The sequence below is a fragment of the Notolabrus celidotus genome, chromosome 1, assembly GCF_009762535.1.
Source record: "Notolabrus celidotus isolate fNotCel1 chromosome 1, fNotCel1.pri, whole genome shotgun sequence".
Classification (NCBI taxonomy): domain Eukaryota; kingdom Metazoa; phylum Chordata; class Actinopteri; order Labriformes; family Labridae; genus Notolabrus; species Notolabrus celidotus.
In genome coordinates, this window is record NC_048272.1 from 14,178,801 (window position 1) to 14,423,837 (window position 245,037).

The following is a 245,037-nucleotide window of genomic DNA, read 5'->3' on the forward strand; positions in this document are numbered from 1 at the left end:
AAAAGGGTCAATTTGACACGCAACATAACAGGAGGGTTGATAAAAAACCATATCAAGATTTATAATAGAAGACGTTCTTAGGCTTACTCTTGTATTTTAAAAGCCTAAGTAAGTAGAGAAAGAAAGAAGAAAGTTTGTTTTTTTTATTGCTGTACTGCCAAAATGTGTCCAGTAGAGGTCAGTGCTTGATAAGAAGCTACATCAACCAGCTTCCTATAACTATTACCCCTCAGATATGTGGCATCTACGAAAGTTTCTCTCACATGCAATAAAATAGATCTTTTTTTAAAGAACTGTACATTTGTAGCATTGAGCATAGCGATGCATATTATTTTTATACTGCATTAAACTTCTGTATATACTGCTAATGAACTTCTGTGGATTTATTTGTGAAACTAAACTCTACTATCACCAGAAAGGAAAGATTCCCTGACATATGCATCATTTATGTAACATTTTTTACTGTACATATTCCTGTCTTTGTGTGCAAGTTAATCTCTGACAGTATTTGGATGCTGAGAAGAAGAACATCACTTTTGCTCCTATTTGGTTGCAAAGAGAAAAGTCATGACACCGTCAAGTGAACTGAGATATCTGTTATTTTGCACTCTGAGTTGCACCAAATGTAAACAGCTATTTAGTGCCGTCTTATTTAACTGATGCAACTTGTGAGTGAAACTGAGCAGCCAGATGACACTGCATTTACACAAGTGCACAAAATAAATACCCTTTTCTGTTACATCACATTATGTAGAGTGGATTCGTCTAAAGAAGGATCTTAAAAAAGGGGGGGGTCTTACATCATGACCACAAGATATATGTGCAGCACATGCCGCCTGAGCCCTCCGTCACACTAAATCCCCTTCTCTGTGGCCGGGGAAGGGTTGGCTGGTTAACGGGACGGGTCACCTCTCCTCTGCTCAGCTCACCTAATTAACATTCCAGTGTAGGACGGCAGGGCCGCATCCCAAATCCAGCACAGGCATGCCTGCTCCTCCAGCAAAGCTCCATCTTTCTCAGCCTCCATAAACACAGGCTCAGGATGATGAGCTGTGAGGGGCCTACTTCCCTGCTGCTGCTGCTCACTCTACTCTAATGGTGTCCTCTGCAGGGAGACAACCAGCACTGAGCAGATGATGTTTTAATGTTGTCAAACCGTGTGTGATAACTGCGAGAACCCCTTAAACCTTACAGACTAATTGACTAGCATTGGGGTAATTTGTCTTTGAGTTCTTGGGCTTCATTTAAAAAACTTGGCTGCTTCACATATCTGCATTGATCTGGAAAATATTTTTCCACATTAATATTTAAACACTGACTTAAAAGTCTCACTCTGACTTCAGACTTCAGAGTTTTGGCCTGCATGACTTGGATAAAAAATTGTGCCTTTTTTTAAAGCTTTTATTCAAGCTCTGGGTCGTGGCCCTAAATGGATCTTGGCTGTCCTTGTGTTATGATTCCACATGACAAAAGAGATGATAAATTAATATTTTTTTCCATAAGAATAAATCTTTAAGAAGCAGATTACATTTCTTTCTAAGTGCCCAAACTCAGAAAGTTGGCAAAACGTCCTTGAGTAGACAGGAACACATTATCTGATATGGATTTGTTGGATTTTTCCACTATGAGGTCTAGTAAGACGTACGTGTTAAAATTATAAATAAATGGAGGAACATGAATTTGAAAAGGGATTGCAGAAGCCACATGTCATACAGTTTTTGTAAGCGCTGTACTTAATGACTGTAGTGCCCAACATTTGTTCATATAATGTCATGTTGGATGCATAAGATGACAAAACTGAGGTCAAAGCAGGAGTGTGTATCCCATCTCTGTTGTACAAACTGCAAACTGTCTAGCCATCAATTCACTTATCTGCGTCAGCGGTGATGACTCTTCCAGCACTGGTCCCTAGTCAATGTCATAATCAGAGCACCCCTTCTTATCCCCCTCCTGCTCTCTTTCTTTCCTCTCTCATCCTCTCTTCTTCTGTGTCCAAATTTAGCCCAGACCATGAGATGGGCCAAGAAAAAGAGCTCAAGCCCCCCCCCCCCAGTACTGAGCCTCTAAAAGACCACAGCTGGAGTTGGCTGAAAGCAAGACAGAAGGAGAGGGAAGGTTGGATGACGAGCGTTATCACCGCCATCACCTGCTCCCTGTAAAGCAATTTGTTATAGAATTGTCACTGTAATATCCATAGCTTGTCCTGTGGTAAAGAAAGACAGGGTCACATGTAATGAGGATACAAGTGTTGCTCCAAATCTAGACATGACATAACCGAAGGACAAACAGCTCGGCTATGTGTGGGTTTCAGTCTACGTGAAATAGAATGACAGGAGGAAAGGACATGGGCTACACCATCGTCTTTAATATGAAGGGGGATGTAGGTACTATGATGTCACCCTCTGGCTTGTGAACTTTCTTTATTACGTTTTTTTTAACACTTTGCCATCGCCATTATGGTTTGCTGGAGCCCAAAGTGACCTTCTGTAGATGAAAAAGGTGGAGCTGGAGAGGAGGGAGAGGCTGGAAAATGCTAAGTTAACAAAGCTATGCAGCCTATGCCGAAAGAGTATTCTTAAACTTGCTAATTTGATAGTTTATGGTCATATATCTCCGTAAATCAGATTACATTTTGTTGTGGCTCACTAGTTTTTTTAAGATTGAAAGAGCCATGAGAAAATGGTGAACTTGCCACACACATGGATTGGAAGCTAGCAGCTGGTTAACAGCATTTACACAAGACTTAACCCATCTTCTTATCACTGCATTGTGGGGAATAGTCAATAATAAACTTGAATGCCATGCACTTGCATCTTTTCTGTTATATGATTCGGGTTAGTTTTATAACCGACTACTTGTTCCTTTGTATATATATATATATATATATATATATATATATATATATATATATATATTTATTTTCTCTGTGGTTTCGCACCTGGCGATTTACACATATAAAGGAGACACACCCACCTTGTTGGTGAGATGCTGATGAAAGCCTAGGGATGAAACACGTTTGTTTCTTTGAGCTGCTGTCTATAAAAGGTTTTTTTACTTATTGCGAGTGCTGACATTTTTTCAACTCGCTGTGCACTTGCTGCCACAAATAAATCAACGTAAATCAAACACTGAATGAGGTAACAAGCAAGGTTTGTTGAGCGCAGACACATATGACCATGAAATAGCGCTAACATAGAAATATTACGATTAATTATAAAAAAGCTGGAGGGCAAACTTCAAGGATGGTGGTAAAGAGCACATTGAGCCACATTTCCAATATTTAAATGAATAAGATCTCAAAATGGTGTGAACACCTCAAACCAGCCAAGCATGAGGCGGAGTTCAGTTACTAAGTTACCGAGCAGGAAAGCTAGCAGCACTGTTATTGGCTGTTATTATTATTATTATTATTATTATTATTATTATTATTATTAGTACCCTAATTTTACATAGTTTCAGTCCCTCTCACTGCCCCATTGGCAAGTTATATAAAAAAACCTTGTTCAGTTCAGTTATCATTGATTGGAAAAGCTGTGATAGACACTGGAACTGTTTTTGTACCAAGCTGGAAAAATATTAAATTCTGCCCTGCTGCCATCATAACTCTCACGTTGGAAGCTCATTTACTATTAAAATACCCACAGTTTGTCTACCAGCTGGCATAGAACTAAGGTTGATATCAGCTCAACATTACTTACAATAAACTCAACTATAAGCTTGCTAACATTAGCTATATGTTAACTTTAACTTGAGCTTCACAGTTAGCTAGTTAACCGCTTCACTGTTTGGTAGTTGAAATTAGCTTCACTGTTGGCTAGCAAAATATAAACTTAAACTGACCACACAGTTAGCTAGCTAACTTTAGATAACGATAGCTTGCTACCACTCATTGGCAAGGAAGTTACACATTTCCTTCTCTGCTATGTAACAAAATCAAGAGAATGTGAGCTAGGCAAATGCTAGCACGGGTTCTTGTCCATTGTTGACTAATGAGCTAACAAATATGTTGTTTATAATATAAATGCTAGGAACGGGCAATGATTTTTGAATATTTGAATATTGGTTCACTTCACTTCGAGTTACTTCATTTTAAAAGTACATTTAATTTACGTAAATTTTCATCATTTTTAACCGGTGCCTGGTTGTAATATGGTACTCCTGCCAGACGGTGGCCATAGAGCATCTTAAAGCTGTTTGCTAACCGCATTAAGTAACAGAAGAAGGAGAATGCTCACTGCATTAAATAGCAAAAGAAGAACATAGGCAACAATCGCGGCAATTTTTCCGTTTCAGAATATCACACTATGACACACGTATTTCCAGAGACTGAGCATGGCAGTTTCTAATAATTGTCGAATAGATGCCAATGATTATCAAATAGAATTTTGGCTTGAAATGCCAATACCTAATAAATATTTCCATGTACTACGGAAATTTCACAACCCATTTTCATTCAAGTGCTGATTAATCGGAAATAAGATAATATGATAATTTTCTAAATAACCCAAGAATTTGCAACCTAGCATAAATCGGTACAACACTTGAACAGCAATTGAGCTTCTTACTGTGTATATAGTAAATCCGCACTGGCTTTGTTGCTGCATTTACTTGTTATTAAGGGAAAAAAACGAAAAAAAAAAAACGACTACTTTTTCTAATATGAAAACGTGCAGAATCTTATCTATACCATGGTCAAGTTTTCATTCACAAAGACACCATTAGCCTACATTGATGTCTGTGCAGTTATATTTTTAGACAGCTGCATTGTTACTGACCTTTACGGTAGGTCTTTAACTAACACCCCTGGCTTTGCACTGATTAAAATGACCTCACACCCTCATACACACATACTCTACACATAGCGGCTTGTCAGTGTCCCCCTTTACCTGCTGGAGACACACAGCACCAAGTATGTGTCCAAGAGGTTGCAAGGATATGGGTCAGATATGTCCTTGAGGTGAGGTCGTATGTTTCCACAGTGGCTCAGCGAGACCGACCTGTCTCTGGATCAGGACAGTCTATATGAGCTGAACTACAAACATGCACTCTGGTGGCATTACAGGAGAGGTTCAAGTGCTTAAAGCTGGCAGGAAGTATCATTTACTCCACCACCTTGAATCGTATGGCAGGGAGGCAACTTTTGAGAAGTTATCAATCATTTTAAAGGACTATATGTGGCACCATACCAAACATGGAAAACCAGGCATTACAGCACAGGACGGATATAAGCCTTGTCAAAGTCATCACCATGCAAATATATGAGGCAACTCCTTCTGTCCCTTTAAACCAGTGACGAGTATTCCTCTCTCCAAGTCTTTAAAGCAGACAGGAGGTCATGTAGTTCAAGTCCTATCAGTTTTAATGGCACCTGAAAGTAGCTGGACACATGAATTCATTTTCTATGTATGTGATGATGACGATGGGGGTAATGGTGATAATACTAATAGCTGTTGCTGTTGTTATTATTTTCATCATTCATAAATAGTTTGAGTAGTACTGTTACTTTGATCATGGTCATTGCAGTGTCCATTATTATTATTGGCAGTGTTACTATGAATTTAATTCTATTGCTTTTTCACCACTCTGATTTATTTATTCATTCATCTCTTCCTCTTTTTTGTTTCTTTCATTTTCTTTTTGTTTTCCTCAGTTTGTTTGCTGTAAAGTGCTTTATAAGTAAATATGATTTCATTTGATGTAAGCTGTCTAGTTAACTACTACAGTCATTCTGTTTCGAGTAAGTATATTATTTTTTTATTTATTTTGAATTTTTTTCTCTGTACATTCGACACTTCATACCTGTTTGTTCTGAAAGGGAAATCTCTTCTCTGTATATTTAATTTCTAGTTTTTTGACTTGTTTCTTTGTTTCAGATCCAAACAAATGGTTAAAGTGTAGATCGTGACAAATCTTGAAAAAGGCCTCTTAAGCAAATTTGTCTGACTATTATTGAACCTAACTGCTAAAACCTTTGGACGGGATCTTTTTTTGTCTGGCTAATCAGCACATTTTTGAAACTACATTTGAATGCATTTCTTCTGAAACCTGAGCTCCCCCAACTTAACATCTTGGACGACAGAAAAGCTGTTGTGGTTTCATCTTGCAAAACAGACCAACCATAATGCACCAGCAGATATATGAAACACCGTCCAAAATGCCCCCTGGGAAGGATTACTGATCTCTATGGAGACACAAAGTTCCTGTTTAATGATCTGTCAGAGCATGACTGCTTGACCTCTCATAGCTACAGCTTCCCATGCAAAACTTTCTACTCTGCACTCATGATGGACACCATGGAAGAACTACCTGACGACGTTATCTTTACTGTAAAGACACTTTTTTTAAACAATGAGGAGTAGCATCATGCACTGTATCCTGTTTGTAGTTTGGTTCTATACATTTCAAACATAGCACACAGACCTCGATTTAGCTGAATAGTTTCTAATTTTTGGGGAACATTGTTGTGCAAATTAAACTCAATTAATGTAAGATACATTTAAGTATTTGCTCTACTTTAAAAGCATATCCAGATCAATATATTAAAGGAATAACTCTGGGAACAAAGTCATGGGGAAATGCTGCAAAATGCAATTATGTACAATGGAATAAGGTTCTCCTCCCCGGTGGAATCGTCTCTCCGTGATAAATATAGGACTATCAATGGCTGTGTCGCAACGCCTGGTTGGAAATATTGGATGCGTTGATTTTTAGGCAGCAGACTTTACAGACAAGGACTACTTTCCAACATACTAAATATATACATCTCTTGTCCTGCTGTCTGCTGCTCTACATACCGCATTTGTGAATTTCTGACAAAGGGGTGGGGGTGGAGAGAGAGGGGGGCACAGACAGCTGACGCACCGCGGCACAGGGCTGCGTGTTTCTGTGCGCATCTTCATTGCGGCTACAGGAGGAAAGGTGCGCACACTGCCCATCCCATCCTCGGATAGAAGTCTTCCAGTCGAGTCGTATTTGATTCATGCGGTTTAAACAGCACTCATGCTTTGTTTTCGCTTGGACTTTTTACTTGACGACCTCCCGCAGTGAGGTTTGTTCAAATTAAATTCCGTGCTTAACAGCTGAGAAGAAAAGCGGACTTGATAAACGACCACAAGACACCAGAAACAGAGGACTTATTCTGCTCATAAATTAGCGAAGAAGAACATGGATTTACTATGTGTAGATATGTGTGACGATATTAACAAGTAGACGTTATCTGATGGGGTTTTGAAACAACTTTTCTTCTACTTTATTTTTGTTTGTTTTTTAATTTCTCCAACGATGGACTGCAGACACTCGTCGCGGACTTTCACACCTGCTCTCGCAAACACATGAAAAGGAGGAATCATGTTGTATGTGATGAAATCTCGGAGCTTATCGGACAGCAGCAGGGCTATGGGGATCAGACATGGGACGAAAATTCATCATCACTCCAAATCCAGCTCTAAAATATTCTCCATTTTTATTCTGCTGCTGCTCATCTTCACACCCAGAGTGGACTCATCGTGGTGGTGAGTGAGATCTTTGAGGTTTATTGAATTTAAATCAGAAGTAAATCATCTGTTAATAAAACTCTGTGAGTAAATAGATGCAGGAGTGGAAAAAAATCAGATGCAAAGAAAAAAAAGGTAGATTTTTCTGATTTACTCTTGCTCCTCTTTCTCAGTAAAGATGGATAATACTGTTGTGAAAAAGGCACACAAGCTTTGTAAAACCTTATTTTATACCTGTGTGCCAAACATAATAAAAACGTTCATAATGTAAAATGTATTCAACCATTAAAATCCACAGTAATCTATTGATTTTTAGCCACAGTGATGACATTTCTATGGTCCACAAAAGGAGAAAATATGAAATCTTTGATCTTCACCATTTTTTCAATGTTGGCTTTAATTTTAAAACATCAATGCAAAGTGAGATGTTCAGTACAGCAGCGTGTGTCATGTGTTTCATGAAGATTTATGGTGTTTGAGGGGGGAATCTCCCCTATCCATCCATCTTGCCCAGAGTAAGTGGCAGGTGCAGGCGCTGGTGCATGAATAAACGCTCCTTGATGATTTCTCTCGAGATTTAAAATGCCTAGAGGTGGAAAACACACACACACACACACACCACACCACACAGGGGGGTGTAAGCACCCACCCCCCTCTACCCCACCCACCTGAAATAGTTGTTTTCATGTGTCCGTTCACACTTAAAGAAATTGTATTTGATGTGTACTGTATATTAGCAAACTAAAGTGAAGCAGGTCATTGAAATGTGGCACGGCACAACAATCGTACTCTGTTAAACAGATGGAATCAAATTAAAAAATGAACCCTTTGTAAATAATGTTGGGAGTTGTAATTTCCCAAGAGAGCCAAATTCAGTTTTTATCCTATTTGCAATTGCGTAATCCCTTTTCTGTGTTATGCAAATGCATTTTGAAAAAACTGGATTAAATCTGTGTGATTTTTTAGAACAAGAGAGACGGAGCAGGAGAGGTGTAGGAGCTTAGTGTGTGGATGGTTTCACTTATTAAATCTGTTTTTAATGATTATTAAGATGAGCAGCATATGTGTCTTGCTGCCTGTTCCCTCTCTCTCTATGTGTGTGTCCTCTTTGAGACAGTCAGGAGTCTTTTGGCACAGCTGGTATGTACAACGCACAATAAACACAAGAAGTGCTTCTGCTCTGCTTTGCTGCTCGAGCTGATAGTCAAAGTCAGATCGAGATGGGGCACAGCCATAATGGGAGTGGAAACTGCCTGCTACGTCCGTTTCTGTCTCGATGGCCAGGCGACACAAATGTGGCTGCGATTAGGGACTATAATGATATCCGGATGGAGAGTGGAGCGTGCAGGCTTAGAGAGGGAGGTGGGTGAGGAGGTGGGAGCATGGGGGCACATGGCTGATGTGTGAGGCTGTGTTGGAGGGAGGGAAAGGCCTGAGCGGTCACTTGCACTGTAGATGACTGTCCTCATGTCCTGTTGATAAGAGGCCCCCCACTGTCACAATAGCAGCAGCATGTGATCGGCCTTTTTAAGAGTTGCTCCAAAGTCGGGGATTATGTGTGTGAATAGAGCAGGAGGCAAAGGCCTGTCACAGGGGAACAAGTGGCGTTTCACCGAATGCGAGGAATTTAATAATCTCTTCTACATCCTGAATTTATTGCCTCTTTCACACATGAACTCCTGACAACTTCAGGACATTCACATCCTGACATTTTGCAGACTTACCTTTCAGACATGTACCTCACAGAGAAAGATTATCTGTGTCTGACATGCTCTAAAAACTTGAAATATGTGGTTTAAGTGAGGGGTTTGGGTGAGTGGGGGAGTCATGGTAGTCCATGCATGCTAAAGAGGAGGAGTCTGCTTCTGGGTTAATATCACTCAAAGATGTATAAGGACTTTTCCATGATACAAATGTACGAGTGGAAATCATTATACAGTATATGTATGACTGAGCTCATCTCATCATAAATGATGTCATCATCCCGCCAACTACATCACAGTAAATATATCTCTGACTATTAGGCCTAATTTTGAATTCTGCGTCGGATCTATGCCATAGCGTGTGCCGTCGGTTCCCGTACCCTGTACCTATGCAGAAGCCTACATACATAGCCTTACATGCACCTCCTCAAAAATTAAGCTACGTGTCAAAACAATGCAGACTGCAAGCCCTGTGATTGGTCCGCTAGGTAGCATGAAATCAAATTCAGTGGATGTAATTTACATCTCCACGACGTACCCTCTATTTTCTTATTTGCAATAAATGCAGTCTGCTACCCAACATTTATCAGCCCCAACTCCAACATAATACGCTTAGATACAGTCACCAGTTTCCTCTGCACAAACAAACAGAGAATATAGCAGAAGCAGAAACTGGTGATATAACTAGCATAGAAATTAGACTGCCAACTAGAGTTTAGACTAAGTATTGCACCGCGGACCCTTCAGTATGCAGTGCTCACGACAGCGTAGGTGTAGAGTCAACGCAGAAGTAAACCGGGCTCTGGCTGCATTCACACATCACATCAGCCCAGCTTTACACAGATATTTAACTAAAAGGTTGTCAGGAAAAAGTCGAGATAAAGTCAGGGTGAACAGATTTCGGCATGAACCCCACCCAGACAATATCAAGAAATTTACCAGAGTGCAGCACATGTGTGAAAGGAGTTCCAAGAGTCTCAAGCAGACAAGAACTTTCGACTTTTAGATGATAAGAACAATAAGAAAAATGGTAGGAGTCCTATTAACAATCAAGACTTTATAGATAAGTTTCATCAAATAAATACACTGTCTTTTACATTCTTTTTTAAATTTATAGTGTTGAGGTTTTTATTAGAAAATTGAGGCCACTTAATGCTGATATAGAGCTACAATAGCTATGTTTATATGGACCACTGATGATTGGAATGATAGCCTGATCAGGAGAAACATGCTACATGTAAACATTTCAATCAGAAGGGACAGGTCTGGCCAATTCTAAAATAAACTGCATCCCAATCAAGAGGGGTGGTGTATGCTGTTTGTTATGCTGATCTGTAGCTGACAATTGGAGACTTTAAAAGAACTCAGGATTCTTGAATGTCTCAATTAGGGATGTGCGCGTTTAGTTAACACAATTAAACATCATCACCCTTGCTAGTTGGCACCAAAATTAACAGTTTTTCAAACAAATTATTAATAGCTTTATTATCGTAGGCCCAAAATGGTGGTCATATGTTGGGTCTAAGATGTGGTTCAGTCACCCACCACCAGCCAGGGCTGTACAGTTGTATGGAGGTTGTGTCTGATTAAAGCGGCATATAACCACTGGACCAGAGCCATGCATTACCAGCACAGGCATGTGGACATTAACCTCCAATGAGGACTGCAGACAGGTGGTGCTAGCTCTGCTAAATTAAGCTACATCACGCCTGTGATCCCATGTTTAGTCATGTCAAATTTATTTAGCTAAATTTTGATTGTTTCGTGAGTGTTTTCTTGCCTTTGGACATGTTGGTTACTTAGAACTGAAATTTCTGTTCTAACTACTTTTTAAAATTAATCGCGTCCAAAATGTCCTAGTCTCAGTGGTCCATAAAGAAAAAATCAGTATGAAGTCACAGATGCAAGAGTGGAGTAGAATTAATTTTTTTTTTTACTTCAATCAGAATACACACGGTGTCATTTGCACAGCTTTAGCATTGGTGCTGGCATATTGAATCGACGTAGCATAAAGCTAGCCTGGATCTGTGTACACAAAATAGAATCTCCATCTCCATATCTCAATCTTTAAGGCTCAACAGCATGTATCAGGGCTCTGTATCAGGCTTGCACTGCTTTTTGGTTAGACTACCCAGGAATAGGGTTGCAAAGGGGTGGAAAATTTCTGGTAAATTTCCGGAAACTGTCTAGTGAATTTCCATGGGAAGTTAAGCTGGGGAATTTTGGAAATATTCCAAATTGGAAAATTTCCAAGGGAATTATGGGAATTTATGGGAACTGGGAATTGAGGGTAATTTAATGGAAAGGTATCATATCCAAGCATAAATATTTGTTTTGTTATAAGCAGACATCCATCCAAAATAATACAATTAAAACAGATTGAAGTAAAACTTTATCAAGTGTTAAATATTTTATTGAACAATCAATTATTTCATTGAAGAACAAAATATGAATGTTGAGTTAAATTTTACTCATGCCTCTGACCCAACTCATTCAAAAATAATCAAAAGGCAATCCCAACAAAGTCCCATTCAAGATGTGAAATCAAAAGAGCCCCTCTCCCTCCAAAAAATCCCATTCTACATGCAAATAAAAAAAGCATCTTCCCTCAAGCTTTTCAAGCTTAGCCTCTGCAGGATTCTAGAAATCATCTGGTTGTTTTAGTCAGGATTATGCTAAAATATATTTTCCCCAACTATATTTAAGTTCCCTATTAAGAGCCAACCTTCAATTTAGTAAATTCCCAGTTTTTTCCCATTAATTCCCATGGAAAGTTTCCAACTTTGAAAATTCCTGGAATTTTGCAAACCTGCCCAGGACGGACTTCATCATTGGTCACAAGACAACTGTTCCAAACCAGGATACAGTCCTGATTAGGAGTGGGAGGGTTACGTTTCAGAATTAACGATGCCTCAAAAGAGCCCCCTCCAAAAAAAAGAAATTATAATCTGTGAGGCATCCCCCAAACCCTTATAATGAACAAAAACTTCTGTAGATAAATGGTGGACTGCTCCTCTAACTTAATCATGATCTATATGGTGTTGGATCTATGTCTTCAGGTACATCGGAGCACTGGGTGCTCGTGTGATCTGCGATAACATTCCCGGCCTGGTGAACAAGCAGAGGCAGCTGTGCCAGCGACACCCGGACTTAATGCAGTCGATTGGCGAGGGAGCCAAAGAGTGGATCAAAGAATGCCAGCACCAGTTCAGACACCACCGCTGGAACTGCAGCACGCTGGAGCGGGACCACACTGTGTTTGGCCGGGTGATGCTGCGAAGTGAGTGAGCACACGTGGGACGGGGATTTCTATCTGTGTGGTTCTCTGTGTGTGCGTGACTGTGGTTGTTTATGCCGACGACACTCAAGTTAATCATCCTCGTAAATGTCTGCACCGCTGCCAGATAAGCAGAGAATTAATAGGTGTCTTATAAAATCAACTTTGCTCCAGAGTGCAAACAGAAAGAGAAAGCATCGTAGCTTTTTTACCCTTTCAGGAATTAGGGACGATTGGGAAAGTGGATGTTCCCCGAAAACAAGTAGCAGATCACCATACTGGTGATGTATAAACAGTAATAGGAGATGTAAATATTTGGGTAGATGTTTCTGGCAGCCAGACAAAGCTTTTCTGCCTGACATATCGTCTGTGTTCTGCTTCATTGCGTGAGCAGGAATGAGAACAAGAGGTGGGTGGGAAAGCCAGACCAAATAACCCCTAAAATCTCTTCTTGTCTGAAATGAAAACACAGCTCAGTGACTGAGAAAGCTGCCATCTGTGCAAATTATAAAGGTGAAAGGAGAGTCAGCTGGTCTGTTATGTTATAGACAACATACTGCTAGCTCTGTCTGCATCATCCTCCATAAATGGACAGATTTGTGCTCCTGCTTTACTGAGCAGAGACACAGAGAACTTGAGCACCATAAGAATAGCTTGAGGCAGACCACAGAAAGCAAATTGCTGCATTGTTGAAGTCCACTTTTAAGACAAAGTCAATTATTCAATTCAAGTATCTATAAAAACACTTCTTGCTTGTGCTCTCAGGTAGTCGAGAGGCAGCGTTCGTGTATGCAATCTCTTCAGCCGGAGTCGTCTACGCCATCACCAGAGCCTGCAGTCAGGGGGAGCTAAAGATATGCAGCTGCGACAGCCACAAGCGAGGCCAAGCAAGTGACGACAGAGGCACTTTCGACTGGGGAGGGTGCAGCGACAACATCAACTATGGCATCAAATTTGCCAAAGCCTTCGTAGACGCTCGAGAGAAGATGGTAAAAGATGCTCGTGCATTGATGAACCTGCACAACAACCGCTGTGGTCGGATGGTGAGTAGCCAAATAGCCTCTCCAAGAATGCATTTAACCATCCCTTGGTGCAGATTCTTGTTTCTAAAGATTACAAAAAAAACACTTAAATAGCAACTTAAGAAATTGGAACTGGGCTTGGATTTAATAGAGGTTTTCCAGAGCTTATGCCAAATAGAAATAGTGTATATTATAATACATTTCAAAGAAAAAGGGCTATTTATGTTAATAGAGAATTTAACCTTCCCAACAGATTGCTTTCTACCAATCGTCAGTGAAGGTCCAAAGTCATTCAGGTCTTGGCAATTCAAAGCTTGATCCAAAAGGCAACTTTACTTGATTAAGGGCTTGAATCGAGTCCAGTTGCTTTTTGGATTAAGCTTTGCAAAGCTTGATCCAAAAGTTAAACCTGGTCTTGAACCAAGTCCAGCAGCCTTTCAGATCAAGCTTTACATTACTTTGTATCTGAGTGAGGGCTGCATCTGGTTACATCTTTGTTAAATTTGGCGATAACCTCCCTCAATAAATTGATGGTTTGGTATATAAAAATGAGAAAATCTACAAAAAGCGCTCATTAGTTTCAGTTTGTCAATCATGTATTTGCCTTTTACGACTGGTTTTATCCAGTAATCAACAATTAAAATAGTTGCTGACTTATTTTGATTGCATCTTAGGCTTAACACTTTGTTACCTTTGACTTGTGCTGCAGGCAGTGAAGCGCTTCATGAAGCTAGAGTGCAAGTGTCACGGTGTCAGTGGCTCCTGTTCTCTGAGAACCTGCTGGCTGGCCATGTCTGACTTCAGGCGGACTGGGGACTACCTCCGCAAGAAGTACAATACGGCCATCGAGGTGACCATGAACCAGGACGGGACGGGCTTCATGGTGGCTGACAAGGACTTCAAGGGAAGCACCAAGAATGAGTTGGTGTACGTAGAGAACTCGCCAGATTACTGCCTCATGGACCGCTCAGCAGGTGAGACTGAAAGGACAGATTTAAGCCTTGTCTCTGGAAATTCGAATGGAAAAAAAAAGATGTGAAAATTAGCTTTGATGTTTTAGATTAATGGTACAGGGTCATAATGACTTCAGGTGGGTGGATATAGTTTGAAATACGAGTATATGATATTTTGAAATGGTCCTTTTTTTTATTTAATCATGATGATTTGTAAAGGGTTAGTTCACCCCAATCACACAGGCAATTTTGCTACGCATTCCTTTTGTTAAATTAAGCCATTCCAGGGTTTTAACTGTTAGATATCTAGTCTAAATTTAATTAAATTAATTCAAATTTTAGTATCAGCTGAGACTCTAATTGAACATACTCAATATCAAGAACTTGCGCTCTGATCTAAAATGCCACAGTGTGTAAACTACTTCATGTTCCTCAGGCAGAGCACTGTCAATCATTGTTCAGTCTTTCTTGTCAAGCATATTTAACATTCCACTTACCTGATTAATGGGTCTTCCAATATCAGACATGTTATGAAATCTGAAGTACTAAAACCCAGTGTATCTTTCTATTTCATTAATTAATTAAAAATCCATCTAAACCATGTTGCTGGCTATGACATTAGATTTGAATGCATGTGGAATAAGGGATGTTATCATTATTGTTGTTTGTTATCAAATGCAAAAACCAAAACAACCTGCAATCTAAGTATCAGCCTCGACCACTGAAAAACGGATATCAGTCGAACACTATTAAAAATAATGTAACACCAAATCCCATGTATAAGACAACTGAGTGAATGGTTATGAAACAAGTTAAGTTGGTTGATCCTGTGTCAGTTTCAGTAATCTATGACAGTCAAAGACCCCTCCACTGAAGGCTTGCATTCCTTTACAGCTTAAATTTCAGTGATTTGACCTTTAACACTGCCTTGAATTCCCAGTGTTTGCTTTGCTTTGTTAAGCTCTGTCTCTGTCCTCCAATCCAGCTCTTTCAGCAGAGCGTGAAGGAGTGCACTAGCGCACTAAGTTATATAGAGGAGTGCACATGTGCGGGAGAGGACTGAAGTTATTACTGAAGTCACATTCTCCCACTCCGCCCTGCTTCTAGCTTGGTTGCAGCTTGACAACTGAGGGTTAATAAAGGTGTGTTCCTTCAAAGGAAAGGCTGTCGATTCTCGCTAAAAGGTGATCTTCAAATAGGCTTATGACCCTCCTTGCCACTAATCTCCATTGTATAGGAATTCACTGCCCAAGGATACATGCTGACTTATTTTTCAAATCCTTCTTTTGGTCAGTATTAAGCTCCACTCCCAAGAGCCTGAGGGGAATATCTGCTCTATCCTTTTCTCTTTACTTCAGGGATTCTCTGTTATTAGACGTGGTACCTGATCTTGGCCCTAGAATTTACACCTGAGTACATGGACACCTTTGTGTTGGGCTCTGAGAGTGTTTTGTAAGCTTGTCTGGAAGCTAATACCCAGTTGAAGAGTGTGGGAAAGGAATACTTTGCTCAGTAAAAGCAGTGTCAGTTTTTGGGCTCAAATTATCTGGTGTTCAGCGGGGGTCAACTGCCAACATTAGGAGTTTTTAACATCTATGATGTCTTTATTTTCATAGAAAATGGAGTGACTAAGTAAATGTCGATATTGGTACCAACATATATAAATACATGGATAAAGATGACCATACCATAACCCATGACACTAGTAACACTATCATTGCTGATATAAATACTTACCAGTATTGATGCCAATACCAACTGACTATAATAAGCACAATAATTTATCAGTGACATTGCTGTCCATCTGTCCTATGAAAAAAAAGAAATACCAAATGTGACAGGCTGACTTACTGAAATCATTTTATGAGCGAAGTGTTTCGTTACTTTCTCCATATGCCGACTTAGCATTAGCAAACCTGTAGCTAAAATGTTAGCAGTGTGAAAATGTTTTAAACTCAAAAAGCAAAAACAGTGTCGTAGTCACTTGCAAATATGCGATACAATCGCTTAACAAGGTGGTAGCAGCAGACCTGCGTTTGCTTCACTCTCTGTTACGGCTGGCTACCCAACCACAGTTGTTGAATTTAGTTACATTATAACCTCCTCTACTGCCTTCCACAGTAGTGAACCCTTTATCTGAGGAGTGATCAAACAACTTTTTGCCCCTTACAAAATAGAGACAGTAACCTACTTTGGGTTTTTTAACTTTTACCAGGTAATATATTCCCAAGTTTGGTGGGGACCAAAACGGAGAGAAAAAGGAGTGAATGTTTGGCTAACATTTTTCATGTTAGTCATATTTTTAGGAACAGCTTGTAATGAATGCATGGGTTGCTGGATGTGTAACACTATATTTGGTTGATAACCTTTAAAATGAGTCCATATTGTGTTCAATACTTTCTCTCCTGCCCCAGAGCAACCACTCCAAACATTCATGCAGCTTGAAAAGCACAAAATACCAATAAAACTTTTATATATTTCGGCGATATAAAAACAAACAAATAACATAAGGAAACAAACTTTATCCTCTAGACACTGCATGCATCATCATTTATGTCATTTATTTTTTTTTTTGCTGTGTTGAAAAATCCCCTCAGATCCGGATGCAACATTTGCTCCTGCTCAAAGAAAATCCTGACTTCTTCATTTATGATAATATTTGAATTTCTTTACAGGCTCCTTGGGAACAGCGGGCAGAGTGTGCAACAAATCCTCCAGAGGCACAGACGGCTGTGAGGTCATGTGCTGTGGGCGGGGCTATGACACAATGCGCGTCAAACGCGTTACCAAGTGCGAGTGCAAGTTCAAGTGGTGCTGCGCCGTGGAGTGCCAAGACTGCGAGAGCGTGGTGGACGTTCACACATGCAAGCCCCACAAGCGACCTGATTGGCTGGACGTTACCTAAGGAGGAGACCTGACGAAGCACAATTACCACTGACTCATTAACCTGCGCACTAACGGCTGCTTTTTATTACGGGATATGTAATTGAGATCTCTTAACTGTCATACCTCCGGCTTTTGATCCTTTGACACTTCCTGGAGTGGAAACTTCACAGACCTTGATGCGAAACTGGAAACTCGGCCCAGTTACTGATCATGTGCTGCTTTAAAAACTGTTTCTAAGAACAATTTATTGAGCCTTTTTAAAGACATTATTTGATAACAACAGGCTGAATATTGTATTATATTATGTTGCTGTAAATGCACCCTTGATTGATGCAGAGACATGAGGTAATGTCTGCTTGTTTTGCAATATATTCAGACTGTGAGGGCACATGACAGAGCTCAAACTAGTGACATTTTTTATAGTTAAGCCTGAAGAGAGGCAGATAGAGGAATAAAGAAGAACAGAGCTTTCTCATTGTTGCAGAAACTTGGACATTTTATCATTCAAAATGATATGAAGTCATTATACTATATTACTGAAAGGAAACCATTTAAAATACGAATACACTGCTGCTGCTGATGAGTGCATCTCCGACCAACTTACAAAAAGCTGGAGGGTGCTAACAAAAATATGAATAAGTGCAGACAATCACACTGTGAACAAGAAGGAACCATTAAAAGAGTGAGAAGCAAAGAGGAGTGAAGACTTTCAGCTCAAGTGGCAGCACTTTCAGTTTGTTTTGGAAGGTTTTCACGAGGACAAAAAGGACAAACGAAGAGAAGAAAATGAAGCTCCACATGGACTTTGTACAGTTTCCTGAAAGGTTGAACTTTTTCTTTAGTTGGTGTAACACGCTCTGATAGTGTGGCCTTGGAGAGTTTTTTCAGTTCTACCTCTGGTTCTTCGTCTTTGTTTCAGTGTTACAATGACAGCTTCTGGCTCCCTCACTCTAAGAAGAATACTGCGGTAGAACAATTTTTAAAAAAGGATTAAGGAAACAACTTTTATTACGATTCAATGCAGTGTTTGAGCAAGACATACATTTAACCCTTAAACTTTGACTCCACTGTAACCTGGTGATTTAACAGAAACCCTGGAAGCAACAGAGAAAAAAGGGATCTGCAGATCAATTTTCAAAGTCGGATTTTGAATGCATCATCTCCTGCGTTTGTGACTCACAAAAAGCTAGAAAGAAAATTTTGCCATGTAGAAAGACATATTTGAGATTTTTTTCAGCCAAAATAGAACAACAACTTTTAAAAAATTACATTTTTTTCTAAATCTTTTGGTGCATTTGCCTTATTTCCCTAAAGAAGAAAAGTCTTAAAACAGATCTGGACTAAGATGTTTTTACCTCTTTAATTTTATGAGAAAAAAAGCTCAGAAATTTAAGCAGTCAATATTATTTATTTGCAGTAAAAACTTAATTTAACTGAGGTTGGATACAATGGATATGTTTAATAGCTTGCTGCCACAGGTGCTGCCGGCGTTTTGGTGTCAAATGTAACCCTGTTAACTGGCAACTTTCAGCTGAATGCGTCTCTCCCAAATGACTTAAGTTTATCATGAAACACATCTGATGAGAAAATTGGATATAATATGATAAATAAACAACAGGGTGTCATTGGCCTAGCAGTATAAGTGTGCACCCCATATAAAGAGGCTATAGCCCTTTTCATAGCGGTCGCAGGTTCAACTCCCGACCTCTACCATTTGCTGCATGTCTTCCCCCACTCTCTACTCCTGTCTATCTCCAGCTTTCCTACCCAATAAAGGCAAAATTACCCCACCCCCCCACCCCCACACACACCCCAAAACACTCTCTTTCTGTGTCTCACCAGCTGTTAAACCGCTGACACTCACCAGTTAACAGGGTCACTCCATGAACCAAAACATGCATGCTCTGAAATGGTCACGTTCCCATCAGAATCCTGTAGAACTTGAGTCCGTGGTTGGAATCTCAATTCTGACAACCAAGCATGCAACAACCAGACATTTCGTGCTGTGTTTAAAGCTTGCTATCTCATCTGTTTAAATGGAGCTTCTGTTGCCAGAATGCACACGCATATTTTCGATGACATAGGCTGTAAACCAGTCTATTATAACGTCCTGGTTTCCATCTCAATCTGGGCCTTTTTCTGTGCGTCACACTCACTATTTCTCCCCCTTCATTTCCTGTCCATCTTCAGTTGCCAATATCTATCAGGCAAAGAAATGCCACAATAAATCTGTGTATAACAACAATGTTCCTCCATCATTAGAACTTGAAACAACATTTACTTCTTGTTCCTCTGGCTGAAGATCTTTCTTCATTGTAATCCAACCCTTATTTATTGATATCAGACCACTCTTGGATCCACTTATGATGGTCCGATAAACTTTTTATTCTGGGTGCTGCTTTGTCTCAGCTGGTTAACTGCAACTGTACCATTAGCAATCTTTGTTGTGACAAAAACGATAAGAAGTCAGTCAATGTTGGTAGAGCACCTTCTTCCTTACTGCTAGCTTTCACAGACGCAATAGCTGTGTCACCAACTAACTTTAAGTTTCTACTCGCAAACAAGAAGGCCAATGTTCATACAGAAGTGTCACATGTCTTATATGCTGCTATGTTTTCATACAACCTTACATAAACTGAACAGAAATATACAGTATGTACTTTATGTTGAATATCCTAATTGTACAGGAATTGATATTAAAGTAAAATGCTCCTGTTTATGGGAGCTTATAAATCAGTATGAAGTTCTGTTGCTGTTTTTAAACCTGTCATAATTATAAACACTGTTTCTCTTGAATGCCTCTCCATGGTTGGTTGTATCTTCATGTATGTGGTTATTCTGATCATTTTGTCGCACACAACTCTTTAACAATCTGATCAAATTCAACTTTCTGTCCTCTGTGTTCGCATTCACTAGCGGCTCCGACTGGTTAATTTGTAAGAAGTGAAGTATTTGAGGAAACCTGGCCAAAAGGACATTGCAGAATGAGCAGTGAAGTAGCTTGCAGACCCTGAGTTTGACTTCTCAACATCTGGTAGTGCAGCCAGACATCATGTTAGGCCGGTGGAGACACGGCCCTCAGAGGGGTTTATAGATCTAAATGAATCTGACAACAAGCTGTGGATGCTGAGAGTCAACAAATTTTTTCAAGTCCACGTAATGAGGAGGAGAGCCAAAGTAAAGTGCTTTGAATGAGGCCAAATGACACAGCGTGTCAAACGTTCACAAGTCAAAAGTTAATTGCGGACAAAAAAAAAGTGTGTTTTGAATGTAAATGAAGAGCATGTTGGCCGTGTTTTCTTTCAGATTAGAAAGGTGAGAGGTGTTCATGCACAGTGCGGGCTGACCCGAGTCTGTGCGGTTGCTGCCTTTAAAATTCATGATTCAACTCCACAGTTTTACTGAGAGGAACAAAGCCCAGCAGCTACTCTTTCAGTCTGTTATGAAATTTCACATTGTATGCCTAAATCCACATCGGAAAACACTCAACCCGGCACTTATCTGAACATTGGATTTGGACTGGTTGATGGTGAATGTTGTGGTTACATAAGTTTATGCACAACTCTAACATTTAAAGATTTCAATATCAAGCTGTTCTTCAGTAAAGATACACTAAACTATGTTGTGGATCTGTCAATTAAGGCTGAACCCACATGTTTTATCCAATCTTCTCTTCCTTCGTCATTGTTTGGTCTAATGGTGTCCTGGTTTGTATTCCCGTCAAGAGAGGTATTTTCACCTTTGAAAGGCAGGTCCCAAAATACCTCCCTGGCACTATATTAAACCTTGTTAATCCAGCGTCTGTCACTCCTATTAGAGGTGTAACGTTCTCTACCAGCTTATATATTGTCTCTTGTGTTTTAGCCCTGATTCCTTGGTGGAATGAAGAGGGTGAAGACAATGCAACCAACGTGTTGCTGTTATGAAGTTGAGTCTGTTATAGTGAATGTCTGGGGGAACAGCCACTGTTCTTGTTGTCATTGTCTTATAATCTGCTGGTTATTGTTACCATCAATTATTAGGCCCATAAAACGTCAGGATATTGTGAAAAATGTTCATTTCATTCTCCAGAGCCCGAAAACAACATCTTCACATGGAAATTTGTCCAACCATCCGTCCAAAACCCAGACTTTTAAACATTTTGCTTGACAAGGCCATAACAGTTCATGAATTATTGAAGCATTTGACTTTTTTGTATCATGTAACTGAAGAATTGATGAATGGGCTTGGATATAAATTTGAAAAAATACATTTTCAAAATATATGGAATGCTCAAATACAGTAAAATGTTTTAAAGGCACAGAGAGCAGCTTTGGTCAGATTTTGAAATATCCATCCATCCATCCTTTTTCTTCCGCTTATCCGGAGTCAGGTCGCGAAGGCAACAGTCCAAGCAGATCGACCCAGACCTCCCTCTCCCCAGCAACACTTTGAAACCCCTCCTGGGAAATCCCCAGGCGATCCCAGACCAGGTGGGATATATAATCCCTCCAACGAGTTCATGGTCTACCCCGGGGCCTTCTCCCAGTTGGACATGCCCAGAACACCTCTAAAGGGAGGCGTCTGGGAGGCATCCTTATCAGCTGCCTGAACCATCTCAGCTGACTCCTTTTGATGCGAAGGAGCAGCGGCTCTACTCTGAGCTCCCTCCGAATGTCTGAGCTCCTGACCCTATCTCTAAGGCTGAGCCCAGCCACCCTTCAGAGGAAACTCATCTCAGCTGCTTGTATCCAAGATCTTATTCTCTTGGTCTAGACCCACAGCTCATGACCATAGATTTTGGAATAGTGTCCCTCTAATGTTGCGTTCACACCAAACGCGAATGATTGCGCTGTTCGCACAAATACAAACGCAAGAATGGATCCCTTGAAATGCTATACCAGTCTGTTGGCCTCATACAAGGTTGAGCTTGACTAGGTTGAAAGCAGAAGCCGGTTAGGCTAAAGGAGGCAGTGCTAACTTCCTAGTACAACCGTTTGCTGGAATCGAGTGACAGACAAAGGTTTTCAAAACGTACCACATAATCCGACCTCCTCACTCACTTTCCCTCACAGTGCGCTCCTGTTTATTCATGTATCCATAAAAAGAAGGTAGGGTCACCAAGTTAGGGGAAGCCACACATAGATATAATCAATTTGTCATATATTCCAGATGAATGGACCTCTGCCAGTCCATACGTCACATCGTACATCCCAGGAGGATCTGCACACCGATTGGCTATACCGGCGTGAATAATTTGCTGGAGGTCTGATTTTTTTAACTCTCGCATTTACATTGACTTTACATGTAATTCATTCATGCAAATTATTTTATTCACGTTTCATATGAATACTGATGCCTCTTCATGGCCGACAGCAAAATAAGATAATCAGCAACATGACTGGGTATTTCTTTACACTGAATTTAAGTGCCTGTGTTTGGGTCAGATTGCCCATAAATAAAGCTGGGTAGATATTCAGCACTCACCTGGAAGTGTGCATGTCTAGAACTCTGGGAGTGAGAAGTAAGTTAGCAAGAAGGAGGAGGTTTTTTTATTTAGATAATTTTCTGTTTCACACACTGTTTGTTCTCATGGCTGAAACTGGAGACAGATTATCATGAAGATGTATGTTTTCTGTTGAAGTATTGTTTTAGGTGGAGAAAACTCTACAAATAGGGATTTTCTTGGTAAAAGACCAAAATGGCTATGAAGAAGATTTAATGTTTATGACTGCATGTGAATGCTTCTCTGCAACTGTGTGCATGTTTACATCACTCTGACATTTATTGGGACACTGAAGCAGCACACATCATGACACCAGGGCTGTGATGGACAATGTTACACCGAAATATCTGGTAACCTTTTGCAAGCTAACTAGGGTTGCAAAATGCCGGGAATTTTCAAAGTTAGAAACTTTCCATGGGAATTAACAGGAATTTATGGAAATAAACAGGAATAAACCAGGAATTTACTAAACTGAAGGTTGGCTCTTAATAGAGAACTTGAAAATAGTTGGGGGAAAATATATTTTAGCATAATCATGTTAAAACAACCAGATTTCGTGCAAGTACAGATCAATATCTATGCTATCGCTCAATCACATGCACATAGCAAACTGCTTACTGCAGGGCTATTGAGACCACGCCCCCTACATGCACTTTTCATTTAATATTTTGAATGGGACTTTGGGATTGCATTTTTGTTCATTTTTGAATTGGTTGGGTTGGGAGGATGAATTATATTTAACTCAACATTCATGTTTTTGGTCTTCAATGAAATAATTGATTGTTCATTTTTAACACTTGATAAAATTCTACTTACAAATTAATCTGTTTTAATTGTATTATTTTGGATGGATGTCTGCTTATAACAAAACAAATATTTATGCTTGGATATGATACCTTTCCATTAAATTACCCTCAATTCCCAGTTCATTCCCATAAATTCCAATGAATTCCCATAATTCCTATGGAAAGTTTCCAATTTGGAATATTTCCAAAAGTCCCCAGCTTAACCCCCCATGGAAATTTACCGGAAATCTCCCACCCCTTTGCAACCCTAAAGCTAACTAATGGTATTTACAAAGTTTAGTCATTGAGTTACAGTTACATAGGTACAAATATATCAACTCATCACTGCATCCTGTAAAAAGCCGACTTCAAAAAAGAAAAATAGTATTAAAAAGAAGATCTGTACCCCCTTCATTTGCTTCCACAACATAAGCATGCTTCAGTAAAAGCCACATCTTTACAACAGGGGGTGATGGTACTCATGGGAAATGCAATCTATATCCCAGAGACACACCACAGATTTTGTCCAAAGGCTCCAGTAGAATCAACACAACATGAAAGTTGCTCAAAGCACCTTTAAGAATCGCACAATCAGAGGATATTCATCAAGTACACACATGTCAAGCAATTAGCTCTGTTGTTTCCCAAGAGAGTGCTTTAATAATACTTATCTGATCTTAAAATGTGTCATGGGATCTCTGTGTCTTTGTCCCCCACAATGTGTGATCCAGTTGAACTCTGTAAAAATAACAGGAGCGGCATTGCAGGCATTCTCTGCCATCAAAGTGATATCAAATGGGCATCTCAATGTAACAACATTGCAGAGCTAAATTTGTCCCGAGGGACAGCAGACAGTGTGGTCTTTATGGATGCTTCACATTCAGGAAACCAGAGGAGAGAGATGTTGTAATCCATGCTTACAATTTGTAACGAGTCAAAAACAATTCAGCAGTGTGTCAGATTGGTACTAAACATGCTTAATGTTGTCCTTCACTTGTCTGACAAGACCTCCAATGCAAAACGCTTCACTATAACTAATTACATGATTAATATCTATGATGTACAGCATGTAGGCAGTATGCTGGTATGTATACATTGTGAAATTGTTGCTCTCCAGGCTATTTAAGAAACGTGTTGAAAAGGTTTGGCAAAATGTCTCAGGAGTTTCTCTGTTTTTCTTGGAAGAGAAGGTGGCCCCTAAGACCCTATCAGCTGTAATTAAGGGCTTTTGTAGACATAAAATTGGACATGACTAGAGCTGATATAGTTTAGTGCATTAACTGTCCTTGCCAAGTGACATCATACCCATTTGTAACTCAGAGAAGAGTAAATTCCAGCTATAAATCTTGTAAGTTTCTTGTACAACACTGGAAAAGAAAGACTCCCACAAACTAAAGATCATGCAATGTTACTACAACACGATACTGTACTTTTGCATGTGGCTAATTCTTTATATCCCCTTACACTTACAGCAATTAAATAAAAAATATCTCAATTCTTTTTACAATAAAGATACTTCAGTAGAGCTCACATCTTTGGATGTTAAATGATAAAAATCATCATCCTTGTAATTATTCAGGCAACTTAAAAGAAGTGGATACATTATGATCATCAGATATTCTATAAAGATAGGATAGGATATTACTATAGGGAGTGGTGGTATAACATCCCCAAAGCCATAAAATACACATTAGAATAGATACAGTTTTACAGAGTAAGTGAAATATTTGTAATGTAAATATGTATCAAAATATTTATCATTAAATTATTATTTCATTTTAATATTGGTATCAAATATAGTAGTTGACATTAATGTATTGTGTTGCAAATATGGTGTGTATTTTGTGTAACATGAGGCTCACATTGTATGAAAAATGTTAATGTGATGTGTGCAAAAAATACTATGCTTGCCTTGATACAAACAGTATTGCAGAGGGGGAATAAGGGCAGGCCAAAAATGCTTCATGGTAGATCAAACAGGATTTAAGTAGAAAACTACCGTGGCCCTAAAGTGCAAATCACTACGGCAATTCAGAAAACACAACAGCAAATCAGAAGTCACTATGGCAATTCAGAAAACACAACAGCAAATCAGAAGTCACTATGGCAATTCAGAAAACACAACGGCAAATCAGAAGTCACTATGGCAATTCAGAAGACACTAAGGCAAATCAGAAGTCACTATAGCAATTCAGAAAACACTAAGGCAAATCAGAAAACACAAGGCGCAGTGCTTCAAGCACATAAGGCCTCAAAATCACTAGCTCGACTCTTCTCTTCTGTTGCCCCTAAATGGTGGAATGAATTGTCCAACTCCATTCGATCTGCAGTGTCCCTCTTTACTTTCAAAAGACAGCTAAAGACCCAGCTCTTTAGGAAACACTATGCACTTAGCTAGACTGTTCTCCACTGTTGTCCCCAGTGGCAGATCGTGTCTTCCAGCTACAGTTGACTCACACTGTCCTTCTCTACTCTGGGAATCTGTATTCAGCTCTTGAGTGACCCAGCACTTGGTACTTTGGTCATTATTGTGGTGACGACAAGTTAATTGTTGATGATGATAATGGAAGGTCTTAAATTGTTTGGTTGCTTCATTGTAGATGTTCCTTATTTTACAATTTAAAAAAAATCCTTGTTTACTTTTGCGCATTGCCTTTACACTGCTAGGCAGTACCAAGCGGCAACTTCCGGTCTAAAAATATGAGTCCAATGTGGAAGTGTTAAAAGCTGCAGTTCATCGAGGATCCGCTTGAGGCTGGCTCTGGAGTACCGGAAGTCAGATACACATGAATGGGAAAGAGACGATCTTTACAGCAGAAATAAACATGTGTACAGCCTGGTACAAAAGATGAGTATAGTCTGGATAGCTAATTTCTTGATGTCCTCTCACTGTGAGGGGGGTGAATTTTTTCTAACGCAGCAATTTCGAAGATATTGAGATTACTAGTCTTCCAATGAGAGACACAGTTGACTCTGGGAACACTGCAGCTGTTGGCTAGGAGGCTCAAACTTCGCCTCTTAACGTCACACTGGCTCAACAGAAGCAATATGGCTCCCGCCGACGATTGGTCTCAAAACAGCTCTTCAGAAACAGATGGGTGACGTCACGGACACTACGTCCATATTTTATACAGTCTATGGGCAGTATCTGCATCCAAATGGATTTGAAGCACTTTGTTACCCTTACTGATCTTTTTCTCGTAAGTACGTCACTTTGGATAAAAGCGTCTGCTAAATGACATTGAAACATTGTAACATTGTAACAACGGCAATTCAGAAAACACAACGGCAATTCAGAATGGTTATTGTCAATTGGTTAATGTCATAGTGTTTTCTGAATTACCGTTGTGTTTTCTGATTTGCCGTAGTGTTTTCTGATTTGCCGTAGTGTTTTCTGATTTGCCGTAGTGATTTGCACTTTAGGGCCAATGTAGAAAACACACATATCATAGCATTACTTTGCCAAGACAGAAACAGCCAGAAAGGTGTAATACATCACTTCAGAGCATCATTAAACTTACCTTGGATGAAGAGGATAAGTAGTTGAAATTCCTGGAAGGGCTGCCCTGGTTCAATAAATTGACAAACCCTCCCTCACCGGTAAACTACTTCCGGTCAAATATGGTGGTTCTCGGAAGAAGGACGTGACGTGACACCTGAATTTACTTCAAGCAAGGAGCAGCAGGATCTTTTCGCTGTGCGTCTTTGCCCCAAACCACCAGAGCAAGACGTGGCTGTTGCCAGGTAAGCTTTTTATGTAACTAGTGGTAGTGTGAGCAGTGGAGGTATTAGCAGCAGGTATAAAGGTGTTGTTAGTAAACAAGCAGTGACGCAGCGCGCTCAGGACGCTCATACACTGCGCTGTCACAAGAGGTGCGTTTGATTTATGTTACAGAAAAGAGCCATCAGAATATTTCACTATGTTGATTTCCGTGAACACACGAATTCATTGTTCCTCAATTCCAAACTAATGAAATTATTTGACCTTGTGGATTTTAAAACTGCAAAAATTGTGTATAAGGCAAGGAAAAATCTTTTGCCAGGAAATATTCTTTGAAAGAGAGGGGGGTTATGACTTAAGAGGAAAGTTAAGATTAAAGATGGTGAGTGTTCGGACCACAAGGAAAAGCTTGTGCATTTCAATCTGTGGTGTAAAACTGTGGAAGAGACTCAACATGGAGCTACAGCAATGTCAGAACATAATCCAGTTCAGGAAGAGGAATAAATAAGTAATTTTCATGATGTACAAGGAGGAAGACAAGTGTTGAGAATCATGAGGGGTTTGCTTTTGTTTTGATTGTAGGTGTAAGTATGAAGATAGGAGATGAAGATTTGTTTTGTGGGAATGCACTCGTACAATGCCAGAAAATAGTGAATAAAGGGTTAGGATTAGATACATTTTAACTTCTTCCTACTTTTTCACACATGTAAAGTAAAATGTTTCAGTGCTTGCTAATGGAACTGATGGATTTTTTTGGGGGGGGTATAGCTATTTCTTCTTTTTTACTTGTATGTTTGTAGAACTATTTCTTCTTTTTTACTTTTATGTTTTTTTTTCCTATTTTACTTTTACATGTTTGAAATAAATACATCAAATCAAATGTTTCAAAAGAAGGTCACATGGGTTGCGGTGGGAGTTGAATGCTTGAACTAGCACTGACCTCACAGCTTAATTGTTTGTTATTAATGTTTCTGAAATAGCAGGATGCTAAATAAGTGTGTGGTTGTTTTTAAGTTTAACTTACTAAAATAATGAGGAAATATAATATGTGGGGAAAGAAAATAATGCCAATAGTTTCCATCACCTGGTCATGGTAACTATGTGTCAGTTTATTTTGAACTATCTGGATGAATAGTACAGAGGTTAAGAACAGCTGCGCTCGCAATTTCCTTTTTATTGCAAAAGCTTTTTTTCCAGAGTCATTTAATGTGTTAGTTTAATAAAAAAATTTTCTTGCGAGAACAAATAGATAATTAAAGTAATTTATCGTTATAAAAGTACTTTTTTTAAGTACAAGGTGTGACTATTGAGAACTCAAAAATAAGTGTCTTGTTTGTTTGATAATGCTGTATTTCAGCTGTCAAGATCACTATTAAGATGGGAAGTAAAGACTTAGGAGTGGACATTTTTTATTGCTTTTTAGTTTTGAAGATATTAAAGCTATGATAAGTTTAGCATTATTATGGGCATGACTGACCAGCAGGCACATTGTGGCTGGTAGAAAATATGTTAAATGCCCATCTTCAACTCTTCTTTTTTCTCTTTCTAGGTCTACCAAAAGTAAGGTTGTGTCAGCATCGCCAATATGGCAACTCCCGATGAAAGGCTTCAATAGGTGAGACTACATCCATGTTTTTTACAGCCTATGGTAAGAGGTCAGGACTGCAGATGATTCAGTGTCTGTACGTCTTTGTTGGAATCATTTGCAAAAATATGCCCTGAAAAGTCTATAACAACTGTATGCTATTACAAAGAAGAGAAAACTTCTGTATGCTATATATCACTGCTTTTTAAATCTTTTTTTCACATTCTATTGACTTTGATATACTTAGCTATAGAGGTCAATGAACTATTCATGTTTTATATGTAGCATGAAACCATTCTCTGGCACTGAGATCAAACACTTGAGCATCCGTCAACAGTCCTCCGCAGTGATTCTCATTACTGCTGCTCACCACTTCATCATGAGTGTACAGAGTCTGATTATGGCATCAGTGGTTCACTGGGAACATGCCACACAGAAGCATCTGCTGATGGTGGTGGAGTGGTGTAATCATAAAGATGGCTCTTGGCTTTATATAGTCCAGGCTATGCAGCAGGCTGGCAGAGTGAGTTGTTTGTCCTTGAACAAGATACCAGCTTGCTGTCAATACAGCAGTGATTTAAAAGAGGAAGGAAAATTACATCCAGCATACAAAAGTTAAGTATTTGAATATGCTGCCCACTTGATGCTGAAAGTAGTTTGCTTTCAGGATCAAAAATCATTTTGCATTTTTAAAACACTCAAACAAGGTCCCCAAAGAAAATAAAACACAAAAGACAAAAGCACTGTTAGAGCAATTTAATTTGAGTTTTGCTTTCAAACTCTTCCAAGGCTGTTACATCCATCCAGCATTCTCCTGTCTTCAGCACGTACTCTTACATTTCAGCTGCTTGCTACAAAATTAGACATTTCTGGTGTCACGAAGTTGAACACACAAATATCACAGGCCACAGTAGAAATAAAATTTGATTTATAAGTTTAAAGTAAACCAGGGTAACAGAAAATATAAACTAGACCTTAACATATTACTGTAAACAGGTCTGCGTGTTTCATTTTGTCACAAGCAACCTCCTGTTTTTGTCATGTTTTCTGACTTGGCTCCTACATGATAAAAAGCTAATTCCTTGGTCGTCATAAAGAAAATCGTTGAGTGAATATTGATGGTATCTAATTGCCAAATTGATGTGATCCAAATTAAGCAGAATTGGCACCAAACTTAACATCAATACTGCAGGTGCAGGAAATACCAGATGCGTATATGTTGTACTTGAAGGCACTTTGTAATCAATTTTGTTACATGTGTAGTGCAGGACTGTCATTTTTGGATGCTAACTTTAGGGCCTGTGCCTAGTGACACGTTTTATGCATTGACAGCGCCAACCTCAATTTCAGATTGCTTCTCAACACCGCCTAGAGTTGCTAGATCACAAAAGTTGTCCTTGTGTTGTTGTATTACAAGCCGGTCTAGACCTGGACGGCACAAAAAAAAACAAGCATGATTAGTTTAATTTGTACGATGATTGTTATTGACTAAGTTGAAATCAGAAAGTTCCATTGGTCAATGTAAAAGTGACACTGACAAAAGTGGTGGTGTTACCAAAGTTCAACTGTTTTCAACTGAGTGCGCCGACAGTGCAGCAACAAAAAACATAGCTGACTTTTTTTGCACTTGGAGTGCTTCAAACTTTTGCCAGTGGACATAGGCCCTTACATTGTTGCAGCTATCTTGTGTGTAGCAACTATCCAGGAACCAAACCAGTTACAGCAGTGTCACGAAATTTCTAGCAACATGAACAGAGCCAATTAAATGCAGGGCAAGCAAATTGGTACATTTTTGCCCACTTCCTTCCAGTGCTTCTCTACGTGGTCGTAAGTACATATGGAACTTCTGTAATTACTGAGCCTCTTGTTTTTCATTTTGCAACACTGACAAACAGACTTCGAATGATCTGTCGTGCAATCAACACAAACGAGTTACACCATTAGAGACCTAACTGTGACCAGAGATGATCCCATTTACATTTTTGATGTTGAGGGGGCGGTGGTTGCCCCAGTGATATAGTGCTGAGGTGTCATGCCATGGTAACAACTGTTGAACCGCAGAGGCGTTGTATACACTGCAGGCACTTGGAGGCTGTAAATCACAGCTCTGGTTTTAGGAGATGTTACAGACTTTTATATTGGCTTTAGTGGATGTCTGCGGTGGGTTGATACAGGACGCTCAGGTTCCCATCCAAAATACTCAATGGGATCTAATTCAGGGACGAAGGAGGGGATCATAATAGTTACATGTTCATTATTAGAGGTTTCTCCTGTTTCTGCCTTGTCAGCCGAAGCAAATTCATCTAACTGAACCATAGTTTGAGGACCATCAAGAAGATGCAGTTTTTAGCTTTTACGTACTGAAGGCAGTGCATCCCAAAAGATTTTTATTTAGTTTTGTACAAGAGAGTCTGCAGCCAAGCTTTGTGGGATACTTAGAAACTTCAAATTGCCCAATTTGAACACAAGTAGAAATGAACGACCCTGTGAAATCGTTGCAAATGTTATTCACTAAATGTGGTCTTGGAAAAACACTGGCTGCTCAACAGTGTGGGAGAGCATCTTAAGAGTGGTATTGGCGTGTTGATACAACCTCAGCCAACATAATCAGTAACAATGCAGCTAGTGGACAGTAATGCTGAAGACAGGAGAGCAAACACTTTTTGTCTGAGGGCTTGGAGTGGTATTGGTGTGTACATGTGTGTGTTGTGTGAGTGTGTGTGTGAGTGTTTGTGTGTATGAGATGGGGTCAGATTCGAGTCAGCTGGTGCCAAAAACTGGACGGCATGAAGCTTTCCATCTTGTCTGCGAAGAAACCCAGGGGAGCAAAGAGTGTGCTGAAGAACTGAAAGGGAGGAGAAGAAGAATGAGTGTTCAGTAAAAACCTTTCCCAACTATTTGTAGATAAATTTAAAGCCAAACCCTTTAACAAATCACACAAATAAAGTAACCAAGCCTAGTATTTCACAGAGAAAAATTGATTTATTTATTCCAACTCAAAGGGCATTTCCTTATTTACCTTAACTACTTTTCTAAAGGAAAAAGCAAAAGTGAAAACAAACAAACAGGAAAAGCACAAGTCCCCCCCCCCCCCCCCCCACACACACACACACACAGAGCACAGAGTTTATGAAATTTGTTCTTGATGTAAAGCATTATTTACTTTATACATCTGCAGCAGGGCGGTCACAAGCTAAACATTTACATGTGTGTAATCCAGAAACTTCCTCGAGTGCAGGACAGAGACAGCCAAAGCAGCATTGCCTCAGTATAATCATTTTCAATACGTTTTTTAGAAACATTACTGTCAGTTCAATATATGTATCTGATCTGGTGGATAAACTTTATATTAGCCATGATTTACGTGATAACACACTTTTAAACATCAAATCAGTCATTCTTTGTTTTTGCTTTCAGTATTTAAATAGTCGAAGGGATAAGAAAAAAGAGGAAAAAATGATTGAAGGAGATGGCTGAAAGCAAGTCATACCTCAAAAGCAAAATAATCATCCTTATAAAACAGATTTTTAATGTATGAGTTAAACTAACGACAAGGTCTTTGTCGTATCATTGGGAAAAACTAAATCTGCTGGTGCGTCTCAAAGACATGGAAGTAGTTTCTGTATGTAACCCATTGGTTCCTGAAGAGATGTTTTGAAGCCCAACAGTGGTGGGCGCCATACTGTAAAAGCTAACTAATCCAAACTTTCAATCATCTAGACACAGTTATAGAGGTGGAGTTAAGGTTGGCCGTGCCTCCCAGCAAACGGCTACAATGTGTCCAACTCAGCTGTACTTCTCTATATTCAATTTTTTTTATATCTTTCAGCTGTGTTAAAATTAAAACAGATGTTTATAACTGGAGTGCAAATATGTTTAATTTTGCTGTAAAAATTGACGTTTTAACATGGGTGTTATTGAGGATTCATTGGCTTATGGAGCAAGACTCAAGTGGACACCCAGAGAACTGCGTTTTTTTTGCACTTCAACATTGGCTTCATTTTTTAACATTGGACGTTGCCACTTGGTAACTTTATTAATACGCTTATATGACCTTAAAAAAAATGTGTATTTCTTTTTTTTTTAAGTTATATTTTTGGGCATTTTTGCCTTTATTATAAAGGACAGCTGAAGAGGGACAGAATATGTGGGGAGTAGGGAGTGGGGGAGGACATGCAGTAAATGGTCGAGGTTGGAATGGAGCCTGCAATCTCTGCGACAAGGGCGATGGCCTCAGTGCATGGGTACCCCATAAAAAAGTGTATTTCAATATAATTTATGTATTTTGACCATTATCACACATCATCATTAGAGTGACAGTATATAATCCAATAGACTGTTAATGCAATGGAATTCCAACCCATCCATGAACTAGATCTCTCAATGGAAGTAAAGCATATCCTTTTTAGATAATACACATCTAATCAAAATCAGAAATACCCATTCTATATTTAGGATTTTTAAATTTTTTTTATTATATTATATTTTTATTTCACCTTTTATTTATAGGACAGCTGAAGAGAGACAGGAAATGTGGGGAGTAGAGAGCGGGGGAAGACATGCAGCAAATGGTTGAGGCTGGGGGTTGAATCAGTGGCCGCTGTGACGAGGACTATAACCTCTGTATATGGGGTGCGCTTAGACCACTAGGCCACCGTAGCCCCGTATTCAGGAGTTACTTTGAATGTTCTTTTTTTTTGTCGGCTGTTCATACTATATAGTCTTTGAACTTAGAACACAGATGGCGCATCTCAACATCTCTTTTATAATAACCAGCAGCCTATACATCTATTTACATGTAATGTTAAAGTTCCAGATCGTATAGTGTATTATGTATTTGTACATCAAAAGGTTGAAATGTCTATGTAAGTGATTTAAATAAGCTAGTATCAGTGACATGCCCTGTGAAATATTAAAATATAGTTTCTTTCTGAAGCTACTTTAGGTGTGCTTGATACACTTGACACTTTTACAGTCTCATAAGTGGGCGTTCAGCCAGGCCAGCCAAGTGCAAATCAAGTACTCCTCTAATTCCATTTCATATCTGAAACACGTGTGACTCTTATGCTGTACAAGTCTGGTCTCCATAAATAATAGGGAAGGACGAGTACTACCGCAGCCACCGCTGTCTTGCCTTGCTTGGATCTCCTGATAAAGAGCAGCAGATTCAGAAGAAAATCTGTTTCTCCTCAGAAGGCGGAGAGGACCTCTGTGTTCCTCCCTCAATAGTTTTCATGCTCTCCATCTGAGCATTACACAAACCAGGCTCACTGGTGCTGCTGTAAAAATCCTATCTGCACTCAATCTTTCCCATAACAAAAGGAAGAGCACTAGATGTTCTCTGTGGCCTTGTTTTTGCTCCGAGTCTATGCCGAGGCAGGCCCTAATAAACAACATGACCATAAACAAGGATTAGCCAGAGTATGGAGTGTGCCAGACCGGCTAAAAACAGACAACACAACACTACGATGATACATAAACAGAAGAAGAAAGGCTGTGCCCACATTCACAGATTTGAAATCTTTTGGGCTGCAGGCCGTGTTGGCTTTGGTGATAAGCTTGCATTAATCAGCTGTGGTCACTGATAGCTTAACTTGGACAACAGCTTGTTTTGGCGGGAAACATAGACTTTATAGGCCTACGACTCCCATGAGCCTCCAGTGTTACTGACAGTGATGGAAGCCAGCAATTACTGGAAAGGTCAAAAGATTCAGGTTACAAACTCCACACATTTTAAATTATAGACACACAAATATTAGACATTAATTGAAGCTGTAACCACCAGTCAGCCTTTTTAGACACACATCAGGTTCAAACTTGTGAAATACTAATATTAATAAACACATGGAGCTTTTGACATGAAATAAAGACGTGTTGTTAGAGCACTTACTGCTTTGGCAAAGACACCCATGAGCTCAGGGAACTGATGTGTGAGCATGGCCAGCATGGCAGTGAAGGAGCAAAGGCCTGCTGTGAAGAGGATGAAGAAGGGGAGCTCTTTCTTTGGGTACACAGACACCTCATGAAACGCTGCAGAGAAATGAAAACAAGAGAAACACAGGGTTTAAATAGTGAGGTGCTGATTGATTTCACAGTCACACTGGGGGCAGTTAAGCGATTGTACTTACAGGGCAGTAGCTCTCTATCTGCTGTTTCTGTGCATCCAGGGTAGGGGTAAAACAGGTGACCCTTCTCTAGTGGATAGGGAATTATCCTGAAGGCTGCAAAAGCAGACAAGAAGTTAAACTAAGATAAATACTCACCCAATATGACTCATGTTGAATGGGAAATTATTTAAAACCGGAACTAGATTATGTAACTATGTCTGGAAGAGGCTGACACAATTTCCAGGGAATCATCCGAGTAACAAAAATCTTAAATTGAGTGACAAGATGCTAACATGAATAAAATATAACAATAACAATCTTCATCCGCTTCATTGGAACAATGATCTCATCCTCGTATAATCATAAGAAGAGTGTCTAAGCGTAGTTGGCCTAAGACGAAGAAAAGGCTGGCTCTTTGAAATACTGAATGAAAATGTTTTCTTTGAAAAAAGGAGTAACAAGAAATGGAATAAGGTAGTAGAGATGAAATGGATACGTACTGCCCTCCCACGTGCAGTGTAGTAGGTTTAAGGCTCCCTCTGCTCTCTTCCAGTGCTGCAGGTGGAAGAAAGCGTATGCTACTGCCTCGCTGTCACCCCTCTTCAAGATGTGCTCTGGTGGCAGGATCAGGCTCTTCATCTCCAACAAGTACTGCAGACAGGGAGAGGAAGAGACAAAAGACTTCTGGTGAGTTTACGATTCAACAATTTGTTTCAGAACGGCAGAAATGTCTACTCTAGATGCATCTTACTCGTACCACTGTCAAAATCGTTGATAATGTGCAATCATTCATTTCAACAAGAGCGATCGAAGTCCGTCTGGTGACTACTTGTGAACTGTTTGTTTGGCCATAACTGTGGTGTAATAACTTTTATAATCAGCATGATGACCCTGGCTTGCAAAGATGCTAGCATGTTGTTGCAACATCGATTGTTTGCAACCATTATGAGACTTATTTTGCCAGTCTCACTGCTCCCTCTCCATCAGCCTTAATTGCATAAATGTTGCAAGTTAAAAAAAAGAAACCATCCTTTCTCCTCCGACCTTTTTTGTAAGAGGCTAAACAAAACCACAAATACAATACAGGCTAATTTAAACAATTTTAGATTCAACAGGTCGAAGGTGAAGTAGGAAATTATAAAAACTCTTCTTCAGTTTCAAAAGTCTGCCCCCTTGTGGCCAAAAAACGATGAATGCAGCTTTAATTGTTTCACTCACATTGCTGTGTTTCTCCATCAGCACCTCACTTATTCTATTTTGTTGAGCAACTCCCACTGGTTGACTCCCAACAGACTGAAAACATATTTTCTTCATGTGAGGTATTTGTTGACAGCCTTCTTTTGCAATTGTTCAAGGTGGGAGGGAAACGCTTTCCAAAGCTCTCCGAGTGTGTGTTATTGTTACAGTACAGTACATTCATACCATGAATGTGTAACATCCCCCTGCTCGCCCCTCCTTCCTCTTCTCTTCTGTGTAAGTTTGTCCCAGAGAGTCAGCCGGTTCACTGTGCTGACAAGGCCTACAGCCCAGAATTACGACCTATAGAACAGTTCAGGTTTTCTAAAACAAAGAAGACCACCAATCTAAAAATAAGTCTGAATACTGTCTACTGATTTGCTGTGATAAAATGATCTAATTGAGGCCCAGCTCTGTCAATAGATAGATTTTTGACAGGTCTCTATCAGCTTGGACGAACCTGCCACTCTATGTACTTTATATCTGTGGTGCCCAGTGTGGCAGGGGTCTGTGTTAAACAAAACCCCTGTGCAGGGTTGGGGCCCCTGCGCTGGATTCCCAGGCGGCCAGCTTCACAGCGCTCTGGATCTCAGACTGACACTTTGGGAAGGTTACCCCACAGCTAATCCCGTCTAATCCCTTCCATGGTCACAGGCTCAGCCAGCCAGCGAGCCATCCATCCATCTAACCAGCCAGACCGTGCCGCTTCACCCATCTCCCCCTGCTGTACCCTCTTTCCCCACTTATGCCTTCATGATCACAGCCTGCCAAAAGACCGTTCGACCTGGCTCATCTCTGTCTGTCTTTCTCCTGCCCTCTGTCATGCTCTTTAAACTTGTAAGATATGAGCCTTCTCCCAAGTCACAGGACTCAGACTGCTGGTCTGCCTTATTTGTTGAATTTCTCAACTAGTGTTTGATGGATTGCAATTTAATGAAGAAAAGACATGCCATCTGTCTTTTCTTCTAGCTAAATTATAATCCATCTGATTATCTTTAGTCATTTCAACCCCCATCCAATTTGACCAGTACTTTGGTCAATGACCAAATACCTGTAACACTACCCACCCATCAGCTGCAGCCAAAACATTAGATCTGCTAAGCACAAGTGTGTAAGTATTGTTCTTAAGAGCATAGTATACAGGTGTTAACATTTGTCTCTAAGCACCATGCTGTGCTTACACACACTACCTGACGGGGCTGGTGTAAACCTCTTCACACCCCAAATAAATACTACATGAAGGCAAAAATCTGCATCTAGTTTAGCTGGCATGAACTCAACATGGGCTCTTTCACACTAGTGGAGGTTGCTTATGTTAGTCCCCAAAGGTTCTAACTGGGCCCTTTCCATGCCCAGAATAGTCAACAGATGATGATGGGTCTCATTCCTAGAGTCTTCAGTTGTGTTCCCGTCTGAATACAGAGGCGACAATCTCATTAATGTCCATGCATATGGACAATGGCAACAGGTCCTTTTGTTATATTTCATTTAATTTAATTTTAATTTGATGCTCAGACCATGATCACATGGTATGGAGCCGCAGAACCTAAATTAAAATAACCAAAACAATATAATGATGGCACACGGCATGGTTGAAGTACAGCAGTCCTTACTTAAACAATGGAAGGACATTCTTCAGAAAACCCCCAATTTACAGATAAGTTTTGGCTTATCTGATTGCAAAAGTATAATTAATTTAAACACAGAGGGACGTTTGAAATAATACCTGGGTATGACCCTCTATATTATTCAGAATGCTTGTGTTCCTGCATTCAAATAAAATATGGTACTCATCGCCCACACTATTATTGTGACAAAGGTTACAAATCCTATCTTTTCTATCCAGGCCTTTATACCTTCCAGTAAAATTACAGATAGCCTGTCTATACTTCTGGTTTTCAAATAACAAATATTTTTCTAGTTTTACATCTTGTTTAAATTGAACACATGAATCACATGATGTCATTTCATCCAGTTCACCTTGCCATTTTTGCAGAAACTGATCTTTAAGCCTCTGTTCAACAGTTCGTCTAAGCCAGTTCATGTTGTTACACTGCTGTGTGATCCAGAGGTAAGACTGGCCACAGTCATGCATTAGCCAAACGTAGCAATTCTTGTATTGAGCAGAACTGAGCCCAAATGGAATGGGACAGCATCCTTGGTTGCAACACCCAAACTGCTTAAAGTTTTTTGGGGTTGCACATTACTGAATACAGCAATGCTGTAAATCTGAAAAGCATCTGTATTTGTGCACAGGAATGTACCATGTTGGAGCTCTTTGTCTATATCTTACTCTAGCCACCTCTACCTCAAACCCACATCTGAACTAAACTACTTAACTGTCAGCAAGAAAGCCAGCATTGTTTTTCTCACTTGTCTCTGGCGTACCAATGCAAACGAATGTCAGATGCAAAATTCTCAACAATTTTGCACACCCAGTGTGTCACAACAATTAAGCTAATTACCATCCATTTTTCCCTTTACACCATCCATCCACTGTCCTCCTCATTACTGACTCAAACGATCGCTATGCTTTCTTCATCTCAATGCGGCACTATAGCTTTATCCTTACTTCTATGCTCTCGACACACAGTCAAGACCACCTACCTCTCTCCTGCTTGTTCCCTATCTGCTACCTCCTTGTGTAAAGGCTCAATCACGCTTGAAACCACCCAACAGGTGTAAACACACCACTTCACCCGGCCATCCCACTAGACTGTCACGTCTTCCGACCTCTTGTCTTTCCGTTTTAGCATCCAAGGATCTGCAGCCAGAAACACCCAGAAGCTGCTCGTTTGCCCTCTCACTTATCCTGCCTGACTTACTTAAATCATTCCCTTACTGCTCCAGCCAAGAGATTTGACTGTCTGCCTTCATCCTCCTCACCATGTCGGCCTGCTTTTTTATCTGAGAACTACCCTTTCACCATTCTCTAGGCAGCAAGCCAGCTACAGAGCTAACCTGTGACTTCTCTGCTGTAGAGTAGCACAAAACTGCCATAACTGATCAAATAACATACATTTATCTTATATAACACCTCAGGAGCAGTGTGAAGGATCACATGACGAGTGGAGAGGTGAGTGTAATTTGGGGCCCAACTTACACTTGAATAATTTCATGATTTATAAGTGAGACTCTCTTTTTTTGTTTTAAACACACATATTTCAAAGATAAAATTTAAAATTTTAAAGGCTGATCAGAGGAAAATTATTTCAGACTGATTGGATTTGGCACTTCAGTTGAAGTCTTAAACTTACCAATCATTTTTTTTGTCAGACCAGAGCTAATCCAAACTTCATTATCAGCTGCCCAAGGCTCATGAAGACACATGGTTGTCAGACTTTTTATAAGCGCTGCCTGTAATAATCATCTGACCACTTTATTAGTTTGGATATAAATATATATAGTTTGTATCTTGGAAGTGGCCGGGGAGAGGAGTGTCTGGGCTTCCCTGCTGAGGCTGCTGCCCCCGCGACCCGGACCCGGATAAGCGGCAGAAGATGGATGGATGGATGGATGTTTTCAATGTATTTTACATTAAACTATTGCATTTAGAGTTCATTCAAATGTAATCACGTGTGTAAATGAAGCTCAATGGTATTTGTGTTTGCCATTGATACTAAAAAAAAGAGAACAAAGCGTAGTTTATTAGTCATCAGGCTACAGCTCTGGTTATGAACATACTTTAGTCCCATTTTTTCACACTCTCTCCTGTCATTCTCTTAGAAGCAGGGTCTCTGGAACCACAAAGATTTTGTCTGTTAGCTTTTTCAAGAAAGTCTTTCAAGCCATACCATCCTCGGACATTACACCCTCTGACACCATGTTTCAGTACAGTGATAGCTTTTGAACGACTCTGTACTGTTATCTTCAAATCCGCAACATAACTCTGCGTCTAGCTTACTTTTTAACCACTCTGTTTCAGAAAATCACTGTACCTCTACATTTTAATCCCTTAGGCACTGCAGTTGTGAGCAACAGCTGGCCTCAGTCATGAGGAGTACCCACTCATTACATACAGGCAGTGCTGTCTACTGTTGTGATCAAATTTTGGCATTCAAAAGCCTAGGCCCCAGATGCAAGATGATTCTTTTTTTTCAGATGTGTTCCAAGCATCCCCCCTGGCTTCTAGAGATGGGTTTGGTAGCCCCCCATGCAATGTGTACAAATATTAAAAATGACCTCCTCAGACATTTTTTTTGTAAATAGCTTTAAAAATGTTTCATTTTTCTGTAAAAAAAAATGCATTTTAACATTAGTGTTTGGCGCCAGCCTCGAGTGGACACTTGAGGAACTGCAGTTTTTCTGCGCAACACAATTTGTCACTCTGAATCATAGACTGCATAAAATATGGGCGCAGTATCTGTGACGTCACCCATCTGTTTCTGAAGCGCTGTTTTGAGGCCAATCGTCGGCGGCATCCATATTGCTGCTGTCGAGCGATTGTGACGTAAAGAGGCGGGCTTTGAGCCTCCTAGCCAACAGCTATAGAGTTCCTGCCTGTCAATCAAGTCAGCTGTGCCTCATTGGAAGACTCATAATCTCAACATCTTCGAAATTGCACCGTTAGAAAAAAAATTCCCCCCCCCCATACAGTGTGTGCCGATCGAGAAATGAGCTATCCAGACTACACTCGTCTTTTGTACCAGGCTGTAAACATGTTTATTTCTGCTGTAAAGATCTTCTTTTTTGAATTGGTGTGTATGTGGTTTCCGGTACTTTCGGAACCAGCCTCAAGCGGATCCTCGATGAACTGCAGTTTTAGCACTTCCGCATTGGACTCATATTTTTAGACCGGAGGTTGCCACTTGCTCTGAATACAAAGTTTGTTTTTACCAATGGCTTCAATTGGTGCTATTTACAATTATTACCAGGTTGTTTTTTTTGTTAAAGGAGGAGACCTCTGCAGATAATTTCGCTCCCAGTTAAAGTCTCATGTATGATGAACACTAACATTCTAACCTTAAAACAATCATAATTCAAGCCCATTGTGAAACCCCATGCTTGCATCTTGTTGGCTGATTAGCTCGGGACTAACAATTATTTCTAACTTTTAAGTTCTTTTTAGAAATTGGATTTTCTTTTGGTTTAAATCATAGAGTCTACTTGTTTTAGGAGAGGAGGAGACCTCTGCAGACACTTCTACTCCGAGTAAAAACCTTGTGAACTATGAAAAGAGAAGGATCATTTAAAGAAGCGTTATGCTGTTACTCCTTCATTGTTCTGCTAGTAACAACAAAGCTAAAAGTCAACAGTGTAGATCTTTGACTTCCAAGATATGTCAACTCTAGTTCTCCCAAAATAACAAATCAAACGGTTCGACTTTGATGGGGCAGTCCTAAGAGTTTTTAAAATTTTACACACATTTCTGTCTTAGTATTGCTCTGTTGCTGATCAAAGATATGGCACCCATGTGTTTCTGGGGTCCTCTGTGTTTTAAGATTAACAATTTAGAGAGGCTGGCTGCTCAGCTGTCCTTCCTCGCATGCCATGGCATTAGACCTGGTGACACCTCAGTCCTCTGCTGGCCTGCCCACCTCCCTCCCCTCGCCTCATTCTCGTTCTTCGGCCTGCTTCTCCACTCCCCGTCGCCTCTTTGATGAAGGGATTGAGTTTCATGTGTTCTCCTTTTATCCTGGGCAGTCATAAGCCCAGAGCATAACTCATAAGCTGCCTTCTGATTCTAATCTGCAGCACTATGCCTCGCACAATGGGACACACAAGCAACAATGACATCAGCCTTGTAGCTCTGTAAGGGTCAGACAAACACACATGTATACGGTAAGATAATTTACATATAGACTAACAGGTGTTGGTGTTAGACATACAAAGATTAAGAATTTCATACAGTCAGTGAACAAAACTTCTAGCTCATGTAAACTCCGCTGAGGGAGTGGACATATTCAGAAAACCAACAGTGTGTACTCCAACCAAAGACCCCGTTCTCCTTGTCTGAATCAAACCTCATCCATCTTAATTCAATACAAACCCCGGACTATTACCCTGTATCAATTTACAAACCAAAAAGCCAATTTCAAAGGTAAACTAAGCAAAGGTCGCCATTTCACGGCCTTCACAGGCAATCTAGATGAAAACATGTCAACCTGAATGAGGTGAGATGAGAAACTGCCTTCCAAAGTGGAGTAAACTAGCAAGGTAGATGGGTTTGGGTCACCCAGGCTGCTTCAAAATGTGCTTGCATGGACCAAAGCGGTTGAACATGAAAACGCAATGCAGATTCAGATAGAGCAAACACTTGATCGACTATCAAGAATCCGACACACTGACTGTTCCTTAACCACTGGCTGGTGGAGAAGCTGATTGGAATAGACAGAATGATGGAGAAATGGGTGGAGGAGGAGAAGGGTAAATTAAGAAGGACAAGAAGATGAGGAGGAGAGGGGAATAAAGCGGGGGAGGAGGTAAAAAGGGGCGAAATGAGGAGAGGCGTTTAGGTAAAGGGTCATTAGGGAGGAGGACGGCGCTGAAACAGACTGAAGCGTTTGTGATTAAGTGGGTTTATTGTGTGTACAGCTTTTTGGGCAGTTTGTATAAGCTCATGTGATGTAGACTTGCATGAAATAGATTCATATATAATCTCCTTGGCATGCTTGATAAAAGACCCACACACTTAATGCTTGACCCAACATTGGTCCTTAGTTAATCCACGTGGACAATTTGGCAGAAGTCCATTGGATAGCTGTTTTTTTTTACCCCTCAACCTCTACTTGATGTAAAAAAAAAATAAAAAAAATAACTTTTCCACACTCAAACAGAAACATACATTCAAACCAGTTACATCAGTTAAACAACCAATGTCTGATCCTGAGCGTTTACACTGGAGACACATTTTTCACTTTTTCCAAGACCAGATTGTACCAACCTAGTTACCCTCCTGTTGCAAATACAAATATCTAACCTTTGGGCCAACAAGGCCGACTGATATACTGTCTATTAGATGTAAAAACATAACCCCACATGGACTCCGTTTGGCAAAACTGCTTCACTCTATTTTCCCCGGTTCATTGGATCACTGATATCTGGTAAGGCTTCATACTCTTACATGGATCCCATACATTATAATTTGCTTGATTGTTATTTCCTTTCTATAAGACGGATAAAGGTTTTATCAAATCTTTTTAGAAGTGGTATAGAAATGAACTTTTTTCATGTACAGGTAAATCCCAACAAGTTGGAATAAAAAAGTACAATATTTTTCACAAGTTCATTAAGAAAGTGAAAATGTAACATTATCTTGACTCGTTACACACAAGCGGTAACCTCCGGTCTCAAACTATGAAGCCCATAGTCTGCATGCTAAGCTAAGCTACCTGCTGTGTTTTTAGAACGGCATAAATTGATATCAGCCTCTGAATCTGACTCTCGTTAAAGTGTAATTGCATGTATTTGCCAAATGTCAAACGATTTCCTCAGTTGAATATTACATCATTGTGTTTCACTGTCATCAGTGTTTATAACATTGACAGCTGAAAGGTGGTTAATTAGAATCAGCCTTGACTTCTTAATGAATTAATCTCGGCCTTTATGCATCAACCTCTATGATTTGATAATGTTTTGACACTTTTATAAACTCTAGATTTGTATGATTTTTAGTTGGAACAATTTTTGACACAGTTTATATTATTTAGTTTATTCAATTATCCAAATAGATTAACATATAATGAAAGTATTCATTAGTTGAAGTCTTACACAAAGGTCTTTTGTTTTCTTAGCTGATTTCTACATTGTTTTAGAAACTAGAGTTTGATTTATACCACAGAACAGAGCAAGGCTCTTGGGAACTTTGAGGAAAAGTCCCCTCTGGATTCTACTTTAAAGGCAACAAGCCAGCGCGGGTCTGAAAAGGCCACAGCCACAGGTGCACTCATCATTGAGAAGTGCCAGACAACACAAAGCAACGCCCCCCACTCCTTTGATCCCCACAGATGCCAGTCAAACACTGAAATATGAGACTACCAATCATAATCTAAGCAAGGTGAACTACGAATTTTATAATGTATTTCAGCTCTTCCATAACTTACAAAAGTCATTTGAGTCAAATTGGCTGTGGTGACAAATATCAGACTCAGTTTTTGCCTCAAACAGGGGATGAGTGGCGATAAAGGAACATGAGAGGATAAGAAAGATGAGGGTAGGTGATGAGAGGAGAGAGGATGGCTGCCTCTGGGGAGGGAAAAGTTGGAAAGACATTGAAGATGAGGGCGTTTCTTTTTAAATCAAAGGCTGGATCAAAGTGGTGGCTGACATCCCCTCCCTTCCACGCACAAAACACACACACATACACACAGATTCTCCTTTCACTCTGAGCCCATGAGATGAAACAACAGGCACTACAAAGGCTAAACTGAGACAAAACTGTACCTCAGCTGCCTGTGTCTGACTCTGTGTGTATGCATGTGTGACACTAAATCCTGTGGGAACTGAAAGGCCACAGAGTTGTCCAGGTATAGTCCTATGGTCTACCTGCTTCAGGTGAATAAGGCTCTGCTTTCTGTCAGGCAATAAATCACCAATTTGTTGCACATTCACATTTTTCCTGCAACGAAACAATGACATTAAAACACACCTACATGTAAAAACACATGATGTACATATATTACAAAAATCTGCATTGCCTTTTTCCAGCAGTGAATTGTTGCAAAATCAAACCCATGAAATGATAGTTCCCCGTTTTATTGTACCTAACTATTAAACAGAGTAAACAAAACTCACCAAAGCCATATGAGCAGCTTATACACACACCAAGCTAGATCTTGGGTCCAAATCTGAAACATCCTAAAATGTGTAGTTGGATGTAGACCTACAGTGACGCCTGCTGGTGAGCCAGAATACAGTCTATCTAAAATAAGGACTGCTAGAAATCTCATTCTGGACTGCTAATTCAACCAAGAATGGTGAAATCAAGCAGCATGCATTCAGCCCAGAGAGTCAAGTGTACAAAAAAGTATGTTCAAGTCACAATACACATTCAGTCTTAGAGGAATCGATGAGTCTCTTTCCCTAATACATACTTGTCCAGTGTAGCATGCCAAAAACACCACAATATATCACTACATCTGGTTGCATTTTGCAATACTTAATTAATTATCCTTTATGGCATTATGAGCAAGCAGCAACCTCCAGTGATGAAAAATGACCCCAAAGCAGAAGTCCTAAAAACTCCAATACCTCAAGGGTCCAGTTGAGGCTGGCTGGCTCCCAATTAACATACATGTTCAAATCTTACAGCAGTAATAAAGGTTTACAGTCTGGTACAAGATAACAGTTTTGGTCAGGATACCCTATTTCCCTTTCCTACACAGTGGACAGGGGGTGTTTTTTTTCAACTAATTGGTTTTCAAGATAATAAGGTATTGAGTTTTCGATGATTAGGCATGATTAAAGGTGCGGCTTACTTGACTGACAGGTGGATACGTTGTAGCTGTCAGCCATGGGGCTAAAGGCCCACCCCCAACGCCTTTTTTTTGTCTTGCTAGGTTGACCGAAAGTCAGCTTGAGTCAGCAGTTCCAATCATAGACTGTAAAAAAAAATGGACGTCATCTCGCTCAGCTGGAAGTGAGGCTTCCACAAAAACTGCTCCCCCTAGTGGCTGGCTGCAGTATAGATCAAAAACTCCATCTCCACCATTCATTTGAATGGGGCTGCGGTCAAACTTTAAAAAATAAATACATGTCGTACGAATGTTTCTCACATCCGTATGCTGTGGTGATATGCAGTTATTATTTGACTGTTTTGTGTTCAAGGCCTCTTTTTTCTGAAAAGTTTATTTTTCGTTAGTTATTAGAGGTTAAAAAAGGGGTTTTACTTCCGGGTTTGCTTTGATTGACAGCTGCTGTAGAGAGAAACTCCGTAGGACCTCGGGGCGGTACGCTGTAGGGCGCAGCTTGTTATCGTGGAAACACACAAATTCCCTACTGACATCACTCTGGCTGCAGAAAATGTACAAGATGTCTGCGTTCTGGAACGGAATATTTTGGCTTCAAAACCGTACAATGGGAAAAGGCGGAGCGACGCTGTCCATTTTATATAAAGTCTATGATTCCAATATGGTGACAGCCATTATTTGACATCAAAGCTCCAATTCAGAAACCAATGGATGACATCACTGACAATACATACGTTTTCCTTTTAGAGTTTTACAGTTTACTTGTCCATTGGGATGGGATGTATACATCAGCTGGTCAGCTTGGGAAATGTAGTTTTTTCTTTAATTTCATTAATTTATGTTATGCACAACAAACTGCTACATACTGTATGTATGAACCAGAGGGTGGAAGATCAACGCAGTGTTGTGATTTAGTGATATGTTCCAACTGTATGCATAACACCCGCACCTTCTGGAGGATACTAAAATATGAAGCCATGGGGAATGCAGGTTACGTGACACTCATTAGTCTGCTTTCTTACCTTTGGCACATGTGGATTAAACTCGACAGCTCTGTGTATGGCCTCTACAGCGTTCATTTCCGCTGTGCTCAGCCCTCGCCTCGACGCAGCCTCTGGAGAAAATCTGAGACAACACGCCTGACATGAGATACTGCTCACCACGTTATTGTACGCCGCTGTAGGTGCAGCCTTTTAAAACAGGTTAAGTCGGTTATCTTGATCATATACTGATGCAGAATGCTGTGCAACAATATGAATTACAAGGAAACATACTTATCTGATACAGCCCGTGCTTTCAACAGCGCTGATGTGTAGCATATTGTTGCTGATTTTGGCAAACTGATGTCTACGAAAGCAGAGAAAAAAAGAGCCCTCAGTCTCAATGTGTATCAATGTCACCGTTCAAGAAGACTTAACTGGACATTTTTCTATTAGGCTCAGTCTTACCGTCATATTTGGCAAGGACTGCTTGCACATCAGCGTATGCCTGCAGCTCTAGAAGAGCCTCCAAGAGGTTTTCATGTATATTTAACATTCCTAATAAAGGGAACTCCTTCATTAACTGCAAAAAGAGATAGAAAACAAATACATTAACATACCATGGTAGTAAAACTTTGTTAGTGTTTTGAAGACAGTGACTTAGTGGCATTAGTTAGCAAACTACACTCTACATCAGCTAGCATTGTGATATTATCTGATAGGAACTCACATCTCTCATCATTTTTACTGCTTCTTTAATCCGCCCGAGCTTACGTGCACACATCGCCAGTCTGCGTTTAATGTATACCAGTAGGTTGATATCTTTTCCAGCTGTGAATGACAAATAGAAAATAAGACATTTTATAACAACAAACCACTTAGTTATATATTTAATTTTCAAAAAGGAATAAATAAACTGTAAAATAAAAAGGTAAAGCTGTCAGTATGTGCTCATAGGGAGTGTCACATAGGGGGTTACTTGTCTCTGTCCATCTCTCTTTCTGCATCTGTCTAGCATGAGTCTGGTTCTGCTGGAGGTTTCTGCCTGTTAAAGGAAGTTTGTCCTTGCTGCTGTAACTTGCTGAATACTGCAAAGTGTTCTGCTGATGGTGGATTAAGACAAGATCAAACTGAGTCCTGTCTGTAAGATGGGACTGAATCTTACCCTGTCTTGATGTTGGGACTTTGTTGATAATTTATCATACAGTACAGTCTAGACCTGCTCTGTTTGGAAAGAGTCTTGAGATAACATTTGTTGTAATTTGGCTCTATATACATACCAGATCGATTAACATGAGCCAGGCTGGCAGAATGTTGGCAATCACCGTTTTAACCACACTTTTAAGGCACCTTTTTATATATAAGGTTAAGAAAACATTCAATTGGCTCAAACATCAAGCCACTGGTTATACCAGCTCAGCTTGTTTCCTGGTGCTTTAGGTGTGGACTCCTTCAGAATCGGAGAATCATCTGAATCAGATTATACCAATATTATTTGAATTATTTCAAACTCATACAGGGTTAATGGTACATATGTTAAATATGTAACACATTGTTACTTATGTTGAATTTTAAAAAGAACACATTTCACAAAGTGTGTTTTTCATTACACTATAATCAGAGGGGTACTCAGACTTGTCCAGCACTCGAGTTGAGGTATTGAAATAAGGAAAAAAAATTGTATCGGGAAAGCTTCATACTTCATCATGTGGACTTCTGAAGGCTCAAAGTGATAATTGAATATGTCTCGAATCACAGGTGGTTTGTTACAGGTGTAGTCTGATTTATTTATAACCATCCTTACATGAGATGTAGAGCAGAAAAATAGGTGGTGAGGCAGGGTGTGTCACAGAGGCAGGATCACGAGTAAGTTTAGTTGCTAATGGATTCAAGTGTTTTCTTACCAATTGTTAGTGCTTTTTTGAAAAGGCGTTCTGCTTCTGTGATGGTTGTGGCTTCTTCTTCAGCGAGCAGTACATACGCAGCAGCACATCTGTACATAGAAACGTATGTTCAGTCATGTAAAAGGGGCATTCCATTTTCATTTTAGCTGTAGATACTGTTGCAGTGCAGAAGACGCAGTAATGAAGGTGATAATGTATAAAAGCTGGTTTATACTTCTGCGTCGCCCCTTCGCAGCAGGAGCTGACGCGGATATGAGCACCACATATTTATTGTACAGCAATGATTACAGGGTAGAATAGAGAGGACACGTCGGAGGCGATGAAAAACATGGCGATGCGCTGGGATCCCAGAAATGCAGCAAAAGCCGGAACCACAAAGCCGCCGAGCGGACCAATCACAGGGCTTGGGGTCCGCATCCAGCCGACGCGTGGTTAAATTTTGGAGGAGGTGCGCGTCAGCTGCGTGCGTAGGCCTCTGCGTAGGTACAGGAGCTACGCAGATCTACAGCATAGGCTACACCATTGATTCGACGCAGAAATATAAATAAGGCTTAACACTGTAAGCGTATCACTCACTCATTGTTTATTTCTATGGCCTGGTAAGCAGCTCTGATCCTGGCTTGAGGGTTCCTCTCTCTCCAGGCTTTCTGCATCACTGTAATGAGATGATGAACACAAGCTTATTACGGATGTGACCTCACAGTTCTGATTAGAAATTAGAAATAAGAAACATTTACAGAACCAGAAAAACTTCTTCTCAGGATGTACACTCTTTTCTTTGTAGAGGACAAAACAGAAGTCTCTCTGCTGTGTTTTTTGCTGTTTCACTGAAAATCAGAACTGAAGCGGATTCAGACTCACCTGCATCCTCTGGCCTTAACTGTGGAGTGTCTCCTGTGAAGAAGGTCTGGTGGTCTTGAGCAGACAGGTTCATATCATAGTATGTTAAAGGTTCCTTCCCTGTTACCCAGGTATACCTGTGGTGCACAGAGAGAAATAATTACTTTAATGCTTAAGGCATGTTACTTCTCTTGCAGCAACAGAACAACATGCTCTGTAAGGCTGCAGTAACAATGAACCATTTATTCTTAGCACCTTTAAACGCATGCTGTAAAGCTGTTCTGTACACAAGAGTTAAACACACCTGTTGTATTCTGCTCCTCTAAACAGATTCAGAGGGTTTCTCCAGACTTTACACTCTACCAAAAAGAAGGCGTTGTGATTAGTGCTTTTACGTTTATGAGTTTATATTGCTGTTATATTTTTGCATTACATACCTGAAACACTGGGCCTGGGCTCTGCCTCTCCATTTACTGATGTGAACAGACCAGTGGTGGAGCTGCTCTCCACTCCGCCCAGAAGAGGACGAAGGTGGCTCACTGACACTTGTTCAATGAACGAGGTCCCATATTTACGGAAATACCACCACTCAAATATCTGTGGGGGAGAGGCACATGGGGGAAAGCATGCTTTACAAAATTAAATAAGACAATTAACTATAGACTGATCTGAAGTGTAGGGAAAAGCGACAATAAGCACACTTCATTGCTCAGTTGTGACTGATTTTTTCTGTACTCACAACAGCGTGTATGGTTCAAACCACATGGAATCTGATCTTTTCAGCTAACATTTAGGCCAATCACATATGCTGTCCCGGATCAGATCGGATTCAGCCTTAGTCTGAACGTCAATTTTGGAATTAATGCCACTAAAATGTCATGCTAGATCAACATCTGTCACAATTTTCCTCTGGCATTGACAGTTTGGTTAGAAGCAGCCCCTGACATCCTGTGACTGAAGATTAATCTAGACCCTTTAAATGATTGATGTCACAAACTCACCACTTCTTGCTCCTTCCTTGTATCCACACACACATATACCTTAATTCAGATATACATAGGTGACAACTCCACAATAAGCCCAACACAAAAAATGCGTCTCTCCTCTCATCCTGGTTATGTCTTCATCTGCTCACACATTTGATGGCAGACGTAACAAAACAAAAAATGTGGAAGTATATATCTTAAGTGAAACTATAAAGCCTGACTTCATTGGCCTCCATGTTCCATATGATGGTCTTGTTATTGCCCCCCTGCTCATGCAGAAAATATGATGTGAACTGAGAGAAACAACAACAACATCTGAGCGATAAATTGAAATTGAGCAGAAAGCTGAATGTAGCTTCGGTAGCAGTTACAATAACATCAATTCTGTCGGGTTGCAAAGGAACAAACTACCTTCCGTGGTTTTTCATCTCTGGCCAAATTGCTGTTAAAGAGACAGAAGGCATGAGACACTGTGTCCAGAACCAATGTCTTCCTTTTCCCCTGTCAGAAATTGACCTATCCAACAAGTTTTGCAAACCTTGATCTCAGAGTATCAGATGTAATCAGAGTAATTTTGCTCTCGGGTTTTCCTGAAAGTTACATGAAGGAGATCAAGGGATGCTTATTGTGCTCCAAACAATACTGTATGGAGGCACTAACCAACAGTTTTAAAACCACCAAGTAAGACAGAGAGCTGGAGTCAATGTTTATGATTTAGAATTATTATTGCACATAAAAGCCCTTAATTTGAAAATGACTATTCTAATACTATACTTCCACCCATGTTTCTGATCTGCTGCAGCTGAATAAGAAATCTGAATTTAGACTGAGCTGTGTCTAGTAAGTGGCTTAAAATCAGATTAATTAGATATACTTAATTTCAGACCCATAGGTCCATATCAGCACAAGAGTCATATAAAAGACTAAAAATAAGTAAAATACATGTCCAGCAATAAATAAAAAGATCATATGACAACAATTTACACATTCATTTTAAATGAAGCATGAAAAGGCATTTGTTCCAATGTTTCCAAAAGCAAGAAAAATACAGTGTGTCACTTAATGTGTGCTGAGTGAGCTCCCTTAAATTTTCATTTTCTGAATCAGCTAAGCGACACATAAATTTATACATCAAATTTCTCAGTGCAGCATGAAACATAGGGACATGGATTGATACAATCATAAAACTTGCACTGGTCCATCTTGGTAGTTTAAGGAAAATTCAATCTGCAACCTGAAGCTTTTTCATTTTAGCTCTACTGTAACTGCACCACAAATGGGCAGTATAAAGAGGAAACTCTAAAAAGCTCTGTTTTAACATTATCTGTGCACATTGGAAATTTACATGCCAGCATATTAGCCTGTGCATAAAGTTTACAGCACTGTCGCTGCAGATCATCATCATCACACAATTTATTTCTGATAATGTGCCCCACATATTTGATTTTGTCCATTACACTAAGCACTTGATCTGAGATACAAAAAGAAGGGAAGTTTTGCTTTTGATCATCCTTGGATTGCACAATCATTGTAACACTCTTTTTGCTGTTGAACCTGATGTCATGCTGCACACCATAGCTAGAGCATATTCTGAGCAGTTGCTGTACGCCTTTGTAGTTATTACAAAGATAACATAATTGCCACAGATTGAGAAAATAACTGAAGTGAAAACTCACAAGGATGAGTCCAGAGATGAGGGAGGATGTTCCAGTGAGAGCCACATAGAACTTGGGGGTCAGTGTATTCAAAAACACTGATGCTGAAGAACGAAGAAGAGTCAGTCAGTATAATACAACCAGGCACGTTTTAAGCGTTTATCCACTGTTGTTAACGTGCCATTAAAACATGCAATAAACCCTAGCTGACATGCAAACACACAGATGAAGCCTGAGGGTTGTAGATATGTAGCTAAAGACATTATCTCAGCTAACCGAAGCTGCAAATCTGTATTTCAACTATAAACTACTAATTTTTTACCACCAGGAGTGCATGCAACTATTTCACATTCGCATAATAATGAGCTTGGAATATGTTTTTAAAAAGCCGACTTCAGTCTTCACAGAAAGCTGAGCGTGTCTGAATCAGTCAGATAACAAAAACTGTCAAACCAGCAGCTCGCTAAACCTGAGTGCTAACAATAGCTAGCTAACAGCCGCTTTAATTCACCTGAGGTAAGAGTTTCCTGCAGTTTGAGCGGACTCCACAGGACGTAAATCATGATCAGCACCATGCCCAACCAAATGAAGCACACGTAAGTCCATGACCAGGAGAGCCACGACTTTAATTTTTCTGTAAATCCGAGAGATTGGGGATTACTGCCAGCGGTGTCCTCCATGTTTCTCCGGATGCCTGTAAACAGAACAGTCACGTGATCACCGAGAAGGACGGATTCTATTCCGACATCTCTTTACTATAAATCTGTTTCACAAAATATACATTTATATTTTATCAAATCACACAAAATATACATTCATATTTTATTATTTTACTAAATCTGTTTCACAAAACATACATTTATTCATTATTTCACGAAATTTGTTTCACAAAATATACATTTATGTTTTATTATTTCACTAAATCTGTTTACAAAATGTACATTTATATTTTATTATTTCACTAAATCTGTTTCCAAAAATATACATTTATTCATTATTTCACGAAATTTGATTCACAAAATATACATTTATATTTTTATTATTTCACAAAAAATCTGTTTACAAAATATACATTTATATTTTATTATTTCACTAAATCTGTTTCACAAAATATACATTTATATTTTATTATTTCACTAACTCTGTTTAACAAAATATACATTTATATTTCATTATTTCACTAAATCTTTATCACAAAATATACATATATATTTCAGTGCAGCAATATCGTTATTTTACGTGGCAACCGAGTTATAACAAATATTGAGGACAATTGAAATCGTACATTTATTTAATAGCATGTAAAGTGCAAATCCAGCTCTTTTTTTTATTATAAGTGTCATTAAAGATAGTAAATATATAAGAATACATAGGCTGTGTAGTAGCCTTTCAAAGGTGAAATTCAACAAATAAAGTAGCATTTTATTTTACATTTTAATTTTCATAATTATAGCACAAAAAATATTGATACGAATTTGAGTGAAAAGGGCACATACATCTATCTGTTTTTGTTATTTTCTACTTAATTTATCAATGACTTTATACCCATTTTTTTAATGCATTTCTTAAGTTAAGATTATATGAAATTCTCTTCTACTAGATACAGTTTGTTATTATTATTATTATTACTATTATTATTATTATTATTATTATTATTATTATTATTATTTTATTATCATCATCAAAGTACCCAATGATGTACAAGGCTCTAATTAATTGCACAGTTTTTTTTGTTTTATTATTGCTTTATTTTGATTAGGCAGCTTTATTTGCATAGCACATTTCATACACAAAGGCAACTCAATGTGCTTTACATTAAAACATTAAAAGCATTGGAAACATTCAGACAAGCATGAAAAAGCACAATTAAAATGACAAATATAATAAAACAGAAAAGAAAAGGAAACTTAGAAATATATTAAAAGTAAATTTAAAATTTAAAATTTGCATTTAAAGCGAGTTAAAATAAGTTAAGATAGGAAGGCAGTGGCGAATAAAAAAGTCTTAATCTTTGATTTAAAAGAGGTGAGAGTTGGAGCGGACCTACAGCTTTCAGGGAGTTTGTTCCAGATATGTTTAGATGTCTTGTGCTGTATGACTTATATCCTAAACCCTGAGATTAGATCTATCAGTTCTTGAAATTGAGTACATTAATCAGTAGTCTACATTGGGACAATTCTACTTATTGATGAAGCTGGAGCCATTTGCATTTTTTGTTCTATGATTTACAATATGTCTATGATTATTTAATTTGTTGGAAATAATGCCACTCTTGATAAACTTATCAATTACTCCAGATAAACTTTATATAAAAATGTTAAATTGTATTTGAAGACATGTGATCACAATGTCTTAAGATTGCTGGAATTGGTAATGATACTATGGGCTCTAAATAATCCTAAATGACAACATGATATATTTTTTAAACATAAATTCCCTTTATCTATAAAATGTTAATTTGCATAAGCATTGAGTATTAGTTTGAAGTTGTGTATATTTCCCCTCAAGTGAACCATAACCATTATTGATTGGGCCTTAAATTCATAGAGAGATTATTGGCTGTAAATTAAGGAAAACTGCAGCCAGGACTAATTTATCTAATTCAAGTGTGTAATACTCTCTATGAGCAGTAGGTGGAGCCATGACAACATTAATACATCCCCTCATATTCCTGTATACTCACAGGAGGTGGAGACAATTCTCACATAGGACCACTTCCTTGTTATGTCCTACAGTACATTACAATTCATGTTTTTAGCTGGCATGTGTACTCTTTGAGCTCATATTTTCTTCAAATTAATTACCAAACAAGGCTAAGAGTTGGATCCGAATGATATGGCAGGATTTGCATACCCACATATGCCTGTTCTCAAAAGAGAACAATCCAATAAGCTTGTTGCTGTGAGGTGGAAGTATATTTTTGGGTGTACACAACCCGCAGCACTTCTCACCTTGTGTTTCTGACTCACATCCTAACAGTGCAGGAATGAAACGTGATTTGTTGGAGTGCGTTCTGGTTGGAGGTTGCAGCCACTGAATGACAGAGAGCCAGATTTGGTCCTGCTCACACATGCCCTTGGGTGTTTTCTGCCTGATGCTGATGGACAGGCACACGCAGGGTTAAAGGCCTGTCATATAAATCAGGTACAATCACTTTGGAGGTGAAAACATGCATGATGCCACTGACAGGGAGGCAGAAAGGGGAAAAGAAAGGAGGTAATAAAAGAGGAGGGGAAGAGGAAAAAGTCAAGTCTGTTGAAGTAATCTTGAGTTTACAGTTATGACCTGCATGTCTGAATCTATTTCTGTCTGAATTTATATTTCCAAATGATAAAACATGCATATAACTCCCAAGAACAAACCTGGTACACAGTGTTATCTTCTCCTGTGTTTGCACTGCACTGCTTATATTGGTTAACTATCCACAGCAGTCAAACAAATATAATGTTTGAATGAATGCAAGGACATTTCCAGGATTTGTGTGTCATATTATTATTATTATTATTATTATATTTACTATAGGAGGACAAAGACAGACTTTTCTATTCAGGGAAATGCAAATATGAAACCCAAACTGATGTAAAAAAAAATTGCAAACAAAGTGTGACATGACCTGTGCACAAACGGTCAGCCAGGGTCCAGCCATGCAGAAGCAATATCCTTCATCATTCTGCAGTCACCTGTATACTTAAGGTTCATTTACAATTTCCCGTCTGGTATCCATCCAGCCATTCTGGACTTCATGTTCTGTTTATGTAGTTTCTTTCTTTTTCGCTCCCCAAAGCTTTTAAGAGTCCTCTAATCATACATAATTAATCAGGATTTTCACTTAAATGCACTGCATTTCTCACTCTCATTATTACTTAAGAGGCTGCTCTTTAAGGCTTGAAAATCCCTGGCGTTCTGTTGATCATATTGTTTACGAAGCCAGATGTTCCAACAAATGACGACTTACATCAAAAATACACGAAACGTTAATCATATTTTAGGAGCATTTCAGGCGTTGACATTATTGAACTACTTTACATAAAAGCTTTAATTTTGTCTGCTTAAAACGAAACATTTTAGTGTAACCTGAGCACAGGTTTGGATGCAATGCAGTTTTAATGAGTACTAAAGTTTGCTTTGAGTATCACGCCCTGTATAAATGCACATACTGTGTGACGGGTGGTTTGTCTGCTGTGTTTTTGGTGGTCTCTGCTGATGGAAAACTTTTAGAAACTGTCTCTCGTCTCCCACACTGCTTTCTCTCTCGGTGAGTTTACATTACTGGTCTCTATTCTATGAAGGGACTCTCCCTCCACAACTCATTTCTCTCAAAACACTTCATTTTCTGAAAACGTGTGTTCTTTCTTTTTTTTTTCTGCATCAGGAGACCGTGCCCTTCGACCACATCTGAAAGCAATGGTGCCGCAGAAAAATGACTTCCTCCATGACAGGCCGAGAGGCTAAGGAGCAGCATTTCAACCTTTTACCTCAAGGTATGAACATTAGTGGACATGTTCTACTGCATTTTAATAGCTACGATAATGACTGTGTACACCGCAAATGACCAAGCACAGAGAACAGACACCATTCAGAATAAATGAAGGAAATACATGTCATGCAACACTAAACCTTAGACATTGAGTCTCTTTTACAGCACAGTATTTATTGGAACCTTTTAAATCATCTTATTGAAAGACTGCAAAGACCTCAACTCAATCGTGAGGAACAAAATCCACAAAATGTTTCATTAATTGCCTTTGATGTAAATAAAACCCTCTGAACATGAGGAATAATCATCATCATTATCAGTACAAGCAGGAACATGCACAACATGAGATGACAGCAAAACAGTGCAGCAACCAGCCTCTCATCCTGTGTACACACCGGCTTTTTCACTGTATACAACTCCAGCCAACTGTAAGTATAAATGGAAGAGGCAGAGATGAATAATACATATGAATTAACTTCATGCAGGCAGGGTCTTTTTTTCTATTCCCCTCTCTTGCTGCAAGAACATCATTTTTAGCAACAATAAAATAAAAACCACAGGTACTGTGAGTGAGCAGCACCTTGGCAATAGTTACAGGAGCTTCAAAGGTGTTACAGTACTTTCACGAAGGTGTTAAGTAGTGTTTAACTGCAAAAGACGAGTAATGAAAGTCTTTGAGTTCTAGAAAATTAAAGCTTCAAATCCTTCCTTGTTTCTGTTATTAAGGCTGCTTTTGTTTGCACTGTGAGAGCATATGTCTGATGTAATGGCCAAGTTGAAGTCCTGTTTTCGCATTCGTTCTTTTCCCTCACTGTTCTTCTAAACACACTTTCTCTAAACTAAATACGACAGTTGTTTTGCCTGTCAGCGTTGAGGAAGCAGATAATGACACATGGTGAAAATTCGAATCCTTAATCCCGACGTAAACAAAAGTATGTTCCAGACAGCGAGACACAAACACACAAATCAAAAGCAAAACCTAATACTGAGACTTTCTTTCTGCTTGCTTGACTGTGTTAATAAGGAAACTTTTACAAACAGTCCAATGGAAAAAAAATAACAGAGAATGACAGTAAAGTGAAAAAATATTGTAACCTTCACATTGTATGAGTAACTACGGATGGAAACGGGTAATGGTCATGGATTTTGGGGATTTTATTTAGATATAGCTTTTTTTCCCATAACCTTTGAATATGAATGATACCTGCTCTCCCTCTCAATTCCTGATGTGATGACTCATGTTTTCCCTGACAGATATGAAACTCAACCTAGCTCAACTTAATTTAAACAGCACCTTTCACACTTAGCAGCTACAACTGCGTCACAAAGGAACCAAAAGACGGGAGATTGACAGCAGTAGATAAAGTTAGGAAGGCAGGGCAAATTTATTTTTTAAGCACATTTCAGGTAATAAGATCATTTAAAATGCTTCACACAAGACATTATGGCATCATGAGGGGTTGTATTTCCTTTTTTTAAACATCGTAAAAGACCCCAAAATTAAGAACAATGAAATGAAATATGAATTTAATTAGAAATTGAAAAAAAGAAATCAAAAGTAATACTACTAAAATAATAAATATTTAAATACACAATATATACATAAATAAAGATAGATAAATAAATAAACAAATAAATATTTTTTTTTTTTTTACGAAAGAAAAAATAACTATGGTAAAATCAATGATAACAATATTGACCAGACTATGTATTTTTTCGAAGCTAAAAGCTGGATCAAAAACATAGGTAACCCCACAGTAAGATGTTCTTCTCATCTTAAATATCCCAATATAACTGTGTGCTTAAGACTCTATGTCCAATCTACTTTCTAATTAACAAAAAGTAACAGTCTGTAGCCATACTGAGGCTGCACAAAGGTCTGGAGCCAAATGCTAATGCTGACATAGATAGCATGGTAAGGGAGGAAATCAAGAGGTGCCTTAACACTGTCTTTGTAGTTTTACAAAAATGAGTTTGAACATGCTAATATAAACGGGAAATGAAAAACACACCATATTGCCTGTAAAAGAGAGGGCGTAGGTTTCAAGGACTATACCTTAAGTAGGCCAAGAGCTGTAGGTGGTTGATTTCGACATATTCACCCACGGAAATGTACATTTAATGTTTGACCTTTGGAAAGAGAAGAACACATTGCGGGGCAAGTAAAACCCTTTGAAAGTCAAAACTCTCGTGCAGTTCAACGTGTTAGCTTGCTATGATATAATGTGCTAATCCTAGCTAAACACAAAGTTTGGGTTTATTGATTTATGAACGTGGAGTGTCAGACAGATGCAAATTTTGACTTGCAGATAGTTAAAAGTTAAGAGGCCAACAGGGTTAGAAAATTCCATTTTAGAGCAATAGAAGCATCTGAACCAGATTTCATGGTTTCATTTCATGGCATTTTATCTGACTTTTGTTGTGATTTCTCACAAAATAAATGAGTAATGGCAGTAGGTGCGAGGAGAAAGTGAGTGGAACATTTAAGTCTGCAAGATTCATCCTCTGGGAACCCTGACTGTCTGTACCAAAGTTCACAGCAATCCATTCCACAGTTATTGAGATATTAAATAGGTTACAAACAGATTGTCATTCACAGACCTCAGCTGCCACCATAGAATTTGTGTCTCCATGTGATGTTACACACATCACAACAATAACACCAGATTGATGATACAACACTTCACTTACTCACAAACCTTCATTTTAAACCATCAACAGTTCCTTGTGGATTTCTGAGTCCTTCTCGTCTACTCACAGGCTGTGATGAGGTCTGACTGAGAGCATGTGAAAGAACAGCTCTTGGGTCTGTGTGGTTTTAACTCCCCCCCTCATAGTCAGCAGACCCTGATTGCAGTTAGTGCTGTTGAGAATCATGTAACCTTTATGGGATGGTTTCAAAGATGACTCATAGGCAGGCTAATTTTAGAGGGCTTTGTGCTTCACATTGGCCTTGAAGTATACAATTATAAAACATGAAACGGAGTGACACAGACAAAGAAAGAGACACACTCAGCTGCTGTGCACAATGAAAGTCGCATGTTGAGTCTCAGTGGAAAACGGAGGGGGAAACAGCCTTGAATTTTTAAGTGAATTTTGAATATTTAGATGTGCTTGACATGATTTACACTACTGACTTGTTCCTGACTGCTCAGTGGTTTTACTTCAGTTTTATGTAGACCTAACGCTCATATGTATCAAATGAAATTTGATGGTTTTGTTGGGTCTGTGTGGCCTTTAGGGAAAGTAATTTAAGACAGATGTAAAAAGACCAACCTCTTTGAGATGTGAAATAAAACTGCCATAAAGCAAACTGAAAAATGAAGTGATATTCAGAGTTTATTGGGCAAGATTTGTTGGGGCAGCACATAACAGGCTTGTCCAATGCCACAAATATGATTCTTGTTTTTGGTATCAACAAAATGCTAGCTCAAGCGGTTTCTAAATGTTCAGCCATAGGTTCATTTTCTGAGTTTGGTTGGAAGTCGGACACATTATTTTAACAGCAAGACATTCCTAAATTGTTGTTCAGAACAACAGACTCAAATATGTATACACACAAAGATAAAGAAAGTCGGGTCAGGTTCCCAAAGACTTCAAGACAGTTGTTGAAAAACATAATATTTCCATTGGTCAAATTTCCTGATTATTTGGAGATGTAGATACTACATTTAAATTTGATTGGTTTAATTTGAGTGAAAACAATGGAAGAAATGATGATAACATTCAGTTCAAAATAGGGCTTATAGCATTAACGCCTTAATTGTAAAGGTCCAAAATCTATGCCTTATTCTTTATTAACTGCATGCTATTTTGTCCCATTTGGCACACGGTATTTAGGCAGCTGCAGCGTCTTCCTGCTTCCTCCTGCTGCCATAATGTAAAAAATTACCACTCAGTTTGATATCAGTTGAACATTGGTACCTGCCAATATTTTCCATTTAGACATCAACCCCTCATCAATCAACGCACGGATGTCAGTAGCCGATGTGAATCTGTATTTTGTTTTTAAGTTCATCTTTTTGCTTCTATTTGAAGGACAGGACAGTAGAGAAAGCAAGGAGAAGGAGTGAGTAATGACATGCGGTTAAGGGCTGCCGGTCAGATTCCAGTCGGATTCTAACCAGCTCTGCCTGCGTGGAAGACTATAGCCTTTCTACATGGGACACGCCACAAGGCAAAACCAGCGTCCCATTAGTCTATTTTATTTAATCTTATCTTTATTCAATCAATTTGATACTGACAAGTAACCTTACTTCTGATCCAGAGAAGAGGGTTTTCATTGAGCAGAAGAAGTCACCTGTTGGACAAAGTCTGTTTAGTTTTCCTGGTCAAAAGTGAGAGAAAATGTCAGCAGTGTGGGAGGGTTACACCCTCTCAGAAAGATCAGTGACATGCAGTGTGCAAGACATGTTCCGGTGACATTTAAAGGAGACTTAAAAGAGGAGACTTTAAGCAAGTATGTGAAATCTAAACGGTTGTTCGAAAAACAAACACACTTATTTTAATCTTGAAATACTTGTGAGGAAATGCTTTTCTTTTACATTATTTTTTAAGAATCAGTATTCAGCTTCCTTTCCAGACAACAACCAGATGTTTTAGCATCTTCATATTCTACTGTGAGTTAAGGAATACCTTGGACTATTTAAACATAAATAAATGAAATGATTGGAACAATGAATTTGCAATCCTTACAAGCTAAGTTTATCAAAATGAATTCATTTGTGTAAGTTTAAGTTACAGTCAAGCTTTACTCTACAGGTGGTGTGATTGCACAGCTTATTTGTATAAAATTGGGCAGACCTCTATTGTAAATTACAGAGTGAACAAAGGTTGTATTATTTTGTCATAAGTTAATTTTGGTTATAAGTAATCAATCATAGTTACACTCAGAACAAGAAGCCATCTCTGTGACTCTGTTATCAGCACACACAGAGAGAGAGCTGCTGAATACTGACTGAAAACAAAACACCAAATTAAACCACAGCCAGCTTCACAGTTGAGTGTCTGACCTTTAACAGCAAAACGAGACGCATTAGTGTCACCTGGAGACCACACTGCTGATTAAGAGGACTCATCCCCCACCCCTCACATAAATGCTACCTGGCCACTGGTATTTGTGGCTACTGAGTCAGATGTCAGGAACAACTAGATTCAAACTGACAGCATGAGGGAGAGATGTAAGACTTCATATAAGTTGTAAGTGTTTCAATATGAAACTTAAGTCTGAGGCACAGTATGAGCATGCTCTTCATGATTTCCAACAAAATCAATGTGAAGTATCTGCAGGTTAGTTTTGTCTGCGTGAGACATATAGCTTGCAGCGATAGCAGTATTTTATAATAGAGTTGTAATACAAGGCATAGCCATGATTTTGAAGTATGTAACAAGGAATTACAATGAAAGTTTTAAAATGAAAAGAGGTTCCATGAGTAATACAAGGGTTCATAAAATATAAACGACATAAGAAAATGGATCCTAATGGATGTAACTACTTCTAAAGTTTTGAAGCCATGAGTTCAACATTTTGGCCATAGCCAACTTGAACTTTTGGGGCCACAATTTACGATATTTAGCTCATAAGGCTTTGTCGTGTCTTTCTTTATTGAAAGGGAAAACTCAAATGTCACAATTTGTCAATCACAGGTAGCCAAAGCCTTAAGCTAAAGCATACCTTGCTTTAAAGCTCATGTGAGGAATTTTCTCTTTGTGTTGATTGTGGCGCCCCCTATGGACAAAGGGATACCTCTCTTGTTTGAAATATACCACTCACTGCGAATATTTACTTCTTCAGCATGATGTAAATTATCAGATGACATATAACAGAGGCGTAATTATCCCATCTTGAAATGGTAAGGCAAGGCAAGTTTATTTATATAGCACCTTTTGACAACAAGGCAATTCAAAGTGCTTCACATAAAACATTAAAAGAATCAATATAACGGTAACAGAAAGCATTTAAAAATCAGTAAAAGAATACATTTAAAAGTAATTAAAACAAGACAATTAAGCAGTATGTAAAAGCCAACTGTTTATCAATCTGATTCCTTTCTAGCCAAAAAACTCCTCATTTGGGGCTTTAATGTCCAAAACATCATGCTATGTATAAAAACACTTGAAAGTGGCAATCCAGACCAATAACTTCTGAAAATCTATGCTGATAATGAGTTGGGATCAAGCGGCAACCTCCGGTCTAAAAATATGAGTCCAATGCGGAAGTGTTAAAAGCTGCAGTTCATCGAGGATCCGCTTGAGGCTGGCTCCGGAAGTACCGGAAGTCACATACACATGAATGGGGAAAAGACGATCTTTGCAGCATTAATAAACATGTTTACAGCCTGGTACAAAGATGAGTGTAGTCTGAATAGCTAATTTCTCGATGTCCTCTCACTGTGAGGGGGGTGAATTTTTTTCTAATTTGGTAATTTAGAAGATATTGAGATTACTAGTCTTCCAATGAGAGGCACAGCTGCCTGCAGGAACACTGTAGCTGTTGGCTAGGAGGCTCAAAGCCCGCCTCTTTACGTCACACTGGCTCGACAGAAGCAATATGGCTGCCACAGCCGATTGGTCTCAAAACAGCTCTTCAGAAACAGATGGGTGACGTCACTGATCCTACGTCCATATTTTTTACAGTCTATGGTTGGGAAGCAGTGTCATTTTCCCATATACGTAGATTCATACGATCTGAATCTCATTGCAACCACTGGAGTTGCCCCCTGCTGGCCTTTGGGAAGAATGCAGGAATGGCACTTCTTCATTGCATAAAAGCGTAGTCCCACAGAAAGTTAAAGAAAAATACATTTTTAAAGCAGTCATTCTAGAAAGTAGAGGATGTGTGCGCTTCTTTCATACACTGACTGGCTGTTCTGTGTTGCTTTCAGTGCCAAGTGTGTTGTCAGAACACTGCTGCAGGAAGTGGTTGTGGTTTCAGGGTGATGCCAGTCAACTGTGCAGTATTGTGTTACCTGAGCTGACCTCTAGGATGATCTAAACATAAAAAATATCCTGATTGTCCTGGCAGGGTCTCTAGAACCTCCCATGAATCACACTGTGAGACTGTGCCCATGCTGCTTTGAGACCACTAACAACACTGATAAGCTCCATCTGCGCTGCAGAAAGCTGCAGCCCATTTAAAAAAATACAGTATGCAACAATGTATGAAATTTTCTTTTACAGTCAAAAATCAGTATAGATTCAGCCTTTGAGAGGATTTTTTCTCCCCTGCACATTTTAGTGTTCCACAGAAGAAGCTGTGCATTTCCAAGTTCTTTGCCATCTGTGTAAATGTGATACCTCTCCTTAGTACAATGAACTGGAAATGGAAGCTGTGTTTCACATAATCCCCAAATCCATCCAACTCTCACATCCTATCATGCAAATTTGGTGCAGTTTGAAGAGAATCCGGTCTCCCAACCATATGCCTGAGCCGTGTAAAAGATACAACAATTTATTATGCATGCATTGCACCAGGCTTATGGTAATAAGGTATTAAATTAGTACTGGACATTATTGCTCTTCTATATCACTTCTGCTCAAAAGATTTTCATATAAGTCACATAAAACAGAAAAAGGAATGAGATTTTAGAAGTGATTTGCTGGAAAGCTATACCTGTGATTTATTGTAGAATAACATTTGACCATTTAGATCCATCCTGCTGAAAACTCTGAACTCAACCTGAGTTAAATTATGCCACTGCTGTCCACCTGATTTGAAACCAGGTTACACAAACAGCATAGTAACTGAATGTGTTCACTGGTCTTGATAAAACAGTCTAGTTTTATTTAAGACTTGAAATAATTTAAAAAAGGCACATGTGGACTGAGTGACATCTTTACATTGTTACTTATTTGTGCTGGAAGTTTCCTAATCACACACAAGGACTGAGCTACATTTGACTTTCATACTTTGTCAGCTGATGTCCTAAAATCATGTTTGTATTCACATGTCTCAAAACCAGATTAAAGGTGAGCACAGAGAAGTGGAAATAGCCTTCGACTGTCAAGCTCAACACATGAATCATTCTGCACAGTGAAGCTCAAAAAACATCTGAGTGAAATGACAATAGAAACACATTTCTGAGAGAACAGGGAGTTCAAACATACATGTATGAAATAATAGTACATTATAACAAGTCTGTGTTATACACTTGATTCTGATTGGTCAAAATCCTGTCACAATGATAATGAATTCTTAGTACACAAAGGCAGGGACAACCTGATCACACAAGTCATATTAAATCAATCAGCCTAAAGAGCTACTGGACCTCGTCCATCTCTGACCGGGAAAAGAGGAGCATGATCCTGTCCTGCAATCCAGACTACGTCAGCAGAGCTGGTTTGTTTTTAAGTTGCTGATTGCTGTAATGTAATCTTAACTATAGTTGTAGTGATAATAGCAAAACAATATTAAAATTGGTTTATTTATGTCAAATAGCTTCTCAAACGTAAAACTCCAAGAAGAAGAGCTGAATGAGGACAAAAATGTCAACACAGATAGTCCGGCAGAAACCTTCAATGTAAATGTTCAGTTTAATGAAATTTTTAACAAATAAGCAGGCTAATGTTTTAACTTGACTGTGAATTGTCCTGCAAGGAGACTAATGACAATCCATGGAAGAGCTGCCAACCGAAGAATCAGAGGGACAGTTTTTTTTTGTTTTTAGGCATTTTGAGAAATATTTTTTAAATCAATTGAATTTTGGAGGGATGGGCATTTCAAGTCAAAATACTCTTTCACAGTCATGCACGTTTATCAGAGGATTACGCCAAATCGACTTCAATTGGTAGCTAGGTAATGAGCGGGATAATGTATAGTGAACAGGTGGTTATGCAAATTAGAACAGGACAGGATGGAGCGCAATTGGCCTAGCAGTCTCAGAGAGCCCCATATACAGAGGCTTTAGTCGCTGGTTTGACTCCCGGCCTCTGCTATTTGCTGCATGTCTTCCCCCGCTCTCTACTCCCCATATTTCCTGTCTCTCTTTAGTTGTCCAATCAATAATAGCAAAATTTCCCCAAAATTATAACTTTAAAAAAGAATCCTGACAGAGTGAGCAGGACCCCTCTGCTTTATATTGCTCACCCTGCTGAGATTCTAATTTGCACAAGCACACTACACATCATCCCTAATTTGAACGAAAAAAAAAGTCTTGAAAACCTTATCTCTTTAATGTCTTTTTAATTTGGACAGTTATTTCGCTCAATTTATTTTCGCAAATATTAGAGGAGTACATTGTTTATTCCTGAATGTACTGTATGTTTCTGAAGTTCACGTAAACATTTTGACTATTAACTTTATTAAACTTGCTGGTTTATTAACTAGGCGTCAAACTAACAAATACAGTGTGGCCACCATTTTTTATTTTACTCACATATCTGTAAAATCTAAAACTGGCCATTAATCGAATAACATTTCCTAACACCAATCAATGGCTTGTTACACTTACAGTAAGTACAAATTACATCAAAACAGTAACCTCGTGAGATGGGGAATTTCTGCTTTATACAAGTGAGAAAACCACACTTTAATTCTGCTGTTAAACTTGAGAAGCTGTCTTGTGAGAGTATTTGGAAAAAGACATGAGGTGTGACTTGTTGAAGTTTCATGTTTCACCCTCACTCTCAGCTTTTCATTGCTGAGGTGGGGGTTTTCTTGTGATGGAAAGCAAAACGCTTGCAACTCCTGACTGAGAGATAAGGTCTACAAATGACTGTGAGCAGATTGTAAACAATTTGGAAACACACAAAAGTATCAGTGTTATTGTTTTCTAAAAGTCTGCAACCATATTTGCTGCAAACACGAGACACCAATTGATTCATATACAACATGCAGTGTGTATGTGTGTGTGTGTGTGTGTCTGTGTGTCTGTGCAAATTACAGTTACCTTCAACAGGCCAGTGTTTTGTTCAGTGTGAAGCCACTCCCTGTGTTGTTTTATAGCATGAATGTAAAAAATGTGAGAAAACACCCTCACACTCCTCGCTCCCCGTGCTGTACCTGCCTGTTTTTTCACATAAACACACTGCCCTGCGGCTGTCATTTCCCATGCTACACAAACAGTGTGTTTAAACTACTTTAATGCAACGTGTTATTACTGTTTCCCTACTACTACCATTATAAATGCTGCTGCAGCTAAATCACCATTAGCCGCTGGTGCTGCTGCTGCTGCTGCCATGCTGCTATTGTTGGTGATTTTGTTATTGCAAATTTGTAATGCATCGCCTTCAGGCTATAAATCTTGCGCTGGATTACTGTGTGTAAGTCGTTTGTATGGTTTTGACTCATCAATCAGAGCTGGAATGTTTATGTTACAACTGCCACTTTGTATGATGGATGAAGATGGGTGTTTTCTAACATACAGTAGCTGTAGTAGGGGATTGAGCCGCTGTGTGTGTGTGCGTGTGACGGAGCACAATGCGAGCGGTGACACTCATTATTCCATCTGCAGTCGAGAGTGATTGAACACGCCACATATTAACTGTCTTTTTCCTCTTAATCCCATTGTGTTCTGCAAGATTAAATTTGAACACTAATAAACGTTTTTTATGACTAATTAATGTCTCGCACCTTGCCAAGAATCATTCTCTTCCTCTGCTAATTCTAATTGGTCCAATTAATCATGCAAAAGGTAATTAGCATAGTTTGATGTGCAGTAAAGCCACTCGGCGGAGCCCACAGGGGGATTTGGAGAGCTTTTGTTTCTCGATACAAACAGAAAATTAGTCAAGGGTGGTAGGCGCTTGATGCTGAAGCACAGTGCAACACAATACTAATGAGTGTGTTCCATTGTGAGGCTCTTTATGGGACTGACAGCCATATTCAAACCAAAGGCAGATGTACGGTGCAAGTGAATGAAGAAGCTGTGGCTGCCGGGAGAGATCTGGAGATTTACAGTGAGAAAGGCCGCTCTTTAACACACAGACACACTCTGAGTCAGGAGCTTATTCCCGGGTATAAATAGATTTTCAAAGGTCTTCTGCAGCAGCCTATAATAGACACATATTGATCTAGATTTTCTTCCGTACACGCAGGTCTAACTTCTTTTCAAATGGTTAGTGAAAACTTTTCAGGAATTTCAAGGCGGTATTTTTTTACCGATAATAATTGCAAAAAAAAAATCAATGTTGGAGATGGTTTTTTTTATTATCAAGACTAAAAACACTGTCTCTTAATCTTTATTAAACTGATCAGATCACTGTTCCTTCCAAACAAACAAACTGAGGTGTAAATGGACTTGTACTTATATAGCGCTTTTCTAGTCTTTCTGACCACTCAAAGCGCTTTTACACTTCTCGTCACATTCACCCATTCATACTCATTCACTCACTGATGGTAGAGGCTGCTACAGTGAGGGACCATCAGTGTCAGCTAATCTCATTTGTTCACATTCAGACACCTCTGAACAACAGAGGGAGCAATGTGGGGTTCAGTGTCTTGCTCAAGGACACTTCGGCATGTGACTGCTGGAGCTGGGATCGAACCGCCAACCTTCCGGTTGATAGACGACCGACTCTAACCATTGAGCCACAGCAGCCTGAGTCCTGATTACAAAAAAGGAAGTGATTTTAAAGGAAGGCGATAAATACTCTCTGTAAATATACATGTAGATACACAATGCAACAATTCTCAAGCAGAATTCCATATTTCTATTTTTTGTATTATTTAACTTCTATTTTATAATGTAAAACTACCTCTGCAACTCACCACTGCACTTTATCATATTATTTTAGCCTGTACATATTAGTCATGCCTATTTGTTGTTTCTTTGTATTTATAGCTAAGGTTATTGTTATTATATTTTCATTTTATTTTTTATTGTAGTTCTTATTCTTATTCCTATTCTTATGCCTTTCACAAAGAGAGCACAGTTTACTAAAGTCAAATTCCTTGTGTGTTCAAGCATACTTGGCGAATAAAGCTGATTCTGATTCTGATTCTGATTCTGATTCTGAAAAGTGGTATGTTATTTGTAAAAAAATAAATAAACTGTATTGGGAAATTTGGGACAATTTTGCATACTGCTATGAAAACCTAAATTTGGAGCCTGCCACCACTGCCAAAATGATTGACATGTCTTCTGCTAGGTTTAAAATTAGACTCAAACCCACCATGGTACTGATGCTGTGACAGGCATCTTTACAGTATATCGTCTGTAAATACAGTAGAATACCAACCCTTATCTTCTTTATGTTTATTGTCTTTTTCTAGTCATGGCACAAAAACATTCATACTTTATATCCACGGACACACACCCATACTCAAACTCAACTTTTATATAAGTTAGAGTAAAAACATCATTAAAAACTCCTCTTCATTTTACAGTGTCCTTACAGGTGAGGCCTACATTTCCAATATCTATGATGTTTCCCTATTTTATTTCATGGTCAGTTAAAACTCAAAAATTGTCTCTAGTCTTATATTTATGCTTTGGTAGTTGGGTGGCATTAACTTGTTTTTTTAATGAATAAAAACATCAATCAAATCCTAATAAATGAATTTTTAAAAAGTCATAGATTACATAATGAGAGGCATAGAGAGAACAAACAGTTACTGTGTTAATGAATGAACCAGTGACTAATGTTTACCTCCTAATTATTATCATGCTGTGCAGTTCCTCAACAAACCCTTTGTAATTAATCTGCATAAGGTGCTATTGTCATAAAAAACAATAACTTATTAGTTACTGTGAGATGTGTCTCCACAGGCAAAATTGTACCACATACTGATCTGCAATTAGGAATATTATTAATTCAAAATCCCCTTGCTATTACTCCTCTGTCTACACAAATAAAGGAGTCTATTAAACAGTTATTTTTCTTTTGCACAGAATGCAAAATTAAATGCATAAAAGTGTATGACAGCTCAGCTTTGATTCTCATCATGGCTTTCACAGCACATTCACATGGATATTCATATCCATGTGTCATGTGATCTGCATACACAGCCCTCTAAGGCTCATTTATGCTTCCTTTACAAATGTAAAGTGTAGATTTTAAACAATATAACAGTCACTCCCCATATATTGCCATGTGTCCTTTATGTCGGGATGGTCAAAACACAATGTACCCTCCAGTCTCACACAGACCTCCACCACCGTCCTTTGCTACGTCCAACTTACATTCAGTGCCTTTCTGATTTCAGCCTAGCTGTTCTGTTGTAGTGTCTATCCCTGTGCCCTGGCGAGGTAACATCACATATATGTTTGAAGTTTCTAAACAATCCACAAAACTTTTCTCAAAATTAAGACATTTTTCAAAGTGTTCTTCTTTGTTGTGTTTTGCTGGTCTGGCTTGAAATGCTCTAAGTAGTTTTTACAAGGTTTCTCTCCAGATGTAAATAAATGCACTTCATTGTATTAAACACTAGAGGCATCATTTGAATGTTATTGGAACTACAGACTAGGTTCACATACTTAATATGAATTTGATCTTGGTGACTCACCTCCACACCTACATATTCTTACGTGTGTTGAAACGTGCCGTTGAGCCTCTAGAAATATGTAAGTTAGATGACAGGAAGCTGCGTGCAATGTGTATCAGACATAGAGCATATAAGAACCTTTAGTGTCACATATCAGAGTGCAGAAATAAAAGGAAACAACTGTTAATACTGTTATAAGTTTACTTCTCATGTGGCTTCTACTCATTCAAACTGAGTCAACAATAAATGTTAGATTCATACGAATACTGCTCTGAAAAAACAAACCATTTTCAAGTTTCATTCAGTGTGGGATCTACCACTCTATATTTCCAGTACAGGACTATTTTTTACAACACAACCACGTCTCTTTAAAAGAATTTATAGGGTATGTTATGTAATATATCTGTATAGGTATCAGGCTGCTTTAGAGGAGCAGTATGTTTGCAAGTTTTTTTGTGTCCAGGGAGCCTGAGGACATGCATAAATCAAAAGAATGAAACATACATTCATGTATTCAACAGACTGAGTGATGTTTGTTTGATGCATGTGGTTGCAGAAAAATATTTATTAATTGTTGTGTAAAAATACACATGTATATGGAGATTTAGAGTCTCAGTTTATTCTGGGATTATCAAACCGGTGATCCCTTGGACTACAGCTTAGATCAGTCTTGCTATTTTAGTGAGACACTCATAATGATCAGATTGGCAAACATATGTCTCTTCACTTTTCACTTCATCAGTTTTACACCATGTCAGCACTTATGGATGCACTTAACACATTAAATCAAACAAAGCCAAGCTTCAATCTCATAAAACTAATTTACAAATTAAAACAAGAACATTTAACATCAGATAAGGAAAATTCAGCACTTCTCTTGTCATTATTTTTGCACAATCCACAATTCCTCCCCTGCACATTTCTTATCTGCTCTCTTATCTTTCTGCACCACAAAAATCTATGCACAGTTAGAGTGTCAGCGAAAAAATAGCTGGTCCTATAATATCATTCCACAAGCCGCGGTTGATTATGAGAGTGAAATTGGCAGCGGGGCGTGGAATATCCCCCCGGTGATTTTCCAACTCCAACTCATTTCAAGGGCCATCTCTGGGTCCTGATCTCTGGGAACTCGGGGTCGGCTGGGCCCCGGCCCTCTCTGTGCTGTTGCAGTTGTTGATGTCTTGATCGCTGTTTCATAGACTTTCACGTGTCGCTTTCAATGCTGCAGCGCCAAAGGGACCTGCTGCAAGGAGGAAGTGATGCAACCACAAAGACATGTAAGAGCGGCATGAAAACACTGACACTGCGGTTCACTGACCTCAAAGGAAGGAAAAGAGAGAAAGAGAGAAAGAGAGAGAGATACTCAGAGAAGGGGAGAGATAGAGACAGTGACTGTTTTAAAGGTGGTCAAAAGGTCTAAATGTCAGGGGACGGTTTGGAACAAGAATGTCAAACTAGTGTTGAGGATAATTTTGCAAGCATGTGGTTTTTGTTTCTCATGCATCTTTCAGACACATAACCCAGCACATAAAATACTACAGTATCACAAAGTGGGTTTTATTGTACTCAACATAAATCAGGTAAATGAGAGGTGAAGAAACCAGACTGCTTGATTCTAACCTTAACACTGACAATCTAATTGCTGCTGCCAAAATATTTGATTTTAAGTAAATTAGATCAGTAGCTGAAAAAACAGTCTTGGTAAATGGAGCTTTATCTGTAAGTCAAGGCCATTAGCAGCCTGAGTCTGAGTTGCCCTGGGCTCTGTAATTAAGTCCGCTCAAGCGCAGCTAAACATTTTTGACATTTTTCCTAGTCCAGAATTAACTGTCACAGCAGAGGGAGAAAGTAACCATCTTGTCACATTGAGTTTATCTGAGGATTGTGAAATGCTCTCCTCCTCTCTCCCTCTGTCTCTCTCTCTCTCTCTCCTTCTCCCCCCCCCTCTCTCTCTCCCTCCCTCCCTCTCTCTCCCTCTGTCTCTCTCTCTCTCTGTCTCTCTGCCCATGTCTCTCTACAACGCACATACTCATACATGCACCCAACCTGGATCTCATTTCAGTAATGTTTCATGATGAGCGAGATGATGGAAAGTGTGACCAGACCTTAATGTTTTGAATGTTTGGGTGGCGCCGTCATCAGGTTACATTACTCTGTTAATTGTGAGGCAAATGCATTCCTGTAGCTTGTATATATAGAGCCCAGGTCTGGAGCTCATCTACAAGGTCACATGACACAAATAAAAACCTCTTATACAAGACTTTGTGGAGGAAAGTTACTATAAAATGCTTTGCAGTAACATACATAACAGTGTACATTTTAAAACACACACACACACACACACACACACACACACACACACACACACACACACACACACACACACACATGCTGAACTGAGTTGATTTGTACGAGCAGATTCATCTGGTTGCTCTAGCTGACAAACAGAAATATGAGTCAGCAGCTTTGAATTGAAAGGTAGTGCAAACCAGGGGCGTGTCCAACCACCTGTGGTGGCACTGGCTCCACCTTGAAATCAGATTTGCCAACCCAGGTTCCACCCCGAAATCCTAAGCTATGATTGGCTATTTGCCTTGTCAGAGGCAGGGCTTATATTAAAATCAACTATTTGGGCTGTTTTGTCAGCACCATCAAATGTGACTTTGGACGATCCCTTGAAATTAAGCCAAGAAGATTGATGTGTCCCCACTTTTTTAATTAAAAAGTATATACACTGGAATATCACAACTGTATGATACTTTAATGTTAGTTGTTAATAGTGAAGACAGAGAGGTTAAATGTTATGTATTTGTATATGTGTGCATGGATGCTGTGGCCACCCCAATTGGGTCACCCCAGTTAGAAAATTCTGGACATACTCTTGGTGCTAACATGTAGCATATAGCATGGCAACTCCCAAACTGTCCAGGAACATCCTGGTTTCCAGTAAAAAAAATACTTTTATTTCATAAATTATACAATCAGTGTGTGATGTAAGATTAGTCAAGAACACAGAGTTAATAATGTGTCACTGAAGTTTGGTAACACATGGAAAATGATCAAGAAAAAAAATGATTGTAAGTTTTGCATTAGAGCTGCTGAGAAGGATTTTTGGTTTGTATAAATATTAGCACCCCCTGTGGACAGATGTACATTTCAACATGCTGCATGGCAAAAAACTCATTGTGCTTTCTTTTAAAAGTCTAATGTAACACTCATTGTGAGGCTGTTTCTTCAGCATCCTGATAATTGTCAGGCCTGACACCTACCCCACAGCAGCCACAATATTTTCAGCTTTAAAAATGACAATATAGAAAATGTTGATCTTGTTGCTGGTGGTCTCATTTGCTCTTGTAGGTCATAAAGAGGCATTTGTTTCAATTTCAGTCTATTTCACAAACAGTTAAAAACTCCTCACAGGAGCTTTAAAAGGAACCTGGACATGATGGCTTTATTGAATTAACATGATATTTTATATGTATGTCATGCAAAAAACAAGCAAACAATAGATTTCTATATTTTTGGTTATTTTGAAAAAAGGATTAAACTCATGAATTCATAAATTAATTTATGGGCCACTATCTGTTAAGCTTCATTATTCAAGGTGAGCATCTTATAGGTCAACTAAAAGTCAGGTTGAGTCAGCATTTTAAATATAGAAACCGTTGCCCATATGGGTTTCAAAACTCTGCTTCAGAAACTAATGAGTAATGTCATCGGGACTTTGCCCATGTTTTATACAGTCCACAGTTTAAGGTGTGTCTCTTAACACCTTTAAACCTAAACCTTTAAAGACTCTTCTCACGAAAAGGATCCAGCTTGCCCTGTCAGGATTCTGATTTGCTTTTGACCACGCCTTCCCTTCTTTGTTCTTCCTCAAAAACAGATCGTAAAATCAATAGCCTTTCTCGGTAAATACAGATCAAGGGACAAAAAAACAATCTGAAAAAGGTTACATTTTGTAAACTCTTACTTTTGGATATTTGTCATTCACATCCTCGTACACAAACTGCATTTTAGACAAGAGAAATTGCGGGTAGTTCTTTCAGCTAATTTATAAAATCCTCCTCCTTGTCAGTAAAACAATCTGAAGAACAAAAAAAGACAACATTTCATGTCAAGCAGATGGTGAAATGAAAGTACTAAAGAAAAAGTCTATTCAAACAGCACAGTTGTGTAAGAGAGTTTCCAGACTATTCAAGAGCTTTTTAATGAAGGTAGAGTCGAGCTCAGACCATCACCCACACACATTACTCATCCGTCATAAAAAAGACCATTTCTGCTAAGTTTCATTTATTGAGAAGACAAAGTTTTTTGTCAGCTTATCACATCGTGGTTACAATGGGGAGCTGGGAGGTTATAAAAACCACGTGATAATGTCATACAAAATACTACCTAAAGAAAAGACTCAAGTCAATATGGTGCAAATTCCCCCTGATGACCACACATTAAATTAATCACCACACGTTAGCATTTCAGTCGTCCACACGCCATTAGTCCGTGCTGTAATTATACCACACATTCCATATATTACTTTGAATGAAAGAAGTCCAATTACAATCCTTTTACTCTGTCTCTCACTGTGCTGCCTGATGCCTCCATAAAAGTCTGTGATTAAATTACTCAGGGGAAAGCACTCACATTTTATATGACAAGCCCTGACGCATCGCTCAGCCACGAATTCCCCGACCAGCAGCAAATCTTCTGAGCAGCTCCGACTGCGGACAGGTGGGTCCAGATGACGGAGGGAGACAGAGAGACAAGTCCTTCCAGCTTTACGCCTTCTGCTATTATTCTCTGTCTGTTCCTCTTGATATAGAGCTAGCTTACCTGCCATACATATTGTATCATCTGACAGGAACATTAAGAGGAATGTCACTTCATTTCTGGCATTCTGTTTCTCTCTGCTAAGCTGTCAAAATGTTGAGAAACACAATGCTTATCATCTTGTAACCACGCAGGGGCTCTCCAGACAAAATCATAGCCAAACATGGGTTATTCAGAACATCTCTACTGTCTGTTTGAAGTAGTTTTTAGCACATGCAGCAATGCCCTTCTTTCAATTTAAATACAGTTAAAGGCTTAAAATGAATCTACAGTTATTGCCCACTCCCACAGGTTTCTCTGTGGCTGAAAATTCCCTCATCTGAGACAAGTGTCTGCAGCAGACTGTGGGTGTTTCTATGCTGATCAACAGTGGACACCGTGAGAGAAACCGCCGTTCAAACAGCAAAGTAAGAAGTTTACATAACACCCAAATGCAAGTTTATTTAAGAGTTTTATTCCCCAGACGTCGATGTACGGGGAGTCATTTTAGGCAAACAGTGTGAAAAGTAGGGCTCCAAAACAAAAATTCCCCTCATATCTATCAGCAGAAAAAATTCAGAAGTGGCGCTGGAATGTGAAATGTGAGTTCTGGGAAGACATGGGCCAGACACACACACACACACACACACACGCACACACACACACACACACACGCATGCACGCACGCACACACACACACACACACACAAATACACAGAGGCCCCTTCTGACAAGAAAGGAAACCTTAACTTGTCAATCACGTCACTCTTCTGTCAATAGATGTTTAATCCTCTGTTGAAAGCTGGTGGGTGCTGGATGAGGAGACAGACAGGAGGTTAAAGGTGAAGTGGATGACAACTCAACCCCCCCTCTTCGAAAAAACACTGCAAGAGTTTTCCGTCGTCTGAGCAAAGTTGGCTGAAAGGTAAGAGTCTTACTGTTTTTCTTTTAGCTGAATCCTTCATTTCAGCTTGTGAGGGTGATTTTGATCAAGTGATACTGAGGACAAAATTATTGTCACTGCCTTTGAGATCAAAGCTTTGTTAGCAATCAAAAAGAAAGATAAAAAGTTTTATTTGACTTATTTACGAATGATCTCCATCAACAATTGTTAAATGCAAAATTATAATAATAATACATGTATCTAGATTCCTTGTCTGTATATAACAAGCTCTACATTGTTACACAAACAGCTTTTAAAAAGACGAAAGAAATAAAAGATGAAATACAAGTAATTAAAAAGCAGAAACATTGAATTTAAATATACATAAAGATCAAAATGTTTCTTTGTTTGTAGATTATGTTTGGGGCTTTTTATGCCTTTATTTGGAGGATAGGACAGTGGCTAGAAAAGGCAACTTAATGACAGAGTGGGGGTTGACATGCAGGAGAGGATTGCAATGTAGGGTAGGATATGAGCCCGGGCCGCAAGCTTCAAGAACGGCTCTGCAACTGTGCATAGGGTGCGCAATTTAACATACATTGATGTTATTTGTAATACAAAAATTCTTGAAGTACATTTCCTGGAGTCTAGACCAAGGTTGACCATATAAACCGTTCAAAACCACACATAAGTCAATCTTCAACATCAAACAGGTGAACAAACATTTAAACACTAGAAAGTAAAAATAAAGCTCTTTAACTTTTCAGCTTAGTTATTCCAACTTAAAGCTCCTGTAGGGAGTTTTTTTATCGGTTATGAAACAGACTGAAATTAATGATGACACCACTTCTTGATCTACAAAAGCTAACCAGACTGTTTTTTTTTCTACATCGTTATTTTTACTGGCTGAAATTTCTGTTGTATTGTGTCAGATTAAGTCATTAATAGCATAGCATGACATCATTTTTCTATTTTTCATGGCAATTGTTCTTGAAGACCAATATATATGACTCTTAAAAGAAACACTTATAATTGTAACATCCGTAATATAAGTTGCACCAGTTCATAAGGCAAAGTCTATTTTGGGGGGCTCTCAGAGGGAGGAAGGTTTGAACTGTATTCCTGCGTGAAAACTTATTTTATTTTCAACAATGTGCATTTTCTATGCAGATGTGTAGCTCTTTCTAGGACCAGAAGCTCACAGTGGTGTTATAGATAGTTGTGAGGTGAGGCATCATTTTAAAGTACATGTGTGTAAAACCAAATCAGCAAAGAGATAAGAAGTACCTCACAGGATTGCCAAAATGGATTCAAACTGAAAGTCCCTTACAGGAGCTTTAAGTTCATCCAAGTTAGTCTCAAATAAAATCCACTTTCACACATATACTGTCATACGTAGTCAAAAGTGACTTTATTTTTACTAACTGCAGTTCCTAAATACTTAAAAAAAAAGAGATATGTTTATCTAGGTTAAATGCATTAGTAGTACTTTACAGTTAAAGCCTTTTACATGAAAGTGCTCTACAAAGATTGAATTCAGTTAAAGGTAACACAAAGCACCCTACAGAGACATGTCTTTTGTCATCTACTATTGGTGTGTTTGCAATTAGAATATGCACTGTAGTTTTTCTTGAGGTACAAATGTTTCTTCTATTGTATAAGGCGATATGTCATTCATCCTCTCTTATCCGTGATGGCAGCGTGTACTGCTTTATACTCCGTTAGTCTGGAAAAGACAGAGACAGTTGAATCAATTGCGGTCTATGTGTGTGTGTAAACAAATCATAATGAAACAAGCGCAGTGAGGACAATACACTTGTTGCCAACAAAAATACATCCGAGCTTATATAAGCCTCATCATCACCATGACAACGGCTTTACTTGGTAACATGGGGATGTATTTGTGTATAACCACAGCAATGTCTTCCAATTGAATTAAGCTGCACCTGTGCACATTATGGATGGAAATAATAGACTGAAAGCAACTGTTCCTGCCAGCCTGTTGCTGACTAGATATGAGACTGTTTGATTCTGTGCTGTTTTTATGCAGCTGTGAGAGCACATTTCTCCCCCGAACAGATGACAGAGAGAAAAGATTAATTAGCTGATAATCAAAAAGTGATGGCTGGATAACAAAGGTGTCATTTTTGTGGCATGAGTTTGCAGAATGCTGTGAGAAAAATGCCGAAACATCTAGTTTACACACGTCAAAGAGACCTCTGATCTTCAGTTAGTCACTTTTTTACAAGCTATTTGTCATGTTTGGATTATCCAGCTAATGGTAAGTACTGGTAAGTTCTTAGCTTGTATTTTACTTGACGGATTGTAGACAAACGAAGCATATATATCTGTAACTGCATTAGCATGAACCTGATGTACATTGCAAACAGGGAAAAAACATTCAAATCATCAGCTTCATTGTGCATTTTCTCTTGTTTTATTTACCACTGGGATATAAACTCATCACCTGATCTGTGGAGAGGACACCTGAGCTCAGTTGCATACAGAGCATATTAAATCTGAATGATGTTTAGATGTGTAAGATGAAAACGACGTGGTGAGGACAGGCTTCTCTCTGGTACACCGGCTGCTCTGTGGAATAATTGGAGAATGTTATGCCAGCTCTGTCAATACATTTTCTCAGAGGGTAACAATGAATATTTATGATTAATTCAGCTTTCTGTAATAAATATTTGATGGCACTTCTTTCACCAAGCTGGTAACATAGAATAAAGGTTCAAGAGGCGTTCAAGAGACCAAGACATGTCCACATGCTTCATCTGTTTATTTGTTTAATGTTGGAAACAGAATTTAGATTTATACAGATATAAAAAAAATAGAGGTTTGACTTGTAGTTATAATTGTTCTATTAAGTTGAAGATACATAAACAAGATTATGCAACATGCATCAGTCAGTACCAATATATCATTTACAGCTGAATCATACTGTGATCTGATAAGAATGGAGCCAGGGACTAGTTGTGATTGGAGGCGGTTGGGGTTGTTTTAAAAATTACGTGTGGCCTCATTTTCTGATATAAAAATATTTTGCTTGTTCTGCCTTTACCATCAGTGGAGCTCTGAAAACAAAAGCACTGCATGGGAGACGAAAGGGAATAATAATGGTGATAATAATAATACTTCTACTGCTACTACTACTAATACAACAATAAGAATGATAAAAATATTAATAATGATAATAATAATACTTCTACTACCACTACTACTATAATACAACAACAACTGCTACTACTACTACTATTACTACTACTACTACTACTAATAGTATTAATATAATGATTATAAGAATGATAATAAGAATGATAATGATAATTCTACCACTACTACTACTACTAAAACGACAACTATTACTTCCACTACTACTACTACTACTACTACTACTACTACTACTACTACTACTACTTCTTCTGCTGCTGCTACTGCTAGTACTAGTTCAACATCTACCACTACTACTAGTACTACTACTACTACTATAACAACTACTGCTAACACTACTTCTTCTACTACTTCTACTGCTCGTACTACTAATACATTTACGACTTAAACTACTATTTCTACTTCTACTACTACTAATACAACAACTGCTACTACTACTTCTAATAATAATAATTTTTATAATAATAATGATATTAATAATTGTATAATAATAATAATAATAATAATAATAATAATAATATTATAATGATGGTAACAATGATAATAATAATTATAATAATTATAAATCTACTATCACTACTGAAACGACAACTATTACTACCACTACTACGAATACTACTACTACTTCTGCTGCTACTGCTGCTACTGCTAGTGCTACTACAACATCTACTATATTACTACTTCTGCTACAACAACTACTACTCATACTACTACTACTACTACTACTACTACTATTACTGCTAGTACTACTAATACATCTACAACTTACACTACTGTTACTACTTCTACTACAACAACCACTACTTCTATAATACATCTACTACTACTAATAATAATAATGATTATAATAATGCTACTAATAATGAAAATACTTCTACTAATACTACTGCTGGTACTTCTACTACATATTCTACTACTACAACTACTACTAATACTACTACTTCTACTATTACTGCTACTGCTAGTACCACTTCTACATCTTCTTCGTCTACTACTACTACCACTACTGCTAGTACCACTTCTACATCTACTACTTCTACTACTAGTATTACTACTACTACCACTACTGCTGGTACTACCCCAGAGGAAAATTTTAATGCTCAAGGCTTTCTCTTCTAAGTCTCTGGAGACAAAATTGAGATTCTCACTTCAGCCTCATTCAAGTTTCAAATTGTTCTCATTAGTTTCTCCTAAATTTCACTAGGAGAAATAGTTGAGACCATGACATGAGTCTTATTTGAGACTTAAATGAGAGATCTCATTAATGGCTCATTTTCTTCTCTTTTTTTAAAATATATTTTTGGCCTTTTTGCCTTTATTTGACAGGACAGCTGAAGAGAGACAGGAAATGTGGGGAGTAGTGAGCGGGGGAAGACATGCAGGAAATGGTCGATTGGCCGGGAATCAAACCGGCGACCCCTGTGACGAGGACTGTAGCCTCTGTATGTGGGGCGCTTAGACCGCTAGGCCACCAGTGCCCAAAATAATCCACCCTTTAATTGTAATAATCTGGCTAAATCTGGTCAGCCCTTTCTGCGGCCCATATTTTAAATAAATAGTCTGTCATACCTGGTATGAAATCTCTATCTTTTGTAATTTCTCTCAAATACACTAAATCTTTGTGAAGTTGTTTTGTTCCAAACAGACTTATAAAGGAAGGACCATATTGTGAAGTCAAAGAAGAGATCATTTCACATCTAAATAGCTGATCTTGCAAGTGGTTCAAATGTTTTAATGAGAATTGTAACTTTGTGGACAATTAAATTGAAATGTTAATTTGGCAGGGCACTACAAATGTTGATGAAAAGATGAGCTCAGGCTCTGTCTTTGCTCCATCTGAGCTCAACTTGAGACACAAAAACTGAGTCTGACAAAAACAAATGGATGAGGTTAGATTGAGAGAGCTCCCTGATTTCTCCACCTGAGCTCAAAAGGAGTCACAACACTTGAGAAATACCTGATAATCATTTCGGATTTAGACCAGATCTCCTGTTGAACTGAAAGGGAGACTAAGCTGAGACTTTTTACAACTTTTTTTCTGGAGGCAAGAATGAGAAACAGGAGACATAAGCTATAGTCTCATTTTGCTTTCAAACAGATCTCATAAATGAAACACTTTTGAGAGCTCCTCTCTAAATTTATTTTCCTATGGGACTTCTACATCTTCTACATCATAATACATAATGATACTAATATGGATACATTTGATTTAAAGGTGCCTTTCAAAACACTCAAGGTCACCTTTCAAATCAAAACATTGTAAAATAAAATAGACAAATCAAAAGAACCAGTTAAGGAAAATTGCATAAATCATCAATATGTTAGATTAAATGCGACTGCAATGTGGCAACTGAGCTAAAAACGTTCAAACACTGAAACTGATATATTTTTAATTAAAGTGGGAGTCGTATTTTATGTGTAGTGGTCCTTACATTGAAGCTCCCATGCGTAGCTTTTAGTTTGTGTCAATTTTTAGTCTGGGCAAAACAGAGCCTGTTATCTCTTTGCTGTTCCTGAACTAGTGCTTATTTATATATTTATTCATTTTCTAAATATTTAATCTCATACATATCTCTCACTGTGAATCTCTGCTATGTGAAATGCAAATGAAAAGGCACCTAATCTGAGACCTTCCCTGTGGCAGTGGTTTCAGGTATTACTTATCACTATATAGACATAATGAACCTTATTTCTGTTGGTCTGGTTTGACATTTTAGGTCATGTGGAGTCATCTGTATAAATTTCAGTCAGTTTCATAACCACCTAAAAACCCCTTATTGGAGCTTTAAGCAAAGTTATTTCTTTGCGACTGAGGGCGTCCAGAGTGCTCTGGCAAACATACAGAGTGCCCAAAGCCAAAGTTTCATTTATGTGTAAATACCTAATGAAGATGAAATGTCAAGTGTAAACGGTGAGTAGAGTTGGATTGAAGTTCAAGCGCTGAAAGTTGCTGAAATGTCATTGAAGTATAGGTAATGAGCTGATCTGGAGGTGTCAGTCTGAATAGATATTCTGATAGAAATTAGTGCCAGTTAGAGTGTATTTAGTGTGAAAAACTGTCAGTAGACCTTTGAAGTACAAGCAGTTGAGGTAAATTTTGTCCATACAGTAAAAGTTGAGTGAAAAGGTGAAGATGTCAGTTGAAAAGAAAGACATTAAATGACTCAAATGATGTCAAAGTGGTTGCATTGTCAGCTGAAAGGCAAGAGATGAAAGCAGTTGGTGTAGGTGTAAATTTGAAATTGGGCTGAGAACTAGTACAAGATCCAGTTTTACAAAAAGAACCTCTGTCAAATCATTTACATCATCTGTCTGCTGAGAAAGATTATCATTGAAGGCCCTAACACATGTTAGTGTCTGACAGGTCTTTCTTAAAGTTCACTTCCTGATTCCAGTGAATGAATGAGCATTAAAAGACATCCGCGGCCAAATGTTAAATGTAATAGCGTCAGTCAAACTGCTACGGAAAGTCTTCCAGTTGTTGTTGCTACTGGCAACAGAATGTTCACCTGAAAATAACTGCGGGTGGTCGAGCAGAATTGACTCATACAAACATTGTCTAGATAGATAAATAAATAAATACATCAAAATGTTACAGTAAAGTTGACCTTTTTAAACACAGCTATTGCTTTCATCAGTTTGCTCAGCCGTGTTTACTCCTCAGCAGAAAATTAAAAAGGCTTGCTGTTCTTGTAACACAATATCCTTGCATGATTTAGCATCCCACATGGAAGTAAAATATACCGTTAAGATGCAGTATGTTTGGGGGGCTCTCAGAGGAAAAGGGTTTGAACTGCTCTTTTATTTTCTCCATCCTGCTAGCTACTCGTACTGAAGTTGAGTTCAGCCTATGGTAGCACTGCTCGCTGATCTTCCTCTGGTCACTTTTTGTCTCAAACTGAGTCTGTCATGGTTTGATTAGATTAGTTTGCTCCTTGTGTTTCATGCCTTGGTTCCTCCCTGTGTTTATTCTGTATTAGTTATCATTCATCTCCCTTGAGTGTTTAGTGATCCATGCCTCTTGTTGTGTTTTCTAGTCATGTGTTTACTGTTTTATTTTGTAGTTCTTGATCCCTGTCTTTCCAGTTTGTTTTACTTCCTGCTCTTGTGTGTTTCCCTCCTTTTTGATAACCCTCATTGGTTTCACCTGTGTCCTGTGTCCCACACCTGTGTTAATTACTCTGTGTATTTAATTCCTCTGTTTCCTCTGTCCCTGGTTGGATCATTGCCTGTTTTCGAAACTGCCTACTATACTAGCAGTATGTACTGATTTGGCCAAAATTCAGTATGTAGTATGTATTATGTAAACAACAGCAAAATCTGCGGTATGCCAAAACTCCCCGGATGTTGTACTGATTCGGGAATGGGACCAGTATGCCTCGTGTACTGTTTCCCACAATGCACAGCGCTCATTCCGCTTTTTCTTTTCTCTTCTTTTTTTTGATGGGGGGAACTCAGTTTTTAGGTGCTGTGAAAACTATTAAATTCCATATAAACCACTTCCTAACTTTTAAAATCATAAATGGATGCTAAAGAAGCATTTTCGCTATCAGCTTCGCCATTGTTTACTTCCACTTTCCAAAAATGGAAATTCTGTGACGTCAGGCTAAAATGTCTTAAGAAGTATTTTTTTATTCTTGTTAAAGGGCTTGAATTTTAGATGTCACTTTGACTGAGAGGTGTGAATATTTATTACCTCTTTCGTGGATTCGCTTGATCGCGTAACAATTTGTGAATGCCTTCTTGATACATTGTTGTGAATGCCATGAACAGAAAAGAGAGGGAGAAGATGAGGAGCAAGGAAATGTGGTTTCAAAATAAAAGTGTAATGGAAAAGGCTGGTAGGGTGAACAACGATTATGAGTCGACTTGCAAAACATTCAAGAAAAGCTTTTAATTTTGGAACGTGTGGTTTCAAATCCCACACCTGTGTTAACTGACATTTGTTCTGCTGTGAGAAAAAAGGGTATACAATTTTCTAACCCAGTATTAAAATGTCTTGAATTAGACTTTTAAAAAATATGTAGTCACCCTTTTCTCTTGCAACAAATGGACACTTTTAAAAAGAAGCCGTATATATGTGTCGTTTTTGCTCAAAGAGCACCAGAAGCTTATCAATATTTTTGCTATTTCTCTAGAATGATTAATACACTCACCAATCCATGAAGGCACCTCTAAAAATGGACACAGTGTGTATTTACTGCAAAAGTGTCTGAGATAAGTAAGAGCAAAAAACATCTCTTGATGCCCATCTTGTTTTTCATTACTTTTATAGAGACGGCATGAACAGCAAACAGACCAGGCTGTTTACATTCTTCAGCTCCATAAAGAGACACTCTCCTAAAAGCTGTTTTTCACCTGCTTACATCTGTTTTTAATGTTACATCCACGTCCACCGAGCGCGTGCAGGACTACACCAAATAACAGAGATGAATCCACAACAATGATGCAGATGTTTAAAATAACAGGGTGATAACACAGGTTGAAAGGGAACAGTGAGGAGGATGATTGAGGCAGATGGAGTTAAGGATCAGAGATGAAAAGCTAAATACTTTGTCTTTTAATACAAGAAGAAGAAATTTTAATTCATGATCTTGGGGGGGGGGGGGGGGGGGGCGATAGAAGCGAGCGAGATAAAAGCAAAAGCCTGTAATGCACTGTGACACGGGGCTCACATCAAGAGCAGAGAAAAGAAATGGTAAAAATGTTCGTCTGATAAAAAAGCCATGTTTTCTGTCAAATATTAATGACTCCATGAAAGGCTTTACTCATAACAGCGGCTATTCTGAATTTATAAGAGGGCACGGTTACACAGCAGAGTGATAAATAACTTCCTCTAGCTCTCACAACCACACCTCTTTTCTCTTTTAATAGATGGCTACACAACACAGGCAGTTGCATCTGTCTGTGTCTCTCTATCTCCTTCTCTCTCCCTCACATAGACATACACTCTGTTCCTGCGCGTGCATGTCCGTGCGCGGCGTCTCTGCAGCTTATTTTTTTCACTTTTCCCTTTAACTTCCCGTGAGTCACCAGCAGAGCAGGAAATACTTTACAGCTGTACCTTTTTTATTTTTATGTGAAAACACGGCTTAATGCACACAGAGAACAAAAGCAGGAATCTGGTACAATGTTTTGCTTCACTTGTAAATTCCTGTGCACCTACTTAATTTGCTTTGCTATTCAATGGTAAAGTGCAGTTACAGAGCTGTTACATAACCTTTGCTTGTTTAAGTATGTCATGAGCCTAGAGTGGCTTATGTAACTTTACAAGATGGTATAAATCTGTAGATTCTCTCCTCTTTTCACTTATCTAAAATCCAAGATACATCTTTTTTTCTCTGCGCTGATGGAAATTGCTCGCAGGGAATCAGTGAGAGAAGTATCCTTGATTATCATGCATGAGATTATAGTTTCTCTAAAGTGGCTGGTATCTGCATAAATCTGTCTTTTTTTCCCTTTTTAAACCACAATTAATGATATGCAGCACAGTGCTGGCTGAAAATGTTGCCTGTCACATGTGAAATGCAGGGAGAAAAGAAATTAAGATATTCTTTTCTTCACATATTCATAATTAATGTTTTCAAAGCCCCCACAAAAGGAATGAAAAGTCCTTTGATGACAGCCGAGCTCGACGGCTGCTTGCTTGTTTGTTGTCATTTGTCATTCACAGAACTACAGGGAGTGTTTAAATGTCTGCAGAGTTTTTGCCCAATGATTTGTTAAAAATTTTGTTTCAAGAGAACAACCTTCCCGAGGAGTAAACTGTGGTACAGTACAAATGAACCTGTCATTGTGGATGCTTTTAGATGAATGTCGCCCCGGTGTTACATAACCAGAAGGCATTTGGCTCAGATTCATAGACCTGCTGGTATGTGCAAGGTGAGAGGTACTGTTTACCCCTCACCAAGTGAATTAATTTTGCATGGAGTAGATGGAAATGAAAGTAAAAAGCAAATCAGTCAACAATTTGACCCCTTTGTAATCCTTCAGCTGATTCAGGTAGTACCTCTTATTGGTCTCTATCATACTTCATGTAGCTTATGTAACACTCACTGACGGTTTAGATGGACCCCCTACAGCGGTTGCTTACATATTGCCAGGGATGTGCATGTTTAGTTGAAGATTAAAAGTGCCCTCGTTAGTCCGCACCAGAATGACTTGTTGCTTACACAAATGACTAATGTTTAATTATTGTGTTTGCAATTGATAACTCTAAATGCTCATAGATGTGAGTGTGTGCGTGAATGGTTGTCTGTCTCTATATCATGCTGTTTTGAAGCCAATACACGGCGGCAGCCATATTGGAAATGCCAAACTCAACCAGACATAGTGTGACGTAAAGGGGCGGAGTTTGAGCCTCCTAGCCAACAGCTATGTGTTCCCGTCCAGGAGTCAAGTCAGTCCTGTCCTTATTTGGGCAAAAACTCATAATCTTCATATCTTCTGAACCGTCGCGTTAGAAAAAAATTCACCTCCTGTACAGTGTGTGCCGATAGAGGAATTAGCTATGTAGAGCCAAGACGTTTTTTGAGCCAGGCTGTAAGCATGTTTATTAATGCTGCAAAGATCGTCTTTTTTGAATTGGTGTCTATGTGGTTTCTGGTCTTTCTGCAGCCAGCCTCAAGCAGATTCTCGATGAATTGCAGTTTATAACACTTCTGCATGGGCTTCATAGTTTGAGACCGGAGGTTGCCGCTTGCTCTATATGTTAGCCCTGTGATAGGTTAGTGAACTGTCCAGGGTGTACCCTGCCTTCCACCCAATGTCAGCTGGGATAGGCCCCAACCCCCGCGACCCCAAACGGGATAAGAGGTCAAGATGATGGATGGATGGATGGATGGATAATTAATTGTCGATCATGTCTTGCGTCTAAGCTGTAGCACAACCACCCACCACTAGCCAGGGCTGTAGCTCTAGTTAATGGCTGCTTCCATAATGCTATAATGCCCTACTACCTGGATGTAAACAAGCACAGAAGACAGCTGGAATCTCATAGCACGGCGTAGTCTGTGCTGTATTTTAAACTAGCAAATGGAAATCAAGTTGTATGGCCACTCGGCTGGATTAATGAGTGACCATTGACTGTATCTAGGCTGGTCAATGATTCTTCATTTCCACCTGTTATGAGCTTTGAAGCCTAAAGGCCTTCTCCACAGGCACTAACATGTCATACTGGTGCAGCCAAGGCATACGAAGAAGCGACCTGGCTGGTAGAGCCAAGCACTGACATCACATTCTTTCCACTCACCAAAACATGCATTAAACTTGCGGATAAAAAAATAAAGATCCCTCAAGTGGGTACAGTCCACAGCAAAACAGATTCTCGTGTTGGTTGGAACCAATACTTACGGCTATGGAAAGTTCAGGGACTCTTGTGTTAGTGTTTGCTACGTTTGCACTTTCTGTTCCTCCTCTGCAACAGAGCCGTCAATCAATCATCTTATTTAAAACTGAACTTCTCAGAAAACGAAGAAACAAGAGTTTACTTAAGTTTTGCAGGTAGCTCATCTGGGCTTATGAGATGATGCCACGAAGTTGGCAGTAGGGTAATCATTATGGGGAAATACATGAACAGGTTTTCCTGAATCCACATGGCATCAAAGGACAAACTTAAGTCATATTATCAGTGAATATGAAAAAAAAAGTTTGATCAAGAAGTCATGTAACCTTAAATTAAACTCCTAAGAATCTTGCTTTCGAGGAATTTAAAGCAACAGCATGTACACAATTGTATTAATTGATATTTAAAGACTTTTTGTTGCTGTTTTCTTTTATTCGTCCAACTCAAGCTGGCCAAAAAGCTATGGAAGTAACTGTAAAACACATTTGAATTTGATACTTATAATAAAATTGAATTAAATAAGTTTCGGTGATGATAAAATGCTCTGTATGATGGTAAGAGGTTATAAAGATAATTTGGCATGCACAATCTGAGCATACAGTGAAAACAAGCATGGCAGGTAGTACTGCATCTCGTATTAATACTCTTTTAAATACTTCATTTAACAATAATGCAGACAGTGCAACATTACATTTCTTCTAGAAAGAGAGTACATTTGGTGGGTTAGTTTAAAAGAAGAAAGACAACATTTTCATACCTTTTCTGAATACATTACACTTTATTTCACGTAGTTAAAGGGTGGTTCATGTGTGATAAACTCTGCACTATAACTGCAGTAAGTGTGAACATTTCTGTTCCAAACAGGAAATTGATGTTAGCAGCACTAACACTTGTTGCACTAATGGTGGTTCTTGTTCTAGCCCACCGAGTAAATAAATCATAAAGTGGTATTTAATTGGATCTTTTTTATGCTGTATTTCTCATTTTCCCTCCCCATCTTTCAGCCCCCTGCCCCTCTAGCTGTCAGAACAGGCTGCATTAGTGGACATTTAAAAATCTTTTTGTATCTGCCTGCTTTGGCTCTCTGCCTGGCCCGCAGGTCGGCTATCCACCGGGAAAACTCCAGACACTCCAGATGGCCAGTCTGTTTGTGAATGCAAGTTACCAAGTGCTTTTGAACATCAGTGCAAACTTAATTAAAAAAAACATGTCACTGCTTTGATAACCAGTTAAAATAGTCAAATCTGTGAGGAACAGATATTGTTTTGAATGGTGATGAAGTTATTGTGTTGGACAGAAAAATAAACACCACGCAGTCTTTTCCGCACAAAGCTCCACAAACAATCGTCTCCAAGTCCCTGCAAAGTCTCATGCTCTGTAAAGTCCTTAGTGTGGGCAAAAGATACTGTAAGGCAGGAAGTCACTGAGTTCTTTGCTTCCTGTATGCTGCCATTTGTTGTGGTGGAAACTATGAAACAACCACTAAAGCTATGTACCCATTCAGGAGCTGGATCCTCTGCAGTCAACATCTCTGAACCAAATATGTAAGAACGGGAAACAAGGCCTGTCCTGATCAAAGAGCTTCATCTATGGGTGAAAAATACAGATTTTTGTTCTTCAGATTGGAGGACAAAACTCTTCTTTCCATTGATCACATGTTTAATGACGTGTTTAGATGATCCCTGTCACATGACTATGTTATATTTATGAGATACTTGCTTCAGATGGTTATCATGCAAATGAAGAGGACCAATGAAAATGCAGCTAACGTACACAAAGAATGGAAACCAGACTACAGCACTATTGTTTATAGCCTGTACATTGTAGTTTATACCAGTGTATAGTATACACAGAGGGTTTTCTGAGGCAGCATTTCCAGCTGTGTATGTGTGACAGTAAAACATATCTTGGCTATGTATGTATGGAGAAACTTGCCCCTATTGCAGCTGGATTTTCACTTTTCATCATTTTAATGCAACTTTATAGATATACATGTTGAGTCATTGAACTTTTAAGCCGACATGAATCATCTAAAAGCAGGATTACAAATTATTTGTCTTCTTTGATGACTTTAATCTTTGCAAAGTCGCCATTTCTCTTTTTCTCTTTTCAAACATGTCAATGTTTTTAATTATTATAATGGGTATGGATCAGAATTTGGTCATACATTACCCCACTTATTACCCAGCTAATACCTTAAGATACAGACACAATGGCAAATAACATTGATTAGAATGTTAATTTATTGATCTAGAATTATTTATGTAAACAGCTTTTAAAAAACAGTCCCAGTGATTCCACGGCAATGGTTTCTTATCTCCCTGTTGTCAATTTAACATTATACTGTCCTCATTCAGCTACCAGTAACCTAGAGTTTCAATCACCTGACTCGCTTGTTGCTAATATTGCTGGACAAGATCCGATACCAAAATGTACGTAGCTTGCTGATTAAGCATGCTAACCGAAACTAACGATTTAGCCACATTGTTTTGATGCGAACAGAAACTAATGGTTGTACTTCACCTTTTGGTCTATGGTATCAACAAGCAGAAGCAAAATGTGCGTGAACTCTTTTCTGCGGATTGATTTGACATGTGATCAGTTTGCGTTGCTCATATTAATGAAAGTTAACAACTGCTGTCAAGGGGTTGTCAAGGAGGTTTGACCAATCAGAATCAAGCATCTTTCATAACCAAAAGGTCTGTAAGACAGACGGATAATAAGTGTTTTTACCATTACACACCAAGCCCATCGCTATTAGACTTAAACAGTCAATTTATAAAAAACAAAACTAGAAATCACACCAGCAACAGGGCATGGAGAGTGGATCGTACACAGGATCCAAAGACTGTTAATGTCCCGCCAAAAATGCAGCATCTTTGGTGTTTTATTAAACAACAAAATAGACATTTTACAAACAATCGGTAGCATTTTTCGTGCTCCCATTCATCCCAGTAAAAAAAACATTCACGTTCCCCAGTGTCCACCCCTCCCATCTTACCTGCCCATGTATATTCACGTCACCAGGTGCAAAACTACCAACCTATCAAAGTGAGTACTGAAATATATGAACAACACCTAATGCATCAAACTTAATCCTATATTTACCTTAAATGAAATAAATTAAATTCATGAATTAAAGCAAAATAACCAAATGTATAAAACATAAAAAAATAGCTCCAACACATGTGAAGTATGTTGTTTTCAAACTGCATATTAATTTTAAAGCCTACCATTGAAGTGGCAAGTTTTCCCCTAGTATGTTCTTTGACGAGGTTAAAGTGTAAAAAAATATGTTTTTTTTTCCTTTAATGCTCGGAAAGCTGCAAATTACTTGTCAAAAAGAATGTCCATTAATTCAGTCTGAGTGAACTACAGCTGAATGCATAGGAGATGATATTTGGCATTTGTTAATACACACTTTTGGCCTTGAACAGAGTGATTGGCAGCTTAATTTTGGTCTCCAGTTTCTGAAGATATTTGAATTATAAGTCAAAGCCTTGATTATAGTGAATAGAAATAAATTGCATATCTGCTCATAAGGAGTTTGAGATATTCCAGTTTCCAAATAACCCCAAAATGTTATTCAATTACTGCATTAATGTGACTCAGGAAGTGGAGCATGTCGCACCCCTGACATGGTTTATAAAAATGGCTTCCATACTACGTTTCAAATTCAAGAGCAGCAGAATGATTCCAAAGAGAGATTGAAGCATGTATCTTTCCTCGACACCCCTCACATTCAAATGACCCCTGAAGGCAGCATGGGGATGTGTCTGATAGATATTACAGTATTTTGTCTGTGTCTGCTATATGAGCTATACGCCAGAGCTTCCCCTCCCCCACCATGCGCGCTGACCTTTCATATTTAGTATACCATGTTGGGGAAAGGTCAACACTGTTTTGGCTTCTCTCTGCTGGTTTTGTTGTTAGATTGGAAAAGCCCACGGAGTCTGCTGTGTATAAATATTTCCATGTTGCTGTCAGAAAAATGCAAAGGGCGAGAATTTTCAGCTCATTTTCAGACAGTGAGAGTTTGTAATAGCGCCATGCTAATTAGCTTAAACCTGAGCATGCAGGAGAGATAATGTTGAGGGTTTGGCCTCTCATTAATTCCCATTACTTCTGTTCAGCCATGATCAGCTTTAAGTTCTTGTAACCTAAAGTCTAGGGCGTGCAAAGCTTGAAATCAGAGTAAAACCTTGCATATATCATGTGCCACGAACTAAGAAATATAAACTTTGTTATCAGGGAGAGCATCACCTGTTCAAAGTATTAAATTATCAAGATATGAATATATATGTATTCCCTTTAAACTGCAGATTTAATGTCTCTTGCATGTCCCCCCTCCTCAGACTTTACTTTCAGTGTACAGGGAATGGATTTTCTTACATTAGATTTCCCAATCACATAAAGTGCCTGCAGCCGGCTGCCTGTGACAGGTGCAGAAACCTAAACAGCCTCTTTGAAAGCTGAATAGCTCATTGCTAAAACCATGTACGTTATTTCATTACAGGGAGATCTTTTAGTATAGAGGGTAAGACGTTCCTCTATGTAGTCGGTATATTGTTGAAACGATTTCGACCTTCAACATATTTCACTCATCCACTGGAATTTTAGACTTTTGTTTCATCGCTCTGTCTTTCATCCTGTCATCATCTCTCTGTGTGCTGGTTCTGTTTTAAGTCTGGGGAATGTAAAAAGGCTCCAGTTAAGCTTCAAATGGCCCCCCCTCCTCTTCCCAATGAGATGGAAACATTAATCAATTAGGTTGGCCCTTAAAGGATCTGAAGGAGATGAAGCTCCCCTCTCTCTGAAAATGAAATGCCACAGACTTTTAAATCCAGTCAAAGGGCATTTTTCCCAATCTTGCTCTCTTCTTTTCTCTCCCCCCCTCCCTTTCATTCCCCACTCCCTGTTTCATTCATCTTCCCTCCCATCCCCCCTCTCATTTCTCATGTGCAACATAAGTAGAAGGTCGGGGGAATGAGAGGATGATGAAGAGGAGGGTTTATTCAGGAGTGGAATGGGAGGATGAGGGGATGATGGGGCTGTGAAAGCATGACTTGAAATAACATTTTCCAGCAACAAATCCAAGGGCTCAAATTTACACTTGTTCTATGATTGTTTTACATAAAACAGAGGCTAGCATTTTCCCCTCTTCTCTGTTATAATTCCACGTGTGCGATGCATGAACAAGGGCTGCAATTAACATGGGTTAACACTTTCCCCATGTAGTCCATGATACATCTATATATTCTGAACTAAATACTCATGTATCAGACCACTAAGAGACATCTTGAGATCCCCTGTGTAGCTACACCAAAACACTCTTTTACTGTCTTAAATGACAAAGAAAAGCAGTAAATCTTCACTTTATAGAAGCTCAAACTGTTCATCAATCATCCAAACACTTCACGGCTCATTTTTCTTTTCGATGAGTACGTAAGAAGTGTATTATCTGTTGCAGCTCTTACCAGAACCCATAATTTCTCCTAACACTTGACATGGAAATGGTCCAACAATTGCTATATAATTGAATCAATTGTCACACATCTGTATATGAATAGTAAATATTGTACGTGGTTGGTTTGCATCTCTTGGAAATGCAACAGTAGCTAATTACTCGTATGAAAAAGGGTCACGCAGAGGGTGGAGCGGACTCCATGAATGGCAGTTGTTTCAATGGCCGATTGTCCGAAGGAACAAGAGACAACATAGTCTCATTATTGAAGGTCAGTGGCTAGAAAAGGTTAGCAAAGGTTCAGCGTTGAACAGCCCTTTGTGGGAGCGCCTGCCACGGCCTCACACTGAATTTATTCACACGAGCTTTGATACAGAACTGCACAGTGCTTTGGTAAAGAGAAGTGCAAATTCTGCAAAGCTTCCTTTGGCATGTACCTGCTGTTATTCTGGAACTGCCGTGCATTTTAGTTTATTTGCACATTTTATTTCAGTTGATGCTCTGCCAGGAATATTTCCAGTCTTTTATTTTGTCATTTGTAAGGTCTATTGCTCAGTTACAGGCAGGTCTTTATGCACCATGCATATGTACTTTCACTGCAGTTCTGCCGTTTGGAGAAAAGTACAGAAATGTACACAACAGTAAGTTCAGGCCGAGTAAAGTGATTGGACAAGAGCCATTTCCTGTGTGCTGATAAGGAGTACAACATAACTGTGATTCATAACTCAATGTATCAATCCATTTTAGGTGTGGGAAGAAATAATGTATAGTGAGCAGTAGGGATGCACTGAAAATTCGGCCACCGAAAACTTTCGTCCAAAAATGGCCCAAAAGTGCATTTTCAGTTTTTGCCGAAATACTTTTTATCACTGAAACAACACAGCTTGTGTACGCGCTTGTCTGGATAAGGGCCAACATGTCTGCATCCGTTATTCCTTTAATTGCAGCACTAAAGCATCTTCTAAGCAAAGAGGTTGAGACAGACCACGGAGTGAGTTCACTCTTAGAGTCTGTCAGGACACGTTTCACTGAGATCTATTCGGATCCTCTGCACTTCATCGCAACTGTACTTGATCCATGTTATAAAGATCATTATCTGGATGTGGGAATAAAGCAGTGCGCACGAGAAATGATCCAGGCCACAATTGATGCGGAGAACCCGCTTGCCTTGATTTACTGAGTCATAGCCATAAATGCAATGGTAATAATAATTGGCATAATAATTTCTTTCGGTTTTCAGCCTTGGTTTCCTCATTTTCGGTTTTCAGTTTCGGCCAAGAATTTTCATTTCGGTGCATCCCTAGTGGTTGTTATAGCTGATTATTACCCGGCTTGCTAACTGATCTTTCGGCCCGCTTGTTTGTCCTGTTTGATGAGGTGTTCTCTCGGCAGGTGTTCATCCTGGGGCGCAGGTACGGCAAAAGAGACAAGGTGAAGTGTCAGCTGATGAATTTTCTGTCAGGCTAAGCTGGCCATTTATGTGAGCAGGAGGGACCGGCTGGAGCACTCTGACTTGGATTCTCAGGTCCTGTTTGTGAGGATGGTGAAGGTCAGGCTGAGGACTGATTTTAGGTACTTCAGTCTGATCCACGGCCTGGATGAGTTCACACACCTGTGGGGTCTCAAAAAGGTGCTGTGCTCTGTGGAGAACCAGGTGCTGGTGTTTGGGAACATCCTGTGCTGAGCATGTGTTAGCTTCTTTATGTGTTGTGTCTTGTTGCTCTTGGTTAGCTCATGATCTCTGTTTGTTCTTTGTGTTTGTTGGAAAGACCGAATGAGACAATAAAAGGAGTTTGAAAAATCAAATCAGATCTTTCGGCAGTGTAAGAGTCTTATTTCTGATTGGTCAACATAGAAACGATCAATAGCAGACCACCCACTATGAAATGTTGCTATGTAATAACTAATCACAATCAATCAACTTTGTACTGGATACTGTTAATTGATATTGCAGCTATTAGTTTTTGTCTACATCGAAAAAGCTGAAGCCTTTGTATACGACAGGCCGCCAAAAGAACTGTCAACAGACTCTTATTTCACTGAGCATGATAAACAAAAACTGTTGTGTTAGTTTTGCTTTGCAGTAGTCCAAGTCAAGTAAGCAGTTGTGTGGGCGAGCTAAATGAATGATAAATCAACATTAAAGATAATCTGTAGTTGTCTTTTGCTTTGTTCTATATATTGTTTGTAAAACTGATGTTAGAAAGTAATATTATATTGGTGGTTGTGCTGTTGTACTGGATATCAGCCCAGCTGTGATTACATTGTGCCCGTATCCAAACCACCACTGTGCTTTTATCCCATATAACAGACCTCCCTCCTGTGTGATACTTCTTAAAGGTGACATATCATGCAAAATCGACTTTTTAATGGTTCTCTACCTGAAATATGTGTCCCTGGCATGTCTACCCCCCTGTCTATACATGCCGAAAATGAAAAAAAAACATTCTGCCCCTGTTTTGATTTCTCCACCTTTCTGGAAATGTGTGCTGAAACGAGCCGTTTCAGTTTGCAGTGTTATTCATACTTCATAACGCCATCCGGTCGGTAACGGAAGTCAGAGCTCGAAGCTTGTTCAGCCCATAGACTGTATAAAATACAACTCAACTCCTCCTCCGTTTTTCATTACCTGCTAGTTGTAGGCTGTCTTAATAAACACAGAGGTTGGTTTTACTCCCCACGTCTGCAGATTTGAAGATCTAGTGGATGATTTTTATTTTTCATGGAAAAATGCTAGTGCTAGTTAGCATAGCCACATAGCTACATGTTCGTAGTTGTGTATCAAGACACACGTCGACATACTGACAAATAAAACAACAGGAAACACAAAATCTGTGATCAATCGTTCAAAAAGGTCCTGCTGCCTTTCTGGTAGAGGTCTGTTTTACTCCCCATGTCTGCAGATTTGAAGATCTAGTGGATAATTTTTATTTTTCATGGAAAAGTGCTAGCGCTAGTTAGCATAGCCACATAGCTACAGGTTTGTAGCTTTGTACCAAGACACACGTCTACATACTGACAAATAAAACAACAAGAAACACTAAATCTGTGACCAATCGTTCAGAAAGGTCCTGCTGCAGGCGCCTCTCCGTCAGGATCAGATTCTGGATCAAATTCGTAACGCAGGTCTGTGAGCAGCCGTGTATATTCAGCCAATATGTAAACATTAGATCAATGTGCTGGAGTTTTTTGGGACCTCTTAGACCAATATATTTTGATGAAAAAGAGCATAATATGTCACCTTTAAATGATCTCAGAAACATATCTCCAGACAACAATGGTGAATTGAACTCTACCAAACCTGGTCATGTTTGCTCTCTTTGTCCTCATAATACTTCTGTTTAGATTCATCTCCTTGTTTACACTTTATGATTACCATAGTTCAAACAAAACAGGAGAACAAGCTGAGCTGAATGGTTTTTCATTCCACATATTAAGGTTGTTTGAGACAAGTGGAAATGTGAAAGTGAAAAATTAAACTCTTGAGTAGCAGTGTGATTGAGCTTAAATTGAATTAAATTGAAATAAAGTCAAATTTATTGTATTTCATCCAAAGGCAGACGCAAAGTCATTTACAAAGAGATTTATAAAGCATTTATAAAAGCACAGAACACAAACGACACAAATCAAAGTAAAGGTGAGCCTTTTCCGCACAATCAGTTTTCATGGATTTGAGATTTTTTTCTGCAAATTTGCTGCTTCTTTGTAATCCTGCAAAAACAGCGTGTTCTCTGTACAAATTAAGGTCATTAATGAGTCATCTCTCTGCTTAATGGACCTATCGGACTATTTCCTGTTTACCATTACTTTGCTGTTTGCTTTTTGCTCAGGACAACCTTATATGGTGCTGCTACCAGTGGACCAAGGCAATGCTGTTACAACATTTACATCAGCGCTAAATTAAATCAGAGAGGAAAGTAGCACCATGCAGGACTTCAAATTTGGGTTAAAAGGAAAAGAACTCTGTGAAAAATAACCTTGTGCTGCTGTGATGCTAGGAGAGAGGGAGCACTAGACTGTTAGAACTTCTGTCAGTAATTTTTGAGCCTGAAAGCTTTGACCTGTTTTACAAAAGAAAGAGCATTAATATTTCACGCAAAATGACCAGCAATGAAAGTCCTGCAGAAGTCTGACGAAACTGCACCTTGACAGCTTCACTTCCTTTAACTAGTGCGGAGCTGAAGGTCTTATTATAGTGACATTAAATAACACTTGCATAACTCTGCTTGTTTGTTACAGATGAGAGAGTAGGCTAATGTGTATTCTCTCGTGTGGGGGAGGAAGAGAAGGCCACTTAAGAAGCAGTGAATTAGTGCACAGTAGGACCTCTGATATACAGTGTACGGAGGTTGTTTTTAAAATGACAACTTACTCTTTCGTTATACGTACTTTTACGCCTTTTTGATGTACAATGTTTAAAAAATATATTTTCTTGGTCCTTTACTTGCCAAGTTCTTTTTATTTTTGATATATCAGCATAACACTTGGCAAAGGGCCTCAGATAGGATTTGAACCTGTGCTGCCTGCTTCAAGGATTATAATCTCTGTGCATTTCATAATTTGAAAAAAAAAAAAAAAGACCAATGGTGGTCTACTTCTTGAACTTTTGTTGAAATTCGTGAACGAAAGTGACAAAAGTATGACTCAATGGTTAACTTCAACCACAAAGTAAGTATAGTCTGTAAAACAAGTAGAACCTTATAACTCCAAGGAGGAAGAAATGTCTCAAATTCTGTTCTTTTTTGTCCTATTATGATGTGTCATGGCAAGACTGACCCATTTGTTGGTCGGCCCATCACTTTAAACCCATTTTAAAAATCTCAACAACATCAGCGTACATGTCCATGAAAATTCGCGCCAATAGTCATGTTTCCCAGAGGCTGAATTCCAAAGTCTGGTGATCCTTTTTCCCTTAGACCGTATAATAAATGGACGTATTATCGCCGACGTCACCCATCTGTTCTGAAGCGCTGTTTTGAAGCTGATCACCGGTGGATGCCAGAACTCAACCTCATCCAAGCTAGTGTGTGGTAAAGATGCGGGCCTTTAGCCTTTTTGCTCATAGCTGCAGTGTACCAGTCTGTCAATCAAGTCAGCCATGCCCTTATTTGGGCAGAACTTGTAAGCTTAATATCTTAAAAATAACGAGTTCTAGAAAAAATATATCCCCTTATAGTGTGTGCCAAGAGAGAAATTAGCTATTCAGACCTTAACTGTTTTTTAAACCAGGCTGTAAACTTTTTTTTTTTGCTGTAAAGATCGTCTCTTTTGAATGGGATGCTCGATGAACTTCAGTTTTTAGCACTTCCGCATGGGCCTCATATTTTAGGACCGGAGGTTGCTTCTTGATTTTTCCTCTATACCCTGATTGAAGTGTCTTTATTAGCAGCTGTCTGACGTTTTTATTCCAGCTATCATGCTGCTGTCACAGTCGGCAAGTAGTAGCAGACTCTGAGATGACACCACAGTTATGGTGGCTACGCAAGATGGCGAGACACTCATCCCGATTTCATCTACACTCGCGTAGTGCTGCTTAAATCTATCAGAGTTCATAATTTTTCATAATTAATCATTTTTCTGTTCTGATGAAACAAACATATGGTATCACCTTGATGTCAATGTTAAAAGCAACTGGATGCATGTTCTTTATGGATAAAGAGAACAGATCACATATGAACGGCTGCAATACAAACTGTCTTCAGGAAAATTTAACATTTCAACTCAGAGTTTGTTTGATCGAATCAGATGTTTAAATCAGTTACAAATTAAGTTAAGTCCTTACAATGATAGCAGCCAAAGCCTTAAAGTCTTACAATATGCAGTAAATATAATTAAAACATTTCTATTAAAAGAGCAACTGAGCAGCATCTGTCTCATAGTATTATAAAAGCCGTTGTAAATGATCCACAGTGATGTAAAACAAACAGGCAGAGGCAGAAAATGAGCCAAGAGGCCAGTCGCTCTGTGAGTTCAGATAAAAGAATGAATTTTTTCTCTGTGTTGTTTATCACACATTGGTAGTAATCAGAGCAGCTTTCCATGAGGACGAAAAATTAACAGCTCACTTAAAGCCAAGAGGCGATTTTCAGGGGGCAGAGTAGAAGGAAAAGGAAAAGCTTTCTGTCTTTGTCTTTTGCCAATCTCTGTTTGTTCTAAAGGGGAAATTTCACTTCAAACTCTTTAAAAATGACATTTTTCTCAGCAAAGCCATTTACTCCTGTAAGAGCATAAAGCGTTATTGAACATCACTGATTCATTCTGCTGAAGAAACAACATTTTGAGGGCTGCTCGTCACCAAATTTCCCTTATCTTTCCACTACAGGGAAACTAGTTATCAGTTTCCAGAAAGTAAGATCTCTCAAGCTCAGAGGACATTATAAAACCAGTTTACTGAAATCATTCAAGCAATGGCAGGGTCATAACCCTTAATGGAAAATATTGTTTTATATTTTCCTCTCATTTCCTGCTCGCAGTTGCTCTTACCGAGGCAGTAAAAACTGAATGTTCTGCTAATTGCTCTGAGCGGATGAAAGTTTTTTCAAGATGCAGGTCAATATGATTTGCATCCTACGTTGGAAAGACATTGCGCTTGAATCTAACACTTCTTTTAAACTTGCTCGACTTCGACTTTTCTGTCCCTGTGTCATGTTCCCTTTATTTCCGTAGTAGACCATGCAGGGTTAACACCTACTTTGTTAGTCTCCTCAGCCCACAACTAAAACCCCCCTCTCAATCTTTACCAACATCCTCTTCAAACTTCTACCTCTTTCTGTTTGGCTTCCAAAATCTCTTCAGGCCCCCTCTTTTTGAAAACAAACAGCTTACCTTCAGTTTTGCCAATTACTTTCTAGTCTGATCCGAAATATTTCAGTTCTTTATTACTCCCTACTAACTACTAACTTAATAGAGTTCAATATGAAGTACTGAGCACATTTTTACATGAAAACAACCCTCAGGCACTTTGCGGCAAAGTTTCTCTGTGCTGTTATGTAAGCTGAAATCACACATTGTGACACCAGTATTATGATGGTGTGTGGTTTAGTGTAAAGCACATTGGCGTAGAAGTGCCGGATTTTTGTTATGGCAAAGTGGCATAACCACTTTATTAAAGGGCTCAGTGGGTATCATTTCTCTCATTGTATATTTGGACAGCATAAGGACTTAATAGCGTGTAGTGTAAGATTTTGTGTAATGTAGTGCTGCAACACGAAAAACAACACGAACCTTTCCCTTGAAGCCATGCGTTGTATTACGGAAGATACCCCTGTGTACTGTATGTGTACTGTATATATGAGAGAACAAGTAAGAGACCAGCAGAGAATCGTACAGACGCCACACAGGCATACATAATGAGGGGAAATCGGCGCCTACATGACGGTTAACCTTACGAATTTGGAGTCAGAGCAGCCTGAGCTGGCAGCTGATGGCAGACGGCCACAGCGAGCCCATGGTGCGACCCATCTGTCCTGGGTATTAAAGCAGGCTCACACCCCAGGGCTGGAGCCACCATGCCGGGTAATAACTACACAGACATAGGCAGAGTCCTGAGGGGGCCGACAAGTCACCCACTGGGATGACAATGGCAGCTTGGTTAACACAAACACACAAATACACCCACACATGCAACAAAAGCTCTGAAATACTCACCTTATATGTTTTTCTGCTTTTCAAAAAACACATTAACGACACTTTCCTCCACATATGAGCGAACACATAACACCACTCCACCCTTTTCTAAAAAACAGTGTGACACACTCGGCTGTGAGCAGAGTTATTTTCCTTTCTCGGCACCTATTTGAAGCTCTGGTTGGACATTGTTCTGTGTTTACATCCTGTTGTGTCCACCGCTGTGTGAGTATGTTTTGAATTTGTCCAGGTGTGTGTAGATGTGACTGTGTGTGAGTGTGTGTGTTGAAAGTAAGGGTCAGAACTGGGGCAAAGTAGCAATGTATGTTATTCAAGCTAGCGTAAGAAGCCTATCTATTTTCAGTGTGTATTCAATTGCCTACTGGCGAGAAAACAGGCATCAAAATAGAATAAAGTGGAAAAAAGGGAATTTTCAAAATAGCCTCAGGCATTGATGCAGTGGAGTGGAGGAGGTGAGACAGAGGTTACACCTAAAATGATAGCTTGGCGTCATCTTCATGGCCTAAATTTTGCCAAGTATTACAAATCATAACAAGTGGTTTCAGAGAGATGAAAGTCATTTCAGTGTAGCTTCTTAAAAAGGATAGCGAAACACAAATTCATGCATTTCTGACAATATAGAGCTCCTGTTAAATGTACAGACTACACATGAACTTGGCTCTTTCTTGTTAGGTGTTGTTCTTCACTGATTCTCAGCTGTAGTCCTCCTAATATGAAGCTTGCAGCTGTGTTAATGGACAACCATGACAGTCCATTTAGTGATATTATAAAGACTCATAAAGAAAACGTGGTAACAAGAACCTCTGGAGTTTTTAATGGCTTTTGGGTTTAGATGTCTCCTCTGTATCATAGTAGGACCCCAAATCCTCAAAAGCTAATGTGACAGTTAACAGCTTGAGCTCCGATTTGTTCCAATAAATATCTTTATGTTAACATTTTTTTCAGATTGTATAACATCATACATTATTTATCTGTTTTCTAAAGCTATATGATGTGTACTGAATGAAATATTTAAGCAGCTGTTACATCACATAGAAATGTTGTTGAATCTTTGGTTTAATAATCAAAGTTTTAGTTCAGCTCTTGGGTCAAACACAGAGCACCATGTTGTGGAATAGTGAAAGGGTACCTTAATGCATTTTTTCTCAATTAATTTAATACAGCTTTGAGGTATTTTTGTGTCACTTTAAACTCCAATAAGTCTGTATTTTTCCTTCTACAACATCTATCTTGAGGCTATGGTTACTAGCTTCTTTGCAAATAAAGACCCAGCGTGAAAAAGCTAATGATAAGATGTGAGGACATATTTTAGATATAGCTACCAAGCAACTTTTTAAAAGTTTAGCTCCATGTTGGCGAAATGATAAAATAATAATAATAATAATAATAATACATTTTATTTTGAGGTACCTTTTAAGTCACCCAAGGTCACCTTACAGGGAATAAAGAAAAACATTCATCATTAAAACATCATTAAAACAAACTAATAATAATGTAAAAAAATATAAACTAGTGAAGTTCACAGAGTTCAGTTAAAGGGAATATGCTAATTTGAAAAGGTGGGTTTTGAGCTGGGATTTGAATGATGTTATGGAGTCTGACCGGTTTATGTGTGTCCTCAATCAGTACATAAATTCCATGCATTAAATGGAATATCAGCTTAAAAAAAAATTATAATAATAATTAATAATTTAACATAGAATATGGTCTAGACCTCCTATGTTTGTAAAAGCGTTTTGATATAACGTTTGTTGTGATTTGGCGCTGTACAAATAAAGATTGATTGATTGATTGATGATTGATTGATTAATTGATTGAGGAACTTTCTGTTTGTGTCAATTTTGGCACCCCCTCTGGACAAAACAGTACTGTTACATCCTTGCTGATCTTGTCCTGTACGTGTCAGTGTGTTGTCTGACAAAATAATATCATCAAGTGGTCTTTAAACACTCATACAAGCAGTCATATAACTTGCTGTGAATATTTGTCTTGGAAAAAGTGACAAAAAGCTTGCCATAAATAGCCTCGGATGACACCTACCCCTCACAGTAGTTACATGCATTAAAAATGACAGCATAGAAGTTGTCAGTGTTGTTGTTTATTGGTTTGTTTGCTTTTGTAGAACTTAAAGGGGCATCACGGTTAATTTTTTACCATTTAAAGACCAGTTAAAAACTCTTCACGGGAGCTTTAATTCGTAACATTATATACATTTTGCATACTTTTACAGTGGTGGCAACTAAAGGCACTGCTTTTATTTGTGATGTAGTGTTTTTACGGTGTATTACAGTAACTCTGCCTTCCTATCTTAGATTATTTTAACCCACTTTAAATTAAAATTTTAATGGAATTTTTAATATATTTCTAATTTTCCTTTTCTTTTCTGTTTTATCATATTTGTCATTTTAATTATGTTCTTTTATGCTTGTCTGAATGTCTCCAATGCTTTTAATGTGTTAATGTAAAGCAAATTGAGTTGCCCTCGTGTATGAAATGCGCTATACAAATAAAGCTGCCTTGCCTTGCCTAACCAACTTTTATTTTTATTTATTTATTTATTTTTTGTTTGTGCGGGGAAAAAAAGATCCAAATAAGACAGAAATAGACATCTACATACACGATGCACAGGTGGGATGAAAAACAACCCCTAAGGGCTCGTAGAAGGAACCCACCTAACAATGAAATTAAAGCATCTGTAAAATCCTGTCACAAGATAGAGGCAGATCTTCATGCTCATGAAGAGTCTCAAAGCAGGGAGTGATGCATTTAATCTGAATACTCCCTCTACACATGTCAGTGTACTTTATGTACCAACCCTTATTTAGAGTTATTTTAATTAGACATATCACACTTCATTCCCAGTTCAGTTAGCTTGAGATAGCTCTGAACTGGTATTGTTCCTCCAAGCCTGTCTCTATCCCTCCAACTGAGAGGGGACTTGACCTCAGTTTGGGAGGACTCACTCTCCTTTGTCAATCCTCCCCATGTCCCCACTCTCCCTCCTCTCTCTGCTCTCCCTCGTCTGACCGGTAGATGTCGCAGCCCTGCAGCCTCTGTGTGTCCGGGGACGCATGGATGTGTGTGAGCGCTCCCTCATGACAAAGCTTCAGCGCGTCTGGGAAACCAGGGACAGGAGCTCGAGCGTTTAGGGAGAAACCGTCGACAGAATTAACCCTGCATGTTTACCTGCTTGACGGCTCACCGACAAACTTCTTCGGTGACCGGTTTACTTTTTATTTCCTATAACTCGTACCTCCCCTTCTCCTTTTTCCCCCTTCTCTCCAAGTGAACTTTGTAGGGATGTTGAATGAGAGCATCTCCGTGCAGCTGAATGCCCAAATAGTGCTGAAGTGAGTGCAAGACGGATGTTCTCTTCTTCTACTTCTACTTTTTCTGTTTAACACACCAGAGGCAAAAAAGAGGGAGCTAGAGAGAAAGGTAAAGCGCGTGTGTGTGTGCAGGAGAGAGCGAGAGAGAGCGAGAGAGAGAGAGAAGTCGCACCGGTCTTTTGGAGCTACGCTTTCATGCCGTCAGTCTTGCGGACTCTGAGATGGACGTCAGATTTTATCCAGTTCCCCCTTCAAGCGTGGGTTCATGTACGTTACCGACTGACTCCGGTTTGGACTATTACCACTCCAACAAGGTAAACATTACCTCTACTTTACGAGCTTTTATTTGGACAGATGTGCAGCTTTGGGTGTGATGGTGCATATAATCATTTGTTACACATGGAGGCTCGTATATGCTGCACACATAGCCAGTATATATACGGTATGGGGTGATATTTTAAGAATGCAATTAGTGACAAGTGCTGCACTTTTTCTTCCCCTGGGATGAATTAGGCTGAAATGAATCCTAAGCTGCACCATCTCTGAACTTTATTGTATAACTGAAGTGCACAATGTTAGCAGGACACCTGTTCTGAGCTCGTGCATGCTATTTAATTAGAATTTGCTAATGCGTTCATCAGGGGAATGTGATATGGTATTTTGGAGTGAAGCTGTCCTGCGAGCTGAGTAGAAGCGCAAAACGCTCCAAAAAGAACCGGAGAATTCTCTCTCCGAACCAAATGGAAACACATTGAATCTACTTTTTAATCTCAAAATTCTATTTTGTTTTCTTCAACAGAAGTAATTTTTTTTATATATATAAGTTAAACCTCGCCGCGCAAACAGCGGAAACAGTCTTATCAGCTCCACACAGGTTCCCACACGGGTCAATGCACAATTACTCCAAAACTATCAAGATTGCATCTGAATAAGGATCGTGTAACAGGACTGCTATGTCTAAGGTTTATATTCTGCAGTTTTGTACTGCTCAGTCTGCATATGAATGTGTCTCTATGTCTTTTTTGCTCCATATAAGAGGCAGGGAATACTGTAGAACCTGTTCACGCAGATATCCAACCTCATAATTACGCACATAATAACTTCCAGGAATTGATTATTCATCAATTGCCTGTGTTAAAATTCCAAAGCTTTGAATATGAGTTTTTATTAAAAAGCTTTTGTGCTTGTTTCACACGGGGTAAGAAGTTACAAATTCCTCATGCGTTTTTGCGCACGGAAACATATCCAACATTGCTTGACGCTCTGACACATTTATTGGAAAAAAATGTCATAAAGTACTCACCACTGAAAGGCTTCTTGTTAAGAAAAGTAACACAAAATCAGTTTGTATCAGGCTGGTTTGAACAGCTAAATCTGGTGCTGGATTTTTCAGTATAGTGATTTCTGTTGAATGTCAAAGGCCCCTCCAATCTTTCCATGTGGTGTAAAAGTGCTTTACTGATAAAAGTCTTTCATTAACAAAAATGAGCAACCGTCACACAGATTTCCAGCAATGTATGTTTGTTTTATTTTTCATGTGGAGAAGGTAAAACTTGTGTAAACACTGGGCAGAGCTAAAGTAGGCATTACACCCGCAGCCATTCAAATAGGTCTGCTTGCCTTAGCACCTGGAGGGCAGCCAGCAGGCAGTTAACATTCACTGATGACAAAGTGAAACATTATAGCAGCTGTACAATATTTGAATTGTTAATCTCCCCTGTTCCCACAGTCACCTGCATGTATACACGAACGACACACACTACATGCGGACACATACTCTCACACCCACACTCGCTTGCAGAGAGGTTTGAATTACAGTACACCAGTGCTTACATCAATACAGTCATTCCTTAACCTGTAAGCTACTGAACGTCAACTTCAAACCTTGAACTGTAACTTAATCCGATCCTGAGTTTGAAATTTTAAATATCCTCACATAAAAGTGTTTTTGTAATTCTGTGTGTGATGTTACACACACAGAAGCTGCAGATGTGTATGTAAGATCTCTATGTTACCCGGCTCTCTGACTACGTCTCATGGTTGTGGTGTTAACACAGTGAACTGCACTTGTTGTCATGATTCAGCGAGCATGGAGGGCTGTTGGCCCGCTAAGAGGCAGCTTTGGGTTTCAAGGACAGAATCATATAACATTGTCATTACTAAAGTGACAGGTGTGGCTAAGATGTAAAGTGACATATTATCTGTGGTGCTACACATGACTGTTGACTGTTGAATAATGATACAGGAGCTTTATGTGACTTTTTTGGCAGCAGTTCATATTTGTGGCAGGATGGAGTTGACCCATTGGAGAAGCACTTTGGTAGCAGTGCAGCAAGGCTAATGCTGCTTAATCTGCAGGTTTTGATTGGAGAGCTTACAGAGATGTTAAAAAATACACATATATTTTCATTATATGACCATTATCTTGTATGTTATAGCTTCTGCATGTATGATTTAATTTCTTTGGTTGCTAAATGTTCCTAGAAATTAAAAATGTGATCACAAATCACTGATTTTACAGTCAGTAGCGGTAAATATAGCCTTAAATTTTTAGCAAAAGAAGTAGCCTGGTTTTTATTGACAGGGTGAAAATAGGCCAAACATTCTCCCAATCGAAGCATCCTAAAAGATGTCGATTCTCTTTTTATTTACTCTTAAAAAGTGCAGAATATAGATGCAAAGCTGGTCTGAAACTCACTCCTGTGTTTTGCTCTCTGCATCACTGCAAAGTATTAAATACACCAAACCAGAACATTAAGTAAGAGAAGTCTAGTCCTTCTCTGTCTGGTCTACCTGTGTAAACTCAAACAGGTTTAATTCTGAGAGTAGGCTTTGTAACAATGACCTTTTCTGTTCTCTACCTGAAAGGGTTAATAATTGTGGAACGTAAAGAATGTGTAAGCTGAAACTGGTTGGAGCTGATTGGCCACATTCAGACTGATGATTGATTGATGCATGCCAGGAATATGGATCACACTGACAGGATATGTCAATATGGCAATTCTGTGGATGCACTTGACCTTTGACTTTTTGGAATGCCTTCCTGGAAATTAGGCTTTAAAAATCAACAAAATACAGTGCTTGAAAACCATAAATGTGAAATGTCCTTAATGCTTTTTTTGTCTCATTTAAAGAAAAATCTGATTATGGTGAAAACACAATTTGATAAGTGCATTAGATAAGACAAAACAGCCTTTGTGCTGCTCTTCATTTCATTGTAGATGCTTAATAAAACAACCTGTGCGTTCACATTTCCAGAACAATGCAAAGAACAGCACATGAGCAAAGCATCGATTTGTGTTAGTGCTGCAAGCCCCGCGGCTCTGTTGCTCTTCTCAACTCCATCCAACTCTCGTTGTCCTGCACTTGCACAATCACCGTGAGTCATCTTTACTTTTCGCCCAAGATTTCTCCTAATCTTTTTGAAGCCTCTCTGTATCTTTTCCTCGCTGAGTGGGAGGTTTGTTTGTTCAGCGCACACTCAGCTGTGTATACCAGCGCTGAAGGCCACTTCTTCGCAAATGCCTGTTTTAGCGGGAGACTATTTGTCAAATGCATTATGACTTGTGCATACCCCCGGGCAGAATCACTCCGGTGAAATGAAGTTGGATAGATTACTGTAGCTGTTCCACTTTCTCCTCATCCCTCTTCCCTCTAACAGCACAGCGCCCGAGAGAGAGAGGCTCTCATGTAATTATACTGTAGTTATACTGTAGCTTTATAATCCAATGGTTTGCAGATGTTATTCTTTACATAGTTGCAGCCTCTTCCAAGTTACTGTATGTTATTTATATATGCTGAAGCTGTTTTCACCGCAGTGCAGAGCAAACAGTCTATTGATACACTATTTGTGCAGTGCAAGTACGCACAGATGTGATATCTCAATCAAAGCAAACTGCACGTGCGCGCAGAGCATACCTAATTGCTAATATAGCTTCAGGCTAGATGTATGAATCATGTTTAACAAGATAACCATCATTTATGCATTGATCCAGGTTTTCCCACATGTTACACTTTCTAATTCCTTGTTGTGCATCTTTAAACATGCACAGGCAGCTGACATTTGTCCAGCAGAGCACGCACAGCCCCTTTTCAAGTGGTCTGCTCCATTTCCACCACTATCCAAATCGCTGTATTAGTCATGGGGATACTTCAAAGTATGGACTTGAGAAAATATTTTCCATGTTGAATTCTCAGAATGTTTCTTTTTTTTTTTCTTTTTATGAAACATGGCCGTAATAGAAACAGGAAAAGAAAAGAGTTATTTCAGCGGTAGCTCATTTTGTACACATAGAGAAGTTAATTACATGGAGGAAAGCATTCTTGGGTCGACAGCATGGACTTGGGGTTTTTCATTGTGCCCATTCATAACATTCTGCTGACTGGCCAGTCCGAGTTGCAATATCCCGACCATTCTCACTGGGAAATGTTAACCCATGCATGGCTCTAATCAAACCAGTGCAAAGCTGCTGGAACTGCATGGGAAGTGTCAAGTTTATTGTTCTAATGCAGAACTCAGCAAATTAAAGATAACAAACTGTTGTTATGGTTGAACATTATTTTCTGCGTTTCAAGCAACCCTTTAACAGTCTACTTTGTGAAGTTATTTTTCAGTCTAACCGCTCCCTGGCTCTATTCATGATCAAGTCTTTCTGTCTCCCCAGCTCTCCCCCTCTTCTCTCTCTGTCGAACTTCGTCTCTCATTTACCTTCCCAGCAGCAATGTCAAAAGGTTATGGAGGGAAGCCGGATTGCCTGGGGCTGATTGTGTCTTTGAGTTAATGATAAGTAGCTACAGTGTTATTCTCTGGAGTAGTGGGGCTTAGATTGTGTTCGGTGCACAGACCATTACAGCAGTGAAAATCTGCATTTATGGAGACAGTGTTTTCAATACAAGACATGAAGATACAAGACTATGTTGAGTTCATTTTTTAACTAGAATCTGGTGGATAAACTGTCACTAAACGGGTTGCATCTTCTGTTTGAACAGGTGCACTTCTGCGTTGTGTTGACTGGAGAGAAAGAAAGACACTGAAAGACTAGACTCTCTTTATTGTTGACCACTGTTTATTCTGATGAACGCATTTAATTCCAGTAACTCAGCAACTCCTCTCCTGCTGGTAAACTATATGAAAGGGGACAGGAGCTAAATGGTAACTGTAAGACAAACCTGATAAACACAGTTTCCCTGAACCTCTGTTTAAATCCTTCTGCCAGCTCCTGCTCTATCACAAACAAAATAAATGTACAAAGCATGACCTAACTTAATTAGCCATAGCTTTAGCTGACAGCAACAACTCTTAAAACAATCATTCTTCAGGGCCAGTTGATCAAATCAGTAGCTTGACAGGTTGGGAACGACATCATTGCATTGTTTCCAATACAAAAACAGAAGACTATGATATAGAATTGGGTCAGAATAGGAAAATAAAGTAGCTAAAAGAAATAGCATCTTCTTCTCTCTCTGAAAAATCGCACAAACTGTGACAAAATAGTAACCATGAAATTCAACTATGAAGCAAGACATAGGCTTCCTAATATATAGGATTTCAGAAACGTAATGTAAATCTACTGCCAGATCCAGCTAAGACAGAAGCAAAACACACAAAACCTAAGCTAGCTTAGTTAGCCGTGACTTTAAGCTAGCAGTCGTGAGTTTTATAACTATTATTTTTCTTTGCTACGTCTTAGAAATAATTATATGACACTTTTGGACAGACATTGCTTCATTGTGAGGAATAAAATAAGCACAAAATAATTGTATGAATAAAGAGACAGATAACACGCTAACACGCAAGGGAATAGTACAAAAGAGGGGGCAATTGGCAATTATTAACCATGGGATTAAGCCATTTCTATACAGTTAGAAATGCCTGATACACATAATAACACAGAACCTTCATGTTACTTCTACAGCATGTTACAGCTCTGGTACAATTTGATGAATAGAAAACATCAGCTAGCTTCGTTAGCCGTAACTTTAAGCTAGCCGCGGCACCGTTCTAAATTAACTGTTTTTAATGCCAATTCATTGAAATAATTCCATTGACAGGTTGGGACAGACATTGTGATATCATGGGAAATAAAATCATGGATAATGATAAATAAAAGCGTGGAAAAGGATGATAAATTAGCTGGAATAAATGACACCCACTTCCTCCATAGGGGAAACGAAAAAGAGTTGAGAGGGGAAGGGGCAAAATGAAGAAGCACAGAAGAAGAATTTAAGAAGGAAGAGATCTAAACTACACATAGTGGTGTTTTGAGGTCCTATTAGTCAACTATAGGCTATTATTTGTAAGATTTCATTTGTAAAAACAAGATTATAAGAGATAATAGCACATACCGTAATGTTAAACAAATGAAGTAAAAATCACCACAACAAAGATGCTATAGCTTCCCCTCTGCAGCTATACCTGCAAGAGATTTCACAGGGTATTTGAGGACAGCTATTGACCGTTTAAGAACAGGTGGGAGGCTACAGTACTGGCCATAACAGGGATTTACCAGCACGGACTCCAGTTTAACCTACAGGATAGCAAAGGTGACAACCAGACTGCAGCTCTCCCTTTGCCCTGCTCTGTGCTTTATAATCTCAAGCAGACATGACTCAGAGCTACTAGAGGTGTTAAGAGGGTCATAAGTCATGTTCAGCTGAAAATAGATAGTATAGTTTATCCTGCCTGGTTAGCTACTTAATCACCTCAGTCCATAGAAACTGGCTATTTATGTCGATGATTTATTGTAATAACTGCCAAGAATTTAGTCATGACAGTGCATTTTTAAAAACTCTTCCCAATATACTTTTGTGATATACTTCTGCTATCTAAATCTGCCATCACATAGCAGTCTGCCACCACAAAGAAGCTTTATTTTGAAAGCTTTAAGAATATGAGTGCAGACAGGTTTTCTGATGAGGCAAACTCTAGCCTAATGTGAAAAAAAACACAGCCACATCTCAAGACGTCAGAGTAATTCTAATTTTGACGTTGATTAGGAATCAGAGCAGGACTGCCCCAGCCCACCTTGCACCCCTCATTAAAACACATTAACCCTAATTATCTTCACTCCCCCTTGAAACCTTAACACTACAGTCAGGATTGACTCCTGGCTCCTCAGCTGGGTGTTGAGTTTGCATTTTATCCCCCCACGACTTGTGTAAAGGAGTCCAGCGTGCCACAGCGTTTTAAACTGTCTTCACCTCATGAGGCCACACTGGTTCCTCGGTAGCAATAGCCTGAGCCTATCTGTCTAGAAACACACACACACACACACACACACACACACACACACACACACACACACACACACACACACACACACACACGCACGCACGCACGCACGCACGCACACACGCACACACACACACACACACACACACACACACACCACCCAGTCTCCTTGTGCTGTTTTATATTCACTTCTTGATTGGTTGGGGGTTGGGGGTTGGTTGGAATAGCATTTGTGAGGTTAGCTGGTTCGTGCAGGGAGGGGGGAGTAGATTTGGGGTGTGTATGTAGAGACAGAGAGGGAAGGGGCTGTGGAAGACGAAGGGAGAAAAAGGAGAGAGATTTTTAGGGGGTACTTTATTTTTCAGCTCCCCATCCAGTCTGTAATGTCATTCAACGATGTGGAAACCAAAATGAGCCTTGCCACCAGATGTGTTCCAGTCCAGATAGCGACTTGAAAGACAGACGTTTATTGTTTTAGTGCATTTGGTGTGGTTCAAACCCAAACTGCATGAAATGTTGATTGATGGATTTCACTAATGAATGTGTGTGTGCGTGAAAGAGAGAGAGAGAAAAGCATCTGCTTCATGTGATTTATTTAACCATTTCTGTGCTCTGCTCCATGCTTGGTCTGCTGCTATGAAAGAAAAGCTGTGCAGTATTTTTCACTGTGCTACAGTAGCATTTCAAAGCAGATACATTTTTTCTATCAGCTCAGTGAAAGAAAAAAAACAACCTTTTAGTAATGTTTCCTTTTGATATCTACACAATGTGGCCTTGATATTTCTACAAAGTATATAGACCAAAAATAACATTGTGAAACAGGCTTCAGTACAGATAAGTATAGTACCAGACAATGCAGCACAAAGGGGTGCACATTGGTCTTGTTTTTTATTATAACAATAAGTCAGTATTAACTCTAAGACTGCTGTGACCTTCTGTTATGCAACTGTATATCTTCGGTTCACCACGGCAACAACCAAACTTATTGTTGCCACTGACATTTAGCATCATCCTCATGCATGTGGTTTAGACTGCAGGTCAGGAAGTGCGCAGCTCAGTCTTTGTTGCAACAGTTTCAGCATCCCTGCTGCGAACTGCAACTCCTTAATTATCAAGCAGTAACATTTTTGTTGCTCCTATTGTTCCACAATTAAGGTATCAGTGGGGGCGATGAAGACAGAACATTTTTGTTGCACAGAAAGGCTGCAAATATGATCTTCATTAGGATAATTGCTTCATTTCATTTACAAACAAACAGACCACAAAAGTGATTATTCTAGATACTGGAGATTACGAGTGTGTGTTATTGGCCTTGGCAGATTTGTGTAAAGCAGGCCTTGGTACATAAATTAGCGTAATCATCATATGAGAAAAGCATATCAACGTTTCACATAAGCACAGACGGAGCTCATCAGCTCCCACTTTCACACTCGCCACTCTGCACAGATCTCACAGTTCTACACACAATTTATTTCTCGTTCCACATATGTAGGAATTTATATTACATGAAGCCTTTGTTTTGGTGCTATTATCATTTTATTTTGAGTAAAGGGCCGACATGAAATGGTGTGAGTCTGCTGTTTAGTCTATTAGCAGGAAATGAAACACTAAGGAGTGAAGGAGAGGAGGGGTGAGGGGTGAGGGAGATTTTTGGGGCCTCTTGTCAGGTCAGAGGGGGGAAGTTTGGACCGATTGTTAACCTGAAAGATAAGATCTACGTTTGGGATCAGAGGGATTGGAGGGACGGTGTTTCTGTCAGTCTTAGGTAGGTATTTGCAGTGACTGAACAACATGTCAAAATAGATGATTTGGAATCCATTCTGAGACTTTTTTTGGTATAAGACTGCAACAATTTATCATTTTTTAATCTGAAGAGAAAGAATTTGGTTGGAACAATCAATTATTAAATTCATTTTTTCAAGCATTATACAGCTTATTACATGTGAAGATTTATACTTTTTCTTCTTCTACATACACAGAATTGTATGTTGATTTTTTGGTTTTGGGCTAAAAGGTAATTTGTTGATGTCACTTTTTATGGCTGACAGATATCAGGGCTGCGGATAATTAGACAGCACGTCAGCTGATGACTGAAATATAATGCCGATATCACACTATTGTTGTTTTTTTCTTGCATTTGATAAAATACAACAACTTAATAATGAGAAAATGTATCATTCCATGCACATTACAATCTAATGTACACAGTTAGCTTAGCTAGTGACATGTTTTAGATGGATTATACTTTAGAACAGGACTGATAGGCATAGATCTATACATATTTAATGAGCATATATTAACCAACTAACCAGTTGCTGATTTAGATTTGATATGCTGTCACAGGTTATCATTTAGGAGGACGTTAGCATAGCTTGACAGCAGCCACACCTACCAAGCTGCGTGCAGTGTCTGGAGACATTATTTGTTTATTTTAAAATCGGCCTTGTAAGCGCAGGCATTGGTCGATACAGATTATTTCAAAATGCTTGTCAATCTCAAGCCACTTTGAACCCCTTTTTTTTAGCATTTTCCCCAATTTTATTACAAATGATTGTTTAAGAGATTATGGATTATCATAAAAAATAACCAGCAGATTAATTGATAACAAGCTGGAAGGTTGGTTGCATCCCTTAGGGAGAGATTTCCTTCTTCACTGTTGACTTGAGGCTTTAAGACTGATAGCTGATCCAGGTACAGATTAGAACATTTTAGATTATATCAAAGAATTGAGAATTTTCTTTCCAGAGTAGCAACAAACATTCGGTTAGCTTCTTGTTATTTCAACCCCCAAGCTCCACTCACATGGTTATTTCCGTGGCAAGGATGGCGTAACCAACAGATTCCAAAGGATGAACGTTTAAAAACACTGATAAACACGGTGTCTGCGTGGTGGAAGAATGCAGCTGTCGGTTGCATTAAGAGAAGTTCGTAACACGGGCAAACACAAGCAGTTGTCTGAGCTTCCTGAGGCATGTCCTGTGCAAACACAACCAGAGATGGCTGATGCAGGTCCACACTCAAAGAGACCACAAGTACACATATTCACAGATATGCACTCTGTCACAGGTAGACACGCACACACACGCACACACACACACACACACACACACACACACACACACACACACACACACACACACACACACACACGCACACACACGCACACACGCTGCACAGACTTGCGTACCATAAATAAATACAAGAACACACGTGTGAACGCACAGACCACAGAAATGCTGTTGTGTTTATGTGGAGCAACTGCTCAACCCACTCCGATGATGACTGTACATTAAAGCATGAGTGTTTTGATATTTACAGTTAATCCTGTGATCTATGACTGCGATAACAGTCACAGTTTTGCAAAGATTTAAGGCTGGGTCATGCATATTAGATAGATTGATTAGAAAGATAAGTATAGTTTTACACGCTTTGTCGCTTACTTCCCCAATTTTCAGGATGACTTTATCAGCCCTGCTCTTTACGGAAGAAAAAAAGAACATTTCACATGCAGAAATATTTTCAGCGCAGGGCGACATTGTTAAAGAAAAGCCCTTGAAACCAATGACATTGAAATACATCCTTACTAATATCAAAAGGAAAGTTTAGAAACTGAAATCACTTGTTACGTATTGCATCATTCCCTCCAGGAAGTTGCGATTTCGCGATCGCAACTATCAACGCAAATTCAACCAATCAGCGCAATTTTTCCCGGCCTTGCAATTTTATACAATCACCGCAACTGTCCCGCAAATTTGACCAATCACCTTAGTCTCAGCCCCTGTACATCATCGGTTTCGTCATCAATTTCACTTGGAACATAAAAAGTCCTCACTTGATCGGCACTGTTCAACAGCAAAACAGGACAAGTGACGATGACAACGTTGTTATTTATAGATTGAGGGGCTCAGTGTTAGCTTGGTCACCTACCTGCAGCAGGTGTGCTGTGTGAACAATCTCTCCTCACCTCCATGCATCTGTCTCATCTTCATTGATGATTTTTACCCCCCGGTGTGCGTTAGTGACAAAGACACAACCGGGACGTCTGTTTAATATTTGAGGTTTGACATTGTTGCCGCCATTATCGTAAAAAGCTCCGCGTCTACAGCTTGATTTAATCCAGTTTAGAGAAACATCAGGCACCTTCAGTAAGTTTTGATCAACTCTTAGTCATCAAAGATGAAGATTAATTTCAGAGTGCGTAAACTGCCTGTCAAGTGCCTCTGTCACTGCGAGGTGCATTCAGGGACCGTCGTAAATGTGCAATACAGTCCTTTCATGGCATTTTGCTGTGAATCAAGAGAATCCAAATACAGTCAGTGGCCACATCAAGAATGTTTTCTAAAAATAACTGTAATTTAGCGTATTTACTTGCCCCTGACATGTTTTTGGGGAAAAAAGCAAAAAAAAATCGCAACTTTCACTGCAATTTTTTCAAAAAGCTGTCGCAAAATCAGGCTTTTTGGGCCGCAACAATCACAAAAAAATCCCGCGAAATCCTGGAGGGACTGATTGCATGTTTTTGTCTAGAGATCATGTTTGAGTGACTTCAGGATCGTAAAGGAAGTTAGCTGGAAGGTTAGACCACAGAGGACCGTCCCTCTGCTGTGTGCCGTTTGTGTCTGTGTCGCTCTGTGCCAAGTATGAGTGTGTGTGTGTGTGTGACTCCCCTCCCTATCACTACAAACCCACAGTCCCCCCAGGCCCCTTTCTGCCTCAGTCTAGTAAACCACCTCTGGCACTTTTGGGCTTTGTTCATAATATTTTTATTGTAGCTTTGGCTTGCTTTCCAGGAATTCCATTTGCTGCATGTTGATGCTCTGTGTTACTACCTCATCATTCTCAATGTGGATGTATAACAGAGTCAAATAAAACCACTACACCATGTACTTAAATGCTAACTTCTTATTCTTTTGTCTTCTTTACAGTTGCATTAGTGTTATTGTCATTGCTACCATTAACCCTCTTATTTTGAATTCTAAAATTAGTGCAGAAAAGTGCTTGTAGTTAATTTAACATATGTTATTCCTGTCCCTTTATTCATAATGTCTGTGCATTGATTTTGTATGTACAGTAGCTGCTGTAGGTTCCCTTTAGGACCCAGTATGCTGATCGGTATGTGATGTGTTGGTGCAGCTGAAGCCGAGTGTTTTCACTGTGCAAACACAGCATTGCTGGCACTCCTGGTTTCACTTAATCTTTGACACAAAGGCACTGGCATGTGGCTGAGCTCTCAGACACTTTCAGTGACAGAGAGAGAAAGAGAGAGAGAGAGAGGGAGAGTGAGAGAGAGGGACATGCACAAAAGAGTAGGTTAATTACTTTAAAATGATCCCATGTTTTAAAGCCTTTACATTTATTTATCTTCTTTTCTACAAATTTGACGAAGACAGGGAGTTTACCTTTTCTAGGATCTCTGTGGTCCTTGGACGTCACACGTAGCTATTAGGATTTCCTGAAGCAAACACAGCATCATGTGACTGATACCATGCCTTGTGCTGTGGTCACCTCAGGACCTTATTCTGGGTTGTAGCGTACACACAAATCCACACTCCTGCCAGACTGGATGAATGATTTATACGCCTGCCATCCCATAATTACTCGCTGGGTAGATGGGAGGACCTCTGTGAGATTATAGTTTGTCTTTGCAGTTAAAGAAGTAAAATCCAGAGACACTTGAAACGATTTGGCAGTAAGCTCCTTTTAAAGGATCTTTTGATGTTTTATCAAGCACTGAAACATTAATTGGAAATGTATTCCTCATCTCTGTAATGATGGAAATAGGGAAGAAAACGGTCAGAAACATTTAGAAATGAAAAAACATTGATTTTATTTCCAAATTTTCATCCAAGAGATGTGTTCTTAATTACTGCAGCTCATCCTGTTTGTAGTAAAACGTTACCTCTTGGCACTGCAGTCGTTTTCTTTGCAAAGTTAGATTTCCTTCAGATACATATTAATCAAATATTTGCACATGAAAAGAATTGTTTCTTTCCTTTTTGGACACACCTAGAAGATGTATAAGAATCCAAAATGAAAAACGGTGACCTTTCGTCAGACTTTGACGGGATTTCGCTGACAAGAGTCACGGGTAAACCACCGGCTTGTTGGCAGGAGAGAGGCGTCAGCTCTTCCTAGATATCCTCCACCTAATATTCTTTTAATTGACTTCAGAGAAAGTGTATGAAGACGTGCTGATGAAGTTACAAATTGGCTAAAGCAGCTCACTCTGAGAGCCAGATCTCCTTGTTCCTTTCGGTTTGGTTTGTTGTACTTTCGGCTGCTCCGCATAATGACGAGGGTGGAAGAGTGGAAGATTTCAATTACTCTGAGAAAGTCAAGGAGGTTGTTGAAGTTTTGAGAAATACAACACGGGCTGGTTTCTACGTGGAGATTGCGCCTATTTGGAATGTAATTAAATTTGTTTGGCTGCTTGCCAGTAGAAAAAAATACATTCCTTTTTCTTCTCATCTGAAATGAAAATGTATAGAGTGTTTTGCTGAAAAATACCTGGAGGGAAAAGTCGGCTGTTGAATATTTGTAATACAGCAAGCACTGTGCAGTTGAAATGAGTTTTGAGATGAGTTATCCGTTGTGGTTTCCCCTTTGACATTTCAAAGGTATGCAGCTTTTGAACCATGGATTTACTGTAATCTATTTTTTTCCTATTATTGATGTGTGGTTGAGTTATAAACTGTAAATTGGCTTCTCTGCCATTTCACTCGCTGTGCCATATCAGAAACCACAAGGCCATGGTGCAGAAACACACACTGTAATAATGTTTTTATATACAGTCACATGTAAACCCCAGTTGTTGGTCCTAGTCTACATATGAGACTGTGCAACACTGCTGTTTACCATATAGAGTGTGTGAGTCCTTCACCAGCCACGCTGCCTCTCTACAAGGTAACCAATCAAACCCCCGATATGGAACAGACTTTACCAACCTGCCCTAATTTAAAAATAATGACACAATTATCAGACGCAATGGGGCCATGAGGAAATGGAGATTATGAGGTTATATGGGTGTGACAAGTTAAAAGATTTTACAGTTGTAGTTTGTTAAACGTTTTTAATAAAGCATGATCTATAGAGATAAATCTGAGACAAGGTTGAAAATAAACATTTTGTCTAAATTATAAAAAACCTTTCAAGGTGTTAAAAGTTAAAGTGCTAAAAAAGAAAAAGTTGAAGTTTTGTGTGGAGCCTCTGCTTGGACATAGAGGAAACTCTGTACCTTAACCAAGTGCAACCACATTTATGAACGTGTTTTAATTGAATACACAGCACCTGCATGCACATGGGAATTTTGGTTGTTTGGTTAGAGCTGAATTGAAAAGAGCATAGTAAAGCATGCATATATGAGCCCCTGCTCGGCCACAGAGGAAACCCTGTAGATGAGTGTAGTGTTGCCACAGTCTGCAGTGACTGTGAATCTACATGTATATGTGTTGTGTTATGAAGTTTGCACTGTTACTGGTAAAGTTGACACTGTTTCATGCACTTAGGAGTATTATAAGTTTTGCAGCTGAAATAGAATTAATGGTAACTACTCTCTGGTTATTGGTTGATTTGCACACTTTTTTTTTTTATGATTGAAGAATACATTCCGACTCGAGATATAAATCTGCTGAAGAAATGCATTCATGACAACTGATAGATAACTAGATATTCTAAGAAAAACCCTGTTGTTATCACTTCCTTCCTCTAAGCTGTGTAAAGACCAACAATAATTGACATTTGAGGTTGGTTTGGCTCTCACAAAGTACAAAGTGATCTTCCTCTTCCTTAACAATGAACCACAATAAAGAAAACGCTCTCAGAATTGTGTTAGACATTTGGGGAAATTACACTCTTCCAGAGAACTTTTGGGGTTTCATTTGAAGCATTTTTAAAGCTGCATAATAACAGCAATTTTTGACTAGTCACAACAGTGTGAAAATGCGTGAACAATAGTATTAGGAGAGACATGGAGAGGGGGAGAGAAGAAAGAGGAACCAGCAGATAAATTCAGAGCCATAAATTGTAGCTGTTAGCGTGTTGTGAGTTTGTTGTTGAGAATTATTAAAAATAAAAAAAGAAGCCCAGCTGCCTCTGATCCACTGTCGCCTGATCTGCAAATGGATTGAGCTGCCCACAAGAGCCTTCCTTACAAAATCAGCCTGGCATGGCGTTATAATAGCTTTTCCTTGTACGTGTCCTGTCAAATCAACTTAGCTTCCCAGAGTGCTATTTTAGCGTTAGTCACACAGTCGATAGAGAAACTACAAGTCCCTATGTGTGTCCCTGCTTGTCCCCTGGGAGCACATGGAAGTCTTCTTGTACATCCAACACCACGACACTTCTGGAGAGTGTACTTTGAAAACAGACCCAGAGAGAGTTGCTGAGATGATGAGCTAATTATTAGCAAGGTCTACCGCTATGGTGCTAATGGCTGTTTGCGGGTTTGTGGGTGCTGTAACATGGTCGGTGTGCGCTCCCGCTGCATGGTTGATTTTCCATCAGAGACTTAATCCAACATGCGCATGACAAAGCCTGCTAAGTGAATCAAAAAGCTGTGTATCAGTGGAAACAAGGCTCCTCAGTCTCCTCAATGGAGCTGTGTAGATAGAGGGAATGGGCACAGATACTTGCCAATACACCTCCAGGGCATTGACTGTGTGCCATAATGCTTTTATTGGCCTCTTCTGCCTATGTCGGATGTAAACTCACATTTCAATAAGGCGTAGGTTTTTTATGTTGTCTGCGGTGTGTGTGCTTTCCCAGATTGGTTGAAGAGAAAATATGTGATGTGTGTGTGTGTGTGTGTGTGTGTGTGTGTGTGTGTGTGTGTGTGTGTGTGTGTGTGTGTGTGTGTGTGTGTGTGTGTGTGTGAGAGGACCCAGACATATCAGACATATGGGTGCACTGTTAAGCTGTAAAATGATGCTCCTTGTTTGCTGTTGCAGCCCTCAACTTGCACACAGACCTAGAAAACAAACATCTGCAGAGAGGAAGAGGAGATAAAGAGATAGAGCTCTTTCTAGTGAACTGAGAAAAATGCCTGATGAACAATTCTGCAAAGTTTGAAAAAGGAATAGAAAAGAAAGAATAAAGTTGATAATATCACACCTAGCATCAAGACAGAGTTCTGTTTCCCGGGCGTGCATGTGCTGACAGGAGAGCAGCTCTCACTTTCATTTGCGCTCATGCACCTGCTCACGTCCACTCTTGTTTTCACTACAGCAGCAGGGCATGTGGTCCATCATCAAACATGAACCGTTCCTACCACAGTGAGGTCACACTAGAGTTTACAGTTTTTAGGTTCTCATAGCTGAATATCAATGAACCACTCAAGAGATAAAAAGTATGAGTAGAGTCAAAGTTAGATTTTGTTTATTGTCAGGAAAGGTTATTTGATGTTTGAGAGGATAACTGCCGCTGAAATATTATTTGATCTACTGACATTTCTTTGTGAAGAAAGTAAATGTTCTGCAACAACTTTTATCAACATCTAGAAAAATTGCCCTTTTTTTTTACAGAATATGCATGGCTATGCAGAAAACTGGAAAGAAATGAAAATACACTGCTGAAATAAAACATGTGTTCAATTGCTTTAAGTTGTTGCAATGATTGAGTAGCCAAACAGCCTGAAACTGATGGAGATTCTTAAAATGACCTAGATGATGTTGAAACTGCTGCTAACATATTGAATCAAAAGGATGTTTAAAATTGATCAGTATGATGTTTAAAATGGTAAAGATGGTGCTAAACATGACAAAAATAATGCTAAAACAATGAAGATAGTGCTGAGAGTGATAAAAAAGAATGCTAAAGGTAAGGAGATGGGGATAAATCGATAAAGATAACGCTAAAATGAAAATGATTGTGCTGAAAATGATGAAGCTGATGCTGAAAATGATCAAGAGGACGCTGAAAAATGTTGAACATGGTGCTGAAAGTGATCACGAAGCCAAAAGAGGGGAGATGATGTTGAAAGGATGTAGATGTCGCAGAGGGGATCAAGCTGTTGCGGTATATATAAAATTTTGCCACAAGGAAGAGATGCAGATAATGCTAAAATGATACTGAAATGATAACGCTGAAAGTGATATTGAAAATGATAATGATAGTGCTCAAAATGGCAATGACGATGCCCAAAGTGATTAAGATGATGATGAAAAGACAATGATGACTCTGAAAGTGGTTAGGTTAATGATGCTGGAAATTGTACCGTAATGACAATGCCGTAAGTGATAAAGATGATGCCAGAGAGAATATATGCTAGTGTGTTTCTATCAAATCAGCTAATGCTGTCTCATTTATTGAACGAGTACTTATATGAATTGGATGTTGGAACTAGCTACAGAGCCAGGTTTAGCTAGGTTTTGTAACACAAAACATAAGAACCACAGGAACATTTGTCTGCATACATTGATTGGTAAGCCTGTTGGAAATTCTAACTGAACTAAAAAGTGACAGACTAGTTTAGTTTTGTAAAATCCGCTGTCAAGAGAAGGCTATCAAAACAAGCTGTTGAAATGTTTTGTGTATTTGTGATGAGCATTTTTCCTTGTTCAGTGACAAAATCGAAAAGCTTCATAAAGTTTTGCAGCACCAAAATAATTCATTTGACAATCACTCGAAATGTAACGCAAATCATCCAAGTGCTTGTGTTTTAAAGCTGCTTTAACTAATGAACAGTGCTTTCCAGTTTGTAGAGAGAACAGAGTTCTGAATATTTTGTCTGTGAAAGTGTTGTGGTTTGGACTGAAAAGTGCCTTCAGAAGAGAAAAGCAGGGATGGAAAAAAATATGCAAAGATGTAGATATGGAGAGGTTAGCCATGAACTAGTGCTTGACCTTACAGCAGCACTTAAAGCTTTCATCCATTGCAAAAACATTTCTGCTTTTCTCTTCACTGTAAAGACATTGAACTCTTTCTGCTGTGAGGTCAGGACTCGGTACATCGGCTTTGATTTGTAGTAGCTCTTGTGGCTCGTTCAAGTACTGTCTGCATTCAGAGGAGGATTCCTGTTTCTTGACATCCCTTTACAGTTAAATTACATTTTATGCAGTCGTTCAGGCTTGTTTAGTGTATTTGGCAACTACTATCTTCCCAAGCAACAAAGCAGCACGAGGGCTAAGCAGGTCTCATGTACGACACCGAGGTGACGAATGAGCTAATTGGGGATTAACAGTTAATAACTGAGGGAGGTGAGACAAGTGCTGAGCCCCGCTCTGTGCCAAAGTCTGCGGCACCGTTTCTTTCTTCCTGCCTGTGCTCACCCCTCTTTCTCACCTGCCTCGCTTTTGTTTCCCTTTCTCTGGATCCTCTTCCTCTCTGTCTCACTCGGCTGGATCTCTCTTCTTCTCTGCTTTCTGTAACCCCCTTTTTATCCTCTCTCTCCTCTCCTCTCGCTTTCTCTCTCTCGGGCGGATTCTCATCAGCCTGTATTAGTTGCAAGCGCAGAGCTAAGTGGCTGTGACAACATTCTCAGATGCTCCAGCTGCCACAGATTTATTGAGTTATTAAAGTAATGTACTGTGATTAAAAATGCTAATTTTCCCTAAATTGTATGCCAGCTTACAACGCTTTTTTTCCCCCCTCCAGAAGCTGATTTAATTACATGGAAAATGAAACAAGGGCCGATGATTCAATCTTTGCAGCCAATTGCCTCTCCATAGAAAAATGAATTACCTCATGATACAGAATTATTGTTTTGAGCTACAAAAAGTCAAATGACAGTGGGGTCCTTTTAAAGCTTTCACTGTTGTATTGTACCAGCTGTGTTCTGCACAAACGCTCATATTCAAACCATACATACATTATGTTGGCTTGTATTTTGTTTATGTGTCAATCTTACCCCAGGCCATAATTTGAAAGGAAGGCTTTGAATTGAGTGTAAGACACTTTAAAATCCTTATCTCGCTGCTAAAGTAAATCACTCAATAGATGTAGGGTAGTTTTGGTTTTACATTTAAAGCATGCATGTTTAAATAAAGAGAGGAAAGAAAGTTCCCCTTCCCAATATTATTATGAATTGTGTCCTCGTCTATTCGGAATAATTTCCTTTCCCCTCAGGGATTTGTTCAGTGTGCTTTCCTTGGCTCATTTTGGCCGCTCATTATGCATTCATGTATTCGTTTATATAATGCACAACACTGCAGCTTTATTGGACAAATCTCAGTCGTTCTGGACAACATTTTGTGGGATGAATGAATGGTTACATTTCTTTTGAGTTCAGTATTTTGTTATTTCTTTACCTCAAGCAGACACTCTCTCCTGCAACACTTCTTTTGTGGAATATGCAAGCTTTGAACATCACACGGATGAAATCAGCCTCTGAAAAAGCTTTTCTCATTTGAATAATAGGATAGAACTTGTTTCCACTGATCACTTGATCTTTGCAGAGCATTTCTACTGAGCAGGAGACACCAACTTGCCTCTATGTTATTCCATCTCCGCGAGATGACCACAACTGCGTTGGATACCCTCCAGATTTCTCAGATCCTCGCCAGTATCAGCATCACATTACAGCCCTCACCTTGTCAATAGATCCTATAGCAGAGCGTGTGAAAATATCCGTGACCATGTCAGATGTCTTTTTCTCTCTGGAAAGGGTTGACTTGTGTGTGCAATACAGCGCAGTGAGAGGATCCGGCCTTCCAGATGTCCTAGACATAACAGAGGCTTGTCAGCTCTGAGGCCGGAGCTCTAAATAGGTCACTCTCCTTGATATCACACAGCTCCTCCACAATGACCCCTCTGTTCTCCTGATATTACAGCACACCAGGTGGTTTTCAATGGAAGCCACGGCCAGACAAATATGGAGTGTTTGTGAGTAGATAGAAAAATATACGAACATCCAGTTGCTTGTTTAAGGTATGGAAAGAGGATTTTAGTATACACTCTAGCATGAATTCAGCAAACAGAACCTTTAAAAACAACTTGTAAAAAGGGGTAAAAAAGAACTACCTTTTCCTTCATGTATCTCCTAATGCAAAGCATTTTTAATTTTAGATTTGAATGTCTGTTTTGTTGCACAATATTTCCTATTCTAAGCTTCTTATTCATGCTCCTATTGTCTTGCACGTTCCTGCACACACTATACAGCTCTCTCATGACACTTTCTGTGCATATTTACACTTGCTATCTGTTGTCATCCTATTTTATGTTAATTTGTTGCACAAAAATGGCAAACCAGACTCCTTATATGTGTAAATCTACTTGGCAAAAACTCCCAATCCTGATTCTCGTAGGAGATAAAAGCATTCTTCATTCATCTGCTCTTCACCTCCTCTGGTGCACTATATGCATGCCAGTATGTAACATGCTATACAGTGAGCTCTGCACAGACGAGTAGGAGGGTAGTAACAAAAAAGAGAGAGAGAGGGGGTGGGGGAGATGGGGTGGGTGGATGGCAGTTCAGTGATTTCTGATTTATGGTTTGATTACAGTCTTTCCATCCTGCTGAAGACCGGCTGTATTTGCCTGCATCACGTGAACTTTTTCTCACATGGCAAGCTCCAGCTCATTCTGCTCCTCATCAAATGAAACACACATATACACACCGCATTCAGGCATACACACATGCTCAAACACACACTGATTGAGAGATAAAATGGAGAATGGGTCTTTTAGTCAGCTGAGCAGTCTCCCCCTCCAGCAGCTTGGCAACCATTCAATACCATTTACCTCCTAGTGGGAAATAATATTGATATTCATAAATGTACCCACTAAAAGGGACAAAAAAATAAGCCCTACAATAGAGAGTGGGATGCAAGCGCAGGTGTCCACCGTCTTTGGTTTCATGATATCCCTCTCATCTGAATGAATATCAGCTTGTTTATTAGTGCAAAAATAAATACGAGGCCAAACTATCCGTCAATGCCAGCGTTTCGCAAAAAAAAAAAAAACGAGCCTTGAAAATTTAGACAATAGAGCGTTTTCTTCACCTGAATCTGGCTGGATATTCTCTGCATTCCTGTAACAGTCCTGGAGTGATCAGACCTTGGTGAGAAAGAAACACAGTAGCAGAGTGTGCTCCCTTTATGTGCCATTAGTGTTTTTAACCAGCATCGATCCAGCTGCATTTAAAGCATGTTGGTGTATGAATAGGATGAAAGCTGCACTGTAAGAGCCAGTCACTGATATCATGTCTCCCCAGACATTCATTAAACTGCCATTCATTCTCCTCCACAGGCCTCTTACTTTGAATTTCTCTTAACTGCACATTCTGAACCACGGACTACCGAGTAGTTTGAGAGTAGTTGTACATTCAGGTTCACCTCGTTGCTCAGGATGGTTTTGAAATGCTTCTGTGAAGTGGAGGACCGGGAAGGGCTGTGACAAGACGGTTCAATTCTTTAAAATACATGTTAGGAATAAAAGGTTGAGAGCTTATCGGAACTGGATTAAAGTGTATTTTACAAGTAGCTGAATATATAAGTAATGATTTTCCCTCTTAAAAAAACCCTGCTTGATGATGTCTCAACCAGGAGCCTGTTTATCATCATTTCACTTGTTAACTAATGAAGTCAAAATTGTACTTTCTGGAAGAGAAAGGAATTTAAAGCATCTGGACACTGACGTCTTTTGTACTGTTTTGACCTGACTAACATTATTCCCATCTTTTTTCTTGGGAGCAATATATGTTGGCTGGGATTATATACCGTTAATAGTATAACTAGGGGTGTTTTGAAGTGACACATTTACCCATCTAAGGCTAAGAAAACACTCAAAAACAATAGACATGGAGCCTTATTTATTGAACACAGCTAAATTCAGGATCACAATCTGTAGGCAAACACTGCCAAATTGGTTCGTCAAGTGTGGCTAACACTAGCAGAGCCAGCCCCACCAGCCTTCTGTCCTCCTTGCAGGTTAACGTCCACATGCCTGTGCTGGTCACACATTACTCCAGTCGAATGGTTATACGCTAGTTTAAGCAGACACAGCCAACAAACAACTTTATCCATTTAGTAACGCATCACAGAGGTTGACAGCTTTTCTCAATGCTGAACCTTAATTGTCAGTTATCTGCTGCCGTGGAGACAGCTACTCAAAAACTTGATTTTAGACACATTTATACAACCAAAATAGTATTTTATAAAATCCAAAAGTTTGCACTTAGTAGAAGTGTCATATCTGTTTCTATGTTCCTAATCATCCATCCATTGTAGCTGTTTTTTTAAGGAGCTGATAAGTCCAAAGCTAAATCCAAAATCCAAACTAAATTTATGATCTGAAAATTTTGGTTTTGAAGTTCAAATAGTTTGGAATAACCATATAACTTCACTGTTTTCAACTAAAACATAATGAGTCACATCAATACCGTATGTATATCATTAATTCAGATCTGAAACACCCGACTGCTTATAGTGTTACGGAAAGCCACATTACTCTACAGCCTCACAGCACAGAGTGGACTTGACTGTTTCAGGCAGCACTCAGAGAGATCTCAAATTAACACCTAGCAGAAGCTTACATTTAAAAAAAAAAAAGTTGTGAACACTTAAAAAAAAAAAGGCCATCCAGAATGACAGGTGAGCTCGCAGCTACTCCGGCATCGGCAGGTACATTTGAATATGAACGGCCTCGACTGAAAGGTTATGACCCATAAAGAGGGGGAACGATTCGAGCGAAGCGTGCGGTGGGGGAGAAATGTCAGAGTGAGAATGGCAGGAAATATGTTAGTGACAAGGAAAAAGCTGCCCCTGGTATTCTAGAGCCCCGATGAGTAAAAATAGGGCATTGGGCAAGAAGGCAGGAAACCAGCAGAGCGAGGCCTCTAGTAGGAATTTCTTCTGGGGAGGAGAGATAAGGGACTTAACTCCCTCCTGTCTGGGCCGGACGACTTTAACATGCGACATGTGATCGCTGATCGCTTATGTAGAGATGGACAGAGGAAGAGATTGAAGAACTGAATAAATGATTTGAGCACTGATGTTCGAGTTTGTGTGTGTGTGTGTGTGTGTGTGTGTGTGTGTGTGTGTGTGTGTGTGTGTGTGTGTGTGTGTGTGTGTGCGCGCACGCACTTCAGTACATCGTTCTGTGTGTGTGTGCGTGTGTGTGTGTGTGTGTGTGACTTCTCTGCATTATGTTGACTTGTCAGTTATCGAGCATCGACAGGACTCTTTAATTAGGTCAAGACTTGTGATGGAAACCAACGATCACAGACACACACATACTTACTTACCCTGAAAACAGAGGACTATCACACTACAGTAACCAATGAGGACTTCTGTTTCTGGTCATTGTACGAGTACTAAAATTTGTTTACTGCAAAGACTTTTCATTTCTTTCAAATATACCCTCTTACTTTCTCCCCCTCTCTCTCTCTCTTTCCCTCTCATTCTCTCTCATACATATACACACACAAAGTCACACTCACACAGACACACTGAGGTAATGGCAAAGCAGTGGAAAGTACCGTGTGAGAGAGTCTGAGGTTGCACAGGTTAAAGAGTGGAAGTTAGACAATAAACAGTGGCCTTATCAGAGTCCGGGCAGAGCTTCCAACCTGATAGCCCAACATATCACTCCCACTATTAGAAACAAATATGACCTCTACGCCACTTTCTGCAGCCAGCTCGCTCCCATGAATAAGCATTTTGGATAAAAAGCACCTTCAGTGACAACTTTGGGTGTGTCTTCACCATCTCTTTGCCTCTTCACAAGGATCACGCTGCATTATTTAATTTGTCTGTAGTTACGTGACATCAACCAGACGAGATTTATCAGAATGTTGTAACAAATCAAATTTTCAGGCCTGGTGGAATGTGAGATCGATGCCCCAGCAGAGACAAGACACAAGATTAGATGATTATCATATCGTTGATTACAGGAATTGGTGCACGCCGTGGCAGTTATCTCACTCTTGGGGCGTTCACTGACAGCCACACACTTGACAGCCTGACCACTTCTTATAAACTGTGGGTGGTTCAGGAGTTCCCGATGTTGATCTCGTGCAGGGACAGTCAGAATGTGCCAAACATCTACTCAGGCGGCTTAAAATAGCACACAACAGCTTCACATTTACACCGACAATAGAGGCCGCTGACATTCATTTGTTGTCTTTAAGTGTTTTATTCCTGTAAATTCAAAAAACATGCTACCCCTGGATCCTGACCATAAGTTATTTTCCTATGAGGACTGTCTGCTGTTCTTCTATCAGCAGGAAAATTAAGTTGAGATAAATATTGTGAGCTGTTGATTCCAAATGGTAAATGTTTTCTTGACCAGATAAGTTCTGCCAGCTGTTAAAGAGGCTGTCGACAGAATTTTTTTTGAGCTGTTGACGGAGTCGATTTCATTCCGAAAATAAGCTACTGTGAAACAAAAGAGCAGTGAAACATGTCTGATTCCTGTCCCAGAAGGGCTTTTCATTTCTCAGTAATGATAGTCTACTACTTCATATAAACATTTATGGACCCAAGAGAAAAGGCAGTAAAAGAATTAGGGATAACATAAAAATGTGAAGATACAGATTAGCATTAATATATGAAAGCTTGAATAAGGGATGCACCAGTGTGATACTTAAGAGTTTTTCTTACTGGTAAGTAATCAGGTCAGCGGCAGCTTAGTCAGAATCTGACACTTTGGTCTATCGGTGGTTTGGCTCTCGTCTGTAAAAACTCACTGGCTGCATTTTCAGAACACAGCACATAGTCGCACTGCCAGACAGCTAGAGTCACGAGACCGAGGGTCTCCCAGAGTAATTACAAAATCAAGGGTTTTCTATCTCCATGATGAGCTACTCCTCATCCATATTGTCATCATTGGCCTCTGGAAACCTTTGACCAGTTGGCTCCAGGCCAAGTGGTCAAAGGTTCGTTATGACAGTTTGTTTTTGTTGTTAAGTGAAATACAATCTGGCCTAAACAAAAAGTGTTTTATTCAGAAAGTGAACCAGATGTTTTAAAGATGACATGTTACGCTTTTTTCATCAATATATATTGGTCTAAGAGGTCCCCAAAACATGTCTTTAATGTTTGTGCTCAAAAAAACACTTCGAAATCAGATTTTGGCAAGCCTGAAAAACACTCTTCTTCAGCCCTCCTCAGAACAGTCTGTTTTCTCTCTGACCACGCCCCCTCAGGAAGTGGATGTGGCCCCGGCTCTCCAGCACGTTGAGCTAATGTTTGCATGTTGGGTGAATATACACGGCTGCTCACAGACCCGTGTTACTTCAACCCTCTGAATTTGATCCAGAATCTGATCCTGACGGAGAGGCGCCTGCAGCAGGACCTTTCTGAAGGATTGGTCACAGATTTTGTGTTTCTTGTTGTTTTATTTGTCAGTATGTCGACGTGTGTCTTGGTACACAGCTACTAACATGGAGCTATGTGGCTATGCTAACTAGCGCTAGCACTTATCCTTGATAAATAAAAATCATCCACTAGATCTTCAAATCTGCAGACGTGGGGAGTAAAACCGACCTTTGTGTTTATTAAGACATCCTACACCTAGCATGCCTCTCTCCTAAGCTCCTTGGGAATGAAAAACGGAGGAGGGGTTCAGTATTATTTTATACAGTCTATGGGCTGAACAAGCTCTGAGCTCTGACTCCGTGACAGACCAGATATTGTTGTGACGTAACAAAAACACGGAAGTCTGAAACGGCTCGTTTCACACACATTTACAGAAAGGTGGAGAAAATCAAAACGGGCAGAATGGATTTTTTTCATTTTCGGGGGGTTTGTAGACATGCCAGGGAAACATATTTCAGGTAGAGAACCATTAAAAAGTCGATTTTGCATGATATGTCACCTTTAATGTTGGTTTGGTGTCTGACTTCTTGTCTCACTGAATCTGCCCTGTGTTGCGTATCTGCTGTGTAGGCTCCAGGTTGTCGAAGCCGAGACGGAGTTGAAACGCTATGGAGTGCAGCCAGTAGAAGCACACAGATTGACTAGAATTAAAACCTGTAAGCTCTGTTGTTGTGGCAGAGTGGAAGTGGACTGAACATAATGCAATGAACCAAGAAATGAAAGCATTTACGTTGCAGATGTAAATAGCACAGGGAAGTCATGTCTGTCAGTGGTTTGATACTAACTAGCCCCAGAGACATGTAGCCCACAGTTGTCAAACAATGAAAAGGGTTGATTACCAATAGGTCCAGAGATTGCCATGCAAGTTACCATTGTTGCATGTTTAAAGGTAATGCAATTTAAACTTGACTTTGTTGCTAACTGAAGTTAATAACAAAGTGATAGTGTTTGATAAAGGGTCTTAGTTGAAAACTTAACCAGAGAGCTGGACCAGGTATTGTGACAGTTTGGCCCTTCCGATGCTGATCGTCATGTACATACATTACCATGCTGCCATTTTGCTTGAAGTAAAAAGGCAGCAGACAGCAAACCCATGTGAAGAGAGATACAGTTTTATATATTTAGAGATGTTTTTCATTTGCCAACAAGTTCTACAGTTGGAATATCTTTAAAGACAATTTTTTTAAAAGGAGCAGCACTAGCGTTGAAAATTATAAGACGACCAATTTATTCAAGGCTCCACACAGCTCATAAATTAAGACTTGTGAGATATATCTTGATACAATTTGAAAACCCAAAGCACAGGCACCAGTATCCGGACTGAAAAAAGTTTGATCATGGGATTGGTCAGAAGAGTAGCCCTGATGGAAATTTGCTCTCTGATAATTAGAGCTATAAAACAGAGGTGCTTGCATTGACAAGAGGAGCAGTGTTACATAAACGTCCTTACATGTCCTTGTTGTGTCCACTTGCTGTCAAATCGAGGACACAGCCTTCCCTCCAGCAATATCACTGTATGAGACAATAACCTAAATACCTGTCGGATTTCTCTCTTTCTTTCTCTCCTGTTTCTTAACCTCACTCTATCTGTGTGATCCCATTTCATCCTCACTCCTTACCCCCTTCCTCCCTCCTCCCTCCTTTACCTTCACTCCCTCATGGTCACTCTCTTAAGTGATTGCTACATTTCATCTCACGGTAAATCGGCCGTCAGCCCGGTGAGCTATCATTATGCAAATGATGGGCAATTCAATTTCAGTTGGTCGGAGGGGGAATTTCTAATTAGGGTGAGGCACGGCACTCAAGATGGAGAGAAAGATGTAAAGGCAGAGAGAGAGAGAGAGAGAGAGAGAGAGAGAGAGAGAGAGAGAGAGAGAGAGAGCGAGCACTGTTAAAGGATAGTAAAGGTAAAGGCAGAGAGAGAAGTATCCATCCACGAAATCAACACCTGCATCACAATTATACTCTTCAGTTGGCTGCGAGTTTCCTGCCTTCTGTTCTTCCCATTGTTTTTTCCTCTCTTCTTTCTCCAGTTAACTTTAATGAAGCTCTGGCTTCTGAGCTTTCCAGAAAAGGATTCATATAAAAGGTTTATCATGCTCAAGGCCAGATTTATGTGTTTTATTCCCTTGGAAACCTCAAAAAAACACTGTAAACCAAACTTTTGAGAAAGACAGACACAAAAACTGTGTCACCACTTTGATTCTGAACTCTTACTGATACAGCAATGAGCAAAGTTCTCAAATTAGCAAAACGACAGTTTCACACCGTGGGGGAAATGAAGGGTGCATTGTGTAAACTATAAATATCTGTGACTCGTGTTGCTAAGGTCATTACCGCAGTCTCATAACGTGCAGCCACTCACTCGTACAGTATTTGAGTATTTGGTGGGGGGTTCATGCTTTGAATCTAAATGCGAATCACATCAAGTTGTTTTATATGTCATAAGAATTTCCTCTTGGTGGTCAGAGGTGTTTTTTTAAGGCTTTTGATTTAAGTAAGGCCAAGTTTCATGTCTTTTTAAAGCAGATCTCAAGCTCTGGTTTATTTAGTGTCTGGTGACAGACATGCCTGAATGACTCCTCGTTGATTGATTGGTTATTGAACTAATCTTTTCCAGTGTGATCTGAATATTTTTCATTTCAATTAATTAGCTCTCAATGTTCAAGGTTCAAGGTGACTTTATTTGTACTTGTAGGTAGACGTGGTTTGCAGTGAGCGAGTCAGCCGTCTTCTAACAGCAACCAACAAACAAGACAACATAGGGTAACAAAGTGACAAGAGTACCATGTACTAAAGAGGTAACCCACAGTTAAAACAAGAGAAGCAATACATTTAAACAAGGTATATATAAAAAAAGACATAGATAGAAATAAAATCCACCATCAGTCAATAAAAACATAGTGAAAATACTCTTTTAGTTTTTAAGTCACATGATTGATTTAAAGATGTGTTTATATGCAGGTCCTTCTATCTTAATGTCTGCCTTTCTACAGTTGTTATTGTGCTGATATTTGGTTATTTTGCTTTAACAAGTCTTTAAAGCTACTGTGATGAGTTTTTAGTGGGTTATAAAACAGACTGAAATTTACAGTGTTGCCTCTATATGAGCTACAAAAACAAACAAAACCATCAGCAAGACAATCAACAACTTCTATATTGTGATTTTTTATGTTTGGAACCACTGTGAGGGGGGTAGGTGTCAGACCACATGGTTGACAGCATGCTGCAGAAAGCAAAGATTCATAGTAAGTAATTCGTTTGACTGTTCAAAGACAGCAAGATGAGATTTTTGCCATGTCCAGAACAACATCAGCTAAGAGATAAGATGTACTGTTTTGTCCACAGGGGGCGCCAAAATAAACACAACGTTTCTAAAATGAGCTTTAAGTAAGCAGGTCTAAAGTGAGTCTGTTTTAAATGCTGATTTTTGGAACCAAATCTTTGTGTGTGAATTGGGCTTTTGTAGTATTCTTGTGCAAAATGAACTGAAAGACAAAACTGTCATTTGTTGAAGGGAGTGAATATCCATTGAAAACACATTTTATATCTACATATTTGCTATTAAAGTATATCTTTCCCAAGCTTGCTTATTAGATATATAGATATTGAAAACACATGTTTACAGGTTGGCTTTTATGTCCAGTAGATTTGTTATAATATGCATAGATTTGCACAACCTGTTTAAATATAAACATTAATACTGATTATTCAATTAAACATATATATATCAATGCACCATATTTTAAGCACAAATGAGAAAATAGCTCTTGTATTGTGAGACTAAACATGATGAACCCAATTAATATATGTGCAGCATCTGCAGGTTTGAGAATTACATTTTCACAAATGATATTTCATGATGGTGTGATGCTGTCAAACTAAACTAGTTCTATTTATTTTGATGGAGTATCTTTTTTTCCTTCCCTTCAGAGTAATGAAGCTCTGAGCTCGTCTGTGCTTTTTATTTTTGCTTCAGCCCAGAGGGACAACATGTTTCCTGCAGGGAAAAGAGACAAAAAAAAGGGGCTTGGTTTATATCTTCATTAAATGAATGTTACCTGCATATGATTATGTTTGTGCTTGCAGGTTGCTTTTGTCTTTACGTGTTTGCATTAAGTTAACATTCATTTAGGGTTTGATTTATGTGTTTGTCCACCCTGTCTGTGAGCAACCCTGTGTGTGTGGTTTTTTTTGTGTGTGTAAGTGCGTGGGAGTCTGTACACATTCAGGCGTGGGCGTTTTTGACTGTTTTTTTCACATCCACACACACGTATCTGAACATGTGTAGGTGTATGAATGTGTTGGGTATCAACCATACATTCACTCACAGACACACACACACACACACACACACACACACACACACACACACACACACACACACACACACACACACACACACACAGACACACACACTCTCACACACACACACACACAAACACACACACACACACACACACACACACACACACACACACAGACACACGCACAGAACAGAGGATTCGGCTGAGATCAGCAGCTCACCCTAGGCTGTCAAATATTCTGTCAGCACAGCCCAAGAATCACAATTGGACTCTTTGGGAGGCATTAATTCAAAGCACCGTAACAATGCTCTCTGAAACCAAATCAACTGCCTGTAGTCAGCATATCAACTCTCTACTAACTCTCCCCTTCTATTTCTCTATCTTTATCCATCTCTCTCTCCCTCTTCTTGCCTGCTCTATCACTCTCACTCACTGTACTCTGCCTTTGCTGCCTTATCCTCACAGCTGCTCTCTCTCCCCCACTCTCTCTTTTTTCCTCCTCCTCCTCCGATGTGTGATTGAACTTCTAAATATGTCGCTAAAGCTGACTTACAGTATGAGACTGCCTGACTTAGACAGCTACTTCCTCTGCAGTTTGTAAAAGTAACACTTATATTTCAAGTGAATGCATCTAAAATTGACTATCTGAGGCATGCAAAGTGCTCAATTTTACAGGGTAAAGAGACAGTTTGGGATTTGAATTCTTTGAATAAAATTTATTTTACTATGTTTGACAGCCAGGTGAGGAGTAACCGCTTATTTTAGTGTTAGAACAACCCATGGCCTGTATATAAAGATGGATGGGGTGTATCCACCTCCTCCCATTGTACAAAAGTGATGCCAAAATACCCCTTTGACGAGCACAGAAATCTTGTGTAATGGTAAAAACTACCCTATGTTGGTTTATACAAAGCCGCCAGTTATCAGGGCTGTAGCCATTATGCCGTAGTACTCTATCAGACCAAGTTGTGTGTAGGCTGTGTCTGGTGAAACTTGAATATAACCACTCAACTCTAGTAATGAGTGACCGGCCCAGGCATGTGGATGTGGTGCTAGCTCTGCTAACGTTAGCCATACTGAGCAAACCAATTTCACATAATTTACCCACAGACTCTGTTATCCAATGTTTAGCTGTGTTAAATAAGTTGTCCTCAGTTTTTTGACTGCTTTCTGAGTGTCTTCTTACCTTCGGAGTAGTTTGTTAGTTGCATTTTAGATTTGTGTTTAAACAACAGAGAAATTTCTTGTGTTAGTTTGACGCAGAGACAGTCATGGAAAGTTCAGTGGCTGTCAATCTGGCAGTATACTGCATTTTTTGCATCAAATAACTTAGACTTAAAAAAAACTTGACTTAATCAAATATGAGTATTTGCACATAAAACCGGATTATAAGATCTTACTTTAACAACAGAAACCTGGTTGAAAAAAATGTGTTTGATGTGTGTCTTTTATCGCAAAGTTTGACTGATGTTCCATCTGTTAATATGGAAGAGGCGGAGTTTGTGACTTATACTGTAGCCAGTCACCAGGGGGAGCACCAAATGCTATGGCTTAACTTTTGGGGAGCTGTCATGTTGTCCATCTTTTATACACTCTTTGTTTTAACCTAACAATTCACATGTTTAAGAACAATTGGCATCTGATTGATTACTTTATTATTTTACAGACTAATCCACTTATCTTCAGCCTGTGTGATGTCAGAAACTAGTGTCATCATAATTTCCTGGAGACCAAACCTGATGTAATCAGATTGCCTGTAGCGGACAGGCATATTAAATTCTCAAGAATATAAAAGAAAGCAAAGCTGCAAATTGTCACATTTTATTCAGATAAATTGCAAATTGATTACTGTATCGTCAATATTGATAAATGTTCGAAGCCATTAAACTAATCATTCCAGCACTGCTCTGTTCCTGTCGTGCTATCAGCCTGACTGTGTAGCTGAAAGCCCTTAAATGCAGCACAGATGGTGTTTTTGTGTTAAAGGGAACACGAGAACATTTCTATCACAGTCACAGAAATTCACATGAAATCAGAAGACAGAATGCAAACTGACATTCGTGAGTCTCGGCAATCCCAATTTGTTAAGGACTTATCCTCCTCAGCTTCTGCCTGCATTAAAATAATCGAGCCTTTTGCATGTACCTCCTGTGGAAAAAGAAGAAGAAAAAGAGAAAATCCCCTGTTTTTGTATTAGCTAAATCTTCTCCCAACCATCTGTTTTCTGCCTGTAACACTCTAGTTGTGGCCAGAGAGGAGCTTTCTCTGCTTGTCAGTCGTTGGCTGTAAGTTGTTTTGTTGTAACACCGTGTTTGTTTTTGCCTTCAGGAAAGTGCCTCATAAAAAAAGATGAGGGTTTCTGGAAAAGAAAAACAGATAAATGAAAATGAAAAGTTTCTTTTTCTTGTCTGTATCAGAAAGAGCAAGGGCACTGACTGCACTTTATTAATGTGCTCCATCTCACTCACTTTTGTGTCAAACCTAATACAAAGGGGAAGGTGTGTGTGTGTTTATGTGTGTGTGTGGGAAGGTGACACAAATGAGAGCGAGCAAAGTTCTGTCACTGGAAGTTACTGTATCACATGTTACACATGTTAAAGGCGCAGTGTTAAAGAGGTTCTGCGGCATCTGACACAGGGAATCATCAGGCTTTAATGCAGCCGACACATAACTATCAATCAAAATTTGTTTCCAACTTTTCTCTTTTAGCTTAGATAAATTAAATTAATTTCTTGAATTGTGCACGCGGTAAATGTGAAATCTGGAGCAAAAATCTTTGTAACTTTCATTTAATTTCCCTTCATGTGACGTTCAAAGATACTAACTTCAATCAACTCAGCCAACTTCACTTTGTGTCTAAGCTGAGGTACTATTTTAGATTGTGTTGTTGAGCTTCTCTTATATATGTACCCTTCTGAAAGACATGATGCCAAACTCTACATTGTTGTTCCAGTCGATGCAGGATCTCATTCTCTGACAGGCCTCTGTAGCTGCAGGTAGACACACAAAGTTGAGAAAAGTACAAGAAAGTCGGCCAAAAGAGAGGAGAACAGGCAATGTCACAAAAGTTTGAGAGGAGAGGACAAAGTCAGAAACACAAACTGTGTCGCAGATAACCAACACTTTCACTATGAAGTGTGTTTCTTTGAAAAGCCAAACATGAAGAATAACATCTGGAAAATAAAGATTGTGTGGTAGAGGACAAAGGCAGGGTCAGAGAGCAAAGACATTATCACTTTTCTTATGGTACTCTATCCTCTATGAAGCAAAATGAGTTGGTTGAGAAAAACAGCCACAATCAACGGCAAATGTGACCTTCTTTGTTCTCTCTGTATGTTCACAAAAATATAACAGGATCTAAATCAATCTTAAGAGTTGTAACAGTTGGAGCACATATATCTGTTTTCCAGACCTCCAGCTGTCTCATCATAATGCTCTTAATAATTTACTTTTCCTGAAAGCACAATTTTCTTAACAGTATTTAACTTCATTAACCTAAAGCTGTAAATGACTGTATAAAAGTCTCTGTATTTTTACTGCAGTTTTTTTTTACAGTATAGTCCATAACTAGCAGATCTTATTTGACTTTCATAGCTAGGTCACAAATTTTAGTAATATAGCCATTTAAAGCACTCTGAGAGATAACATCCCTATAAAAAAAGATATCAGGCCCTGTATTTATAATGCAGATGGTTCTCAAGACACTTTTCCACTCTTAAATATAAGTGAGCACTTCTTCGGCCAGTGCATGCATGCAAGGGTATTTTTGAAAACCTAGTTTTTACTCTCTATTTTGGCCTTACGTCCACACGTTCACAGTTTTAGGTCACCGAACATAGAGGTTTACCACTCCGTACACAGTTTAAAAATCATTGTGTATCATTTCCCCTTGAACATACACTTCACAAATAACTAAATATACCTCATGATGTGGGTAAACTTCCACCATGTGTCTCAAACATGACCGCCATTACTGTAGAACAAATAAACACTGTATAACTGTGATACATTCACTTCATTGTGGGAAGCAATATCCCTCCGCCAGTAACAGTAGTAACCTTAAAGGGGAGTGCACTGTTCAAAATAGCACTCTAGTAAAATTAATAAACAGCATTCAATCTAGTATAGCTTTGTTGTCATTAAACAAGTGATGCAAACGTGAGAAAAACAAGAAACCTCAAACCAAAACTTCACAAAAATAAATCTTGTCACAAAACGTATACGATACGATACGATGAAATACAAGTGGTTACAATACGATATGATATGATATGATTCAATATGTAACGATACCATAGGATAAGAAACGGTACGACACGATATGCTTCGATACGATACAATATGCTATGATACCATACGATATGATACCATACGATACAATATAATACCTTACGATACAATAAGCTACGATACGGTAGGATACTATATTGTGCTGCGATATGATACTATTCAATATGATGCAGTCTGCTACAATACCATATGATCAGATATGCTATGATACAATATGCTATGATACAATTCAATATGCTACGATACAATATTATACGATATGATATGCTACAAAACAATTTTCTACGATACCATACGATATGGTATGATATAATACAATATGATACAGTACGATACAATATGGTACAATACTATTCTGTACGATATACTGCGATATGATACTATCCGATATGATGCAATATGCTACGCTATATATATTTTTGTAACAAGCAGAGGTTGTGAATTATTGGCATAAAAGAAAAAGGCAATTCTGTTATTTTTCATTATATTAAAGACAGGAGTAAACAGGTCTTGAAATGCCAGAAGGCAGCGCTAATAGCATGGAGAGATGAGGAAAAGCCTGAGAACCTCCAGCTCCAGTTTGAACAACAACAACAATTGTAGAAATATAAACAAATATAAGTAAACAAGGGGAAGCGTGGAGGCACAGCGAAGCCAAAAGAAGCAGACATGAGAAGATAGCAGCCATGCTGCAGAGGCACTTTGTGTTAAACTGAATCTGAATCAAAGGGTGCAGTGTTATATCATCACTTGTTCCCACATTAGAAGCACAAGCGCAAGCACATACGTACATGCAACACACACAAGTTTACAGCAGGATGGAGAATGGATGGAGAGTGTGCACAGAGGCTGTGGTTAGATATAAATAGCTTTGGCTCGAGCGCTGCTGTTAGCTGGATATTCCCAAAGGTGTGATCAGTAGTTGGGGTGTCAGTTGTGGCCTAAGGCAGGTAGCCCCGGGTTCATGTCCTGGTTATGGTCGAGCTGCTTGAAATCTTTCTCACACACATACTCACACACATACTCACACATACACATACACACTTATATACAAACATTGTATACATCTGGCTTTCTTACTGCTGTTACCTGGAAATAATCAAAAATAAACAAACATACAATTAAAGCTACAGGTTTTTAATGTCTACTGAACTAAACTGAAACAACAAAACAACTGAGTGCCGTTGACATAAATATGGCTATGTTCAATATGCATCATCCTGTTCCCGCCATTCAGGTCAGTTGCTTCCATCCTATAATAATCAATGCTCTGTATCGATCCACTTTATTAAAGAAGCACTGACTGGAAAGTAGAGTGGAAATGCAGTTCTTTACACAAAACTCAAACCATGAAAACATGCAAGTAACTTCTGTATTCAAACGGCACAGTCTTTTGTTTTAAATAAGCAACATTTATAGTCTAAGGTGTATAAAGTTGAAGCTACAGATGGTGGCAGTGATACTGTTGATTAATAAACGGCCAAAATTGTCATAGAATAATAAGTAAAAAGTGGAAGTAAAAGTAGCTAGTTTTTAAAGAAGTCATTATTTCAACCTGAGCTGCAAATTCATCTTATTTCAAAAAAAGTTCTACTAATCTTAAAAGTATGTTTGTATAAAGTCTGCATGTAAGATCTAAACAACAGTTGATGTAACACAGAACCATCTGAAGTCAAATTACAATATGAGCAGATTACTGCTGAAAAGGGGAAATGATTCATTGCAGTGCAAATTGCAAACCAAAGTTGCACACTGCAGCTGGTTTTGTCTGAGAATAAAGTCTCTTAAAACCACTGAAAAAGTGATTCATACTCTGTTATTGACTGTCAGACCACCACAGCTTCAAATCACTCTGATATTGTGTAATATGTTTATGCAACAGCATAGACAGGATAATGTATTTAAGCAGTTAAAATATCAGGGTGCAGAATTGAACAATGTCTGTTTGGAGTAAGAGTAATGTTTTGTATTATTGATCTCTATGATGTCAGTGTGCATGCATTGTTGAGTGCATACTGTACATACAGAGTGGGCCCCTGTCTCCATAGTGCTTAAATACAGTACTTGCATGATTGTGTGTGTGCGTGTACAGTATTGTATACCATACATGAGTGATAGGGTTTCTACATAAGCCGGTCTGGGGCTTGCATTCCTCTCATCGGTGCAGTCTGATGTGTGCCGGCCTTTCTGCTAATCTGGGAAGAATGTCGGCTGCAGACACACATGTGTTCCATTAAGTCCAGATCTGCGTAAATAATATAACATGCAACAGCTAACGTTACAGGTAACTGTACCCCCACAGCTGTGCTTTAGGCTTTACAGTACCACCCCCACCTCCCCACACCCCCACCCGGCCTATAAAAAAACAGTGCTGATACCTAATGAGTAGATGTATCGCAGTGCTGCTGATGCAGGGAAAAATAAAGATGATTTATTTTTATTAGATAATAGAACTCTGTGGATAACAGATTTTATTCGGTATTGGGAATAATACAAATCTGAAAAACAATATATCTTTTCTTCTTCTCCTGCTTTAATGTTTTTGTGTTAGCATAAAACACAAGATAAACTAACATTATGTGATAAAACTCAGTCTGAGTTTGGGTCTTTTATTGTTTAACTGTTATCTTTTACTACTTTATCAAAGACGATAGCCAATCTATCATAAATATTTGGTGATATATGAGCCAAAAAAGTGCGTATTATAATTGAATTGAGAAAAATGAAAAACAAATGTAGATGTATTTATAATAAAATGGTTACCTTTATATCAGTTGGCCTCAAAGGCAGACATTTCAATTCTTCTTCTCTTTCTTTAAAGTTTTTGTTAGCTTAAAACACAATATAAACTGACATTATGAGAAATAAATAGAGTAGAGTCAATTCAGTCAATCTATGATAAATGTCTAGCCTTGAATTACAGATTGTATAATGTAGCTGAACTGAGGACAGTGTTAAGTCAGATGCAGTACATGCATGTTGGTACCAAAGACTGTATGGATGTAGTCTCAGTGACATCACACATTGGTTTGTGAAGAGCAGTAAGAAGCTAAATGTTGGTGGTCGCCGACATTCAAAACAAGCTTTTGAACTGTGCAGATGCAGGCAGAGACTTATAGCCTCTCGCTCACTCACCACCTGTCAGTCATGTCACCACACCCTTAATCATACAGATCTCTTAAACTTGATATGTTCAAAACAGATGAGTTATAAGAGACCCTCCCATACAGTATGTAGAAATAAAGAAATTACCTAGTGTCTCCAAATATATATATATATATGTACCTTTAACACGTTTATCTCTGTTGTAAAAATTGGCATTTTAGCATGGGGTTTCAACAGCATTGGAGCAGCAATTTGTAAAGTGTAGATGTTCCAACATGAACAACGAATCCCTGAATTTGTCCCCCATTTTCATTTTGACATTATTCAAATTAAAAATGAATGCCATGAGGTCTTTTTTATAATTTCATAATTAATGAATTCATTTATTGTTTATTTGTTCAGGACAGATACGGTATACATAGACAAACTGAGAACAGTCATCCTATGCAAGTATCACAGTGTTTGTAGCTAATACTAATTTGCAACACATATCCCTAGAAGGGCTTTTGAGAGAATAAAATATTTAAACAGTAAGTTGAAGTAGAAAAGAAAAGGTATGAAAAGTACAGCTAGATACAATAAAACACACATTTGGCAATGAAAAAAACGCTCGAAAAATCAGACAGGAGTGCAGGTTTGTTGCTGAATAAACCAGGATTTGGTAGCTCTCTTGAACATGGTGAAGTTTGTAATGTAAAGTTCAAGATGCACTTTGCAGTGCCACACACTTCTCCTCTATGATCCTATATGCTCTACTGTTCAATTACCATGTTATCATGCAATGACTTTTGACTTTTGTAGTGTCTGTTAAAAACATGCTTTTCATTTTATCTACAGGAACTGAGGTCTTTTCTCTTCTGCATTAGCTTCATTTTCTTCACTGGACTTATTGGCCGATAATATAGGCCTCATGTATCATTTGGACTTGATGATGACTTTCCATTCTTATATAGGAATGTGAACCAGCACCGAAACACTTTGGCTCTTTTAATCAAATACATTTTTCACAATTTTTATATAAACTTTATTTTAACAGGAGATATCATTGTAACATGGGGTCTTGAAATGCCATGTATAAAACATAGACATAGTCTCAGTGAAGTCAGCTTCGGTTTTATTCTCAAGGGAGACCTGGTCAAGTCAACAGCAGCAAAACAACACATCCCAAACAGACAGGACTAGAACTGCAATAACAGAGTAGTATGAGTCATGAAACAAGTGTTGCAAAAGTGGGAAGCAGTTGTCAAACACTATAAATCTTTGTACAGGAACAAGCCCCTGCACACTCTCCATCCAGCAAGTTTAAAAGTTCATCAGAGTTTATCAGATTTGTCTATGAAGAAGTAATTGTCCGATACATTCTGGTTGATCAACTGTCGTGATGATTTTGCAAATCTGCACAAGAGCATAAAAGTTGATCACATGTCAGGGGTCGTGCAAGAAAGCACATCACAGCCCCCCTCCTCCTCCTCTCTATTGTTAATGTTTCTCCAACCAGACGGCCGTCATTGGCTCTCTGTGTTTATTGTCTGCTCAGCTCGTACCGATTGGCTCGACCCTGCCAAGCGACAGCACAATGTTTGCTTTTGCTGTCTGCCTGGGGAAGTCCCTCTCTGTCCTCAAACACCAGCCCCGGCTACAGTAACTGAAACAGAGTTCAGAGAGGATACCAGCCTCTTCCTGCACGGTGCCGTGCTGCATCTTCCTGTGGCTGCACACAGAAAGTTAGTCAGAAACTTAGAGTGAGTTGTAAAATTATTTATTCATGAATTCTTTTTTTATACCTTTATTTTCCTCAGAGAGTAGCGTGAGCAAACAAGTGAACTCTGCCTTCTGCTCTTCTCTGGTCAGAATAAGAGTGTGGGTGTGCAGGATTTTAAAAAAAAAAAGAAAAAGGTGTTGAGCTGAGATGGTAAACGGCTGGCAGCATCTGTTTTTGGTGGAAATATCACAGAAACCAAAAAAGCCAGCCAGAGAGTGAAAGAGGGGTGACAGGAGGTGAGAGCGTCTGAAGTGAGGGCTTGAAAACAAAAGAAAGGTGTCAGGGAACAAGTGTAGAGAACAATGCTTCTTGCACTTGCAAAACCGTTTGTGAGCCAGCGAGGAAATGTGAGGAGTTTGGCTGTTGCCGTTCTGGGTGCCAGCACTCCTAATGAGTCTGTCAGGGCCAGTTAGCGCGGCCAGGACTGCTTGTGTCCCCTCCAGGCCGCAGACAGCTGTTATTAGCCCCGTAATGGCATGCCACAGGGCCAGATTAGCCTGGCACACTGGAGAAATATCAAACATTCACTTACTGTGGCTCCTCCGCTGGCTAAAGCTGCTACGCTGCGAGGCATTCATTTAGCCACGATGCTGGCAAGCTACCTAACAAGCCAGGGATGAAAAAAAGTCTCCAATGAGAGATGTGGTTAGAGTACAGTAGCTGCTCTGCGAGGTAAAAAGAGAAAGAAATGTCTGATTGAGAGTGTACAAAAGGTAACATTCAAGATCCTGTTGCTGATTATGAACCAGAATGCAAATTTTATATCAGATCTGCAGATAGACGTCTCTCTAGGACATACAGTCAGAGGTGGCAAGAGTACACACACTTTTGATTAAGGTGAAGGAACTCATAACTTAAAGTGTAAGAGTACGGATTCTGCATAATATGACAACATCAAGTAGCCATCTGAAGGATGTTCAGCAGGCTGTTTGTGTGCCAAGCTAACTGAACCCACAACATATTTTAGCGTTATTCAACCTTAATCTTTTATATATATATATATATATATATATATATAATATATATATATAATATAGTCTAATATATATACTGAGAAAAAATAACATTAACTTTGCTCAATTGGGAAAATCTGTCAACTGGAGAATGTCTTGCTCTGAATCTTCTTTATTGGCTTGTTAGTGGAAGTTTTCTTTGTTTTGATCAAATTACGTATTTCTCCCCGGATGTTTGTGATCTGGGGAGAAAAAAATAACAGTGATCCAATCAATGGCCCATTACTGTCAGAGGTCTTAAAGAAATGTTAACATTTGTGGCAGTGGCGTTGTGGGGCCCTTTGTGTGACTTTGGTGTGGGGCCAAAAATCCCTGGCAGCGCCCCTGTGCATGACACGCATCTGTTTTGATGTTCTGAAGGCAGCAAAAAAAAAGTGCAAAGTAAAAACGATCAATTATTCACATCAAAGGCATCAAAGCTAAAGTAACAAACCTGTTTTGAAAATGTTAGCAGTAGACAGTACATATTTTTGTGTTAAAATGTGGAGGGGGCGAGGAGTCAACAGAAGACAGATATCCTGTAACAGTACAGATACTTTTAAACTCTCCTTCAGTACAGTGGCTAAAGAAAGTACTACAATAACTAAAGTAGGGGAAAAAATGTAAATCCACACTGAAAAACAAACATCAGGGTTGTTTTTGTGAGTTTGTGCTTTCACAAACAGGCAGCATCGAGGAAAGTTGTAAATAAGAGTTCTCTTTAATAACGCTGTGTCATCATTATGCGAACTATATCGACAAGATGGCCACTGCTGTCTACTCATCTGTTTTCACCTTTCATAATGAGCACAGGAAATCAAAACCTTGCACAGCAAGAACTTCTCTCTCACTCTCTCTCTCTCTCTCTCTCTCTCTCTCTCTCTCTCTCTCTCTCTCTCTCTCTCTCACTCTCTCTCTCTCTCTCTCTCTCTCTCTCTCTCTCTCTCTCTCTCTCTCTCTCTCTCTCTCTCTCATGCCTCAGGGGAAAGCCAGCACTGTATATACGGTCTGTGATAGGCCTACACCATTAGATCTGTTAGTACACACTGTACACTGCTCTGCATAGAGAGCAGATGCTGATGGGGTATAAATCATGCTCTTTGAGCTTGTTATTTCTTGAGAAAGTTATGTGCATTATGTGTTACGTAATCTTTTTGCATGCGATGCTGGTGAGTTTCAGTGTGTGGTTATCACTGCGCATTTAGGCCCATAAACACAATCTGCAAAGGTGTGTTTATGGCAGTTCAGTTGTAAAAGTGGAGGTCTGGTAGACTCTCGTGTGAGCTATGGATATGTGTTTGGCTGACCAGGAGGGAGAGGGAGGGAGGGCCAGTTTTAGTTGGTTCAGAGGTGTTTTCTCACTTTAATGTTAGATTTAGTCGAATACTTCATGTCTCAGTGCATCAAGGGTCTGAGACCTCGCTCTAAAGTGAGCTCTTGTTGAAAAACTACGACTGACGGATATGATTGGAACGAGTTCCAAGAGAAAAAACTTGTGCATTGTTCTTTTTATTCAATGTAAGACAATGGACATCCGGCAATAACAATCCTGGACAGATAGATGGATTGGAGGTTAGATGGATGGAATTCTATCTATTACAAACTGGGTAAAATTAGAACACATTTTTATGTTTCCACACTTGGTCGACCAAAGAAATGTGACAAAATCTTTCTCCAGTTTCATGAAATCGAACTTTTCTGGCGGACCAGCTGTGCCAGTATAAAATGTGCTACTCAATGATTTGGGTTGTAAATTTGTGTTGGAATAAAAGCTGTAAAAGCAGTGTGTGAGTTTGAGAAAGAGGTCATGTCTGATTGTGTATCCTCAAAATTCTACATGACATCCTCATTAGGGGAGTTTATCATTTAAGTGTAGTGAAATCATTTAGCACCATACCTGGTAAGCTGCAGCCACACTCATTCTGCTTATTTATGAGCCAGCTGCATTATTTTTTAAACAGCAGGTGAAAAAGAAAAGCCAAAATAGACTCTCCAACACCTGAAAGAAAAAGCTCATTCCATCAATTAACACACACAGCAGGTTATCATGACCATAACCTTTGACCAGATGTTTCCAAAGAGAGAGCGGCAGAATATCAAGGAATCACTGTAAGTTGTGTATTGCTGAGAGTGAAGTGAGTGGAGAGATAAAAGGCGAGGAGAGAGATAGAGAAAGTGGATCCTGGGATGAACCCCCCACTGTGACAGTGGGCCACGGTGTGAACCCCACTGAGCTGCACCGTCGTTCCTGGCAGGGACCACTTGTTGCGAATAATTAGCTTCCCAACTACTGAGGGTTTCGCCTCCGCCGCTCCTCCAGGTTGTGTTTCATAGCTGGAAACCCACATAGAGGAGACGTACAGGGAGGAGCTGGCAGACGAAAAACCCACTACACTCTAATTATTAGCTGTGTAACATAAAGAAAGATGGAGTTTCTCAGTCAGAGTACAGTGGAGGAGAGCGCAGGGCTACCAAACACAACAGCTTAGTTCCATTAGTGCCGCTACCAAGCTGACCTTATCCGGTTATTATGTGTGGTACATCAGCATGAGGTGATGGGATTTAACATGGCAGACAATATGTTAACTTAGGACTAACGTAGGAACTTATGATAGAAAAAGAAATACAGTGTGTATGATCACAACACTTTAAAGGTGAAGATAAACTAGAAGTTTGAGGCAACCAAGTGTGCATTTTTCCTTCAAAGACTAAAACCAGTTCAAAAAGTTCTTGTTACTTCTGCTGTAACAAGATTCGTCACACACGTATGACAATTTTAAAGTCGCACCTCATTTATGCAACAGCTAAAATAGTTATAAAAGGGAGAAGTGCATCACAGTCAACACCATAAAAACTAAATGTGCAAAGTTAAAACAAGCACAATTTAAGCTGAATCCCATCCCACGAAAGCTAAACTGCACTGATCACTGATCAGCCACTGAGTTATTTCTAAACTCGTCCTCCAGTCAGGTATCAACCAGCGTCAGCATCCTTTATAGTTAGAGCCTCAGTAACAGAGTACCTGTGCATGTGCAGACTTTTTTCTTCTTCTTCTGTAATCCTGCCCTCTTTACAATGTATCTAAACCATCTTGTTAGAAACACACAATTGAGGCGCCGTTGGCCTAGCGGTCTAAGTGCCTAAGTACAGAGGCTAAAGCCCCCATCGCAGAGGTCACAAGTCCTCGACCATTTGCTGCATGTCCTCCCAGACTATCTACTCCCGACATTTCCTGTCTCTCTTCAGCTGTCCTATCAAATAAAGGCAAAAAGGCCCCAAAAATATAAATTAAAAGAAAAAAAGAAACACACCATGTCTTTTTTGTTAGAGGTTGGTATGAAAAGTAAAATGTGTTCTCGGCATATCTTTGTGTAGACTGAATTTCCCCGTCCGGAATAATCCCGCTACAACCGGCAATTTGGCCACTCTTTCAACGCTACGATGAACAAATTACTAAAGTGATGAGGCGAAGTTGTGTTTTGTGATATGTTGAGAATGTAAATGTGTTTTAGCCAGTTGAAAAGTGGTTGAAAAGTGGTTTTATTCTGACCTGATTGTTGTGGGTTTTTTTAACTAAAAGTCAACGTCAAAAGCCCGTTTGGCAAATGTGGCTCAAATCTACTGTGATTTTACGACTCTGTTTTATTCATACTTGATTTTTTAGACAAACTTTTTGTAAAAGGAAAAAAAAACTGAACTTGAAATCTCTCTCTTTCCTCTTCCAGAGCAGATACGGTGCTGCAGATCGAGGTGTGAGACTCTACAGTTCCCTGCCCATGCGCCCAAACCCTGACGGAAAGAGACTGCCCTCTACTGGGGTAAGACCACCCCCCCCTCCCCCTCCTTACCACCCTGCTACCCCCCCCCCCCCCTTTCCCCCTTTTGTTAATGCCCTCCATACATGCATACACCTCCAAACATGTAGCTTTACAGTAAGAAACACTGAAGAGACCTCCCACTTGGTGCATGACAGGACTGTCCAAACACAGGATAGGAATGATGGTTCAGAAACAGTGCAGACATTTGCAGTATTTTATGGGTCGAGGAAGTACATGCCCCATGAGTATACAGCAGAGTGAAGAGTATGATCACATAAGAGGTAGCATTTTACCGAGAAACAGCTGTAAAAGACAATCACTGACCCGTAGACTTGTATCATGGCCAAAAAACAACTTGCCTCTAAGCTACCATAACTTCTTCCTCAACCTTTAACCCCACAAAGCATCCTCCTCCATCTTTACAACGTACCTCGTGGGCTCTTCACACGCTCATTCTAATAAACCTTCTCAGTCCCTGTTCCTTAAACCACCACAAGCCACCACAGGACTCCAAATAAAGCACCCATCTGACTTGGTGGTTTGTGTGGTATCTGCCTGCTAGCTTCTCTTTCTGCTGCAGCTGATAGGCCAAGCAACCGTCTCATGCTTGTATTTGTGTTCACTCAGAACAACGGCACACAGCAGCTCGCTGGATACGAGGCTTCCGATCTATTTTAGGTTAAGAAAAGAAAAGCAAATGTTGATTAAGTGTGGAAAGTAAAGTATCCCTGGGAATTTTCCCTTTTTGTTTTCAGCTTCTTTTGTTGTAAAGCAGTTGTGTTAGGACATCAAAGTCTTATTTCTTTATTCCTTAGTCTTATATAATTGTTCATGGGGACGCTCATGAAAAGGAAAAAGGCCATTGAAGGTGCGCGATGCAGCTCTTGCAGAACTTTGACTTTGACAAAGTGCTGGAACAGTAAGTCTGCTTTGTTTTTGACACCTTTCTTTCATTTTTTTAAATAAGTAAACCTTATAGTTTAGGGAAATCATAATTAGAATCTAGTGTGTCTTGCATTTATGTAACAAAGGGCAAAAAAAATGAAAGAACAATAGAGCGAAAAGAGATAATTTAATTTCATATGTCTTCCTTTTTCATGTCTTACTCTATGCAAGTGCTTTTTGAATTATCTCTTCTCTGCTCCAGGGCTCAATGAAAGGAAGAGTGGGTGAGTGAGGCACAGACAGAGAGAGAGAGAGAAACAGAGAGAGGGAGACAGATAAAGCAAAAGCAGTGTAATATTGTTGGTGCGCACCTTTTTTTAATTACAACAGAGATTGTATTGATGTCTCAGGCCACATGTCCTCAATCATTTATCAAGGGGGGAGAGTGCTAACAAAGCATTTCTAAGAAACCCATCCTCTCTGAGGGCCTGGAATCATACGTTATCTAAAGTGAATATTGTTAATGCTGCTTCTGTGGAGAGACCTACTTACAAATCACGGGGATGAGTTTCTTGTCAGCACATGCATGAGGTAGTAAAGATATATATCCACTTTCATCTGATCTTCTGTTGAGCAAATTAAAGTCTGCCTCTAAATCTCGGTGCAGGAGCGCTTTATAAAATGCAGATGTTCAAAATGATGGATCAACATAAATGGAAAAGGAGGGAATATTTCTAAATCACTGAGTCGTTTTTTTTCAAGGCCAGTCGAGTGACTGCATCTCTGACTCACGCAGATTAGGATTAATACACAACAGAAAGTAGTGCTGTCACGTGATAAATTAATGGATCTAATTAATGACAGGGTTTGTGATTAATCAATCCCAATTAATCAAAATGAATTGCATGTATCAATATTGTGAGAAACAGTGCATTACAGGTAAATGTGCTGTATTACTCTGTCTCTACACGGTTATTACTGACTTCCACATTTTAACTGGACTTCTTTGCTTCATTAATGTATTAACCTGAATATAGGACACGTTTCTTTTTACTCAAAGTACATGTGAAAAAAAAGTGAGATTGTCTTATATTTGGGGTTCAGTGTGGAGACAGGGAGAACAAAGATGCAAATTGTTTTTACAATCTTCTAAAACAGCAACAAGAATAGTTATCAACAAAAAAAGGTCTCACCTCAGTTGATGGTTTTAGATTTTGGACGTGCCTCTGTTTTGGGGTCTGTGTGTGACATTTACAGAAGGAAGACTCAGAGCAGACTAATTAATCGATCATAGACAGTGTTATTCACCCAGATGAATAAAATAATCAAAATCAAAATCTATTTAAATTCATAGCAGATTTTTTTTCTCATGTTTACACAGCTGCTGTGGACGGCAATGATGATCAATGATGTGTGACATCAGAGCAGAGACAGTAAATTAAAATTGACGCCACAAATGTTTATCAACTGTGAAGCTAATATATTTGGAGCTCCCCCTACTGGCTGGCTGCAGTATAGGTCATTAGCTCTACCAGCCAGAATCTTAAAGCCTGAATCAATTATGACGAAGAAATTTGAGTTTTTTAAAGGAGGGCAAACTAAAAAGTCACTGCACCGCACCATAGGTCAGGTAAACAGAGCACAATGCATTAACGTCCACAAAAATGTAATGAAAGATAATTTCTAAACTCCTGATTTGAATAAGCGTAAAGTAAATGCATTTATTTTGTAGTAATGACTTAAACACAAAGCTTGAACCGTCTGTAATTACCATAGCTTAGCATTATGTCTCAAAGCAAGGAGAAACAGTTAAAAAATTCACTAACCAGCAGCTTAAACCTTTTATTAATCATATTTTACCTTGTCTTTTAAAGATATCCACACAGAAGTATGTGTATTTTAAAGGGACAGTATATAGAAGTCACAGCACCCAGCCATTGAAAGCAAACAAAGCTACAGCACAATAAAGTCTCTGGTTTTATTTAGTACAAGAGTAAACAGTAGATTACATTTCTGAGAGGCACTGATTGGTATTCATATTAAAAAAAAAAACACAATACAAAAGGAGACAACATGTGCTATTTTTTCTCTCACACTCTGTTTTTTTTGTCATTTCCTTCTGTGTTACCGTGTTGTAGCGTCAGTACAGTAGCAGACTGTAGCTACAGGCTGCATGGAGAGGAGGAGGAGAATATAAACCACTTAACATGCAGGAGGAAACCAGACGTTTTTCCATTGCACTTATCAGGTGCTGCGGTGAGAGCAAGTGTCAAGGTGCACCAGGTCCCTGCCCCTCCTCCCCCCTCATTCTCACCCCCATCTCCTCTCACCCATCCTCTCCTTCCTCCCTTCTTCCTTCCCCTGCTGCACACTCCTTTTATTTTCCCCCTGATCTCTATCTGTGTCTGCCCCCCTTTGCATCACCCTACCACCACCTCACCACCTCCAGTTCAGTTAAAAGTGGGCTTGGCACTTCCGCAGCCAACCCCTCCTTCTTCTCCTCACCACTACCACTTCTTTGCTCTCTGTCAGACTACCCTCCAACTCTTGCTCTTCACCTCTATGTTTCCTGTCAAGGTGCACTGCCCCCCCAACCACCATCCACCCCACCCCCCACCCCACAACCACTGGCTCTGCCCCCGCAACCTTTTCCTTTTCTTTCTTTCAACATCAATTATGGCTCTAAATGCCTACAGTTCATTTTTTAAAATGCTCAGTGCAGAGGGCGTGACCCCCAGCGCTCTGTGGTGAGCCTGCTAGCCTGAATGTGGGGGCTTTTGTTGTAGTGTAGCAACTTCAAAGGGGATCTCATCTTTAAAATGCTATACCGCTTTTATTCCAGCAGGTTTTTTGTTTTGTTTTTAATGCACTCCTGTAAAAAAATCTGTCACATATCATAGAGTTTATAATGTCCCTGAGGCATTAACATGTGTAATGTGAGGGCATGGGGTAAGTCATAAGTAATGCACAAAGCTGGAAGCTAGTGGTTATAAGCCTGTAGCTTTGCATCAAGACCAGTAGCAGGGGGTGACAGCCAGCCTGGAACAGCCAACAAAATCCACAATAAAGAGCTAATAATGTCTAATCCGTAACACCTTTGTTTTGAGTTTAATCTGGACATGGACAACAATATGAAATTTAAGATGTGACAACTCTGAGAAGTCATTACACTTGGCTGTGCAGTTAATGTCACAGCATGGCACAGTAAGACCCAAGAAAACTATGTATCTCCATTTACAATATTGTTGTATGTGTATTAAAGCTCCTGTAGGGAGTTTTTGGTTAGTAAGGGAACAGACTGAAATTAATACTGTTGCCTCTATATGACCTACAAAAGTAAACAATACCGTCAGAGACAAGATTTATCATTTCTTTATAGTAATTCTAATGCTCTTAAAAGCTGCCGCAGGGTAGGTGTCAAACAAAGTGATTAACAGCAAGCTTTTGAAACAGTCTTTGTTTACACTTTCCAAAGCAAAGAGTCACAGTGAGTGATTTGTTTGGTTGTTTAATGACAGCAGGATTATTTTTTCATGAGAAAACAGAACTTAAACACACAACAGGATGTTTAAACAAAGACATTAGAAGTAAAGCGTTGTCAAATGGAGGGCGCAAAAATCAACGCAAACCCAAAGTAGCTTTAAATCTGATGAAGAACAACATGGTAATGGGGAACTTAGGGGATGCAATAGACAGGATAATAGGGTCTTGTTAACTGCTGTCTATGAGTCTTTATGCTAAGCTAAGCTACGCTAATTGCCTCCTGGTTTTCCATTTGCAATGGGAAACAAAATCAAGAATGATAATAATAGTCTATAATCGAAACAATAAATCTACATGATGAAATAAAAGCGATACAATCCATGGAGATGATACACGTTGACTATGAAGCAGCTGGTCTTGAGGCTTTTCTTAAGCTCTGCTTGAATGAGCATCAGTGTTTTCTTTGCAGGGAGTCAAACTGTTTGAGCTATCGTTGTAGTTGTTGTTATTGTTGTTGGTGTGTTAGCTCCACTGGCTTGACAGTGATACATAGGGTGAAGGTTTAGAATGTGCTATAGTGCAAAGATGACAGGATCGTTTCATCAGTACCCTTCTCTTCTCTCTCTCTCTCTCTCTCTCTCTCTCTCTCTCTCTCTCTCTCTCTCTCTCTCTCTCTCTCTCTCTCTCTCTCTCTCTCTCTCTCTCTCTCTCTCTCTCTCTCTCTTTTATTCTGCGTCTTTGTCTCTCTGTCTCTATCTCTCTTTCTTTCCAGGCTGATTTGGAGCCTTGCATAGTCAATTATGTAGGGAGTGAAAGATGGAGTGGGGGCTCCTGCTTCCATATTTTGGTGTGATATTAATATTGCATGAGTGCAATTCTGTAGCGAATATCTAAGAGACTGCCTATTAAGGCGGCAGCAGGAGAAAAATGTGACAGACACACACACAGTAACACACGCACACACATACTGTACATGCATATGTACACAGGCAGCCATAGAACAGGGGTGAATCAGTCAGGATCAGGAGCAGGTTGTTCTAATTAATGTTTTCCAGATTTATTTTGGTGTTATAATACGAGTGACTCATTTTCCAGTTTAATGTGTCATGTTTGTTTATCTTGACATAGCTCACATCACACTGTACAGTGAGCCTGTTTGATGTTGGCGAGGACTGAGTGATGTTAGACTGTAATTGTGCTAAGAATGGAATATTTTAACTAACCATCTGAATCAACAAACAAAACAGAGGCACAAAACCAATGCCTTCTGTAAGAAAAAAAAAGAAAATCTCTGCCAAGATAATTGTAATATTGCAGAGCTGGAGTGATCTGATGGCAGGCTATTTATTTTGTGCTGCTGGGTGAGTACCAGCGATGCATACAGTGAGTGTCAACAGTGACAGGCTGAGAAGGTCCCATGTGATGACTGAGAGGCTCGGTGCGGACACTTGATGCTTTTTGGGTGCTAAGTGGCGGTGACACGGGATGGCCTGTGATAGACGTCTCATTTCATGCCACCACAGACTCTCAATGGAATCTCAAATTTGGGTGTCAGGAATATAACACACATTAATCGGTTTGAAAACTTAATAACACTTTGAATTTCTTATAGGGTCAGATCAGAGAATCTGTCATATAGTTTTAGTTGACATGGATGAAATCGATATGAGTGGAGTGAAAATAACAGTCCTGCAGAAAGAATGGTTTATCCTAGACCCTTCATTTGTATTTGACAAAATATAGATACAAAACAGTATTGACTATTTTATTTATAATAAGGATTTTTGAATGCACCAAATACAGGATATCATAATTCCATGTTTAATAAGTTGATACAAGATTCAAAGTGACACATTAATCCATTGAGTTGGGATGTGATTCTTCTGGATTTATCTGGACTTCCAGATTTCCGACCCAAAAAGTTAAACCATCTTTACTTCAAATGTCCAATAAGATGTTAATTCAAACCTTCTGATTTTGAAAGACACGCTGTGAACGTAAGTAACTCCAAAATTTGCAGCAAACACTCTCAAGTTGCTCCATATCCTAGATTAAAATACCAACTACAGATACTACAGCCAAACTGCAACACCCGATGATGTGCGGTCTGTCATCTGTGCTTGTTTACATCCGGGTGGTAGGGCATTTTAGCATAATGGGAGTATTCATTAACCAGAGCTGATATTAAAAAGCTAAACGCAGAAATGTCCCTATTTTTGAATAAACTGGATCTAATCACAGTTATATCAATTTTCTGTAGTATGTCTGATACTGTGTGTACTCAGACTTTTGTCTTTAGTGGTCAAATCAGGTGGGTTACTGCCCTCCATATCACATATACTTAGTAGCCATAAATGCTTTCCTCACAGGACTTGGTGTCTCAAACATTCTGCAGACCGGTATCCCTTCTCAGTCCTTTCTCTCTCGCTGCAGCTCGGTCAGACCCGGTCAAAGCCCAGAAGGCCCGACCTGGAGTAGACACAGCCAGTTAGTCCTGAGCCCCGGGAGCATCACGCTGGGTCTGATGCTGAACAAGTGCTCGGTGACCTTACAGCACCAGCTGGAGTTTAAAGAAGTCTTTAAAAGGCCGATTCTCCACAGTAATATCATCGCCCATGCCTCAAAGAGTCTGGATTAAGGCCCACTTTCCCCCTCGCTAAAATGTAACAAATGTGTGAAAAAACATCACAGCCAAAGCCAAAGAGGGGAGAACAATAGAGAGGAAGAGGAAAGGGAGAGATAGAGGAGACAGGAAAGAAGGGGGAAAGAAAGAAAGAGAGGAGAACTCGACATCTTAACACCCCTCAAATCCCCCCTCCCTGCCAGATATATCAGTGTAGTTGGCTTTCTCTGAAATTCAAATGGCAAAAGGAAAAAAAGATGAACAGATGAAAAAGAGAAACCTCTGGCTTTGGGAGGTGGGGTGAGGGGGGTGTTGGTGGTGGTTGCTGAGAAAAAGACCTGCCATCTATGTATTAGTGCTCTGTAAATATTACATGAGCTCCACATTCGCTCAGTTGTTTAGCATTACTTCCACTGGATGGGTATATTATTTTAGAAACCATGCCTTGTTTATGGAGAGGCATGACCTACTTCCAGACACTCCTCTCTCTCTCTCTCTCTCTCTCTCTCTCTCTCTCTCTCTCTCTCTCTCTCTCTCTCTCTCTCTCTCTCTCTCTCTCTGGTAACCCCCCCCTTCTTTTCACGCTCTCTCTTATTCACTCTCTCAATCTGCGAAATCTCAACTGGTTGTCCCTGCTGAACAATTACAAGGCAGAGAGACCCAAATGGAGATGTTTGTAGAAAACAACATGTGTATAATTAAGGTTTAATGAGCTCTTGTCAGGGTGGAATGTGCAATTAGATTGGTAATAAAAAATTCTGCCTGGATGCTCGTGGCAGAGGCTGGATGTGGAGTCAGCATGGCAGTGAATGAAAGAGCAGTGAATTATTCTGAGCCCCATTGACAGACGTAGACCATGCTGCATGCTGCATTTAGATTTAAGTACAAGGTTCAATCCCAAATACAGAAAGAAGCTTTTTTTTTCTCTATGTGGTGCTACATTGTGTGTTTTCAAATGACTGTACTTGTGCTCTCCTGGTTGGTTTTCTCAGGAAAGCTGTTCTTACGCAGCTGTTCAGAGTCATTGCTCTACAGCTGCAGAATGAATCAAGAGACAGTTGAGTTGAATAGGGAAGGTCACAAGTGTCAGTGCCTGTACAAACAAAGAATAATAAAAGCTGAAAAGGTTCCGTAAAAATATTCCAAAAGACGTTTTTTACTAGAAAGCATTCGGAGAGCACATAATTCTGCCAAGGCTGCACAGTCTTCTTCATTTTTACTCAACTGAAAATATGTAAAGAATCTTTTGTATCCAGTCTAAATCAGAATTTGCACAAAGTATTTCTCACTGAAAGACAATCAGCTTTGGTTATTTTCATTATTGTATCATTTCATAAAAAAATGTCCGAAAATAATGAAACTATGTGATAAATGTTAGAAGAACCAAAGGCGAGAAAAGTCTGAAATCCTTCTTATTAAAATGCCAAAATAAACAAGTCTCAGGATTGTTTCTTACAATAAGGCTGTTGAAGAGGTTGTTTTATTTGTTTCACAAATAATAATTGCTTTTTGAGACTTGCAAGGTTAACTTAAACTTTCATTCTTTAAAAAACTAACAGTAGTAACATGGAAATCCAAGTTGCAACAGATAAAGAATTGTATTGTCAGCAGACAGTCAAACCTGTCACCAAATTCTATTAAAATCAGGAGTGTTTTAGGAAATCCAGGGAAGCTTAGCCAGACTATCGTCAAGGAAGTATGATTAGGAATGGGATAATATTGTATTTTATTGTAGAAAAAGATCTTCTTTTTACTCAGACTATCCTCCCTTTATCCAACATTGCTAAGATTTAAGAGTGTGCGTTACTTTGACGTACTGTCCAGGAAAGAAATGTAACGCTTGCATCATGTAGTGCACCATGGGTAATGCTTCTCCAAACAGGAGCTGATCATTACCAACTCTAAATAGTACACTTATTTTTCATAAAAACCTCATACAGCCTGACTTGCCTGGTAATTGTTTAATGTTATAAGGAGTCTTCCAGTTGTCTGATAATGAAGTTCTTGTGTGGTGATAAAGTTCAACACACAAACAGGTGAATTATTACCTTTGAGGTGAATAGAATAGGTGAGCAGGAGTATCTCTGACCCTGTTCCGTCTCAAATAGCAGGCTGGCATTTTTTGTAGTGTAAGACTGCGCTTTTCCTCTCAGGAAGTATCACAATGTTAAGGAAGGACACTTCTCCAGTAGAACCACTGTCTTTTTGAATAAGACACTTATGAGGTGAAAAGAAACAGGTATCTTGTGGCAGTCTTTTTTTTTCTCTTTTTCTTGACTTGGTGAAATTGCTGCTTGTGGTTCTGGTGGTGGAGGATCCACACACACACACACACGCACAAACAGACACACTCACACACACAAACACACACACACAGAAAAATTGTGTTTGGCTCTTTCTGAATTACTCGACTAGTCCCTGAAAGAGAGGGCCCTTTGTTGGCTTCCTCTGGGACTGTCCTTGAAAGGCCTATTGTGTGGTAAGCACTATGATATAATGCAAGTGGATTTAATAGATTTAATGGAACATGCAGACATGCTACTCGGAGCCCTCGTGTGATGAGAAGCAGGCTGTTTTTAGGAGATCAGAACCACATCTTAAAGAAATGAAATGATATGTCAATGCCAGGTTGCTGCAGAGGAATTTCAAGCTTAGACTTTTGGTTGGGTTTCTGGATTGTCTGTTGCGTTTAGGGACAGAATCCTTTGAATTTATCTCATATGCTTTGATACAAAGCTGTCCGCTCGGCCTGCATTTTCCATTTTTTGTGTTCCACCTGAGTCGTGTTGGAAGTCAAGGTTAGGCAGTGTGGGGGGAGTTGAATGGCAGCGATGTGTTAGCTTTGTTTTCATTGTGCTAACAGGAGCACAATGGTACAATTGTGTGGCCATCTGAAACTCTACACCTACCCAGAGCTTTCTGGGGTCAGAGGTGGGGGAGATGTGTGTGCCTTTAGCCCGACCAGCCATGCTTTCTGAAAGACCCAGAAACCAAAGAGTAATCCATCCAGCATACCATCCAAACCGTTCAGTGAACATACCAGCGTTCTTCTAAAATGCTCTCATTTTCCAAATATAAATGCTGCTGTTTCTTTTTTTCTCTCTTCAATTTGTTGCTCTGTAATCTGTCTCATTATTTTAAGGTGCCATTTGAGGAGTGGCCCACCCTCTTCAAACCCCTCAGCATGATGGACAAGACCATAAAGCCATGCAATAAACCTGAGATGAATGTTATATCTTAACACTGATAGAGGCAATTAAGTCCATCATAAGCGAGAGAGGCAACACTCTCCTCTGGGGACTCATTCACTTGCATGGTTTAACATGATCCCCAGCTAAATGCCTTATTTTATTTCTCCTCTCAGCTCGCAGCTTACAGTCAAGCACAAATTGAGCTGAATTTTTTTTATGTTGCACACTATTTGGTCTTTCTGTCTGATCTGCCCTTTTCTGTCTGTCGTCATCCTCCCCCCGTCTCTCTCTCTCTCTCTCTTGCTATCTCTCCCTTTTCTCTCCCCATTTCGTCGTATTTGTCATGGTAATGTAAAAAATCTCAGCTGCTCCAATTCATTTCGTGCTCTTTCAGTCGAGAAAGAAGGGCAATTCTGTTTTTTTTTTCTCCCTCGCCACTTTCTCTGTGCGTTGAGGTTTAAAGGTAATGAAGACCATATTTCATCTGCATGGAGTTATATGACTGGGCGTGGCTGAGCACGTCTGTTATGGGAAAATAAATATTATGGAAGGTCTAACTTTGTTATCTTTATCTGGCGGGGATCAATGTGTGTATTATTGGACAGGATACATTACACAAACACACATAGGCACGCATGCAATGTGCACACATTCAGAGCTGGGTTGTTTATACAGTATGCAAACATGCACACACACTCATATAAGGAACATATAAAGGTGAAATACACATGCAGCTGCAGCAGTTATGCACACAAACACACAGGCAATCCTTATCTGCTTTACAGCACACCATCCCCCCATGCTCTCAGTGCTTTGGTTATATCAGTATGTATGTGTGTGTGTGCATTCACTTATGTGTATGTGTGTGTGCCTGCCAGGGAGTCACTGAATGCTCTAATGACCACAGTCCTGACACAGGTATTTTGACTGCTGCCTCTTTCCATCGGCACATTGACTGACATGCGATTAGTTACGCTGGGGTGAAAAACTGGGGAGGTGCACGCTGTAACCATGAAAAGGAGACAAGGAGGAGGTTTGAGTCCTTTCTCTCTTCTGCCTCATCTTTCTTTAAATCTAAAACATCCCCGGCTGCAGTAACCACTCGTGTGATTTGGTATTCAGTACGTACAGTAAAGCACAGCTGGGCTCACAGCGACCTTACGAGAAAAACCTCTCGTGTAGATCAATGCAGGTTAGCAGCGCTGGAGCACAGAATGCAAAGTAACTGCTGGAGTGGAAATATAAAATGGTACAATACTGATCTAAAACAAACGTGTTTTATCTCAAAAAGGGAGGTAGTTCCCTGTCACCAGGGGCGTGTCCAGACTTTTTTGACTGGGGTGGCCCAGCTGGGACAGTTGCTTGCAAGGGGTGGTATGAAAGTAGCAAATGTAAGAAAAACGACAAAATAATTTTGCTTGAATATTCAAAAGTAGCGCAGCCTACATGCTAGTTCAGGAAGGCAACTAGAGCCGATTTCAGACTTGACACACTCTCACAATGGAATGACAAAGGTATCCTCCCACTTTGGTGGTCTATTTAAACTGCAAGATTTCCCATCTCTGCCTCTGCTCTGCCATTGCCACCCCTGCCCTACACAAGTGCTGCATTCATACTTTCAGCCCCACCACCACCACCACCACCACCCCAGCCTCCAACTGCAGGCTCCAACTGAGGGCTTTAACATATTATCTCATCATTATTGAAATTTCTGAATGTAAAAAGTAAAACTGCGAGGAGTGATGACATCAGAACCCAGACATCCAACACAACAGTTTTCAGCTTCTGCAATAAACTTTTCAGACCACGGAAACACGAGTTGTCTGAATGAGTGACTGAATGAGTTTTAGTATCATGAAAGCTACAACAGCCTTTGGTAACATCAAAAAGTTGGTTAGACACAAGTCCTTCCTCTGAGTGGCTAAATGTTGTAGGATTTCAGGGTTGCACTTGGGGTGGGTGGTCAGAATTTAAGGGGGGGGTGGGGGGGGGGGGGGGGGGGGGGGGGGGGGGGGCAAGCTATTGCAGGCTAACCCCTTGGGCACGTCCCTGCTTGTCACTGACCTCAAATAAGTGTCATTATACTATAGCTGGCACTTTTATCCAAAACAACAGACATTAAAGGTGCAGTGTGCAGCATTTAGCAGAACAGTTTAAATTATTTAAATTGTGTATAATCACCATAATATAAAATTATTTTTTATTTTGTTAACTTAGAATGAGTCTTTTTTATCTACATAGAAGTAGGTCCGCTTCTGTAGAGGCCACCATCTTGCTCCACCATGTTTCTACAACAGCACAGAACGGACAAACAAGTAAGAAGGTAGTCGTGCGCAATATACTTTGTATTGATAGACATCCTTGTTGGTAAAAACCTGACAAATGGAGGATCATACTTTTTTTTTTTTTTTTTTTTGGGTGTTGACACCAACAACAAAAAAAGAGAGAAAAAAAAAATGGAGGATCATACTTAACATGCATCCCAGGAGTTTTTTGTCCTCAAAGGCCACCGTTGCTTTACCTGTAGGAGAGCAAGGTATCGTTTTAACCTAGAATCTGACCACTAGATACACTATGCTACATACTCCTATTCTTGCACACTGCACCTTTAGGGGAAGTAAAGTGTTTGGATGCGACCTAGAAAATGCCAAAAATCTGGCAGGCATTTCAGCTTCAATTAAACATGTTGAACTGCCTCAAGTGTGTTTGCCAAGCTTCATTGATGCACATTATATCCAGTTTGTTTGTCAAGGAAGTCAATATTGACTTTTTTCACTTTATAAAACACATGGTTGGCCGCATTAAACGGGCATCCAAAGTGAAGAATGATATCCTTTATCATGTGAGTAGGTTATATGATATAGATAAAGACAGCATTGATAGGTATATATAGATTGTAATAGATCAAGGATTATAAATTAGCATCTCCTTTAGAGATTATGATACTTGCGTTGAATTGCTGTTTTCAGTTTGTCTTTGTATATTATATATTTCCCTAACAAATATTCAATAAACAAACTAAAAAGCAAGCAAGAAAATACATAAATAGATACATACATTAAGGAAAAGAAAGCAATGATGCATTTCTCCAGGTTGGCTTATGGTCAGAGTTTAGATTTTTTAATTGGCTCCAGGGGACAAATAAATGGATTATGCAGCTGTATAGTTACTTCAGCAATAGAAGATTTAAAACACAATCTTATGTCATCAAATGAAGCCATCTGCTACAAACAATATTCATACAATTATGTCAGTCAATAAATAGAATTACTCAACAATCTGTTCCTGTTCAGACATCTTTCTTTTTGTCTCTGACTTTGTTGATTTGCTTTAATTTTACACTCATCTCATGATTTAGAGGATTTAACAGGACATAAATGCTATGTTTTTTTTAAGGTGGTGTGCAGCTTCCCATTTCAATGGCAGCATGCCACCAACATGTAACATACTGTACTTGCAAAAGTACACACGAGAAAATAAAAAGGAAAGTCACAGATATGCAGAGAACATGAACACAGATTCACATGCAGCATGAAACAAGGACCGTGATTTTGCATAAACCTGAAGCACATTGCAGGGTTTAAACTCCACTTTAAGCTCACTTATGTGTCACCTAACATGATGAGGATTAATTTATGAAATGAATGGATAAAGTAATAAGTTTTGGACTCCACTTCAGATGTGAGTCCTTGTCTGAAAGATTTGAGAAGCTACATTTCTGATCCAGTCAACAGTTGTTCTATAACCTCTATGACTGTGGTGCACTTCCTGCATCAAACTGACATTGGTTTGGCTTTACGCAAACACTAAGCTATTTATAGCCTCTCTCCCACTTTATTTTCTCCCTCCCATTCTCCCCCGCTCTATCTCTCTCCCGCTCATGTATTTGCATTTCTGCTATGCAAACAGGACTGTGGTGTCAAGTGCGTCAGTTGTACGGGCCTCGCTCGTCCCTTTCTCGTTCTCAAGCCTCCATCCATCTCAACGTTTCTCTCCTTCGTTCCCTCTCTCGACATGACTCCCCTCTCTCCCCCTCGTCTCACCGTAGCTTTCCACCTCTCTCTCACCTTCACCCTCTCCACCCTCCCCTCTTCATCCCCCTCTCTCTCTGTCTGTGTTTTCCTTTGCTCAATTGTTTTGCTGTAGATTTGACCGCTATGATTAATGACCTCAAAGCCTCAGGAAAGCAAACACACAGAGAGAGAGAGAGACACGGCCAGCTCGCCCTTCTCTTACAAACCTTCCTTTTTCTCCTCATCAACTGCTCGTATGTTCACGAGGCACGTTATGACTTCTGCTAAAAGATAATATGAGAGAGCTTACAGGAGAGAAAGATCATAAAGTCATAAAATGTATTGTGATGTCAGGAAAAAAACAGTTCATTAACAGAGTAGCTCCCTGTTGATATCTACCATTACTGTAGGGCCTTGTGCATTATTCATTTGTTCTTAGTGCATTTTTATTGTTGTTTAAAGTGCTCATTAAAGAAATATATACATTTTTTCTAATAAATCTCTCCATCAGAGTACTGCACATCTACGCTTACATTACTTCCTAATATTTCAGAGCCTTTGGCATCTTCCATTTGGTAAAAATGTTATAAGAAAAACAGAGAAGGGACCAAAGATGAACTGGACCTCTTGCTTAGACATCAGGTTCAAATTAGTCAAACATAAAGATAGGTGTCCTGGGTCTTCCTCTGACTTTAGTACTCACAGAAGACAGAAATATTAACCATTTTTAACTTGTTTGGTGTCAAAGTCTTCAATTTGTACCTTAAAACACACAGATTTGTAAGCTATTGCCACCTGATCTTATCTATATACTAAGCTAAGCTAATTGCCTGCTGAGCTACAGCTTATAGACTGTACTGAGAAAGTGGACAAAGTTGGTTTAAAAGTGAACACCAAAGGGGAAGTGCCTCTTACCTGCATTCTTTCAAATGACCAGTAGGGGGCAACTGTACTGGGTGCAAAAACAGTTGCGTGAAGCAACAAGACTAAATTGCTATTGTTTGAAATTTTATCGGTATTTATTGTGCTAACTAGTTAATGGTCTCAGTTGCTGGTTCCAATTCACCGTTACGTCATAATTTTCGTTTCTTTAATTATATACAAAATAGGGTCACTTTGAGCTAAAAAAAACAAAACAAAAAGCAAAATGGCTACAACCAGAATGTAACAGTAAAGACCTAAAATATTGAATATCTTAACAAATAGGTGACATCACTGTGATTGTGTCCAAAATGTATACCTCATGTGCCAAAGCTTCATATTTTCAGGGCTAAGAATCTTCTAATTTGTGCAGAAGGTGAACTAATGTTTCCAAAATTTCCCCATTTTCTCTCAGGTTGATTCTCTTTGGAGTCAGGCCATCAAACTTAAATTGGCATCGGGTAAGTGCATGCCAAAGGTCATGCACGGATTTGTTAGCTTGAGTCCCCACATTCGTCTGTACAGTACACTTAGCTTAACTGAGCAGTTTGCTAACCGCAAAGAGGCAGGAAAAAGTTATTTTTACCTTTCCCCTGGATTTAGACATTGTTTGTTATTCTAACAACTCTGCCCTCAGTGACTCCTTCACATTGTGCTTCAGGAGCAACACTGCAGTTTGCTCCTTGACATTCTGTATAATTGTTTTCTACTTACTCTGTTTTGCTATTAGAGATTGGATTTGCAGGTGTGAAAACAACCTATGCCTAGACACCATCACATTTGATACCATGTGATTAGGACAGCATGTAAAATAATTTTCTTGTTGCAGTAAAGACAGTGATTTCATATTTTCATTGCAGAATACAATGATTGTTCCTCCAGCTAGCTAATAGTGCTATCAGACAGAAATCGCTGCACTCAAAGTAACTGTTCCATCAGATGCTGAATGATAATGTGGAGAGAGCACTGGTGCTTCAAATTGAACAATGTTGCAAGGAATTGCTTTTTTATTTTTGGTTTGTACTGTGCTCTGACTGTAGCATTTAAGAGATAGAAACAGAAATTAAAGAAGATTTTATTGTCTAGGAATCTGGCTGGAACTCACTTGTTGAAAATGTGAACTGTCTCACTGAATCTCACTCCCAATTAATCAAATACAGGGACTTGTGGTCCATGTCCCTGGGTTTTGAAATATGTCACTCAGTATCATTTTAGGGTAAAGTTTGGCAAGTGCAGGGCTCAAGAGTCAAGTTAACATAAGAGACATGCAGAACCTGGTTACATGTTCAGAATAAAGTTTGCTTACCAACATTGTAGACCTCTTTTTTTCCTTTGACTTACAAAAAATGTTGACAAAAGCTTATATTTGTCTCACATGGGAAGAGTTAATGTCCTGTGTTAGATCCAACTAAACATGGCCGCTAACAACTTTCCAACCCTTTTTTTATTGTTCACTCAATGTGCAATAGTTACACTCCTAACGTCTTTGCTTCAATATGAATGTCACAGAGGCTAGACGCAATCGCTGTGAACCACCATAGCAGGCAGGACAGAACAGTGCTGCGTGTGTGTGAGGATGTCTGAGTATATGTGTATGTGAAGCTTCTGCTGTGAGTTTACCTCTCGTGGTTCTGCAACCGCATACTGCAATGTGAAATCACCAATGTTACACCCTTGTTGGATCAATATGAAAGGACAAAGGCGGTAAAGGCAGAGTCGCATTGCTATATTGTTGCAGACTTGCCATATGAAGAGGGCTTATGTCTCTTGGCATCATAAAGACCCATTAAAGAAAATAAAACAATACAGTGTATCATATTGTATTATATTGTATGGCTTGTATTTTTATCATAGCAGATTCTGCCATGTTGTGTCATATCGTATCGAATTGTATCATATTGTATCGTATCCATATACTATATAAAATATGGACGTAGTATCAGTGACGTCACCCATCTATTCCTGAACACTGTTTTGAAGCCAATCGACGGCAGCAGCCAAATTGGAAATGCGGCCTGCATTTCCGACCGGGAGTCAAGTCACTCATGTCCTTATTTGGGCAAAAAATCGTAATCTTATTATCTTCTGAACCGTCGTGTTAGAAAAAAAATTCACCCCCCGTACAGTGTGTGCCGATAGAGAGATTAGCTTTGTAGGGCCAAGCCGTTTTTTGAACCAGGCTGTAAACATGTTTATTAATGCTGCAAAGATCGTCTTTTTCCCATTCATGTCTATGTGGTTTCCGGTGTTTCTGAAGGCAGCCTCAAGCGGCTTCTCGATGAATTGCCGTTTATAACACTCCCACATGGGCTTCATCGTTTGAGACTGGAGGTTGCCGCTTGATCGTATCATATTGTATGATATCTTATCGTATGGCATAGCATGGCATCATATCGCATTTTATCGTATCACATTGCATCACATCTCATTGTATTGTTTTGTATCCTAACCTATTGTCTTGTATCATCTTGTATCCTAATTTTATGGCATCGCATCCCATCGCACAGTATCGTATCGTATAGTATTGTATTGCATTGCATCACATTGCATCATATTACATTGCATCATACCGTATGCTAATATATCCTGACCTTATGTATTGTAATGTAGCGTATCCTATTGTATGGTATAGTATCTTAAAGTTTTGTATATTGAAATAGCTGATGTCTATCTTCAGTGTCCCATTATATTGCCTTAAGCCGCTAAATAAGCTGTTGTGTGTGATGACTTGGAGAGAAAACTGGCTAATAGTACAGTCAATCTAGTTGCTGGCTTATTTCACCTGGTGCTCAAATGGCTATTAAAAGATTGTGGCTAAATTTTGGGCCCTGTCCACCACTTGAGAAACCTCCCCTCCAGTGCAACAGGCACATATCCATCCCTTCTTTTGACCTTACAGTAACAGCGGCTATTCATCGTAACCTCGTCTGGCGGTCTTGAGGTGTATTTTGTTTCCTCATAAATGGCCGGTGCCCAATGGTGTCAGACGGGACAGTGGAGAAGGCTTCTGGGAGTGTGTGTGAATGTGAGTGTGAGTGTGTGCATGTGAATGTTTATACGCATGTGTCTTTCAAGCTGCGGCCTCTGGCTGTGACCTCAGTGTTAATCACACTACAGCCAGAACAACCACGGGCTCGATCGCCACTGCTCCTCCTCCTCCTCCCTGACTCTTTCATTCATGCTCTCTGTCCTCACCCTCTGTTTTTATTTCTCTCCCTCTCTCTCTGTATCCCTCCAAACCTACAGAATCTCTCCTACTGTACCTCCCACTTACACATGATCTCTGCCCCAGTCCTTTACCATTAGCTTGGGGGTACACCCTCCTCTTTCTCGTTCCCATAACCTCAAACTGTCACCTTTTCTCCAGTCTATAAGCCTCTCCTTTAGGCTTCTTGAGCTCGCTGTTTCTGAGGTCTGAGGTCTGTATTAGCGGGGTCTCCCTAGCCTCCCATTTCTGGCATGGTGCAAAGTGCTAACAGCAGTTTTCACCTCAAGGAGTCTATGTGGGCTTGATCACTAGCTAGGAAGCTGGATGGCAGGCTTGTGGTTAAGGTTTATTTGTCATTTGATGGCTTTGTTTTTTTGTTTGGCTTGTCAGAAAGAGCTTCTCAGGACTCTTCTCAAAATGGACACTGTACATCAAACTCCATGGCTCCATGGTTAGGGCTATCAAAAACATCACAGAGGCAGGTTAAACAACAGCACAAATCAAAAGTGCTTTCTACCACTTTTAAGGCCCTGTGTGGTTTGGCACCTTGCTATATCTCTGAGCTAATCTCCACCTGTGACCAAATGTACTGCCTGAGATCTTCAGATAAAACTCTTTTTATTAGTTTCAAAGTCAAGCCTGACAACAAAAGGTGATGGTGATGGTGCAACAAAAGGCTAAAGAAGGACAACGCATCTCCACCCCCTCCTACTGTACAAAAATAATGATACAAGTGTAAGTTATATGGTGTTCTCACCTTATATTGCCTGTACTTGGCTAATCCTGTGCACACAGCGTCCCAGGAGTCACTTTTGTCAACAGAGCTGGCGTTAATTACCCCATTAAAACTAAACTTCTCGAAAATGAACGCCTGAGCATAAATCAGCATGATGAGAATCAAATTTATGATACAAATGACATGCGGTTATATTTAAGAGAAGTATATTTCTATTTTAAAGTTTGACCCATGTGCCATCTGTCAATATGGAGGACATGGATGTGTGGTTTATGGCCTTTACTGCATCCAAACAGCAGGGAAAGCTCTATGTCTTTCACTTTACTTTTAGGAGGCTACCACGCTGTCCATCTTTATCAATGTCAGTTCTTAAATCCTTTGCTTTGATCTGTTTATTTTGTTCTTCTTTACCATGTGTATACTTTATCAGATTACATGCATTGTTAATTCTGAATTCACTTTTGAAATCCCTTCAGAAACTCTCTCCGTGCTCGGTCAGTGAAAGCAGGTTCTCTGGTTGTTAATTATTGCTGCTGCAGTTGGATTTAAGTTACAGTTAGTCAAAAGCCTGGTGCGTCCCCTGCAGTCGCTGAAGGGAGCCTTTGCATTTGTATGAACTACTTAGTGCTTTCAAAAATGTCTTATTTAAAGTACTGGGAATGAGAGCAGACTGGCTTGATCACTGGCTGGTTGGCAGAGTTGCAAAAGCAGGTTAGGTCTGGTTAGAAGCAGCGTTCTGTATATGATGGATTTTTAGAAAATGAAAGAATTTGGCAACCTCTATGTTAATGTTTTACTCACCACCTCCATTCTACAGATTTGGAAAACCCTCACCATGATGTGGATCAGTCTGAGATGCATGAGCCTCCTACAGCTTCCCAAAAAATGTGACTCCTACAGAAATCATCTTTAGCACTTATCTTTGAGTCTAAAGTAAACACAGAAAGTAGGTCCCTGGAAATTCCTGTAGCTGCAAACCGTGCGGCACAGCAAATCAATTTCTGGGTCGACTGCGGGCTGACTCACCTGTCATATGCTGTTTGATAATGCGAATGTTGCCTTTGATTTTATCCGACTGGCCAACTTGCTGGGCGACTCGCTAACTAGATAGCCGTTGGGGCAAGTGTTGAGCTCTCAGTGTTGTGATTATCACTCTTTGTCGCCGTGTGACACCCTTGGGATCACAGCAGTTAGGTGTACGCACACTTACAGTCTCATGCTGCAGGCAAGCTGAGACGAAGAGTGCGAGTTACACGAGCTTTGACAGGGCCTAATTATACGTGTCTCTAATGAACTGTAATTACTGACATCCACCAGAGCAAAGAGGTCTATAAGCCGAGGACTCGCAGTCATTAGGCTTCTGTGTTACACTGTTTCTGTATCTCCACTGACTGACTGAAAATCTCTGTTTTCTCATTCCTCTCTCTGTCTCTCTTTCTCTACAGTTTGATGGTGACAACATGTACATGAATGAAAACAACCACGAGTTCCTCCCGCCAAACCAGGTGAGTCCAAATTGCCCCTAATGGAAAACCTTCTCTTTTCCTCTTATTTCATCCGTGCAGCACAGAGTGATTGTTGGCAGAGTTGTTGCAGAGCCATTTTCCTTCCACCATCATTCAAGCTTGTTAGGATGGACGACAAATTGTTGTTACTGAAACAACCACAGAGTCATACATCAGCCTACATCAGCTACAAAGCAAAGAGACTTTCAAAAATAGTTCAGCCATGTTTTATGCTGACACTAAATACAGCATTCCTCTTTGCATTCTGCACCGTACAGCTAGAAAATTCAGGAATGTTCATTTGAGTTTGACTGGAGAAAATCAGAACTAATTTGTTTCAGAGCCTAAAATCTAAACACAGTGCCTCTTTCAATTCAAGGTTTTAGATCTAAATTGCATCTCTGTTATATACTGTTTTACCTTGGCACAAAGGCTCTGCTTAGTTAGTTGTTATAAACACGATTTGAGTCCCACAACCTGTAGCTTATTGCACCAGTTAAATGCATGTTGTGTCTTAAACAAGGATGCAAAGTCATCCCTAAACCATCCGTTTAAATTAGCTAGTTTGTAACTTCAGTTGTGTCATTGTTTACCACAGAGACAGGAGGTTCATCATAAAGAGTAGTGCATAACATCCAAACTTGCCAAAATATTGTTGCAGGTATGACATTTTTCTAACATTGCAAAGCAGATGGATTGGCCAGATTCTATGTCTGTCATCAGGAAAATCTATCTTGTGAAGCTTAAATCTGATATGCTTGCTCCCACTCAGAGAATGGATGGACCAATCAGCCAAGAGACAGTAGCTGTGGGCGTGGTTTAGTTGATAAACTTTATTTATATCGCACTTTTCTTAACAAGGTTACAAAGTGCTTCACAACAAAAAAGCAGAGAATTATAAAAAAACGGTGCAAGCAGGGGAGAAAAAAGACAGAAGCAAAACAAGACATCAGAATGCAGAGCAAGTTGTAGAATTCGGGGTGCAGAAATGCCTCCTTATAAAAAAAATTTTTTAGTGAGGATTTAAAAGAAGTCAAGGTTGTGGACTGTCTAATTGTCAGTGGCAGGGAGTTCCACAAACTTGGAGCTCTGATTGAAAAGGCCCGGTCACCTTTTGTTTTAAGGCGGGATCTTGGCACAACCAGCAGAGATGCATCCACAGACCTGAGGGGCCGCCCAGGCACATAGGGGGTTAAAAGGTTGCTTAAATAGTTTGGGGCCTGTCCATTTAAAATTTTAAAAGTAATCATTAAGATCTTAAAATAGACACAATAAAAATCTCGCAGCCAATGTAAGCTGGCAAGGACATTTAATCCGAGGGGCTGCATTTTGAACTAGTTGGAGTCTGTGGAGGGAGCTCTGATTGATACCTGTTATAAGTGCATTACAATAATCAAGACGAGAAAAAATAAAAGCATGGATGACTTTGGACAGATCGGAGGGGTAAAGGAAATATCTTATTTTGGAGATGTGTTTCAGGTGGAAAAAACAGGATTTAACAGTATTTTTAACATGAGTGTCAAATGATGTGAGCAAAAAGCTACTGCAAGCCTGGAAACAATGGCAGCGCATGAAGACATTAGCGTGGATGCAGCAGTGGCAGCTGCTTTATCAGAAATGGACAACATTTATTTATTAATAGAAGAACAATATTATATTTGTCGATAAAAATAAAAACCTATATAGTAATCTACTTCATCATACATCAGGGCAAAGGTTTGAAACCTGATGGAAGGTTGCTATTTGGTCACAATGTATGCAAGACTTTTATTTCTTAGAAGTAGGAGGAAATCAAAGAAAGTATTAAAACCTTATACAAAAAGCACTGTGTCACTTTTTCTGTGAGGCAACTGTGTTGAATATAGAATCTTAACGGTAATAAGTTAGATTTATTATATTCCAACGTGCAGTCATCCTCTGTTCTCAGTTTTTATTTCAATAAGAGCCAAGCAGAAAGCGCTGCTCTGCTCTGAGTGAGTTTTGGCCTCATTGCAGAGGATTTATGAAGTCCGAACAGAGGGGGAGTCAGTCAGCGCTGTTCAACACTACATGGCAACCATGCAAGATACACTGTAGCACAGCTGGTCGCAACAACTGGGAGACCATATGGTTGTGTTTGGACAGGGGGATTTGTGGAGTTTGGGAATAAGCTCATCTGACATACACAGGAGAGCAGGGAATTTGTCCCTGTCGATTGCAATTATTAGAAGCCACCCACAGGCTACAGTAGTTTTTGTCTTTCTGTTTTAATTTTTTAATGCTCTAGTTTGTTAAAGAATGGCTGAAGGCCCGGACTTAGAAGTGCAGCTGTTGTGCTTCTTCTTCTAAATGATGCCTTAGCTTCATTTAGATAAATCTTACAACAAATATGTCTGCCACAAAGTGATTTTCAGGAGGATAGTGCCGTTATCTGACAGATTTCTCATGCTTTGGTACTTGGCTGTATGAAGAATCTCAAGAACTACTGCTTTTATCGCCCATTTCAATTCTGCTCATGTAGTTTTACTGCAGTGGTGATTGACTGATTACAAGTCCTGCTGATGTGCACAATGTTTTCTGCTGAATTACTGAGGGACAGATAAAACATTGCAAATGTGGCATAGAAGATAGACGGAGAGAGAGAGAGAGAGAGAGAGAGAGAGAGAGAGAGAGAGAGAGAAAGAAAGAAAGGTGGGGAAGCAGGAGAGGAAGAGACAGAAAGAGAGAGAGGGGGGGAATAGCGTGAAAGACGGTGACGGGATGAGAGACGATTTTTGCTTTGCTCTGTGTTATACTTTGTTTACTCAAGATCTTCTCATATTTGACATGTGCCTTGCTCTATTCTCCGCTTCACCAAGTTTAGCCTCTCCTTCTCTCTGACAGCTAGAATCAGGGAGGGCCTGAGGGGTGGACACACACTCAGACAACAAAACGTAGAGACGGAGGAAACAGTAAAATCAGGCATCTGCACCTCTTTAAGTGTCCTAATCCTTCCACACCTTGATTCTAAGCAGATTTTATGCATGTAGTGTGACAACATCCAAAACGGCATTAAGTATACTGAGAAAAAATCAGTCAGTATATTAAAAAGGCTTCATGGTTAGGGTTGCTGTGGATCCTCTCGTGCATATATTGTAGTTGGTGGTGAAACATCTATAGGAAGATCTATAAAAATATAATATCATAAATACATTCAATCCTTCTATATGTGTTCTTAAAGGCGCTGTGAGGAGTTTTAACTGGTTTTAAAGAAGTCTCTGTCTGAAACTGATGCCTCTTCATGACCTGTATAGTAAAATGAGTTTATCAGCACCAAGATTGGTGATTTCTAGAGAGTTAACAAAAAAAGGCTTTTTATCACCTGAAAAACATTATCAAAGTGCGTCAGTTTCTCTCTCAAGCCAATGCAGAGACACTAGTTCATTACTTTATCACCTGCAGAATTGACTAATGTAATGCTCTTCTTTCTGGTCTTCCCAAAAAGAACATCTTTCAGCTTCAGCTGCTCCAAAATACCGCTGCTAGAATGCTGACAAAGACCAGATAGAGAGCCCACATTACACCCATTTTGAGGTATCTGTATTGGCTTCCAGTATCTTTTAGAATAGATTTTAAGATTATTTTATTGGTTCTTAAATCTCTTAATGGTCTTGGCCCTTCTTATTTATCAGATTTGCTTTTATCATATGAGCCAGTGAGAGCCCTCAGGTCTTTGGGTAGTGGACTTTTAATTCACCAAAAGCTAGAACAAAGACCCACGGTGAGGCAGCTTTTTATCATCATGGCCCACGCCTGTGGAACACCCTACCTGAAGATCTGAGGGCTGCATAGAGCATAAACATTTTTAAAAGGAAACTCAAGGTCTTTTTATTTTTATTTATATATATATATATATATATATATATATATATATATAAATTTTTTTTTTTATTTTATTTTTTAATTGATTGTATTTTAAGTTGTTTTTATGTACATCACTTTGTGCTACAATGTCATTGTATGAGAAGTGCTTTATAAATAAAGTCGGATTGGTTGATACTTCATACTGAATTTTAGTGCATACCAGTTGAAATCTCTGCAAAAAAAAAACCCTGTCAATATCTGGCACTCCCCCTGAAGTTTCTCTGCCCGTAAAGTTTGGCCTCGAAAAGTAAGCTAGCAGCGGGAGGAGTTGTTATTCTTTATATCATTTTCTTTTTACAGAATGTTTTGTACTCACAGCTGATACTGGAGAAGGATTCTCAAAAGGAAGTATGTTTTCTGTTGAAGTATTGTTTTAGAAAAACTCTACAACCAGGGCTTTGCTAGGTAAAAGACCAAAATGGCCAAGTGTAGGATTTAATGTTGATGCAGGGGTGTTCACGTTATTCAAACATACAGTATATTAGAACACCAGAATTCACATGACACCATGATGAGTAATGTCAAACCAGTAAGTCTGGTCATCTAACATCAATAAATCAGAATTTGGAAAGTTCTGTTGTTACATTACAATTTTACGTAGCAACAAATCAATACATTACTTCATCACTCTGCATCCTGCAGAAAGTTGTCTTGAGCAAAGAAAAATAGGACTAAATTGTTCATTTGCTCCCACAGCAAATGCACGCTTTAGCAATAGTCACGTCTTTACTACAGGGGGTGATGGTGCTCATGGGAAATGCAGTCTTTATCCTGGAAAGACTACCGATTTGTCCAAATGGGTCATTAGAATCAACACAACATGAAAACTCCTCACTGTGCCTTTAATGCTGAAAACACCATACTCTGTCTTATTCTCATAATTGGGGCACTTTGAAGTTTGAAAGCAAGATATTAAACTATTTAACCATTTGACATAATCACATTCAAAAGGCTATCAGCTGCCAATCAAGCTAAGATTTTAGAATCCAACAAAGATACAACAAAATGTTTCCACTAAATATTTAACAGCTCCTCATGCCTTATCTTCTGAAGTGTTTCTGGAGCTGTTTCACAACCACCCACTAGTAGTTTGAAATAGTATCCAGCTGTGCGCAGCTTCTTAAAATCTTTTTGCACCACATTGTGCTAGAATTTATAAACATAATACCCCAGAACAAATACTTTTTAAGTCTGCATGGTGGTTTTTGAGAGTTCTTTTTCTCTTAACCTTGACTCATATGTTGCACTGATATGGGAAGGGTGCATATTGAATTAGCTTTATAAGTGTATGTGTTGCATCATTTCCTGTGAATACTCACTGATAGTGCATTAAAAGTACATTAAAAGTATAATAAGACCATAAGTTTGCTGTGGAGTACATATTTCATGCCAGTCTTTTTCATTGCATTGTGTGTTTGATTTATTAAAGGGAAGCTTGAAATACATTAAGAAAGTATAAATGTGTTATGCCTGTGTTGTTGTTGTGATAAAGAATGGACTTGGTTTGACTAACAGAGGGATAACATGGCTGCGGGGGTAATTTTTTATTAACTACTTTTATTCCTGAAGAAACAGTATATACAGTAGCTGTGTTATTCTCAATATATTCCATCTCGAATAAAAACAAATGCCTTAAGCTCACTTTTCTCCGCTTGCTGCTTTATTATCTCACTTCACTGTTCTATTTTTTTTTCTCAGTCTCTTTTACTCTCATTCTGGGTATGTTTTTCTTCTTTTCTCTCACCCCCCGTTGAATTTAAATGCATTTGGGTCAGCGGTTCCACCTCCAAACTGTGTGAAAGTGTGTCTCTCACTCCAGTCTCCTCATTTTATCGCTCTATTAAATCTGGATCACCTATATAAATTTCCTACATAAGGCCCTTTCATATAAGACATAAGCCCTGTTGAGTAACTCCCACCACGTTACAGCATCAGATAGTGACATGCTTAGATGGGTATGTTCTCGTGATGAGTCACGAAGAAACGGGGTCAGTGCCATTGTCATATCGATGTTCCTGTGAGCATCGCAGTCTGACCCTGCTTAGTCCTCTCTGCTGTTTCTTCTTGCATTCTCCCTCTCTCTCCCCCCCTCCAGCAGAGTGACAAAGTGTTAGTGATACAAAGACAAGGTCAGGGACCCCGGTCTTGGCATCAACAAGCTCTTTGTCTGCCCCTGTGGCCACTGACCGTCGTCTCTGCAACAATGTACAAAAGAGTAGAAGTAGACGACAAGAAGCTACAGCTTAGCCTGATGTCTCTGCTGAAGTTTGATCCATCCCCGGAGCATGAAAAGAGACATAGACTCACCACAGTGGGAAGTGGAAGACCTTCTTTTTTATTATAAAGGCTTCTGTAGACCTTCACCTGAAGTGGGATTTCTGTTGCTGGTACCAAACAGAGCAGTACGAAGCGATGTGATCAAAGATAATACACGGTGGAGGTATGCCTTCTCATAGCAGCAAAGTGAAAGAAACAGTATACTTCATCAGCACTTTACCTTGACAATGCTTCGCTTTGATGTCTTTCTCCCTGACTTATGAATTCATTTAGCAGAACTGCTGTTTGAGAGAAATATGTCACCGGAAAAAACGAGGTGGAAATGGAAAAGAGTGGAAGCAGGAGAGAGTGAGGGAGGGAGGAGGGAGGGGGGAAGATGGAGAAACTGCACAGGGGAATAATTCGGCTAATGGAGTGACTGTTTGGATATTCAGCAGAAGTAGGAACGGAGATTATGATCTTGCAATTAGCGTAACAAGGTTTTATTGATTGGCTGCCGCTGTAGCGTCTTTGCTGCCAAGACGCTGCATGTGGTTTTAGCATGCACAGTGTGTTTGTGTGTGTGTGTGTAGCCAAGCCAGTCACACCAGTACAACTACCACAAGTACTAGAGCAGAATCCAGCTCAGTTTTACCATCAAACTGTGGCCATTTCATGAGCATCAAAGCATAAATATTATAGATTACTGAGTTGAAAGGGTATGTTTGAATGCCTGATGATAGAGTGGACTACATTTGCATTTTCCCGCTCACTTTTAAGTTAATGCATCGGCCTCCTACGTCCCTGTTTGAGTAAAATGCAGGTATGAAAAGGCGGCTTCTAGTAATTTTAAAGTTTATCTGCTTGTTTTACATGCAGGGAGTTCAAATGATGTTTTAAGAGTGAGTTTGATGCTATTTCTCGGCCCAGCTTTTCTGTGCTTTTTTTGTAGTTGGCAAGGATTGCACCGAGCCCCTTTGGGTGTTGTAATTGTAATTAGAGAGGTGTTAGAGTGCCAACAGCAGATATGTGAGACACAAAAAAGCAGAGACAGATTGTTGAATCCAAAGAAAGTTTTTTTTATGGCAGCAAACAGATGTGATTAAGAATAAGTTTATGAAACACATTGAACTTTTAATGAGGCCTTTGTGTTATTCTGAAGGTTTTAATGAGAGATTTCGTTCTGCAACAGATTTGATGTCTGTCACAGTTTTTATGCTTAAACTTGTACAAACTCTGTCAGATGAAATTGATGAAGTCCTCCTCCACAGCTCCCTTGTGTCTCTCATCTTTCTCCCATATGTTTTTGATAAACCATTGTAGAACATGATCCCGTAGTCTTTTATGTCCAACCTTTGACAAATCTATCACCTCGTCCCTCTGCGCTCTGAATTAAAGGCCCATTCCACCTCTCCAGTTTAGATGAGTAATTCTCTTGTTTGGCAGCAACCCAAAAGCCAGCCGGTCCGTCTGGACCCTCAGCAGAGCCTGATTGGTCGGGTTCAGTCGTGTGTGACTGACAGGAAGCCCTCTGATTGGGGGAGACGGTATCTTCGGATCATTGCACTGATTAAAGCCTCGCAGCGGCGTTTTGTAAACTCCCGCCGTTCGAGGTCCCTGCGCCAGCGCCCCAGCCCTGCTGGTCTGAATTACAGCTTGGTCGCATTAGTCTGATTTACAGCTTCCTCCCGCTGTTTAGACTGGAGCAGGGGACCTGAGTGGCAGGCTCCACCTCCACTGCACTTCCACCTGCCCCCTCCTCTCTCATGGATTCTCCCACTTTGTGCCACATGCTTTCCTTGACATCTCTATCTCCCCAATCACTCTTCAACCCCCCCCCTTCTTTTTATACCACCTCACTTGAATTACCTCCCTCTGCTACATATTTCACACAGCTATTTCTTAACTTCTTGTCCAACTTCACTCTTTCCCCCCCCCTCGACCTACCTGCTGAAACTTTCTCGTCTTCTCAAAACTGATTCCAATACATAGCCTTCACTGTTCGTTGATACTATGAACTCCTCCAATGCACAGAAACAGACATATTAACTTTTTTGACTTACTACGTATAGATTTGATATATTAGCTCAGCTGTTGTATGACCTGGCTCAGTACACTGAAGGAATCCAAGCTAAACACCTTAAAACAAGCTAGGGGCTGCTAGCTAAACTAAGATTAGCAGCAGCTCAGCTAGCAGCCCCTTCTCACAAAATTTGCTAACTTAACCAACGTCACACTTCAAATTAGCATTGCACTGTTTCTTTCCACTGTTGTTTAATGATATTAACCTAAAATAAGTTCATCTTATCACAGAACAACAGTAGCCTGTAGCAGCCATGTTGGATATGACATGTGTGTAACAAGTAAGTGTTTTAGTGGCTTATCATTAGTGGTGGATAGAAGCATCGAGTGTGGTGGTTGACGTTAACTGATACTGCAATTTAGGCTGTAATGACAGCATCTCAAATACTGGTACACAACATATTGGAACAACTCTTCTCCTTTTATCTCCCTTCTTTCTTCTCTACCTTCTTTTTACCCTATTTCAACCCATCTCCACACTTCTCCTCTCCTCTTTCTTTATCCGTCTTTCCTAAAATGTCCCTCTGACAATGTCCCTTCACCTTTTGCAACCGGGTCCCCTCTAACCCGCCTCCCCCTTCTCTCTCTCTTTCCCCCACTCTTTTCTCTCTTTCCCTCTCTCTCACTCCATCTTTTGTGAAAAGGAAAACAAAGCACAGCCTGCCAAAATATTTCTATAGCTGTTCGCTGACGAAGCAGGGAGCGGAGACAATGCAAAAAGATGTGCAGGCATATTTGTCACAGCAGCAGAAAGATGGAAAGCTCTCTCTCTCTCTCTCTCTCTCTCTCTCTCTCTCTCTCTCTCTTTCTCTCACTCTCTCTTTCTCTCACTCTCTCTCTTTCTCTCCCTGTGGCCTTTTTACAGTCGTTTGGAAACTCCCCCCTACCTCACCCCCCTCACTCTCTCTCGGCCTGTTTAAAAGCCCCTCTGTTTGAAATACTCATCTGACATGGCACCACATAGAAATGCACAGCTGTATATTTGTGTAAGGCCCTTGCTCTGCCAAGCTGTCCATCCCCCTGTTGCCCCAGGTGATCAGATGAAACTAATGGCAACCTTAATGTGTTTGTGTAGGCCCTTTCACCCCATTGGAGAGAATGATGAGAGACCTAACACTCACTCTTGTACTAGATCACATGCCAGACTTTTATAAAAGGCCCAAAATGGCCAGTGTCTGTTTAGCCTTTCCACAGCCACGCAGATTTTCTATCTCCTTTAAAGATGAAATGAACAAAGTTTGCCTTGAACTCGCTTTCCCTCGTGGCTGTGGAAAAAAAAAGCTATGGGTTATTAGAGAGGAAAATGTTCCATTGAACTGAGATTCATTAGCAGAAATGCTCAGTTAATTATTGATGCTGTATCTTCAAGGTACGAAAAAAGGCTCTAAGCTGACATCGATCCATGTCGACTTATTTTCTCAGCTCAGAGAAAGTTAAAATGAGGTTATATCATTTTCTTATTAATCTGGTTAAGCAGAGTACAGCGGAGATATTGATACAAAGCCAGAGGCAGATAGCCTTTATGCTTTCACATTACACTTATAAATTTGTACGTCAGTTTAAGCCTCTGGTTGTGTTGCAAAAATGAGGGTTAACAATCTAAGGCAGTGCAGAAGCAGAAAATGTATCGCAAACTGTGATATTTGGCTGCTGTTTTGTGTTTGGTTAACAAGAGTAAGATTCTGAAGCTGTAGAGCAACTCTGTGAGGCAGCTTTCATTAGAATGCTAACACAAGGAAATGCAAATGCAGGGATGTTACGCAGGTATGTGTTCTGTGTTCACTATCATGAATAAGATAATTCATCAGTATCACACAAAAAACACAGCAAAGATTTAAATGTCTTTGATTTTAAACCAAGTACCTGATGATATAAAATGTTGACACAATTTTGACACTGAATAAAGTCTTCCAGTTTGACCCACTGCATAAAGACTGAAGGGAGAGTTCTCCTTCTCTTCCACCATCTGTGTGTAAACTTAGTCCCAATCCTGTTTCAATGTGATGAAACTACAACCTGATAGCTAGCTAGCTAGCTACTTCCATAAAATGACAACTGTGGGCAAAGATCTGTATCAGACAAGAAGGCAGGCCTGACGTCTTCTATCATTACTTAGAGGTTGTTCATACAGAAACATATTCAATAGAAAACTGTAAACTATTGTTGAGTTTTGGTTCTTTTGACATTGAAGCAGCATTCTGGGCAGCTGAAAACACAAACTTAGGAAAATAAGCTTAAGAGTAGAGTATTTTGAAGTCTTTTGCTTCAGTTTTCAGTCCAGTAAAATAGTTTGTACTCACTGTTTTGTTGAGGAACGCCTTTATGCACAGGTATGTTATGTTCTTCTGTTGTGTGCCATTACAAACTTATGCTGCCAACTGCTGGCCTGGAATGCATACTGCAGCGTTTGCATTCGTTTTGCAGATGTGTGCACGCAGATCATTATCAGAGGATTGACATATGAACACAGAGTTTGTGTTTTTAAACACAAAGATAAGACTTAAATGTATTTAATGAGGCCGTTCTCGTCCAAACAAGGCCTTATATTGCAAGTGACATATAAGTTTGTGGGTCAGTCTTTCCATCAGAAAAGGTCCCCTCCTACAATATTTATCAAGGATTCTATTTCTCCATCCTGGGCTTAGCTTAAAGAAATTCAGATATCCAAAGCATTTTATTTTTCTCTAAATGTAGAGTAATAACGGGTATGAAGATAGGTCTGGCTTTGCAAGACAAGGGGTTCCCTGAAGGGGCGACATTATTGTCAGTACCAAATTTTTTGGCAATCTGCTTAGCTCTTGTGGAGGTTGGAAAAACAAGAATTTGGCAATAAGAAAGAAAAAAAACATTAATATCAATTGGATTTATTCCCTGCAAACAAAATTTCATGGCAGAGCATTCAAACGTTGTTATATGTCTGTCCAGAGCAAAGTGGGGGACCAGCCAACTAACCAATAATCCTTACAGGCACACTGCTAATGTGGCTCCAAAGTATAAAATCAGGCCTCTTAAGCTCCCCCTCCTTGATTTGTCTCAGAAATATTAGTCTTGGATAAGCTGCAATGCTGGAGGTCCTTTTGTGCTGGATCGCGTCTGAGTTGCAGTGCTGAGCTCTAGTGAGAGACAGGGAGGTTCATTGACACTGGAGAGCTGTCTCCTCCACTCCCCTCCACTCCCCACCAGCCTCTTATTAACAATGGCACCAAGAGTACGAGGGTCCAGATGTTAGACTCCTGCTCCCACCAGCTGTGCCAGCCTCCGATACACAGCCTCATTGACTGTGAACCAGGGAGGGGAGACACTTAAGAACACACTGCCACCACACACACACAAACACACTGGCACACACACACACAAACACAGAGCAGGCAGTGTTTAAGAGTAAGTCTTCATTTAAATGAAAATCAGGGATACCTTGAAAACATTCACATAAAGAGCCATAACACTCGTGTATGCAGACACACAGTTGTCACACAGATTTAGTGGCACATACACACACTGGCAGACAATAGCACACACATATTCACCATCCACATGCACTCTCTCCTGGTGTATAGCAGAGTTATTTGTGGGTGACAGGATCCTAACAATTCTCAGAATAATGCACGTTTGTTTGGATGACTGCGCCATCAGCTCTCCCTTTGTTACACCCAACATTGTTAGAGTCAGTCGGTACTGATCCACCAACCTTTTATTGTGCTGTTTTTTTGTCCATTTACTTGTTCTTATAACAATAATTAGTTTTATCACTCATACACAGTAGTACCATTGTCAACTTGCTAATAATGATTTTGACAATGAACACAGAAAAGTGGATAACTGACGAGTTATTTAAAATTAAAAAGCAGTTGACTCGCTGCTGATTGTTGACTTTTTTTCTTGAACTCTCTGGCAGCCTCTGTGGTCGTAACTCAGCAGTAGAAGTAGCACTGGCTGATTTTAAGCCCTGCGGAACAGACAGTCGTGTGCAGAGGAGCAAAGTTAAAGAGGCTTCCCTCTGCAGGAGATGGCTGCACCCAACAGGAAGAGACAGAGAGGACTCTTGGAATAATGCTGCATGTCTGCCAAGGCAACGTTGTAATCCTAGATTCACCCTGTCAGGCAATAAGTTTGATTATGGTCCTCATTTGAAATGTTGAATTCATCTCCATCCCCTCCCCCCTCTTTTTTTCTTTCCTGCTCCTTCCTCTCCACTCTCTTCTCCCTCATTCTTCCTCCTCTCCTCCCCCCAAGCTCTTCACCCACAGCAGTATCAACACCGCCATCACAATCACTCTAGATGACTTTTGGGAAACCTGAGTGATCTTGTGCACCCATGGTTTGTTTTTCAACCGCATTAGTGGAGAGCACAGCCGAGTGTTCGCCGACACTGTGCGGCATCTGCATATCATTACTGCCGCAAGGTCCTGAACCCTTTCTGCACACAAGATGCAAACCAAATGATTGGCTAGTTGTTTTATAGGACTAGGATATGCATGTGTTGGATACGAGATGAAGCTCTTTCTTTTTTCAGTCACATAATAAGGACTGGGGAAAATATTGAATAATTGTTTCAAAGATGTGGACAAAAAATGTGGTAGTGTTGTTAGAACAAACATTTTTTATGAAGAAGAAAAATGTTGAGTTTACTAGTAGCAAGAAAAAATTGACACCACATGAAAATGATGCTGCTTCAACCATATTCTGTATAGAAGTAAATGTAGCACACAAGACATGAGCCAAGGGGCGTGTCCAGATTTTTTAAAATTGGGGTGGCCTAACCCTAAGGCCTAAGAATATATAACATGTACTGTATTTACCATTTCTTTCTGCACAGTTCAAGTCTACCTTTAGCCTGAACAATAAAATATCAAAAAAGATGTCATCTGCCTGTGTGTAATTTTAAGTCACACCACAGAGTGGTAACATACAGAGCTGGTTGACTCATTACTCTCCTACAAACTTGTCCTATGAAATAGATTTAGGGCGTGTTTTCCTAAAAATGTAAAGAGCCAAAAGAAAAGTGCTACACTGATAAGCAAAACAACACTGCAAGCAGCCCGTTCAAACACAGCCAACATTTGATTTTAATCTAAGTCCCACCTCTGATATGGCATCATAATGTATGTAACTATATCATATTGTACTGTATCATATCAGATGGTGCTGTATCACATTGTATCATATTGTAAACCTATTGTATCATTATAACATATTGTATCATATCGTTTAGTGACATCTCATACAGTATTGCACGGAATCTCATCGTTTCTTATCTGCAAATCATAGTTTATGATTTTGAGGTGGCATCTGAGGTAGCCAATCACATTTCTAGGGGCCATGCCACCTTCTGGACATGCCCCTGTATGACCCGATGGTTTGTAGTCATCTGTTTTGAAGCCTTGAGTTTGTCATGTTGCCTGCCACCATGTTGTTTTTTTGGACCCAGAGTTGACCCATAGACTGTATAAAATATGGACGTAGTATCCGTGACGTCACCCATCTGTTCCTGAGAGCTGTTTTGAAGTCAATCGACAGCCATATTGGAAATGCGGAACTCAACCAGGCAGAGTGTGATGTAGTATAAGCCTGCTAGCCAACAGCTGTGTGTTCCCGACCGTGAGTCACGTCAGTCATGTCCTTATTTGGGAAAAAACTCGTAATCTTAATATCTTCTGAGCCGTCACGTTAGAAGAAAAATTCACTGACCGTACAGTGTGTCGATAGAGACATTAGCCTCATAGGGCCAAGCCGTTTGTTGAACCAGGCTGTAAAGATGTTAATTAATGCTGCAAAGATCATCTTTTTTTTTCCATTCATGTCTATGTGGTTTCTGGTGTTTCTGCAGCCAGCCTCAAGTGGATTCTCGATGCATTGCAGTTTATAACACTTCTGCATAGGCTTCATCGTTTGAGACCGGAGGTTGCCGCTTGAGTTGACCACACTTGGACAAGACAATGGACTGTTAGAGGAGTGAGGAATAATTCTAGTGCCAGCTGAGTAGGCAAGATGTAAATGTATGATTACTGTGAAATAAGTAAGGATATAAACGCATGTTAACTCATCAAACAGTAAATATTGTCCCAATTCTTCTTCAAAACAATAACTAAGTTGATGTTTTGCCACTGTTACATGTTTATTCTATTATATTCTGTAGTCATTTGGGAGCTATTTAAATGTTGTTTGTGTTCCAGTTGAATGTTCAGCAATAATGATGTGGTTGTTGCTGACAGCACTTCTCCATTAGTCTCCTCTCTCCGCCAATATCAAGTGTTCTTAGACAGAGAGGAAGAAACAGAGACAGAACAGAGAGAGAAAGAGAATAAAAACAAGAGAAAAGAGGGTCAGTGACACATTTTCAGTGACTCAAATTGATAAAGAAGAAAAAAGGGAGGAGGAGAGAAAGTAGCATGAGGCAGCTAACGTTTGCGCACTTGCATCAGTTTGTAGAGTAAAAATGAAAGCCTGCGATAGATAGACAGAAACAGAGGTACAAGGAAGGTTGTGTTTATTATTTGATAAAGCCTCCCTTATAACCTCGGCATGTTGAGCGGTAGCTCTGGCTCTCCTTCAACTCTGCGGTGTGCCACTTCAAATTAGTCGCTTGTGGAGAGGGCCTTGCCCCGTCTTAGCAAAATGCATTAGTACGCCACTCAGAGCCTCATACAGCCTAGGGTTAAACACAAATTATATCATTTCTGTCATCCAATCAAATCACACTGACCCCCTGACCCAGGAGATGAGTCAAATGCATAATGAAATATGACATGGCACAAACGCTGTGATTCTAATCGGCTCTGACACGCGATCAGATGAGACTGACCTCCTGACCTCGACTGACAAGTGAGACGAGCGCTGGGAACAGGATACACAAGGGAGAAGGAGGGAAGGAGACATAAAAGAAAAGGGAACAATTAAGGAGGCTGGTTTTAGTCAATGGGAGGTTAGTTAGTAATCAACTCAGTTTCTGGGGTGAATCAGGCCATCTGCACATCGGACTGTGCACAGTTGGTATTGGCTTTCACATTATTTCCAAATTTTCCTCCTAAAATGAAAAAAAAATGAAGCTTTTCTTTGTCATGGGGCTGCCTTCTTCTTCGTCTTCGCAAATAGCTGTGGCTAAAGAGATAGTAGCTGGATTTTATTTCCTAGAAAGAGTCTGCCTTTGACATTATTTTTTCCCTGACTCACCCTTTCTCTCTCCCTCCCCCTTCCCATTCCCCCTATCCCATTCTTTCAACCAGTCAGGACACCAAGAATACACAGTGGTTCAGTTTAGCATCCCCATCCCCACAGCCCCTTTCATGATTCCAACAGTAACATAGTGACAGATAATATGCAGCCCGGCTGTTTTAGAGAGAGATGAGATGACACAGGGGAGGGGATGGAGGGATGGAGGGAGAGAGAGAGAATGGGGGGTGATCGGGTCGAGGTGGGATGTGGAGCAGGGACCAGACCTTGTGGGCTCTGTAAGGGGGCAGCCTACAGGCTGGTCAGGGCTGCCAAGAGAGGAAGAGGAGATGGAGGTGTAGGGTGGCTGTAACTGGATCCCTCCCTCCCTCCTCCCTCCTCCCTCCTCTCGCTCTCTCTCCTCTCTCTCCCTCATCTCTCTCTCTCAGTCTCTCTTCTCTCTCATCTTCTCTCTCTCCCTCTCAGATCTCTCTCTCTCTCTCCTCATCTCTTTGAGCTCTGCCAGAGACGGCTTTGTGGTGTGTTGATACCCCCTGACATGATATTGTAGCAGATGAACAGCTATGGCTTTAATTAAGCCTGAGTTGACTGAGGGAGGTAGAGGGATAGGAAGAGAAAAGAAAGGGAAAAGAGAAAGAGGAGTGTCAGAAACAAACAGCCTAATGACAAGAAATCACAAATGCTTTGTCTTTGTTGAGAATTTGGCATTGTAAAATAAGTAGAATCTTTAGGAAATACATTTTATCTCCTGCTTTGTTACATGACAACCATAGAGTTAAAAAATGTTACTAATTTGTAGTTTCATAAAGAAGCCTCAAGTTGGTTTTTGGCCATTACTATCTTTTTTTAAAAGAACAAAAAGTGTCCATGTTTTAGCAATGGGATTAATACGTATCTCTATGCCTTTATCCTTATTCATGATTGCAAATTGTGCTTTACTGTTACTAATTGTACACTGAATTAGGTTGTTAATTGAAAAGAATCATTATGTTTTATTAAAAAAGACCTAAAACTAGTGATTGACGACACCAAGCAAACATATTGATTTGTATCGTATCTTATCGCGTTGTGTCCATAGACTGCATAAATAATGGACGTAGTATCCATGACGTGTTGTTCCTGAGCGCAGTTTTGGCACCAATCGTCGGTGGCAACCATATTGGAAAAGCGGAACTCAACCAGGCAGAGTGTCACGTAAAGAGGCGGGGTTTGAGCCTCCTAGCCAACAGCTATGTGTTCCCGTCCAGGAGTCAAGTCAGTCATGTCCTTATCTGGGCCAAAAATCGTAATCTTAATATCTTCTGAACCGTCGCGTCAGAAAAAAATTCACCCCGCACAGTGTGTGCCGATAGAGAGATTAGCTACATAAAGCCAAGCCGTTTTTTTGAACCAGGCTGTAAACATGTTAATTAATGCTGTAAGATCGTCTTTTATGAATTGGTGTCTATGTGGTTTCCGGTGTTTCTGCAGCCAGTCTCAAGCGGATTCTCAATGAATTGCAGTTTATAACACTTCTGCATGGGCTTCATAGTTTGAGACCGGAGGTTGCCGCTTGGTTGTGTCCTGTCCTATCTTGTCGTGTTGTATCATATTGTATCATTTCGTATTGCGTCATATCATGTATCGTATCGATTCATATGGTATTGTATCGTATCATATCGTATCATGTTGTATCATATCGTATCATATTGTATCATATCGTATCATGTTGTATCATATCGTATCATGTTGTATCACATCGTATCATGTTGTATCATATCGTATCATGTTGTATCATGTCGTATCATATCGTATCATATCGTATCATATCGTATCATATCGTATCATGTTGTATCATATCGTATGGAATGGTATTGTATGGTATGGTATGGTGTGGTATAGTATGGTATGGTATGGTATGGTGTCGTATGGTATGGTATGGTATGGTATGGTATGGTATGGTATGATATGGAATGGTATAGTATGGTATGGTATGGTATGGTGTCGTATAGTATGGTATGGTATTGTATGGTATGGTATAGTATGGTATGGTATTGTATGGTATGGTGTGGTATAGTATGGTATGGTATGGTATCGTATAGTATGGTATGGTATTGTATGGTATGGTATAGTATGGTATGGTATTGTATGGTATGGTATAGTATGGTGTGGTATGGTATGGTATGGTATGGTATGGTATGGTATGGAATGGTATTGTATGGTATGGTGTGGTATAGTATGGTATGGTATGGTATGGTGTCGTATAGTATGGTATGGTATTGTATGGTATGGTATAGTATGGTATGGTATTGTATGGTATGGTATGGTATGGTGTCGTATGGTATGGTATGGTATGGTATGGTATCGTATGGTATGATATGGAATGGTATTGTATGGTATGGTGTGGTATAGTATGGTATGGTATTGTATGGTATGGTATAGTATGGTGTGGTATGGTGTGGTATGGTATAGTTTGGTATGGTATTGTATAGTATGGTATGGTATGGTGTGGTATGGTGTGGTATGGTATAGTTTGGTATGGTATGGTATTGTATGGTATTGTATGGTATGGTATGGTATGGAATGGTATGGTTTGGTATGGTATGGTATTATATGGTGTTGTATGGTATGGTATGGAATGGTATGGTTTGGTATGGTGTGGTATGGTATAGTTTGGTATGGTATGGTGTGGTATAGTATGGCATGGTATGGTTTAAGACAGTTTTGCATCAGCTTCACTTTTAAAAACCAAGAAGCTATATCCCATTATATATAGTTTTTGATAAAAGTAAGAAGTGCTCTGTGTGCACTAGTAAACAGGATCATTCATTAAACTACAGTATAATCTTTCTTGCAGAGAGTGATGGCACAGTGAAAAAAAAATAGCTGATGCTCTCAAACTCTTCCTAAAGATAAATCCACCGTTTTTCCTTACAAACTGGACTGCGTGGAAAGGACAGATAACAGGGCCTGACTTTGTCTCTACGTGCAGAGAGATGCTCGTGAAGGTGTTTGAACAAAGAGTGTTGGAGGTGATGGAAGTGGTAGTGTGTGAGGGATTTTAAGCATAAATCACCACTGTGACAAAGCTCTCCAATAGGCAGATAAGTGCACATTAGCGGCAAGGCAGATCCGTCATCATCTGTCTCCGAGCTGTCGGTCCCGCCCTCTCCTCGAAACAAATGCAGACTTGAGGGGACTCCAAAGTCTGCGTCTGTGAGGCACACGAGCAACTGGCCTGAATATGCTCATGCACTCGTGCCCATATTGTGGGACTTCATGTGTACCTTAAACATGTTTATGAGGAGTGTGTAGCAGTTTGTGGGCCACCTGTCAAAATAATGTTTGCAGGTCAACAGCCCCTTTTCATAGATGTACTCGGAGAAGCCAAATATTCAAGCTAAAGCTGTGACTGTATATATTATATATTTGATTTGCAGTTTTTTCTCTGATATTGATGAGCTGTTTGGTTTGTGAAATGTCTGAAACGAGAGGAAAATGCATATCTCTGAGAACACATTAAGGAAAATGTCTTTTTTTTTTCAACCAATAATGCAAAAAAAAGTGGAATTAACAATTAAATTAAACATAAAAAGCAGCAAAAGCTCTCATTTAAAAGCTAGAAGGAGAGACTTTAGCTTTGAAAAGGGTCTAATGGAACACAATAATATAGTAGAGGACTAATCCATCAATCTCTTCAGTTTTTTCTGCAAAAGAATGGCAGGATCATGCAGTGTTTTGCAGACACTGAAATCCATGCAGCTCCTTTGTTGTATTTTTGAATTATATTTGATAGTGAGCCATTTAACAGACTTAATAAACATTTTGTTATTAATTGGGTTATGTCCTGGATCCAGATTTCTACAGGCATTGCAACAATAATCTAATAAGAGAGAGAATGTACAGATAATGAGCCATTAGCCACAGTCAATATCGTCTCCAGAAGGCCTTGAACACTCCGGCAGTGTTGCAGAGGGAGGCGGAGATCTGTGCCAAAATAAAAGACAAGCTGGAAAGCTCCCCAATCAATGTTATTTTCTCTCTCAGTCCCAGACCAACTGTCTGTTCATCTGTTTCTTTCAAATGAAAGGTGTGCTGCTATGTAACACTTACAGTCGAGAGATCTGTCTCTTAATTAAAATGTTACAGATTGTGTTTCGCTCGCTGTGCAGGCTGAGCATACTGTGTATTGGAAATAATGTTCCCTATAGTGTGTGCTATTGATCAGAGGAGGAAAATAAAGGATGTGTCTGTGAGGAAATAGAATCTGTGAAACGCAGCTTTTGGTAGCTGCCTTGCTATTGAAAATAAACCAGTGATGAGAAAAAAAAGGAGGCAAGCTTTTGTTTGAAAAGCCAATTCCATACTAGGACACATGCTGGTCTATACTACATGATCCATCAAATACATCTCCTTTGTTTGGATTTTACTTTTAAAGCAGAAAAGAGTATACATTATCCAGAGTGTACATGTGGTCCTGTACATGCAAGCTCATTCTGAATAGAGGCATATGAATAATTTATCCTGCCACAATACAACTGGGAATGTCCTTGGTATTTACATTTTATAATCAAGGGCACTGGATGAGCCCTCACAGCAATCTAACACATGACACATCCTCAGCCATCGTCCCGTTACACAATCAAAAGCAACATACAGGAGCTGTAAAAAGTCTCTGTAGTTTGGATATATATTTATACACTGAGAAAACAAAGAGTTGATGAACATGCTAGATGATGACTAAGCGCGGCCTGCTTCAGATTCCACAGTGGTCAAACACATTGGTAAGGAAAGATGACGGTGTTCTAAAGGCTCCGAGGGGAGACGCTCACAGGGACTCACTTCACACAATGGCCCCAATGTTTACAGCAGACAATTTAGTTTCCTTCCAACAATTATGAGGGAAATTGAATCTCAGGAAATGTTCGTTCTCTTGTCCATTAGACCAAACAATAACATTATCCCCACAGGTTTACAAAAACATCTGTCTTCAAAGGACAGGCCAGAAAATTAATATCAACTGGCTCGCAGGCTTTTTCAGGACAAAGTAAATCAAATTGAGGCGATCACACTTCCTTTTCGCTTCTTTTTCTTCATTCGGAGTAACATGAAGGGAGATAAAAGTGTGCTTTAAACGCTGAGTCTGTGTCTGCATTCTTAACATGCTTTTTTGTGGTGAAATTAAAGACCTGTGTGTTGGGTTTTGTAGCTTAATGAAACTCCTCTCATCTGGTTTTGTGCTTACCGCGTTAGATTCCTTTAAAAGACATTAAATACATTTTAATCTGGCTGAAAGCTTTTGCTGCAAAAGGAACAATATCCATTCATATGTACTCAAAGGCACATTAAGGTTTGCTCCACAGGAATAACAAAAACAAACAGCTTTAAAGCCACTATCTCTGAAAAGTAAGTAAACAGCAACATTAGACAACACTACATTTTTTACATAGACTGAGTTTCTTTGCTGTGAAATTGGCTTTGCTTTTTCCCCTCCTAATTTGTCATTTCATTTTCAGCTGTAAATCTTAACAAAGCTGTTATTTATATGGCCACAGTATTACAGAATGTGCCTTTACCTTCACCTTTATAATAAAACAGGCCTGTGATAAACAAGGAAAAAAATGTGCCCAGTATCCTCACTCCTTTCTTCCATCTCCCCGCGCCCCTTATTTTCTAAAAGTATCTGTTTGAGAGATAAATGACCACTCTGCTGCCGAGGATGACAGCCTACACAAAGATGATATTGAATTGATTTCAGAAATGTTGCAGAACTGACTGTTTGATGTATACCGCTAGACATGAATCATAAAAATTCTATTAAAAAGCCCTTGAATGGCTGACACCAGAATATTATTTGTGATGATTAATTTGACTCAGTCATTACAATGGGAGTCAAGTTGGATCGCCTCAGACAAAATTGCTTTTCATTCCCCTGTTGAATTTCCCTGCTATTTTTCTTTTCTTCTTGCTCAGTGCAGAACTCTGATCTGATTGGACTTACTGTGTTAGCGCGACAGCACACAAATACAGAAGCTGCCGCTCTCCTTTATTATACTGATCGCTGAGCTTTGAGTTTTTGTTCCAAAATGAGACGTTCAACATTTGAAACAAAATTACACCTATTTGAACAAAATGACAGATCAGGATTTAAACAGTTTACAAAGCTTTTGGGTTGAGTGGAAGGAAACAGAATTCCTCTGAGAACAAGATGTTAACATAATAAGAAATAAACGCTTCTTACCCATGTCCCCCCCCCCCAAATAGGTTGTTTAGACTTGAAGAATAAATACTTAAGGTTCAATTTAAGGTTAAGCATTAATTAATACTTAACACAGAGGGTTTTAATTAATCAGCAGTGGATGCTGTGACCCGAGGAGTGGCTTAGTGGAAACTCAGTGTTACTTAGTACAGATGTCAGTGAGCAGTATTCAGCCAAAAATGTCTTCATCTGGAAGTCCCTCACAAGAAATAGAGAGAATCACAGGTTATTGTAATAGTCTGCACCTGCAAACCCAAATTAAGACAATAAAGGCCGTGGAACTTTAAAATAAGTGATGTAGATAACACAAATAACATCAATATTTGCTGTTGCATTGTTGTATTTAATGTATTTATATGGAATCAGAATACATCATTATCAGGCAAATACCGACGTTGATAACATGATTTAAAGCAATCGAAAAGGGCAACATGTCCAAGATAGACAGAGAAAAGTTAGTGGCGAAGACGAAGAACATTTCCATCAAATGATCCATTCATTAAAGTGACAGTTAGCTGAATTGTTTGCAATTAGCAATGGAAGTATGTACAGTTGTTTTTGATACTTTGCACTGATGCATTCTTAAACTATTATAGGAGTTCTGTTTGGAGGTCTCCTGTCATCTTTTTTTAACATCCAGTCAACAAGTAATGAGTATATGTTGTGGGTGACATATCTATTCAGGCAGCTTGACCCCTGGTTCCCAAACTATTCTAAAATCACTGATGAGCTTTAGCTGGAATTTGAAGAAAAATGGTCTGAAAACGCTCTGTCAAAGCCAAAAGTAAAGATATTTGTGAAGATCAAACACTGAATTATGTGTTATATCGTGTTTTTCTAGCAGCCAAAGAGCTTTGGTTAAACAGTTGAAATCTGTTTTTCTTCCTTTGGCCAGTGAGGTCAGTTGATTCAGAAATATTCCACAGATGAACAGACTTTGTGAGTGGTGTGATTTGGATTAAGTGGAAACTTAGTCCCATTTTCTTTTACACGGCACAAAACAGGATGACCTCAGAGAGTTATTGTTTCATGAGATCACTTGTCAAAACCCTGACATGTTGTGGTGGCCTGATGAACACAAACTGGGATGGCTGTTGGAGTTTGGTGTGTTTAAGCTTGCTGAGTTAATCTCAAAAACCAGGAAAGAAGACAAAACAGCCGGTGTTTTTCATATTTATTTATAGTTTAGTCTTTTGTTTTTCCAGGACTGTGCTTTTGAATATCTTTAGGGTGGAAATTATTTCAATTTTCCTCTTTTAATATTGAATTAACAATCCTACCATGCACTTTAACCTTGGACTTCTAAAATGTATGGTCTCATATAAGCCCATTGGCATTCTTGGAATATTGAATGAACAAGCCTACCATGCACTCTTACCCTGAAATGTATGGTCTCATGTAATGTATGACACAACAACAATATAAAAACTTCAACTTTTAAAACCATGAACTCTCCTCTCAATTTTTTTCTTTTGAAAATGTCACCTCGAAGATTTTAGACTTAATGCAAAGCCAATTGAAGGCCTTACATTTCTTTCAACCTGGCTTATTTCTTCCTTTTAAACTCATGTCTTCTGTAATAAGTTGTGAAATCTCTCTGCATGTTGCTTTGTCTCATTAGCTAAATGTCCTGATATGCAAAACATGTGACAGTGCCATACAGAAAGAAAAAGTAATAACTTCTCTTGTGTTTGATCTAAAAATATGTGTCATTCCTAAACCTATGCACCGTTCTCTGTCTCTCTTTTAGAGCTACACAGGTCAGACCGGCGGCGGCGGGGGAGGAGGTGGAGGTGGAGGTTCAGGCAGTGGAAACGGGGATGAGGACTACGAGATCCCCCCCATCACCCCACCTAACCACCCCGAGCCTCCTCTTCTTCACCTGATGGAGCACGACTCCACAGGCTACCTCTGCCACTCGCTGCCACACAATGGGCTCATCAACCCGTACTCGTACCCCGAGCTGCCCACACTCATGATGTCGAACATGCTGGCACAGGACAGCCACCCCATCTCCAGCCAAATGCCCTCGGTGAGTAGAATGACCTAGGCTGAACCAGGGAGGGGGGGTTACATTGTGGTGACCTTAACCATAATGGCTTAAAGCAGAAATGTACAGATATAGTTTGTTTTATTTTACTATCTGAGCTGCATGGGAAGACAACAGGGCAAACTACCGACCCTAACATGGTCATACAAAAGTAGTGAACATGTACCATATATCTAGTCACATACAAAAACTGTAATAGGGCCATGGAGTGCATCATATGTCGTACAAATACATTTTTTTAATGATGAAAAAGACCTTTCGGTATTACAAAATTTCTAGAACAGCAATTTGAAGCATCTTTGTTATATGAAACAGATTGCAAACTTACAAGATAAAATACATTTTAAAGGCATAAAAAGGAGGCAAAGTACGGAGGGTAGAAAACGAGGGAGTTTGAAAAATTTCGGACAAATTAAATGTGATATTGTTTTCCAACTTTTGGATCCTGCAAAACATCCAAAACATCTATTTCATAGAGCACTTTAATGTGAAACAAATTGCCACCTTAGGAAGAAAAAGTCGTTTCAGTCGCACAAAAAAGGAGTCAAGTAAAAAAAGATGGTGGCACACAGGAGAAACAGGACAAATTCAAGTTTAAAAATGATTTTCAAAGCCTTTTTCAATCTCGCAAAAAGCTTTAAAGTGACATAAATTGCAACCCTGTGAGGTATATTTCATTTTCAAAGACATGAACAAGGGGACTAAGTAGCGGAATAACTGAATGGCTGTTCAGTGGCTGCCATGTCAGCTCTGATGCATGGAGAAAAGGATTGTGGGTAAATCCATCAGCATCATATCTACCTTGACAGCATGCATCGGTCAATCTGTCAAGCCTTCAAACATGAATACGCGTTGATTACTCCCTCAGCTGCTCATGGAACTGCTCCACCAGCAAATTAGCATCTCCAGACCATAATTGCATTCAAAAGAACTGCAGGAAATTGAGTAGGTTTCTATCACAACATATGACATATGTAAAGCATATGCATGGAACATAATGCAGCCTATAGTATAAGCTCTAGTATACGTACAGATCCCTACATGGCAGAACATACTGAGCCTAGTTGTTAATGAAGTTGAAAGAAGTGTTGATTTTTACCGAAAATGTAAATATTGCACAGAATACTTTTGACATTTTTGCTGGTGTTTGATGTACTTGGCTTTAAAATACACACAGATGTGAATGCTTTTATTGATTGCAGCAGCAAGGAGAGGAAGCACATATGGTCAACAATAAAAACATATGCAAGGATTTTTTTTAATGCTCGGCTTGAAGGTCAATATTTTATAGCTTTATGTTTTTATCGACATTGACTGATAATCACAAACAGACACTAACAGCTGTGCCTCTCTGATAATATAATAGGTCATTATGGAGTACACATGTTTAATACTGTTATTTTTTCTGGCTGAGGCATCATCAAGCATGAAAAGCCAGCAGTGTGTATGTTAATGAAAAGAAAAGAGCATCTATTATATATAGTGTACTTAAAATATATACAGATGCATATCTAGGTCGAGCGTAATGTATTATGCTCGTCATAAACAGAAGAGATAAGAATGAACAAGAGTCAGCGTGTAGCCAAACTACACCCTGATACAGATCTGAAATATAAACATACTATATATTATATATAATGTTGTAAGGTATTGGATTGGAGTGTCATTTATCTTCATATTCATTTCACATTTTGGTCATGACCTTTACTGTGGAGACAGTGGTTGATTGGGCAGTCTCTCTCTCGGCTGTCAGGATATTTGTTACTGCTACACAGGCCCACACTCTGTGGTTTAATAGATTGAATATCGCAGGATGTGGGATGAAAATGCATGAGATTTGTAATGTTTGAAATGATGCATGATGGAACATATCATAAAAACACATTCACGACAATATGCTGGTAAGTGCCTGTGATTGGGATTCTGACAACTAAGCTTGGTGGTTTATTAAGAGGTGTTTTGGTTTTGAAATTGGAGAAATAAACACAAGTGCAACACAGATTTCGAATGTCACATATATTGTCCACATTAGGTCTATGCTCAGGGTAATTTAGGAGTGGCTAAATCAGGACAAAGGCATAGGAAATTACTGCACAGGACCTACATTTAAAATAGCTTTTAACCAGGTCATCATGATCTTTAAAAAAATGTACTAAACCTTCAAGCAGAGTTGTTCCAAAACTTATACCTGTAATGGAAACTCCCCGGATACAACCTAAAATCCAATAAGGGGTATTAGCGATTACCTTAGATCATACTTTGTGAGCCCATCAAATAACTGTTTTTTTTTCTCCTTATTTAAGTTTTCCATGAGACAATAAAAACAGTGACTGTCCCTTTTGAGAGCAGTGCCCTATTTAAAACAATGCCAGGTAAAAGATCATGTACCGATTGCAAACAACAGTGTGATATTAGCAGGGGTTGGGAGCTAATGCTCGTCAAAGCTAGCAAATATCAGCTCACTGTGTTGTCGCACCTTGCATATCAAGGCATATTTGTGATTAAAATTTGAGTTAAAGTTAATTTAAGTTGGGATAAACACAGAATACAGCATTTTTGAGTTGCAAATCAGCAGCAGCAGCAGCTAACGCTGACGATTAAGGCAACATCAACCATAAAGAGTCAGCAGTGATTCTGTTAATAATGAGTATCCAGTTTATTTTTACATGAAATATTTACCAGCACATATCTAGATCAGCATGATGTCTTCAAAAATATACAATGGCTGCCCTTAGTACTGTTGGAAAGAGTATAAAAGAACAGATCTCAGATAAATTATCATGTGATGGTGGCAACAGCGGTGTGGTATTAGCTAAGATCGTAAGCTAGCAAGTATCAGCTCTCTTTGTTCTCTCCTACACATTTTAAGGCATGTTTCTGATGTTAAATTTACATAAACATAATTAAAACAGGAAAAAACACCAATAAAGTAGTTCTTTTGAGACACTTTCAACAGATACAGGATGGGTGAGGGAACATCAGCTGAGCTAACGCCTACAACAGTTTAGCTTATCTCCAGATGCTTAGCTAGGTTTTGTGTTAGGTTTTTTTTTAGTTTGCTAAGCCAGTCAATGTAAAGTCATTGCAATCATATCACACCCAAACAGTGTTAGTAGCATAAGGTGCTAAAAATCAAAATGATATGACTGGTTTTTTTTTTAAAGCTAAAACTAGCAGTGCACTATCATCACCCTATTCTCTCACCTAGGAATTGGTAGTAGAAGGAATAACACAGTATCACACTATTCCTCCCCTCAAACCTTTTTACATCTAACTGACTCTGAGAAAAGCTCCTTAAACAGACAGGAGGTCTTTTCACGGCTCAGCCTCAACTTCACTCTAAAAAGCAGCATATAAAGCAAACTCAGAAATTTCTAAATCAAATAGCCTGCCTGGCGAAACTACCAAAGCGTAGCAGAGGTTCATTTGTGCTGAGAGCGGAGTGTCTATTAAATTGGGGCCTCACCTTGACACAGTCTGTTGAGCAGAGTAATTAAGCAAACTCTGCAGTTCAAACATGAGATGCTATCATAATGACTACCTCACTTGACATGGATGGATAAATAACAAGGGTTAATTCTAATTTTAGACTGCTAAGCGAGCTGAAAGATACAGTTTTTGAGTGAATTATGCAGATAAAAGGAGATTTTTGGCGCTGTTTGTGCGTGTCCGAGTGTGTCCAAGCGTTTCTGTGTCCTCACTATAAACAATATCTCTGCTGTTGAAATGGATCCACTACATCTGGAGGTCAGGCCTTATATTCAATCTTGAGCACATTGAAAAAAAAATCCATTAGGGTTCATCTTTCCTGCATCAGCCATTCTATTGTGGTGCTGCAGTGAGATCTGTTTTCATCAGGCAGATTCAATACGTGAGCTGGGCAATGAAAAGAGTGCAATAGAGTTGGATGAAGAGGGGAAAGGGGGGTGAGGATGGAGAGAGAGAGAGAGAGAGAGAGAGAGAGAGAGAGAGAGAGAGAGAGAGAGTAGGGCATTGTGGGGAGGAAAGCAAGAAGAAATTGCTAAGAGGTAACTCGTATTCAAAATGAGCACATACCTCCGTTTTTTTTGTACCACCTGGATTTCATTATTAGATATTTTAGAGATAATTCAGTTGAGTGAAATAAGGTTATTCTGTCTCAACAAAAGGCAGAGAGCTCCTGTTTTTTATGTGCTCCTTCGTGATTCAGGTATGGGGAAAGTACTCCATTGCAGGTGCAACAAAATAAACATAAGGTAAATAGGGCGATTATATAACAAAAAGGATTCAGAGTAGAGCAGAATAACAGCAGCAGCTGATCGTTGTTGTACTGAACTGATAGTGTTTGTTTCTCTTGTGCAGGCCGTGTAACCTGCAGGACTGAAAGGTGTTTAGTTTAATGACTTTAGGAGGGTGCAGTATAGGATTATGGGTGTGAAAACTCCTGACCAATGACAACTTTTTACATCTTACATAAAACATAAAAAGCAGAGAATATTTGAGAAAGAACTTGTATGCTTCTTTATACTATAGCAGGACAAACAATTAACAAAGCCTGAACACTTTGATGTACAAACTAAACACAAATATGTGGTTTCATTTTTTAATAGCTTTAGTAATTTCCTCAAAGATTTGTATTTCAACTGTTTTTTCTCATTAGGTTTGCAAGTAAGTTTTTATAGCAGCTAAGTGTGAAATTAAAATTGTCCATGTTCACGGTAATGAAGGAACAAGTAAGCCAGTATAACACTGCAGCTCACTAATGTGGTTTTAATAGTCTAACAACAACTGAGGTCAACGGCACGAAGGAATCAACTGTGTTAGGCTCTGGGTGTACATGCAAAACTTACAGTAGAGTTTGATACACATATTATTAGTTGTTAAAGTGTTTACTTTTTACACAGAGGTATCAAAATCTAATTGGTCCCAACCTCTAAATCTGAGTTTTTGCTTATATTGTAGTGTGTTGAAAACAAGATTCAGACTTCTGTTTTGGGGAAATTGAATGATGGCAGTTTTCCCTATTTAAAGGGATTTTATTAAACCAAACCATTGATCAACTGCATGTAAAAATAAATAAATCAATATTTTGGATATTATTAAATAAAGAAAACAAATGCTGGAATTTGTTCACTGGATATTTCAGTAAAAGCAAAATGGAACTACTTAAATTTTCATCCTTTAAAGCTCTTGAGAGTGTTTTTTAGCTGCTTTTGAAAACAGACTGAAATTGATACCGATGCCTCCTTAGAGCTATGAAAGCAAACAAAACCACCTGAAAAAAAGATATAGAATATTTCTCCTTAAGGATTTTCAATGCCTCACTTCCACTCTTGTTTGTGACTGGTAGATTACTAGACACACAGATGATGCCTCTGGTGTCCAATGCAACAAAGTGCATGTCTTTATGGATGGATAGAAACCTTATAGAAACTACCTGTAGCCACGGGGCATAGGCTAATGTTGTCTGATCATATCTTATATCAAACTGATATATATAATGTACAACCATATTTTAGTAGAATAACAGGGACTGATAGATGTATTCAAACTTGATAATGCGTTCTTTTCAATCATACAAACTCACTTGGGTAACTGAATAGAGGGAAATAGCTTGTTAACCAATCAGCAGCCTGATAGCTAAGCGAGCACACTGCCATACGGTCTAAATCCACAGAGTCTGTTTTTTTCAGCATACATGAGGCAGATTCTAGACTGAAATATTGTATTGAGGAGGAGTTTTGAAAGCGCATCATATACCGCATGCATAAGTGGAAACATGGTTTAATGACTGAAACTGCTGAGACAGGGTAGGTGTCGGACAGTGATTTACGGTATTTTGAAGAAACAGTCTCATTTACATTTTCCATGGCAAATATTTGACCGTTAGAGGAAGCAGAATGAGGTTTTCTTGTTAAAAGTACAAAACAAGATCAGCAAAGAGATAAGAGGCACCACTCTGCACACATGAGGCGCCATAACCGAGAGTTCCTCACAGGAGATTAAAGATGTCATAAACAGTCAACCAGAAGGGCTGAACTTTACCGTCCAGCCATATGGGGACGTTCTATGTTTTTTTTTTTCTGCTCTGCTGACTCTAAAACCAAAGACATAATTAACTGTACTGTCCTAATTTTGTAAAGAGGCCTTTTTTCAATTCATAAATTTTGTTTCACTGATGCTCATTATGTTGCGGTCTGAAGCCCCTCCTGAGCAAACCTGATATGTTTCAGAGAGCTCTTTTCTCTGATGCTCTGATGCACTTGGCAGGGCCTCCCCCCCCTCCTCTCTCTCTCTCTCTCTCTCTCTCTCTCTCTCTCTCTCTCTCTCTCTCTCTCTCTCTCTCTGTTAATGCTTTCTCTGTCATAGCATCTACAAGTTCCAAAACACATTAGACATTTAATAGCCATGCTCAGGTTGCATTGATCGTATCAATACTGCCCAGAAAGATGCACATCTCTGCTGCTGCTGGAGAATGATTTCTGGACTCACGCGTGAAGTGGCATGGTTGTTGTTGGTGCCTTTATTCACATCAAAACTTGCCTTAAGCATTTTATTACCAGGTACATAGAAAGGTATAAGCTCCACACCTGTGCTTTAACATCCACATCTGAGATCTGATTGAACAGAAAGGCTCCATATTCAATTACAGTATGTTCAAAATGCTTCTTAAATTCATATGACCTGCGCCCGCGACTGGAATAAATTATCTTTGATTAAGTTTTTTTTCATGTGTCTCAGTGATGCATGCAATATTAGCCATCATCAAACTGGCTGGAGTGTGATGTTTTGAATATGTAACAGATGATGAATGTATAATCAGCCAGAGGATATTATGCGTAACGGCTATGTATCAGCACAAAGAGTTATATGCAGCAGCAGCCTCAGCTCCATCAAACTCCTAGGTATTATCTCATTTGTTATTTTCCACAATACAAGACTCCGCTTGAATGAGGGTCAGTTCATTTCTAATGAGGGCTGCGGAGCCTTAAAGATCTGCCGGCTGTATTCATATTCAAATCAATGCTCTAATTTCTTTTGTTAGCAACATTTGAATGTAAGAATTTCCTCAGCAGCTCTTTATCTTGTAGTTGTTGGGGTTAATTATCAGGTGTTAATCCCACCCTGATTGTCATGTTCAATTGCCTATGTTTTCTTTCCCTTTCTCTGCTTTTACTCGCAAGGTATTAAGTGCTCCTGGCAGGTGCTCGCTCTCCAAGCCTGTGTGAATGAAATATGAGCTGCGATGTCAACTGAACTTGTCACAGACAAGCTGGGATGAATTAATGATAAGAGAGGCAGAGGTGTGTTTTAATGTGTTCACTCTCTGATGGAGGGTCTCTGCAAACGTATTATCGCGTCCTGTACACCTGCTGGGTTCTGTATAAACATGGAGGAGAGAAAAAAAAGTGGATTAGAGATAAGGTGATGCATTTAAAGGCAGCATCTTGGTCTCCTAATTCTAAGTCTGAACTGTTCTGAAGTGACTTTTCAGGAATATTGTAATGAAATGTGTTTAGAGTTCTCCAATATGGACTTTAAAATTGTACAGTTAAAGACTTTCTGCTCTTTGAAGCTTCGCCTTATGCCGTACTTTCCATTCAGATGAAGAAAACCTATTTCTCCTCTGAAAGACCTTCATTTTGAGTCATTTTTTAAAGGGATTAGAGCGTCTGCGGAAAATGATGGAATGTCTGTCGCTTTTCACCACAGTTCAACAAGCCTCAGTGATAGAACGGGACTCGTATTAGTTATTTTAATGTTGATTCTGAATGATCAATGCCTCCAGCAGAACAAAAATACACCTTGCTTCTTGAAATCTGCAGGGGGGAAAAAACACATCTGTTCCTTAGAGTGCTCCCTCCTTTTTTTTTTATTCTTCACTTTTTTGTGATTATTTATTTTCAAATTGTCCCGTAGGCTAATGTTCCATGTGGCATTTCACACCTCCCTCTCCCATAAATGAACCATCACAGCCATAAATCAGCGGACAAACAGAGACTTGTGCAAACCCTGAAAGGTTCAGAGATTTATGTAACACATTCATGTTTTCCACTTCCTCATTTTAGTACTCCACTGGTAAAGCCTAGCTAATAAAAGGTCCTATTAATATTTCCTGTTGCTTAGCAACGGCAGGCAGCAAGTAATAGCATTCTGTGGAAAAATAGATGACCGATAAGGAAAAATTCAATTCTTTTCTCATCTCCTGGGAGAAAGTGCCTTATTTCTCCGGCAATGTGATATGAAACTGTAGTTGTATATTAAGAAATATCTTAAAAGAAATATAGGTTATTTTCCAATTTCATCATTTTAGAGGGTTTTTATTGCAGGCAGGGAGGCAGCTCATCTGTTTTCTGCTCCCTGATAAAGTCAATTAACCTATTGGATTAAGCTAATCAGAGGATAAGGTGCCGACTTCATTCTTTCTTTTTAATCAGAAATCCAAAAGAGATGGTGTTAAATAACACACAACCTAAAAAGGATCAGCTTGCTGAGACAAATTGCATTTCATTTATATCACAGGTGTAATTTAAACTTGTTTTTCTACAAACACAGTCCGGCTTCTGCTGCATGTTGTGAGCACTATATGCAGAATCTCTAATAATGGCGCCTATCAGTGTGATCACAGGTAATAGAAGAGGATCTCTGCAGTGACAATTTTCAATTTAGATAATTCATCACATCCTAAAAAAACAACTGAGTAAAAGACGTGTTATCACACACACACATGTGTTGTTGTAGATGTGATCAAAAGTGGCGTTCAAGCTCAGAACAGAAGCTGCAGAAACAAAAGGCAGATCCAGCTGCAGCAGATAGCTGCCGTTATGAAGCAGATACATAGATAAGGGATTTCATATTACACTTAGCCACGGGCCCCTGCTGAGATTTATCATGCCATGAAATCATGTCCATATTGCACTGTGCCCTATCTCAACCATCCATCAGCTCATTGTGCTGCTTTCACCACCAGGAATATTCTGCCCTGGTGTTGGAGGAGAGACGCCCCATGTCCCCTCACTCAGGGACGTCTCCCCTGCTGAGACACCAGACACCAGTCCAACACAACACTGTGACTGTGTGTGACGATGTGCACACAAGTGGCTCGAGTCAAAGTGATTAAAAACAATCTGTGTATTCATGAGGCTCAGTTCACTGTGTGCTGCATGTGTTACTGTAATCTAGAGCACAGAGGCGCAAGCTAAAGGCAGAATTCATAGGAAGCATTCAGAAAAGCAGAGTACACTGCAAAAACTCAACTCAAACCATAGTGAGAGTATTTCTTACTCTAGTCAAAAATATCTCATTAGACTTAAATAAGCCACATTCACATTACAAGTCCAGATAAATGTCTAATTTTAAGATGTTACAAGGAAAAAATTAGGAGCTGAATTGCTTGTAATGAGTAAAAAGATCTGCCAGTGCAGTGAGCAAAAATGATTTGTAAAGTTTTATGTTATCAGAAGAATGTCTCATTTCCAAACACAGAACAAGAACATTTTTTTTTACTGCATCAGCAGATATTCTTACTTTTCACGAGGCACTGAGGCCTTATTTTTGCTATCTTGAAATGAGAGGTTAGTTTGAGTCTAATGACATATTTTTGATTTAAAATTGTGTGTGCATGTATGTGCTATTCAAAACCCAAGGTAACACGATTACACAAGGTGTAGTCTTAAAAAACAATAGATTAGTTTTAAAACAACTCCACATATAGAGATTAAAAAACAGATTACTTATTTACTCATTTGATTACTATTTACATTCAAAATAGGATTAGATTGGGAGTACACAGTGCGAAAGTAAACATTACAAAAAGTCAAATCTTACAAAGTGTATTAGTCTACTTAAGATGTCTCATCACGCTTATTTGAAGCCACACTGACCTGAAAAGTTGATTTATGAATCAAATTTTAAAGCTTTTTAGCTTAGAATGAAACAGTCTGAATTTGAAGTGAAACCTTTTGATGACCCACAAAAGCAAACAAGACCATTAGCATGAAGATTGACAATGTCTGTGTTGTAACTTTGAATGCCTGTAAACGCTGAAGTTAGTGTCAGACAATTAACAGATCGTTAGATAAGCAGCCTATTTTTAATATATTCCAATGAAAAAAGTCACAGTGAGTGAAATATTTGATTGTTAAAGACAATACGAAGAGATTTTTCGAGGGATAATAGTACTCACATATGTGAAGGACAAGAGCCTCAAAGAGAGGTGAGGTATCCCTTTGTCCACAGGGGGCGCCAAAATCAAAGCAAATGGAAAGTTCCTCACGGGACTTTTAAGAAATTACAAGCTAAAGTTAAGGACTGAAGTGATTGTTATGAGGAAAAAAATGGCTAAAGTTTTCAGAAATGAGATACAGTACTTACTTCTAGACATGTAACATTTTTTTTTTTGACTTATTACAATCATTTAAGTCCTTATTTTGGCTTGTAGTAACTTGAAACACGCTTATATCTGGGCCTGTCCGGTTAAGGTGACTTATATAACGTGTATTGAGATATTTTGCCCAAAAATTACGCAAATACACTTCGTTAGATCTGAATTTTTGCAGTGTGTATTGTTAAAATAGTTGTACAATACCCAAAAGCATTAGATTTTGAACACTTTATGTGCATTTCTTTAATTTTTCTTATTAAGTTGCACTCTTGGGAGCAAAATGTGGCTTATTTGTGTTTTCTTTATATTTTTATTTATTCGAAACTACTTTCTCTTCATCTTTGAAACAAAATAATTCACAAACTTAAAAGACCTGTTCATGCTTGTAGGAGACAACACAACTTTTCTTGCGGGGACTTTAAATTTGATTGAATATTCTGTTAAAATAGTCTTTTCAAAAGAATATGTATGAATTTTGTGTAAAACTGAGAAAAATAACACTTTACATACTGTATACAGAATGATGTGTGATCACAGGTAGAGTAACAATAGCAGTATGTAAATATGTTTGTAAATCTAGCCTCCATTCATGTGATCACCCCACCATGACCCTATACCTGCCTGCCACATACAGTACACTGTATCCACCTACTTTTCATTTGTGTACTCTTTTTTGTTTTTGTGTTCATTATTCCTGCATCTATGTTCATTTTTTTTGTTTTGTTGTGTGAGCATGGGCACGCCCCCACAGTAACACACATACATACACACCTACAGCACACACACACAGAGCATATTTGACACGGCAGTCAGGGGTCTCATTAGTGGGAGCAGAGGAGCCTCGCCTTCTGCTGTCAGGAGTGTGTGTCCCCACTGCTCCTCACAGCCGTCTCCTGCATGTCATGTCAGACGAGGCTCTGATTCTCTGACGCTCGGCTTTGTGAGGTGAGCTCAGAGAGACACGCCCGGGCTGAGAGGGAGCGAGATGAGGGGGGGGGGGACAGTAAGAGAGAACAAGAGAGAGAGACTAAAAGAGACCGGGGAACAAGAGGGAGAACTGGAGGGGTGGAAAGAAGTAGAGAGTAGAGGGGAAGAGAGAGAGAGGGAAAATAAAAGCAAAGGAGGTTCTGACATTAGCAGTAATGAGGAACATGGAGGATGGTGCCGAGGGGGACATCATGACATTACTATCTGCAAATCAACCACTGCCTTGTTGCTGCCACAGATTCACTCTGTGAGGCGTTCAGGGTGGCACTGTACTTTTCAAACCTGCTGTCAGTCACAAGCAGAGACATCAGCCTCTTTTTCAACACTTCTAGCTCCGCTTTTAGGTTCAAAACGAGTAAGATTTCCAACTAAATTAACAATAATACAAATAATGAGAGCAGTAACAGACATAAAGTATGTTCCACTCAAAGAGAGATGAAATTAAGAGAACTACAGATCTTAAAAGTTTGCCTTTTTGTTGTCTTCATTAGTAGAAACTTCACTGCCCTTCGACTTTATCTCCATAATTGACTATCAATTTCATTCTTCATCTTTTATCCATCTCAAGCCATTGCTACATTTATTGAGGATTTCAAATGCACTGGCATGATCTCTGTTTGGCTTTGAGAGATATAGAGGCAAAGTCCATTTCAACATTGTGCCTACGTATGATGTTCTACGAAAAAAACAGCTTCTCCTCTCTTTTAAAGTTAGTGTTGAAATCGTTAATTATTTCCTTACGGTGCTACTTTGTGAGCTTTTGCGGTTTTTCTGCCAGATTAATTACTTGATCACAGTTCAACACAGAAGGTGCGAGAGCAAACATTTTACTTTTTTTCTTTTTCCCTCCTGACTAGCATGTAATTGGAACGATTGAAAGTGACCTTTTGGTGTCTTGTTTTGGCAACACGGAGCAGCAGCCAAGCTAATAAATGAAATTAGTTTTTTTAATGGTGTGTTTCTAAATGCACTTGGCTTGTAAAAACACCTGGATCTCTGCATTATGTTGCATTTGAATCAAAGTCCCCTTTACTTTCTAAGTTATATCTTATAAGTCATCATGACCGCTTTTTTTAAAAACATCCAATTAAGCTTCAAGAAATCCACATCTGCTGCCCATCATATCTCCTTACTTAGCATCTGTCTGATGTGGCAAAAGGCAGAAGCAGCATTTTGCTGTTGCTTTCATACTTAAGTAGCGTATGATTCATAAATCCACTCTCTTATTAATTCTGCTCAGCTTGTGTAAATGACCCTCCTGGGTGTATATACTGTAAGCTTGATAAACTGAAGACATGGATGAAGGGAGGGAAAAAGAGTGAAAAAAAAGAAAGAAGGAAGAGGGGGGGGGGGGGGGGGGGGGGGGGTTGATGCTCTAAGGCTCTTTGAGGAACACAGTTGTTAGCGCTTTGCCCTCAGGGTGAATGAGAAGTAGCTCGGAGCGCTGCGAGGCCCAGGGTTGACTCCCCCACCTCAAGGCGTGTTTACCGTCATGTTGCGCGGCGGCTGTGCTTTTGAAGGATCAGTCTTGAACGCGCCTCTAATTAAAGCTGTCATGGCTGGGTGCCTGCAGGGATAATGTTCTATTATTATAGTCATTTGTTTCAATTAAACGCTGGGTGATTTTACAATAGCAGCCGTGAACCTGTGTGAGTGAGCCATCACTCTAAACAAGATGGCTCCAGTCGAGCAACGGGAGGGGGGGCGGGGGGGGTTGAGGGAAGGAAAAGTGGCAGGACTCGCAGAAGCATTGATCACAGTGCATTCAAACAGGGCAAGAGGGAACACAGAGACTGTCTGAAGGTCTGATAGCACTGATTAAAGCAGGTCGCTGATGAAAGTGTCTATAAAATCAAAGTGTGTAGAGAGGTAATGCTACAATGGAAGAAAAATGCTGCATAGCAAACACATTTCATTTATCATTTACATTTGAAAGCAAATAGTGAATCTATTTTCTTCGACAGACTGCATTTAGTGACAACGGGGGTGTGTCTGACCACCAGGAGTACCATCCCATATTCCTATACTATACTAAGTAAGAGGGTGGACTTAAAGCTCCTGTGAGGAGTTTTAAGGTTGTTAGGAAACTGAAATTATACTGAAGTCTTCATACAACCTAAAAAGCAAACAAGACCAGCAGAGTCAATATAATTTCCATATAGTCATTTTTAATGCTTGTAACTACTGCCATGGGGGTAGGTGTCAGACAAAGTGATTAACAGCACGCTGCAGAGACAGACTTTGTTTACGTTTTCCACAGCAACGAACATTAGTAAGTGATTGGTTTGATAATTCAATTTCCTTTTTTGCTGCAGAAAATATAACTTCCACATGTGCAGGACAAAATCAGCAAAAAGTGTAGAGATGTAGCTTTGTCCTCAGGGGGCGCCAAAGTCACTTAGTTCTTTAACTTTGGGACTTATTTTTTGTAAGAATCAAACATCATAAATTGATTTATGTTGCCACTCTGGTGTGCTGTCATAAATCAGAGTTTTCATAATACTTACTGAAACTATTAGTAATGCCCTTGTACAAGCAACAAAAGTAAATGAAACCATAAGAAAAGATTATTCCTTTCTTTTATACATGTCTGTCACCCCTGCTGCTGGGTAGGCGTCAGACAATGCAATTATCATTCATTGTTAGTTATAGTTTCACAGGTAAAGTACAGAAGGAAGCATTTATTTCAAGACTACATACTCATATCCACTTCAGTATCAACAAATCAACAAATAAATCACCCCATTTTTTCCATAGGGGGCACCAGCTTGAAAGTTCCTTACAGGAGCTTTAAAGTAGATACAGACTTGGTAAAGGATGATACTTGCACGTCCGATTGTGTGCACACACCTCAAGTCACCCCTGCAAAGGCGTACCCAAGCTTATCCACCCAAGTCCAAGAAGTGTAGCTACATCACTGAACACACACTGAAATATCAATTTGATGTGTGATAATAATTAGGTGACACATAAACACAACATTTATTGATTCTATTGCATTGAGTGTCTGCTTCATTATGAGGCAAAAGCAATAAACCCGAGCACAGCAATCACCCCGCTTATTTAACTGATGAAGCAGATGCTACCCCGGCATCATCATCATCATAATGAACCAGCAAGGTTAGCTGTTTCTCTGTGCTGCTGGTGTGAGTCTCTCCTCTTTCTCCTTGTAGCTGTGTAGGGCTCTCTCCTTCTCCTCTTCCTCTCTCATCTCAGCGCTGGTGGTCAAATCCCCTTAGCTAAATCAAATGGTGCAGGCAATTGGAGCGGCCGTGAAACCATTTCAAAGGTAAGGTCAGCAGGAGCAGGAGGAACAATGGCTTTGTGATATTCCATCTCGCACACAATGTGCTACACATAATTGGAAAGCCTTTGTTATTTGACTCCCATTTGACTATGATGTACAAGATGTGAATACAAACACGACAGGCGTAGCGATGGCGAAAGGAACGCGTTCACACCGAGTTTCCTGGCTTTACATCACAGTTTAGGTCCGCCTGGGTGCTCATCACCGAAAAGCAATTTCTAACTGTCCCCGTGCTAACTTTTGAAATGGGTTTTGGTACCTAGGTCATGTAGTTATTGTAGCTGTTTCTTTCTTTCTGCCACATCTTTCTCTCTGTTTCAGTGTTCCTTCCCTTTTTACTTTTCTTTCATCCTGTTTATGAAGGACTCTGATCTCCAGGGGCTTTACTACAAACATAGAGACATATCACTGAAGGTTAAGCACAGATATGACAACTCCCAAGAGAACTCAGAATCCAACTTTATAAATAATCTAGATATAGAAAATTTGGGCCACTGCTTTGCACAAGTGGAAGCTTTTGGTTATTTTTTTGTACCATAAAATACGGCTGGAAAACAAAGCAATGGTGAGAAAAGTGCACTAGAAGTTAGCTAATGCCAACTGTGATGCTAGTTTTCTTGACATATAGCCGTCTCTTCAACAGAAAACTCATAATTCAGGCCAAGCGCCTATGTCAGGAGTCCATGACAAGTCAGTGTGTGTTACATACCAAAGTCAGAGAGCAGGGACCAACAAAATCCCATTACTCACCGTTCACCCCCCTCCTTTTTAGACCAGCTAGCTGGTATGACACCATTAGAAATTAGCATACAGTACCTATGGCAACCGGCAACCTTTGTCAGATTCTTTAATTATATTTGTACAGCCGTCTGCCGCTCGCTTTATTTAGTACAGGCTTGATGGCTCAATGTGATAACTTCTTGCTCTTTCTGTCTCACTCAGGTGAAAGCAACATTTAAAAAGCAACCTGAGATATTTTTAAAACGACACAGGACTGACTTTTTAAAGTAAACGATCACAGCAGGAGTAATTAGCACTCGTCCTGTAGGTGTCATACTGTACTGTGTAGAGATGTTTTTGGTTCATCAGATGAGGTCATACATATTTTCAGGATTTAGGATTAGTCTTTTGTGATTGCAGTGATAGGTATTTGGTTTTACAGTGGCTAAAAACAACAGCTTCAACTATAAGCTTCATTATTGAAACATATCTGTGTCTGTGTTTTCTTTCTCCTTCATTTAAGAAGACTCTAATCTCATGAAAACTGTCTGAAAATTTGAGAGTAAATATAAAAAAGAGCAAATCAATTGTGAGCTTGTGATTTTTTAAAAAGTTTTCCTTAAATAAAAGTGTATATCTATCGAATAATCTTTTTGTTTTCTCCACCATCTCTGTCATAGTTTTGCATATTGTTATCGAGCTGTGAGAAAGTTAACTGTCCATTTAGTAGGTGAGCTGCTGGGTGTGATACCTCCTTCCTACCTTTATGCAAGCGGCAACCTCTGGTCTAAAAATATGAGTCCAATGCAGAAGTGCTAAAAACTGCAGTTCATCAAGGATCCGCTTGAGGCTGGCTTCGGAAGTACCAGAAACCACATACACACCAATTCAAAAAGACGATCTTTACAGGAGAAATAAACATGTTTACAGCCTGGTACAAAAGACAAGTGTAGTCTGGATAGCTCATTTCTCGATCGGCACATACTGTATGGGGGGTGAATTTTTTTCTAACGCAGCAATTTCGAAGATATTGAGATTACGAGTCTTCCAATGAGAGGCACAGCTGACTTGATTGACAGGCGGGAACACTGTAGCTGCTGGCTAGGAGGCTCAAAGCCCGCCTCTTTACATCACAATCGCTCGACAGCAGCAATATTGCTGCCGACAAAGATTGGCCTCAAAACAGCGCTTCAGAAACAGATGGGTGAAGTCACGTACACTACGTTCATATTTTATACATGTCTATGCCTTTATGTCAAGTGTTTAAAGTCCTGCAGTGGCTGTAGAGAAGTTGGGAGACTTTTGCCATTTATTTTCCCTGCCTATGTAATATGTTGCAAGAAAAAAAACATGTGAAAACTATCTCTTTAAAGAGAAACTAAGATGTGGATTTATGTCCGTTTTTAAAGCCTGAGTGACCCTAAGTTTCTCTGATTCGAACCAGCACCGAGTATCCACAATGCCACGCTGAACTCCTCTGCTCTGCATGTCTCCCTCCTTGTTTATATTAAACACGGTGTGGCTCAGTTTAAAGGGTGACAATTTTGCCTGGAGGCTGTTGCCATGGAAACGCGTCTGCTATAGCTATGATAGGCCATTCATGTTTGATTAATTGGTTTTTCAATGCTTCTTGGTTTGTGAGGACCCTTAAAGAGCAAGTCCATGGCAAATGGAAAATTAATGGATTTCTATTTCCTCCTCTTTCCTCTTTTCTTCATCTTTTTTTCTCCTCCATGCATTACTACTTATTTCTGCTGAAGCTATTTTCTCATGTTTTTAAGAAGTGTAGCAATGGTGTTTTGAATTATGATTGGAAGTTGGAGATTGCTGTGGATGGGGGGAGGAGGTTGGGGTTTGGTTATTTGAAATGCAAAAAGAATGTCTTTGTTCGTGGCTGCCTTTTGTGAGCAGCTGCTGAGGCAAACACAGAATCTAATGTCGTGTGAATATTATGAGTTTTCAAAGCGGGCCAGAACCTCGTACAACATCACTTTGTTGTGCATTTTTATTCCAGCAATCTACAGGGACCAATTATGATTAGAGAGTCAAGCCTTCATCTCTGAACCTCGGCTTGTGTTTATCAAGACCCTTATATGCTCGGGCCTTTTCAATTTGATCTTTTTAGCACTTCACTAATGTGTAATGTATTATTCAACTCATAAATGTTTAAACGAGCTAACAAATGCTAGTTCATCACTTTCTGATCTGTAAATTGCCAAACATTCCCATTTGTGACTGCATTAAAAGCATCCTTTGGTCCGCGCTCTGTGCTCTGTCTTGATGAATCTCGGAGAAAAGCTTTTGATGTAGTTATTACTGAAGATCTCTTAAGTCTCCTAAGTGCAGAACTTCTCGAGAGCGTGATTCTGTAATCACTCTGAAGAGTTTCTTTCTGTATGGGGGGTCACTATCCAGCTGTGAGCTCCATTTTTGTTTCTATTTCTGTTTTAAGAAGGTGTTATTTAGTATAGCAGTAAGCAACATTTTCCTCTTTCATAGCACACGGTGAGCATTACATATCAGCAGGGGGTTGATAGGGTTGTTGATCCATGCCGCCGACTGGTACTCAGATTACTACCTTCTTTCAACTTAACGTTTTTTGGACAACAAACTCAAATCTTCTCACAGACACCAAAAAGGCTACTGTGTCCTAGGAACACAGGATAGCTTATAATCATACCACTGTCCACAGAAGGAAATCGAAATAATTAATTGTCTCGTTTACATTAATATAAGCCTCTTTTTCAGTGCGACATCATTCTGGGTGAAGTGACATTGAGCCTGTGTTAAATTGCTGAATGTTGAAGCATTGTAAAATGTTGCTTAACCCACAGTTACCCTGATGGCTCCAATATCCTCTTTTCAACTGAATGAAAAAAAAAACAATCAAGCAGTGAAAGTAAGAAACAGTCGCTAAACACGGAGCCAAAACATGAGCTAAATTCACTTAACTGTCCCACAGAGTCAGCTGAGTATTCTCTGTGGTTTTGCTACCAACCACAACCTTAAACATAATACTGTAGTTGATGGGATTCACTGGAATATACAGTCGAAGTATTGATTAAAGCTGCTTTAAGTCATTAAAGGACAAACAGGGATCCATTGGCAAGGAGTATAATCTGAGTTATGTTTTTATTTATGCGGAATCATCAGATAATAGAATAAGAATTGTTTTATTTTCCTTTATATCTACAAAAAGCTGCAAGTCATCTTTCAGTCCACCATGTTGTATAGCCACTTTTCTACAATAGCCCAGAATGGACAAACTAAACTCTGGCTGGAAAACATGGTACTGTTAATTTGAGGCTTCACTGTCAGCTTACGTTCCCTTTCATGCTTGGAAGGGTTGGACACATCTGCAACTTTATTGCACCATTAAATCCTGATGCTACGACAGATGTTAAGTTTTCTGGGATTGTCGTTTTGGGATTTTGAAAAATTGTCTTTTTGGATTAAATTAGTTTGTTCGACAGCTTTTTGAACCTTTCACATCGTGCCATGTTAGTGTTGTCAGGCTGCGCAAAGGTGTAGGTCATGGAAGATGAAGGTTTCCTGACTGTTGCTGCTGGCTGTGTTTTTCTTTTATGGTTAGCTCAGTATGAGTGGTTCAAGCCTTCTGAAAGTTTGAGGATACGTTGTTTTCTTATGACAAAATTGCCTTGATGTTTGAGCAGTAGTTTATGACATTTCTCAAATATATTTTGCAGCCAGTGCTCTGTGAGCAACTTTCAGCTTGTGTTGATTTTGGCGCGCCCTGTGGGAAAAATGGTCTTTGCTGATTTTTATCGTAAGTGTTTCTTGTCAGCATCTGCTCCTGTGCTTTTTTTAACAGTCAAATGTATCACTCATTGAGTATCTGTGCCACACCACTTGTAAAAAAAGACTGTTAGCAGAGTGCAATGCATCACTTAGACTGACACCTACCCCCCTGCCAGTGGTTTCACACAATAGAAAGAAACTGAATCTAAATAGTCATTCTTCTTGTTAATGGTCTGTTTGCTTTTTATGGTCACAAAGAGATTTCAGTGTCTGTTTCATAACCAGCTAAAATCTCCTCACAGGAGCTTCACGTTTGAAACAACAGAAACAAATGTACACATTTTTAAATAGTGCCCTCATCAACCTGAGACAGTTGAGAGAGAAGAAGCTTTCTAAGCACCAGCATTATTTTAACACTGAAATAAGGAAACTTGCCGGAGGGTTTGTCTGTGAACTTTCCTCCTACAGACGCATTTCCCCTCATTATAAAATATTTCACTTTTTTGGAAGTCGTTCCCTTGTCTTCTTTAAATTCACATATGCATTTTTTTCTCAAAAATTTGAAAATGTCATCTCCGCCTCTCAGTCTTTGCATATTTGGCTAATTGGCAAACTTTTCTTAATCTGAATAAAGGAGAAGATAGTAAAGCTGGTGTTCTTCTCTCACCCCAGATGCAGGAGATGGCTATGCACCACCACCAACAGCAACACCATCGCCAGCATCCCGACGGCGCTCATTATGACCACGCCCGTCACCACCCCCTGATAAACAGCTCACCTACACCGATACTGCCCAACCCCATGAGTGCACTGTCCCAGCTAAACCCTCAGGTCAGCCGCAGCGCTCTGCCTCACGGCTCCCCCTCACCTCCCGGAAGTAAATCGGCCACACCCTCCCCCTCCAGCTCCAATCAGGAAGAGGAGACTGATCCTCATTTTAAGGTACTCATGTGGCTTCTCTGGCTGGTAGCATTTTAAGAGGAGGAGGCAGCAAGGGGCTTGGCAGTGCTTTTTAGAGAAGGCTTGCATGCTAACTGTAGTTTAGTGGAGTGTTTCTTAGCAGGCTCAGAGGCAGCCATGCTTGTGCTTTTTATATGGTTGGCTGGAAATCTTGCATGGTAGCAAAAATTTGCTGTTAAAGGGGTTTGAAGACATTTCTTTTATAAATGCAATGGTGTGGTGGAGAGTGGTTTCACATTTGAACTGAAACTAGTTGGCTTAGACCTCCATTCTTTATTTGGAGATGATGGAATATAACAGATTTCCATTACAAAGCATGAAAATTGAATTTTATGCTTATTTTCAGCTTTCATCCCTAATTTAACAGTTAAAAATGGATACACATGTTGGACGATTTACTTAGGTGAGATGAAAAATGATCATCAATACCCTTTTCTAACAGCAGAGGGTGCCCTCTGCTGAGACAGAAGCATAACAGACGATGTAACAGACAACATAAGAGCCGAGGCCTCTTTGGAGGTGCTAGTTCACTTAACATTTAAACTGTTGGTTCTTCTTTTGGCTGGTCTGAATTTCAAACGTAACTTTACAAACTATCTGGGAACCATCTTGCACCCTTCCAAAATAAGAGCATTAATATTGTCAAAATAGAAAATAATCCAATCCACTTTATTTGTATATAACATATAAAAAAAACAATACATTTACCAAAGTGCCACACAGTGAGGTAAGATAAGTTAAAACATTGTAAAAATAATAATAATAATACAATAAAATAATTTGAATAAAGCACATAATACAATTTCGAAGTAACTTAAAAACATACAAAAATACTTTGAAAATAAAATAAATTATAATAATGATAGAATGAATGAATAAATAAATAAATAAACAAATAAATAAATAAAGTCACCTCGATCTGATCAAGCGGCAACCTCTGGTCTTGAGAAATGAGGCCAATGTTGAAGTGCAAAGAGCTGCTGTTTGCTTTGAGCCAGCACTTGGTGTTTGTTTTAAAGGGTTTTATGTTAGGGATAGTTTTAATTTCAATTGGTTATGTGTATTCAAATTGACAGTCCATTATTGAAAAAGCTGAGTGGGTAAATGTGCATCTACAATGCTATTTATTAAAGTAGCCATCCACTGATAAGTCACACAACCTTGTCCTGGTCCTTTAGAGGGAGATAACTTTCTCTTCCTCATTACAAAGTTGTGAAAAGAAGACAAACTCAACAAACTCTTAAGCACAAGAAACATGAGATTTGATGAAAAACATTTCCTCTGACTTGCTTTTCAATCTGAAGTGAAGAGACTAAATTTAATACGTGCAGTCTGTGAAGGATATTTTCATTGGTAGACCATAAAGATCTCAACTATCCTGTTTGAGTCTGTCATTGGAAGTACATTATATACAGCTTTCATTGAAACCTGCCATTCCTTCATTTTAATCAGTCATTCATGTTAATGAAAAGAGAAGGACATATGTGTACATTTGTTTTCTTTATGTAAATCTTTAAGTATGCTTTTATAAATTGCCCACTAACCAGTGTCTCTGTGGATTTGTTCAGTTTCCATCAGGAGAATGTGAATGAGCACATAATTGAATCCTGCAGTGTTTCAGATTCATCGTTGTATTTGAATGTTTGCTCGCAGTGATGTGGTATAACAAGAAGGGGTTTCCTTGGTTAAAGAAAAAAGTATATTTTCCTGCCTGTACGTTTCCACTGTGCCTCTCAGTGTGCGTGTGAATAAAAATGATTACCACCTCTCCTATCAGTAAGTAATTCCATTTGCTCCCTCAAATTCATTCTGAGACCACATCAAAGCCGGAGTAGATACAGCAGGCGATTTAAAATTCCCTTCACCCCTGGCATGAAAAGTCAGAATTTATGACTTGCTGAACAACTGAAAAATAAAGATTTGAAAGGGTTTGATAAACTCAGCTAACAGATCTGATTTTAGGAAAAGAAAGGCAGAACAAAAAACGTGTCAGCCAGAGCCTGTGTCAAAGTTTTAGTAGAAAACTACCTGGATATGAACGCAGGGCCCGAATGATGGATTTAATGAGATCACTTGCTTCACTTGGACACATTCTTATAAGCATCCATTACAAATTTCGTCATTCTCATGATTTTAACTGATAGATATTTTCTCTGCAGTGTCAATAAGCTGTTTTGTTTTTTTGTGTTCCTGATGGTCTTCCAGATCACGGGCGAGAAGCGGCCGTCTTCAGAGATGATGAAGCCCAAACCCAAACCCCAAAAGAAGAAGAAGAAGAAGGATCCCAACGAGCCAACAAAGCCTGTGTCAGCCTACGCCCTGTTCTTCAGAGATACCCAGGCGGCCATTAAGGGACAGAACCCAAACGCCACCTTCGGAGACGTATCCAAGATAGTGGCGTCCATGTGGGATGGACTTGGAGAGGAGCAGAAACAGGTAGATTCATGTTGTGTTCATTTAAAACTAGAGAATAGACAGTTTGGTGATCTTTTCTGAAAGCAGGATTATATAACATTTTAATGAACATGGATTAACCTATTTTTTGGCTGGCTGCAGAAAGAAACTATGAAACAACAAAACTGAAAACAACACTGACAGTCACAACATTTTCTTAGCAGCAGTTGGATACTTGCTTGCACTGACCAAACAGCCTTTGGTTTGAACCTTAATTAATGTGGAGTCATATGCTTTAGCAAAATAAGAGGACAGTATCTGCGTTCTCTTCTTTTAGCTCCATTTTTGGTCTCCAACATCATTTTGCAGAGATACCCAGTCCTTTAGCTACTAAATACCCTGCTAATTTCTCTAATTTCCAACTGTGTCTGCCTAGTATTTGGTGCTTGGGAGGTATGAAGTTATGAAGCTGCACTAAACTTCTGAAAACAGCTTCCTGCTGTAGACGTGGTAATGCTTTTGAGAGCACTGAAAGTTGCTGTGCTGAGCTTCACAAGGGAGAGACACTACCGAGATAGCAGTAAGTCTCTGTTGCTTTAACACTGACCTGCTTAACACATACATGGTCATGTGATCCATTGTTAAAGTAAAAGCATTAATTATAGCGCGTTTTAGGTGTTAACGTTAGTGAACTCCTACATTTCAAATAAAAGCTCTCACAGCAGAGAACACTTTAGTACTCGACAAGCTGCCAGGTTGTTGCTTTGTTACATATTCAAATGGAAGGATCTGGCGTGATCTGTGTCTGCTCTAGCCCTGCTAAACTTTTAGGTCATGGTCATGCAGGTTTACAGGTCAGGCTAACCACGCATGCTGTAAACAAACACCACAGAGCGTTTGTAGAGTCGAAACACACTGTAAACAAAGTCAGACTTTGATTACAGATGTACAGGTTGTTTTTGTCTCATGCAGCTGCAAAGATTCAATCAGAGAGAGAAGCTCCGGAAGTACTCTCCATAATGTTACCTCTCTCTAGTTAATACATCCAAGGTACCTGTAATACACAGATTAAATTAGTGACGTGAAAGTGCAGATAAGTCATTTTTTAATGATAGGGGCATTCTTTATTTAGTGTATGACATATTTCCATCGAAAGCCACACTAAAGCTACAAAAACTGGATATAATTTATGAATTTCAAAAGTGAGTGAACACCATAATTCGTTTTTTGGATTCTTAAACTGCATAAGTATATGTATTCAAGAAGTGGTACAGCATCAGGAAGTTAAGATGTATGCTGTAAAATGAGATAATTCCACCCCACTCTCCATTGTCACAACTTTCCTGACAGTATAACATATAAATTACTTCTTTAATGAAATAGTCATGTATCTAAAGGCTTTTACACATGTATTTGTGCATACCACATGCACCAACTGTACAGAATCAACTGGTTTGAATGTATCATTATCCCGTCGTAATGCAGTGAAAACCATGTATATTGAAAGGAGTTAAAAGTTTGCCTCCATCAGCACATTTCCCTGAATATTTCAGCAGTCAATTTAATTTTATTACGGTCTGACCTGTGCATATGGAGCTGCATTAACATTTACTGCAGTTTAGAGCATTTCTTCCCTCCCAGCACATTTTCTATTTCATTTTACATTCCAGGCCAGCAGACAAAGTCAAATAGGTTTCTCTGTGTTTGTGGTAACAAATGATGGTGTGAAATGAATGGAAAACGAGACAGTCTGATGATCATGCGCAGACTCATATTTTTAGAATATCCAGTCAGGGCGCAGCCCATTGGGTGTCAAATAAAAGCACCTGTCTCCATGACAAAGTGCAGCCCATTCTCCTCCTCCTCAGCCCCAGCCGCTGTCGACCAGACCCCATCTAGCATGTGTGTGTTTTTCTCCCACCAAACCTACTTTAGACGCCGGACTTTGGAGGCCGTCTGTCCCTTTTATTTGCAGTTAATTTTTGCCGCCTTCACTGGGGCTCTTCACCATGAATCTTCATTTCGCCGCTGACACCCTTGAATGTGAATTCCTCATTTCCTGTCCTTTTATTTATATCTGTTGCCTGGTGATTTGATCATGCTGGGAATACAAGATTAGCAATTGCCTTGTCCTTGGTTTTGCCTCAAGGACATCTGCTCCTGAAATGTTATTGTTTGTGCTTCTTAACCCTTTGAGTCCTGGTGTCTTTTTCACCTTAGATTTTGCACTGTAGATCCAACATGCTCTCTCTCTCTCTCTCTCTCTCTCTCTCTCTCTCTCTCTCTCTCTCTCTCTCTCTCTCTCTCTCTCTCTCTCTCCTTCCTAAGTGCATTGGTCCTTCACAGCATTACCCACAAACAGAAACAAAACTACCAAAAGGGCAATTCCAGCATTAAAAATCCACCCATTTATTGTGCTGTTTCACGGCTAATTTTTTGATTTGTTTGTGCACTCATGTGTTTAATCGAACGTGTCACCCTGCAAGTCACATAATTAACTGGAGGTAATGATGTCATTATGGAATGAAATGTAGTCCCCTGTCTGGGCAATAACGCTGTGATTGCTCTAATTATTCTCAGTGACTAGCACTTTCACTTATTCCCGCACAACAAATGGATAAACTTGTTAACTGTGCATTTACAGAGCGGAACCAATTCAGCTAATACTCTGAAGACATTAAAAATTCTGTCTTTGGTTTTAAATAACAACATAATAATGGTGTGCTGGAGTGAAATGCATTTCAAATGAAACTTTCCACTCTCAGCTTTAATCTTTATCTATCCCTGCTCTTGATCTGTTGATGTACATGTCATTATGTATTTTCTTTTTCCCCATCACCGCTGTCACGTCATGCTATAGGAGCGATGAGGTGTGTTCTATAATGTCACAGTCAGACCCTGTGGAGCCTCGCAGGAGCACCAGAATGTAAACATAAGCCTTCCCCTACACACAGCTTTGTTTTAACTAGAACGTGGCCCCTGTTTCCAATTACCTATTCTCAAACGCAGCAGAATTCACATAAACGCATCGAAGGCTGCATGTTTTATTACAGTTTTTTATTGAAGAAACGATCACAAGCTCCATTGTTGTGATTTGTGTTCTTTTTGTGATTCTTTATTCCAGCTTCAGAGTGCATTTTTTCCCCACTTTCTACTCGTGTTGTTGTGTATTCTCCAGTGCCGCCCTTGAGTTTGCTACAACAAAGTCTTTTTTTTCTTCGTCTTTATTCATGTTTATGTTCATATTTTCTTTTTTATTAAGATGTTTTTCGAAAGCCTGCGTGCTATACAGCATTTTTTTTATATAAATTCCCGAAGGCCTTCGTTTTTATGGTGCGAGATCAATGCGTTATTTGGGCTGTGTTGTTCCTCAAGGTGACTGCATGTTAAAGCTGGCCCAGAAACACAAAAGAACATTTTTCTTGTTTTTGTTATTTAAGATTAAGATCAATTTTGCATTTTTACATATGTGATAAGAAACAGTGTTAACAGAGTCGGATGGGAGAGGAGGAGTGACCTTAGTTTTATTTAATTGAATGTGCTGTGCTGCAGTCGTGTGACACTTAAAGGTCGTAGATAAAGGAGAAGACATTGTCACTATGTTTGAGCAGCAGGATTTGATATTAAACTTCTTTTTGCTAGACATCAATCTGCTTTTTTGTTTGTTTTCATCCCTTTTGTTTTCCTTTCACATCAACTCGTGTCTTTTTTCTGGCTTTGTCTTACTTGTCTTCCTCCTCTCTTTTCACTACACCTCTCATGTCTCCACCTTCCTGTTCCTTCCCTCCTCCTCCTCCTCTTCCTCCTCCTCCTCCTCCTCCTTCTCCTCCTCCTCCTCCTCCTCAGTGTCTCTGTGCTTCGGTCGTCGGGGTAATCACTCCCTTCAGTGTCAGCAGGGTGCGCAGTTATTGTCTCCTGTAATTAACTGGTTATCAAACAAGAACATTTCATTAAGGTACAATTAGGGGCTAATTCAGGCGGGACACCTCTGTGTCAGGATTACGATGGAGGCATATGCTCTCCCCACGCAGCTTTGTTATTTTTAATTCATACTGACCTGCAGCCTCTGACGGCTTCAATTGCTAATGAATCCACTCACTTTGGAATAATTAGACATCCTTAGGCATGGTAATTTATTTAAAAGTATCCGTCATTGCGCAAATCATTAGCTGTGTTAAATTAATTTGAAATTAAAGCTGCTGGGAGTAGTTTGGGGTGCATTAAAGAGGCAGCCGCGGCTCTATCAATATTTAAGGGGTGAGGGGTAAGGTTGTTTCTGTTTTGTTTGGTTTTTTTCTTCATGAAAGATGAGGAAATCTGACTTTATTTTAAAAATCAGGTGATTTATTTCTGTATTTTTCCATTTAGCCTCGCTCCAAAGAATGTGGATTGTGTATCATGGAAGGGAAATAATAAAAATATTGTAAATAGGGATGAGTGAGAGGATAAACATCAGCTGTTTGAGCAAGAGATTGTATCCTTCTTCATCCCGGTTTGTTTGCTGTTCGGCGTGTATGTCTGTTTGTTTATTGACTGTATGTGTTAGCAGCTGCCAGCCTATGTGCATTTGGCAACACATGAATGCTTAATGGTTATTCTACCCCACCTCTTTGAAAGAAATGACCCCACGTCCATGCATCCACAGACTCTCTCTCTCTCTCTCTCTCTTTCTCTTTCTCTCTCACTGAGGATCAGTAATTACCTGCTGCATTCACGCACACACAAACACACATTCTCCTTCCTATTAAAACGCTCCAGAGAGAGAGAAGAGCTGAGATCTGAGTCTTCCTTGTCGATTTAAGGGTGGACTTTTTGCGACTTGTTTTCCCTGCATCAAAAAGGCAGTGGCAGCTATAAAGAGGCCGTGAGTGACATGTGATGACATTAACTCGAATTCCCTGTCTTAACGCATCATTTGAGGTTCATTCAGAAGGCTGGAGATTGCCTCTTTGCTAATGCTGTTTTGAATCCTTTTATTTTTTTCTCTTTCTCATCTGAATGATTTGCAGGGACATCAGCTCTGATTAAGGGATGAGCAACAGCCCTAATAGAGGAAGAGGTTGGAGAGCAGAAAAACAAAATCACAAACAGCTTCTTATTTTCTCGTTTTGCTCTAAAATATTTCAAACTGCATTTTCACGTCTCTGTGCACAAGCTGTCTTGACATTTCACTCCGGACATTTTGAAGGAATAAATGATTCAAATGCAGCAACATCATGCAGATGGTCAAATCTTGTCCCCTGATAACTGTGCAATGCATTTTATATGTTGTTGTTTTTTTTCTTTCATCACAGAGCGCACCTTCAGGTCACACAATCACACCACAACTTCCAAAATCTCATCCACATCAGTCAGAGTGGACCAAGGGGTCATTTTAGCCTTTGGCACCACCTTGTAATCAATCGTTGTTGTTGTTGTTGTGTTTGCTCCTGCAGAGCTACAAGAGGAAAACAGAGGCTGCTAAGAAGGAGTACCTGAAAGCCCTGGCCGCCTACAGAGCCAGTCTGGTTTCCAAGGTAACCACGGGGGTCACGTCTTTGATATACATGGGTCAGCGGCGATATAAGGGATGATAAATTAGACAGAATTCCTTTCGCTCTTATTCTGAGGAAAGGGTCCACTCACTGCAAGGGAAGGGTTAGTGTGCTTGTGCATGTGTGTGTGTGTGTGTGTGTGTGTGTGTGTGTGTGTGTGTGTGTGTGTGTGTGTGTGTGTGTGTGTGTGTGTGTGTGTGTGTATGTGCTCAGAGGAGAACAGTGAAAATTAGGCCTCAAACACACCCAATTTGCAACCTGGGGAGACATGAAAAGTAACAGTACACATTTGTGTGTGCGGAAGTGGACATTATGTGTATCATTTGCTGTCCTCCCGGATTGTGTGTCCTCCCTGATGGGCAGCTAATGTGGGATGTGAGTTTTGCTAACACCCGCTGCTCTCTCTGAAGATTAACTCTTAACATTAAAACTCTTCTATCTTTCTGTCTCAAAAACAGACGCTTTATTGTCCTTGTATGCTGGTATTCAAAGCTAGACAGCTAGGTAACAATTTAAATCCTCCAAGGTTTGGAACTTGATATCACAAGAGGTTGAGTCTCAGCACTCGCATCCAACCAGTGGCAATTAATAGGTAGCACGTAGCACTGAAAGCACTGAATAGCAGCGAACACAGAAAAAAATGTCCTCATAAAGAGCTGAGGTAATGTACCACCAAGCAAGATTAAAGGAAAAAATCCGGTCTGTGAATTTCAAAGTGAGAGTTTTTAGTTTCTCTTTTAACCTTGCTAGATCACCATGCTAACCTACTTAGCAAGCTAATCTGGTCAGGTTATTTTCAGAGGTTCCGCTTTAAATAGGTCGAAAAGCGGTGTCCTTTCAGTAAATGTTACATGACGATGTTCTTTGTGGGCAGTTCAGAACCTTAAATCGAGTGCATATATAAACATTTGAAACCATAATTTAATGTTAACAAAGCTAAGGAACAAAACCGTGCAGTTATAGTAGCTCATAACCAGCATGCATCACATCACGGAGCCTCTGCATTCAGTCAGTGATATATAATCTGCTGTATAATATAACCTGACCCCACTCAGGTCTCCCTCCTCTCTTTTTTACCTGTTTACTTCAGTAAAACTTTAAATTCCAGCAGATCATCTGTACAGTAAAAGAATGAATATAGCATCAAAGGACTGTTTATTACATTTTTAAGCTAGATACCAGCCAACCTTCTTAATCCATCTAAGGCTAGTTTAAAGCAAGCTGCAACCTCTGGTCTAAAAATATGAGTCCAATGCAGAAGTGTTAAAAACTGCAGTTCATCGAGGATCTGCTTGAGGTTGGCTCTGGAAGTACCAATTCAAAAAAATGCCTATCTTTACAGCAGAAATAAACATATTTACAGCCTGGTACAAAAAACGAGTGTAGTCTGGATAGCTCATTTCTCGATCGGCACACTGTATGGGAGGGGGGGGGGGTGAATTTGTTTCTAATGCAGCAATTTAGAAGATATTGAGATTACGAGTCTAGGAGGCTCAAAGCCCGCCTCTTTACTTCACAATCGCTCAACAGCAGCACTATGGCTCCCGCTGACAATTGGCCTCAAAACAGCGCTTCAGAAACAGATGTCTGTAGATATTCCTCACAGATTAAATCAAATCAATAATCTAACATGACTTCCATGTTTTTTTAAATAATATTACAATTCTGTCTGGGGTTTTTTCATGAAGTGAAAGTATCAGTCCTAATCTCAGTTTCTGTCTGTGCTACTGACATCAAGTTTAAGAGTTGTACTGTGTGTAGTTGTTAAATTAGAAATAAATGGGAGGCACCAAGAGTTTATCAGACAGTAGTCAATATAGTCAATATCATAATTTTCAAAATAACACATCATTTACTTCAGGCTGTGCTTTGTGTACTTCCCTGACTCATAAATAAGGTCAGTGTAAATGTCAGGAAACCCAATTTCTACTGTCTACATGTTGATATCCAAGGATCACTGTGTCTTTGGTAAACTGTAGAGATCCCTGTTGAGTCCAACTGCCCTTAATTCACGCAGACATTCGTTTTTTTTTACTCCCGTTTTTGTTGTCTTCCCAACTGAAAGCCGTCATGTTGCAGGATGTTTTGCCACTCAGTCTGACTGAGGGGGGGTGTCTTGGTTAGAACGTGACATCAGTGCATACCCTCTAAAAGGACGAGGTGTAACTTGTCTTGATTTTATTGAGAAATAGCATACTTCTAAAACTGAAACAAAGCATAATATGCATGAAATGCATAAAATTAGAAATCAACAAATATTGGGTCGCCAGTTCAGCTTAGCAGTGAAATCCTGCGCTACAGTAGCTATGGTCCTCAAAGCAGGTGGCCCTGGTCCAGTGTGACCTGTGGCCCTTTGCTGTATGTCACTCCCCAGTAAAGAAAAGAAAGAAGTCAAAAATATCAACAAGGCAAAAAATAAAACTACAATTTGCAAAAACAAAAATGCTGAGTCATTCTGCTAGCCACTAGCTTACTGCTCTGCTAGCTAACAGCTGATTAACATCAAATGTTTTTAAACAGACTTCAGTAATTTTTCTCCACCTTTGCCTCATACATTTTAAAAAGCATAATTATAATTCTGAAAGGACATATAGTGTTCAAGTTAAGAAGATAATTTGGCAGCAGCAGGAGAAACAGGAGCAGTCTTTCCTCCACCACACTTTGGCTAATTCGCCCAGAAGAGAAATCAACTCTTCAGATGCTAATGCTGTTCAATAACCAGCAGGGGGCAGAATCAGAAATAAAACTTAGCTAAACAGTCTACAATGTATTAATAAAGAACAAAACATCCACATTATAAAGATGTTGTTTTTTCAGACATCTGCAAGGCTTAGAAAACCACAGAATAAGGAGTTTCAATCTGCTGGATGTCATTCCAGTGTTTCTGCATTGTTACCCAAAACATAGCTCTAAATTGCATTAGCATATACCAAGCTCCTCCTCTTCTTCCCCCTCTCTCTTTCTCCCCCATCCTCCTTCATCCCCTCCCCTCCCCTCTGCACAGCGCCACACTTCCTCTCACGCTCATGGGCCGAAAACAAGCACCTTGATTAAGGCATGAATAGTTAATTCATCAGCCTCTTCACTGTGGCGTACTTTCAACTAAAAAGACTATTCTCATCTCTTGTCTTTGCTGCAATTACACATTCATGTCAGAGCTCCCATACAGAGGCTTGATTGATACTATATGTTGGTGGATTGCCAGTCAAAAAAAATAACTGGCAGAAATAAACCTGCAAACACCCCCCCTAACCCCAACCCCCCTACCCCCACACTCATTCAGGACCAGGCAATCTGAATGCAGGGCTGAATCTCATGATTCAACGCGACTCTCTTTTTTAATTACCAATGAAGGAGTCTTTTCAAAGTGGATTGGGGTGGGTGGAATTGGAGGTAATTGGAGGATCATTTGAAGGATTCACATCTTCGGCGTGCACCTGTTGCCTTTTTGTTTTCTGGCGCACGTCGGGTTGTTTAGCAGAAGAAGAAAAACACAAAAGTCTGATTGCTTCCCGGTGTATGCCATGGCACTTTTTTTGTATACATTTGAATCCCAAAACCTCAAACTACAGAATATGGTTCTAAAAAAGCCTAATTTGAAAAAGTGAGAGTGCATATTATATAAATGGATAGATCCTCATTTAACAAATACAACAAATACAGACTCATTAAACTCCAACTCTACCTAAAATTCTCCCTTAAAATAAAATACGGCTCAGTAAATCACGCCCGTCCTCTGTCTCTCTGCCTTCTCACCGTTTCTTCAGTATTTCATTTTCCACTTGACCCTGCAAATGTGTCTGTGCCTCTCTTTTATCCATCCCTCTATCCCATCCCATTGATTATTTCAGGGGTTCAGAGGGATGGATGTGAGCTATTACTAAATAGCAGACCACCACACATCACTCCAGCAGCTCTGACAGCTAATGAGAAACACTGGGTGTATTTCATACAAACATCACCCCATGAAAAGAGGGGGGTTTTCAGAGCAGAGTAAGTGTGTGTGTGTGTGTGTGTGTGTGTGTGTGTGTGTGTGTGTGTGTGTGTGTGTGTGTGTGTGTGTGTGTGTGTGTGTGTGTGTGTGTGTGTGTGTGTGTGTGTGTGGGTACATAAAGAAGAAGAGAGGCATAGCGCTGGCCCTAGCGAAGGTTTAGCCAAAATTGCAAAGCATTCTATTAGTACTCTGTAATGATCAGTGCAGAATTAGTGCGTTCTGAACTTCAGTGTAAAAGCCAGTGTTGTGTTTGAGTCGCCAAACCTCAAGTCCAAGTTGAGTCCAGTTCAAGTCCCCATCACTTGAGTCCGAGTGCAAGTCGAGTTCTCATTGATAATGTTATTTTAAAGCACCACTTTTCACCTCCAAACTATGGACTGTATGAGGCTGGACTGACATTAGATTTAGACTGATCCTGTCGGCATGTCTGAAGACGTACATAAATGTGCATCTCTAATTAGGAAATTCTCTCATCAATCCTACTGTGGTGGGATCATTCCTGGCATCTATGATCTCAAAGATACTTATAGCCCACTTACTACTTGATCAGAATTTTAACTGACAAGTCAGCCGACTTCTTAGACCAAGTGATTGATTCACTTTAGTTGCTAATATTGCCTTTAGCTTGCAAACAGCAAACATGATCAAAAGTCCAGGTTAGCTAACTTTAACATCTCGCTCAGTTTTCTGGGTGTATCCTGGATAGATGTCTGATAAAGTTTGAGGTTGTCCCTGTCCTCTCCTTGAGGGTCTAGAACATGTTGCACAGTGAGTGATTGCATCCCAACAGGAACTGAACAAAGTGACACATGAACTTGCATGGAAGTGAAAACGCATGTCATCCCCTGCTTGAAACTGAATATATTTATCAGGGCCTAATACTTAAAATAAATATATATATATTAAAAAAAGTTAAACTGTCTTTAACAATAAACAAGTCTGAGTTAGTTCCATCTTCCAAGTCCTAATGCAGTTAATGTTCGAGCACGAGTCAGGAGTCTTGAAAATAAGTACTGAAGTTGGACTCGAGTCAAAGTCCTGGACTAAATACATTTTTGGAGGTCAGACTGAGACACAACACAAAAATCTCTACCACAATTTTTTTTTTCATGTAGTGGAGTTCTTCTTCCAAAATGAAGGTGTTGTTATAATCTGCTGTTAAAGAGTTTAACTCTAAACTTCTCCTCCCTCCTCTTCAGACATATAACGACCCTGTGGAGACAAAACAAACAGGCCAGGCCTCTCCACACATGATGCCAGGCAACCCACCTCTGTACAGCGTGCCACCTCCCCCTCAGCCGTCGTCGCCCTACCTGGGGCCGGGGGCCTTCCCTCTCACCGACCTGCAGAGCTACGCCGGACACGCCCCTCGCCACACACTGTCGCAGACGCTCAGCCAATCACAGATGCTGCCCAGCATTAGTGCCTCTCCCCCCTCCTCCTTCCAGATTAGCCCCCCCCTGCACCCCCACCAGCAGCTCTCCCTGCACCAGAGCTCGCTCCTCAACCAGCCTATCCGCATGCAGCAGGTCCAGTCCCAGCCAATCATCTCTCACCAGATGGGGCTGCAGGCCTCTCTTCACTCCCCTCCTCCTGGACAGCAGGTAAAGCAACAAAGTGAGACACACCTGCTGCTGTGGAAAAGTTTACAATGTACAGTGTTGGGTTTAATGCTCCTCCTCTCCACAGAGTTTTTCCCACCTCCAGTCAGAGTATCAGAAGAGTATGGGGGGTTCCCAGTCTCCAGGAGCCTCTGGCCCTGGTCCAGGCCCTGGAGTGGCTCAAGGCCATGACTGGGACGGTGAATACTGCAATCGGGAGTGTGGCAACCACTGCAGGTCAGTAAGGACAGAGCTAGCGGTTTCATTAGCTTCCCACAGTCTGTTACCTGCACAAACCTTTGGTTATTACATCTCATCTCATCAGATGTTTTTAAATGATTTAGACTGAGTTTAAACATTTAGACATTATCATTTTGCTGGTTGATGTATTTTCTAAGTCACAATCTTCAGGACTGAAAATGAAGCAACTTTGAAATGTCCAAAAACAGCAGTTCCTTGTATGGTCACTTGATGCTCATGCTAAAATTGAGTCAATACCCAAAGACTCCTGTATAGAAATGCCTAACTTTACAGCATAAATGTACATGCATACAGGCTGGTGCGAAAACGGCTTTGCTTTGACAACTGGATATGGGGTAATTTTTTACACAACTAACCTGCTTCAATTGCTCAAAAATACTGAAATGGACATAGTAGTTCGTCATATGGGAAATGCTATCTCCACCTAACTTTCAGCTTATCTAAGAAGTGGTGGAGTTGAGGACCTAGCATAGCGTCCTGGTGAACTGCTACATCACACAGTCAGTCAAATCAGCCATACTCCAAATCAAGCATAACTCTTAACCTCTATATAATCAAAACAAATGAGTTAACAACTTGTATTGTGACCAAAACCATCTTTTATAACAGGCTGTAAATATCTTTATCCTTTTTCTGTATATATGGGCATTAGAGACCTTAGTGGAGAGATCTTTCTGCAGGCTGTAAGAGAGGGGTGGAACATGTAACTGTCCAAAGCACAGAACCACATGAGATGTCAAAACAGGAAGTTGTTAGTAGCCTTAAAACCCTGGAAAGTGTTGGAGAATTGTCTGATCCGACAGTTATGAGTATTTTCCTCAGAAACCGCATACTTTAATAAATCTAGGCATATTAGTCAGTTCATTAGCCTTGTTTTGATGTAAACAATGTGTATTATATTTATGTATTAACCATTAAATAAACATAAATATTGCTTATTTCAAAACAAAGCTACTCAACTCTGGAAGTAATGACACCATATGTACCTGTTGTATGAGTGACTTATTTGCTTAGATTTGTTAAAATATAAAATTGTTATTATTGAGGAAAATAATCGCAAAATAATAAACTTTATAATTTTACTGAAATTAAAAAAAGTTAAGGTAGTAGGCTATTATGATTGGGGCTACCAACCCAGATCGTGTAACTTCTCATGGGCAAAATAAAGTTTGTTAAGAAAGGAAAGAAACACTTGTAGGCTAGTCGATGGACCTTGTAACAATGGCGTTTGTTACGTCACAACCGTACCGTACCGTCTTGCAGCCAGCAACAGATACCGTAAGGCTTTAACGGGGTTTCCTTTGGCTTTTGGACCCTGCCTCAAGTGGAAAGTCACTGAACTGCAATTTTGCACCTCAGCATTGGTGTCACTTTTCGGAAGTAGAGGTTGCAGATTTGAGATGAAGACAGCCAAGAGGCCAAAACCAAGGCCTCAAAACCGTTGTCCACACTCCATTCAGTGACACCACCATGGCTACATCTGCTCCCCATATATAATATATGTCACTGGCTCAGAGTAGAATGAGCGATATTTTGTGAGAAAACAAAAAAAAATCCAGACTGTGTGACTCCATGTTCACCTTTAATTTAAGGTTCTCAGGTTGAAATTGTCTGATAAACACAGTCCAATCTTAAAGCAGAACTCCCTCAGAAATAAGCATATACAGTCATGTCAGACGTGTCTCTGGCTGCTTTCACAATATAAGTGTTGAAAATTGTCAGCTCTGTTCTGGTGAGACAGGGGAGACAGCTAGAGAGGTAATGGTGAGATAATAGAGCTTGTCATGTGTTTGTCAGACAGCAGTAAAAAAAAAACAGATGTTCTGAACACACAAGGTTTTTTTACTGGCGATGTTTGGCTGGCTGTGCCGTGCTGCAGCTCTGGAACAAATACCACTTTGACATTGTTTTTTCCTACTTAAATGCAATGAAGTGTTTTGTTTATTTACAGGGTTTTGATTAGAGCAAAGTGCAAGTTAAGAAAACGTGTGTTTCAGCTTCAATTGCGGTCGCCAGGAAATGAAAATGATCTGCAATCAGATGAAAACAAATTTTTTCTTAACTTCTGTGTGTGCATGCGTCTGTCCTTTACAATATCTTAACTGTGCTTCTGTTTTCGTTTTTTTCCCTCCTTCCAGTGGCAGCATGATTGGCAGGGACAAGCCCCTCTACCTCACCTGAAAACTGAAGATCATGCTCTGTCGACAAATACGACACCGAGGAGTCTACTCCCACCCTTCTAACATCCCCCTCACCCATAACCCCTTCAACCTTCTTCTGATGCACACACTTACATACAGTTCAAACCTAATATACACACACACACACACACACACACACACACACACACATGCACACACACACACACACACACACACATTCCACCTCCCAAACACCACCACCACCACCTTTCTTTGTCAGTGTAACTATGATTTCTCTCGGTTTCTAGAAGAACTTGTGAGCAGAGTTGGTTTCTTTTTTTTGACTAGATGACTGCTGTCTGTACCACTTAATGTATTAGCAGTCCTCTTGCTGTTTAAAAAATTTGCCAAGCACTTATGATGCCCCCCCCTCTCTTCCCTCCCTCCTCTCTTGAGTTGTGTTTCTCTGCCCTCTTTTAAAACATTCAGGGCCGAAGAGCTCTCCTCTTCTGTGTCACCATCAAAGTCCCCTCAGGGGCCCCATCCAGCTTTAATTAGAATGAGAAGAAACAAAATACTCTTCTCCTTCTTTAATCATTTCCATTTCCCTTTTTGTTGTTGTTGTTGTTGCTGTTTTATTTATTTCTGGCTTGCTAAATTGTTCCCTTTTTTTTTTTTTTTGCCAACAAGTATCGGGCCCTGTACTGTAGAAAAATATTAACTTCTAGTAGGTTCCGCGCAGGCTTAGATGTTATGGTAGCTTTGCTTAAGGGCCTGAAAATGAATCCAAAAGGCTGGGGTTAGGAATGAGAAACAAAACAAAAGGATTTTTTTTTTATATTAAAGACCTGTTGGGGTCTGCTGAGCTGTCACAGTGTGATTGTAAATATCACTTTTATGGGATCAAATTGGGAATTGGAAGTCCAGATAGATTTGTTTCTTCTTTAATATTACATGTAAGTCATTCTGTGTGTATGTGTGTGTGCGTGTGTGTCTGGACGTTCGAATGTACCCCATTCATGACGTGTGCAGCTGAGTGTGTATGCACGCCCATGCACGTGCAGCCACTCGCGCGCAGGACTGTCTCAGTGTCGAGTCTTTCTCGTGAATTTTAACAGCCCTGTGCAGCTGGATTTCAGAGGAGTATTTCACACTCTCGTTCTTGCATTAAATCTGTGCTCACTGGTGTGTTTTTTTCCAATAAAGTTCAATCTAAAACTGAATACACAATATGTGTCCTGCAGATCATTAAATGGAAAGATGAGGAGGAAAGGAGATCGAAAGAGAGAAAGAAACGCGGTGAGATAAAATGAGATATAATGCTGCAGGTGGAAAAAAAAGAAAAAGATATTGCCTCAAAATGCCCCCCTCCCTCCTCACCCACCTCCCCTCCTCCCTTTTTTCTTATTTCATCTGACCATAACGTCAATTTCTGTCTCCTCGACATGCAGAAGTGAAGTAATGAAACATGTGAATGGAGCCATCACATCCACATTACAGTGATTTTTATAAGTTTCTAGTTGGTGTTTGGTTGTGTTGATCTCATCTTTTTAACTCTTTTGTGTGATTAACAGAAATGCATTTTTGCTGACAAAGACATCTGTATTTATCTCTTTACTGTAGCAGCATTTCAGTTTTAGTTGTTACAGAATTATAACATTTTAAGTTGTGTAAAAAAAAAGAAGAAAAAACAACCTGCCAATTGTAGTTATTTTATTTGTAAAGCCAGTAATGATACATATTTTAAATGGTTATCAATATATTGTTTTGTTTTTTTGCTATAGTTGCCCATCAGCCATTTGACAGGTTTTCTTATTTATGAGAGAATTAGATCACATTTTGCTTCTCACAATGGAGGTGTATTTTTATTCTTATTTGACTGTTTTATCCCTCTGGTTTGATAAAAACGATGATGACCACAACAATGTTTTTATTTCTTTGTTTTTTTTTTTTGTTTTTTTACATTTTGGATGCTGCTCCTTTTTTCCTTGCCAGCAGCATCTGTTTGTGTCACAATGCTTCTTTTATTTCAAACCTGCATAATAAAAAAAGTTTAAAAGTGAGCATGTGTTCATGTCCTAATTTGTCCCCTTCAACAAGCAGATGATCACACCTTTTTTTTAAGACATGATCAAACTCGTTTACACCCCTTTCCCAGTGAACCTTGCAGTGTTTTTACAATCAGGAGGGTCACATTTGTAGCCTGTTTTTATATTTAGCCCAGGGCTCTGTTGGCATTAGCTAATTAGCCATAGATACAGTGTATAACATTGCCAGCAAACTATCTTAACAAACAGGAGAGCAGATGCAAGAAGACGTTTGCTTTTGCTCGTGAAAGTGGTGCATCGTAGGCGTCTAGTGTGAGATAAAGAGAACAGAGAAATGCAATGTGCACACAAACTCAGGCAACCGTCCAAGTACTGATTTTACCCCAATTGCACACAAGTCTTCTTCTCAGAGACTTTCAGAGAGAGAGAGAAGAAGAAGAGATTGAAATGGAACTGTCACGATCCCGCCATTCAATGTTTTATTCATTTTACGTCTGCCTGCCGTCTCTTCCTCAATACTATTGAATTGGCAAATAGATCATTATTGGACAATTGGAAAACCTGCCACTTTGTGATATGACACATTATATGAAAATCACAGTCATACATTCTTAATGCAGTGTCAGATAAAAGAGGTTTTCGGGTGCAGGCGCACAGCTTTGTGTCTCTGTGCCTTTTGTGTACATACAGTCATGAAAATCAGCTTTTTTTGTCTGCTTTCTGTGTCAGGGTGTTGCCTCTTCTCCCTAGCTTTATTTGTGCGTACACGGTAACAATATTCTCTTTTATTCTTATTATCCAAGGCATTTTCTTTCTGACATTCACAAATATGCCGGCAGTTATTGTCTGCAGTAAAACTGTAGTAAATACTGAGAGAAGACAGTATCAATTTGATACTCCTGTCAGCACCCTTAATCCCATCCTTCGTCTCAAAGTCAAAGTCATGAGACCAACAGAGAATGAAAAGCTGCAATTTATGGTGGAGGGGGCCATTGAGGAGGAGAGGTGAACGCAGCACTGCTGCTGGTTTCCATAGATTTGAAAAGAGCACCGCAGCAACAAAATGGATGACACCAGGAACAGCAGGCTGGTCCACAAAGACGAGGTCAGTCAGGGATCCATGTGGGAAAGACGGAAATGAAAGTGATTCAGCTCCACTAAAAACAAAATGAATCAGAGAAGGATACTGTAAATGAATATTAAAGGAAATAAGGATATTTAGCTTTTTTTCCTCACATCTATTCAATTCAATTAATTTGCCATGCTTGAAAAATGGCAATTAAAATTCTGATCAATTTAAACAATAACTCATATCAGGGTTGTTTTTATGTCTCTAAATGGGAACACTTGTTTGATGAAGTCTGCAGTCACGAGTTCAGTCTGTTCATAAGGATCTTTCATTGAGTTTTTAGATTTATAAACAAACAACATTCAAAAAATAGAGTTAGTTTATGATAAAGAAAATTTCCAGCATCCTGAACGACAGCTCAAAACAAGCAACACAAGTCCTCTATGATCAATTTTTTTTTCTCATACATTCAGCTGATTGACAAAGCTACAGCCTTGCATGTTAAACCATCTGTACACGTCAGTTGATGATGAATATGAGGTCAACCTCATTGTTTACCAGTGTTTCTTTGTTGAGACAGCTGCTAATGTGGAAAATTCCCATCACCAACAAACTTGCAACATCCAACCTGTCAAACACTTTTCATTTCTTGAAAAAGAGAAAGAACTTTATTTTCTCTGTGTTGTGTTGCACAATAACTCATTTTCAGATGTGCTTGTTGGTTATATCTAATGTAATGTAACACTTTTGGCTAGCTTAAAGTGCATCTCTGTCTCTGCAGTTTCAACTAATGAAGGTAAAAAGGTCACTGCTTCTAAAGCTGGCAGACCAGCTCGTCAAGCAAACTGGCAAAAATGTTTCGGTTGCAAGTTCGGTGCTGCGGTGGAGCAACCAGTATCAGGAAATGTGGGTGGTTTTAACAAGAAACAGGTTTCACTTTGTGTTCAGAATCAGTTAAGGTTTCTGTCTTGTGCTGACTGTTGTGCTAAAAGAAAAAAACGTATGAAAGAAATGACGATAATGGCTGCAGATCTTGAGAATAATAAATTAACATAAATAATATGGATGTTTTCCTGCAGATTTTTTACCTTAGCGTATCTCTTATTAAGCATGAGTTGAACATTTGAACTCACTGGTTGTTTTCAGAACTAACTCTAATTATAAGAAATGGCAGCTGCATCTCATAACTACACGGAAATCCTCTGAAGTAAGCAGAGGATGACAAATGCTAACACCTTGGATTCACACGTGTGGCACACTGGTGGTTTCACACCTGTAGATATCTTCGTAATCCAGCATATGTCTCTATCAGCTTGAATAACCAGGTTGTTGATAAATTGAGTCCATCTCCTGTGTTTTTCTCTAAATACATATTTTCTATTTCTATAAATGTTTATGTTAGCTGCATTTTCTTCAAAGATCAGGGTTGCAAATTTTTTCAATTTTCGATTCCCCTCAGACTCATAATGAAATATCAGGTGATTTTCTCTCTATGAGTTGATTAAACCCAGTGTGAATGTCTCAGTATCAATTTGGCTGCTTTGACTCACACACAGAGGCATCATTAGGACATTTAAACACCATGTCTAAAATAAAATACACATGTTCAGGGGTGCTGCAAGGAAAAGTATGAAATTGGCCCCCACCACTTCACTACCACTGTCCGGTCCTCAGAACCATTATACATTTCTCCCCCATAATGTAGCCCTGCATACGTCTCTTTAAGTGATTGATGCACTAAACAACATTTAAATCACGTAAAAGTGTCGCCAAAGGTGGCCATTTTGCTTCCGACCCAAGTATCCTTTTACCTTATGCTGAGTCAGCACAAAGTCGTTGGAAGTGAGCCGAGACCACCTCTTCGAGTCGTCTCACTTCTTTTGTTTCGCTTAAGGGTGTGATTGCTGAGTTCACGTATGTCCAAAGGAGCTTGGAACAACATCTCTAAACGATCCAAGTATGAAAGTGTCACCCCTTCAAGAGTAATCATGAAGGGGTGGGTGCTCACAGGTACAGGTCAGACTGATATTTATTTAAAGGAATATTTCAAATGAATATTATTCGAGACATGCATTGATCAATTTGTTATTCTAACCAAATTTGTCGAAACTGTAGCTTTAAAGCAAAGCTAGTTATAAATTATTCCGTGAACGTTCCTCCAACAAGGTGTGGCCTTACACTCCTGATGCATTTTTATTAGAGGTGGTCTTTGTGGGATAAAGCAGACATTACATCTACAACTATGGCTCTGTATGTTTGAATAGAATAAAACAAAGAAACAGTAAATCAAAAGCAACATGCTTATTTATAAAGTTTTTTTTGAGGGGGTTTGAAAACTGGGATCAGTTGTGATACGCAGTTCAGTTTATTGGGCCTCTGATTTGCGCAATAATTGGTGATTACATCTGATATCTTATGAGTTTTATATTCGCAGCAGATTCAGCAGCCACAAGGAAGAGAAAATGCTGTGTGAACAGGCTGATGATGCACTTTTGATCTTTATAGACATGTAAAAGTCGTGGTTTAGAAAGCACATTAAGCAAATGGTGGCCGGAAGAGAGACTTGTTTGATGAGAAGTAAAGTTAAGTAAACTCTCTCTCTCTCTCTCTCTCTCTCTCTCTCTCTCTCTCTCTCTCTCTCTCTATCTCTCTCTCTCTCTCTCTCTCTCTCTCTTTGTCTGTGGGCAGTACGGGGCAGGCAAGCCCATATCCCTGAAGAGAGACCACAGCGCTCACTGACTAAGAGGTAAAATAATGGTGCCTCACATACGTTTCTCCATCTCAGCACTTCTTAAGTCTTGACTTGAAGTGGAGATGAGTCAGATTGAGAACCACACACACACAAAACTATTTTCTCATCGCCCCTGCAGTCTTTTGTGAAAATCAGGTCTCTCTATGCCCTCTATCACCTCAAACTGGAGTCACAAAAATGGGACCAGCCGTATATGCAGTCATTTCAGATGTTTGTTAAACAGCCCAGCTGCTCTATTTGAGCAATACCGCCCACACACGCTGCACCTTAGATCCTCCGATAATTGCATGTTGGAGAGAGTGTTAGGGAGAAATAGTTGTGTTAGTGTAACAAGGTTCTGGTCCAGATGTTTGGGATTAAAGTATTGTTATGAAAATAGAATATAGTCAGTCAGGAAGTGAGGTATTCAGCTCTGTCATGCACATGGCACGTAACACAGTTTCAAAGGCCTGAAGATGAGATTGGGAAAGGATTCAGTGGAATATAGAGCAACATGTTGGCATGTTGTGTAAGAGACAGTCGGAGCATTTGGTTGGTGAAAAAGGTCCATGTTCTTAAAACCAGCGCCATAGCAACCAAGCTGTGAACATGGTTTGCCAATGTACAGTAAATATAACTACACAATACATATTACACGTATTCCTCAATTTTTTGTTGCTATGATACACTTTTTCTCAATTTTCACTATTAGTTATCCAAATAATTTTAAGGACACGGATATGAAAACACATACATAAATGATTGTTCTGCCTTTAAACTCTAACACTGAATCATTAAAGAGAAAAACTACAAAAACTCCTGAAGCAGAGAAAAAAATATATTAAAAATTAATCTGTTGGAGCACGATAAATATTTTTGCTCAGGCATTGTGCCGAATGGTTTTCAGATAAAGGCTAACCAAACCTTAGTATCCTGGGTGAAAGTTTTGTTTACCCCTCTATCCCTCCTGACCACTCCAAACAAGAGTTTTCTCACACATTTAACCAGCTTTTTTTTTTTTTTACAGCGAGTCCTTGTTTTAACAATGAGACCCATTTAAAATTGAACAGTTTTTCCTTTGCGTTAAAGAAAAATCTGTGTTCCCATTATAACACAAAAATGAAGCTGCAGTACGCATGCCAGACCAGTAGCTGGCAGTATGACTTTGTTACTGAACACCACAGAAGAACACTCAAGCGGCAACCTCCGGACTTAAATTATGAAGCCTATGCGAAACTGCAGTTCATTGAGTGTCCTCTTGAGTCTGGCTGCAGAAACACCGGAAACCAAATACACACCCAATCAAAGAGACGATCTTTACAGCAGAAATAAACATGTTTACGGCCTGGTTCAAAAAACGGTTCAGGTCTGAATGGTTCATTTCTCTATCGGCACACACTGTACGGGGGGGTTGATTTTTTCGTAACGCGGTTGTTCAGAAGATAGAAGATTACGAGTTTTGCCCATGTAAGAACATGGCTGACTTGACAGATAGTTAGGCACCCTGTAACTCCTAGCAGAGAGGCTAAAGGCCCACCTATTTATCTCACACTAGCTCAACAGACATCAGGTCGAGTTCAGCATTTCCAATATGGCACCCGCCGACAATAGGCTTCAAAACAGCACTTCAGAAACAGACGGGTGATGCCACAGATACTACGTCCATTTATTATACAGTCTATGAGAACACAAAGTGTCTGCATGTCAAGCTGTTCTTCAACAGAGCCATGAGTACAAACAAATAAGAAGACTATGGCGAAAGTATGGTTCATGAAAAGAACAGGTGAGTCGGTTATGATACAGAAGGATGCAGCTCTGATTGCAGCCATGACTTGAGTTGATGTGATTGATACGTAATCACAATTTAGATCAATTTGATATCTGTGAAAGTCAAGCAACTAAATGAAATATCTTCCTCTACTTGTTATGATGGAGGTTTGTTGTGTAGCTTATATGGCAGATTCTGTTTTACGGGGTTTCCGCACCTTTTTCCTGTTGGTGAAATTACCTGAAAAATGCCAAGAATTTACTTTCATGGTCTTCTTATCAAGTCTTTATCTAAGAAAAATTGGTCCCATCTTTTCAGTAAACAGTTCTTTCTGAGGTGTCCATCATTTAAACACTAACTCAGTGAGTTAGAGAGAGGACAATACACTGTTTATCAGACATGCCATGCTGGAGTATTTTACCTCTTTTACCGATCAGTGTTCATGCACCTGCAGAATCCAGAATACTTTGTGCTTGTTTGTAATTTTCATATTTCAAATCCAATATATCGTTCCATCTTAAAGCCCTATCACTCTCTATTTATGTCTGTGAGAAGAAACCTTTCTTTCTTCCCAAGGGGCATTTATTTTTGTCAGGAGCATCTGCATTCATTAGAATCAAAAACAGCAGAATTTTTTCCAATGTTTTTTCACTTTTTTCTGCCTTTCTGTCTCTCCTCTGTGTAATGATACTTTCTGTCACTCCAAAGTGTTTTCAATCAGCCTGCCCGGTTTTAAAGAAATTGACTTAAAAGGTTTGGAGCAGGTGAAAAAAAAGTATAGATTGAATTCTAGCTTCAATTCAAAGGATCATCCCGGGCTAAATCGTTCGCAGCTGCTGCCACACAAACCCTGATGAAGGCCACATGGTGTCAACGTGTGGTTTACTGGTAAATATTTGTTCTCTGTTCACAGCACTTAACTAAATGTTACCCATCCTTTCTTTGACTCGGGTTGCTGCAGTGGGTGAAGTTGTACCAGAATAACTCTTTCAGTGATGAGCTGACTTACCATGAAGTTGAAGCTGCAGCTCCACCTGAGTGTCAGACAGGTCAGGAGTTCATGTTCAGTGTGGCTCAGAGAAGTTTTCAGAGACTCCAGACTCTTTTGAAGAATGCAAGAGACACCGAAACTAAAATCCCCCTGAAAAGCAACGGGAATTTGATCATTTCTGTGAGAATGTCGAATGCAGTGCAGATGCTGACCCGGCTTCTTTTATAATCTTATTTGCAACAGAAAATGCAATATGAGAGGAAGTTATCACAATAATGAAAACGCTTTTTGAACGAACACAATTGCCTTCTTTTTAAATGTTTAAATGTTATGTAAAATAGTAAGTGACTTCATTGGGAATATTTTTTATTTTCTGACATTATCTGCCTCTCAAGTACTAAAAGTTAGTCAGGCAGTATTTTTGATTGAAGCTGTGTACACACTTGGGGAAGATAAGAGAAGGATTTAAGTTAAGTTATGTCTGGCTCGTACTTTCACATTCAAGTGAGACAATAGCTGAACAATTGTAGGGACTGTATTGTGTGTAACACCTGTACTGCTGTTAGGGAGTTTGTTTCCAAAAGATGACTGATACTGATATTTGTCAATCAACAGAAAGCATGAGGGGTTATTTTTTTGTACATATAATCCTGTGTTTGATTTCACGTGACAAAATCAGCAAAGACATAAGATGTACATCTTTGTCTACTGGGGGCGCCAAAAATGATACAAACCGAAAGTTCCTCTCAGCAAATTTAACCAAATAGCTAATGGTGCTAATGTAAAAAAAACTCAAATGGTTCTTGTAACATTTTTTTTTTTTAAGTTATATTTTTTGGCCTTTTTGCCTTTATTTTTTTTATAGGACAGCTGAAGAGAGACAGGAAATGTAGGGAGTAGAGAGCGGGGAAGGGCATGCAGGAAATGGTCGACCGGCCGGGAATTGAACCAGTGACCCCTGCTACCCCTGCTACCCCTGCTACCCCTGCTACCCCTGCGACCGCTGCGACAAGGACTGTAGCCTTTGTGCATGGGGCGCTTAGACTGCTGGGCCACCAGCGCCCCTGACTTTGTAACATTAAGGTAAGGGTGGGAACTGCTGGTCCCGCAAATAGAAAATCCTCTTGAGCAAACCATCTCATTTCAGTTTTGCCTGAGCAGTTTATGCAGGCTATGCAAGATATATTTGCTCATATCCTGCATCTTTTAAAGGGTGTAACCCCTGAATTGGGAAACAGCTATTGTTACCAATTAGTCCAGGTAGAGGTTATGTTTAGTTGAGAAGTACCAGTGTGGTGACTTTGTACTCCTTGAGTCAGGGCACATTAAGAATCTTCTATCCATGACAAATTGTAACAAACTCTAACTTAATACGTTACTTTTGTAGTTTAAGTAATCCATTACAGTTACTTTACTTCAGAAGCACCGGAAACCACATAGACACCAATTAAAAAAAGATGATCTTTGCAGCATTAATAAACATGTTTACAGCCTGGTTCAAAACACAGATTGGCTCTACGTAGGTAATTTCTCTATCGGCACACACTGTAGGGGGGGTAAAAAATTTTGTAACGCAACAGTTCAGAAGATATTAAGATTACGAGTTTTTGCCCATATAAGGACATCACATAGCTGTTGGCTAGGAGGCTCAAACTCCACCTCTTTATGTCACACTTTGACTGGTTTCCAATATGGATGCCCCCGTTGATTGGCTTCAAAAACAGCGTTCAGGAACAGATGGGTGACGTCACGGATACTACATCCATTATTTATACAGTCTATGGTCACCACATAAGAGAAAATCCCTGAAGCATTTGCTCTGTTTCTGTTTCCGCGTAGTTAAAAGGCAAACCTACAGTTGTATCACTGCACATGCGTTGCTATCTAACTCAGATAGCGCTTACATGAGATGATGGAGTGTAAAGCGTTTCCTTCATGGAAATATTCAGTTTTTAGTTTTGTGCGAAAGGGATAAAAACAGCATCACGGTTAGCTAAACATAGCTCCACAATGCTGGTGATGAGGTCCATTGAGGAAGAGAAAAATGCTGGTGGAGCTACAGCTCCGAAACGGCAACGGCTCGTTTTTAGTTTAACTTAGAGAGGAGAGGAAAGAAGTCAACACAAGGAAGCTGCTTGTCATGTGAAATATAAAAACAAAACATCACCAATAACTGACGATAGCATGCTGATTGTTTTCCTACTGTGTGAGTTTTTTTAAGGTGATGTATTTATGAGCAAACAGCCCAGAACCTTTCACACTGATCTATTGAACTTTAATCACAACCATTAATTTACATTATAAACACTGCAGCTCAATCATTTATTCCTAACTTTAATTGCATCTGTCATCTGTGAGCCCGTAATGACTTAAATCCTGTTTTCTTCTCACACCCACATACATGCAGCTCGCGGCCTCTTCCTTCTCTGCTTGTCAGCTTCAGATAATAAACACAGGAGAACATTGTGCAACAAAAAGGCTCATTCCAATACGCTTCTTTTTTAAAAATGGATTATCAAATTAATGAAAACTGCTCAATAAGTGGTGCAGTGAGGAATGCTTCCCACCTAATTGAATTAGGGTTTTCATTTCTGTGATTTCTCTGTTTGTTTTTGGCAGCTGCCATCTGTTTGCCTGGGACCAGCTCTATTAATAAGCTATTCAGATTGAGATGGGGCTTTATTCCAGCAACTGTTTCTCACCTCCCCTCTCCCTCTCCCTCTCTGCCCCTCTCTCTCTCCCCTCTTCTCACTGCCTCGCTCGCTCAAATGATTGTCATGGAAATCATCAGAGGTGCCAAATCACAAACAAAAGAAAAACCTCGAACATACACCTGAGCCAAAAAGAACAGAACTGTAGTCTAATTATGATGGGAACAATTAAGACTGTGCATATTTATTGACAGGGGACTTCACACAGGAGCATATGCTCATGAATACCAAAAATTGAAGGCAGTATGAAGTGTGTGTGTGTGGGGGGTTGAAGATCTGAGTGTCTATATGATGATGCTACTATGAAAAACATAACTTTACTTCTTAAAAAAGCATGTTTGGAAATTATTATGTGCTGATTTATTTCACAAATATCACACCTTTATTATAATGTAATTATTTAATTTTCATGTTTTGATGTAAAACCTTTTTAAATGTAATTCACAGTATAGTCAACGTATTCACATGGCAGCCATTTTTTCTCTGACATTAGGCTCAGGAGAGGAAGCTCAAATGCAGTTCAAATGTTACACTTTGGTAATTTAGATTTGCAAATTGTTTAAACTTAGCGATTCAGATAAATCACCATGATTTTACTGCTTACATAAATAACTCAAAAGACAAGGATTGGTCAAATTTGGGTCATATTTTAAGCTGACATAACATCTGATGTAACTCACTGCTATGAACAGTTATGTTACAGAATAACATTCACAGTATTTGCAGCACAGCAAGCATTCAACCAACCTAGCTGACATAACTATGTGCGAACCAAAGACTGCATAAAGATGTACAACACAAAGGCTCCCCAAAAGTGAAGCCAAAAGATTTAGAGCTCCCCCTACTGATTGGGTGCAGTATTGGTCACAAACACTAACTTCTCCATGTCAACAGACAGGACAGGGGTCAAATTATCAAATCAAAGTGCAGGTCAAATAAACAAAAACATGTTTTCTCTCAAAATTGGCAGTCCTAAAGGTGTTCATTTATATCTGACTAATTGTCAGAGAAACATACTTTTTTTATCTTGTGTTTGATGCTAAAAAAATAAGGAAAAATGTCAAGATCAACATCTTTGTTGAGAGTTATGGCTCCTATTGCACTGTGTCCACTGCATCAGGAACAGATAAAGAAACACTTACACTAATATCACTGAACTTTCTTAAGCTTAAGTGTCTGCTTCTAACAAACTGAAGAAGCTGTTGCACTGTAGACTACAAGAGTGGCCTTGTGTCATCCATTTTTCTTCACAATGGTGAAGGTACAAATCTGTTATGTAACTTTTACAACCATTAGCTTGGAATGTATGCCCCTGCAGTATATGTGTCACTGGATCAAAGTTAGCTAGTAAGTGGTTAACTGCTAAGGTTAGCCGCTGTACAATAGTGGCTCATGTACATCAAATATGTTGTTTTTGCTTATTCATGACCTGGATTTTCACTCTCTATTGTGTCTTAGCTGTAAACCTGTAACAGTCCCAGCTAACAGTAGCTATAATATTGATAGCTGCTGAGGTTAGCTGTTCTCCGATGTTAGCTTTTGTGTTTTCAAATATGTTGCCGTTTATTCATAGCCCAGATTTTCACTGCCCATTATCTCTTAATCCTAAACCTGGAATAGCTGTAACCCTTAAAGCTAACAACACCATTAGCTAGGAAGGGTTAAATGCTAAGGTTAGCTTTTTACCATAAGTAGCTGTATCTGAGGGAATACTTTTTAGATTAATAAATAAACCATATTTAAATCAATAAAATCGTCTTTAGATCAATAGTTAGTGTCAACTTGTTTGTATGTTTTGGTGGGTAGCTGAATAATGTGAAATAACCATAGACTGTATAAAATATGGATGTAGTATCCGTGACGTCACCCATCTGTTTCTAAAGCGCTGTTTTGAGGTAAATCGGCGGCCGGAGCCATATTGCTGCTGTGGAGCAATTGTGACGTAAAGAGGCAGGCTTTGAGCCTCCTAGCCAACAGCTACAGTGTTTCTGCCTGTCAATCAAGTCAGCTGTCAGCCTACAGTGTGTGCCGATCGAGAAATTAGCTATCCAGTCTACACTCGTCTTTTGTACCAGGCTGTAAACATTTTTATTTCTGCTGCAAAGATCGTCTTTTTGGAATTGGTGTGTATGTGGTTTCCGGTACTTCCGGAGCCAGCCTAAAGCGGATCCTTGATGAACTGCAGTTTTTAACAATTCCGCATATTTTTTGGCCGGAGGTTGCCACTTAGAAATAACACACCGTCAGAGTGAAACAAGACCCCAATGCCAAGCAGAGGCATCTTGTCTGGTCCTGTCAGGATTCTATTTTGCATAATGACCAGCTCACTATACATTATACAATACTCAGTAATGGCCTGGAGTTTCACTGTCAGGTGTGTCTTCGTTGTAAACCTAGGACAGTTATAACTGTCTATGCTCTGTTCTAGCTACAAGGTGGTTGGAGGTTAGCTGGCCAATGATATCTATAATGTGTTTTCAAATATTGTATTTTGACTCAATAATGGATTTTTTTCTGTCCACTGTCCATTATTTTTAAACCAGGAACACAGCAGTGCAACATTAAAACAGCACTTGTGCTTCTCACCCTTAACGTGACAACAGAGAAAAATGGCCGCCCTGTGAATATGGTGAATTGCCTCGTATGAAAAAAAAGAAAAGAAACTTGTGGGCTTTTTGCCACCAGCAGCCAATAATAACCCCTTTCTTTCTCTCCCTCTCTCTCTTTTCCTTAACCTCTCTGTTGACAGCAACAGTCTCCCTTTCAATGCTCAAAGAACAAGGAATTCCAATCTGGGCTTTGCTCAGTATTCTGATCACACACCTCTCTCCTCGAGTAATACAAGTCTACTTTAAAATTCATAACTACATTTGGAAAGAATAAAAGGCTGCCCTGATGGAATATTTCCAAGGAGCTTACTTGAGCGAAAATACAATTCGCTTTGGCATATTTAATAACCCTAACCTGCTCTTTAAGACATACAGTAGTAATAACAATATTAAAAAAATACTGGTGACTGAAAAAAAAGAAATCCAAGCTGTGCCTCAGCATGAAATGAGCACCTATAATTCCTGCCTCTAGGAGGGGGATGAGATGGAGAAAAGAAAGGGGAAAAAAGGGGAAAATGAAGGAGACAAAAGATGGAGAGAAGCCTTGTCAAAGTTAGAAACAGTCAGCTCAGCTCAACTCTCATTTTCTGCCTCTCTCTCCCTCTCTTCTTCTTCTTCTGCCTCGGAGGCAGTTTGAATTGAATCAAACAACCCAGATTGATTAAGCTTGGATGAATGACTTTCCAATGACACAGGATTCAGCTTCAGCCTCACTCCCACCCCATCCCTCTGTACATATTTGACATGGTTATTGAGGAGTTGATTTGAAAGTGATTGCACAGTTGTTTCACTTGGATTCCGTACAAGGTTTGAACCTAGACTAAAATGTTGTCACCATCGCTCAGTTCCTTGAAAGTGCCTGTTTGATTCCTGTTGAATCCTGCTTTGATTCGAATGCCTCTCAGGAAGAAAAGCACAATGACTGAACGAGTGTGAGAAAATAGATAACATGCTCTTCCAATTGGAATATGAATTGCTCAGCTCGAGCCTGAGTATTAATCTCTTGCCCTCTTTCCTCTCTCCAGTCCTTTTGTGTTAAGAGGGAGAAAAAAGCAAGGGAGAGAGAGTGAAAACAAGAAATAGAGTATTGAATATTGTGGGATGTCCTGCTCTAAATTAGGTCAGGACCAATCAAAGCTTAAATGCTCTCTCTCTCTCTCTCTCTCTCTCTCTCTCTCTCTCTCTCTCTCTCTCTCTCTCTCTCTCTCTCTCTCTCTCTCCCCCTCATTGTGATTCCTCTGTATGGAGACACAGAGACCCCTACTGTTTCAGACTTACACTAGGACCAGACAGACCTGAAATGTCCTATCCTCCCTCAATACACTACTGCCATCTGTCTGATGTGATGCACATTGCAGACAGGGCACAAGTGGAAGGAAGTACGTATTCTTATCCTTTCTTTTTGAATGTATGTTTATTATTTTATTAGGTACGACTAAGAAAAAGGACAAAGAATTAAACAGCTCAGACATAACATGACAGGGTGAACAGGACCTCAAAGTGAAACCCTTGTCTACTGTAGATCCCTATTTCAATCAGAAGTTACTTCATGAATTTACAATAATTTATTTTAAAAGTTTTGGAAATTTGAGTGAATGACTATTTTAACATTTTAGAAAATATAAAAAAAATTTGCAATGTGTTGTCTTAGTCTTCTCAAAATGGCAGTGAGGAGAGCAGGATAAGTTACCCTTGGTTCCTCACCCTCCTAGGTTCCTCTGAGTCGCTGCCATAGACAGCCTGCTGCTGCGGACGTGCCAGACTCCAGTGGCTACAACTACTACTATCTGTCTCACAACTATTATCTCTCTCTCTCTCTCTCTCTCTCTCTCTCTCTCTCTCTCTCTCTCTCTCTCTCTCTCTCTCTCTCTCTCTCTTCTTCTTCTCCTTTATCCCTCTTTTCAACCCCAGCTGAGTCAAGGCAGATGGCTGTCCAACATGCGTCTGGTTCTGCTCGAGGTTTCTGCCTGTCAAAGGAAGTTTCCCTTGCTGCTGTAACTTACTAAATGCTGCAAAGTGCTCTGCTCATGGTGGATTAAGATGGGATCAGACTAAGTCCTGTCAGTAAGATGGGACTGGATCTTATCCTATCTTGATGTTGGAACTTTGTTTATAAAATAACATAGAGTATGGTCTAGATCTGCTCTGATTGTAAAGCATCTTTAGATAACGTTTCTGTGATTTGGTGCTATATAAATGAAGACTGATTGATTGATTGAGTGATACCCTAGTGGTGATGGTGAAGAATGGATGCAGGATGAGGTGAGGAGCTGGAGCGAGCACTGCCAAGATGGATTGAAAGCGACTGGGTGGAAGAGTGGTGCAACGCTGGAACTGAAAAGCCGTCTGAAAGCGGAACAGAGGAGATCAGATTTTAAGTTTTGGCAGTAGCAGGATGATTGATTGATGGAGTTTGAGGCTAAATCTGGTTGGGTTAGTTTTTCAAAGAGTTAATGCTCATGAATTAGGGTTAGGGTTATGGGGGACTTACACCCAATATAATGTGTTCCTATAAGGCAAACAACTACCCACCAATTGACCCATATGAATAGCAAAAAAATAACTTTCACACTCAAAAACTATGGTATTTTTTAAGACAAACAAATAACCAAACAAATAAGCAAATATCAACTAAACACAACCAAAGCAACACAGAAGAAACACAAACATCCCTGCATGAGAGGCAGCAGCCCTACTCCGAATGCCTCGTTAGGGAAAAGAGACCAAACACACAGGAAGACATAGAGCTGTAACAGGGGGGGTAGTGTTACGGTCATTAATGTAGCAGACTGTAGAAGACATATTTAGAGAATCTTTCAAACATGAGGTTGGCAGAAAATATCAATGACATGGTATTCTAAATTCTGAATAATAGGAGCTGCTGTGGCTCAGTGGTAGAGTCGACATAAGTGTTCACTGGCTGTGAAGCCAAAATATTTGGAGCTTATTCATGTACAAATGTTTGTTTTTCTGACAAGTTTAGTTTTAATAAGTTCTTTGGCTTCGAAAACTTAACAAGTAACGCTGTTTGTTGCGCTGTTTGTTGCATGACCTCAATTTCAGAGCGCTCTTCACCAGCATTTACTGTTGCTATGTTATTATAGTCGTCCCGCAGCACTTCCGTTGTAGTGGCCAGGAAGTTTGTTTTAAAATGCTTTGTATGCTATGAAACTATAAAAACTATTGATAGAAATTGTGTCATTAGTAGCAGCTCTAAACTAGGAACTTATATCTCGAAAAAACGAGAGTGATAAATTTCCCTTCCCTACGGACCTGATTGGTTGGTGATCAAGAAGTGACATTGATGAGCACAGCAGTGCTCTAAAAGTTCAACTGCTTTCACATTGGGTTTGAATAGAAAACAGCGCAAAAAACTGTTAGCGGACACAGCACCTGACACATAAATCCTAAATTTATCTGTTTCAAATCAAAAAAAGAATCAGTTTGTTGTGGACTGTTGTGGACTTGAGGGATGGATATTCTATTGGTAAGTTTAGTGCATGTTTTGGTTAGTG

General features: G+C 39.5%; 3 protein-coding genes across 8 annotated transcripts; 2 read left to right on the forward strand and 1 right to left on the reverse strand.

Annotated features, from left to right (window-relative positions):
- Positions 1–6,897: 6,897 nt before the first annotated feature.
- On the forward strand, positions 6,898–20,128 carry LOC117810861 (protein Wnt-2b-A-like). The gene is made up of 5 exons (XM_034680855.1): positions 6,898–7,511; positions 12,256–12,476; positions 13,239–13,516; positions 14,205–14,469; positions 17,124–20,128. The coding sequence occupies exons 1-5, from the start codon at positions 7,348–7,350 to the stop codon at positions 17,351–17,353; spliced, it is 1,158 nt and encodes a 385-aa protein (XP_034536746.1). The 5' UTR covers positions 6,898–7,347; the 3' UTR covers positions 17,354–20,128.
- A 9,523-nt stretch (positions 20,129–29,651) lies between these two features.
- st7l (suppression of tumorigenicity 7 like) lies at positions 29,652–52,738 on the reverse strand. Its single transcript, XM_034680844.1, has 15 exons — positions 52,537–52,738; positions 52,047–52,129; positions 49,822–49,981; positions 49,689–49,743; positions 49,406–49,521; positions 49,121–49,199; positions 48,545–48,633; positions 47,371–47,471; positions 47,109–47,223; positions 46,935–47,007; positions 46,683–46,785; positions 35,518–35,668; positions 35,039–35,131; positions 34,801–34,940; positions 29,652–31,755 (listed from the first exon to the last, which is right to left on the reverse strand). Exons 1-15 carry the CDS (start codon positions 52,703–52,705, stop codon positions 31,660–31,662), a joined length of 1,623 nt encoding a protein of 540 aa, XP_034536735.1. The 5' UTR covers positions 52,706–52,738; the 3' UTR covers positions 29,652–31,659.
- Positions 52,739–74,630: 21,892 nt separating this feature from the next.
- tox2 (TOX high mobility group box family member 2) lies at positions 74,631–228,818 on the forward strand. 6 transcript variants are annotated; one of them, XM_034680817.1, is made up of 11 exons: positions 74,631–74,653; positions 75,512–75,656; positions 147,239–147,331; positions 167,837–167,896; positions 191,275–191,556; positions 211,383–211,652; positions 213,864–214,106; positions 219,500–219,580; positions 224,792–225,196; positions 225,282–225,430; positions 227,593–228,818. In XM_034680817.1, the coding sequence occupies exons 3-11, from the start codon at positions 147,290–147,292 to the stop codon at positions 227,633–227,635; spliced, it is 1,575 nt and encodes a 524-aa protein (XP_034536708.1). In that variant the 5' UTR covers positions 74,631–74,653; positions 75,512–75,656; positions 147,239–147,289; the 3' UTR covers positions 227,636–228,818. The 6 variants fall into 6 exon arrangements, with proteins under 6 accessions (XP_034536708.1, XP_034536702.1, XP_034536695.1 ...); XM_034680804.1 differs by lacking the exons at positions 74,631–74,653; positions 75,512–75,656 and adding exons at positions 103,345–103,596; positions 103,708–103,889; XM_034680811.1 differs by lacking the exons at positions 74,631–74,653; positions 75,512–75,656 and adding an exon at positions 103,295–103,889 and having other exon boundaries at positions 213,876–214,106.
- The last annotated feature ends 16,219 nt before the right edge of the window (positions 228,819–245,037 follow it).

Excerpts from the sequence above, each read along its gene's own strand:
- st7l (XM_034680844.1), bottom strand. The coding sequence starts at position 52,705 with ATGGAGGACACCGCTGGCAGTAATCCCCAATCTCTCGGATTTACAGAA. Across the intron at positions 47,472-48,544 it reads CAAAAAAGCACTAACAATTG|CTGGAAAAGATATCAACCTA; the intron begins GTAAGAAAACAC and ends TGTCATTCACAG. Across the intron at positions 31,756-34,800 it reads TGGGTGTCTTTGCCAAAGCA|TTCTTCAGCACACTCTTTGC; the intron begins GTAAGTGCTCTA and ends CCTCCCTTTCAG.
- LOC117810861 (XM_034680855.1), top strand. The coding sequence starts at position 7,348 with ATGTTGTATGTGATGAAATCTCGGAGCTTATCGGACAGCAGCAGGGCT. Across the intron at positions 12,477-13,238 it reads TGGCCGGGTGATGCTGCGAA|GTAGTCGAGAGGCAGCGTTC; the intron begins GTGAGTGAGCAC and ends TTGTGCTCTCAG. Across the intron at positions 13,517-14,204 it reads ACAACCGCTGTGGTCGGATG|GCAGTGAAGCGCTTCATGAA; the intron begins GTGAGTAGCCAA and ends CTTGTGCTGCAG.
- tox2 (XM_034680795.1), top strand. The coding sequence starts at position 103,797 with ATGGACGTCAGATTTTATCCAGTTCCCCCTTCAAGCGTGGGTTCATGT. Across the intron at positions 103,890-147,238 it reads ACTATTACCACTCCAACAAG|AGCAGATACGGTGCTGCAGA; the intron begins GTAAACATTACC and ends TTCCTCTTCCAG. Across the intron at positions 167,897-191,274 it reads AGTTCCTCCCGCCAAACCAG|AGCTACACAGGTCAGACCGG; the intron begins GTGAGTCCAAAT and ends TCTCTCTTTTAG.